At 42.1% G+C, this 243,793-nt stretch overlaps 1 protein-coding gene across 2 annotated transcripts; it reads right to left on the minus strand.

Annotated features, from left to right (window-relative positions):
• Positions 1-65,885: 65,885 nt before the first annotated feature.
• LOC309602039 (protein mono-ADP-ribosyltransferase PARP8-like) lies at positions 65,886-234,595 on the minus strand (the record flags this gene model as incomplete). 2 transcript variants are annotated; one of them, XM_082335325.1, is made up of 26 exons in its annotated part: positions 65,886-65,988; positions 67,034-67,118; positions 68,998-69,067; positions 70,012-70,088; positions 73,585-73,654; positions 75,612-75,684; positions 77,593-77,705; positions 78,517-78,565; positions 78,926-78,993; positions 80,895-80,960; positions 82,480-82,605; positions 86,581-86,673; positions 117,675-117,770; positions 117,874-117,927; positions 120,233-120,797; positions 122,914-123,039; positions 124,720-124,786; positions 127,748-127,838; positions 128,910-128,970; positions 135,718-135,812; positions 140,326-140,403; positions 142,792-142,862; positions 144,760-144,849; positions 149,630-149,667; positions 233,625-233,679; positions 234,505-234,595. In XM_082335325.1, the coding sequence occupies 26 exons, from the start codon at positions 234,593-234,595 to the stop codon at positions 65,886-65,888; spliced, it is 2,571 nt and encodes an 856-aa protein (XP_082191451.1). The 2 variants fall into 2 exon arrangements, with proteins under 2 accessions (XP_082191451.1, XP_082191452.1); XM_082335326.1 differs by lacking the exon at positions 82,480-82,605.
• Between the last annotated feature and the right edge of the window lie 9,198 nt (positions 234,596-243,793).

Consider the following 243,793-nt stretch of genomic DNA (forward strand, 5'->3'; position numbering starts at 1 on the left):
CTACCCAAGGATGTTCAAGATACTGAAAAGTTGTTGCAATGAAGGAGGAAACATCATAGAAGAAAGCAACAAAGGTGCCATTCTGTATTTCCTCCATAGAAAAACTCTCAGAGGAAGAGGTATAATTGCTAATTGTCTCCATGAGGTGGTACCCGAAGTACAGCGATGGCTTCACTACAGAACCCAAATACCAGATAGCGCTCAAGGTCAGTGTTTTAATAACCAGTCTTCCAGGCAAAACATCACTAATCATGGCAAAGCTCAGCAAACTGAAAAAACCCACACCAGTCTTCAACATGCACAGCAAAAACAAGAGCATGGTGCAGATCAGGTAGACTAGTACCGAGAACGGACGAATCAATATTACGACTGGCAACTGTTAACAGATACAAATTCCTTAATACACTCTGGTTAATCATCTGTTATTATCTCAAACCCTTTGTGCCCCACGTTGGGCGCCAAAAAGGACTGTCGTGGTTTAACCCCAGCCGGCAACTAAGCACCACGCAGCCGCTCGCTCACTCAAATCGGAAGGGTGAAAGGGGAAAACTCATGGGTTGAGATAAGAACAGTTTAATAACTAAAGTAAAATAAAAATAGAACAGTAGTAATAGTAATAATAACAACAATAATAAAAACAAGTAATAATAGTACAATAGTAATACAAAGCAAGCGACACACTGTGCAATTGCTCACCATCCGCCGACCAATGCCCAGCACATCCCCGAAGCAGTGATCATTGCCCCTCCCCCGGCCAACTCCCCCCGCTCATATACTGAGCATGACGTCATGTGGTATGGAATAGCCCTTTGGCCAGTCTGGGTCAGCTGTCCTGGCTGTGCCCCCTCAGAACCAAAACATCAGTGTATCATCGACATTGTTCTCATCCTAAACCCAAAACACAGCCCCATAGCGGCTACCAAGAAGAAAATTAACCCCATCCCAGATGAAACCAGGACACAAGGATTGTAAGGCATATGGTGCATGTGGGCAGGATATATCTGCTTAGGTGCAAGGAGCTCATAAATGTGTGTTTCTGTGTGCATAATTTGCCTGCCATTAATCAAGGAAAACTTTTAAATGAATCGACCCGGTAAGCAAACTGGAGGGAAAATATCTGCTAAGCGATCCAAAACCAGAGGGCAACCCGGCATGGTGGCCCCGGCATCTGCCCGCCCGGCCGGCGAGGAGGAGCTCGGTGCTGTACGAGCCCTGCCCAGAGCAGTGCAGCCAGCCGCCTCCCCTCCGGCGGGAGTTACAACCCTTTGATGCATTTTGTTCCACGTTCAGAGGCGTGGGTGTGTTGTCTAAAATTATGCAGACTCTGATTTTTTTTTTTTTTTTTTAATACTAGTTTAAATGACTGGTACAATGGGGAGGAGGAACAATAGGACTTTGCCGTGCAGGGTGATATGTGGTGGAATAGGATTAAGGAGGCCAATAATTATATGGCAGAATCATGTTTCCTAACCTCCTACGTGGTGAAGTGTAAAGTGTAATTGTAAATTACAATTAGCTGGAGAATAAAGGTTTCCCCAGGAGCGGGGTGGAATTTCATCGCGGTGTATCGATGAATATTAAACCCGAGCGGCTTGGTCGGCACCACTGGGCTGGGGCTCTGACTCTCCGGAGGCGTTTTGCGGAGGGGTTGAGGCGCGGCTGCCGAGGGCTCGCGGGGAGAGGGAAAGCAGGTCCAGAAGGTCGGGGTCTCCTGGCCGCGCTTCGGAGCTGCTCTCCGGCAGCGCCGGCCGCGCAGCAGTACGGAGCGGGGCGCGGGGCGGAGCGGGGAGCGGGGCGGAGCGGGGCGGGGCCGCCCCCGGCACGGCGGCGGTGGCGTCCGGGCGACCGGGGCTTCGGCTCCGCCGCTGGCAGGAGAGGGGCAGCGGTTAATCGGATTGGGAAAGATCCCGTAATACCAGCCCAATCGGCGGCTGTGTCTCCCTCTCTCCAGTATCACTAATGTCACTTCTATTGGCTGCATTAGACAGATGTTCAAAAGCTCCCTTTCGCTCGCTCACTAAATCTGATCCCCCCGTAATATTTTCACTGCTATTAAATCCACATGCACCCACTCTTCTTTCTCCCCCCCACCCGCCCCATCCTTTTTACTTTCCTGAGTGGATCCTGGCTGCTTTTGATTGCCTTTTCCAGGGCAAAACGAGATCTTCTGGCGAACAGACAATAGGATGGCCCTCCCTCCCCATCTGTTTGTCTCCCACTGAACCCTGTCTCCTCCAAGACCCCCCAAAAAAAGTAACAAAACCAACCAAACACACACACACAAAGTACAGCCAAACTAATACTGCCTGGGATGTGACGGTTGCTGGCTATTCAAGGGATTTGGTTCTCTGTTCAGAAAAGAGAGAATTATGAGACTTAAGTCTTCAACGCATGATTGCAATTAGAGTGTTGGGATGCTCTAGATCCCCCCCATATAAATGTATAGATGGATAAACATACACACATATGTGTAGACAGATCAGACACACATTTTCGGCAGGTGCATCTTCCCAGTTTGTTTATCTGGACCGAGCTGTCTTTTCCCTAACTCTCCTTTTAAAGAAGGTTAGGAAATATCCAGCCGGATTGACTTTTAACTTCTTATTTTTGTTCTTGATCAGTTTTCCCTGACACTCTTTCCTGCTTCGCTGCTACTGTTCTCCCTTACTTTTTGCAATCTTTTTCATTATATTCGCCTTTCCCTCTTACAAGGTCACAATCCCCTTTGTAAGTGTGTGTTTTATTCCCCCCCTAGCAGCTGTCCTTTTGTTGTTTTCTCTGACTAACCCGCAGAAATGAAATACATATGCAACTCTGTCTCCTTGCATTTTCAGATATTTCTCTCACTATTGTCTGCTACAGTTCATTGAAAGTGCAAAGTGAAAAAGATAAAAAATATACATATACACGCACCAACTCCATGGCATGGAGAATAAATCTGGTAAATCCCATCAGAGAGAAAGAGAGAGAGAAAGGGGGGGGAGAAAGGGGGGAAGAGAAAGAGGAAGGGAGGAGAGAGAGAGAGAAAGAGAAAGAAAGAAAGAAAGAAAGAAAGAAAGAAAGAAAGAAAGAAAGAAAGAAAGAAAGAAAGAAAGAAAGAAAGAAAGAAAGAAAGAAAGAAAGAAAGAAAGAAAGAAAGAAAGAAAGAAAGAAAGAAAGAAAGAAAGAAAGAAAGAAAGAAAGAAAGAAAGAAAGAAAGAAAGAGAAAGAAAGAAAGAAAAAGAAAGAAAGAAAGAAAGAAAGAAAGAAAGAAAGAAAGAAAGAAAGAAAGAAAGAAAGAAAGAAAGAAAGAAAATATTAATATATAATCTGCATCTCGGATTCCTAATTAGCACAAAAGGGCATTTTCATGAGATTTGATAATTTCCCTCTGCCTGGACAAGAAGAAATCAATGGGGGTAGGAATCTATAAATCAGCCATCATGTCAGGACAAATCAAAATAGTGCTTCTATTATTTCAATCAATAAACCATTTTTATACCTAACATCTGATTGACACAATGTGCTTGTGTTGGAAATTTGCAGAGCCACTTTGCACAAAACCAAACCATTAACATTTGTGTCAATCACATTTGAAACTGTTTGAAATGGCTGGAGATTTCAGCACGGGGCTGACTTGAAAAATGCCAGAAGAAACAGAAATGCACGGGGGACGGATTCGGCTGAAAACACTTCCGAAAGTCTGTCACTTCTTTCCACCCCCCTAAGTCCTAAACTTTGCAAGCGGTTGAGTCGAGTGGGCGAGGTGGGGAGGAGGGGAGCTGAGTGGGGTGCCAGAGGGGGCAGACAGGACCCCGTCAGGTCCGTGCGATGTGAGACGTGTCCCTCAGAGCCTACAGAGGTCGCCTGAAGAGCGCGGAGCGCGTCTGTGCAGAGGTCGGTGGCCCAGGCACCCCCCGGCACGGCCCGCAGGTGTAGTCCCCAGCCCAGCCCCAAACCCCGCCGGGGCTGTGCCCGGGAGGCTGCGGCCGCAGAGCAGTGCATCTTGGGCAGGCTGGAGTCTCTGGAAAGAGCAACCTGATGCTCGCGGGTCCTCTCCCTTTGGCCCAGGTCTGCTCAGTGCCTCTGCCGCTACCTGTCTGGAAACTCCTCCAGACCCAGACAGGGATAGGGAAGGTGCCAGACGGATTTCCCCTTGATCTTGCTACTGTACAGTGCTTCACCTTGCTTGTTTGCAAATCCACCAAATAATTCATGCCAAACAACCATTTAGAAAACATTTTCTTTGTTTCTTTGAAACCCTAATGTACAGCTCCATCTGCCTGATATAAATGAATAATCCTTGATACCATTCCTAAACCATTTTTTTACAGTCGAATTGGAAAGGAAGGTGGAGGTGGGATTAATCCTCTTCAAAAATGGAAACCCCCAAACAGCCACGGATTCGACGTATTTATTACTTCAAATTAATCAAATGTTCCCCCACCCAACCCCTCCCTCGTGGTTGGATTTAGGACAAACGAGAAATTCTCAGAACCAAAATCCCATGCAAAATTCTTTGGAGTTTAGAGCCTAGATTCTTTTTTTCAAGGGCTAAGTAGCATCAGGCATAACTCGTATGTCTCAATCAATCCTTCATTAGACGAGGAGGAAGAAGAAAAGCAAGGAGGAGATTTTAGTCCTCGCGGAGGGAGGCCAGTCCCATGCTGCCCTGGATATCCCTGCAACGTTTCACTTCCCTCCCGTGCCCGGTCGCCGCGTTACAGAGGGCACGGGGCAATCATCGGTAATTCATTGTTTGGGAGGGAGAGAGGGAGGGAGGAGGGGAAGAGCAACTGAAAAGGATGCAGATTCCCGCCCCCCCCCCCCCCCCCGGAATGATAAACAGGGTGGAGAGGCTGTTTAGCTTGTAATATACATCCCCCAAGGTTTCTGCTTTGCTAGCTTTTTCTTTTTTTTTTTTTCTTTCCTGTAAGTGCTAATATTTTTTGACGATAATGATGATTTTCGTGCGCCTCTGGCAAGGCGCCTTGGGAACAAAGAACATTTGTACCTCTTCTCTTGGACAATCAGCGCCTGTCCACATCAGGCACCTTTGCTCTGCCCCTCTCCCAGCGCCCCTCGGGTTTTTTCTTCTCTTTTTTTTTTTTTTTTTAATTTAAATTTCCTAATGGAATTGCTTCTTTCCCTCCCTGCTATTTTCATAGATGTTTTATTTCCCGCCTCCCCTCCCATTTCCAGATCAAACGAAAGCTTCCCTATCATCCTGGGGTGGTGGTGGTGGGAGATTAGGTTATTATTGGAAAGCCAGATTCCCACAGTCAAAAAGGGAGAGAAAGGGGAAAATCTCAGGATTTAACGGAGCCAGGATTCTTCCGCAAAATGTTGACGAAGGCGGCGGACACCCGCGGGCAGCCTAGGGCGGCGCCGGGAAGGACACCACAGCCTCAGCCCCGCACGGGCTGTCCCGGAGTGCTGCGCGCCCCGCAGGCGTCCGCGGATCTGGGGCGCCCTGCCACCCCCCCAGCCTTTCTTCACCGCCCACCAGCCCCGTCCCACTCGGGGTGGTCACCCGGCGCCCGGGTCGGCGCACACCGCCGCGCCGGCCCGCGGGTGCGGGCAGGGCTGGGGGCAGAAGGAGCGGCGAACGCGTCGCGCAGCCCCCCGCGGGCACGCGTGGATTGCGCCCCACCACGCGTGGAGCCACGGGCTTCCTCCTCCGCGCCCGTCTCCACCGCCCGCGTATTTGGGCAGCACACATTTAGTTCCTTTCCTTAACACAGCAACAAAGGGGGAGAGAGAGAAGATTCCCAGCAGATGCTTACTTTTTTTTTAACTCAGAGATGATGTGAGTACATTTTCGGCCGAAAAAATATCAGCGATAATTAATGGATTAACGAAAACATTGATATTTTTAATTATTATTACTACTACTACGAAAACCCTGGGGCTGTGCTGTCCGGTTCCGAGCCGAGACCTAAACATTTCTTTCCATTTCATAATTTCAAACCGACTTAAGTGCTGGATCATCAGTTTTTCCCTTTGTCTGCCCCAGTTGTAAACAATGACTTTGAGATTAGCTAATTACGGCGCATTAATCACTGATAGAAAGGAAATAAATCAAAGCTGGGTTCGAATTTTCAAACTCACTAGTAGAGACGTGCATAGCAACTCTATCTGCAGCAGATAGGTGCTGTTTAAATTACTGAGGCTACAGAGTAAAACACATCCACGTCACTTTAAAAAAAATGAAGATTTTATTTATACATACCAGTTGTGCCGTTAAGTGGAGGTTTGGGAGAATTTTTTTCAGTCTAATTTTGTAAAAAAAGAGTTCCTATAGTAGTGCAGTCTGAAGCCAGGAACGTTGAAATGTGAAATTAACAAACTTCTTGTAATAAAAGCAGAACATAGAGGAGACAAACAGAAAGATATAAAAGAGAGAGAGATATGCAGATAAAAATCTTGTCAAAAAGACTCATTATATTATTTTTCCTGTGACTAGATTATACAGAAGTCTGTATAACAACATTCATATTAGACGCTGTTTTTTTCAGAATTTCGCTAGCCCTCACATCCTTCCTGCTGTCCTCCCTACAGCACAGTGCGTTTTGTAGTCATGTCCTCTCAGTATTTTGAAGCATTTATCTTCGGGGGTGGGGGTTAGATAAGTATATGCCAGAAAGCAACAAGCCAGCTTCTAGGGGAAGAAATCATGTAGGTCTTCAAAAAAATAGAGTCTGCAGACGAAAATTCAGAGCCCCAGCGAGGAGACCTATAAATCCCCCACGGACACACACAGACACACACTCTCTCTCTTTCTCTACCCCAAAAAGCACTCCTCCATCTGGAAGGAGACAGCGCCCACTCCCGCCCGGGTGCTCCCCAGCCCGCAGCCAGCCTTGCCCTCCATCCCCCTCACCCTCACTCTCGCCTCACCTCATCTCGCCTCGCTCCGCTCGGAGACCGTACCTTCCCCGGGCTTCGCAGCCGCTGCCCGCTACAGCCGGGCTCTCCAACCCACACAGCTGCCCCAAAAGTGGAGCTGAAGAAGCCTCCATAGTCCGGCCACTACCGCTAGCACCCTCCACGCTATCCTTAGCTGGGCATCGCTGCGAAGTGCAGGTGGCCGAGGCTCTGAATACTAAACTCGCCTAATGACACCACCTCCCCCCTTCCTTTTAGTCAAGAACCTTATAATTAATTTTAAGTTACTCCGCGTACCGTATTATTAAAAACAGGCTGCGAAACAGCGTCAGATCCCGGGAGCGGGGAAGGGGAGGGCGATTTGCATAAAGCTTTATCTTTAGTGCGGGTTGAGCTGGCACGGGTTATAACGCTAATTGCACCAGATTAATGCGCAGATTGGTCTCCACCGCGCTCCTGCGCCTGGTTTAAACCCGGAGCTGCACTCGTTCCCCCATTCGCGGGCCGGCGGCCCCCGCCACTGAGCCCCCCGGGATCAGACCCTGCCGCAGCGGCCGCGCTGCCTTTGCGGGGGGGAGCGCTCTGCCCCGACCCCCCGCCCCCGCCGTCGGTGCGGAGCAGTGGCCCCTTACCCCGCTGCGCGGGCGGCGGTGCAGCAGCGCGGCCCTGGCAGGCAGAGCTGTCCCGCGGCCTCCCGCGGTGCCGTGCTGCCACCTGGCGGGCCGCGCCGGAGCTGCCGCCCCCCCGCGCAGCCTGCGCGCCCTCCGCCCGCTCCCCACCGCGTCCCCGGGGCGGGGGGGTAGGAGAAGCGCTGTCGTTCCCCCCCCAGCCCGGGCCTCGATCGGCACCAGCCCCTTCTGCAGGTGCTGTTCCCCCGCGCAAGCGTCCGCGGCAGCCGGGGGATCCCCGGTGTGGCGGCTCCAAACTGCCCTTCCACGCCGCGGGTGCCCTCCCGCGGCCGCGGCTGGAAACGGGCCCCGACGTCAACGGCGTAAGGGAGAGCGCGGTGTAAGCGTCACCTTGTGCACACCCAGTGCGCAGATGGGTGACAGGGTGCTTCCACCATCGCCCCCAGTGTGACACTAAACCGGGGGCATGATTTTACCAGGCTGTTGTACAATTCATGAAGTCCGCTTGGCTTACAGAGACAGACCTTTTAGACTGTCTTAAGCAGTAGTATGAGTAAAAGGCTGGCAAAAGAGGAGAACTGAGGGCCCAGGTTAATACATCCATGTTGCTTTCTACCTCAGGTAGTATAGTGTATGCTATTTTCTTCTGCCTAGTTTTTGGTGACCAGATTTGCCACATCATGCCTACTACTAAGTGGTGCCTTGATCCAAGACTGCATTTTCCCCTTCACAGTACTGTGGGAGCATACAGCATCTCATTATGAAGTACAAATGTGATGATAGTCAGGGATGGGGAGAGGGACAAGGGCAGGGAAAGCAGCACTCTTGCTTCCTCAGCGCCCCATATAGTTCTCTCTTGCAGAATCTGACGTATGACACTTGCAGGATAAGAGGACTAAAAAAACCTGAAGTTTCAGTAGAATAGTCCTTCCTTAAGAAATTCTGCTTAAGTCTTGTGCTGAATGAGTTGAGATGACCTTCATTGTTGCTAATATCTAGAATGAACAAAATACTATTTTACTTTTAAATTAATGAGGTTCTTCATACCTTCAGTATTTGGATTAGTCTGAGAGTAGTTAATTTTGCTTCTTATGTCTCTCCCTGAGCTGGCTGTCTTGGTAGAGCCAGTTGTAGGCTGGCAGGGCAGGGATCTAGCTGTGCATAAACTCATCTCACTCTGTCCTGCCAAAGGAGTGCCAGAATAGGATGCAGCAATTAACAATCCAGCATCTGAACGTAAGCTTATTTTACCATCCATTTAAGCTAATAAGGAGGTGTCGTGGTTTAACCCCAGCCAGCAACTAAGCACCACACAGCCGCTCGCTCACTCCCCCACGGTGGGATGGGGGAGAGAATCGGAAGAGTAAAAGTGAGAAAACTCATGGGTTGAGATGAAGACAGTTTAAGAGGTAAAGCAAAAGCCGCACGCACAAGCAAAGCAAAGCAAGGAATTCATTCACTACTTCCCATCGGCAGGCAGGTGTTCAGCCATCCCCAGGAAAGCAGGGCTCCATCACGCGTAACGGTTACTTGGGAAGACAAACGCCATCACTCCGAACGTCCCCCCCTTCCTTCTTCTTCCCCCAGCTTATATACTGAGCATGATGTCATATGGTATGGAATAGCCCTTTGGCCAGTCTGGGTCAGCTGTCCTGGCTGTGCCCCCTCCCAGCTTCTTATGCACCTGGCAGAGCACAAGAAGCTAAAAAGTCCTTGACTAGTGTAAACTCTACTCAGCAAGAACCAAAACATCAGTGTCTTATCAACATTATTCGCATCCTAAATCCAAAACACAGCACTCTACCAGCTACTAAGAAGAAAATTAACTCTATCCCAGCTGAAACCAGGACAGTATCCACCCCTTATTCCATACCATTTACACCATGCTCAGGTCCCACATTATCCAATACATCCTCATTAACCACCACCCCACTTATTCTATGGACCACTCCTGTAAAATGTCTGTAAAATGTCCATAAACATCCACAAATGTCCACATAATGTCCATTGAGTTCATTTAGTCCGTGACTTTGGGCTCCATCAGTGATGGTGATCACTCAGGACAGGAGAGGTGGTGTGTTGCTTGGAGTTATTGGGCACCAAAGCCAGCTCAGGTCGGGTCACTGCTGCACTTGCACTGCTTCTTGTAAGGCTTCTCCTCCGTTTGTTCAGGTGGTTCCTGCTATGGTAATTCCTATAACATGCAACTCAGATCATGGGTTACAACAATTTAAAGGTATTTCCATTACAATCTCCACCCCTGGCCCCTTTGGACCAGACCATTGGGTTTAACACTGCAATGGACTCCTCCCCTTGCCCCTGCTTCAGCTTGGACTTATCCACAGACTGTAGTCCCTTAGGGGTTTACCTGCTCCAAGCGGAGCCTTGTCTATGAGCCACAGTCTCTCCAGGGGTATACCTGCTGTGGCATGGATTTATCCACAGCCACAGTCACTTAGAGGTGCACCTGTTCCCACATGACCTTCTCCATGGGCCACAATGCTTTCAGAGATATACCTGCTCCAGCGTGGCCTTGCCCGCAGCCACAGTCTCTTCAGAAGTAAACTTGCTCCACCATGGCCTTACCCGCAGCCACAGTCTCTTCAGAAGTAAACTTGCTCCACCATGGCCTTACCCATGGCCACACGCTTTGAGGTGCTCCAGCATGACCTCATGCACAGCCACTGATGCTTCAAGGTGTACCTGCTGCAGCACGGACTTATCCACAGCCACAGATGCTTCGAGGTGTACCCTCTCCAGCATGGACTTATCCTTGGGCCACAATCCCTTCAAGAAGTATACCTGCTGCGGCACAGACATAACCATGGCCACAGACTCTTCGAGACATACCTGCTCTGGCATGGGCTTATCCACGTCCACAGGCGCTTCGGGGTGTCCTGCTCCCACATGGACTCATCCACAGGTCACAGTCCCTTTGACTCGAGTTCACACTGGAGTTCCAGCCTGTCCAGTACAGCAGCGCAGAAACAGCAGCGATGCCCTGGCCATCTGCCAGCCCAGGGCATGGCCGTTGTTGTTATCAAAATGTTCCCAGGCACAGCACAGTAAGATGATAAGCAGTTCAGCAAGTAGCAAAAGCAAAAAGCAGCCACTAACGAGCACTATACTCTAATATAGAGTAAGGCAAGCAAGCCACATGGCAAGTACAGAAGCCTGCTGATTAATACCTAAACAGCACTAACAGCTATAAATTCAATCTACCACATTCCAATTAAATCTGTCATTATCTCGAACCCTTCGAGCCCCACGTTGGGCGCCAAAAAGGACTGTCGTGGTTTAACCCCAGCCAGCAACTAAGCACCACACAGCCGCTCGCTCACTCCCCCCCGGTGGGATGGGGGAGAGAATCGGAAGAGTAAAAGTGAGAAAACTCATGGGTTGAGATGAAGACAGTTTAAGAGGTAAAGCAAAAGCCGCACGCACAAGCAAAGCAAAGCAAAGCAAGGAATTCATTCACTACTTCCCATCCGCAGGCAGGTGTTCAGCCATCCCCAGGAAAGCAGGGCTCCATCACGCGTAACGGTTACTTGGGAAGACAAACGCCATCACTCCGAACGTCCCCCCCTTCCTTCTTCTTCCCCCAGCTTATATACTGAGCATGATGTCATATGGTATGGAATAGCCCTTTGGCCAGTCTGGGTCAGCTGTCCTAGCTATGCTCCCTCCCAGCTTCTTATGCACCTGGCAGAGCACAAGAAGCTAAAAAGTCCTTGACTAGTGTAAACTCTACTCAGCAAGAACCAAAACATCACTGTGTTATCAACATTATTCTCATCCTAAATCCAAAACACGGCACTCTACCAGCTACTAAGAAGAAAATTAACTCTATCCCAACTGAAACCAGGACAGGAGGCAATGGTCATTTCTAGCAGGGGCTGAGGTGGGTAACTGGTTAATCACTGCAGTTAAACCAGGGCTCACCTGTCAGAAACACTGCTGAGCAGATCCTGATGGCAACCAGATCTCAGTGGGTCCCAGAACACAACAGATTTTCTAAGTCCACTTGCAGCACAAGTTAATGATCATTTTGCCTAATTATTAGTTTAGTATAGTTATTTATCATTAGCTTGGCATAATCAGTTATGATTAGCCATACTTCTGCTTCCATTACTGTGCAAGCAAATGGTACATTACACACTTTGAAGTACTCATTAGCCACAAATCCCATTACAAGTATCCAGTGGACTTTACGTTTAGCCTGTGCCTTCCTCTTCTATCTGCACATATTTGTGTCCTTTCATTAACTCTTTCCTAAAATCTTAGGAGTTGAATTCATACATAAGTAGGGATAGAGCATGCTCAGAATTTTTACATTTATTTCCAGATACTATTAGAAATCCACAGGTTACTTGTGGATCAAATATTCTCACATTAAAGTACTTCAAAATTCGTGGCTGACACAGAGCCATGCTGCCTGTCAATATGTTATCAAGCTGAGTGCAAACAACATTCTGTGCTTTGAAGACTGATAGCTCTTGTATCCCTTCTGTTACATCCCCCATCATGCCATTTAAATTAAGAACTTTATTGACCCCTAGGAACTCCACAACAGATTCTTTCCCCAGGCAAGACAAGGGATTCCAGCTGACCAAACAATGAGGTGAATGGTTTCTTCATTATTATTGTAGAAGTCTAAAGAATCCTGAGTGTTTTCCTTGATTCTTAGAATGTATCACTGCAGGAATCGCTCCTAATTACGTTTAACTAGGAATCATTTATTAGAGTCATCAAGGACTAACAACCTGAAAGTCTATGTCAATTGCCTCAGCTTAGGATGTGGCCATACCAACTAGAAACATCTGTAACAAAATAAATTAGCTACAGAAATTTCACTTGTTGTTTTCCAGCAATCAAATAAAATAGCAAATAGACACAATTTTTTTTCTGCCATCACTACTTCTCTATTTCCTTTTATTGAAGCTGCTGGAAATAAAATTAAACTATGAAACTAGTCGTATGATTGTTTCATCACCTGCTTAGGAGAAAAACTATATATATGCCTATACACATATGCATGCACATATATATATATTTATATATAAAAATTCTTTTTCTTGCCGCGACAAAAGACCTTCTCCTCTAGTCTTGTGTGTAACTGTATAAAAGCTATATAGTGTATTTGTCGTGGTTTAACCCCAGCCAGCAACTAAGCACCACGCAGCCGCTCGCTCACTCCCCACCAGTGGGATGGGGAGAGAATCGGAAGGGTAAAAGGGAGGAAACTCGTGGGTTGAGATAAGAACAGTTTAATAATTGAAGTAAAATAAATTAGAACAGTTAAATAGGCAAAGCAAAAACCGTGCACGCAAACAAAACAAAACAAGGAATTCATTCACTACTTCCCATCGTCAGGCGGGTGTTCAGCCATCTCCAGGAAAGCAGGGCTCCATCACGCGTAACGGTTACTTGGGAAGACAAACGCCATCACGCCCAATGTCCCCCCTTCCTTCTTCTTCCCCCAGCTTATATACTGAGCATGATGTCATATGGTATGGAATAGCCCTTGGGCCAGTCTGGGTCAGCCCTCCCCCCGGCTGTGCCCCCTCCCAGCTTCTTGTGCACCCGGCAGAGCATGGGCAGTTGAAAAGTCCTTTACCACTGTGAGCGCCACTTAGCAACTACTTAGCAAGAACAAAACGTCAGTGTATCCTCGACATTGTTCTCATCCTAAACCCAAAACACAGCCCCATACCGGCTACCAAGACGAAAATTAACTCTATCCCAGCTGAAACCAGGACAGTATTATAATCCATTTAGGCTATGGGTAAGATGTTTATTACAGGTGAGCAGTTTATTAACTATTAGTAATGATAATAGATACACGAGTGATAATATCAACAGTAAAGGCTATTGCTACCACATCTACCACAATTACAATAGACATAACAACCACTTTCTCCTACGCTTTACATTATATACCTTTGTTTTCTTCATTAATTCACAAATTAAATATTAATAAGAATCTCTCAAAAGTATCTCTCAAATGTATGCTGACATATCATTAATAACCATTAATGTCTTTCTTTGCTTTTTGTATCTGTTGCAATCTGAAATACCAGACAAATTCAGTAGCTGGTGGGCTGGTATTCTTTATATGACTACACCAGAAATTAATTTGGCCCACACGCCAGCTTAATTCAAGAAGTCCAAGCTAGGGCCTCACCTGCTCTCTTTACACTTCGATTGCCCCATATCACTGACATTTCCACTCTGTAACATGTGTCTTTCAGCCACTAATTTTTATTGAGATGTATTAAAGATCTACTCAAGGTGTTTGCCTTTTCAATATTACATCTATGTCCCCCAGGGTTTAGTTACATCTTCCACTCTGTGACAGAAAAGGCTATTACATCATTTACTTTTATCCATGCTCTTTTTCCTGTGAGAGAGGGTTGTGGGAGGATCCTCATAGGGGTTCATACCCTCCTTCCATTGCTGCCTCATCAGTTCTGCTCCTGAGACAATTCCCTGGGAAAAACTCAGAGAGAGCAGCTCATGAAGAGACAGCCTTTCCACAGGTGAGGGCACAACCTAAGTGCAGCAGGCTAACCAGTGCTGAACAGGGAAGAAGTGACAAGAGCACTCTCATGATGGAGAGACTGAGAAGGATGTGGTTTCATAAAAATCAAGAGTGCTTGAGATCAGGCCAGTTAGAAAGAAGCAGTGTGTGCTAAAGCCCAGAGCATCTGCTCTCTGTGAAAAGTGCAAAGATGAGAAAAAAGAAAAAGATTCCCTTTAACAAGAAGCAAACTTATTCGGGATAATACATCAAATCTAAGCTTGATACATGGCCATGTCTACATTTGTATCTATGCACAGTACTATGAACATATGTTTTGCTACATTATAAATTTTCTGGGACAAGTACCATCTGTATTTGCACAGGCTTGGAGTCTGATCGGGGACTGCAGGAGTTAGCACAACAGGCAAGCTAGGCAACTGTCTTAGTGTGATTCAGGACACAAGAAATTACTTCCAACAAATCTGTGGAAATCTGAGGCCTTATGCATAGCATCACGACTACATGAATAATAGCTCCAATGAGAACCACTGTCATTAATTCTCATAATTGAAATATGAAGTCTCTTGTATCTTATGGGAAATTCTGCTCTTTGAGTTTTTTTGTGCTTTCTCTTTCTGACAGAGTTGAGGTAGATATGGACATTTCTTGCAATTCTAAATCCAAAGCCAATAGCTGAGGAGGGCTGTGAAGTGGGGAGATCCAGAAGATAATAGGGCTCCCTGTCATTTGGCATTTGCTCAGGAAGAGTATTCCTACACAGTGATTACATCAGAAAAACTCTACTTTTAGCTTCCTTATGGAATTTAAGCCTAAACAAAATCAATACATTGTCCATATGAACCAATAAAAAACCAAAACCCAACACATCAAAAGATTACAATCTTCTAGAAAAGTCTAAATATTCCTGCTCTGTTATGTGCCCAGTGACATACTTCTCAACCAGCAGGACAAGTGAGACACGGGTAGAATAAAATGAGAAAAAATACTTGAAAGTTTAACAGTTTGTAGACAGTCTAGATGTTTCCACACAAAAGAGACTCATCTATGTGCCTCTAAAATTGCATATAACTTAAACACCAAATAGCCACAAATAAATGTGATGAAGATTACTGCTGTATAAAAACAGTAGCTGTGCAAAGAAGGTAGCCCATGGTACCTGCAGAGATTGTAGCTAATTCACAGACAGTTTTAACACTGGAGACCTGTGAGGTAAGGCTTTCTCCTGGGCATATGTGAGCAAGAGCTTGTGAAACCCAAGCGAAAATTCAGTGAAGCTCCCACAATGTGTAATAAACTAGTGATAAGTATGATGCTGTATTCAGCAGCCTTAAATGTGGGGTAATCATTAAGCATGCCTGTTAAAACTGTTTAGTACAGAGTGGTCGTGGTGTAAAAAAAAAAAAAAACCACCTCTCAGTTTCTTCTTAGTAGCTATGTCAACTAGTACAAATTAATTCTGTATGTTGTATATGAAAGCAATCATTTTCATGGAAGCAGGGAAAATAGCTGTTCCTTAGGGTCAAGCCACTAAAGATGTATTACAACATAGATGAATATTGAATCATTGAAGAAGATAACTAAAAGAGCTGGAATATGGTGCATCTGAGTGTAAAACTTTCGAGTAAGCATCTTTGTATAGTGCCACTTCAAGTCAAAGTCTATATAGGAAATAAAAAAGCACCAAAGCAAGAAGACAGTGCTCTGAAACAGTGGTCTCCAAACTTTTTTGAGCACACCCCCCCCAATATATGTATATGTATATTTATTTATTTATAAGTTATGTACATGTACTACTGAAGTTCTACTATTTTCTTCCTGCACCCCAATGGATGATCTTGTGCACCCCTTGGAGTGCATGCACCCCACTTCGGAGACCACTACTCTAAAAGAACTTCTAATGTTATACACTATCCTAAGAAATATTTTGCAATATCTTATACAAGAAAGACCCAAGAGAAAAACAACACAGTACAGGCTAAGGGGAACACTGATACTAAGAAACATCTTTAACATCAGCACATTAAAATATTCAGAGACTGTGTAGTATCATATATATCCCAGATAAGAGCTTTTCATGGACACAAACAAAAGATTGTTGCTAAAATTTGACCACAGGATTAAAACAAGTGTAGCTGTGAATGGTAGGCAGCTGATCAGGGTGTTTGGAAGTGGTGTACCCTGGACAACCTCCAGAGTATCTAGAAGAACAGAGCTCCCCATCATCATTTCTACCATTAATAGAAATATAAACAGTTATAGTGCTTTATTTCTGCTTTTCTAGAAATCCCCATTCTGCTAGCTAACTCAGTGTCCCTTGCACCTTGAGACTTGATATAGATAGCATCAACATTATCTTCTCCATACGAACAGCCACCATTGAAATGTAATCAAATTCTAGTTATTCTGCTTTAAGAATTTGTGTCACTGCTAAGAATCCTAAGGACATCTTTAATGACAACTATGTTTCTTTTGTCCCTTTTGAAGTACAAAAGTGATGTTCTTGCACAAAGTGATGTTCTGAGAAACTGCAGAATGAATAATGTGTGGGTTAATGTTTTAGCTTGTGACCATCCCAGAGTTGAGTGTTGAAGCCTTTGAGTTAGACATAGAACACCCCTGACATCAGCATTTTACATTGATCCCCCACCCATCCCTTTGGCATGTGTGAGGCTCATTACAAGGCACCTAGTGTTCCTGGGTTTGGCATGAGACCAAGCTGGTCTGTACTGACAAGGCTGACAGACTTTGGGGCATGCAAAGAAACAGTGAGAATTAGCCTCCTAAATCTGAGGATCAGGATCACTTTCTTTTGTGGATCCAATTCTGTAAGACTTTCCCAAGGTTACAAAGGAGGCAGGTGAGGAAACAGGGAACTGAGCCCTGGCAGCACAGCCCTTGTGAGCTGAGGGGTAAGTCCAGAAACAAGCAGCCTGTAGGGATCATGGGGAGATGTTTAAACCTGTGTCTCTGCTGAAGGTGGAGTACATGAGGACGTGGATGTGAGTCACTAACAGGCAGGAGCAGTGCCAGGGTTTGGCTGGAAGTGGAACTGTGTTTCTCTTTCCCTTGCTGCTTGGCTCCAGTCTGGAAGTCCCCATCCTGTATATCCAATCTCTGATTGCTCTGTCCCATCCTTCCACCTCTGATCCACCCACCCTCCTTGTCTGGGCACTGGGACCAGCTGAAATTCCTTTTCCTGCCTGCCCTTGAGCAGAATCTTAATTCTGAGTGACATGCAACTGCCTGCATGCAGGCTTGGCAGACCCAATCCAGCTAGTGGATTCCTGTCCCAATTTCTGCTCCATCTTTTTGTCAAAAGAGAAAAAAAAAATAAGCACAGTGACACTAATAGAATAGCACTTATATTAGTCTAAAATCCTAGAGTTTGCTAAAGAGTATCGTCCTCAGAATGGTTTGTAAACACTAGACTATAATTAATAGAAATCACGTATAACATACATTCGTCAGAATAAAACATCTATAGAAAAGTTATTCTCTGTTAAAAGCTGCAGGCTTTTTCATGAGGAACTGACACTTTATATGCTTCTCATAAAAACTCCAGCATCTCCCACCTTTTTGACAGTAGTTTCTCTCTTTCATAATATTCTGGTGTGCTACAGATGATAAAAGACATGGCTGAATTTCAGATGGATGCTTTTGAAACACCAGTGGGTGATCAGCAATGAGATGATTACCTGTCAAACAGTTGATCCAATTTGTCATGCTCTGTTGGGATTTTAATAATTGTGAAGAGGCAAAAAAGTGATTTGTGTAGAGTCAGAAATTGATCCAAACCTTCCCCCAATACGTTGCAGAGAAATCAGAACACTTCAGCTATTTTTTTTTTTTTTATAATGAGAGAAGAACAAGCTATAAATCTCAAAACAAGATTCTTACTCAGATTTGAACCATGATGAAGCTCAGTCAGGATGTTTGGCTCTAGGTTTTGGGTCATCCGATTACAGGAGTAAGCAGCTCACCATAACATTTAAGATTCAGATAATTTTAATGTTTTCTAACATGGAAAGATGTTTTGATTTGGGGTTTTGGCTACAGAGCAGGTTGAGTTTACTTTTATCATGGTTTTATAAGTGCATTTTCTTCCAAAAGTAGTTTGAACTCAAAGTTCTGTCTGGGGAGAAGAGCCTTGCTCCTGCAAGATTTCAAGGAGAAAGAAGGAATGGAGTATCTCTCTAACTAATCTAGCAGGGCAAGAGGGAAAGGGTTGGTAAAATTTCACATACATTTGGACCAGCATATGTACTTTGTGATGATTATATGAAATACTGTTCCAAACTTTTGGAAAGATGCCTGGTACTTATCAACATCCATGAACTACTGTTCCCTATGATGTGTGAATCTGATTAAAATATTGCAAAAATCCAATGGTATCATGATACAGTTGTTAGATTTTTTTGTAAGAATTGGAAAAAAATCCTCATACCCTAATATTGCTCTAAAGCAAAGTCTTCCTGTTTATTTAACTCTCTTTCCTATTGTCAGTTACTTTCTGAGAATTACTCTTTGAAAGTCAACCTGAACCTGGCTGCACAAAATGTGAGTACTTGGCATGATCACCTTGTTTAGACTTTCCCTGCGTGAGAGCTGTGAACAATGTTATAGTCAATCTGCTCCACCAAACCAAGCATTTCTCAAACATCTGGAATCCTTTAATTTCTTCTTGCTCAATCTAACAGCCTTCTGCAGGGCAGCTTTCTAAAGGCCATCAAAACCAGCAGCATCTCCTAAACTCCTGGTGAGAGTAATTTCCACAAATGGGACAGGTACCTGCATTCAGAAACTACCTGCTTTAGGAGATGTTGGTTACGTCCACTGTGTCCAAAATTTTCCATGGCTAACAATTTTTTATTATCTGCTAAGGAGTGGTGTTGGCAGCACTTTCTTGTGATGTCACTAGAAAAGCAGTAGGAATGACTTAAAAGCCAGGAGCTTTGTGTTATTGTGTAAGGTACTTGATTAGCTAGGTACTGTATTCTCCTCACATTTGTCTACAAGACAAGATGCATTTATGGGAAGTTTTCCAGATCTCTCTTCATTAAAATGAAGAGGTCACATTTTATTTGCTGCTAAATAAAATAGTATATTACATTGCAGATTATACCTAAGTGTGTGTGCTTGGATGGTACTTCACAGAAAGCAACTCAAGTGCAGAGCTATAATTTGTTTCTTCTTGAGAGCCATCTTGGCTCAGAAAAGACCTTTTCTCTCCAAATGTTAAAGGTTTTGTGGAACACTTCTAATCTTACATTCTCTATATCATAATTTCAAATGCTTTCTGTTGACTGTTTAAACATAAATCAAAGTATAGCAGGGCAAATTTTGCCTAGCAAAGGCCTGGAAACCAAGTCCTCCTGGATTAGAGTTTTAAAGGTGATATATCTGGTTTTGTAATGTTCGACTTTCATGTGCACTTCTGCCTCTTGAGTTTAACAGCTTCAGCTGTGTGTCCAGAGTGCAATTAGACAATCTAAAAGGGGTTGTGACTTAAGCATCGATCTCACACTTTAGGAGTTAAAAAAATGAGCTCTGTCCTTTGACACAAAGAAGTCATAAGTGAAACACCTCCATCCCATCTTCTAGGAATATTAGATGGCATAGCTTCACTTTGTATAAATAATTAAAGATTACAGGATAGGTAGCAATCAGACAAACAGGAGCAATCAGGGGTATTTTCCTCCCTAGTGGATTGCCGTCAGTAAATCAGTTCTTCCTCACTGGCCTCTATGTCCCAGCCACAGTTGTTAGGAAATAAAGTTGACCAGATTCTAAAGAATTTGCTCAGTTCTGAGAAAAATCCTTGCCATATTATGCAGGTCCTTCTCTGGGATCTTTGGCAATAGCACAAGTATATCCCAGTCCTGGGTGAGCTGTCTTATCAGTCTGTGGGTGAGTCTGTCCAAGCCAAAGCTAGCATCTGTAAAGTCAAGGCTACTGTCCCACAGGACAATGTCTGTTTGGGTAAGGAAAATTCTACATTTTAAAGGAATAAGGGCAAATTCACAAATGAAAGTACATCCTTTGTGAAGGGGGTTGAATTTATGTCCAAGATTTAACTGAAAAATATGGGAAAGCAACAAAGACAGACAATGCCCTTAGTGAAGAAAAATATCAGAGCTTGACCTAGTTAGGTCTAGCTCTATTATGAAACATAAAATGTCATGCCCCATTCACAAAATCATAATAAAAGTCTAGCTTGAAAGGGATGTCTGGAGGTGATAGTCCAAGTCCTGCCTGAGGCCGGGATAACTTCAAAGTGAGATGAGATTGCTCAGGGCTTTGTCCAGCCAAGTACTGAAACTCTTCACGGATGGAGATTCCTATGAGGGACTCACCTTTCTACTTCACTTTTTCTTTTACCTAGTTTTAAAAGATCATTTATCAAAATATTTTGGCATTGAGCTTCTCCTAAATATTTTTTTCAAAAGACTCTAATTTGAGATTTGCTTCAGAAGCCTCATGAATGTAAGCTGTTCATTTTATGTTTATGAAACCTGGTGGCAGAGAGATCTGTGGACTGCCTGCACGTTCTACTTCAGCAGCAGGAAGCTGAGTGTGTAAGCCCTGGTCTTGGCTTGGTAGCTCATCCCAGCTCTTAAAAAGTTCTTTTTCCCAAAGGACAGGTGTCAACAAGAAAAAAATTTAATGTCAAGGAAAAGTATTTCAGATAATTATATTCCTCCTTGAGGAAGAAAAAAAATATGATAGCTGTCCTCATCCTGCAAACATTCCTGTGCTTAAATCTCAACATAAGGACTTCCACTACCTTTTGTAACCAATTGATTGTGATGGGATTTCACATCTGTCTAAATCTAAGTGTGCTAGTAAGTGTTTGCAAAACCCAGGTATTAGTACTGAAGATTGTTGAACCCCCTTGTGCCTAGGTGCCTGGAGCTAGGGGAGACAGGTAGGAAGAGGCACACAGAGGGTCTGTGCCCAAAAGAAGCATCACAATTCTAAGCCTAAAGGGAGCCCAGTCCAAAAGCAGTGTTGTATGTCATAGTCAGAGGAACCTGGATGTTCATCCAGGATTTCTGGACACATTGCAGAGGTACTGCTAATGCTCTGGGGTTGTAGAAACCTAAAAATGTTGTAGGGCCCTCAATGACATTTAAAAACAAGGAAGGGATAAAGAGTATAACAGCTTTAGCCTGTTGTTGTAGAACTGTTGTTCTCCAATGGCACAAACTCTCCTAGTGTTCTCTGCAAACCGTGACAGCTGCGCTGCTTCCCAGGATGCAAAGGAGCTGTAATGGAGGATACAGCATGATGCTGCTCTGTGTCTCTGATTTATATTCTAGAATGAAATATTTTAATTAAAGTACTGTGGAATGACAATATAATTTTCAGTAGACAACGGAGTAATTGGATGTTAGACAAGGAAAATGAACTGTCACTGGGGCAGCAGTTCAGTACTGCAGGAAAATTGCAGTAATCCTAATGAGGTGCTAAAAAGCAAAATGAAAGCAGTCCCAGTCAGATAGTTGATTTAAAAAACCCAGTTGGTTTAGGGCTTTCATGTAAAATGCATCATCAACCTCATTCTTATCTACAACACTTTATCTATTATTGTCAAACACTGTCTTGACAGTGTGAGCTTCACCAAATGACCACAAAAATAAGGGGAAGTTGAAGTTAACTAAAAATGCAGTATTTTTTTAAAAAATTAAATCTTATTTAAACCCTGGTCAAGTATAGACTCTGTTTTACTGTATTAGTTCTGAAAGTAACATGATGTCCTGGTTTCGGCTGGGACAGAGTTAATTTTCTTCCTACTAGCTGGTATAGGGCTGTGCTTTGGATTTAGGATGAGAATAATGTTGATAACACACTGATGTTTTAGTTGTTGCTAAGTAGGGCTTACACCAGTCAAGGACTTTTCAGCTTCCCATGCTCTGCCAGGGGCACAAGAAGCTGGGAGGGGGCACAGCCAGGACAGCTGACCCAGACTGGCCAAAGGGCTATTCCATACCGTATGACATCATGCTCAGTATATAAACTGGGGGAGTTGTCTGGGGGGCAGCGATCGCTGCTCAGGGACTGGCCAGGCATCGGTCGGCGGGTGGTGAGCAATTGCACAATGTATCACTTGCTTTGTATATTATTATTATTATTATTATTACTACTACTACTAGTATTACTACTACTACTACAACTGCTACTACTATTTTACTTTATTTTATTGCAATTATCAAACTGTTCTTATCTCAACCCAGGGGGTGGGGGGGTGAGCGAGCAGCTGCGTGTTGCTTGGTTGCTGGCTGGGGTTAAACCACGACAGTCCTTTTTGGCACCCAATGTGGGACACGAAGAGTTTGAGATAATAACAGATTAACCAGAGTGTATTAAGGAATTTGTAACTATTAACAGTTGACGATCACAGTATTAATTCCTCTGTTCTTGATATTAGTTTATCTGATCTGCACCATGCTCTTGTTTTTGCCGTACGTTTTAAAAAGATTGGTGTTGGGTTTTGCAGTTTGCTGTGCTCTGCAGTGATTAGTGATGTTTTGCCTGGGAGATTTGTTATTAAAACACTGGCCTTGAATGTTATCTGGTATTTGGGTTTTGTACTGAAGCCATTACTGTGCTTCAGGTACCACCTCATGGAGACAATTAGCAATTGTACCTCTTCCTCTGAGAGGTTTTCTATGGAGGAAATACAGAATGGCACCTTCGTTACTTTCTTCTATGATGTTTACTCTTTCATTACAATAACTTTTCAGTATCTTGAACATCTTTGGGTAGTTAAGATATATCTATTGGTAGTTCTTGGGAATATTGTTTTGTTTTTGTCTAAGGTTAATAAGCAGTTTAAGAATATCATCCAGAGATCTCCTCCAAGGCTGGATAGTTATGAGTGGCAGGGTGTGTGGGAGAGTATGGGCAAGTACCTAGGACGGTGGGCCCCTCCAATGTTTTGGAACTTCACCCCTGAACAAGTGCAGAATCCTGAAAAACTAGTAAAGTATTTGGAAAAAGTATGTTGTCACCCTGGCAACTTCAGAGAGATGCAAATCACTGCAACGTGCTGGGGCCTGGCTCTACCGAGCCCTATGCAACACTATTCAGAACCCTCAAGGGGAAGAGAAGGTCTCCGGATCTGATGACAAAACAAAAGGCGCTGTGGCTGCGCCAGCCCCCACAACAGGTGCTGTGGCTACTCCAACCCCCGCGACAGGAACTGCGGCTACTCCAACCCCCGCAACAGGTACAGCAGCTGAACCAGAGAACCAGCCTGTACCTGTATCAGTTGCCCCTATACAGAAGAAGAAATACACGAGAAAATCAGCTCATTTTGTAAGGAATGAATATGAACCGAGGCCATCACGAGAACAGGAGAAGGAAGAGACAGAACCCATAAACAAGATGGTAACCACCCGATCCCTATCCCTGAGCGAGCTGCGAGATATGCGAAAAGATTTCAGTCATCGTCCAGGCGAGCACATCATCACTTGGCTGCTCCGATGCTGGGATAACAAGGCCAGTAGCCTGGAATTAGAGGGTAGGGAAGCCAAGCAGCTGGGATCCCTTTCTAGGGAAGGGGGCATTGAAAAAGCAATTGGAAAAGGGGAACAAGCCCTCAGCCTCTGGAGGTGACTCCTGTCAGGTGTGAAGGAAAGGTATCCGTTCAAGGAAGATGTTATATGTCACCCAGGCAAGTGGACCACCATGGAGAGAGGTACAGAGTACCTGAGGGAATTAGCTGTGCTGGAGGTGATTTATGGTGACCTGAAAAACAAGCAGTTACCCAAAGATCCAGATGAAGTCAGGTGCACACGACCCATGTGGTGGAAGTTTTTACAGAGCGCACGAGCATTGTTTGCAAACTCATTGGCAGTAATGACATGGAAAGATGGAAAGGAACAACTGTCTCGGGAGTTCCAGCAACTCAGAGGATGTGTCCTACTCCCCACCTGTTTGGACCAGTATCTCAGCCATTAGGAGTAAGCATCCCTCTGTTCAAGAGAGAGGATATAGTGGATACACACCACGAGGCACCCTGTGGTTTTATATGCGTGACCATGGAGAGGACATGAGGAAGTGGGATGGAAAATCTACCTCAACCCTAGAGGCATGGGTACGTGAGTTGCAAGGGAAAACAACTACAAAAGGGGGTTCTTCCAGGAAAACTGCTGCTCCAGTTTCCAGTGAGCAGTTCCCCAGACAGAGTAGAAGGGCTGATTTTGTTTCCGATCCTAATAAAGGGACTTTTGATTCGCCTTTACAAGAAGGGAGTAACAAATGCTATGACCAGGACTAGAGGGGCCCTGCCTCCAGCCAGGTGGAGGAAAGGGACAACCGGGTGTACTGGACTGTGTGGATTCGATGGCCTGGCACATCAGACCCACAGGAGTATAAGGCTCTAGTGGACACTGGGGCACAGTGTACCCTAATGCCATCAACCTATACAGCGGCAGAACCCATCTGTATTTCTGGAGTGACAGGGGGATCCCAACAGCTGACTGTACTGAAGGCCGAAGTGAGCTTAACTGGGAATGAGTGGCAGAAGCACCTCATTGTGACTGGCCCAGAGGCCCCGTGCATCCTTGGCATAGACTGCCTCAGGAGAGGGTATTTCAAGGACCCAAAAGGGTACCGGTGGGCTTTTGGTGTAGCTGCCTTGGAGAGGGAGGAAATTCAACAGCTGTCTCTCAAACAGCGGTCTCTCAAAGGACCCTTCTATTGTGGGGTTGCTGAGGGTCAAAGAACAACAGGTGCTGATCGCTACCACAGCAGTGCACTGGCGGCAATATTGCACCAACAGACACCCCCTGATTCCCATCCATAAGCTGATTCGTCGACTGGAGAGCCAAGGAGTGATCAGCAAGACTCGCTCACCCTTTAACAGTCCTATATGGCCCATATGCAAAAGTCTAATGGAGAGTGGAGACTAACAGTAGGCTATCACAGCCTGAACGAAGTCACACCACTGCTGAGTGCTGCCGTGCCAGACATGCTAGAACTTCAATACGAACTGTAGTCAAAGGCAGCCAAGTGGTATGCCACAATTGATATCGCTAATGCGTTTTTCTCAATCCCTTTGGCAGCAGAGTGCAGGCCACAGTTTGCTTTCACTTGGAGGGGTGTCCAGTACACCTGGAATCGACTGCCCCAGGGGTGGAAACACAGCCCCACCATTTGCCATGGACTGATCCAGACTGCACTGGAACAGGGTGGGGCTCCGGAACACTTGCAGTACATTGATGATGTCATCGTGTGGGGCAACACAGCAGCAGAAGTTTTTGAGAAAGGGAAGCAAATAGTCCAAATCCTTCTGGAGGCCGGCTTTGCCATAAAACAAAGGAAGGTCAAGGGACCTGCACAGGAGATCCAGTTTTTAGGAATAAAATGGCAAGATGGACGTCATCAGATCCCAATGGATATAATCAACAAAATAACAGCCATGTCTCCACCAACCAGCAAAAAGGAAGCACAAGCTTTCTTGGGTGTTGTGGGTTTTTGGAGAATGCGTATTCCAAATTACAGTCTCATCGTAAGACCTCTCTATCAAGTGACCCGGAAGAAGAACAATTTGAAATGGGGCCCTGAGCAACGACAAGCCTTTGAACAAATTAAACAGGAGATAGTCCATGCAGTAGCCCTTGGGCAAGTCCGGGCGGGACAAGATGTAAAATATGTGCTCTACACCTGGGTGCACTTGGTGGATGTGGTGGTGCATTCCCCCCCCCGCCCTATTCTTCTTGTGCATCTGGCAGAGCATGGGAAGTGAAGCTGCTTCACAGTCTCAGTAACTCCTGTCAAAACTTGGCCTTTGTGTAATGAGTTTGGCAGTTAAGCGTCCCTTGACTGTATCAGGAACTCTTACATGGCTGAGGTGGGAGCAGCCCTGTCTGTCCCAGGGAGTCAGCCCTGACAACCTTGGAACTATATTTTTCATCTGTCGCCACCTGGCAGCCTTGGGGTCTATCTTATCTAGGCTGTAACTCAGGAGGGTCTGTACCAGCATCACTGGAATTTTTGAGAACTTTAGTAATCTTCAACACGGGCTGTGAAAGTAGAATGGAAATTTACTGATGCCTAAAGTCAATCATCTTGTGACTCTATAAACAGTGGTACCAAGTGAGACCCTTTGAGCTCTCCTGGACCGCAGCGGGCTGCACCAGAATCTCCCTCTGAGTGGGACGCCTCTTGGAGCTGTGAGCTCTTAAGTTTGCATGAGCTGATCTCCAGCACTCCTTGCTCCTTGAGGTTCAACTTTTGCCCATTGAGACAGTCATTTACAGTATTTCACTGACCCTGGCAGGGAATTTTTATTGGCGCCTTTAACTGCGCATATTTCAATAGGTACCTTTAACTGCACATATAATAATGAGTATTTAGGCCTATTGTGTGCGTGTGTGTGTGTGACTTGATTCAAATATTGTACTAAACCTCATTTAATCATAGAATCATAGAATCATAGAATCATAGAATCGTCAAGGTTGGAAAAGACCCTTAAGATCATTGAGTCCAACCTTTAACCTAACACTGCCAAGTCCACCACTGAACCATGTCCCTAAGCACCACATCTACCCGTCTTTTAAATACCTCCAGGGATGGGGACTCAACCACTTCCCTGGGCAGCCTGTTCCAGCACCTGACTACCCTTTCAGTGAAGAAGTTTTTCCTAATATCCAACCTTAAACTTCCCCTGGCGCAGCTTGAGGCCATTTCCTCTCATCCTATCGCTTGTTACATGGGAGAAGAGACTGACCCCCACCTCACTACAACCTCCTTCCAGGTAGTTGTAGAGAGCAATAAGGTCTCCCCTGAGCCTCCTCTTCTCCAGGCTAAACAGCCCCAGTTCCCTCAGGCACTCCTCATAAGACTTGTTGTCTAGACCCTTCACCAGCTGCGTTGCATTTCTTTGGATGTGCTCCAGCACCTCAATGTCCTTCTTGTAGTGAGGGGCCCAAAACTGAACACAGTATTCGAGGTGCGGCCAATGAACTGAATTGTATGATGTTAATTGCTATATAATCCTGTATATCATCACTTCTATGGTGGTTATATACCATATTAACAGTATTACATTAAGAATCATGCAGATTAATGAAGAATGAGGAAACCGAGCAAAGTGCAGCAGTGATGGAACCAGAACTGGCTTCAGCATGCAACAATCCAACACCACACACCATCTCTCCTGCCCTGAAAGACTGTTATGACAGATGAAGCCCAAAGTCATGGACTAAATGAACTCAATGAACCTTTTAGAGTGATAGCTTATAGACTAAGGAAATGATATCTGTGTGTATATATCAAAAGACTGGAAAAGTGGTGGTGATTAATTGGAATGTATTGGAAAGTGTAAGACCTGGGCATGACGTAGATGGTATAGAATAAGGGGTGGATACTGTCCTGGATTCAGCTGGGATAGAGTTAATTTTCTTCCTAGTAGGTGGTATAGTGCTGTGCTTTGGATTTAGGATGAGAATAATGTTGATAACACACTGATGTTTTAGTTGTTGCTAAGTAGTGCTTACACCAGTCAAGGACTGTGTAAATGTATTACCATGAAATTGAGCCTGAGTTCATACACCCTGCTTCTCAGAAGCACCACTTAGCCTCCAGTTGCAAAATACTACTAGGGAAGAGTTGTTTGAGTCCCCACACTTCTTAATACAGTGACCCAAAGTTGTCTTGCTTTATGATTTGCAAGATGGGACTTTGTCTTAAAATTGGCACAGTTCTTCTTAGAACACCATCCCAAAGCCGTCCTTTAAAACAACTGTTGACTCCTATATTGTTTCTTACCATGATACCAGCATATTGTTCTGACATGGGGGAAAACATGCATAGATCAGGCTTAATTAAACCCCTGATTTCCCCTGAGATCATTGTTTTGAGCTGATGGAATGCAGAGCAACTTAAACTGGGAGGTAAGTCTAATACAAATTTGCGTATGCGTTCCTTGGTAATAGGAAGTGCTGTGGATCTAGTAAATGTCCTTATAGCTGGGCCCAAACTTCTCCTTAACAGTAGATACTGAAGTACATAAGTTAGGATTTAAATATTTTCAAGGAGGACAAGATGACACTTGCTGATGACAATTCTTTTATGACATCAGTCTCTCAGACAGTGCCTCTCTCTCTCCAGACACTCTCTACAGGGAGTCTGAACTATTGTCACGTCCCACCTGGGGAGGAGGGGGGAGGAGTGACAAAGATTCGCAAATCCTCTCGGTGTGGATTAAGGTGGGCCAACACTCAAGGTCCGTACACAAACACCAGCTTTAATAGAAAGCTTCTATAGAGACAAATATTGAGTACAAATATTCGATACCCACCAACCCTCACAGTTATATTCACCCCAGCTATGCGGTTTTACAGAAAATCAAGGTAGGCTATGCAGTACTTGACTTCAATTTAACAACTTTAACAACTTAATTGCCTTAGGAAAAGTGAAAAAGAGAGAGAGAGAGAGAGAGAGAGAAAGAGAATCACCAGTCCTGGATCCAGCGTTGGTCCTGCCAACAAGGGTATTCGGTGAGGGAAGGAAAAGAGTGAGGAGAAGTGAAGGTTCTTATAGAGATGTTGATTCTGCGCAGGATGCTCGGTGATAATAATTCCACAAATCGCGCACGCACGAGCATGAGCACGAACGTAAACACGAGTACCGGTACACACACGAGCACACACACACACACAAACTGTAGCACATTTATCGGGCTACGTTATTAGTATAAACCCGCCTAAATTTACACTTATTGGTTAGTGATTAACATTCCGTATACTATTGGTTTACTGTATTTAAATTAGCCTCGCTTGCTATGTAAATTAGCACGCATGCTCCTTTCAGGTGTGGGGGGGCAAGTCTTTTCGGTCCTGAATTGAGTCGGTGGTCGTGATCTCCCCTCGCCACATTTACCTTTCACCTACTTTCTGCAGTTTTATCTTCTTTGGCCACTGTCCAGTCTTTGGTGCCAAGATGCTCACTTTTGTCGGCTTGTTAGCTCTTCTTCAAGGTTAGAGCTGTTAGTTTTCCACAGTTTGTTATCTTTTAGCTCCCTCCCAAATTCCTTTCCCAAGGCACAAGTGGTTAGTAGTTTTGCTAATTGGAAGATTACATCAGCGACCAGTCAAACCAAGAGGAGCGATACCAGGGCTGTCCCCCAGGCAGTAGGTGGGGGGGGGGGGATAAGACGCTTCACAGACCATGGGGAATGGGGCCGAGGCAAGGCCGCCCTGTCTCCACAGGACTCCCTCCTTCACCCTCACTCCAGGGTACTGTCCGGTCCTGGGTCCTAGCGACCGTCGCTCTGCAGTGTGGTTTTAGCACCAGGCTGTTTGAGACATCTTGTTCTTTTACATTAGCAGTTCTCTACACCACCCCGTGGCTCAAACAGTGGTGCAATTCGAGTTCCGTATTTTACATCTTCATCTTCGGTGGTGATTTGAATATAGCGGACAGAAGGAGAAAGAGAGGACAGGAGTTTAGAAATCATACACCTAACTACTGCAAGGCCTATTACCACTGACAGAAATATCGTTAAAATCATAATACCAATATCTACAAGCCATTTTCCCCACCCCGTGAGTCCAAGAGACTTCAGGAGAGAGTTGAACCAGGGTCCAGGGCTCCAGCCGTTAAACCGGTCCTTTGGTTGCATTGCTCGGAAAAGTTCTCCAGTCTGCTCAGATACCTCTCTCATCTTCTTTCGTGCTTCTTCTATGGTGGTAGTTGCGTTGTGAATGGTGAGACAGCATTCTCCATCGGTGAGATTCAACATTCCACATACTCCCTGCTCTTTTAACAATAGCATATCTAAAGCTAATCTGTTTTGTAAAGTCATTTTAGACACCTGTTGGACTTGCAAATTTAGTTCCCCAAAAGCATGTCTGGTCCAATTACTCAAAACGTGTGCTTGCCAGGTTAGGTTTTCTAAGACAAACTGGTGTCTTTTAAGGGTTACGTATGGAGTAAATATATTTTCTAACATCAAAGATGATGTCATGCCCCAGGTATAATAATCAGGTATTCGGACTCCCTGCACTGCCCATTCTGGTGCAGTCTGAGGTGCCTGAACGTCCCGTTTCCTCCGGTTATATTCGGGGTTGTTAAAGCCAAATGTTTTGGAGGGGCACATTGATGGAACACCGATGGTGCAGCGTAAACCTGCCATTTCATATACATGCAGGTGTGAGTACATTTTCCCATCTGAACATGCCCAGAGGGTACCCTGAGGGGCTGGATACTTAGCAGTGGAGCATGTTGATGGGTCATGGGGTTCGGTTATTGCAACTCCTTCTTCCCACGCAAAATTCCGCTTTGCCTCGTGGGTAAGCGTGACTCCACATTTAATCGCAATTTCTGGATTAGTAATGGTTCCATTACACATGGGATCTCCACGTTTAAACCCTGTTACCGGAAAACCCCAACAAATGCACATATCCCGAATAAAGACTCGCAGTTCGGGGATATACCATGTTTCTATGGGGTCCCACGTTAGCAATCCACAACTAACTGTTCGTGAACACGTCATTAGAGGGGTATCCTCATAGGGTAGGGGATTTATTTCTTGTGCATCAATTGTACTATCTGGGTTGGACAAAAAATGCTTAAGGGACCAAGCATATTCATAACGAGAGCGGCTATGGTGAGCATAGCCACCCCGTTTGTTAGGAATCTGAATACACCAACCCGGGGAAAACGGGACATTATATTCATGTTGCAAGGGTTCACCGTGAGAGGGAGGGTCCCACCAACGTACAAGATTGCAAGGGATCTCCACCTCCCGGGGACACCATGTCCAATTCAGTACAAGATTACAAGGGATCTCCACCTCCCGGGGACACAATGTCCAATTTTTTCGGGCTGCAAGGGTGGCACTCATAGTTCCCCTGCAGAGCTGTTGCTTCCAACAGGTGGCATTCCACATATCTCTCCAGGGTATATTAACCGGAAATCGATAGGCCACTGGAGAGGGTTGGTACCAAGTTGTCCCGCTATACTCTTGGAATGGGAGTGAGTCAGTTCCCCACAAACATTTTCCTTTCCAGTGTGTATTTTGAATACATTTTTGGTTTAATGTTTCTAGCTTTGAATTTAGAATTCGTGAGAAATTTAACCAAATGATGGCGAATTTAAAGCCCTCCGACGCGGATGTGGGGAGGTCTACACAAAGACCTTGGTCTGTTCGATTCCAGATCCGGATGAAACCTGTAATTAGTTCCCATGCCAAATTGGGTTGGTTATTCAAATTCCCAGTTGACTGAGACAAGACTATACATGCACAAAGTAAGAATATAAACTTCTCCCACACCATTTATCCCTAGTAAAGAAGAAAAATATGCTTAATAAAATCAGACCAACAACACAAAAAAATGACCCATCCAACAACAGAAAACATAAGTCCCACGGTGAGCTTCTGACAACCTGTAAAACATATACATAAAGATGAACAATGATTAATAGGATGGGACAATCCATCGGGTATGAATTCGGTGATTCTTCCCGCGGGCGTCAGTAGCTTCCCAGGTATACATTCCAAGAAGTTTCGTTAAAACCAGTGGAACTGTACCCACAGTGGGAAGCTCCACCAGCACGGGTTGTCCTGGGTAATGACGTGTGTGAATGGGGTCCTTGGTTCCTCTTCTTCCTGGAAGTATGGTGGGAGGTTGGGGACAGAAAGCGGTGAGTCGTGGACATCCATTTATCCCCCAGCGACTGTTCACTTTATAAACTGCATCCGGCAGTCTCTCTGCCCACCTAGGATCGTGAGGCCTCAGGGCACGTTTCAAAAGCCCATTTGTGCGTTCAACAATTCCATTCGCTTGAGGGTGATAAGGGGTGTGGAAGATCCACTGAATCCCTTCTCTCTGCGCCCACTCCTTAACTATTCCTGCAGTAAAATGACTTCCGTTATCTGATTGGATCGATTGGGGCTTGGGTAGGTAACTGAACCAGAGTTTTAAACCTTTTACTGTGCTTTCCCCAGTAGCTCGCTGCACCGCTTCTGCTTGTGTCAGTCCTGATACCACTTCTACCCCTACTAATACATACCTTTTCCCATTTGAAAGTCGAAAGGGACCGATATAATCTACTTGCCATGTCTCCCACAGCCACTTCTTATCTCGTAAGTGTAAGGGTGGGTCTTTCAAAGGGTCATGTTCTAATCCTATACGGCATTGACTACAAGCAGAAATGATCCTGTTACACAGTTCTCGGGTTACCGGCCAGCCCCTGCCGCCGGCTTCTTTGAAGAGGTCTTTAACCCCTGAATGGCCGCGTTTCACATGTAACCACTCTAACAGATGTTCCCATTTCTCCGCTTCACTTTCTACAGCTATATTTGCTAGGCGGGTCAGCGAGTCTACTTGGTTGTTCAGAAGGTGAGCTGGATTGTCTCCTGCTTGATGTGCAGCAACCCATCCTACCAGAAAGGATTTTTGTTTGGAAATATTCAGAATTTCTTCCCACTTTTCCCGCTGCCATACTGGTATTCGGTTTACCTCCCATCCATTTTGTTCCCAAAAAGGGAGCCACTCTGTACAGCCCTTGAACACAGCATATGAGTCTGTATAAATATATACTGGTTCTCTGGTCTCAGCTTCCCTGATGACCACACTCCACACAGCAACTAATTCACCCACTTGGGCGCTTCCCTCACCCTCCGTTATGATTTGGTCCCCAGAGTCAACATGTAATGCTACTGCTCGGTACTTCCACACCTTTCCCTCCCTCCTAGAGGATGCGTCAGTGAACCATACATTTTTCAGATGGGGCTCAAATGGAGGAGCAAGTTTTATGCATGAGGGAGGGGGTTCTGTGTCTGGGTGATCGGTGGGTGGATCTTGTATTTGGAGTATTTTGGGGGTTCCTTCCTCTATTTTCCGTGTGTGGTAATAGTGATCCAACTGCGCATACCACTTCCTTACTGTTTCTCGCTGTGCCACCCCAATGGGAGGTGGGGTTCCAGACAACACTGGCTTCAAAACCTTAAAGGGCCCTCGTAAGATGATTGGTTGCTGCCGTATGATTCTTTCGGCTTCCTGCAATGCTAGACTAACCACAAAAAGGCCCTTCTCCCAAACTGAGTAACGTTTTTCTGCATCTTTAAAACTACGTGAGTAGAATCCTATGGGACGAGTTGGACCTTCAGGCCCACGTTGCCACATATGTATGGATAGCCCGTGAATTGCAAAACCCCATTCAATGTGGAGTGGATCTGTTGGGTGTATTGGCCCTAAAGCCTGATACATGCCTGCTTCAAAAATCAACAACTTTAAGGCTTCTTCATGGATAGGGGTCCAATCCCAGGTGACTCTTTTGCGTGTTAGATCATATAAGGGACGGGCTATGATGGAAAAATCTGGAATGTGTTTTCTCCAAAATACCAGCAGTCCTAGGGCATGTTCTTTTTTATTACCAGGCATTTTTACTTGTTCAAGAGCAGTTAGAGTTTCAGGGGGAATGCACGCCATTCCTCCCCTCCACCAAATGCCTAGGAATTTTACCTCGGAAGAGGGAAGCTGTACCTTTTCTGCTGGGATTTGGAGTCCTAAATTCTCTAGGTGATTGATTATCTCCGTCTGGGTCTGTCCTACTGCAGCAGCATCAGGGCCGCCTATCAACACATCATCGATGTATTGATATACCTTGACGCCCTCTCCAGGAGTGACTTGAGCAAGCTCTTGTGCTAGAGCGTAGTGCGCAATGGTCGGTGAATGACGGTATCCCTGGGGAAGACGTGTGAAAGTGAATTGCACACCCTCCCACGTGAAGGCAAAGCGGTCTCTGTCAGCTTCCTGTAAGGGAACCATAAAAAACATATCCTTCACGTCAATGGTTGCTAAAATCTGATGTGCTTGCTCCTGTATGGTCGCGAGCAATTCGGCTATGTTAGGCACCGCAGCCGTCAAGGGGCCTGTGTTGGCATTTAGGCGCCGATAGTCAATTGTTAGTCGCCATTTTCCATTTGGTTTGCGGACTGGCCATACTGGGGAGTTGTAAGGTGAGTGAGTTGGGATAATTATCCCTTGCTCTCGCAACTCCATTATCACAGGGGTTATACCCTCCCGAGCCCCTAAGGGAAGAGGGTACGGTTTGACATTAACAGTTTTGGAAGGAGGGAGCATGGGTGCCAATTGTAGAAGTCTTATAGAAACCACGGGGAGTCCGAATTTCCACTCCCTTCCTTTTGAGTCTGTCCATGCTCTCCCCTTCAATAAATCAAGTCCTAAAATGTTCATAGGCAAAGTACCCAATATCATCGTGGTCTCAACAGGAGATGTGTCTCCCGGTAACCAGCATCTGACTCGAGCCGTTGGCTGTGGCTTAGAGTTTCCAAAAGCATCTGTGACCCAAATTTGTTTTTTATCAGCAACTATGCCATTGCGATTAGCAACATCCGCCTGAAGTGCTGATATCTGAGCACCCGTGTCAACTAAGAAAGTAACTGGGGTTTTAAAGGGACCAAGGGGAAAAGTAATTAACAGGTCCCCTTTATTATTTTCTGTGAGCCTTCTCAAATGGACCCACTGACCGTCCCCCGGCTCACTTACTGGGGACGGCGTGTCCAGTTTTCCGTCCCAAGATCAATCAAATCCTTTTCAGGGGCGTTAGGTACCTTAGAGGTAACTCCCGCAATGTCATTAGATCGGGGCTCCGCCCTCATACTCTCTCGAGCGTGCTGGTCAATTTGGAGGGGTACTTTCTGTTTGTTTTTCCATGCTCGAATGAGCTTCTCTAAGGTTATGGTAGGCATACCATCCATTAACTCCCGGGGAATCCCCTTCTCGATTCCCTCCGCCCACAATAGGTTTCTCCTCACCCCTGAGGCCTGAGGAGGGGGCCGATTTTCTCGCTGTTCCATTCTCCTTACAGCAGTTCTTGATTTTATAGCCCCCCTAGTGAGACCTATTCTCCTACCATAATTTATCAGTTCCTGGGCTACCTCCCCCCAAGTCACGGCCCCTCTCTCTCGTTGGTCTCGTCTCCCTCCTCCCCTCGGAGCCAGGATATCCCTTAGACGGTCCTGCAGCTGTACTGCGTACAGCTTCAGTGAGTCCGGAAGACCCCGGATCAGGGGAGTCATTCTATCAGGGTGTGCATTTAACAACATCGGGGAAGGCTGTTGAGGGACTAAACGCCTGTCATGCATCAACTGGAGGCAAGCAGCCTTTTGTAAGTTTTCGGTTAAGTGATTTATATCAGGGGTCTCAATATATGCCGGGTCTCCTCGTTCCAGGGGGTCTAAACCTCCTGCCCAATATGCGGCTCGTTGAGTTAACGACCATGGCTCTCTTTGATCATCAGTGGTTAAAAATACACCGGGCCCCCAGTATCCCTGTGCCTCATCTTCTGACAATAAAATTCGGTCTCCGCCAGACAATGACACCCTCCATACATACTCAGTCTCAGATTCTTGAGCCCGTCTAGTATATTTTTCCTGGATTTTTGTTAGTTCGGTTGCCGAATACGGCACCATCCGGGTGGTGACTTGCAGAGCTCCTCCACCTTGGCCTTCGGTGGTCTCCGTTTTGATTAATGGTCTCAGAATTGCCTGCTCTTTTTCGGCTTCAGGGTAAAAAATTTCTTGACTAATTTCCAATTCCTTGAGCGGGTATAGAGGTTTTGAATTGGATGCCGACTTTTCGTCTAACTTTGCCGAACTTGAAAATCCCGGCTCACTATCCGGAATTGAGTCACAATCTGTTTGATTGTAAACCCCCCGCTCATTCTCTACTAATTCAGACCGTAAGATTTTTTCTCGGTCCAATGCATCCGCTAGAGCCGCGCAAGCCCTCTGAGTGGCATTACGCTCCACAGTTAGCTGTTTCTGTAAGCTCTCCAGCTGTTTTTGTAAACTCTCGTTTTTCTCACGTTCTGCTGTTAATTGGCCCTGTAAAGACCTAATTGTATCTCCTTCCGCCTGCCTCGCCAAATGCCTTTCCTTTTGTGCCGCCGTCAGCGCAGCTCCTAATACAGCACACACCAGAGCCTTTCCTTTACCCGCTCGCCACTTCTGCTCCTTCGCAAGGGTAACTATACGATTTACTACTGTCTCAGGGTCGTGCCAATTATCATGAGCCCAAGCTATTCCAGGTGGCGTAGGGCACGCTTTGTACTCCTTCAAGTTCTCAAAGATTGGGGAGCAGTCAAGCATCGACATTTCCCGGGCAGTCATGACTTGCCACTGCTCGAACCTCTCCCGGCCTATGGCTGAGAGGTCACTTCCCGATTCTCCCTGTCCGTGTTCACCGGATGGAGAATCGGTATCCCCTTAGGACCTTCCAACACCGAGGGGATCCTGTCCGTGACGCCAATTTAAAAAATGTCACGTCCCACCTGGGGAGGAGGGGGGAGGAGTGACAAAGATTCGCAAATCCTCTCGGTGTGGATTAAGGTGGGCCAACACTCAAGGTCCGTACACAAACACCAGCTTTAATAGAAAGCTTCTATAGAGACAAATATTGAGTACAAATATTCGATACCCACCAACCCTCACAGTTATATTCACCCCAGCTATGCGGTTTTACAGAAAATCAAGGTAGGCTATGCAGTACTTGACTTCAATTTAACAACTTTAACAACTTAATTGCCTTAGGAAAAGTGAAAAAGAGAGAGAGAGAGAGAGAGAGAGAGAAAGAGAATCACCAGTCCTGGATCCAGCGTTGGTCCTGCCAACAAGGGTATTCGGTGAGGGAAGGAAAAGAGTGAGGAGAAGTGAAGGTTCTTATAGAGATGTTGATTCTGCGCAGGATGCTCGGTGATAATAATTCCACAAATCGCGCACGCACGAGCATGAGCACGAACGTAAACACGAGTACCGGTACACACACGAGCACACACACACACACAAACTGTAGCACATTTATCGGGCTACGTTATTAGTATAAACCCGCCTAAATTTACACTTATTGGTTAGTGATTAACATTCCGTATACTATTGGTTTACTGTATTTAAATTAGCCTCGCTTGCTATGTAAATTAGCACGCATGCTCCTTTCAGGTGTGGGGGGGCAAGTCTTTTCGGTCCTGAATTGAGTCGGTGGTCGTGATCTCCCCTCGCCACATTTACCTTTCACCTACTTTCTGCAGTTTTATCTTCTTTGGCCACTGTCCAGTCTTTGGTGCCAAGATGCTCACTTTTGTCGGCTTGTTAGCTCTTCTTCAAGGTTAGAGCTGTTAGTTTTCCACAGTTTGTTATCTTTTAGCTCCCTCCCAAATTCCTTTCCCAAGGCACAAGTGGTTAGTAGTTTTGCTAATTGGAAGATTACATCAGCGACCAGTCAAACCAAGAGGAGCGATACCAGGGCTGTCCCCCAGGCAGTAGGTGGGGGGGGGGGGATAAGACGCTTCACAGACCATGGGGAATGGGGCCGAGGCAAGGCCGCCCTGTCTCCACAGGACTCCCTCCTTCACCCTCACTCCAGGGTACTGTCCGGTCCTGGGTCCTAGCGACCGTCGCTCTGCAGTGTGGTTTTAGCACCAGGCTGTTTGAGACATCTTGTTCTTTTACATTAGCAGTTCTCTACAACTATCAACAAATCCGACATTTAATTTTCAGGCATTTTGACTACGTGACTAAAATAAGGCAAGGTGAGTTCAGCCTTGAAAGTTTTAGAAAGTACAATCTCTTATTATTAAGAAGGAGCCATCAGAATACTGGGAGTGACAAAGTAGGGGTGTATACCTTAGGAAACTAGCTGAAAGCACAACAGAAAGAACAAGATGTGATTTCTAATAATGGGAACCTATACTTAGGCTCTTTCACTACACAAAATGATTTGGAGGAAGATTCATCTGATGAAATGTAGAGATTCACAATGCGAACACCTAACTCCTACTAGTCAGCCTAGGCTCTCTTTATAATTGATGGAGAAAATAACCACTGTGCTGATGATAGTCTATGCTGTGATTCACACCATCCTAAACTAATGTCAAAAATAGCTCAGATGAATCAAACCCTAAAAGTGTTAAATTCTTTCTGCAAATGGGAACGGGAGCTCAACCAGATCAGATGTAGTGAGCTGGGTGCAATGCTATCACTAGAGTGAGACTTTTAGCAAAATTTAGTCATCTAGGTCCAATGGGACAATCAGCAAAATCTCTTATGGTACTCTTTTAAGTACCATTAAGGTTGTAATCCCTTCAGTACTCTTTAGCAAAGCTCTGTAGATGTACTCAAGATCTAGAGCAAGCTCTGCATATGCCTGCAACAGTGATACCTACATAAAACACAGACTGAGTGCTAATCAGGACCACCTCTCCTGTCAGATGTATTTAAAAAGAGAAGTGAGAGCTACTTGTTTGTACCTAAATACCATGTAAGTGCCTACATTCAAAAAATAAAACTCTAGCTCCACAGAAACACATAGCTGAGGTCTTCAGAGGACTTCAGGCTGGGGAAGAGGTGGGGCTTCATCAGCATACCTCTCTACGTTTCTTACAAGCTTGCACAGGTATCCCAATGTTTGGCATGCTAGATGTTGCAAATATAGCCATCTAACTGTCTTCAGACATCAGATGAGCTGATGTTCAGATCCCACAGTTATATACTCAAGTGAAGAAGCTGGTGTACACTGCTGCAAGTTTCTTCCTTTGAGGATATGCCCATAGGTGGCATTCAGGCACTTAGCCGAATAGTTTATTCCAGTGGCTAGACTCACTAGTACTATTTAAAGTTAACTGAACTGAACATTTGCTCTTCCAAAAACCGTGTTGCTTACTATGTAAGTGCACAGTGAATGACATATGTTTAGGAAATCAGAGAGGAATGCACTTTTCCATAGATGTGTAAATTTTTAACTTAAGATTTTAAAAAGATCTTAAACATAAGATCTTTTAATTTTTTAATTTACTGAAGTCCTGTAACTATTGTAATATAAGGTTAAATGGTGATTTGGAAACATAGTTTAAAATACTTTAAGGCACATACAAAATTATGAAAGAAAACAATTATATGGTTATAACTACATTAATAACTGAACTTAGAGTCAAGAATCAAGCTTACATTAAATTCCTGATCCTCGAGAAAAGAGAAAAAAACCCTATATAGCAACATCAGTAAGGACTTTCCCACTGTTATTTAATGATCAAAACAACAGATGCTCAGTGGATAGCTGCATCCCAACACCATGAACAGGAAGTAGCTTATTAATTGCATGAGAGTAGTAATGGCTCATTAGGTGAAAATAAATGGGAATTATCTCCAAATGACAATGGCTGTCTTTATTAACAACCCAGGTGACCTAACTGAATACAACAGAACAAGAAAACAGGGTTACTCTAATTACATGGAAGCAAAACAATGGAAGCACCTAATCAGTACTGTTTGAAAATGCCATGCATAAACCAATGTATTTACAGCTATAAGAGTGGACAAATAAATAATACTTACCAAAGAGTACTCATATGGGGAATACAAGTCAAAATAAATACTAGAAGAGATTGAGAAGACTGAGTATACTATAGAAAATCAGATATGTAATAAGCATTAGATAATTCTACCTGAGCCCCAGTTGCAATTTCATCAGCAGCTTCATTCATCACTCCTAATGTTTGGAAAGCAAATACACAGAGCTCCCGTTCACAAACAGTGGGCTACACAGAGAAAGTAAGTTAATTATATTTTTGTTCTAGTTTTGGGTTATTGGTTTTATCATGCAATACCTACAACAAAAATCAAACACATTTAATCTTAATTTTTTTCTTCAGATATTAACTGCAACATTAATTTCAAATTATGAATACATGTCAATTATTGAGGAAGATACATTAGAGAAGCATTTTAATAATCTGAAGAACAAGTGTTAAGGACTCTAAAACTTATAAGTATTCACAGAGGCTAAACTTAAAAGAAATCCAAACAGATTACAAAATCAAAATTACAGTCATAGTACCCAAATGTCCTTAACACTGTCCTATCAGATGCTGAAAACTTCCTACATAAGTAAAATTCATGGAGAACAAATCCAGAAACTAATGGGGGCACACCCCCTTCATAAATGCAGGCTTATTCTTCACAGAAAATGCAGGTTTATTCTTCACAGATTGTTATTCGGCTGTTGAGAACACACATAAAAATATGATCCATATGACAAATTTCTTTAAGAAGCTACTTTTAATTTATTTTTTAACTAATTGTATTGGGTTTGTGTGGCAAGGTTTTGGTAGCGGGGGGGCTACAGGGGTGGCTTCTGTGAGAAGATGCCAGAAGTTTCCCCCATGTCCAATAGAGCCAGTGCCAGCCGGCTCCAAGATGGACCCGCTGTTAGCCAAAGCTGAGCCAATCAGCGATGGTGGTAGCGCCTCTGTGATAACATATATTTCAGAAGGGGAAAAAAATTCTGCGCAATGGCAGGTGTTCCAGGCGCCAGAGCAGAGATTCCCCTGCAGCCCCTGGTGAAGACCATGGTGAGGCAGGATGTCCCCCTGCATCCCATGGAGGTTAATGGTGGAGCAGATATCCACCTGCAGCCCATGGAGGACCCCACACCAAAGCAGGTGGATGTGCTCGAAGGAGGCCGTGACCTCGTGGAGAGCCTGTGCTGGAGCAGACTCCTGGCAGGACCTGTAGACCTGTGGAGACAGAGGAGCCCACACTGGAGCAGGTTTTCTGGCAGGACCTGTGACCCCACGGGGGACCCACGCTGGAGCAGTCTGATCCTGAAGGACTGCACCCCGTAGACAGGACTCATGCTGGAGCAGTTCACGAAGAACTGCAGCCCGTGGGAAGGAATGATGGAGAAGTTCGTGGAGGACTGTCTCCTGTGGGTGGGACCCCACGCTGCAGCAGGGGAAGAGGGAGGAAGGAGCGACAGAGACAATGTGATGAACTGACCGCAACCCCATTCTCCATCTCCCTGTGCCACTCAGGGGGAGGAGGTAGAGAAAATTGGAAGCTGAGCCTGGGAAGAAGGGAGAGGTGTGGGGGAAGGTGTTTTAAGATTTAGTTTTTTATTTCTCATTACCCTACTCTGATTTGATTGGTAATAAATTAAACTAATTTCCCCAAGTCGAGTCTGTTTTGCCCGTGATGGTAATTGGTGAGTGATCTCCCTGTCCTTATCTTGACCCATGAGCCTTTTGTTATATTTTTCTCTCCCCTGTCCAGTTGAGGAGGGGGAGTAATAGAGCAGCTTAGTGAGCACCTGGTGTCCAGCCAAGTCAACCCACCACACTAATTTTACAATTTATTTGTAAACTTTAAAAAATGCATTATATTTTTGTAGAATAAACACTGTATTTGGGAAGGCCACATGTTATTTTATAAATAAAGGTGTTTGCACCCTTTTTTCAGATGTCAAAAAATAATCAAAAAAACTTGCTGTTGAACCATTTTTTGCCTATCTTTTTGAAAAATTGCATTCACAATTGCCATCACAATGATCAAATAGAATAATGTAATTAAACTTCTGTATATTGAGTGATAATTGAGTGTTCTGCCTTCATAAAGCAAACAAAGCAGAAACAAAAAAACCCACAGCGTTAAGTAAAGAGAATAGGCATGTCTTCATAAGCTTCCTAATTGGTTACATCCCTTACAGCAACTCCATGCTTATTTACTGAAAGATAATCAGTAGATCAACTTTTTAAAGGGTCAAGTAATGAATCACACGAAGTGAACTGTTATAAGCATTCAAAATGAACAAATAGTTGAAAGAAATACAAGAAAGAAACATAAATTAAAACCTTCCTTAAAATTGACCCCAATAAACATAACTTTTTATTAAAATGCTGAAAACAATCAAAAATATTTTTTGGATATTATTTGTTTGAATCCATATTATTAAATCCTAACTCACTGAAACTTAAAACTATCTTTGGTAGGCACTACTGAACTTTTATAGCTCAAAATTCTGAGTCTAGCTACAACGATAATCACTAAAGCATTCATAGTGGTACGCTTTGAAGTTCAAGCCAATGTCTCTAGGAAGCACTTGCAGAAATGAAAAAATTTATTGAGCACACGAAGAAAACATAAAATTTAGTTGAATTCTGTTTCAGGTAACAGCTTTGTCAGTAATAAGCATACTGCTGTATTTGTAGTTATTTGTTTCATATGCATTTGTTGGGTTTCAAATATTCTAGACTTCAATAAACATCTGAAATCTACTGCACTGACATATTCTCACATCAGTTGCTTTACAAGAGCTGTCATCTTTCAAGTCTAATAGAGTGATTTGATTTATTTTATCTGCTATGTTACATTGTATTAGGCAGCATACAAAGCCTAACATAATCCAATTCACTGTGCCATGGCACACTAGACAAAAAGTATTTATTATTGTCATTATTCTTAGGTTTTCCACATTCAGAAGGTCGTTAAATCACTTGCTTAGTTGGGGAAGTATGATGGCACTACCACCTCGACTATCATAATCAACAGTATACACAGACTCCCTTTTATTCCAGAGCAAGGGATTGCTCTGGAATAGCAGAGCAATCTAAGTTTAGCCATGCTTGCCATGAAGAAAAGCGTTAAGATACTTATTGTTGTCATTTTGTTTATAACCTCAACAAAAAGTAAGCTACCCTGAGACTTAAAGATGTCAAATGGAACACAGGATTTGTCATCTTTGCTCTTTTTTTTTTCCTTCCTGTGTTATTGTCCTGGTTTCAGCTGGGATAGAGTTGATTTTCTTCCTAGTAGCTGCTACAGTGCTGTGTTTTGGATTTAGGATGAGAATAATGTTGATAACACACTGATGTTTTGGTTGTTGCTAAGTAGTGCTTACACTAGACAAGGACTTTTCAGCTTCCCATGCTCTGCCAGGTGCACAAGAAGCTGGGAGGGAGCACAGCCAGGACAGCTGACCCAGACTGGCCAAAGGGCTATTCCATACCACATGACATCATGCTCAGTATATAAACTGGGAGGAGTTGGCTGGGGGTGGGGGCTGCTGCTTGGGGACTGGCTGGGCATCTGTTGGTGGGTGGTGAGCAATTGCATCATGCATCACTTGCTTTGTACATTATTATTATTATTATTATTATTATTATAATATTACTACTACTATTACTACTACTACTACTACTATTCTATTTTATTTTATTTCAATTATTAAACTGTTCTTATCTCAACCCATGAGTTTTCTCCCTTTTACCCTTCTGATTCTCTCCCCCATCCCAACTGGGGGTGGGGTAGTGAGCGAGCGGCTGTGTGGTGCTTAGTTGCTGGCTGGGGTTAAACGACGACACATGTAAAATTGAAATAAACTCTGAAAGGCCTTACTATTTCATAAACAAAATATGTATACACAGGATATCTTCCAGCATAGTTGCCTAACTCACAGAGAAATATTATACTAAATATTCACCAAAATAAATTCACTTGTACATCAAAATACATTTGCCTGGCCTAATATATAGGGCATTCATACAGAGCTCTTGTTTAAATGCATTAAGGCATCCTAATTTTCAACGTTTAGCTTCACTCCATATATCATTTCTTTCTTTATATCTGCAGTGCTATCTGTTGGCTGATTTTAAAAAATTTTTTCTCATGCAATGATATTCCTAGCTCCAGTCTGATCACTGAATTCACGCTGGAGTCATGAACTAGCAAAGCACATAGGTATATGTTTAATTTTTCCTATGCAAATAGACTCATTGAGGTCTTGTGTGGTTACAGCTGGACACAGTCAGGAGTGTTCTACAGGATCTTCCTGAACCTCTGCTATTTCTGGTTGAGAAGGTGTAGGAAGGTCGAGAGAATAGGGACGTTGATGGTGTAGGACTCAGAAAGAGGAGTTTCAAGGAAGGGGCTTTGTTGCATTATATTAATGACTCTGCAAATAGAAAGTGAGATGAAAGGTGTGTTCTACTAATTTACTATGTTTGGAAGAAAATTAAAATCAGGGCATGAGTCTGCACATTTTCCACACACTCTCTCTTTGTGTATAGAACATCCCCTGCAAATATGATTTTTTAATTAAAAAGAAGTGCCAGTGAACTGTTGATATATTGTGAAGCTAAAGAAAGTCTGACAGCATAATATGTGGACCAATCAAGTGAGAAAGTGGCTGAACTTGGAAAGAAGATTATATAGTAAACAGCAAATCATCTCAACTGTCTCTCCCACCCAAAGAGTACCTTACCTTCAGGAAGACAAAGACAAGACCTGCCATAATGCTGAGTACAAACCTGTTGTAAAGAATCACAGGCAAGCTGGCGTTTGGGAATTTTTATGGTATCCCTCGAGGCAAATTAAACACATGTTTGTGCTTAAATATAAAAGAAAAATTTAATGAACAATGCGTTGGGCAGACTCCTACTGCCATAAGTGGTTCTACATGGAGTCTGCAAAGATGCGTCACAAGGAGATTCCTTATATACTCTTGCATCAGCAGCAATCCTGTGAGCGGTTGCATGGGGCACCTCAGCCCAGCCCTGGGTCCATCCCCCAGCCCAGCTCTGCTGCCCAAAGGTGGCCCCTGAGCTTGGGCCCCTGAGCTCTCTAACTCCAGGATGGCTACAAGACAATGCTGAGGCTGTTTCTTAACTTATTACCAAGGGAAACTTCACTCCCTTGCAAGGAGTCTTCTGTCTCTGGCATTCCTGCTTCCAGCCAGTTTAACCCCTTCTGCAGTTGGGCCTTCTTGCCCTCTGTGCCAGATCATTCCTCAGTCACAAATTACCTCTGCTGAGCAGTTACAATTAGAATTTCCCCTTCACCAGCATTATGACTCAGCAGAGCATTTTATACAGTCTGCAGTTTCCACGGTGGTGCGAGCCTGACATCTACTGTATGTTGCATCTCAGGAAGCAGCTGGTTATGAAGCAGAGAGTGCTTTCAAAAAGATGCTCTTGAAGAAGCTATTGGTTTCAAACTCCAAAAAACAAATTATGATGTAACTATTTCCCTTCTCTCTTTTTTTTTTTTCCTCTGTCCCTTCTGAGCCAGTAATTATTTCTCAGGTAAACTATACATCAGTACTGAAGGGTTTATAATAATTTCTAACAATGTTATTATTACTCAGTAGCAATTTCATAGATATGAAGTATCCAAGGCAAAGGAACTTCCAAGCAAAGCCAAACATCATAACTTCAAATCTGCAATTGCAAAAAAAAAAAAAAAAGTTATTTCAGTCTGCATAAAAGCTATTAACATCTATGACTCAGTGAGCCAGAGGATACAGTGACCCAAAAGAGCTGGCCCTGAACGCTGCCTGACCCTCGTGCTCTCCACTGGCTGAGGACCTAGAGCCAGCTAACAAGAAATACTAGACACTGGATTTTAGATGGAAGTGAAGCTGCCTGAACCTAGCTGGAGGTTTTGAAAATGCTGCTAATTCTTAGCCACATCTTCAGTAGAAAGATATTGAAATGCTTTTAAAAATTTAGGGCAATGTCCAGCTCAGTTCAAAAAATAAACTGTAAGATAAAATTTGCAAAATCAAAGGCAGAGTTTAAAAAGCATTTAGGCACACAGAGGTAAATGTTGGGTTTAAGAGAGGTAAATCACACGGATCCTAGCTCCTTTTGAAGCCTTTAAATTGTTTTAATTTATGTGATTAAGATGCCTAGATACAGTTGAAAACTTTACCTTCTTGATTAGTTAGCTAGGCATTCAACTCCCACCTGGAATTCAGTTGGATTCCCACCTGGAAACATTTCTTAATCAGGGAAAAGAAATAGGCACCTCCAGAGGCTGACTCTTCCCCTTTATATGTACATAGCTTAGGATGTCCCATAACAAGCTTTATAGATGTCTTTTAGAAAAACTTATATTCTTTGGATGAAATCTACAGGTAACTTCATCCCATTCCCAATGGCTACACAATGTTTATCTACTAGGGGCAAAATAATTTTCATCTTTCTCTGCCAGAATCATGAGTTGCCTTTTAGCAGATCTACTTCTCTCTCTTAGTATCTCAAACGGTGCACAGAATGGGAAATAAGTGCTGTTCAGACTACTACAACCAGATATGATTTGTTTTCCCCTGGAAGGATTACTTGTCCAATTACTACTTTCAAACATGTTGCAGTTGATGTTATGGGACCATGTGGAGTTAGCAACTATATATTACAAAAGCCTTTAGAAATCAGTGCAGATTTCAAAATGGAGCCATACAGGAAATGGTGGTAAGCATGTCTAGAGAAAGAAAAGGGATCAGGCTTTAAAAGTTATTACAAAAGTAGCTAGTTTTGTTCCTAGCAGAATTTACAAAAGCAGCTTTATCTCACTGCAATGCTCCTAACTCATTTAGACAATTCTGTAAATATCACTAGGCCTCTCTCTGCATTACACCTGCACAAATTTTGTCCAACACCAGTGACTCTGAAATGAAGTTTTTTAAAAAGTTCTCACCAATACCATTTATTTTTGATGCTCTCACAAACAGATCAGGTACAGGACAGGAAGTGGAATACAAAACAAAATGTGAATGGCTAAGTGAGAGGAGGTAACAGAGACTAATATCCCAAGACACTCTGCTCAGAGACATTTGTCTTTTAACATGTGTTGAAATAACCTGGAGTGAAAACACAGCTGTAAACTCGAAGTTCTTTTTTTCAGGAAAACGAAATATCTATAAAATAAACAAAGATAGTAGGAAAGGAAATGTATTCTGTGCAGGCTGGAAAACTGCCTACAAACTGAATGCAACACAAACTGGAATTATGATCCTCTTCAGGGTTTGGGGGTGGTATTACATTATATCAACTTACACTCCTGTTTGGGGCAGAAAATGTGAAGAAAATGTGACTTCTTGGGGCATGAAAAGAAGGGATGTGAACTGTTTTATGAAGACTGTGGTATAGCTGATCTTCTGATGACCTGACTAGTGTAGGGAAGGAAAATAAAACAAACACTTTGAGTGCGATATCCATAAGGTACTAATTACCAGAGGCACAAGTTTACATTATGTAAGTACTGGCTATATGAGAGGAAGTAACAGAGCTGTCACAGCATTTGAATGTCCTTTTCCCAAAGCTTCAAGCTGCATTGTAGATGGCCCAAATTTGCAACATTTTTATGGAGACCTACCAAATTCAAAAAGAGTTTCTGGTTGAAAGCCAGAATTTTCACTCAGCACTAAGCTCTGTGAGGAAAAATTTTCTGTCCTAGAGTAAAATATAAGCATTACAAAATTGCTACCAGACTGGAAAATCTGACACAAATAATTCTGAAATAAAGCATTAAATGTGGGTATGTTTCAATGACTCTTAATGAAGAGCTCAACATGCTGTAGCAGGGCTGGGGGCTGGGGCTCTGGGGCATATGGTTCTGGGGCACTGAGCCTCCACGCCCTGAGATCCTTTTGAGTTTCCATTTTCCTAATGCCCTGGCAGAGTCCCAGGGTTTCCTGGGGATCCTTGGGGCTTCTTTGCTACAGAGCAGCACTCCAGAAGCAGAGATCCCTAATGCTGCCAGGGGCTGGCTGGCTGCCCAGGAGACACACATTTGGAAATACAGGCTCCTCAGCAGTGCATTGGCAGTGCATCGGCAGTTTACCTGTTTGTCTCTATTTAATATTAATTCACAGAAGACAATACATTACCACAAAACATCCTTAAGCTTTATTGAATTGCCACTTTCCAATAAAATTGCTTTTTCTACCAAACATTCCTGTGCAGTCTTATTTCTGGGGCAATAAGAAATCAGGTATTGTAATGCACCTAACTGGCTGCAGCTGCCCATGCTTGTGCCTAGAAGTGATAAACATGTAGAAATCCAGTCCTGCTGAAACCCAACAAGCTGAAGAAATGGTTTTTAAAATGGAATTTAAGGTTCTTAGACATCAAGCGCTTTTGAACATTTCACTCTTGACCTTTGGCCAGACAGAATTTTTCTTGCTGAAGAAGTAGTTGGAGGCAGTCTAACCCTGAGCATGATGCTCAGGTACTCCATGGAGCTTGCTGTGCAGGTGACAGGAGGAGACCCTTTTGATTTATAAGCTAAGCTGAAAAACAAGAAGTCTAAGAAATGGCCTCTTACTGCATTTGCAGGGCTTCCATTAAGATGCCCGGCTGCTTCTTAGCATATTGTTTCAAGATAAAATTTTGTCACCTCCTTTTCCCTCTATCTGCATAACCAGAAAAGGTGTTTTGCAATGACTTCTAAGTAATGCGATATGCTGCCACTAAAACCTCCTCACAAAAAGAAAATTGCTAGGCACCTAAGCTAGCTCCCAGGGTGGCAGGGTCTATCTGCTGTAAATGGCAGAGCCTGCCATTTTGACTCTGTTTTTCTGAAGAAATGATTAGTTTCAGTCATTATCAGAAAGAAAGGAGGGAGGGAGAAAACCACAACTTTCTTGCTTTTTCTATTATTATTTCCCCTATTTTTCTTTAAATTCAATATCTCAAATATTTAGGCTCAAAGTGAGAACAAATTAGAACTGATGACCTTACTGTCATTTTGAAGATTATTTAAGTACATGATTTAGTGAAGGGCATTCTTTTCTGTGATGTGACAGAAAGGTCTGTTCTGCTGCATGACACTGGCTGGTACCTTTTCTTCGTAAAGGGTATGGTGGTGGATAGAACTCTGGCCCAAATGCCCATGTTCCGATAGAGATCCCTAAAGTTCCCTTGCTGCTCAGTCCAGAGGTAGGAGAACACACTGGAGTTTTTGTTAGACTACCTAATTATGTTGTTTAATTGCACAGTGCCAGCATCCAGGAATCTCAGCCACAAATCAAACTTCATTGTGTCAGACATTCAGATGCTCAGAATCAAGAGCTTACCACCTCATGCTCCTTCTGCATCCCTTCTTCCAGCCTAGTGCTGCCTCCACCTTTGCCTTAATAATCACATTTGTTGCCTGGATGTACTATCTTTCTGTGGAACAGCATGTAGCACTCTATGCCAGAGGAAATTTCATTGCTTAGTGCCTCAGTTTCCCTTTCTCTAAAATGAAAGGCAACAATAATATTTCCCTTAGAAGTACTGTAAGTAAATCTTAATGTAGTCAACACATTCATAGCTGTGAGGTGGCTAACGATGATGAAGATGTAAGTGAAAGAAATATCTATTAATGACTAAGACCTTACAATCAATCAAAGCATTGCCACAATGAAGACATCTTAGAGGGCAGCAAGCATTTCTAATTAAGAAAGACGAGAGACAAATAGGATATGTTGGGGATTTTTTCTCACCTATTTATACAGTTACGAAGTATTTAAAATACCTCAGTCATTGTGTTTGGGAATAATATATTAATTGTATTGCCTCCAAGCCATCCAAAGCACCTAGCTAAATCGGTGTCCTCAGAAATATGCTGAAGTATGTATGTGGTCTCTGCAATAGCTCCAGACAAGCATATGTTTAAAATGAACAGGCATATCTACTCTTATGTCTTGTATAACAGCTCCAAGCAGTTAAAGATTATTTTTAGTTTTAGCCACTTTTGCTAGCAGTCTAGCTTTCCTCCCGTTTTGGATATTTATCATTTAATCTGTGTACCTGTAAAGAGAGAAACAAGGATAAATCAGGGGAAACATAGGGACAAAGACCATCCAGAGAGTGCTTGGGAGTGGCTGTCTTGTACATCACTATTTTTTAGTTACCTAGTGAGATGGTAGCACATTTTGGCAAGTTAGATTTGCTAAATGCATCTCATGCACTTCTCATGCTGACCTCAGGGCCAGTCTTTCCATGGGGAAAACCTTTTTCTTCTTTGCCAGTGTTTAATATATACAAATGTGTAGTCATTTAACAGTTACTGGCATGCCAATATACATCTAGTTTATTTTCTTTATTTTTTAAAGACCATTGCTAGTGTTCTTTCCAAGTAAAATAAAAAAAATAATAATAAAAAAAAATAAAAATCTTGTGAAATAAGCATTCTCTTAAAGTATAAACTATATAAAATACAAATGTCTGGGTTATAAGCCATGTCATGCATGAATCTTGACTGGTATCCTCTTGCAGCCCTATTCTAGATGACATTTCAGTGAAAAGACAACCCTTATTCTCATACTGAAAGAACCATGGAAAAAGTATCATATCATATTCCAAGATAATCAAATCTTCCTAGACTAATGCTGAAGGAAGATGAAGTAACATTACAGGTTTTTTAACTATCCATTTCATAGACATAAAAAGTAAATATTCAGTTATTCATACAGATAATTTATTTTATCCTTCTCCAGCCAAGAAGGCGTATTAATCATTTGTGCTTGATGAGCACTATCAAAGATTTATAAAGTCAAAATATAAACCTCAGGGCTTATAGATCCTTAAAACCCTCTGTACTTAAGTGCTTACACATTAAATGTATTTTGGCCATGCAGCTTGTGGCCAAATGCCATATCTGATAATGCTTTTCAATGCCTCAACACAGCTGATAATGATAATTATCAGTTTACATAATTCATTGCAGTAATAAAAATGGAGGTAAATGACCTAAATCTACACTAGTAGGAAGAGGAAATAGTATAAAATCTAATCCTGCAGCTCAGCAAATTCGGAAGAGAACTACTACTGTTGCATATCTCATCATTTCCCCTTAGATAAAAATATCTAATAAAACCTAGGAATGCTCATTTTGCTGCCTTTTTTTTTTTTATTTTTGCCATTACCTGTGGGGTTAACAAATATTACAACCATGCAAGAGATCAAAGGTAAAAATAAGTTTTAAATACATCATTCCTTAAGGAAGCAAGCAAAACACAATACTTTACTCAGGTGATAGGAATAAATACTTTGCTGAGTTGCTTTTAGAGGCATGAATGAGTCCATTCTGAGAGAAGGAAATAAATTACTTCAAAATTGGAGCTTCAACTTTATAGACCATCATTATTCCCCTCCCTGCTGGCTAGCACTCAGGTCCTAGAAAAATTCCAGAAGTCTAACAAGGTCTGGCTGGAAAAGCTGGGATTACAAGCCAGAAAGCATAAAGATGACTATGATAGCAGATCTTAATAGTCAAACCAGAGTGACTATGCTCCAGTACAATGTGTGGAGGCAGTTGCACCCTGTAAAAAGGCATCATAAATCTATATACAAACCAATATTCACTTAAAATTCAGAAAACATGAAATAGACAGTACTTTTTCAGAGGTTAGATACCTGCTGGGCAGCTGCAGGCAAATACTTCTATAATACAGAGCACTGAAGGTAGGTGTGTTATATCTATTCTTTTAAAAAATTGAGCACAGTACATTTTCTTTTTTAAAGATTGCCAAAGATGGCACTGGCTTTTATGAAAGAGCACTATAGTTTATCACTAGTACGAGACTTGGATCTACACGGCTTCACAAAAGGCAGATCATGCCTGACAAATCTGGTGGCCTTCTATGATAAAAAGTGACCTGCTCGGTTGACATGGGACAAGCGGTCAATGTTGTCTACCTGGACTTCTCCAAGGCTTTCGATATGGTTCCCCACAGCCTCCTCCTGGAGAAACTGAGGCATTATGGCCTAGACAAGGGGTCTGTGCAGTGGGTGAGGAATTGGCTGACAGGCCACACCCAAAGGGTGATGGTAAATAGCTCTTTTTCAAACTGGCAACCCATCACAAGTGGGGTCCCCCAGGGATCGATATCGGGCCCAACGCTATTCAATATGTTCATAAGTGATCTGGATAACGGGATCAAGTGTAGCCTGATGAAGTTCGCAGATGACACCAAACTGAGTGGGGAAGTAGACACTCTGGAAGGCAGAGCCACCTTGCAGGAAGACCTGGATAGGCTGGAAGAGTGGGCTAACAAGAACCTTATGAAGTTTAACAAGGACAAGTGTAAGGTCTTGCACCTGGGAAAACATAATCCAGGAGTGCAGCACAGACTGGGATCCACCTGGCTGGAGAGCAGCTCCGTGGAAAGGGACCTGGGGGTCCTGGTGGACAGGAAGCTCAACATGAGTGAACAGTGTGCTGCTGTGGCCAAGAAGGCCAATAGGATGCTGGGTTGCATCAACAAGGGCATCACCAGCATAGATAAAGAAGTCATTATCCCTCTCTACTCAGTGCTTGTCAGGCCACACCTGGAATACTGTGTACAGTTCTGGTCCCCGCTATACAAAAAAGATGTGGACAGGCTGGAGGGGGTCCAGAGAAGGGCCACCAAGATGATCAAGGGTCTGGGAAGCCTGCCGTATGAGGGTAGGCTGAAAGAGGAAAGAGCTGGGTTTGTTCAGCCTTAAGAAAAGGAGGCTTAGAGGTGTTCTCATCACCATGTACCAGTACTTAAAGGGGAGCTACAAAGAAGATGGAGACTCCCTTTTTACAAGGAGTCACATGGTGAGGACAAGGGGTAACGGGTACAAGTTACTCCCAGGGAGATTCCAATTGGACACGAGAGATAAATTTTTCACAATGAGAACAGTCAATCATTGGAATAATCTCCCCAGGGAAGTGGTTGACTCTGCTACACTGGACACGTTTAAGACTCAGCTGGACATGGTGCTGGGCCATCTCGTCTAGATTGTGCTAGAAAGGTTGGACCAGATGATCCTTGAGGTCCCTTCCAACCTGGTATTCTATTCTGTTCTTTTCTGTTCTGTTCTTGGATCTATTGTTTTCTTCCTTTGACTGAGATAAATTTCATATCTGCTCCACTGGGAAGAACAGACCAAGTTGTGGGGGCCATCCATCACCCTTTCTTTGGCATGACTTGTCTCTTATTCTGGCTTTAGGAAATGCCCTAATAGCCCAGTCTCCTATGGGAATTCCAGTAGCCAGGTTTATTGTCAATTTGGGATATTTACAAAGTTCAGAAGCAGGGCTAAAGAAAGTCCTATGAGACTAATTAATTGGAGTTAGTTTTATGAGAAAAGGACAACTATAAAGATGGAAAACGACTGGGCACATAATGTTGCACATACACACTTCTCCATCACCCAAACACTATCCAGAACCCATTTGTTCACTGGTACTGCTAGTAGAAAACATTGCTCACATACTCATTTTTCTGCAGCTCTCATTCTATAAAATCATAGAATCATAGAATATCTTGAGTTGGAAGGGACCCATAAAGATCATTGAGTTCAACTCCCTGCTCCTTGCTACCTAAAACTAAACCATATGACTAAGAGCGTCGTCCAGAAGCTCCTTGAACTCTGACAGGCTTGGTGCCATGATCACTTCCCTGGGGAGCCTGTTCCAGTGACCAACCACCCTCTCAGTGAAGAACCTTTTCCTAATGTCCAATGTGAACTTCCTCTGATGCAGCTTCATTCCATTTCCTCATGTCCTATCACCGGTCGTCATGGTTTTATCTTTCACAGATTAGCTTCCCTCGCTCCTGGACATTTCTATTGACAACTGATATCAGCTGGGACTCTCAGGCCTGAGTCCCCAGCGAGGAGCTGAAGCATTGTGCTCGAGCCTGCTTTCCTTGGGGACCATTTTGCACTGTTGGTATTATTGAGGAAGAGCTCGCTACTCTCTGCCCACACAACCAATGACAAACCCCAGAAAATACTTGCTTTCACTGTGCTAGTTACTTTTACAAGCTAAAGGCGGCTTTGGGCATTGTAAAATATGCATTCTCTGTGCTTTCAGTTCTTTTTGGTGTATATTACATGTATGGATGTATGTCTGTGTCCTCATCTTCTTTCGGAGTCGTGTGTTGGTGTACCGTGGTTTTGCATGAGTTATGAGTTGAGAACTGCTGCCCTGCGGCATGTGAAGGGTAATGGAAAAGGGATTCTTGGAACAGAGGGAAGAACCCAAATCCCAGCTCCTGGTTTTCAGCACCAGATAAATCACTACTGTCAGTTCCTGCATCTTTGACACAGGGCTGCATCGTGTTCAGAAAGAGTTTTCTACTGTTGTGCGATTTGGTATACTACTTATATAGAACTTGTTTAGCATAACTTGCTTAGCATTAGTAGCTAAATTTGCTGAAGCCTTAGGCCACAAGCTGTGAACTTTCACCTAGATATTTTGAACTTTTACCTAGTTAAGTAAAAGAAGGCCCCAGAGCAGGTTCAAGCTGGAAGATAAGGAAGCTACAATCGTCAGCAGAAGCTGCAACCTTATAGATAAGAAAAGAAACGGCCCACCTAGAGACAATGAAAGGACCCAATGAAGAACAGGAAGACCCCAGACCCTAATATTACTATTGGTCTGAACTGTCTCGTGAGGGGTGGGGAACTTAGATTGTAAGGGTATAATTGCCCAGGGATTTCTCTGTTCAGGGTCCCTCTTCGGAGGCACCCAGCTCGAGCTGTAGCGCTATTAATAAAAAGTATTTTTATAGAGGAATCGATCTTTCGGCTTATTGATTCAGCGGAAACCTAGAGTCGAACCCTGTTATGGTGTCTGGCATGCGTAATTTCCATAACACTACTCTCTCACAGGTACAGCTTCTTAGTGATATTCCCCCCTACGTATGACATTCTGTATGTATGGCTGTAGGAAAAGACTGAGTTTTTGAGGCTGATCTCTTTTAGGACTGCCATATGCACATGCAGAAGGCAGTCTCTGACTTGAGTTTGGTATGTGCAGCATGTATTTCAGGGGACTATGGAGGAAATGGTGTAGTGCATTCATCTTACACAGCACTGATGAGAATCCAAATCTGATTATGCTGAGGTCAGCGGAGAGTTTGACAAGAAGTGTTTGAAAGCTCAGGCTGTTCTACTTTTGTTACTGCAACGCTAGTGTTAGATTTCAAAAATATCACATATTACTGTGCTAAGTCCAGCAGGGAGTTTACACATTCTGCTTTTCTATCAGCTTACATCTTTTACACAGAAGAAGGTGAATAATTTGAACAAAAATGTGTGATTGGTGACTTCTCTGGTAACACAGCAAACCCAGCTGGTAGAAAGGCTGACGCTGGGCCAGGGCCTGTGCCCCAGTGGCATGGCCACTTTGCATGTGAAACTCATATGAGTGTAAGTAAGAAGAGCCAAAGGCAATACTGTCTAGGGTGAACACAGGGAAAGGTGAGGAGATGGGCTTTCAACCCACAGAGATTGCCCAGGAAAGGTAATATGGACATAGCAAGGTGATCTTTCCTGTTAGGTGCTCTCCATGATGGGGTATACTTCCAAGACAGCATTGAAAAAAATGACTTTTATGCAAATGTTTAAAATGTGAGCACAGAACTGTTTTCTTGAGCAAGAATGCATGCTTTGCCCTAAGAGAGTCTTTGGAGCTGCTGGAGATGAATTAAAAAATAGTTCAGCTTTAACCTCCAGGAGGCAAGGGCAAAAACAGCAGGGCAAATAAGAGAAGGTGAAAGACCCTGCGGCTCAGGTGTGACTGCAGATAGCCCTCAGTTCAGAGGGAATATGCAGCAATGGCCAAATTTCCAGGCACTCTCTCTGGTGCACCCTGCAGGAAGCAAACTCTGCTCACCAAAAAAACAGCCTGAAAAAGCAGTTCTCATGGAGACTTTCTCATACCAGCAGTCTGGTCCAGTATGGCCACCGTAGGAACAATCCTATAAGTAAAATTGCTTCCTCAGTTAAGTAGCCCTTAGGTGGTTGGCCCAACATCATGACCTAAAGAAATTAAATCAAAAGTAAAGATACAGAGATGAGCTCAAACCAGCAGAAAAAGGAAAGAATAAATTTCACTTATTGCTGAAAGGGCTCAGTGAAACTGAGTGTCCCTCTTCAAAATATCTAACTACTATAGCATGACTTTCATCAAGTGATCACATTATGTTGGTTGATTAATCACTGCAGGAAATGAGTACCTCAATTCAGGTTTTATGCAGACCAGCAAGAGGGTGCAAGGAAGTCTGTGTTGCATATTGCTACTATAACTTTCAAGTTTTTTCTCAAGACAAATGAGGCATTCATAATGTGGGGAAAAATAAAAATCATAGAGAGCACCGTAAATCTAAAGGACTAAGTTGTGGAAATCACATCTTTAAACTGACACAGCTGTGATTAACTGGCAATGGCTTTTACAGTTAGAAAAGTTTTTGGTTATAGTGATTTGCCCAGAGAAAGCTTCTCGTGGAAAAAAAAAAGAAAAAAAAAAAAGAGAAAGTACAAGTATTTAATCAAATGTTTGTTTTGGGTCTGGTAGGATGGAATCTGTTAAATCACGAGCCTTGCACCTCAAGAAGCTTGGTTTTGAATCTGTTCTGATCACACAGACTTAACTTTCCAATAGTCATTGGCTCACATTTTTTTATAAAACCACCCACAGGATTCAGTAGTCCCTGTTCAGCAGAGCACTGGAATAAATTGTTGTTCATGACTGAGCTCTACTCGCTCAGCCGTCTTTGCAAGTTTAGACAATCTCTGCATGTATAAACGAATGGTCCCCACTTTCCTGTATTCAAACACCAACTTGCCAATCAAAATTAAAAAGGATATATGCATGTGTATGTATGTATGTATAGTTAAAGAAAACAAAGGTAATTATTTTTGATATTGAAGTCTTTATAGAGGCCTGAATCATAATTGACTTAAATGCTGTGGAATCACTTGTACTTACTCAAGATGTAGGAATAATGCTACAAATAAAAAGAATAGCATCCTTCATCCATTTTGCATTTGCATTTGCATTTGCATTTCACAGGAGACTGTACAAAGTGAAAAGCAAGCACAGCAGTGTCTTAGAAATGTAATCTTCCACCAAGGAATAGCTTCACTGCTACAGAGCAGGCAAAGATCTAGGTCTAGACAAACAAACCTCCTGAGTTTGACCAGTATGGCTGTGCCTATACAAACAAATTGAACAGGCTTGAGAACATTGCTGGGCATGGAACGTGATTGTATGGCTCATAAAACTGCTAGAGCGATCCCTTGCACAATTTTATCCTACATAAACTCCCACACGATTTCCAGGCACAGTTCAGGAGTCAGCATGGACCATGAACCACATCTTTACTGTAGCTTTGTTTCTTTCTTTGCATTTATGCATGCTAGAGTTGTCAAGAATATATGTGAATAAAGATCCACAGAGCAGTCAATGTAAAGGAACAGTTTGCACAAAGGGACATCATTTACAGATAATAGAATTATATCAGAACAGACAGAATTTTTAGCTCTATCCAATGGGCCAATGATACACTAAAAGAAAAAAACCAAAAGCAGTCCTCATTTGTACCAATTCATAAATTGTAGCACTACACTAAAGCATCTGCTGCCCAGGCCACGGAAACTCTACTTACAAAGAAACAAGTAAAAATTTTTCATAATAAATCTCATACACACATGCCATCAAATCTTTCAATCCTCTAAGGAAAAATTTGATTCAGGTAAATGGACTTGGGCTTTACAAATGTAAAAAATCTCTGTGGAAAGCAAGCAAATGCATGTGGTAGCTTATTGATGAAAAAGCCCATTTCAAACCAATTTATGGAAATTGTTCAAGCAGATTAATCTAGGAGATCAATAACATTCCTTAAATTAACTAAGACCCCAGTAAACTTTCCTAATAATGACACAGGAAAAGAAGAATCTAGGAAGGAAAGACCAGCAATCCAACCTGAACCCTATTTAAAGACATAGCCAGAACTACAGGTAGGGAGTATTTTAAACTTACACTGCCAATTTTGCTTAGATGAAAGGAAATTATGAGAGGAAATTGTGTATATAAAACCCCTTAGCTTTTAACAGCATCCTTCTTGGCTTACTCTTTCAGCCACACATTCTTGTTCTCATGTATAAGTTAATGGTTTGTACACATGCTTTTCATATTGCAGGACTGTAATTTCAATACTTTTTTATTATTCGTGGCCACGCATTTTTACATTTTAACTGAAATATCCTCAGTATTGTATTTTAATGCTAATATTTGATGCTCTTCTAAAGGCTAGTAGTGTGAGCAAAAGAGGGAAGAGAACTGCAACGGATTAGAAATTCAGGTCACGTTAGCATAGCTACACAGAATATGAAGTCCTTGAACAACATAACAAACAGCAAAATGGTCATCCCCCCAACAAGTCCTCTCTTCTTTATATAACTTAAATTTATATAATACATATTTACATTTAAATATATATTTAAATTAGCTTGGGCTCTGACTCCTCTTATCTTCAAAATTATTCATGCTGAATTAACCTTGGTAGATGACTGTGAGCTGAAATCTTCCTAAACCCCAAGCTATTTGTCTAGGAGAGAAGGAGGGAACAAGAGTTTTTTCTTAAACAGTCAGAAAAATTGTTTGTTCAACAGCTCACATGGGAAGAATAATCTGATCAGAGTTGAAAATCAGCAAGGAAAATATCAGCCACCTATTCCCTTTCTGGACTGTTTTACCTGTACAGACTCCATCAGAATATGTAAATAAAATATGAGACAGGCTCCAAGGAGATGTCAGCTGAGCCATTCTTCATTCTGCCCAAGAGCTATAAGAAAGTCGCTACTGCTGTAAGCAAGCCTGCTACATGCAAGTACAGTGGGATATTTCCCCAAGCATGCTATTAGACTGAGCTATACAGCTACAGGGCAGCAGGTTGAAGAAAACTAACTTTTTTTTCCCTCATTTCTCCCAAACAATGGAAAGCTTTCTCTTTAAAAGTTATAAATTAGAATTGCTTTGCTGATGATAAACTCTGGCTTTTGTTGAGCAAACCTTAAGCCAGGAGTTCCTGTATTTTTTTCCAGACAAGATCTCTTGAGACTTGTGCTGCTCTTGCTTCTGCAGCAGTCTCTGTTCCTGCTGTTAGTGTTATTCCCACTGCTTCAGCATTTTGCAAAATGCCAGTTTTCTGGCTGAAATCCAATAGCTGACAGGGGCTCACTACATTCAGTGCTGCTACTAAGAGTCTTATGCCCTGTTCAGAGGCTTCAATTTCCTTGTGTTGAATTACACTTCTCTCCCTCAAATGTGAAAGGAAAATGTTTGCCACATTTAAGAAAATCATCCTGAGGGAGCTATTATGTGGGCTAATAAAAAATGCCAATTTAAAATCTACTGGTTTTTTTTTCACATGCTGTTCCACTTTTTCACCTGTTTTGACACTAAGCTTTTGCAAGGCACTGAGTCCTAAAGTAAGCCTTTGTTATATTCCTTAAGATTTCTTCTTTCTAGTAACTAAAGAGCTTGCACTGTGTTGAGAGCTGGGGCATAGCAAAGTTGTGGCCCTCAGCTACTATTGGCTTCATTCATTTACTGCAGCTCTATTTAAGCAGCCTCCCTATATTTCAGGTGGACAAATCTCTCTTGGAGGGGGTCCAGGCTGTGTGAACTGTGCAAAATTATTTGCTGCAATCTTCATTGCACAGTAATTCACAAAAAAGAAGTTGGCCAAGTGTGCAAACACAGTTTAATGAATACAACACGTACTCTTTCCAATGGCCATAAGATCTTTTCTTAGCAAATTTTCTGCTCTTCCTCCTGTCAAAAAGGCAATGTGTGCATTTGAAAGCAGCTCTGTTCCATTGCAACAATTTTGTATTGCTGTCAATCAACATTTGGATTATTAATCTCTTGGGTCCCACATTGAACTGTTCAACAGGTGAATACAAAACTTTCTCAATGAAAAATTGACTACTGATGCATATTCAGAGAGCTTGCAATGCAGTGACTTGGAAATGGAGTAGCAGTTAAGCCAAAGCTGGTATGAATCTTGTCCCTCCTGCTACCTGTGAGTACTGATTTTAGTGGAGTCTGAGATTTCACTACTGATTCAACTCTTGGCTTGCAAGCTTGGAAGTCACTGTTTCTTCCAACCTTAAGGTCCCCAAAATATGGAATATCTCTTCCATTATAGAATTCAAGCTCCAGCCTGTAGACTCCAAAGGCAAATTATCAGTCATTGAGGGTAGCAATGATGTGTTTTTTCCTCTCTCCCATAGTTATATTTGTGTAAAATACTTATCAGCATTCAAAATAATAGTATCACTTTAACTTTTCCAATCCAAAATCTGCAATAAACAATATAATAAATTTAGCAAAGCAAAAGCTAAAAATTTCAAAAGATACAAGTTAATATCCACCCATATAATTAAAATGAGCTCATAGGCAGTGAAAAAAATAGTACACTCACTGAATTAATAACCAGTCCCACAAATGTCTGCATATTTTATGAGCTGCAGATGTGCATACCCATTTTAAAGTATGACATGGTTCTTCATATGTTTGCTATGTTTTCATGACAAAACCAGTTCTACAGAAAAAGAAAGAGAGAGGACTTCTTTAAAAGCAATTATAAAATGCATCTTGAAACATTCTTATGCATTTTATATGATACTGTACATGCAAAATACTGCTTTAATTCCAGTATCTCTATTTTGAACCAGTCGTGTAACCCATTCAGATAAAAAAGAGCATGGAAAGCTGGTTTTACAGTTCATCTAAGTGTTTTTAAAAAGATCAGTGCAGAAAAAATTTACTCCAATAATATGTGTAAAAGCATGGCATAACCTTTAGATGTTGTTGAGATTAGCAAAAGTCAAGAAACTGCTTCAGACTCAATTTAATTCTTAGATGACTGTTTTAACTTCGAACAGAGTTCTCAAAATACTGCCCAAATGCACAGGATTTGTTGAACAAATTCTGATTTATTGAAAGTAAACATTTACATTGGCTACAATGTTATAACTTACAAAGCTGGATAAAAGAGGCTTAAAGAGCAATAGAAAGCAAGTGCAGTAAAAAGTGATTAGAGAAAATATTTGGCCTTAGTGATCTTCTGGCAGTATTTACATTATGTATATTTTGTTAAATATTTGTAGTAACTCTAAGGCACCATAGGCTAAATAGCAGGCTGCAGTACTGTCTTGTGCACAAAAATTTAATAAATTTATTTGGAGAAAAAAAGGCTGTAGAGTTAAAAGAAACATATATTTTATGTTTACATAAAGGAATGGCTGCTTCTTAAAATTCAAAGATACAATACATACTGGCTAAATTTAAAAACTATTTTTAGAACATTAAATTATATTGAATGTCTGTGTATAAGGACTATTTTTACTGACTTGCTGGTAAATGTTTAATGTAATCTATTCTTCAACAGGGTTTTCACATGCTAGATATGTTCATCTAAAAACTACTTGAATTCTTTTTTTTTCCTTACAAGAGTCTTATACCTAGTATGTCATACTGTATATAAAATCCCAATGCAAAGTGTAATGGGTAGTAATTTACATCATAGCCATTCCACAGCAGACAAAAACTTAACAGGAACACACAATCAAATATTATGTTTGTCACACGAAACAGCAGCTCAACGTATTTTATTCCATTTGCTCTTGTCCATGGCTGTTGCTTCAGCCCGTGAGCAGAGTAAGAAACTGCCATCCAAGGAAAGACAAAGGAGCTCAGCACTTTCAGACCTAAAGTTTCCAAAACCAAATCTGGAAATTCAAAGTACTGGTGACATTCTTGTGCATTTTATATGACACTGTGCTTGCAGAACACTGCTTTGTTTCAAGTAAATCTTCCCATTTTTATTTATCCCATTCTGAAGCACAACTTTCCCTCCACTCCTGAGCACCTTAAGGAATAAATTTGATTATTATTACAGCCCTATATGACTCGACTCAAGATACTTTTTGAACAACTTTCAGCCCTACACATATTTTAACCACTCTGCAAACAAAAAACCTTGCTTAGTTTAGTCAACAGGCTCATCTTTCACCTTGAGGTAGTGTTTGTAATGAAGAAATTGTGCAATACACCAAATTAACACCTTGGGTTTGAAAAGAAAGCGTCGCAGAACCCTAAGTACCCCAAGACACAAGTGGAAATGCAGCCAGTGCCAGCCAGGTTGCTGCAGTGCTCCTGGCACACTGCCCACAGTGGCGGCAGCCAGCGGAGGGGCCTCGTGGTGCCTGCAGGAGCGTGGCAAGGCTCGGCCCCGTCTGCCAGGACCCTCCCAGCCCCGGGGCCCTCCCAGCCCCTTCTCCCCCCTCACATTCACCACCACAGCTGCCGTCCCACCCTCACGCAGCCAAGAAGCTCAGTCCTGCTAGATCCCACCCAGGCATACAGGCCAGGCAATGCACAGGCATCTGCACGCTAATCCCATCTGCAATGGGCCTTTGCCTCAGAGGCTTTTAAAAAACTTACCATGAGAGTGAGGAATGACTAATACAAAAAACACTTTGTTCAAGGGCCTAACCCTCAGCACCTTCGATAGGTGTTCAGCACAATGCAGGTTCAGACCCCAAACCTATATGTTGTGAAAATGCTAAGATTACAGAGTGCTTTTGCTCCTGTAGAGTTACTTCCCTGCCAGTCATGACAAGTATTCTTTGTATTTGACTTACATTTTCTAGACCCAAGAAGAAATCCATCTAAATTAATATAATGCTTAAGTAACTAGATACTGTTTTTATATTTGTTTAGGGTTTTGTTTAGTGTTTCTTTTTTAATCATGAATCTCTTCATTCAGTTGTCCCTTTTTTTTTGCACTTTGTACTCATCCATGTTGGAAGTATGCTAATTATTTCCACAGTAGGAAGTGGTTTGTAAGCAAAGTATAATTGATCTAAGCACAAAGTCTTCATTTGGAGTGATCTTATATTTGAATTAACAAAAGAAGCATAATCTTAGCATTATTCATCAGATGCATTTTCAGTACCAACAGTTATAATATTAAAATTATACAGCATCAATAACAGTTTTTCAAGGGCTTTAGAGAAAAATACAAGCATAAACAATTCCGGTGTCATTGAATAGTTCCTGTAAAATATTAAGCAGAATATTACACAAACTGGCCATTTTATGGTAAGTAATATGGAGCCAAAACCTCAGGCGATCAAAGCAGTGTAGCACTGCTGAAGAAAATAGAGCTATGCTGATTCATAACATAGAAGAAGATAACTCAAATTGCTTAATCCCTTGAATGCTAAATATCTGCCTGAATTTCAAGAAAGGTTTAAAAGCATATTTTTGATTCCTTTCTCAATGTTTAAAATATTCATAGAAATATAACTATGGTAATTTGTAATTAGGGTACAATATTAATGTATTAACATAATTTTTCCATCAAACCTTCCCCATTTGAGGGCTTGTAATTTGTTGTGGGATGTAGGAAGAAGTTAGAAAGTTCTTTCCCAAGAATTCTCTTGGTTGCTGTGCTGGACGTGGTCACAGCTAACTCTTCATGGAGATTTCTACCAAGAAAGGTAGTAGAACCTAGGGCTCTATTTTCTCTCTGTGATTAAAAGCTGTTTGTGAAAAGCCAACATCTTTATTGTAGGAGTTATAAAGATTGCTCTATCACCGATATATGTGCATGATAACAGATGAAGGGAAATGCAAGGGCTTTACGGATAACACAGGGCCTTTGCTTAGATGAGCCTGGCTTTTTATTTTTCATCCCCTGGAATTCATGCAAATATAAGTATTTGGAAGAATTTGGCAATATGCAACTTCCACCCTTGGATAAAACCACTAGGGAAAAATCCTTCAAAGAAAATCTCCTCCTCGGGCTTTTTCATTCCAGTTCTTGGTGATAAAGTCTTTGCTTCAGTTTTGAAGTTTGCTATAGAAGGGCTATTTATTTTTGAGTAACAGACCCCCAAAGAACCTCCCTCTTTCCCTTCACCTTTTAAAAATGATGAGAACTAATACTTTGTTAAAGGAACGATCTGAAGACTCATGTTTACCTGCAGGTAATATAACACCTTAGAAGAAGTTTCCCATTAATATTTTGGCTAAAGAAAAAAAGTGACTGAGTTACTGTGTAGCAAGTGAATTTTGGTTTAATTCCATTGCTGTTTGTTTGTAACACTGGGCTTGCATCCTTGCACTGTCCCCTACACTATAACACCTCCTCAGATGGCCCAGCTGCCCCAGGCATGGTGCTGCCTGTGTGCTGTGCTCTCCCCATGCTGCAGCTTTGATCTTCCAGTCCCTTTTCCTGCCATGCACCGGGTGGGACCTGAAGTGAGCATCTTACAACAGCAAGGCCTCCCTGTATACCTCAGAGCCCTGCTTTCCTCCATGCTGTCCCTTCCTTCTGGTCATCCATTTAAATCAATCCTTGGAGCAGTCTTAAAATTTGGCAGAGATGTATTTTCCCTCCTCCTTCCAGTGGTTGTACTTATGATGGCACCATGCATGGCCAGTATCATGACACCACTGTGCAAACCAAGGCTGACTCGCTGCCATAGCTACATTCCAGGTTTCTTCCTTCAAGGTGCTCACTTGTGACCCTGCTGCAGCTTGAGGGGACAGGAAAGGTGACTGCTTACTTGGCTTCTCCAGTTCACTCATGGTCATCTTTTCTCCTAGTTTTTTGAGGAGGCGTCCCAGAGTGGTGGACTATCAGCCCAGCAAGTTAATGTAGGATATCTTTGTGGACTTGCTTCCTAGTTTCTTTCTGTTCTGCAAAACAGTGATTCAGACACATATGGCAGGACAAATTATGGAGAGATGGTCATTCCAGGGTTTCAGCTCCACTTCTGAATTATGCTGATTTTGTGCAGTTACACAACCTAAGACAGTCCTTATGTAGATAGATAGATAAATTTCAGGAATCCTCTTTGTTTCAAGAAGTTAACCTGTGTCCCAACACAAAAGATAACAATTAGAGTAGTGGTACTCAAGTTAGGGGTCCACCAAATGGGGGTGAAAGTCAACACAAATTCAATAGCAAAATGGAGATTTGCAAACAGGATTGGGTTTACAAGTCTGGATGTGAACCCAAAAAAACTGAGGTCCCCAACAAATAAGTCTGGAATGCTAAAATACATCTCCAAGTATGTGCTCCTAGGCCCAATAACACTATTTTACTTGCAGGGCACTTCAATTACAGCAAGGAATAAGGGAGTGCAGAAAGAAGGAATCACCCATTACTGCATATCTAATGCAGTTCTGTTTAAAAGAAACAAACACTGGCCTGTGCTCTGTTGTGCTGTTATTTGGCTCTTCGGTATCCTTATTAAGAAAATAACATAATAGATGATTCAGTCTATTTTTGCTTTCTGAGGTGGCCTGTAATAATTGCACAGATGCGTAAGTTGAACTGGTCTCCATATTTAAGGGTGTGATTTTATGCCTTGGAGACTTGGTGTTGCCATCATGCTCACTCGGAAAAAACAGTTGTTAGTTTAAAGGACAGAAAGATTTGATTTGATTTGTTTTCCCTTAGGAATAAATTAATAAAAATATTTCACCAAGAGAAAATCAGTAAAATTTTGCATTTGTTTGTATTTTCTGATGTACGAACAATCAACTCAGTCATGTAAAAGCCCTAATTCAGCAGGTACTTTTAAATATGTGGCTAAATTTAACCACAGAGCAGTCTCACTGAAGTTAAGATGAAAACATTAAAGAACCTTGTTGATCTAAAGAAACTGTAAAATCTAGTATATAAAAAACAAATTTGTAAAAAGGAAGTTAACAGCTTCAGGATTTCCAGGTGTTTGCTAGGCTCGTATAATTAAAAAATGCAACTGAGCTACTTAATGGATAAGACAGTGTTTCCAGAGAAGAAAACTAAACATACACCATCAAAGTCATTACTTTTTGCTTTGTTTCAATCATTAAATCAAAAATGTATTGTCGTTTTAACCTTTGACTCTAAATCCGAGCTGCATCTGTGCAAAATAATCAAAGATAGCGGCAGGTAACCAATCTCTTTAATTTGACATGTTCCAGACAACCTTTTATTGTGTTTAAATAAGGAATATTTTACTTATTGTAAAGTATCCTGCATAATACAGATGCAATCTTCTCTCTTGCTTATAATTAAGTCATTCTAAATTTAAAATACTAGTATACAGTACTAAAACCTCCAACTGAAGTTTAATATAAAAATATCAGCACAAAATTCCTTTTTAAAGTCTGTTTATTGTGAACAACCCAAATGCCTGTTTAATTATTATTAGTTGTAGTATATTAATAGACTTTGCACCCCTACAGTTGCTAATTCATACCATCTCAGGTATTTTGATGAGATAAGAAATATTAAGTAAGAAAACAGTAAGTATTCAAAGGGTTAATTTGATTAGAATAATAATAATAAATTAGTTTTTTGCATCTTCTTCAGTTCAAAATCCAGCTTTGAGACCGAGGAAGGCTTCCAAATCACATCAATTAAATAAGAGTGGTCCTTTTAACCAGTAGCAGTTTGATTGCCAATGACTCGAAGAATCTCTTTATGAATGCTTGTTTCCTGTGTATTTATACTTGTATCACCCACTTGACCATCTTCATAACTAAAAAAAGAGTACAGAAAATTAAAATCAAATTAGTTTTTTATTAATCTACCTAAAAACATCCAAAACTGTTTCATTCAATAATCAAGTGTTTTTATTCCATATGTTAACGTTTCCTATTAAAATGCTCTGCTGCACTTCACTGTTATATGCAGATCCTAAACTTTATAGAGAGTGAAGGGTGGTAGGGCTGCCACTGTCATCGAAACCCTGTGGTTGAATAACCCACTAGGACCCAAAGGGGACTTCTGCCGGCACCTGGCCCACCAAGGCATGTCAGCAGCTTCCCTCTTGCTGGAGGTATAAAGGAAAGGGCTGTTTCTGTTTCTGCAGCTGAAAGGGCTGTTTCTGTTTCTGCAGCTGCTCCCAGACCACCCTACGCAAAGCTGGTGCCAAAGCATGCACAATGTACTGCAATGCCTGCGGTACCCAAACTCCTGTCACAAGTGGGCCTCCACTTAGTGGTGACACCACGACAACCTCCAGGGTTTTTCTCCTTATGAGAACTCGCCTGCATTAAGGATTTGCACGGATAAAGCAATCCTGATCACTGAAACCCCCAGTGCTGGTCAATCTGAAGTCAGCGTGCTCCTCCACTGGTCTGCATGACTCTTTGCAGGGCTGAAATCTATGCCGATATATAATTACAAGTCATAGGTGAGAGGGGAAATGCTCACATCATAGACAGGAAGCCTTTAATGAATTCCTCAGCTTTAAAACATGCACCCAAATACAAGAGATATTTTATGATACATGGATAGACTTACTGTAACATGAGATAATGCTATAGAGTGGGAAAAATCAGTAACTCTCCATTCATTTATTCTATAACTAAACATCTACTAAACCTTTGTCACTAACTTATACATACATTTCCTAACGAAAGTAAGTACAGAGATAAATAAAAAATGAAGTGATACTTTAAAGAATTAGGAAGAAACATCTTTTATCTATCATCTACTTCGTTTACAACTATTGGAGGGAACATGGGGAAAAAGGCCTAGAATGGACAGATGTTGAATGTTAACAGAAGCTTTGTACTCACACAAAGAAAAATCTTGTACACACATGATCCGTATTGGGAACTACCCATATCTCTCCATGTTTGTGCAGATCAGATGAAGTTATCACTATCAGGGAAAGCATAAATTTCATAGTGATGAAAACATGCATGGAAAATATTGCTTTAAAGGATTTGCTTTTTTAAACACTTTAAATAGCCTTCTGGGAATGTGTAGCTTTCCAGTCCATGTCTGTGGCATGGTGTAGACTCTGAGTTGGCTGCTAGTACAAACAGGGAGATGAACTTGATTCTTGTTTCCAAAATATGTTATATTTTCCAGAAAACACAGATATATGGGAGCCAGTTCTTAATTGGAATAAAAAATGAAAAAGTATATTTATTAAAAACTGATTTTAAATGGCCATAGGGCTGTTAAGGAGCATCTGAGTCAACTAATCAGCCTTTGGAACAGAGATATTTGTGTTTGATGATGGCTGAGCCAAAAATAAGATGTGAAAGATAAAGCCTGAAACTGAGATACTACAAATTTGGGATTTGCAATACTACCAAATATTTTAAAAAAATTAGCATAGCAATTATGACTCAAGGGGATTACAAAGCTTGCCAAAACTTGTTCAACGTTTAGAAAAGAGCAATGTATTTGATGATAGGTTATTTACCAGCAGAATTAGGACAACACAGGAAAGAAACCTTTTTATTGCTGGGTAGAATCTTTACTATCAATCTGTATTTGAAAAGATTTCTATAAATGCATTTAAACACTACCATGAATAAATGCATATTCAATTTTTATACGATTTCTTCCATGAATTGTAATTTTTAACAAACATTTTTCTCTTGTAATTAATTTTATTTAAAAACTATATTAACCACCTCCTCTAAACACTTCTTTTCACAGAAAAATGAAGTGAATATGAATGATGTAAAATATATTTTACCAAATATTTAAAATTCTCCCTTATAAGATCCATAATCCATTAATAAATGTGAGGAAAGAATGACATAGATGAAAAAGTCCTTGGGAAAGATGTAAGTTATATTTAGAAACTTCAGGCATTAAAGGCCAAGTAAATTCTAGTAAACTCTAGATTCATATCTTCTGAAAGTTTTAGAACTAAAATTATGTATTTTTCTGACCAGATCAAATTGCATTTTCATGTTGACTGACATCTCCTTAATCATATTAAATATTTCACTTGAACATTCTCAAAAATATATATATTAAAAAGTAGCATATATAGCTTAAAGCTTCCATTTTGAAATAACATCTTTTCCACCATGTCTGAATTTTTACTTTTAAAAATAAACAAATGCTCAAAATGGAGGGCAAACTGAGTTTACTATAATTTCTTTTTGTTTGGCCAATGAGACTAATTACCAATTACTGGTACAATTCTTATTCAAATTTCATAATTCGTTGTTCTCAAAACCTGCTGAGGTTTCATTAGTTATTAAAAGAATAGCCAAGTCTTTCAAGAATGACCATACTCATGTGCACTGGATTTTAACTTCACAAAATTTCTGCAGCCATCAGAGAGAGCAGACTGGTTACCAGATGAACAGTATATTTGTCTGAGAAGTGAAAAATTATTTGGAAATTCAATAGGAAAGCTGTTTTTTCTGACTTGTAGGTGTTTAATGCATTTGTCAAGAGCTTGCAAGAAGTCACTGTTTGAAATAAAGACCATGACTTGGGTTATATGGATGGATTAGGAATATGATCACATTTGAAAGACAGACCAGATGATCAGTTGCTATGTGCATATGATTATTTAATGAAAATTCAGCATGTGTTACAGGTTTTGTTTGAAAAGGGAAACATTCTGAACTGAAATATAAAGGTCAGCTATTAAGTAAGTACTCGTATGCCTACCAGTAATCTCTTACCTAAAAACAACCAATACTGGAACTAAAGGTCTCATTGATTTGCATCCAGTAACACTGTGTCCATGACTAAAACAGTTTTTCAAGGGCTTTCAGCTTACCTTCACATAAGGCTATGCATTTTAAGTTACGGCTTTGCAAAAATTGTGACTGTTGTCCTTTCTTCTGTGACTGTGATGTAAAAACATGAGAAAACTTAATTAGTGCAGTAAGACAAACTGAGTGAAAAAGTAACAAAGGAGAGGGCTGCTATTTTCAGTGGTTTATTAATGAACAAAGATAGAGGCAGTCTTTCTAAAACATTTCTATTGTATTTCTAACTGTAATAGAATTTCTAAAAACATTTTTTTTTTTATTATCGTAGGAGGGATTTGAACTCCTTTATCCAGAAAGAAAAGTTCCTAATTATTACAGAATGAATAATATTATTAGAAATATCAGAGTGTTACTGACAAACAAATTGATAGTAGAAAAAAATAATTACAAGGTGAATTTGATCATCAATTCTTTGGCCACTACCCTGATATTTTACTGGCCTTCTCATTTCTGAGGGCTTCTGCTGTTACATACCAATCTCTCTCCAAAGCCAGATTATTCTGTAGTTTTTACATGTTAACTATAGAGACAGATGTAAGATTTCTTTCTCAAAATTTAGCCCTACACATAAATGCTATGAGTTTGCTTTAGATAAAGCAGAATTCTAATGGTTTAATAAATAAAAACTATGAAAAAGAAAAACTGACTTGCTATCAATGAAATGCTACTCATTTTTCAGCAATAACCACTCTCAATTCCTTTTGCATCGTTCTTCTGCAAGTCTAGAACTCAGAAAGCCAGGGCTTGCTAAGGGTCATAATGCAATCTGTATTTCATTTTCTTTCTCTTCCCAAATACTACTACTTGGAAAAGAAGGGCACAGGGACCTGCAGTATATTCTGTAAATTGTTACTAAAAGCAGTTGGGCTGTATTTGATGGTTGCAGTCTCTGAAGTTGTTGATTTCTTTCAATAAAATAAAACTGTTAGCTTTCACAAAGGGAATATTGCCTCCTTTTCAGCTATCAAGTTCCCAAATATAAACCCATAAATCTTCCAGAGATGGTTGATGTACTGTACCTGTGATGTATTACTGCCCTTACTGCCTGAAGCTGGTTCATCTTTAGCTGACACCTTCTGCTGCTTCTTGTTCATCCCTAAGAATATTAAAATCATGTAAGATACCCTGGCATATAAATACCTTCATAAGCAAAGTTAAAGTATGGAGAAAGAAACAGGTAGCATAGTGGGAATCACAGTCCTTTGCATGGCAGTCAAAAAGCTAGTTAACTTTGTCATAGAATATTTCAATTTAATCCTGCAAATTGCCAACACATCTGCATGTGTTGCAAAGACCTTAGGAAAGTCAAATTAGCATTAAGCAGGTGCAAAAGCAGATAAACATGAGCTTAAATGCCACTAAATTCAGCTCAGGAATGCTCTTAGGTGGTTGCTTAGCAGAGTAGCATGTCAGGATGTCTTAACTGACCCTATTCAGGTTGAAGTAACACAGTCTGATTTACGGTGAGTGAGACAGTAAAATCATGAGAGAAAGAACTTTAGATATTAATCTTTAACACTTTAGTTAGACTTATTAAAAGTCTAAAAATTTTTTAGGAGTAGTTAATTTATTTAAAGGTAGTTTTAAAGTCTACCTTGGTTTAATTAATTTATCTATAGGTAAAAGTACTAAATTATTTGTCAGCCACCTTTGATCCAATTTGCATCTCAGAAATCTAAACACCTACATTTGTGCCTTACATCTCTCTCATATTCCTCATGCTGGTTTATATAAAATTCCTGTATTGTATGCTACTACAGGCTTCCTTGCTTTTCCAGTATCCCATATTTCTTGGCAGTTTGCAAACACAGACTGAATTATGGGGAAGTTTAAGTCTTTGAAGTAACAGGGAGTGTAGGACTTCTCCATGGTTTTTATTGGCATCAAGTATTATATACTTCATGGGAATACAGGCCTCCTTTCTGGAGGAGATTGGATGGAAGAGATCAAAAAAGGCAGAGATGAGAAAAAACACACTGAAGCTGACAAAGCAATGTTGTCCAAAAAGAAGGGCATTTTGTTAGATAATGATACTGCAACCTGCACTTTTAGTGAGTCCTAAAGAGCTTCCATACTTGTGTAATCTCTTAAAAGCTAATAGTGCATTTAGAGATTACTGATATTGAAATTCAATAAATACTGGTAAAAAATGTTGAGCTCTCAAAATGAATCGTGACATTACCTAAAAATACTGAAAATCAGAAAGCATAACTAAAACTCTCAGAATTAAATTTATCTACATGCACACAAACACATATTCAACTATACCAACAGTTTCATATGTGAGGAAATGGAGAGACATGCATTTGGTGGATAAGGAATTGGATGGATGGTCGCACTCAAAGAGTTGTGGTCAACTGCTCAATGTCCGGGTGGAGACCAGTGATGAGTGGTGTCCCTCAGGGGTCTGTATTGGGACCAGTATTATTTAACATCTTTGTCGGGGACATGGACAGTGGGATTGAGTGCACCCTCAGCAAGTTTGCAGATGACACCAAGCTGAGTGGTGTGGTTGATACTCTAGAGGGAATGGATGCTATCCAGAGGGACCTTGACAGGCTAGAGAGGTGGGCCCGTGCGAACCTCATGAAGTTCAACAAGGCCAAGTGCAAGGTCCTGCACCTGGGTTGGGGCAATCACAAACATGGATACAGGCTGGGCGATGAGTGAATTGAGAGCAGCCCTGCAGAGAAGGACTCGGGGGTCTTGGTGGATGAAAAACTGGATGTGAGCCGGCAATGTGCGCTCACAGCCCAGAAAGCCAACCGTATCCTGGGCTGCATCAAAAGAAGTGTGGCCAGCAGGTTGAGGGAGGTGATTCTGCCCCTCTACTCCGCTCTGGTGAGACCCCACCTGGAGTACTGCGTCCAGCTCTGGGGCCCCCAGCATAAGAAAGACATGGACTTGCTTGAGCGGGTCCAGAAGAGGGCCACAAAGATGATCAGGGGGCTGGAGCACCTCCACTATGAGGAGAGGCTGAGAGAGTTGGGGTTGTTTAGCCTGGAGAAGAGAAGGCTCCGGGGAGACCTTAAAGCAGCCTTCCAGTACCTGAAGGGGGCCTACAAGAAAGCTGGAGATGGACTTTTTACAAGGGAGCATAGTGATGGGACAAGGGGTAATGGTTTTAAACTGAAAGAGGGTAGATTTAGCTTAGATATTAGGAAGAAATTCTTTACTGTAAGGGTGGTAAGCCACTGGAACAGGTTGCCCAGAGAAGTTGTGGATGCCCCCTCCCTGGAAGTGTTCAAGGCCAGGTTGGATGGGGCTTTGAGCAACCTGATCTAGTGGAAGGTGTCCCTGCCCATGGCAGGGGAGTTGGAACTAGATGATCTTTAAGGTCCCCTCCAACCCAAACCATTCTATGAAATGGTAAATACAACATAACTAAAGAAAAAAGTCACTGTAATTTAAAATCTCTATGAAAGTTTCTTAATATACACATTAGTGTGTCATGTTTCTATTGTGCTTCTATTTATGATTTTATTCTTACATGGAAAACTCTGCATCACTCATTTCTGGATTTATTAGTGGGACAAATTATGTTCCCTCCCCTTCTCATGCTAAAATAAACACAGTGTCCTGTACTTTTGTCGTGATTTAACCCCAGTCAGCAACTAAGCACCACACAGCCACTCGCTCACCCTCCCCCCGCTCACTGGGATGGGGGAGAGAATCAGAAAAATAAAAGTAAAACCCGCAGGTTGAGATAAAGACAGTTTAATAGGACAGCAGAGGAAGAAAAAAAATAATAGCAATGATAAAAGAATATACAAAACAAGTGATGCACAATGCAATTGCTCACCACACGCTGACCGATGCCCATCCCATCCCCGAGCAGGGATCACTGCCCCCTGGCCAACTCCCCCCAGTTTATATACTGAGCATGACATCTTATGGTATGGAATAGCCCTTTGGCCAGTCTGGGTCAGCTGTCCTGGCTGTGCCCCCTCCCAGCTTCTTGTGCACCTGGCAGAGCATGGGAAGCTGAAAAGTCCTTGACTGGTGTAAGCCCTACTTAGCAACAACTAAAACATCAGTGTGTTATCAACATTATTCTCATCCTAAATCCAAAACACAGCACTATACCAGCTATTAAGAAGAAAATTAACTCTATCCCAGCTGAAACCAGGACAACTTTCTATGTAACCCTGACATGGCGGTACTTGAGAATATTCTTAAACATAGACAGTTGAACATGTCTGTTAATGAATATTTGTTTTGTCATATCAGGTCCTAAAAGCCCATGAATCCTTAGATAATGTTAGATGGACTTAGGCAGATACTGAGGAAAAAATCACAAACACAAAGTTGGATTTCCACTGCATAATCAAGACCTGCTCCATTACACACAACATCCAGTATTAGCTACTATTTACTTCAAGCACAATGTCAAGATACTTAGTACCTTGGAAAACAAAAAGACAGGTATTTAATAAGGGAACTTAGATTTTCTCTTTTTTAAATAAATTAAATCTTGGCCTACAAAGATAAAATTTACTACAGTGTTGTAAACAGTGAAACTGGTAAGAAAAGCAGTAGACTAAGATACCCCCCCATATTTCTCCAACTTCAGAGTGATTTATAAATATCACCTGAGTAACCAAATGATATGCTTGACAATGGACTAAGGTAGATTCCACTTCCAAACATTGCACCATGGAGCTGAAAAAGAGCGGAGTGATTGTTTAACATTAATTTGGTTATCTGGACAAAATAATAATGATAGGTCCTAATGTAGATAAGCATCTGCCCCACTGCACTTATTTATTGTCTGGTAATAAAGGGTGTTCAAAGAAGTCTTTAAAAAAATCATGCTGTGAATATACAGCTAAGATACTGTATATTCTGGAAACCATATCCAAATGCCCAAAGATAATTTTACATCATTTTTATATATAATACTGCATTTTCTGTTTTTAAATCTAACACCCTGAAGGATGCCTACAGAGGATGCTTCTGTAGATAGCCAAATACACCTTAGCCTTAAGAAGGCTGAGCAAGCTCAGCATGTGTCTCACATCAAAACCTTGGCAGGAACCACAGCCTAAGCCAGCCTTTGTGAATTATCATCAGCAACAGCTGCTTTTCTTTTCTTTAAGGTAAGAAATGAAGAGATGGTGATAACTGCTCATATGCTATAGAAAAGTTCAGTCGCTAATTCAGCCTGAGTACTGGAGGAATGGGTTCAATCAAGCTTTTGCCTGAGCCAATTCAGACATGCATATCCCATCACTGCAGGACTGTGCTTTAGCCACAAAGCTACCAGCTGTCTGAAAAGAAGAGAGGAAAGGGAAGACTCCACCAACATCACTGCTCCATGTCATGGAGCTTGGGCTAAGCAACAAAACTGAGCACTTTTTATTAGCGCTGTGGTCATTTTCTTGTCTGGAAAGGGGGAAGTATGGGTTTCGCTTCTCCTCCAGGGACTGACTGCTTTATGTGGAAAAGTCTTTAAAGAAAACACACAAAGTAGTTGTTGGAGCACAAACGAGAACCCAGAGTATCTCCTACCCAGGTAGATATTATGACCACTGTGCTTCAGAGTCATACTCATCTTTATTTCTTTCCTCTGACCCAATGACATTTACATCATCTCTGCAATGTGCCAGAGCTCCCATAGGAATGTGCAATCATGCTCTCACTCCTCCAGATCCTACAATGTTGTATAGGATCCTTGGTGAGTAGATGTTTTTTCCTGACTGGTTGGTACTGGAGTAAGCAGAATGAACTGGGCTCAGGATATGCCCTAGTTGTGTGAGAGATTTTAAAATGATGACTTGTATAAAACAGGGCTTTACTGCTTCCTCCTCTTCCCAGTATCTCAAACCTGAACAAAAAAATAAGCATGAACAAAGGGTTTTACTTTGGTGAATTTTGTTATGTAAATCCTGCTTTCTTGGGAAAGTATCTTACAAAGATGCTAATAAAAACACCCAAACCACTAAGAGGAACAGTAGAGAATTCCATTCCCTTTTTTCAGTGTTTCCTGTTCCCTGATCCTTAGTCAGCACCCAGGGATCCTCCTCCAAGGTATCATGGACTCAGTTCCGGGGAAAGAGCTGTCAAAATCCTGATGCTAAAATACTCCGAATTACAGCTCCTCAGTCCCTCTGATACTGCCTACTTTGCTCTGCAATAGTGGTCTCCTGATGATTCAGTCTGAGAAACTAAACTGAAGTTTGCAATAGCTCCCTCCTGGCCAGTACACTCATATTCCCTTCCGAAGGAAACCAGAGAAGAGAAGATGCTGTAAAGCCAGGTTCTCTATAGTATGCTCTTGGATCCTATAACATAGACATAGTTTATGTAGCTCTAAATTTTAATCCCTGAGACTGCTTTTAAGCAGTACCGACCTAAGACTCTTGGAGGTGCTGCTGTGCAATGTAAAATTGAAACACTGATTCCACCAACAGGATTTTTTAGCCATTTTAGCAGACACGTTATTTCATTTTAATTGCTTCAGAAAAGTACCTTTTCCAGGAAACATGAGGGTGTTTGAAATCACCCCTTTTTGCCACCTATATGACTACCAGAACCACATCCCTTGAAAACTCACCTAAGCTTAATATGTAATCAAACATGCACAGGATAGCTAAAGTCTATTTAGTCTGCTATTTACCTGCAGCCTCGTATTGGAAGCAACAACTAAACCATTCCTCAGGATGGAATGCCAGTTTTCAATGTGTGAACCACTGAAAAAATGAAAGAGAATGCATTAAAATCCACAGTGTTGTGGTGGGTTGACCTTGGTTGGACGCCAGGTGCTCACCAAGCTGCTCTATCACTCCCCTTCTCAGCAGGACGGGGGGGGAGAAAATGAGATGGAAAAAAAACCTCGTGAGTCAAGATAAAGGCAGTTTAATAAAAGCAAAAGCAAAGGCCATGCACAGAAGCAAAAGGAAAACAAAGATTTTATTCTCTACTTCCCATCAGCAGGCAACGTCCAGCCACTTCCCAGGAAGCAGGGCTTCAGTATGCGTAGCGGTTGCTCTGGAAAACAAACGTCGTAAATAACTAATGCCCCCCTTTCCTTCTCCTTTCTCTTAGCTTTTATTGCTGAGTGAATGTCATATGGTATGGAATATCCCTTTGGTCAGTTTGGGTCAGCTGTCCTGGCTATGTCCCCTCCCAAGATGTTGCAAACCCCCAGACTACTTGTGAGGGGAGAGAGAGTCTTGATGCTGTGCTAGCACTGCTCAGCAGTAGCCAAAACACTGGTGTATTATCAACACCTTTCTAGCTACCAATACAAAGCACAGCACTATGAGGGCTGCTATGGTGTCTTAGGTTTGTGCGGCAAGGTTTTGGTAGCGGGGGGGCTACAGGGGTGACTTCTGTGAGAAGATGCCAGAAGCTTCCCCCATGTCCAATAGAGCCAATGGCAGCCGGCTCCAAGACGGACCCACTGCTGGCCAAGGCTGAGCCAATCAGCGATGGTGGTAGCACCTCTGTGATAACATATTTAAGAAGGGGAAAAAAATTCTGCGCAATGGCAATTGCAGCGGGAGAGAGGAGTGAGAATATATGAGAGGAACAACTCTGCAGACACCAAGGTCAGTGAAGAAGGAGGGGGAGGAGGTGCTCCAGGCGCCAGAGCAGAGCTTCCCTGGCAGCCCGTTGTGAAGACCACGGTGAAGCAGGTTGTCCCCCTGCAGCCCATGGAGGTCCACAGTGGAGCAGATATCCACCTGCAGCCCATGGAGGACCCCACACCAGAGCAGGTAGATGCCCAAAGGAGGCTGTGACCCCATGGGAAGCCTGTGCTGGAGCAGGCTCCTGGCAGGACCTGTGGACCCGTGGAGAGAGAGGAGCCCACGCTGGAGCAGGTTTGCTGGCAGGACTTGTGACCCCACGGGGGACCCACACTGGAACAGTCTGTTCCTGAAGGACTGCACCCCATGGAAGGGGCCCACGCTGGACCAGTTCATGAAGAACTGCAGCCTGTGGGAAGGACTCATGATGGAGAAGTTCATGGAGGACTGTCTCCCGTGGGAGGGACCCCACACTGGAGCAGGGGAAGAGTGTGAGGAGTCCTCCCCCTGAGGAGGAAGGAGCAGCAGAGACAATGTGTGATGAACTGACCGCAACCCCCATTCCCCATCCCCCTGCGCTGCTTGGGGGAAAGAGGTAGAGAACTCGGGAGTAAAGTTGAGCCCGGGAAGAAGGGAGGGGTGGGGGGAAGGTGTTTTAAAGATTTAGTTTTTATTTCTCATTATGCTACTCCGAGTTGATCAGTAATAAATTAAACTAATGTCCCCAAGTCGAGTTTGTTTTGCCCATGACGGTAATTGGTGAATGATCTCTCCCTGTCCTTATCTCGACCCACGAGCTTTTTGTTATATTTTTCTCTCCCCTGTCCAGTTGAGGAGGGGGAGTGATAGAGCGGCTTTAGTGGGCACCTGGCATCCAGCCAGGGCCAACCCACCACATATGGGGAAAATTAACTCCATCTCAGCCAGACCCAATACAAGCGTAAAATGCAAAATGAAATCAGTTATCCTTTAAAACAATAAATTCCCAGCTGTAAACCTCAAATAGCAAGAACATAAAATAGCATGGCATTTTGGTAACCTTTGATTAATATGAATATATGTACTCACTGAAATGCAAAGGTACTTCCGTAGAGATTTTTAGCAGCTCGGAAATTGGATTCTTTGGCTGGTGGACTGCTGAGAAGTAGGAACTGGTGGGGAGTGTGCATAAACTTCAGTTGCTGTGAAATATAACAGTGTACAAGTGAAAAGAAGTTGATTAACACAAAAGCATTGTATTTCCATAGTGGTAGTTCTTAAGATACCATGCTGTTTCACGCAATATATGACTGCATCTAAATAACTACATGAACTAAGATGAAAATGGTCTCATTACCATAGTTTTTACCTGAAATCAAAAACGTCCTTCAGTTTATGAAACATATGGAAGTTTCTGAAACATATTTCAGCCTAATATGGCTCTAGTAAAGTAATTAAATTGAACAATTTCATCATGGTATACTGATCAGAGCTGGCTTTGAATTAAGGTTCAGAATTGAAAGGCTGCAGATTACTACGCCCTTAATCAGAGGATCAGAGGCACGCATACTCAGAAATGAATCTCAGCACCATTCTTCTAAAATTCTAGGGCTATATTCTTTTTACAGTGTACTCATATGTGGACCTCCTGGTACATCATGTTTGTGTGCACTGCTTTTTGTACAATTCTGTATCTAATATTCTATATGGTAACAAAACAAATAGTGACGTTCTTCTCACCCAGTCTCAGATGACTACAAGGTAGACACTTACATTTGATCTACTCACCTCAAATAGGCTTTTTCTGAGAATTATTCCTTTGACCTATTTTAGATATTCACAACGTGATTCTATGAGTCATGACCTGAAATTGCCTATCTCTCTCCCCTATTAATGGAGCCCATGTGATTAATTTGAATGTAGACACCTACATTTGGACAGGAGACTACCACCTGAAACGTTAATACGAGCCATGAGAAATGAGAAAATAATAAAGAACCCACAGACACTTACCCTATTCACCGGCAGCTTCACAATATGTGATCTATTACTAGAAATAACCCTAAAATAAGAAACAGATGTATTAGACATGATAACCAAACAGAACTTTTCTTCTTAAGCATGTGTTATGAATGGCCACCACAAAGCACCCAGCTGCAGGCCTTTGAACCTATCAGATGGAAGTAGACCAAATCTTGACTAGAAAATCAGATCCGAGGCCATACAAATAAGCTGGAGTCTTTCCAGTGTTTTCAGAGGGCCCAGATGAGGTCCAGAAACAGTCCAGAAACAAATGCAGTTGCAAATGTTAACCCTGATGTTAATTCTTATGGTGAGTTTATACCAAATTAAATTGGTGAAGTGATTATTCATTCAACTATGTACTTTAATAATTATCATCTCATGTGAGTCAATTTTATACCACTGTAGGAGAGGATGTGCAAGCGGGTCTTGTTTATCCATCTGCTTCTTTATTTCCAAGTAAGGTGCCTAGAAAAGAGTAATTACATTCTTTATTTCTAGTTGAAATCATAAGGTTAAATTTTATATGTTAAATTGCCCATGATTTCATCTATTAAAACAAATACATGGGACTCATTATTAGGCTTAAATCACAGTTTTACTGACATTTAGCATTGTACAGTTATAAATGTGTTTTGACAACAACAAGAATTAATATAGCAATTATTTTCCCTGGAGTAAAATAATAAGCATATAATTAGCATCAAAATGAGTGTATTATAGCAAACATTGGTGATCTCAGGGAGAACAACAGAAGATGTCTATTTATGTTAGGCTCTTGGAATAAGAAATTGGACTGGAACTTCACAAAATTAAGTCTCTCAAAATACCCCAAGATAATCCACTCCAATTTGTTAACTGTTTTATGGTATAAACTGGTAAAGTAAAATACTGTATCAGCTTATAATCCCTTTAAAAACCTTTCTTGATTTCAATCACAGTGCAAAGCATACCTTTAAAACTCTTCAGTTCTAGAATTATTTTAACATTAAAAAAATAATTCAGAAATTTTTATCAGAAATAGTGTGGCCAGCAGGACTAGGGAAGTGATTGTCCCCCTGTACTCGGCATTGGTGAGGCCGCACCTTGAGTACTGTGTTCAGTTTTGGGCCCCTCACTACAAGAAGGACATTGAGGTGCTGGAGCACATCCAAAGAAATGCAACGCAGCTGGTGAAGGGTCTAGACAACAAGTCTTATGAGGAGTGCCTGAGGGAACTGGGGTTGTCTAGCCTGGAGAAGAGGAGGCTGAGGGGAGACCTTATTGCTCTCTACAACTACCTGAAAGGAGGGGGTCGGTCTCTTCTCCCAAGTAACAAGGGATAGGACTGGAGTAAATGGCCTCAAGTTGTGCCAGGGGAGGTTTAGGTTGGATATTAGGGAAAACTTCTTCACCGAAAGGGTAGTCAGGCACTGGAACAGGCTGCCCAGGGAAGTGGTTGAGTCCCCATCCCTGGAGGTATTTAAAAGACAGGTAGACATGGTGCTTAGGGACATGGTTTAGTGGTGGACTTGGCAGTGCTAGGCTAACGGTTGGACTTGATGATCTTAAGGGTCTTTTCCAACCTAAACTTTTCTATGATTCTATGATATTAGGTAACAGAAATAGCTGATTTTTAAAATTTTTACAAGATGTTACATTAAGTAACAAAAATATCTGGATTTTAATTTTCATTGTATTTTACTGCTCTCTGTACACCTCATTCTTCATTCCAGAATCCCAAAGTACTTTACGAATACATATAGAATAAGATTTATAAACTCTTGTGAGGTTACATTTATATAACAGTTGGAAAAGCAAGGTACATGAGAGAGGTTTCAATAATCACTTATAATCAGCTGGGCTGTTTGGGAAAGGAAGTGTAACAATAAACATAAGTACGGCTATCAGATTCTGTCCCACTGTGAATATTGAGAAATTGTATGGTAGTAATCCGAAGAGACCCAGCCTTCCAAGTCCCCAACCATACTTAGCTGATCAAGTGTTTTGTTATACTAGAAATAAAGCTATCATTCAGAACACTGTCACAAAATCAATTTCTTTTGCTTTGGAAATAAAAGACCCAGTTTGACTTTGTTGACATCCAGAAATGCAGCAGTTGGTGATCATCTTGTTACAACGTCCCATTTTGCTGTTGTTATCTCTTATTTAAACTTCAAAAGATCTGAGATCTACTTCATCACTTTTATTTGACTGCTATTATGGATACTCTAGGGTTTTTTTATTTTTAACACACATTTTAATATTATTACAGCTCTATCGGAAAGAGATGATACTATTGACTTCCCTACTCATCATAGGCAATCAATAAAAACATTTTCCTATTTCTAGAAATGGTGATTAAGTTATGTAAAGATTTTTAAACTCACCTGCGTCATCTCTCTAATAGAAGTGATACTATCCAATGCTTTCATGACTCGGTCGTAATTCTTCTTCTGATGTAGCATAAAATAATCAAATAAATGAAAAGAATATTGGTCTTTGGCTCTACAAAAACCTGAATTCTTTGAGTGTGTATAAAACCAAAGTTAGGATGAATGTTCAGCAAACCGATCCTTTCAAACATTTCTAACCAATAGCTTCCTTACACACAGACTCTCTCATTCATAGTCCAGGAAAATTCCCTGAAAAAATGTTATCATGATGGTTTTTCTTTGAATTTCACTGGAATCCCCAACATACAACAATGAGACTCACTTAAAATATTAGGTCACTTTTTAAACAAATATTCGTAACTAAACACAGGCTCTGACAGTTATTTGGACAATATGCTATTAAGTTAAATAATGCAGTGAACAAATAGATTTTAAATAAAATGCTAAATAAGCAGATGTGTTTACTAACAGCTCTGTAAAACTTCAGAGGTCCTTCAGTTGATCCTCTGCCTCACCCTGACCCTTGTCTACCTTCTGACTGGGAACCACTACCAGAGGGCTCCACCTTTTCTGAGCATATGAGCTTAACAGTCCATGCTTCACCAGCTCCACATGCCACGTTGCCTTCAGGAGCCTCATTGTTCCCCATCTTTGGGTCTTGTCAACTTCTGCCCATGGGCTTTCACCTTGCCCATGCTGGCAAGAAGCTGAGAGGAGGTGGTGTGGGCCCTGCCAGCCCAGGGGCTCTCTCCACTCCTCTTCTGGTGTGACCCCTTTTCACATTCCCTCATCTGCTTCAAACCCCTGCCCTGCCTAGCTGCCAGACTAGCTGTCTCCTCATCAGCCCCTTTCTAAGCACCTTCTGGCAAGTCTTCCTTCCCGCACGCTACAGAACGCACTCGCCCCTTCCTCTGAGAAAGACCACCACTAACTGGCCTTTGTTCAGAAAAAGTGAAATGCATCACAATGCAGGACGTCCAAAGTTCTCGTTTATGCCCTTGAGGATGGCTCAAGTGAGCTGTAATAGTTCACAGCTTCCCTAGGGCTTCCCTGAGAGGCAGCATTTGCAGCCTGAGGAGCAATTCTTTATTTCAAAATTTGATGCTTTTACAAAACTCGACTGTTATGTTCAACATTTGATAAAATTAAGTTTAAGGACATAATTGTTTGCAAAGAGAAAATGAGATGACAGCAATAACCACTTTAAGAACAAAAAGATGGACTGGAAATCCCCCAGTCTACATGGTCTACACCTCCCAAAGGCCATCTTTCTCTTTGTATCCAATGTGTACACTGAGAGAAAGACACTAAGAATATACAATTTTGCACCTAGAATTTGTACCCTAAAAGAAGTTCTTGGCTTCAACATAACTTTGAATGCAACTTACAGTTTATTCACAAATACCTTCACAGAGACAATTAAAAAAACTACAAAGTTCTGAAAATAGTCACACGCTTATGCTATATTCTGGAGCTGTATCTTTTACAGTAAAGGAGACTCCTCCAGAAGAAGGCTTTGCCTTGAAATCTAATGCATGACTGAAACCAAGCTATGACATAATGAAAGATAACTACTTACCCTGGGGTTAAAGGCCAGCATCTGAGGATCATTAGGATCAACTACAGAAGGATATGGCTCAAAAATGACAACTTTCCTAGGTGACTCTAATGCAGACCGACACATGGATACTAGCAGATCAACCACCTAAAGACAAATATTTATTTAATATATGTATTTTCATATTGTATCATCCAGTCTGCTTTTTTTACTCATTACAGTAATACCATATTTCATTGTTATCTATATTACCCAAACCATGTTATCCACAGGACATAGTTTAGGACTGAAATTTTTCCATTGACCTCAACAGGCTTTGGGTCCAGCCCTGGTACATTATTCCAGGTGCATAAGTAGGACCAGTATCTGGTCCTAAATGTATTATCACATCAAATACATTGCTTGCAGTCCTGCTTTCTCTTGTGTACATGTGCTAATTCCTGAATTAAATTAATTATCTAGGGAAATGAAGTTGTGCTGGACCTGTGTATCTTTGTGCAGTAGATGCCAGTGAAAAATGTTGCTCAAGAAAGAGGAAGGGATTGTGAATCTGTACCATTGCCTGCTGTTCTCCTGAAGATTGTAATCATGGAAACACTAGTAAACATTGCTTCTGCTAAAGCCAGAACAGTGCAGTGATTTAACAGTCATTTGCATGGCTCACACTGGGAGATCCTCTTCCTTCTTTCCTGTTGTACAAAATTATGACATGGCTTCGAATATCTATGATTTCCAAGATTTCACTGTAAGATCATGCATGTAATGTGTACACAGGTATGTATTCACATATGTGCACATAGGCACATATACAACTTAGCAACAGATTTCTGTACAATTGTTTCAAAAGCAATCACAAAACAGAGAGAATGCAGCTTTCTGACAACTGTGAAACCTAAATCCAGCTCATAATGAAATCCAAAGTTGCTACATAAAAACGTAGCTGCAAATTAGCTCATTTCCCCCTGGCTCCTCTGTGCCTTCTGAAAACATTCCTGTGTGAAAACAGACTTTTCCATGAAAGAAAGGAAAAGTGGAGATGAGCTGTACTTAGTAGGCATCCCTGGTTCCTCCCACAGTTCCACATGGATCAGAGCCCATCTCACAGCTCAAGCTGTTCTAGAAGTTATTATATATCTGCCACTGTATCTGGTGATTTGGAGTAAAACAAATTGATGGTCCTTTAGAGAAGCAGAATGAAAATAAGAATCATGATGAAAGGGAAAAGGAACTGCCCTGCAGTGAATCATACTGTTGCCATTCTCCTCCTCTGCTCCTCTAGCATGAATGGACAATTTTCTCCATCAGTTTAAAAATATTCTGTTAGCTCCAGTTACTAAATATTTCACATATATTGAAAAATGAAGTTATTTAAATAATGATTCCTTCCTCCATGGTGCTCTGATTTCTTTCCAGTTTAAAATACCTACAAGTGTGATGAATGTTTCAAAACAGAGCATCCGCATTAGCATGTGCAAAGGAGACTAGGAGCCTGCATACACAGCCAGGTCAGGCAACAGGCCTGCAACTGTGTAAATGTATTACCATGAAATTGAGCCTGAGTTCATACACCCTGCTTCTCAGAAGCACCACTTAGCCTCCAGTTGCAAAATACTACTAGGGAAGAGTTGTTTGAGTCCCCACACTTCTTAATACAGTGACCCAAAGTTGTCTTGCTTTATGATTTGCAAGATGGGACTTTGTCTTAAAATTGGCACAGTTCTTCTTAGAACACCATCCCAAAGCCGTCCTTTAAAACAACTGTTGACTCCTATATTGTTTCTTATCATGATACCAGCATATTGTTCTGACATGGGGGAAAACATGCATAGATCAGGCTTAATTAAACCCCTGATTTCCCCTGAGATCATTGTTTTGAGCTGATGGAATGCAGAGCAACTTAAACTGGGAGGTAAGTCTAATACAAATTTGCGTATGCGTTCCTTGGTAATAGGAAGTGCTGTGGATCTAGTAAATGTCCTTATAGCTGGGCCCAAACTTCTCCTTAACAGTAGATACTGAAGTACATAAGTTAGGATTTAAATATTTTCAAGGAGGACAAGATGACACTTGCTGATGACAATTCTTTTATGACATCAGTCTCTCAGACAGTGCCTCTCTCTCTCCAGACACTCTCTACAGGGAGTCTGAACTATCAACAAATCCGACATTTAATTTTCAGGCATTTTGACTACGTGACTAAAATAAGGCAAGGTGAGTTCAGCCTTGAAAGTTTTAGAAAGTACAATCTCTTATTATTAAGAAGGAGCCATCAGAATACTGGGAGTGACAAAGTAGGGGTGTATACCTTAGGAAACTAGCTGAAAGCACAACAGAAAGAACAAGATGTGATTTCTAATAATGGGAACCTATACTTAGGCTCTTTCACTACACAAAATGATTTGGAGGAAGATTCATCTGATGAAATGTAGAGATTCACAATGCGAACACCTAACTCCTACTAGTCAGCCTAGGCTCTCTTTATAATTGATGGAGAAAATAACCACTGTGCTGATGATAGTCTATGCTGTGATTCACACCATCCTAAACTAATGTCAAAAATAGCTCAGATGAATCAAACCCTAAAAGTGTTAAATTCTTTCTGCAAATGGGAACGGGAGCTCAACCAGATCAGATGTAGTGAGCTGGGTGCAATGCTATCACTAGAGTGAGACTTTTAGCAAAATTTAGTCATCTAGGTCCAATGGGACAATCAGCAAAATCTCTTATGGTACTCTTTTAAGTACCATTAAGGTTGTAATCCCTTCAGTACTCTTTAGCAAAGCTCTGTAGATGTACTCAAGATCTAGAGCAAGCTCTGCATATGCCTGCAACAGTGATACCTACATAAAACACAGACTGAGTGCTAATCAGGACCACCTCTCCTGTCAGATGTATTTAAAAAGAGAAGTGAGAGCTACTTGTTTGTACCTAAATACCATGTAAGTGCCTACATTCAAAAAATAAAACTCTAGCTCCACAGAAACACATAGCTGAGGTCTTCAGAGGACTTCATGCTGGGGAAGAGGTGGGGCTTCATCAGCATACCTCTCTACGTTTCTTACAAGCTTGCACAGGTATCCCAATGTTTGGCATGCTAGATGTTGCAAATATAGCCATCTAACTGTCTTCAGACATCAGATGAGCTGATGTTCAGATCCCACAGTTATATACTCAAGTGAAGAAGCTGGTGTACACTGCTGCAAGTTTCTTCCTTTGAGGATATGCCCATAGGTGGCATTCAGGCACTTAGCCGAATAGTTTATTCCAGTGGCTAGACTCACTAGTACTATTTAAAGTTAACTGAACTGAACATTTGCTCTTCCAAAAACCGTGTTGCTTACTATGTAAGTGCACAGTGAATGACATATGTTTAGGAAATCAGAGAGGAATGCACTTTTCCATAGATGTGTAAATTTTTAACTTAAGATTTTAAAAAGATCTTAAACATAAGATCTTTTAATTTTTTAATTTACTGAAGTCCTGTAACTATTGTAATATAAGGTTAAATGGTGATTTGGAAACATAGTTTAAAATACTTTAAGGCACATACAAAATTATGAAAGAAAACAATTATATGGTTATAACTACATTAATAACTGAACTTAGAGTCAAGAATCAAGCTTACATTAAATTCCTGATCCTCGAGAAAAGAGAAAAAAACCCTATATAGCAACATCAGTAAGGACTTTCCCACTGTTATTTAATGATCAAAACAACAGATGCTCAGTGGATAGCTGCATCCCAACACCATGAACAGGAAGTAGCTTATTAATTGCATGAGAGTAGTAATGGCTCATTAGGTGAAAATAAATGGGAATTATCTCCAAATGACAATGGCTGTCTTTATTAACAACCCAGGTGACCTAACTGAATACAACAGAACAAGAAAACAGGGTTACTCTAATTACATGGAAGCAAAACAATGGAAGCACCTAATCAGTACTGTTTGAAAATGCCATGCATAAACCAATGTATTTACAGCTATAAGAGTGGACAAATAAATAATACTTACCAAAGAGTACTCATATGGGGAATACAAGTCAAAATAAATACTAGAAGAGATTGAGAAGACTGAGTATACTATAGAAAATCAGATATGTAATAAGCATTAGATAATTCTACCTGAGCCCCAGTTGCAATTTCATCAGCAGCTTCATTCATCACTCCTAATGTTTGGAAAGCAAATACACAGAGCTCCCGTTCACAAACAGTGGGCTACACAGAGAAAGTAAGTTAATTATATTTTTGTTCTAGTTTTGGGTTATTGGTTTTATCATGCAATACCTACAACAAAAATCAAACACATTTAATCTTAATTTTTTTCTTCAGATATTAACTGCAACATTAATTTCAAATTATGAATACATGTCAATTATTGAGGAAGATACATTAGAGAAGCATTTTAATAATCTGAAGAACAAGTGTTAAGGACTCTAAAACTTATAAGTATTCACAGAGGCTAAACTTAAAAGAAATCCAAACAGATTACAAAATCAAAATTACAGTCATAGTACCCAAATGTCCTTAACACTGTCCTATCAGATGCTGAAAACTTCCTACATAAGTAAAATTCATGGAGAACAAATCCAGAAACTAATGGGGGCACACCCCCTTCATAAATGCAGGCTTATTCTTCACAGAAAATGCAGGTTTATTCTTCACAGATTGTTATTCGGCTGTTGAGAACACACATAAAAATATGATCCATATGACAAATTTCTTTAAGAAGCTACTTTTAATTTATTTTTTAACTAATTGTATTGGGTTTGTGTGGCAAGGTTTTGGTAGCGGGGGGGCTACAGGGGTGGCTTCTGTGAGAAGATGCCAGAAGTTTCCCCCATGTCCAATAGAGCCAGTGCCAGCCGGCTCCAAGATGGACCCGCTGTTAGCCAAAGCTGAGCCAATCAGCGATGGTGGTAGCGCCTCTGTGATAACATATATTTCAGAAGGGGAAAAAAATTCTGCGCAATGGCAGGTGTTCCAGGCGCCAGAGCAGAGATTCCCCTGCAGCCCCTGGTGAAGACCATGGTGAGGCAGGATGTCCCCCTGCATCCCATGGAGGTTAATGGTGGAGCAGATATCCACCTGCAGCCCATGGAGGACCCCACACCAAAGCAGGTGGATGTGCTCGAAGGAGGCCGTGACCTCGTGGAGAGCCTGTGCTGGAGCAGACTCCTGGCAGGACCTGTAGACCTGTGGAGACAGAGGAGCCCACACTGGAGCAGGTTTTCTGGCAGGACCTGTGACCCCACGGGGGACCCACGCTGGAGCAGTCTGATCCTGAAGGACTGCACCCCGTAGACAGGACTCATGCTGGAGCAGTTCACGAAGAACTGCAGCCCGTGGGAAGGAATGATGGAGAAGTTCGTGGAGGACTGTCTCCTGTGGGTGGGACCCCACGCTGCAGCAGGGGAAGAGGGAGGAAGGAGCGACAGAGACAATGTGATGAACTGACCGCAACCCCATTCTCCATCTCCCTGTGCCACTCAGGGGGAGGAGGTAGAGAAAATTGGAAGCTGAGCCTGGGAAGAAGGGAGAGGTGTGGGGGAAGGTGTTTTAAGATTTAGTTTTTTATTTCTCATTACCCTACTCTGATTTGATTGGTAATAAATTAAACTAATTTCCCCAAGTCGAGTCTGTTTTGCCCGTGATGGTAATTGGTGAGTGATCTCCCTGTCCTTATCTTGACCCATGAGCCTTTTGTTATATTTTTCTCTCCCCTGTCCAGTTGAGGAGGGGGAGTAATAGAGCAGCTTAGTGAGCACCTGGTGTCCAGCCAAGTCAACCCACCACACTAATTTTACAATTTATTTGTAAACTTTAAAAAATGCATTATATTTTTGTAGAATAAACACTGTATTTGGGAAGGCCACATGTTATTTTATAAATAAAGGTGTTTGCACCCTTTTTTCAGATGTCAAAAAATAATCAAAAAAACTTGCTGTTGAACCATTTTTTGCCTATCTTTTTGAAAAATTGCATTCACAGTTGCCATCACAATGATCAAATAGAATAATGTAATTAAACTTCTGTATATTGAGTGATAATTGAGTGTTCTGCCTTCATAAAGCAAACAAAGCAGAAACAAAAAAACCCACAGCGTTAAGTAAAGAGAATAGGCATGTCTTCATAAGCTTCCTAATTGGTTACATCCCTTACAGCAACTCCATGCTTATTTACTGAAAGATAATCAGTAGATCAACTTTTTAAAGGGTCAAGTAATGAATCACACGAAGTGAACTGTTATAAGCATTCAAAATGAACAAATAGTTGAAAGAAATACAAGAAAGAAACATAAATTAAAACCTTCCTTAAAATTGACCCCAATAAACATAACTTTTTATTAAAATGCTGAAAACAATCAAAAATATTTTTTGGATATTATTTGTTTGAATCCATATTATTAAATCCTAACTCACTGAAACTTAAAACTATCTTTGGTAGGCACTACTGAACTTTTATAGCTCAAAATTCTGAGTCTAGCTACAACGATAATCACTAAAGCATTCATAGTGGTACGCTTTGAAGTTCAAGCCAATGTCTCTAGGAAGCACTTGCAGAAATGAAAAAATTTATTGAGCACACGAAGAAAACATAAAATTTAGTTGAATTCTGTTTCAGGTAACAGCTTTGTCAGTAATAAGCATACTGCTGTATTTGTAGTTATTTGTTTCATATGCATTTGTTGGGTTTCAAATATTCTAGACTTCAATAAACATCTGAAATCTACTGCACTGACATATTCTCACATCAGTTGCTTTACAAGAGCTGTCATCTTTCAAGTCTAATAGAGTGATTTGATTTATTTTATCTGCTATGTTACATTGTATTAGGCAGCATACAAAGCCTAACATAATCCAATTCACTGTGCCATGGCACACTAGACAAAAAGTATTTATTATTGTCATTATTCTTAGGTTTTCCACATTCAGAAGGTCGTTAAATCACTTGCTTAGTTGGGGAAGTATGATGGCACTACCACCTCGACTATCATAATCAACAGTATACACAGACTCCCTTTTATTCCAGAGCAAGGGATTGCTCTGGAATAGCAGAGCAATCTAAGTTTAGCCATGCTTGCCATGAAGAAAAGCGTTAAGATACTTATTGTTGTCATTTTGTTTATAACCTCAACAAAAAGTAAGCTACCCTGAGACTTAAAGATGTCAAATGGAACACAGGATTTGTCATCTTTGCTCTTTTTTTTTTCCTTCCTGTGTTATTGTCCTGGTTTCAGCTGGGATAGAGTTGATTTTCTTCCTAGTAGCTGCTACAGTGCTGTGTTTTGGATTTAGGATGAGAATAATGTTGATAACACACTGATGTTTTGGTTGTTGCTAAGTAGTGCTTACACTAGACAAGGACTTTTCAGCTTCCCATGCTCTGCCAGGTGCACAAGAAGCTGGGAGGGAGCACAGCCAGGACAGCTGACCCAGACTGGCCAAAGGGCTATTCCATACCATATGATGTCATGCTCAGTATATAAACTGGGGGAGTTGGCCAGGGGGCAGCAATCACTGCTTGGGGACTGGCTGGGCATCTGTTGGTGGGTGGTGAGCAATTGCATTGTGCATCACTTGTTTTGTATATTCTATTATTATTATTATTATTATTATTATTTTCTTCCTCTGTTGTCCGATTAAACTGGTTTTATCTCACCCTGCAGGTTTTAATTTTTTTTTTCTGATGCTCTCCCCCATCACACCAGGGGAGGGGCAGTGAGCGAGCGGCTGTGTGGTGCTTAGCTGTCGACTGGGGTTAAAACATGACAGTCCTTTTTGGCACCCAACGTGGGGCTCAGAGGGTTGAGATAATGACAGATCTGACCAGAGTGTGTTAAAAGAAATTTGTTATAAGCATTCGTTATATTAGTTTAGTAATCACTGGTCACACTGTTGATTTACTTGCTCTCAGAGTTGTGGTATTTGCTTTCAGAGTTCTGTTATGTAACACCTTACTTGCCATATATACTGTTTGTCAGTATTTGTGTGCTGTTTATCACCTCTGGGAGATGGATTAAGGTTATCGCTTTGCTGTACTGTATAACACTGGCTTATAGTGTGATAAAGTTATTGGGCATGAGATCAGTCTTGCATTTCTGTTCAGCATTGCCATCACCTCTGTACTTCAGGAGCCATATCATAAATTATTAGTAATTACACTTTTTACTATTTCTCCTCGCAGAGCCAGCCTACAGGGGAGACACCTTCCTCCATCTTCTCCTTCTTCTCCCCTTCTTATTTAAGAATACTGCGCTACTCCAACCCCCGCCACAAGCATTATGGCTACTCAAACCCCAGCGACAGGCACTGCGGTTACTCAAACCCTGGCGACAGGCACTGTGGCTACTCAAACCCAGTGACAGGCACTGCAGCTGAACCAAACAACCAACCTGTGCTGGTATCAGTCGCCCCTATACACAAGAAGAAATCTTGGAAGCGAAAGTCAGCTCGTTTAGAAAGGGATGATGAAAAAACAGGGCCATCACAAGGAGAGGAGAAGGAAGAGGAAGAACTTGTAAACGAGATGGAAACCACCCGATCCCTATCCCTGAGTGAGCTGCGAGATATGCGAAAAGATTTCATCTGTCGTCCAGGCAAGCACATTATCACCTGACTGCTCCGATGCTGGGATAATGGGGCCGGTAGCCTGGAATTAGAGGGTAGGGAAGCCAAGCAGCTGGGATCCCTTTCTAGGGAAGGGGGCATTGACAAAGCGATTGGAAAAGGGGCAAAAGCCCTCAGCCTCTGGAGGTGATTACTGTCAGGCGTGAAGGAAAGGTGTCCCTTCAAGGAAGATGTTATATGTCACCCAGGCAAGTGGACCACCATGGAGAGAGGTATCCAGTCCTTGAGGGAAGTAGCCGTGCTGGAGGTGATTTATGGTGACCTGGACAACAAGCGGTTATCCAAAGAACCAGATGAAGTCAGGTGCACATGACCCATGTGGCAGAAGTTGGTACGGAGCGCACCAGTGTTGCATGCAAACTCATTGTCAGTAATGACCTGGAAAGATGGAGAGGAAGCAACGGTGGATGAATTGGCTGGCCAACTCCAGCAATACAAAGAAAGTCTCTCTTCCTCCCTTGTCTCGGCTGTGGAAAAACTGTCCCGGGAGTTCCAGCAACTCAAAGAGGATAGGTCCTACTCTCCATCTGTACGGACCAGTATATCAGTTATTAGGAGTTAGCGTTTTGCTCAAGAGAGAGGATATATTGGATACACACCATGGGGCACCCTATGGTTTTATCTGCGTGACCACGGAGAGGACATGAGGAAGTCGGATGGAAAATCTACCTCAACCCTAGTACAGAACAGGTACATGAGTTGCAAGGAAAAACAATCACACGAGAGGGTTCTTCCAGGAAAATTGCTGCTCCAGTCTCCAGCAAGCAGTTCCCCAGACAGAGTAGAAGGGCTGATCTTATTCCTGATTGTAATGAAGGAACTCCTGACCTGTATTTACAAGAAGTGAGTAACGAATACTATGACCAGGACTAGAGGGGCCCTGCCTCCAGCCAGGTAGAGGAAAGGGACAACCGGGTGTACTGGACTGTGTGGATTCGATGCCCTGGCACATCAGACCCACAGGACTACAAGGCTCTAGTGGACACTGGTGCATGGTATACCCTAATGCTATCAAGCTATAAAGGGGCAGAACCCATCTGTATTTCTGGAGTGACAGGGGGATCTCAACAGCTAGCCGCAGTAAACAAACAAGAACAACAACATTAACACATTTATAAATGTAATATATGTATATATATGGAAAAGCATCGGAGGTGGAAGGCTGCTGTATGGAGTCCTGTACGACAAGTGGCAGAAACTGCTGAAGGAGAAGGTGAATCGAGTCAGTTTGCAGAGGTGAAAGCCATCCACCTGGCTTTAGATATTGCTGAATGAGAAAAGTGGCCAATGCTCTATCTCTGTACTGACTCACGGAGGGTGGCAAATGCCCTGTGGGGGTGGTTACGGCAATGGAAGCAGAGCAACTGGCAGCTCAGAGGCAAACCCATCTGGGCTGCCGCATTGTGGCAAGATATTGCTGCCCGGGTAGAGAACCTGGCTGTAAAAGTACGTCACGTAGATGCTCACGTACCCAAGAGTCAGGCCACTGAAGAACATCAAAACAATCAGCAGGTGCATCAGGCTGCTAAGATTGAAGTGGCTCAGGTGGGTCTGGACTGGCAACAGAAGGGTGAATTATTCCTAGCTTGGTGGGCCCATGACACCTCAGGCCATCAAGGAAGAGATGCAACCTACAGATGGGCTCGTGATCGAGGGGTGGACTTGACCATGGACACCATTGCACAGATTATCCATGAATGCGAAACATGCGCTGCAATCAAGCAAGCCAAGCGGTTCAAGCCTCTCTGGTATGGAGGACGATGGCTGAAATATCAATATGGGGAGTCCTGGCAGATTGATTAGATCACACTCCCACAAACCCGCCAAGGCAAGCGCCATGTGCTTACAATGGTGGAAGCAACCACCGGATGGATGGAAACGTATCCCTTGCCCCATGCCACCACCCGGAACGCTATCCTGGGCCTTGAAAAGCAAGTCCTATGGCGACATGGCACCCCAGAAAGAACTGAGTCAGATAACAGGACTCATTTCCGAAACAGCCTCATAGACACCTGGGCCAAAGAGCATGGCATTGAGTGGGTATATCACATCCCCTATCATGCACCAGCCTCCGGGAAAATCGAACGATACAATGGACTGTTAAAGGCTACACTGAGAGCAATGGGAGGTGGGACATTCAAACACTGGGATAAACATTTAGCAAAGGCCACCTGGTTAGTCAACACTAGGGGATCTGCCAATCGAGCTGGCCCTGCCCAGTCAAGACTTTTACGTACTGTAGAGGGGGATAAAGTCGCTGTTGTGCACATAAAAAATATGCTGGGGAAGACATTCTGGGTTACTCCTGCCTCGGGCAAAGGTGAACCCATTCGTGGGATTGCTTTTGCTCAAGGACCTGGGTGCACTTGATGGGTGATGCGGAAGGATGGGGAAGTCTGATGTGTACCTGAAGGGGATTTGATTTTGAGTGAGAATAGCCAGTGATTTGAATTGTATGATGTTAATTGCTATATAATACTTTATGTCATGCGTTTTGGATTAAGGATGAGCATAATGTTGATAACACACTGATGTTTTAGTTGCTGCTAAGTAGTGCTTACACTAGTCAAGGACTTTTCAGCTTCCCATGCTCTGCCAGGTGCACAAGAAGCTGGGAGGGAGCACAGCCAGGACAGCTGACCCAGACTGGCCAAAGGGCTATTCCATACCATATGACGTCATGCTCAGTATATAAACTGGGGGGAGTTGGTCTGGGGGCAGTGATCCTTTCTTCAGGATGGGATGGGCATCGGTCAGCGGGTGGTGAGCAATTGCATTGTGCATCACTTCTTTTTTATATTATTTTATCATTATTGTTATTATTTTCTTCCTCTGCTGTCCTATTAAACTGTCTTTATCTCAACCTGCGGGTTTTACTTTTTTTTTCTGATTCTGTTCCGCATCCCACCGGGGGCGGGGGGAGGGTGAGCGAGCGGCTGTGTGGTGCTTAGTTGCCAACTGGGGTTAAACCACGACACTTATGATCCCAGAAATGTCTGAGTATCTGGAAGAGGGAAGTTAGTGAAGTGATCATTGTACTCATGTTTGACATTTGAAAGGCCTTTTTACTCTCAGGTGGACACTGGGGCTAAGATCTTAAGGCTGGAGAACTGTAGGTATGAGGAGAAGCAAGACAGCAAAATTTGAGCTCTGAAGAGGAACAGACATTACTGTTAGGGTCTATAAAATTCTCTTGATTTTATGCGTTCAATGAACCTTTATGCCCACTGAATATTTTTTAGAATAAAGACTTCAGAAGGCAATGCTGATAAAATAACATTTTAAGCAATGGAAAGAGTGACGGATCTCTACATTTCCAAATTACTCACAACCTAGTATCTATTTCAATATTCAGACAATACATGTACAGAAAATACCTTGAAATTGAACCCAAAATCATTCAAGAGCTCCCAAAACATTCATTAGAACTTCACATTCTAGTAAGCATGATATAATATACAATAAATGATGTGATAATAAAACCAGAGGAACTGCTTTGCTATCTTTGTCTACCTCCTTCAAAACACAAGAAAACCCAACTTTTCCCAGTAATGGGAATGGGTTTCACCAAACCCATTTCTATTTGAGAAACAACATATACTTCAGGAGGCTACATAGTTTTGCTGCACAAAATTCTAGTAAATAATAAACACCATTTCCAGATTATTTTCTCCAAGTTTTAAACTTGCTATTAAAATTTAAGGTATCTCTAGTCTGAATTTGTCTCCCTTGATTCACTACATCTTTAAAGCATTTCTGTGGTAGATTCTGTCAAATTTCAGAAATCATTAAAACCCTGTTTGAAGTGGCATTGGTTAAAGAAAAAACACAAAAAAGAACTACACAAAAAATTGAGCTCTATACAGTGCCTGCATTCTACATACTCTCTTCAACTAAAAGCTGGAGCAAATACATAGTTTTGCATTAGATGAAAACATCTGGGCTCTGCCAGTCTAATGGGGAAAATAACCCAAACCCAGACACTTCAATAGCCTGCCTTCATATATCCACCCTGGGTGCCTTCTTGCTCGAACTCCAGCCATTTTAATAGCACTTTTGGATCTTATTTCTGAAATTTGTCCCAATTTAACCAAATCAGAAGCTTTTAACTTAAATTTCCCACAGGTGTTGGTAGAGTGTTCCGAGACATGTTGGTATGGCCATTTCACTGTCCTCTACTCCAGTCATTAGTTAGGTTCAAGCATTTAAACTCATCTCTTTCTTTCCCTTCAAAATGGAAAGATTGGCTTACAATTAAGAAGCAAACATTTGGAGGGCTTTTGTTTGTCACATGATGGTGACTTATCTATTCAGTGTCACATTTCCGTATTTTGGGTTTGTCCACAACTGTGCGTGCTAGAACCAATGAAAACATATGAAAACTAAGTTAATAAATCAATTCTAGAAGACAGAGCTTAAAGAAAATTACAAGCTTTATGGTAAAACTGAGATTCGAGGCCACTCTTACACTGCTGCTAGTGTTTTGCATACTGCCAGTGTGTTTCCCTTTATGGCATCCACTTGTCTCTTCTCTTATAATAGGATGTGAGCCCTTGGGACAGGAACAGTCTTGTTCTGACTTCGTACCATAAATATGAGAAATGCCCCTAGCCACAGTAAACAAACAAGAACAACAACAGTAACACATTTATAAATGCTGAGTTGTTCCAATGTCATTTCTGGATACTCTTATTTTGGTTCAAGTCCACATACTGTTCAGCAAGCTGAACTATCTAAGAACTTTCATGTATGTACATGAAAGTATAGACATGTTCTTACCGATGTGGATCAATATCCACAAAGGTATACAATTGCCAGCTTCTATTAGATTACTAGTTTCCATTGTTTTCAAAGGGAAAATACATGACTAAATAGGATTTATACACTTAAGTATATGTTTCCGAACGTGAACCTCATCTTAGGTGCACGCAGAATTTTACAGATTACAGCCATCACCTTGAAGGCACGCAGAGCTGACTAGCTGGGCAACTTTGTTCCCCACTACCTGAAGAGGGCAGCTGTAACTCCCCTTCAACAACAGCAGCCAGTGGTCTCACATATACTTTATTTTTAACTTGAAAGGAGAAAATTAACGTAAGGCCATTGGCTTCCACAAAACTATTAGCTAAGTGAAGATCATTGGTGCTGAAAGACTATTTAGAAGGATAATTATTCCGGTGGGGAAAAGCCAGAAGAAAATAAGAGATGGACAGTTAACCTGAGACCGCAAATGCTTGGAAGCAGAAGGCACTGACAGAAGCAGAAAGCATTTTTTGAGCAGAGTAAGGTTTTTGGAGTTTTCCTTCAGCCACCCCCATTCTGTGCATGCTCAGTAGTACCCACCCAACTGCTGCTGTGACAAAAAAAGCGCTCAATCAGAATTTCCGCATGCGACAATGCAAGCGCCACTTCTTACAGCAGTGACTGTGAATGGCAGACAGGCAAACCACGTAGCTACTATGACATATTCTGGATCCTGGACTCATGCATTACTTAAAATATTTTTCAGACATTCTTTCAATTCGAAAAAGTTTAAACTTTCATAGCCGATATTGATCTATCTTGCTATTTCTAATGTGTGCTGCAACCGTGCTCAGAAGAGCAATGTGACACCCTCTCCCGTATCCTGAGGGATGTCACGCAGACACTAATGAGGCTGCAACATGACTGACTCACCTAAAAATTCTTGATCTAAAAGGAGAAGCTCAGGGAAGGCTCATAGCCTGACTTACAGAAAATGTACAACAAATGGTAAAGGTGAAACCATTAGCAACCATCTCACTTCTCCTAATGAAAGCAACAGGCAGTGGAGATTAAACGTATCTTCAAATCCCTGTTGTTTCCTACTTTCAACCATGGTAACTGTCAGTTTTTCCATAGGAGAAACTTCTTTCTTTCTGTTCGTTACACTCACCGGAAGGATGAGGATATAACACAGCAGCAATAGTATTGAAAATGTGGATAGACAGATACAGATACAGAAAAAGAAAGAAGGAAAGAAAGAAAGAGAGAGAAAGAGAGTGGGAAAGTAAGTGAGAGAGAGAGGAAAGGAGTCTGGTTTCTTTTGCAAGGGAGCTTTCAAGTTTTTGAAGTTTATTTCATAGTTTGTGTCAGTTATGGATTTTTTTATATAAATATCTGTCTGAGCTATATTTGTAAGAAAAGGCAAAATAAGATTGGTTGCCAATTCTCTACCACCTGAGTCCGTATTACCTAAAGGATCAATTCTATTTGGACCAATAAGGATAACATTACCACATCTGAAACAGAATCCAGAGCTGTAGGAAAGGCTCTCTTCTGGCTGTCTCATAGCTTACATCTGTTAGTCACGCTATTAGATGAATTAACAAATGCTACAGAAACCTCAGTTGTATCTACAGATCTGACATACGAGGTAAAAATGGTACCTGGAAGACAGGCACTAATGAGGCGCTTGTATACTTTCTACCAGTGCTACTTAAACGCTGTATGTAAAATTCTCATTCTCTGTAAGAGGACTAGAGCAAAGCACGTTTATGAGTTTGAGACTTTTACATTTCCTATAGTATAACACAAGGGTCAATTCAATTCAAAATTGATAAAATAAAAAGTTTTAGGTAATGTGTATCTTAGAACACACTCCCACAGAATTACAAGGTAAAGATTTAAGAGTCGAAAGTGTATGATTTGTGTACTTAAATCACTACTGAAACCATCCAGAATTACCATTTACTGTAACATAAGGTTCATCAAGCTTCAGAGTTTAAGCAATTTTTAATTATTAATGACCAAGATTATTTTGAAAGGCAAGTTAAATGCACATCTGCCTGCTCTGCCATGGTTTATACTTCTGAGTATAGCATCTGGCACTAGCTCATAGTGGATTTAAAAACCTCTGATTTATTAAAATTAAAATTCAGCTTTGTATTTTAATAACTTTTATTGACAAGTTTTTGCTTTATACTATAATACATATATTAAAATAAACTTATTCAAAATTAAATATTTTATGATAGCATTGTATACTATGGCCTAAACTTACACAGATTTAGGAATTGCTTTAAAACTAGATAGTTACCAAGAAGTACACCTGTGTCCTGAATTTTCAGATGAAGTCAAACTACTGACTCAAGTTCTATACGGGTATACACACTGCCAGAGAACAGGAATAATTTATTTACTAACCTGTCTCACTATAAATCTGTAAGGTAAGCTCTCTGAACAATCTCACAATGTTCATGTGATATGTGGAACACACTGCTGAAAGATGTGGGAGATACCACTTGTTCTGTTTGGTTTTATTTTGGCTGATCCAGATTTTATTTTCTGCTTTTCATTTTTTCTGCATTCTTGGACAGCTTAGACACTCTTTAAAAATTATTTTTACTTGCCAGATACATAAATAGATGGCAAATAAGCATTATGGAGTGCTAGCTGGGCAAGGCAAGCTTTGGTAAATTCTTGGCAACAGGACAAGCTATACTGCAGCCATTTCACTCTCTCAGTAAACAATAAAGCAATTGAAGTCCATTCTGCTAAAGTACTGATTGCACCTGGAGAGGCTTTTTTTCATAAAAAGAGATAAAACCAGGTTATATTGTGGACTAAGGATAAGAAGGATCATGGCGTTATTCCACAAGCATCTTGGCATTCCACAAGCATCTTGGCTAAACTCCAGTCTGGCTAAATGTATTTGTATACCTACACTTTTCTCCATAGTTCAATGATGTTTATTCTACTCCAGAAACCTCCCACCCCTAAGTGGTGTACTGTTTCTGGAACATCATTGCTACTGTGTTTTGGTTGTGGCTAAGAAACTTATATTCAAAGGACAGAGAAATCCAGGACCTATTCAAGTCAACAGGAACTCACTGAGGCCAAGATTTCACCCATAATGAATAAATCGTAACTGAATACTTTGGGATGAAAAACATTCTAAAAATGTAAGGTTATTAATATAAGTACACATATACCAGAATTACCAGATTGTACTTATTTTTACAGCTAAATACAAACAACAGGTATTTCAAATATTGTTTTACAGTATCTTACCATTCATATTTTATGAGAAAAACTTTAAACAGCAGAGATGTCTGTACCAGAGTACAAATTTCAAAGAAACTAGCTCCAATATTTAGTTTTGCTGAGTTTTTTTTTACTATTTCCTGCTTTGTTCGAAAGAGGCCTCAGTCTGAGGCCACAAGATGGCACTCTGGAGAGACTTCTTGACTGCAAGAAAAATTATTGATACCCAGAGGGTTTTTTTATCATCTTATTGAATACATTTTGAGAAATTTTTGTCCTGTATAATTGTCTCACAGGTCTTTAAAATCCATTCAATGATGCTTTTTTACCAATGGCTTTAGTATTTGTAAATGAGGAATTCGGGAAGGCATACAGACAGTAAGATAGTCATTAGCTACACAAATTATACTATGTAAAAGCTGAATAAGATCACAGAACTACAGAATGATTGAGGTTGGAAGGGAGCTCCGGAGGTCATCTGGTCCAACACCCCTGCTCAAGCAGGCTCACCTGGAGCCAGTTGCTCAGGACCATGTCCAAATGGCTTCTGAATATCTCCAAGGGTGGAGATCTCCACAACCTCCCTGGGCAACCTGTCCCCATGCTCAGTCACCCTCAAAAAAGGTGGAAAAGTGTTTCCTGATGTTCAGATGGAACCTCCTGTGTTTCAGTTTGTGCCCATTGCCTTTGGTCCTGTCACTGGGCATCACTGTAAAGAGCCTGGCTCCATCCTCTTTGCACCCTCCCTTCAGGTATTTATATACATTGATGAGATCCTGCCTGAGCCTTCTCTTCTCCAGGCTACACAGTCCCAGCTCTCTCAGCTTTTCCTCCTATGTGAGATGCTCCAGTCCCTTAATCATCTTAGTGGCCCTTTGCTGGACTCTATCCAGCATGTCCATGTCTCTCTTGTACTGGGGAGCCCAGAACTGGACACAGGACTTCAGGTGTGGCCTCACCAGTGCTGGGTAGAGGGGAAGGATCACCTCCCTCCACCTGCTGGCAATTTTATTGTCTAATGCAGCCCAGGATACCATTAACCTTCCTTGCCACAAGGGCACATTGCTGGCTCATGTTCAACTTACTGTCCACCAGGACCCCCCAAGGCCTTTTCTGCAAAGCTGCTTTCCAGCTGGGTGGCCCCCAGCATATATTGGTGCCTGGGGTTGTTCCTCCCTAGGTGCAGGACTTTGCACTTCTCCTTGTTGAACTGCATGAGACTCCTATCAGCCCATTTCTCCAGCCTGTCGAGATCCCTATGAATGGCAGCACAACCCTCTGGAGTATCACCCCCTTCTCCCAGTTTTGCGTCATCTGCAAACTTGCTAAGGGTACACTCTGCTCCATCATCCAGATCATTAATGAAGATATTAAACAGGACTGGACCCAGTATTGACCCCTGGGGTACACCACTAGTTACTAGCCTCCAACTAGACTTTGTGCTGCTGATCACCACCCTCTGAGGCTAGCCATCCAGTCAGTTTTCAATCAATCAGCCTCACTGTTTGCTCATCCAGTCCATGCATCAACAGCTTGTCTATGAGGATCTTATGAAAGACAGTGTCGAAGGCCTTACTGAAGTCCAGGTAGACAATATCCACTGCTCTCCCCTTGTCTACTAGGCCAGTCATTTCATCATAGAAGTTTATCAAGTTGGTCAAGGATGACTTCCCCTTGGTGAAGCCATGCTGACTACTCCTGATGATTTTCTTGTCCTTAATGTGCCTGGAAACGGTTTCCAGACTTAGTTGTTCCATCACCTTCCCAGGGATCAAGGTGAGGATAGTTCCCTGGGTCCTCCTTCTTGCCCTTCTTGAAGATAGGAGTGACATTTGCTTTCCTCCAGTCTTTGTATATGATAATATATGATAATATATTTTTATCATACTTATCTTAATCAGATCCTTAAATATAATAACCACTTTTATTAATGACTCATGATTTCATTATATTTAAATGTTTGTAATAAAAGTACTGTTATCACATGCTGAATTCCTAAAACAAGATATCTCTCTATTAATATAGCAGCAAAACTGTTGCATTAAAATGCAACGTAGTCCTTCCCTAGAATATTATTACCAGCTCTAGAGTAACAGGAAGAATTTCATATGGCATTAAAAAAATGTTAATAGCCTTTTAATATAGAACCAAATAATGTTGAAGTTTCTTGAGTACATTATTATATCTGCTTTGCAAAATACATTTTTTAGCTAGATGAACCAAATTATATGGTTGAGAAGGACCTTTGGAGGTCAGTTAGTCCTTTTACTCTCTCATACAGAACTAGCTTTCTCTAAACTTTATCTAAAGTTTTAGATAAAGCTAAAATTAGCTTTCGCTAATGCTTTATCAAGCACTGGAACAGGTTGCCCAGAGAGGCTGTGGAGTCTCCACCCTTGGAGATATTCAAAAGCCAGTGAAAGGCAGTGGATGAAACAAGCTCCAGTTTCAGGGGCTTTTCACTAGAGACACCTGCCCCATGGGAGAATATCTCAGTACTTCAGAATGGGCTTTGTGGAGGTCGTTAAAATTTCCTAAGTTTACTTCTAATATTTAGTCTAATATGTTAGTTTGACAGAAATCATGATAATCTATTTAACTATTTTAACAACACATATGTGAATGAGATACCAACTGTTTGAAAATGTCAGAAAAAGAAACATTTCAAAATATGTTTTTGAAACAACTCAAATCTAGCCATTAATTACAAACAAATAATAGTCCATGTCTCACTCATCTAAACAACTTCTCTGTTGAGAACAAATTCAAAGACAGTAACACAAGGCGCTGTCTAACAATTCAAATGAGCAGACTCTTACCGTTTTCAGTAGGTTTACCAGGTCTGTCTTCTCCGTCTCTCCTCAGCACAAAACCTATGTCTGACCTCGTACTTCCCACTGTTTTTCAAAGCTGAGCAAAGAGCTACTTCAGAAGAGACTCATGACAGAGCTCCTGAGAACTGTGCAGCACAGGTCACCTTGCAGGAGGATGCAGCCTCTTTCTCTGTGATTCTTTACATGAGAAAAAGGAGCGGTTTGGATAAAAAGGCTGCAATCCCAACACTTGCTAGTGATTTCAAAGCTGTTTCTTAATCCTTTTATGAAAAGTGAAATATATAGGATTCTGATCGCTGTTAGGAATAACTGCATGCAATAGTATGGTCTATGCTATTCAAGAGGTTAAATAATACTTTTTCTTCTTAGGATCCATGTATTCATTGAATTTTCCCTGTGCTTTGCAGAAAGACTGCAAAGCATGCTATGCAGTGATTTCAGGGAATTTGCAGTTTTCGGTGGCATTCTATATAAATGTGTATCTCTAAACATCCAATTTAGCTTTTATAACTTTGGGTGCACTGTAAATAATCATTAGATCTCACTGTGCTCTTGAAATAAATACTAAAGAAACATGCTATGATGAGAAATTACATTCATCCTCATCTCATATGGGAAAGGTGTGAATACCTACAGGAAAGCATCACCTACTTTGTGGGAATAAATGATGCTGTGTTTGACTTTGACGAGATGCAGCTGTGCCCTTGAGGCTTGTTACAAACAGGTTTGAAGGGATGCAGCTGTGCCCTTGAGGCTTGTTACAAACAAGTTTGCGAAAACTTAGAGGCAGCAAAATAAGGATGTGATTAGATACGTTTCTGAAAGAGAAAAGTCGCGTGCACCAACTTGAAGAACCAATAAGCAGCGCGGAAGAGACGCGTGAACGTAAGGCAGTAACCAATGAAATAAGTTTTGCTTGCTCGTGAACACTAGATCATATTATAAAAGGGATAGATTGTAAAAATAAAAGGTCTTCGCTTGTCTTCGCCTGAACTCATATGCGGAGTCCGTGTCTCATTCCCTTCAAATGGTGACCCCAACGTGATCCGGAGGAGGCAGCGCTGCAAGTAGCGTCTGGAGGGAACCCAGCTGAACGACTCAAGCTGATGGCAGGACCGCGGCTTTAATCCCGGGACATCACCTTAAGAAACAGGTGAGCAGCTGGGCAGTAATCATGGGAGCTAACATATCAGCTGAAGAAGAAGCTATAGTTAAACTTTTAATGCAGCTATTAGCGAAACGAGGAGTGAAGTATGACGCATATAAAATAAAATTATTACTGAAGTTCTTGCAAAAGCAAGGGGCTCCCTCTACAGTCTCTGCAGTATTTGATGTGAAAACTTGGGAACAGGCAGGGGAGACGATTTGGGAGGTGGCGTCCAGAGGGGACACCACCGCCACCGAAGTCATGACCACTTGGCGATTAGTGACTGAGACCTTGCGCTCATGGCAAGCTGAAAAAAAGGTACAAAACACAGTCACTCAAGCAGCGCAGATAGGGAATGATGAACTGAGTGAAAGCAAGCCCCAAGACAAGGAAGCTCTTATAGACTTGGGGGAAAATGAAAAGAATGAGAACTTGGGTGAAACAAACAAGGGAACAGGACTCAGACCGCCTCCCCCAAGTTCCATTCCAATGAAATCCACTCCGTCCTGTCCCCCGTGTCCGATGCAGCCGCCCGCGCCGCAGGCTGTACCACAGCCTGAGCGAGCCTTCGACCCCCGGGATCGGTGGGAGCAGCTCTGTAGGGAAGCGCTGAAAGATGGAGAAACTGCGGGGTTCGCGTTTCCGGTGCGGGTACAAGATGATAGACCAAACGAATGGATCCCCTTTCAATGGGATCTGATTAAGGAATTAAGGAAAACCGTCACTGTGTACGGTTTAAACACGCAGTTTTCTCAGTCACTGTTGGAAAATGTTATGACGGGACAGTTATTAACCCCATTTGACTCACGACAAGTGGCTGCAATGATCTTAACACCGACCCAGCGATTACTCTGGGAGCAAAAATGGAGGGAACACTGTGAGGTAGCCGCCCTGAACAATCTAGCACGACAGGATGGAGATCCCCTTGCTGGAGCAGGGATACCCCAGCTGATGGGTACTGACCCTTTGCTGGATCCCTGGTTGCAGGCTAGATTAGACCCAAATATCCTTCGACAATCCGCGGCGTTAGCTCTTCAGGCGATGTTGCGGCTGCCCGAAGTGGGAAAGCCAGAGCAATCGTTTACTAGTATTCGGCAGGGGACCCAAGAACCATATATGCAATTCATTGATAGGTTAAGAGATGCATTGGATAAACAAATCGAAAATCGTGAGGCAAAAGAAGCCCTAATACTAAAGCTAGCAGTGGAAAATGCAAATACAGATTGTAAAAAAATTACTGCAGGCGCTACCTGTAAACGCCACGCTGGTGCAGATGATAGAGGCTTGTAATCGAGTCGGATCTATTGAACATCATACTGCCGCGTTGGCAGGAGCGTTTGCTGCAGCCCTCAACATTGGGAAGGGTGCTGACAGGGAACGGCGATGCTATCGGTATCATGCCACCGGACACCTAGCTGCTGATTGCCCACAGCGGTGCCGCTCCCAATCCTCCTACCCTATGTCCACGATGTGGAAAAGGGTGGCACTGGGCTAACCAGTGCCGCTCGAAATATAATGCGGAAGGACAACCCCTGCCAGCACGGCAGGGAAACGGGAGGCGGAGCGCGGGGCGGAGCCGCGCGATGACACAAGCTCCACCGCCTCCCGGACCGAAAGGACGGCCAACGCCAGGTTTCCAGCCAAGGGCAATGCTGGCCGAGAGGCCAGTTTCTGCAACAGTGACGGCAACTTCACAGACATCGTCCCCGTGGGCACCCTCGCCGCCCAGACCAGAGGGAGTGCCGGACTGGATGTCGCCACAATAGCAGATCTTACCCTTTGGGGATCCCATGTGCAAAAAAACCCGCTAAACGTGAAAGGACCCATTGGACAAGGATATAGTGCACTATTATTAGGTAGATCAAGCACCACCTTAACAGGCTGTTTTGTTTTGCCTGGAGTAATTGATGCCGACTATGAGGGGCAAATTCAAGCAATGGTTTGGACTCCTTCTCCCCCAGTATTTATACCTAAGGGAACCAGAATCGCTCAACTAATCCTGTTTAAAGCTACAGTTCCGCGAGCTGAAAATCGCACGCGGCACAACGCGGGATTCGGATCAACAGGGCCTCCTGCGATTTTTTTGGGCCACAGACATCGCCACTACAAGACCGACACTTACAGTTACATTACACAACCCACGCGCAACTCCTTCTTGTACCCAGCTATCAGTATTAATGGATACTGGAGCCGATGTTACTGTCTTAGCTCTTAAGGACTGGCCACGTAGTTGGCCGTTAGCCACCCCCACAGAGGGCTTGATTGGAGTCGGTGGCCTTTCTCGAACCTTTCAAAGCACCCACCTGCTCAATATCAATACCCAAGAAGGGTCTACATTTACTGTACGGCCATATGTGACAAATTTGCCCATGAGCCTGTTGGAGCGAGACGTAATGTCCCACTGCGGCTTCACCTTAAATTGCCCTGAAAATTTTCAGTAGCGGCCATTGATGAGCGACCGACAATGAAACTTATTTGGAAAAAAGAAACACCCATTTGGATAGATCAATGGCCGCTCCCCAAAGAAAAGGTCGCTGCCCTTCAAGAACTGGTCAAAGAACAACTTCAACGAGAACATATCACTCCTACAACCAGCCCCTGGAATTCTCCTGTATTTGTTATAAAAAAGAAGAGTGGAAAATGGCGACTGCTACATGACTTGAGACAAATAAACGAAGCTATGGAAGAAATGGGAGCGCTCCAACCCGGCTTGCCCTCGCCAACAATGATACCCCGAAATTGGGACATAATCATAGTAGACTTAAAAGACTGCTTCTTTACTATCCCACTACATCCTACGGATGCACCACGTTTTGCATTTTCAGTACCAAAAATTAACCGAGGCGAGCCAATGGATAGATACCCCTGGACTGTCCTGCCTCAAGGAATGAAGAATTCTCCAACGATCTGTCAAACATATGTGGCTAAAGCCATACGTCCTGTACGACTAAAATTCCCGGAAATGTATATCTATCACTATATGGACGACATTTTACTAGCAGGCCCCACGAACACCATGGTGCGTGAAGCACTACCTGTTTTAAAATATGCATTGCAAAGCAAAGGACTGCAAATCGCACCAGAAAAAATTCAAATGGAAGCACCATGGAAATATCTTGGGTGGAAAATCTTACAACAAAGTATCCAACCTCAAAATGTGTCCGTGTCTCATTCCCTTCACTACTTCACTGGCTTTTTTAAAAAGGGAATGGAATGAAGTAATGGACCATGGACCTTTATAAAAAGAAGAGTATTACAGCTTCATGATGCATTATAGTACTTTTCTAAGACTCCTTCTTCCATCCTCTGTCCAGGAAGGCTGGATATTCGTCAAGAAGGAAATCTTAAAGGCACAGGAGCAGGCCGTCCCCATGTGCCAAAAGACAAGACGGCAGGGGAGAAGAGCGGCCTGGCTGAACAGAGAGCTTTGGCTGGAACGCAGGAAAAAAAGGAGCGTTTATGACCTTTAGAAGAAGGGGCAGGCAACTCAGGAGGACTACAAGGATGTCGTGAGGTTATGCAGGGAGAAGATTAGAAGGGCCAAGGCCCAACTAGAACTTAATCTGGCTACTGCCGTAAGAGACAACAAAAAATGTTTCTACAAATACATTAGCAACAAAAGGAGGGCTAAGGAGAATCTCCATCCTTTATTGGATGCGGGGGGGAAACATAGTGACAAAGGATGAGGAAAAGGCTGAGGTACTTAATGCCTTCTTTGCCTCAGTCTTCAATAGTCAGACCAGTTGTTCTCAGGGTACCCATCGCCCGAGCTGGAAGACAGGGACGGGGAGCAGAATGAAGCCCCCATAATCCAAGGGGAAATGGTTAGTGACCTGTGACACCACATAGACACGCACACAAGTCTATGGGGCCGGATGGGATCCACCCAAGGCTACTGAGGGAGCTGGTGGAAGTGCTCACCAAGCCACTTTCCATCATCTCTCAGCAGTCCTGGCTAACCGGGGAGGTCCCAGTTGACTAGAGGTTAGCAAATGTGACGCCCATCTACAAGAAGGGCCAGAAGGAGGATCCGGGGAACTACAGGCCTGTCAGCCTGACCTCGGTGCCAGGGAAGGTTATGGAGCAGATCATCCTGAGTGCCATCACACGGCACGTACGGGACAACCAGGGGATCGGGCCCAGCCAGCATGGGTTTATGAAAGGCAGGTTCTGCTTGACTAACCTGATCTCCTTCTATGACAAGGTGACCCGCTTAGTGGATGAGGGAAAGGCTGTGGATGTTGTCTACCTGGACTTTAGTAAGGCCTTTGACACTGTCTCCCACAGCATTCTCCTGGAGAAGCTGGCTGCTCATGGCTTGGACGAGTGTGCTCTTCACTGGGTAAAAAACTGGCTGGATGGCCGGGCCCAGAGAGTGGCGGTGAATGGAGTCAAATCCAGTTGGTGGCCAGTCACAAATGGTGTTCCCCAGGGCTCAGCATTGGGGCCAGTTCTGTTTAATATCTTTATCAATGATCTGGATGAGGGGATCGAGTGCACCCTCAGGAAGTTTGCAGATGACACCAAGTTGGCTGGGAGTGTTGATCTGCTGGAGGGTAGGAAGGCCCTACAGAGGGACCTGGACAGGCTGGATCCTTGGGCCGGGGCCAACTGCATGAGATTCAACAAGGCTAAGTGCCGGGTCCTGCACTTGGGTCACAACAACCCCATGCAACGCTACAGGCTTGGGGAGGAGTGGCTGGAGAGCTGCCTGGCGGAAAAGGACCTGGGGGTGTTGGTCGACAGCCACCTGAACATGAGCCAGCAATGTGGCCAAGAGGGCCAATGGCATCCTGGCTTGTATCAGGAATAGTGTGGCCAGCAGGACTAGGGAAGTGATTGTCCCCCTGTACTCGGCATTGGTGAGGCCGCACCTTGAGTACTGTGTTCAGTTTTGGGCCCCTCACTCCAAGAAGGACATTGAGGTGCTGGAGCGTGTCCAAAGAAGGGCAACGAAGCTGGTGAAGGGTCTAGAGACCAAGTCTTACGAGGAGTGCCTGAGGGAACTGGGGCTGTTTAGCCTGGAGAAGAGGAGGCTGAGGGGAGACCTTATTGCTCTCTACAACTACCTGGAAGGAGGTTGTAGTGAGGTGGGGGTCGGTCTCTTCTCCCATGTAACAAGCGATAGGATGAGAGGAAATGGCCTCAAGTAGCGGCAGGGGAGGTTTAGATTGGATATTAGGAAAAACTTCTTCACTGAAAGGGTAGTCAGGTGCTGGAACAGGCTGCCCAGGGAAGTGGTTGAGTCCCCATCCCTGGAGGTATTTAAAAGACGGGTAGACGTGGTGCTTAGGGACATGGTTCAGTGGTGGACTTGGCAGGGCTAGGTGAACGGTTGGACTCGATGATCTTAAAGGTCTTTTCCAACCTAAACAATTCTATGATTCTATGATACCTTTACAATACAGTCCCAGTAATGTGACAAAATATAAATGGAACTGAAAAAAGTTCCAATTGCGCAAACACTAACCACAAAGTGATGTGCATCTCCAAACAGATAGACAGACAAACAGTACTTAGAATCACGTGAGTTAGAAATACGGAAGATAGCACATGACATGACATGGTTCTGAAAATAAAAGTTTGCATAAGTCAAATACAAATAAATATACAGGCTTTTTTCTCTTTCACACAGTGAAATAACTATTGAAGCAGAGGACATGTGCTTTTTTTAAACAGTGAAATAAAAACTGATGTAATGAAATAAAATATCAGTTACTGAAAAACAACCTTATTATCTTCTGGAAATGAGAATTAGAAGTCTCCACAAATAAGACAAAAATTAAAAGGAGGTGGACCTAAGTTTTCATGCACATATTAGCACAGCTATGGAAAAAGTGACTGTTAATCAAGGGCAGCAAGAATATTCTCACTATATTAAAATTTATTTTCTTTTCTGTTACAGAACTTAGAACTTGAATTAAATCCCACTGAAGTCCAAGGGAGTCTTTAGTACTTGACAAAGAAGATTACTGTCCTGGTTTCGGCTGGGATAGAGTTAATTTTCTTCCTAGTAGCTGGTATAGTACTGTGTTTTGGATTTAGTATGAGAATAATGTTGATAACACACTGATGTTTTAGTTATTGCTAAGTAGGGCTTACACCAGGCAAGGACTTTTCAGCTTCCCATGCTCTGCCAGGTGCACAAGAAGCTGGGAGGGGGCACAGCCAGGACAGCTGACCCAGACTGGCCAAAGGGCTATTCCATACCGTATGACGTCAGTATATAAACCCGGGGGAGTTGGCTGGGGGGCAGTGATCGCTGCTTGGGGACGGGCTGGGCATCGGTCAGCGTGTGGTGAGCAATTGCATTGTACATCACTTGCTTTGTATATTATTATTATTACTACTACTATTTTACATTACTTCAATTATTAAACTGGTCTTATCTCAACCCATGAGTTTTCTCACTTTCACCCTTCCAATTCTCTCCCCCATCCCACTGGGGGCGGGGGAGTGAGCGAGCGGTTGTGTGGTGCTTAGTTGCTGGCTGGGGTTAAACCACGACAATTACAGACAAGTTGCACAGAAAATACAAGACTTCTGGCCCCTGCCATGCTCCTGGTATTTCTAAAAACAAGTACTTAATCACTTTTCTAAAAATTTCAAGATGTATTCCAAAAGGTGCAAATTTTAGTCAGCACTTTTTTCTTTTTTTTTTTTTTTTTTTTTTTTTATATTTGCAGCTTGCTATACAGCTGGCCTGTGAACCATTTCACATCTATGCTATTTTCTGGATTCCTGATTAAAACAAGGTTAATGGATTTCTAAACAGCTTTTTAAGTACCCTTTAAAATGTTTTGAATGTGCATGTCTGCATCTCAGCAATTTGTTTTCAGATATATAGGCCACCTTAAATCTCTTTCTGAAACACATTAGTTCAACGAGTTTCCGTATCCCCTGTCATCCAATAACTGATGACCCAGCATCAGTCACAGCTATTTTTTGCTGCTAGATAGAGCCAGGTGCCTGCAAAGAACTGAAATTTGTCCACACACTCTTTCTTCCTTTCACTATACGTCAAAACTCCCCATGGTGCACCTGCAGTTATACAGAAAATAACAAGTGACTCTTTTGTCACAAAAGAGTAATCTTTTTCCTCTGGATGTTGGAGAATGTGTGTGTGATGACATATGAAAAGTCCCAGGCAAATCTATTGATGACAAATGGGAACTATTCCAAAGAGAGATGAGCAGCGTCAATACGTCAAAAATGGCACTGCTTTTATTTCTTGACATAACTCGGAGGAACAGAGGTGCTGAGTCAAAGTTATTATGTGTTTGCATTTGTCACTAAGAATAATTGCGCTACTGGTCCTTTCACACAAAGTGCATCTGAATCAAATGGTGAACATCATTATTCATAAAGCCCCGCTTGATTTAGCATGTTATTCAAATAAAGGGGATACAGAAGACTGCAACTCAACCATTTCCCTTTTGCAAAGCTTCCAATGAAAAAAGCATGACAACTTCTAGTAAATGCACAGAAGTCTACAGGATTAATCATCACTCCAACAAACACGAGGGCACTCCTAAAAATAAAAATAGCACTTATCAAATAAGCAAATCAAAGACACTTGGGGGGAAAAAAGTGTGTGCTGTGTCACTCATTTTATGCATAGAAAGAGTTACGCTAAAATATGGCTACGTGTGCAAAGCCAGGTTGTCCACAATCAGACTATACTAGAATCAGACCATTTCATCCAGAACTACAAAAGCAGCCTCTTCTTGCAGTCACCCTGTCTGACCAGGTCCAGCTCCCTCCTGTTGACAGATTCTCTTTAAACCTCTCTTCTGTGTTCTTCCTTCTCTCCACTGATCCCACTGGTTTGAATTCTCCCTCCATCCTCCCCATTAGCTCTTCATTCAATTTCAGTCTTCTCCAGGATACAGAGTGCAAAACAAACTCAGGACAGTAACCTCTTAACCCAGCTCAGCTGCAGCCAGAGCAGCATATATGATCACAGCCGTTAGGCACCTTATTTCCAGGGTTAGGCCCATCTTCTTCCACTATGTGTTTTCTACAGTTTTGGTTTGGTTTTTTTTTTTTTTTCTGGTTTGGTTTGGTTTGGTTTGGTTTTTTTAAGGAAAAAGTTTTTCCTCTCTTCAGTTTCTTTCTTTTCCTTTTGGAGCACTGTTGTCAGAAGCAACCACGATATGCTCTTTTTGGAGCCAGTTAAGAGTTATCTTAAAGCCATGAAGTTTTGGTCCATATTGTTCCTATTGGAAGGCTGTTCTGAGGCTCTTGTGACTGTAATTCTAGTAACTCAGTTTTCAGTTCAGATCTTCAGACTTTATGATCTTAAAGGTCTTTTCCAACCTAAACAATTCTATGATTCTATGATTCCAGAGAACCTTTGTCCTTCTCCTTCACAGTAATACAGCTGCAGTTCCTTGTGAAAGCATTAGGTTTGAGTGTTTTGAAGTTACCCCATCTACATAATGTGTTTTTATCTACACATGCACTTGTAGAGTACACACAGGGACTGTATCTGTAATTCTGGTCTTCTGTATTTCAGGGAACTTCTGGAGCTCAAAAGAAAAGTGGTTGTCCTGAAAGATCCATACTTTGTTCTGTAAAGAAATTCCCAAGAGAAATCTAAGAATTTTGTCTTTATTCATCTTCAGTAAGTCATTAAGAGAGCCTCTTTATTTACCCTCAGTAAGTGACTAAGATAGCCCAACAACATCCAAAGATTCCTGTATACAACAGGATGCCTGAACCAGCAGGGAACATTTTATTGCAGGGGGGTTGGACTAGATGACCTTTAAAAGTCCCTTCCAACTCAAACTATTCTATGATTCTATGATTTGCATGATTAGATTAGTACCGTGGGCTCTGGAGAAAGACAGACATCCAAGAGCATAAAGCCGAACATATGCAATTGTTGTTATGCAGCTGTTCTGCAACAGACATATTCCATACACTGGTATGTCTGACATGTGGACAAAAAGACACATCTTGTTGTCATCAAGTTGCTCTTATCTTATGGGAAAGAAGATGTCAAGATTTTAAGAAAGCAAAGTAAATTGAAATAGATATTAAAAACAGACCACACAATACTGAGAAGAAAGTTTGTGCTGAGAGAGACTGATTTAAAGATACTGTATAACTAAGATAAAAACATAGCCTGTAAAGCAAATCTGCAGAAAGGAAAAACTTTATCTCACAGTTTCACTTGCTATCTTCAGCTGTCCTGAGAATGAGACATCAGAATTATGCAAGTCATTAATAACCAGCACAAAAAATTACACCCAGGTATGGGAGTTTACAGTATTAAAAGAATGTAATTATTGTGTGATGGCAATTGCTGAATTTTTTAAACTGCATTTCAAGACAATTAATTAAACTTACACTATAGTTCAGGAAAGGTGTAAGGCTGACATACTGGAGGATTACAGAATCAGATTCCTTACTGGCATCAATGAGTATGGATTCTTTGCAATTGCATAAAACTCCATTAAATACCAGAAAAGCAAGCCTAAATACATTTAAAAATAACTTCTCAAGAAATAACTTTTCTATGCTTTCATAAATTCCTATGCTTTCTTCGTTGTTGAAAAAAAAGGTCCAGAAGGTAGAAGGGAAACTCATCATTAAGGATACACACACCCAGACATGACCCTATGTGCATCCGTGTGGAGGAGCTATTCTTTAAAGGAAGAAACTGTTGAACCATCCAGAACTATTTAGTCTGTGGCATCTCTTGTGATACAACCAACTACTGACAGAGCCTAAGTAATACCTTTGAGGTATGGATATCTGTAGAAAATCTGATTAAGTTACTGTGGTATCAAAACCATGAACACTCTAAAGCTCTTCATGAAGGCTAGGGATATTACATATGGGATCCATTAAGCAACACAAGGCTAGATTGCATGTAGCCTTACCTTAAATGAAAGCCCCCTGCAATCTGTTTAATAAAGTACTGTATTTCTGAGACTGCTGTTGCAGCAGTATTAAACATAAAGTGCTCTTTCAGTTGGGTCATTCTTTATTCCCTTTACATACATTATATGTATGTATGTGTGTGTGCAGCTCAAGCACGTAAATAAATCCTAAAATTGACTACTTTAGGCTGCCTCTGCCAGAGCTCTCAGTAGTATGAAGCATAAATTTCCTTGAGACCCTTTGGCAAACTCAAGCTCTATTCAAACTGAGATCCTTTCTCATCTTCTACAGAACTGCAAACTCATTAATGGCTCTATCTATCTATTGGCTGGAACTCAGGAAAAAAAGGAGAGCCTACCGCCTTTGGAAGAAGGGGCAGGTGACTCAGGGGGACTACAAGGATGTCATGAGGTTATGCAGGGAGAAAATTAGAAAGGCGAAGGCCCGGCTAGAACGTAAACTGGCCACCGCAGCTAAAGAAAACAAAAAATGTTTCTACAAATATATCAGCGACAAAAGGAGGGCCAGGGAGAATCACCATCCTTTGTTGGATGCGGGGGGAAACATTGTCATGAAGGATGAGGAGAAGGCTGAGGTACTTAATGCTTTCTTATCTCAGTCTTTAATAGTCAGACTGGTCATCCTCAGGGTATTCAGGCCCCTGAGCTGGGAGATGGAGAAAGGATGCAGAATGAAGCCCCAGTTGTCGAAGAGGTGGCAGTCACCAACCTGCTCCTCCACCTGGATGCCCACAAGTCCATGGGGCCAGATGGGATCCACCCAAGGGTACTGAGGGAGCTGGTGGAAGTGCTCACCAAGCCACTCTCCATTTATCAGCAGTCCTGGTCAACCGGGGGGGTCCCAGATGACTGGAAGTTAGCAAATGTGACGCCCCTCTACAAGAAGGGTCGGAAGGAGGATCCAGGGAACTACAGGCCTGTCAGCCTGACCTCGGTGCCGGGGAAGGTCATGGAGCAGATCATCTTGAGTGCCATTACGCAGCAAGTGTGGGACAATCGGGGGATCAGGCTCAGCCAGCATGGGTTTATGAAAGGCAGGTCCTACTTGACTAACCTGATCTCCTTCTATGACAAGGTGACCCGCTTAGTGGATGAGGGAAAGGCTGTGGATGTTGTCTACCTGGACTTTAGTAAGGCCTTTGACACTGTCTCCCACAGCATTCTCCTGGAGAAGCTGGCTGCTCACAGCTTGGATAAGTGCACTCTGCAATGGGTTAAAAACTGGCTGGACGGCGGAGCCCAGAGAGTGGTGGTGAATGGAGTCAAATCCAGTTGGCGGCCGGTCACAAGTGGTGTTCCCCAGGGCTAAGTATTGGGGCCGGTCCTGTTCAATATCTTCATTGATGATCTGGATGAGGGGATTGAGTGCACCCTCAGGAAGTTTGCAGATGACACCAAGTTGGGTGGGAGTGTCGATCTGCTGGAGGGTAGGAAGGCCCTACAGAGGGACCTGGACAGGCTGGATCGTTGGGCCAGGGCCAATTGTATGAGATTCAACAAGGCTAAGTGCCGGGTCCTGCACTTGGGTCACAACAACCCCATGCAACGCTACAGGCTTGGGGAGGAGTGGCTGGAGAGCTGCCTGGCAGAAAAGGACCTGGGGGTGTTGGTTGACAGCCGCCTGAACATGAGCCAGCAGTGTGCTCAGGTGGCCAAGAGGGCCAATGGCATCCTGGCCTGTATCAGGAATAGTGTGGCCAGCAGGACCAGGGAGGTGATAGTGCCCCCGTACTCGGCACTGGTGAGGCCGCACCTCGAGTACTGTGTTCAGTTTTGGGCCCCTCACTACAAGAAGGACATCGAGGTACTAGAGCATGTCCAAAGAAGGGCAACGAAGCTGGTGAAGGGTCTAGAGCACAAGTCTTATGAGGAGCGGCTGAGGGAGCTGGGGTTGTCTAGCCTGGAGAAGAGGAGGCTGAGGGGACACCTTATTGCTCTCTACAGCTACCTGAAAGGAGGTTGTAGTGAGGTGGGGGTCGGTCTCTTCTCCCATGTAACAAGAGATAGGACGAGAGGAAACGGCCTCAAGCTGCGCCAGGGGAAGTTTAGGTTGGATATTAGGAAAAACTTCTTCACCGAAAGGGTAGTCAGGCACTGGAACAGGCTGCCCAGGGAAGTGGTTGAGTCCCCATCCCTGGAGGTATTTAAAAGACGAGTAGACGTGGTGCTTGAGGACATGGTATAGTGATGGACTTGGCAGTGCTAGGTTAACGGTTGGACTCGATGATCTTAAGGGTCTTTTCCAACCTTAACGATTCTATGATTCTATGATTCTATATTGCTTATTGAGTCATTGAAGCATACACAGAGCATGCTAGATTTCTTCCTGCTATCTCCTTCTCCTTGAGTTATATAAGGACACCCTTTCATTTTTGCAAAGCTTGCTAGGTTATGCTGCTTGCAAAGGCACTGATGAATATGTGTTTAGTGGCTGTCCTGGTTTTGGCTGGGATAGAGTTAATTTTCTTCCTAGTAGCTGGTATAGGGCTGTGTTTTAGATTTAGGATGAGAATAATGTTGATGATACACTGATGGTTTAGTTGTTTCTGAGCAGTGCTTATACTAAGTCAAGGACTTTTCAGCTTCTCATACTGCCCTGCCAGTGAGGAGGCTGGAGGTGCACAAGAAGCTGGGAGGGGACACAATCAGGACAGCTGACCTAAACTGGCTAAAGGGCTATTCCATACCACATGACATCATACTGAACAAAAAAAATGGAGGGAGTTGGCCAGGGGGGCACGGCTGCTGCTTAGGAACTGGCTGGGCATTGGTCAGTGGGTGGTGAGCAATTGCATTGTGCATCACTTGTTTTGTATATTCTATTATTATTATTATTATTATTATTATTATTATTATTATTATCCCTTCCTTTTCTGTCCTATTAAATTGTCTTTATCTCAACTCACGAGTTTCACCTTCTTTCTGATTCTCTCCCCATCCCACTGCAAGGGAGTGAGCGAATGGTTGTGTGGTGTTTAGGTGCCTGCCAGGTTAAACCACAACAGTGGCAAACGTTTGCACTTTCCTCTGTTCTGAAGCACTGACAAACTCTCAAACAGATGGCTAAAATGACCCCTCTTTAAGCTGAAGACAGAGAAAAGTCATTCTGAGTGATTTCGATCTCTAAGGTGGGAAAGCAAGAAGAATTGCAATTTTTTAATTTAGAGCAGATGACTTTCCATTCTGTTTTCTTTTCATCATGTTATCCTGTTCATCATGTGAACAGGAATAAATCCTACTGTTTGCTTTGTCCTATGGACAACAGATAAAACCCAATAATTTAAATAATTATATTATCCAAACTTCACATATTATTCAATTTGTCTTATCTCATCCTGTCACAGGTAATATGCATAGCAGTGCATTCAAAGACTAATGACAAGGAACTGGTGCCTTTTCTATAGGCTTCTGATCAGGGTTTGGTTGCTGATAAATCTGGCAGAAAAACATGTTTTTAACACGTAGATATGACCTTGAAGAGGCAAATAAACACCTGATAGGATTTTCAAAAGTACAGAGGTTTAACCATGACTTAAAACGGTGTTAACTGAATATGTAGATGCTTTTGCAAATCCTATTAGCAGCCTATTTACATAACCCGCCTGCAGTCAGAATGCCTGACTATGGTGCCACTGAGTGTCACGGGGGATGATGCTGAGGTGACTTCTGCTACCATGTAAGCAATAACCTTCCTGAATTTAGTTCCATGGAACTATCATAGATGATGTCTGCTTCATCTTATGTGTAGTTGCTCACCACACTGTGGAGAAATTGGCAGATGAGGTGTCAGACCATTCACACACTGATATTAAACAGTTTTCCATGGCTTTAATCTTTTAAGATTACTCAGGTTTCCATAGGATTCAGGACAGGTGAAACAAGAAGGATTCTAAACTGCAAGGTCAGTCCTAAAGGTAAGAATTTTATTCTCCTATATACTCTTTTACAAAGCTGCACTGATCCAGAAGCTCCAGGCAGGGTGTGTCTTTCATGACCAAGCTTATTCTTTTTTACTATGCATTCACCAGCAGCACAAGAGGGTACAATGTTCAGCATGCAAAATTCCTGGTTCCCAGTTATACAGAAATGAAAGGAAGGAAGAGCTGTGTAACTGGCCAGTCCTTGGGCACACCAAACCACAATTCCCCTGGACTAGGTCACTGCTAGATCAGACACTTCACAGAGCATCTCCTTCTACTGCCCTTTTTATCACATTATGGAGGATGGTTCATTCCAGTGGCCCATGAGCAAGAGTGTCAGAAGAACTTCATGACCTTGTAGCATTAACACCCGCGTATCTGAATATCCTGGTCATGGCTTGATAGGAGCTAAAGGACTAAGGTGACCCTAAGCTTTTAAGAGAGTGCCAGAGGACTGGGAAAGCACTCTAATGCACTTCCTCTAGCTTATCCAGTTATGATTACTCTAGCACAATAGTGTTCAGTGAAATACAACCCTCCTTTATGTTTCTATTATTATTATACAAGCCTGCTTTCCATCTCCCTTGCTTGCAATACATTTTTGCAAATTTACAGTAAAATCTAGCTAATATGCATTACATTTTTGCATCTTAAAAGGATATTAGGATGAAACACGCCTGAAATAATTCAATAGTTTTATAACAGGTTTGTATTGTTTATTGCTATTTAAGGCATTAGAAAATGCAATTTATCCCAGCAAGCACACTACTTACCCTCAGCATAGGGCCATTCTGGAACACATGGGGTTCATCACAAACTACACAGTATTCATTCAATACTGGTATCCGCTGCTCAGCAAATTCAATAGTCTGAGAACAATGAAAATGAGAAAAACAACATCTGCTTAAAAATAATTAACAGTCAGCTCATGCTCCACAGTATTTCATAAATGGGTAAGATATGACATCCTACCTGCACAAGAAAGCCACGATCTCGTGCTAGAATGCATTTTGCACCATAATTTTGCTGCAAGGAAAAAGTTCAGGCAACTTCAGTGTTGGTAGACTAATTATAAGGAAATGGTAAAACATTTGCATTTTTTGCATGCAAATATGTTAAACAATATTTGCATCTAAAAAATATCTCTCATTTGTATAAACCAACCATTACAAATAATCAATCCTTTTACTGTTTGCTGAATGTGGGGTAGATTTTTAGCATTTCTTTTTAGTTCTTAAATCTGATGAGGTTTTGTATCTCAGCATCCCAAAACCTTTAATCTCAAATGGCAACACCAGTGCCTTCACTTCATTCTAATAAACTATCATTTGGTAACTTCCTTTAAATTTTAACTGCTTATTGTCTGTCCAAATATAGGCTATATGCTTTGGCTTGAATGACTAATATAACTCTCAGAACAGCTGAAAATCTTTTTCTTTTATATATTTACTAAGATCTAACTTCTGTGAGCACCACACTGACAGATCTCTGTGCTCAGATCCCACTCAGATTCTTTCTGCCTTTTTATTTCAATGTACAACAAATAAATTAGAAGGAACTTTTGTTATAGGAGTCAGTAAGGTACAAAATTCTCTCTGGGCTGATCTCAATCAACCCTTGTTTTGAATAAGAGTCAGATCAGCTCCATTTACAGCTTTTTTTTTTTTTTTTTTTTTTTTTTTTGTTTATAGTCTTATTTCCTTTCATTTTCTACCTGCTTATTTGGGAAACTTTTCCCTTTTTTCTCCTGGGAAATAATCCTCCTAATTGTATTCATATATGAGATTCAAATATTTAAGCTGAGAACTGAAGAGAAGTTAGGGTCCTGATTCATCGCTTCCACATTCCACTGACTTGAAATCGCAGTTAGGCACCCAGATTACCCATATATCTGGTGCCTGCATATAAAATGTGAAATAGACTCTTGATGCTCTTCTGCTAACATCAGTCAAACTGCACCTGACCATGTATGTGATGATTTCCCCTCAAAGTAAATGCATTATAGCAATAAATTACTGGTAGATTTTATAGACTGTCAAGCAGGGCTTGCATTTTTTCCATATCAGCTGATAACATCAGCAATGAAACCACTTAGTCAACTCTTCATTATCTTATCAAAACCAATGAGACATTTTATATTAACTTCAGGAGAGAAAAGTCTGCTAAGTTAAGACATCTTTTGCTGATTCAGAAAAAAATGAATCTCTAAACTGTGACAAGTAAAAAGTCTATTGGCTCACCTTAAATTAATTTTGCTGTGCACATTACAGGAACCAACCACACAGCATGTATATAAATGTTTTTATGATAGTATATCACTGCTTTTAGATTTGATGAGTATAGCTCACAGCTTATTAAACTAATTTACCATGAGACATAACACACTCAATGTAACTTCATTATTCTGAATACACTATTTTGAAAATATGTATGGTATTTCAAGCAAGAATCAGCTTTTGTACGCTGAGAACATCAAGGTACCGCCAGGCTAAGGGAGCAGAGAGGACTGTCTTCTAAGTGTCTCTCCCCAGGTCTAACACAGAAAACAGACCGGTGCCTTGAAAGAGCACAGACAGACCTGCTCTTTCCTCTGAAGTATAAAAGCCATCTTTTAAGAGGCAGAAGAATTAATTTTGAGAGCTCTTTCTTAAATTTAAGAATATGTGCTACCCTTTGTTTTCCCAATTGATCATGTCTCTGGGGAAAGAAAGGGGGCCAGTGTGGGCCTAATTCCTTCCCCGACCTCCAGCTGCCACTATCACATTTGAAGGTTCAACCTTTCACAAAGCACAAATGTGCAAGAGGTGAGCTGAATCATGACTGCATTCCTTCCAGTATGATGATGATCACAGCTGAAAAGACCAGAAGGAGAGGTGACTTGGCACCCGAACGAGCCAATGGATGGTTGCTTCCCCCACGAAGCAAACAGGGAAATGAGAGAAGACCTGTGTGACCAAGCCAATTTTGCAGCATGGAAGCTCACACTCTCCCTTCTTCCTGCAGCAAGAAAGAAGGCAGGGAAGGAAGTGGATGATTGAACTTTTCCCATGGCCAGCAGCTGTACATTGAGCTGTATTCAACATGAGATGTAAAATTTCTGTCTCGACCTAAGCAAATTCTGGTTTTATAACTTAAATATATGTGCATGCACAGTTGTTTAAATCCTCCTTAAAAAGCTGACTCCATTGCTCTTGTCTTCCAATACATTCAATATATCCAATATATTCACTAACATATGTCCTAAGTATTAGTGCCTTTGCATAATAAGCATAATAGTACATTTGGAAAATAATAGGAGGAAAATGAGCAGAATAAAAAAATTATTACGCACAGCAGCTTGTGAAGGTGATGATGAAGATGGTGTTAAGATACCAATAAGCCCTGAGGTAAGAGAGAGACACCTGCTCTCTGCTATGGTGGACTCCTTGAAAGGCTCCATTTTGGATGATTTAGGGGCATCGGAGTAAGTTTTGCTGAGTAACTTGTGATTCTTCAACCCATCCAATTCTTCCATTCTAAGATTACTGGAGTAGGACCTGCTTAAAAGTTTGTGGGGCTTCAAGGTGCTGTTGTGCTCACATCGAGGGTCCCCAGAACACGACCTACTTAATAGCTTACGGGGCTTTGAAGTGATGCACTCCTCCTGCTTGACGGCTGCAGAGCAAGAATGGTTCAACAGTTTGTGTGATTTAATAGCTATTGTCTGTTCAGCCCTAGGGCCACTCGATAACGAGCGGCCAAAGGTTCTGTGAGATTTTGTGGCACACACATCCTCTGCCTTAACTGTGTTAGAGTAAGTCCTTCTCAGTAGCTTGTGAGTTTTGGAGATCCCATCCTGTTCTGACTTCAGTTTTGATTTATTTTTACCACAGCCAGGTGGAGGATAACTTGGTGACCTTAAAAATAAAGAAGGCGAAGACGTAGTTGGAGAATAATTAGTCTTGTGCAAATCAAACAAGTCCAGACATATGTACAAATTTTTAATTGCCACCTGTCTTTATGTATTTGACTAGTGATAAACACAGCCCAACATTAAAAAAATGAGCAGCTGTATGTAGGACTAATTTCCCAATACCAAATAGACATCTTACTCCTATTTATACACAAACCCATCCACTGAAAAGATGACTAACTACTTTTAAGACAAGTTAGAGCTATATCCTTACAGCTCTTTGTAAAGGTCCCTATGTCTCTAAACAAACCATTTATTCAGGAGATTATCTTTGAAATGAAGCCCGCATATTTCACACAAGATTATATCACATTTTTCTTATCAAAATCTATCTTTCCTATGTAATCATCATGGCATGATCCCATTAAAGTTATTTTCTTCTGGACATGGCATAACAAATTCTATGTCCAGATCCAATGGAAGATATAATGAGCAGTGAAACTTGCAGGCAGTAAATCAAATTTAATTCAGCTGAAATGAACATTTTTTTAAAAAAACATCACAATAATCTGGGTGCTTTGTGGAAGACAATTTGATGCCCTTCTTTCCTGTTTTATACAAATTCTAGCTCTGTAACACTAGAAATGAGAATGTGAGGGATCTAAATTATGAATGCAGAAAGTAAAGAACAAAAAGGTTTTTATGTAACAACATTCACATGAACTGTCACATTTCTATAAGGTTCATGTTCACCTGTCCTTGCAAAACAAGAACCAGTATCAGGTATGCTGAATCATTTTTCTATACTTTACAAGCAACCCTAATCTTTGGAGTATTTTTTGGGCTTTGATCAAATAGAAAAGAAGTGAAACCACAAGGGGAGAGTCTGACAGGTTTCACCACCCTGTTAGCAAGTGGTGACAGTGGAAAATGCACATGGAGGTTGCTGACTCACTGTTGCAGTTGGCTCATTACCACCCTTGGGCAGACAGGAGGTAGGAATGGTGCTCTAGGGAGAGAGAGAGGGTTCTTGTGTTTGGGCTGAGTGGTCTTTGGACAGGCACCACAGCAGCAGTCAAATCAAGAGGAGAAAGATCGAGCTGGCTTTTGTATGCCCTTTCTGAATAAAACCAAACCCCAAGTTACAGCCTGCACGAGGCAATGGTGCGTGGCATGGTAGGGAATGGGTAAGCTTTCTACTTAAAACACCATCTTCCTCTTCTACCTTCGAAAAGACAAATAATCTTTTGTTATCTTTGACATTCCTCCCTTCTTCAATGTGAATGATCACTGTACTCCCTCTCTTTTTTATACATGGAATTTAGAATGGAAAAATTCATTAAAAAGAAGGAATGTTCAAAGAAGCATTCAATTCAAATGTACAGAAGGGGTGATCTGTCAACCCTTCATAAGCAGGAAAACATGCTAAATAATCACATTCTTGAAAGAGGTAAAATCAGAGTCTGATTTTACAGACACTTTTTAAAGAGTATGAGTAACTGGCAGAAGTCATAATGAGTTCAAATTCAAAAAATTTACAAACTACTACTTATGTTTTTAATGCCTTTGTTCTTTGAAATTCTGTGCCTGCATTTCAGAAGTGGTGAACATTCATGTACTCAAACAGTGGAGAGGGGTGGGTGCTCAGCAGCTCTAAAGACAAGTCTTTCATTAATGCCCAATCTAGTTTTAAAAAATTAAAAATATACACAGCTGTGGAAAGAACAGCTAGATAACCACAAAATTTTATATATATATATTTTTTATCTATATTCTTGCTATTCAAGTAACAGTCAAATGCTACCAAGCTAGTAAAGATACAAATACAAACAATTTAAATAATATAAAATGAATTATTTCCAGTTCTAGATGAATCATGGCTGTTTCAGAGAGCAGGGCTCTTCCTTTCAGAGAGCAGGGCTCTTCCTTCAAATATTCTTAGAAGTTGCAATAGTACCCAGTTCGCTTTTGATGTCATGCAAGATAAGGACTGGAAACCCATGAGGTAAGATAAAAATAGAGCACTTCTCCGTGGAGAAAAGTCAACATTTCACCTTGTGAAGTCCGCTGTGGATTTTTAACAGGATATGGTGGTAACAGCTCATTTTCCTTGCTATTACCTGCGCAGTGTAGAAAAGATGTGCAGAGGGGATTTCACCTTTTTGTCAGACACCTTCTTGTTGTGTGTACAATTAGATTTCTCTTTGCTGTTTTTCCACTGTTGTGTAACAAATGTCTGCATGATTCTGCAAATTAAGAAAGAAAAAAGGATTTTCTTATCCTAGCCAAGACATACTCACTTCAATACTAGGGTCTATCAGTTCACCACATAGGCAACATGATGTAGAGTTTCTCTGTCACATATGTGGACTGACAATTGGCTGCTTCAGCTCCGCGAAAATGCTTTTTTTTTTCCACATAAAACTAATTCACATGGAACTCTTATTGAGAATACAGTCTGTGTAAATAACCACTGCAAGACATATAATTATGCCTCTCTAGAGACAAACTGATTCAAAGGCATTCTATCCAACTATAGGCATCTGTCTGTCCAGTGACTACAGAGGTAGGCTACAGCATCCACACTGCTCAAGTAGGAGCATATTCTCCTAAAGCACAAACATGAAGGTAAGGATGTCGAATATTACACTACCCAAAGGGATTTACAAAGAAGACAGAGCCAGACACTTCCCAGAGATGCACAGCAAAAGGCAGTGGTCACAAGTTGTAGCAAGTGAAGCTAAAAAACATAAAGGCTATAAAGGAAAGACATTCACAGAAGAGTGGTTAAATACAACAGGTTGCCCACAAAGCCTGGAGATTTTCACAGCTCAGCTGCCTGAGGTCCTGAAGTGAACTAATCTAACTTTGATGTCAGTGATACTTGGAGCAGGAGGTTGCACTAGGTGACCTACAGCAGTCCCTTCTAAGCCAAATTACTCTGTGACTCTAATCTAGAAGTGGGGGCCTATGCAGTGATAAAGTCAAAATGGAAGTTGGTATGGACTGTATAAAAATTTTACCGACTCTTCAAAGATGAACATCCTGTTGCTCACAGCCATGAGGGGCCACAGAGTTCATAGGTATTCTGACTTCCGCTCAACTGTGAATTATACAGATATGTACCTGAAAAATGTCTTATGGGAACCTTTGGTAATTACCCAGTGCACAAATCAGAGACAGTGTAAGTACTGAAATGTTTTAAGAGACTTTTCATGCCGGGGGAGCTTTTTTTTACTTCAAAGTCATGTACCATAGAGATTTTAATAACATTGCTTCATTTGTATGATTACGAAAACGCTGCACTGAATGTCTTTAAACACCAAACAGCAAAAGATTTTTTTCTTAAGGGATTCTTACTGTTGTAAGGGTCAGATATTAAAGCCTGTATTCTTGTCACTTTATTACACATACACGAGCATATGTGAAAAGATGACTCAGCAAAATGTTATTAAATTGAATTGTACCATGAACACATGAAACTGCTAATTTTTTTAACTATTCTTCCCTCTTGTCCTCAAAACATGGATGGCCTAATTACTGTGGTACATCCTACATAGCCCCCTTAGGGTATGCATGATGCTAAAAAAGATTCCTGCTCCAGAGGCTTCACAATCTAAGCAAAAGCATGAAATTGAACACTCCTAGCTACAGTCTTTTTGAACTTTTGTAGCTTACTTCCTAAATGGCAGTAAAGTGACAGAAAACCCTGGCAGGCAGCACAAATCAAGTTCTCTCCAACAACTGTCAAAACTGAACTTAAAAAGGCAAAACCTGTTATTTTTTATTTAAAGAAAAACAAGTTCAGAATACTTTGATCCAACTAATCTGACAACCTGTGAATTTTATCCTACTTGACATGGTCTGGAAACTAAAAGAGTGTAATATTTACTTAAAAACAGGGGTTTACACTTTTCCAGACTTACTTTTTCAGCTGATGTCCCAACCCAAATCTTTCCTTAGTAGAGATCTGAAATACATCCACAGTTGGCACTACGGAAAAAGGAGATATTGCTGATATATGAACTTAAAGCAATAATCAAGAACTCATGACCATACAAGTCATATTTAAGGACCCTGTTCTATCTGGACCTTTACTATAGGCAATGCCATTGAAGCAATGGTGAAAGCAGACATGTCATCTAAGTCTATGAAGAAATGAATGTTCCTTTTTGGAATATTAGCCAATATAATTTGTAATTTTACAAATGAGTATTTTATAAATTGGCAAAATGTATCTCTTCCCACTAACTTTAATTACATAGATGTATCTTTTTTTTTTATATTATGGAAGTACTAGAGAGCAGCATCAGATTAAATGTATCTGGACTGGTAATTCATCTCATCTAATACCTTAAACTTTCTTCCAAGTAAGTAGTCTTTACACACTACAGTTCCTGTGACTATGAAGAAAACCCAGAGTGGAATAAACTGAATTAACTAATATCTGTGTTTTCTTTCTGAGGGTGTTTTAATACAAGATTCATAATCATCATCTAAGTGCCTGATGTATGAATTCCAGTGGCCAAGGATTACACTGAATTTTCCTCAAGACTCGTCCTAACATTGGTATATCCATATTCATCTGTCAGAAAACTGAAAGTGTAAGGGGTGAAGGCTGGAAATTAGCTCCTGGTATTACTAAAATCCTTTAACAACATTTACTAGATAGAAGTGGCAGATGGAATCCAGCACTTGTTGAGAGAGTCTCAGGTCCTCAAGGCAGAACAACAGCCAACACCTATTACAAGCACGAATAGACTTTATATTTTGTATTACATAAGGAAGTAATGACAATAGTAAAATAAAAAGGAATGAAAACAAAAAATCTGGGTTCGATTTAAATTTCATTAGAAAAAGAAAATCAGTATTTTAAAATCTATATAATTCTGATCAATCAGAAAGCCAAATTTTATTCAGAATGTCAAAGTTTATCCTTTAATTTCACTTTAATAAATTAATTTTAAAAATAAAATACAATTTATATAACCTGGCCATCCAATTTCACTTAGTTCAAAGCACTGTAGATACCCTTTCTCTAATGTTATTCAAATATAATCTCATCTTTTAAAGACAAATTGATGAATTTTTCAAAAGGGATAAATGATTTGATTAGGGGTAGCAATGTCTTTAGACTGCCAAATTTAGGACACACGGTAGGGGAAGAATATTTTCAATGAGAATCATCATGCCTAGATCAGCAATCTTAAAATCTGACATCTAGACTACAATTGTTGTCTAAACTCTATAGCCAGAGGAGACAGCCCGGTACCTCCAAAGGCTGATTCATCCTAATGTAAGACAGGTTTCTAAGGCACGTGGGAGAAACTGCCCACAGGTACAATAATGAGACAAGGTATTAACTAGAAGAATGACTATCTAAAATCAGGATATTAAACAGCTACAATGTGGTATGTATACCTCCCATTGTGCTTTGGAGTATACTGCATTTCTGTTTCTTTTATCAATAAACAGAAAGTACTATAGGAGAAAAATATGTAGCATAAAGTTATGGCCCAGTAGTCTCAAAACAACATAATTAAGGGGGAAGAGGAATACACAGATAAAGGGTTTTGTTAACACAAAAGATGGTGGATCTCATTGTCCTTTTCTGGTAAATAAAGAAACATGGCTGCAACAGCAGCTGAGCTCATAAAACCAGTAGCAGCGAAGCACTTGCCTCTAGCCCTGATCTTGCCTTTCTTGGTACTCAGGCACTTCCACAATCAGTCAGCTGCAGGACTGGGAACTAAGCTTCCCGGTTTAACCTTGTCAGCGGTGCAGAAGATATCTTATTACTTCTCATTTCACTAGATCATTTCTTACTGCACGCTGCTCTTCATGCTTCACCCTCTCTTATTTGCTGCACTTTTTTCTTTTTTAAATTACATTTTGATAGACATATTCTGAATACTAACACTGCTACCTGCTATCGCAAATACATATTTTAAGATCTGCATATTTACAAAAAAGATTGAAGCAATAGGAAGACCAAAGTCAAGTACTGACAAAAAGACCAAAGTCAAGCAAAAAAAATAATGACTGATGTAATGAAATGCTTATTTGAATGAACAGAATATAGCTTATAGTTAGAATCGGCAGACAACATATCCTATAAAAATAGCTTATTGGGACAGATTTAGCTAAACATATTATGACTGGAAATATCTATTCATTTTCCAGAGGCAGAATTCTCCCACAGATACAAGCCTGAACTGACAGCTTGCACTGGAAGCCTCCAAAGCTGGGCAAGTTATGATCCAAATTACACACTTAATTGTAATTGACTTCCCATTGTAAAAATATATCTGAAGTATATGAATGTTTCCAAATCTTCAGTCTCAGTTGATTCTTCATGAGTTTGACCATTTTTACTCTCATGAGGAAGCTTTATTCACATAATGACCAGAGAGTAGGATGTCAACATAACATTTAAAATTCTCATTCAAATTTAAAGATCCCCAGAGTTCACACAGTCATACAGAAATCAGAAGCTGGCAGGATAATTATCATGGCCTGATTCTTCGAAGGTGCATGAAAAAGGGCATATTAATGTGCTGCACAGATCTGTGTATGTATACCTTATCAGTGATATTTGCATCTGTGAAGATGATCTCTGATTTCCAAAATCAGGAAATCACATATTAGAAACTGTTGATCTTTATTCCTTAATCCCTGGTTCCTAGGGGAAGCAGCTGCATTTCAAAGGATATCAAGAAAACAAGTTCCAAAACTCAACCTATGAAAGTTTAAACTAGATGCCCACGTCATTTTTGAGGGCCTAGCCATGCAAATATATGTAAGCATAGTTTCAAACCAGGACTGCTCTTAGCAGTAGATTTAAGCACGTGCAGGGTCAAAGATTTGGCAGTGAATATGTATCATCTATCACCTAGTACATGGCTCAGACCGAGATACCATACAAGGCACATGAAGAATACACAGGTGACTAACCTGGACCATTTAAGTACTGTGTAAGTGAACAGTGCAATCGCACTATTATAGGCTCTGTGCGAATTACATCCCAAGCCACAGCAATCTCTTCCTAGTTCAAGATAAAAAGAAAACAACAGACACCATTAGCCATCATGAGGAGCTGTTGCATTTTGTCAGTCTACCTTAGGGTTGTTATAAACACCATCCATCCATTTACCCAGTCATGGAATATCTACTCCAACTTTACACTTGAGACTTAGGACAAACTATTGCCTGCTGATGCCCCTAATAGCAGTGTTAGACTGCTTCCAGTTCTTGAGCATGCTCATTTAAACTGGGCACAGGTTTCTACACAAAACTACATCTGCAGTGCAGGCAGACATGTTTCCATCTATCAAGAGATACTGCTTCAAAGCTGAGAAGCAAAGGAGCAAATAAAAATGGAAAGGAAACTCATCCCATAACATAGGGCAAAAGAAATGTTTGCTCCTTCTTAAGACTGATTAAAATAATTCAAGGTATGACCAAATTTTCTTAAATTTTAGAAGAGCCTGAGAACTTATGTGCTGTGCTGACCTGAGAATATGACATATCTGTGCAAAAGCTAATGATGCCCCTAAAAGCACTAATTTTCATTCTGCATCTAGAGGACAGGAAGTTACTGCACAGATGAGGTGAGGAAGTATGGAGTTAATGACAGCATAACTGTTTGTTACAGAAGCCATGCTGCCAGTTGACAGCACCACTGTCCTGTCTCTTTTGCCACTCAAACCTCTCCCTAATCAGCTGCAGATGTTGAGAAGCACACAGGAAAGCTCCAGCCAAGGTCGTCTTCCCCCCAGGACTCTATTAAGTGCTTTCACCTAACTAGTGTCTAGGATAGCAAAAAAAAAAAAAAAAAAGTCTTTCATTTATATCAGTTAAAACATTTACCATTCACAAAGCATGTTTGAAAGGACATACATATGCAGTAAATAAGAGCCTACAAAGCATTTTAACAATGCGATCATAAAAGGAAAAGGAAACCTTTCCACTGAGTAGCGATCAATAATGTGACAGCCACTTATGAAGATCAAGCCTCTGAAAAAGGAACATCTCAGTGGTTGTCTAGAGTCTGATGTGTATCAGAATTAAATGGGTATTAATGTTCATTATGTAATCCTGTGATTAGATTACTTACATCAAGAAAGCTAACATCAATATGCAGATCAATATCTACATCATCAATGGCTCCATATTCCCTGAAAGGAAAGAATTACATTACATTAAAGCTCTTTCAGATACTCCTCAGCCCAGAAGTACTTATAACAGAGATTTTATAAAGGATAATCTTGTCTGTAAAATCAGAATGGTGATAAAGTACACATCTACATAGATTGGATCAATATTCCCAGTGGGTGACTGTCTGCTGCACTGAAACCTTCTTTCAGTAGATCTTGCTTAAATAGGCTAAATCTTATTTCTACTAATTCCCCCAAATTCTCTCTCTATGTATTTTTGTCTCACGTATTTGCACAAATAAATCAAGCAAACAATAATGGTCACATGCTGCTCCTATTTATGACAAAAGAAAATCCTAGTTAATTTTCAAAAGTATTTTAGGTTAACAGCCAGCAACCTAAGGAGAGGCTTGAGAAAAATCATTGAAGACAAATACAACATAGCCTAGAGGGTGGCATATTATACCTGTGGTATTGCTTCATACATTCAAGAATTTGTTTTTCAAAACATAAAGATTGCCCTGCACTGCGCTCAAGGCAATAGTTACCTTATTTTATCTGCTACGTGTAGTATTGCTGGAATCCCCAAGGTGCAGATTTAACTTATGCTCATAGGTGTTTCATTGCTGTCTGAAATCTTACATTTAAAGTGTGACTTTTCTGCCTCTTATTTTCTGACTCATTCTGATTGCCCTCCCCCAAGGTACTTGAAGACTTATGAAAAATAGGGTTAGAAAATACTCATTCATTTACCTAAATAAAAAATTACTTTCCTTTTCATTTAAATTACTTAAGTGGATAATTCTGTAAAAGTGCAATCACTCAATTTTTCACAAATTAGCTTCTAGTCACTAGGTTTTTGCTTTACACTGCATTTATATGCTTGTTCTCACAATGATTTCCACGTTTTTCTATTAAACTAGACTAAGACAGTGCACAGTAGAAGCAGTGCATAAATAAATTGATAAGGTAATTTTGAAATACAAAAATATTTTTGTGAATGTAACTATCTCCTAACAGAGTGGCCTCTCAGTCCATGGTAGGACTTAGCTCGCACTGGAAATGCCTTGACCTCTTGTGAAATTTTGTGGAGGGAACCCCTTCCACCAAACCTCGGCATCCCAGTGGTTGTCTCTGGTAAGGTCAAACCCAAAGTCTCTCTCTAGATCAGACGCATCCACACATGGCACACACGGGGCAGGTGAACAGCTGACCAGGGCTGCATTACCTGGAGGCTTCCCAGCTACCCTTACAGCTGCTCCAGAGTCCACTCACCCAGAGCCATACAGGTGCTTGCTGACCTCCTACAGCTCACTGAAGACCTGACTTTGAAACAGTGAAATTCTCCATTTGCTGAATGGCTTAGCCACTATGCTACACAACAGTAGCCTCAGATTTTTTTGTAAATTTTCCAGAAGATCCAAAGAACAGATTGCTATGAACTCCTAAGTAATATTTATGAATGCAGGCTGGTGTTACTCACATGGCTGAGATTCAAAAGGCTGTGAACAGGCATAATTTTATAAATTAAACAAAAACATAGTTGAACTAACTAAACAAAGAAATATCAGTGGAAGAAAGGATAAGATAAAAATAAGTTACAGCTGTGCAATTTCCATAATCACTGAAATCCCTTTGACCCCACTCCATTACCATCATAGAAAATGGATTTTAGACACATGATGCTGACTCTAGTTTTACTTTTCCAAGCTGAAAGGGAGGAAGAAATCATGTTTTCTTCCAGTGCCTGAAGCTTATGACCTGCTGCCTACAATGGCTCCACGAACACATCTTGATTTTGAAGCTCCCAGAGGTCCTCTGTCCATCAATGCATAAGCAATGTAAATAAATACTGAAGAGTTTGGATCAGTCAGTCCAGAGGGCTTTCTCACAGCTTTGGTGGCCAGATTTCAAAGGGCAGTGGTGAAAAGCATGCACGTATAGGAATTTCCCTTTTATATGTACAGTTGACTCTCTCACAGCAGGAGACTACTAAAAGAGGGTCAACTGTCTAGGAAATATGCATCTTAGTGGGTGTCACTGTCAGACAGACTTGTTGCAGTCACAGAAGTGGAGCTGCAGGAGAGGGATGAAACCGAAGACTTAATGCTGTGTTTGTCGTTTCCAAGAATTTATGAATATTTTCAATTGCAACAGAGTGGAAGAAGTATGAAAGTTTTCCACATGCCAAAAGCAGCCACATATGCCAATTTCTACTACAGTGAGCCCAAGATCACAATCATAGAATCATAGAATCGTCAAGGTTGGAAAAGACCCTTAAGATCATCGAGTCCAACCGTTAACCTATCACTGCCAAGTCCATCACTATACCATGTCCTCGAGCACCACGTCTACAAGTCCTTTAAATACCTCCAGGGATGGAGACTCAATCACTTCCCTGGGCAGCCTGTTCCAATGCCTGACTACCCTTTTGGTGAAGAAGTTTTTCCTAATATCTAACCTAAACCTCCCCTGGCGTAGCTTGAGGCCATTTCCTCTCGTCCTATCACTCGTTACTAGGGAGAAGAGACCGACCCCTACCTCCCTACAATCTCCTTCCAGGTAGTTGTAGAGAGCAATAAGATCACCCCTGAGCCTCTTCTTCTCCAGACTAAACAACCCCAGTTCCCTCAGCCGCTCCTCATAAGACATGTGCTCCAGACCCTTCACCAGCTTCGTTGCCAATGTTTCCAATAAAACAGCTGATTCAATAAATTAGATGCATTAAAGTTTTTGAAAGGTTACATATAATGTTTCAATTTTAGGAGCCTGAGAGAGCCTATTATCAAGGTATTCTCAATTTCATAATTATCAGTTTGGCAACTAAACATTTATCTCATTCATTTGCTTGAATATCTCATTCTTTGCTCACAAGCTAGCAGGGCTCGTTGACAGAGCTTTAAACTAGACTTGAAGGGGGAGGGGGATAATATCAGGCTCACCCGTGACAAGCCAAGGGACAACACGCCAAGGTTAGAGGGACAGGGTGCTAGCAAGGGCCCTCAGCCTGTTGCTCTGAGACTTGCTGGGTACACTGGAGCACACTTGAAGTCTTACAGAGATGAGCCAGGGGCTCCTGAGGTAATAGGAGCCAACAGGGAAACACCGGTGAAATACCTCAGAGGAATTAAGGGGTGTTCCTCTAAGAAGGTGATACTTCCGACAACCCAGATGAAGTGCCTCTACACCAATGCACGCAGCATGGGCAACAAACAGGAGGAGTTGGAAGCCACCGTGCTGCTAGAAAGCTACCACCTAGTTGCCATTACTGAAACTTGGTGGGACGAATCCCATGACTGGAGTGCGGCTATTGATGGCTACAGGCTGTTCAGAAGGGACAGGCGAGGAAGGAGGGGCGGAGGGGTTGCCCTCTATGTCAAGAAATGGATAGACTGTGAAGAGCTGTCTCTGAAGAATAGCCACAAGCAGGTTGAAAGCTTATGGGTAAGAATTAGAGACCGAGGCAACAAAGGGAACCTTGTGGTTGGTGTTTACTACAGGCTGACCGATCAAGGGGAGCCTATTGATGAAGCCTTCTTACTCCAGCTACAGGAGGCATCGCACTCACAGGCTCTCATCCTGCTGGGGGACTTCAACCACCCCGACATCTGCTGGAAAAGTATCATGGTGAGCTGTAGGCAATCCAGGAGACTCCTGGAGTGCATGGAGGATAACTTCTTAAGCCACGTAATAGACAGACCTACCAGAGGGGATGCGATACTGGACCTGATGGTCACCAACGCAAGTGAGCTAATCGGTGACGTCAAGACTGGAGGCAGCCTGGGCTGCAGTGATCATGCACTGGTGGAGTTTGCAGTCCTAAGGGATATGGGACAGGCAAAGAGTAAAGTCAGGGCCCTGAATTTTGGGAAAGCAAACTTCCAGCTCTTCAAGGAGTTAGTCAATAGGACCCCCTGGGAAACTGCCCTCAGGGACAAGGGAGCAGAACAGAGCTGGCAGGTCTTTAAGGATGCTTTCCATAGAGTGCAACAGCTCTCGATCCCCAGGTGTAAGAAATCAGGAAAGGAAGTCAAGAGACTGGCATGGATGAATCAAGACCTGCTGGTCAAACTAAAGGGCAAGAAGTAAATACACAGGCAGAGGAAGCAGGGACAGGTATCCTGGGAAGAGTATAGGGATGCTGCCTGGTTGTGTAGGGATGGGGTCAGGAAGGCCAAGGCTCGGCTGGAGCTGAACTTGGCAAGGGATGCAAAGAATAATATGGGATGGAGCTGATGAACACAACTGGCAAACTGGTAACAACAGATGAGGAGAAGGCTGAGGTACTCAACAACTTTTTTGCCTCACTCTTCACTGGCAACCTCTTTTCCCACACCTCTCGAGTGGATGGACCACAAGACAGGGACTGGGGGAGGAAAGTCCCTCCCGCTGTAAAAGATGATCAGGTTTGTGACTACCTGAGGAACCTGAACGTACATAAGTCTATGGGACCTGACGAGATGTATCCCAGAGTCCTGAAGGAATTGGCTGATGTAGTTGCCAAGCCACTCGCCATGATATTTGAAAAGTCATGGCAGTCAGGCGAAGTCCCCGGGGACTGCAAAAAGGGAAACATTGCACCCATTTTTAAAAAGGGTAGAAAGGAGGACCCTGGGAACTACCGACCTGTCAGCCTCACCTCTGTGCCTGGGAAGATCATGGAACAGATCCTCCTAGAAGCTATGCTAAGGCACATGGAGGACAGGGAGGTGATTCGAGACAGCCAGCACGGCTTCACCAAGGGCAAGTCTTGCCTGACCAACCTAGTGGCCTTCTATGATGGACTGACTACATCAGTGGACAAGAGAAGCGCTACGGATGTCATCTATCTGGACTTCTGTAAGGCCTTTGACATGGTCCCCCACAATATCCTTCTCTCTAAATTGGAAGGATATGGATTTGATGGATGGACTGTTTGGTGGATGAGGAATTGGTTGGATGGTCACATCCAGAGGGTAGTGGTCAACGGCTCAATGTCTGGATGGAGATCGGTGATGAGTGGTGTCCCTCAGGGGTCCGTTCTGGGGCCAGTGCTGTTCAATATCTTCATCAATGACATAGACAGTGGGATTGAGTGCACCCTCAGCAAGTTTGCAGATGACACCAAGCTGAGTGGTGCAGTTGACATGCCTGAGGGATGGGATGCCATCTAGAGGGTCCTGTACAAGCTTGAGAAGTGGGCCCATGTGAATCTCATGAGGTTCAACAAGGCCAAGTGCAAGGTCCTGCACCTGGGTTGGGGAATACCCCTGGCATCAATACAGGCTGGGGGATGAAGGCATTGAGAGCAGCCCTAAGGAGAAGGACTTGGGGGTACTGGTGGATGAAAAACTGGACATGAGCCGGCAATGTGCACTCACAGCCCAGAAAGCTAACCGTATCCTGGGCTGCATCAAAAGAAGCATGGCCAGCAGGTCAAGGGAGGTGATTCTGCCCCTCTACTCTGCTTTGATGAGACCCCACCTGGAGTACTGCATCCAGCTCTGGGATCCTCAGTACAAGAAGGACATAGACCTGTTGGAGAGGGTCCAGAGGAGGGCCACAAAAATGATCAGATGGATGGAACACCTCTGCTATGAGGAAAGGCTGAAAGAGCTGGGGTTGTTCAGCCTGGAGAAGAGAAGGCTGCGGGGAGACCTTATTGCAGCCTTTCAATACTTAAAGGGGGCTTACAAGAAAGATGGGGACAAACTTTTTAGTATGGCCTGTAGCGATAGGACAAGGGGTAATGGTTTTAAACTAAAAGAGGGTAGATTCAGACTAGATATAAGGAAGAAATTTTTTGCAATGAGGGTAGTGAAACACTGGAACGGGTTGCCCAGAGAGGTGGTAGATGCCCCATCTGTCACAGGAGAGTGGTTAAGCTGCTTAAAGAGGGGGGGAATGCACCACCACACCATCCCTGGAAACACTCAAGGTCAGGTTGGACGGGGCTCTAAGTAACCTGATCTAGTTGAAGATGTCCCTGCTCGTTGCAGGGGGGATGGACTAGATGACCTTTAAAGGTCTTTTCCAACCCAAACTATTCTATGATTCTATGCTTCTATGATTTCCCAAACCCATATACAACTATTTGGATTTTAATTCCCCAGGTCCTCGATATGTAATGAATTTCCACTTAATTTAAAATGGTATAGTACACCATAGTTGTAGACGTACTCTCTCCTTAGACTAAAATAACAGAGCTTATTGTTTAGAGGTTAATGGGAATTGTTACTTGCAATATATGTATGCCTAAGGTTATTATCTTCTCTGTATCTTCTCTGTACAAATGGCTTTATTTTTTGAATAACTGTTATTATGTCCTCTCCTTCTGTCTTTTTTTCCAGACTAGACAAATCGAATTCCTTCAATCTTTCCCTAGGGAAAACATTTACTAAATCTCTTATCATTCCTCTTGTTCACCTCCAGGGTAGAAGACAGGATATGACAGAAAAGAAGTTTAACAAGGGTTTAGAGTAATGCTGAATAGTAATTTTCAACAAAATACAACAGCCTGATCAAATACCAACTGAACTGCAAAAGACAATGATGTTTTAGAAGAGGCTTCCAGGGCTTGTTCTCAGCATAGCCAGTTGTATCAGTACTCAACCACAAAAAGAAAAAACAAAACCAGCATTATTGCTAGCCAGCAGTGTTCCTTCCTTTTGCCACAATATACAGAAATCATCAGAAGAGACTTGTGTTTTGGCAGTGAGGGAAGGTCCACATGGAAGTCAATCTCCAAAACATTAAAGGTTCCACAGTACAGAAGGGACAGTGACATACCTGAGAGATACTGCATTAGGTCCATAGATCTCTCTTACTGCTGTCAAATCAGCTTCCAGCTGTGGGTGCTTGTGAAGTTCTCCATCATAGCTAACCTACCGGAAAAAGAAATATTCTAGGAGTTCTTATTTATTTCATTACTGGCACCTAATCTAGGCTCTTGAAGGTTCCCCCTGCAAAATATGCTGCATAAAGATTCCTTAATGCCATGCTCAGAAAGGGCACTGTGTTGATAAGCTGAAGCACTGAGGTGGTCTAGTTCTCCTAAGCAATGCGATTTGCAAAGCAGGCACTTCTGCATCGAAATTCCAGAGGGTCCTGCTCCTGTTTGTGGGAAGAGAAGCTGCAAAGGACTCATCTCTCTGTCCTGTCTTGTCTTGGGGTCTGTTCTGGGCCACTTGTGCATTTTAAAACTGGTAAGTAGGAGAAGAACCAGATCTCCCCAGTCATAGCATCCCAGTCCAACCACTACAGGACAAAGGTTTGCTCCCTCTTGCTTGTTATCACACTCTCATATATTTTAGACACAGAATGGCTTGGGCTCAACAAGAGAAGCACGAGACTATACTGTATACCAAGTGTCTCAGTGTCCAAGTTACATTTTCAATCTACTCATTGGCTGTATTTGACTATTCTATCTACCAATGCAATTATATCAGATCAAAAAGAAAAATAATTAAAGAACACTTTCCCATTTTAAGTATTTTACCAGAGAAGGTGTAAAGAAACATGTGTTTAGACATCATCCCCATTTTTTAAAACTCTGCATGGAAAGTGGAAACAGTTATGTTAGTGCTTACACTATAAAGAAAAAATGTGAGCTGGTTTGGTTGGGCTGTATGAAGTCAAAATAATTAATATCCTCCTATCTTCTGAAGGACCAAAATATCTTTTTAGGCTAGTAACAATCTATTAAAAGTCTATTACTACTTTCTCTTTAAGCAATATGCTCCTGATTGTGTGAGCCTAATTCTACTTCTTTACATCAATTAAAATGACAATAATTCCACAAAAGTCGATGAACTCTCTAGATTTGGACAGTTTCAGAAATGAGAGTAGGATTTGGCTTGTACCTTTGACAAATTCAGAGAGCAAAGCACAAGAGTGCAATTTATCCCTTTAGACATATATACATCCTTATACAGGAATTCCTGCTGAGAATTCTTGCTATTGCAGAATCGTATCTAACTGCAGTACTGTTTCTTCCATTTGTACATCCAAATCTGTAGGAGACCAGTGCTGTGACACTTTCAGCTCTGATACCTAGAGATGTACTTTTCAATCTAATTAAATAATTTTCAATAGAATTAAAATAATAATCAGCTGATCACTTTTTGCATGTGAAAATTAGCAAAGAATAATTTGATTAGACTTAGAATTCTTCAAATATAAGGCACAGAATTCATCAGCATAGCATGGGCATGTATTTATCAGAGATATCAACGATATTCATGACCAGAAGGGTATAAGCCAAGTATTCCTGCCTTGTTTGGGCAGGCATGTCAGAATAATTTCCCAAGTAGAAGAGCACAGGAAGAAAACTTTTGTTATAATTTTTTTTCCACTTAAAGTAGGAGCAAACCAATCCTTTTTACATGCTCATTACTCAAAGATGAATTCTTTAAAGATGCATCAATAATTGCTGTCCTGCTTCCAAAGAGATCACAGCAATCATTTCACAAATCATAGCTGTGGCTCACCTGTCACCTTTGTTGGTCCTAAACCACATTTTTTAAGCAGTCTTCTGTATCAATAATAGTAAAATCCAAAAGGAACACTATGCAGAACATGGAACTGCTCAACATAATGCTTTCTCCAATCTATTTTCTGATGGTAAGAGGTTATGAACTCAAAAAGGAAACAAAGCAGTGTTCTGGCAAATTGTGAGATCACAGCATGGTATTTTCCATCCCTGAATTAGTGCCACAGACATGCTGATGTACGCAGAGGAGACTGCCAGAGTTTTGTATATCTGCATTTGCAAGTATGTCCTGTAACTGAAGCACAAGAGAGAGGGAGAGTGCCAAAGGAAGTAGTATTACTGTTTCAATCTCCTGTTCTCTTTTGCAAATGTAGAAGATGATAGAGATTCAAAGTAAGAATTAACAAAGAGTCTCAGAGAAAGTGAATATAAAAGCTAAAAAATCTGATAACTTTGCTATGTCTGAAGGGTCTGTGTTTAGAAAGTCTCAGTTTTTAATCCGAGACCTGATTCAGATTATTTTGTCCCACATAATGACCCATTGAAAATCAGTAGGACTTAGGCTATTGAATCACTTAGCTACTTTAAAGTATTTATCTGTTAAATCCTTAGGGAGGATTACAAGCAGGTGCCTAGGAAGCAGATACAAACATTTAATTTATGACCAAAAGGTCGTATCTTGTTTTCACTGCCCATCAAATGCCGTTTCCCATTTTCCATGGTCCTTGTTTCATCATCAGTTGCTCTCTTGTCTTTCCAGCTGCAACCACTTAGAAATGTTAGAATTATCCCTGACCTCCACCTTTTCCAAGTGTATTGCACACAGTTACACTAGCGTCTATTCCCTCTAGTTACTAAAGTTAACATTTCTGTCCCCTTGTACACACTTGTCTCAAATGAAGCAGCTTACCTTACTGGTTCCCTACATATACTTTGTTTTTCCAATATACCTGGTGCTCACTTAGTAACTCTTACAATCAATTTCTTTGAAAAAGGACTGTTCTTTTTATCTCTCAAGGGACTTCTCTCATTATCTGATTTCCTATTTATTTATTTCATTCTAATCTTTTTTTTTAAATTCTTCTTTAGAATTTTGTCTTTTTGACCATGAAAATTTAAATTTAAAATTTCCTTTTTTCTCTCGTTAAATATACTTTCTGTAATGTCTGGGGTTTTCTTTGTTTGTTTGTTCTCCTTATTTTGCTTTTTGAGTATTCTATACTCAAGACATACGCAGTCATCTGATATTTTATTTTTATTGCTGATTTAATTGTAATTTTACTGCTTTTTTTTGCCAGTTATCATTCCTTCAATTAAACGTACTACCTTAAAAAAATGACAATGCAATATAATGTAGTTTCCACTTCAAATATAAGGCAACTAAATTCTAACCAGTATTTCCTATTACACAGGTCTTTTACACCTTGCAAAATGATTTACTGCTCTCTGTGTTCATATCACATAGGCAGCATTAATATTTATTCATTCGTTTGGGCACTGGCAGGCATCCTTTACTAAATGTATTTGCGCTGGTTCAAGAAGTAAACACTCCCAGTCGTTTGCTGCCTTTTCCTTCACCTTAAGGTTACTGCCCTTTCTGCAGAGCTGAAAAATGAAGCCAGTACACACAATTCATCACTACAGGGCAAAATCAGAAGATTTTTTCCTTTCAGGCAGATTAAAATAAGATACTGGTCTTTGCACTGAAGCATGTGTACACGGTCCTTCCCAGCTCTCTGCGGGGCTGTAGGAGTCAGCAGCTGAAGGGAGGCATTTCCTGCAGTTATTTCTAAAGTGAACATGAGCCAATACCTCATGTCAGTTATTTTCTGACACTGAAAAAACATGCTTTCAGTTCCAGTTTCAATATCACTTTTAATAGCTTTTTAGGGACATGCTTTTTTTTAAGAATAAAGCACCTCAACATGTATTTTGTGTTCAAACCCCACCACGCTGTTGGCTCTGCAAGAGAAGAGTCTCGGCGATGTCCTGCTCTTCAGCATCCCACGCTCTCTGCACTGACCCAAACCGGTTGGCACTGCTGGCACACTCTTGCAGCCTCGGCTCTGCACACCCAGGGCACGGATGGCTTCAGCCTCAAGGCTGAGGCAGTGACAACTTTCATAAACAGCGACTGCAATTCGTTAAAATGTTCATCAAAATAAACAGTTCTAATAACATAAGTGAGGAATGATTCCTTTGGGGCAATAGACTAAAAAGATAAGAAAAATCTGAATGAAGAGATAAAGCAGCGTGAAGCGCTCTATTGATATTGCAAAAGGAAAAGATATGAAGAGATTTTATTTCCCAATACATAAAAGAATGTAATAATAACTAATTCTGCTGAGGGAACAAGCAGTAAAGACACAGAGCAGTACATTCATCTAAAAATCTGCAGCATTTTTCAAGGTGAATTTAACTGTAGAGCTCAGAAAAAGAATGCACTATTGCCTAGATCAAAATTGTTTTGTAATAACCTTTTTACCATTAAATTCCAGTGCTCCTGACTTTACAAAATGGCAGTCCTCCAGAAGGAAACAGATTTGGATCCAGCCTGACTTCCCATTTGTATCAATAATGGGATATGCTTTAAAGAGTGAATACCTATTTCCTGGAAGTAATCAACTGGCTTCTATTTTCAAATGTCCTGAAGAGCACTTGTTTTTTCTATTCTTACAGCTTTACAAATGTAAACAAACTCATCTTATTTTAAATTTTATATAATTATACAGTATAACATATTCAATACTTCTACTATAAAAACCTACATATATATACACATGGCATTCTATTCTATGTTGAATAAACATAAGAAATAATTATTATCATAAATTTATAATAGAATGAACCACAGAAGCTTTCAAATATTAATTTCTTGAAACTTGTGCAAAAATATCCTCCATTACCTGTCCTCCATAATAAAATTCCTCAGAATCATTATCTCCTTCAGAGTCTTCTTCAACTGTGCTGTTGTGCTGTGACTCCTTAATGGAAAAGGAAAGTTAACAATGATACAAGCGATATGTTTATCTTGCATTTATAGTTCTAATTATAACTACAGTAATTATATTTTTACAAATAAGCTCTAAGCACCCTTTATTAAGAGATCTCAGACAAAACAATCACCCACTAACTAGGTACATAAAAATACGCTGAATATATGTTGGAGAAATAATACTTTGTCTGGGTACAGACACAGTGTGGTATTTTATGGAACTGGAGAATTCAGTAGACCATGAAGGGATACTTCACACTGTGCTTCTGCTAAACAAAGCATAATTTACCTACCAAGAGAGGTTCTGGACTTAATTCATTTGATGTTTAATTGACCTAAAAAAAATTGACTTTACTTTATTCTGGTAAATCAATTCTAATAGTTTAAGGAAATAATTCAAGCCTGAGCATGGGATCTCTTAACTTCCTTTCTGTAAAAAACTCTCTGACACGCTGCTGCTTAATAATTATTTTTCACAGAAGTACCAACTGTTGCCAGAAAAGTTCAAACAATTTTCTGACTAGCTCTGTTCTAAGACTTTGAAAATTAAGGATTAAAAAGCAATATGCTTACCCAAGTAAAACCTGCTCTAAATAGGCTGCTCTGTGAATAATTGCACTCAAGTAAATAGAACTGATCACGGTACAGAGTGCAACTCAGCATGAGCTGCTTCCTACCAATGGAACCTTTACTTATAATTATGTAATTTCTTGAAGATATTAATTCTTGTTTCCCACAATCCATTTATTATTTCTAGGCCCTATGCTGACAAGGATCCCATAAAGAATACCTGATAAAATCATAATTCTTCACTTCAACCTGAACATGATGTATTTATTGCATATTTTTTATTTATGATGTCCTTCACAGAACTGCCATAATGGAATAGAAATCATATGTATGAATCAAAGATTAGAAGTTACCCCTGAATCCCATATATTCATAAATGTCAACTATACTCTTATCACCAATTTCTATGGTCAGACATTCTAATCCTGTTTCCTTACCTTTGTCTCTAAATTCCTGCTCTATTCACTGTATGTATACATAGAACAAAAATTGTATTTCAGCCAATTTATGGCAATTTTTTAAGACAAGGCATAAAAATAATTTCTGCTTCTACTTTACTGAAAAGAAACAAAGTGACTTCAGTCATCTTTGTTTTATAATAACCTTAGCTCAAGGGGAAGTCTGTGTTAAAAGAGAACTCAACTGAACAAAAATTCAACGCAAACCAAAGAGAAATGAAACTCTCACACTACAGTAGTGACAAACCCATCCTATCCTAACCAAAACCTCTAACTGTCTAGACAACAGAAATGGTCAGTCTTTTATTTAATGGCTTTTTTCAGTACTTGCATACTTATGTACCTCGTTCAACTGGAAAAATAAATAAATAAAAGCTCAAACTCTGTCCCATAGAAGCTCACTGTATCTCAGGCTTTTAATCAAAAGAGTAAATTCTTACTGCACTTGAATTTCTAATGTTTACAGAGCACTGAGTACAATTATGAGGCAGCAGAAGCAAAACATTTCCAGTGCAGCTTTTTACATCAAATCAGGTTTCATCTACAAAAAAAACCAACCATACCCATTATCGTATCTGAACATGCTTATCTGCCTTTTCCAGGATCAAATACAGATCGGAGTCTAAAAAGCAATAGTCAAGAAATAAGTATTCCAAACAAAGCAACCACCCTTACCAAAGGAAGTCTTTAAGAAGTCAAGCACTTGAATTCTTGATACAGTGCTTGATTTCTTGCTTGGGGTGGGAGCCTATGTGGTACTTTCTTTGAGCCCATAACACTGTCAACCCCTGTATACCTTATGTAAGTGCCGCTTCTTTCTTGAGTTAATGTCTCAGTGAGACTGGTCAGGGACCCATGCTAGAGGTACAGCACAAATACAACTGTGACTGGAAGGCCTTAATACTCCAGACACTACTTATGGTGAATAGTGTCGTGCAGAGGTCCAGAAACTCCAGCGGGACTGCTGTAGGCCACATGAAGAAGCAATGAGCTAATAAATGGGATGTGGTCCTACGTGCAAGACTAGGTTAAAAGGTAATGGCATCACGATCTACTTCTCCAGGAAAGCTGTATTTTTAGGGCAGATAGGGTCTATGCCACCGCTGAACAAAAAATAAAATAAATGTCAAAACCATATCTCCTAGGATGGGAGCATCCCTGTCCCAAGTGATTCACTGGTTAATCCAGATATGAAACCCAGAGAACTACACTCACCTTATGAAATGTATAAACCTACAGTTTGGGTAAGCATAGATTTGACAGGAAATCTATAGTAAATATTAATATTTTATTATTTTCTGTTGTTTCTTAAAATAACTTGTTAAAATATACATACAAGAAATACATACCTCTCCATTCTCCCTCTGTAATTTTGATTTTATGGATAAGCAATAGTTGACATCACTTGTTTTTCTTAATTCTTAAAAGAAATGGGAAAATAGTGAACATATGTGAAATAATTTTGCATATGCAGACTTGAAATACTTGGAGTAGTAGAGCAAATAAGGAACAAAAAGTTACAGATATGAAAAGCACCAGAGTTTACAGTGCAACAGTCTAAAATTAAAAAGCCCCACCATCTCAGAAGACTCATATTTTTAACTGTGAAATGAAACTCAGCTGGTCCATCAAAGAGATTTGTTTCTCCCAATCTGTAATTTATTCAGTGTCATTCATTAATTTTGTATACTTTATAAAAGAACAAAAAATCAAAATCCCTCAGCAAAATTAAATCAGTTCATCTTCTATACAAAATATAGGGTTTTATTGTATTTTAAATGACAGGCTTTATTTCTTTTTAAATTACAGAAATATTTGCAAGTAAAATTTATCTTAAACTTCTGAGTATAATGGCCAGTTTTTGTTTTGGTGCCACTCCACTGACTTCAATAAAATTATTTTTTATTTACATCAATATAAATGAGATCAGAAACTGAAGATCATATTGGTTTCCCAGTGGAATTCAAAGTAATTCTGTGTTACGCAAAAAAGCCATAAAGTATTGTAATAATAATAAAAAGTCTGCCAAGTTAAGTGTTCCTATCTGAAAAATTGCCAGAATTAAAACTGCTCTATGCAGTTTCTCCTGTAGCCTGAAATCATCAGGGAATTTGGCTGCTAAAATCTAAAAAATCTCTATGGAGTACGCACAAATATTGATTATTGTCCTGGTTTCGGCTGGGATAGAGTTAATTTTCTTCTTAGTAGCTGGTATAGGGCTGTGCTTTGGATTTAGGATGAGAATAATGTTGATAACACACTGATGTTTTAGTGGTTGCTAAGTAGGGCTTGCACTAGTCAAGGACTTTTTAGCTTCCCATGCTCTGCCAGGTGCACAAGAAGCTGGGAGGGAGCACAGCCAGGACAGCTGACCCAGACTGGCCAAAGGGATATTCCATTCCATATGACGTCATGCTCAGTATATAAACTAAGGGGAGTTGGCCGGGGGATGGCAATTGCTGCTTGGGGACGGGCTGGGCGTCGGTTGGTGGGTGGTGAGCAGTTGCATCACTTGTTTTTCCTGGGTTTTGTTCCTCTCTCTCTTTTTTGTTGTTTTCCTTTTCATTACAATTTTTATTAATATTATTATTGTTATTATTATTATATTTCAATTATTAAATTGTTCTTATCTCAACCCACGAGTTTTTTTACTTTTGCCCTTCTGATTCTCTCCCCCATCCCACGGGGGGAGGGGGAGGGGGAGCGAGCAGCTGTGTGGTGCCTGGTTGCCGACCGGGGTTAAACCATGACAATTATATATTGTATAAATGAGCCTAGATTTCTGAAAAGCATGCCCTTTCATGTATCAAATACTTTTTGAAAGTATGGAAATAATTTCAAATGAAGAGGTTCCCAAAATCACTGGGAAAAAAAAAATAAAATTCTATAGTCTCATTTAGTGAAACAGCTGAACCATTTTGTTTTAAATTTCCCGAAATAATTCACCAGAGGCAACGGTAGTTGTAGACTGTTTCATCCCCAATGGTGAAGATTTAGTGAAGTTTTAAGCAAGTGAGCATGAAAACTTATAATTGGGAAGTATTAAGCACCTCTAACTGTATTCAAGGAGAATTGCTTTAGCACAGACTGCAAGACATTAAAATAATAAAATACATTCGGCCTACACAATCATGTTGATCCCCAAAATAAATATTTTAATTTCTTCTTTTCTGAAATGTAGGACAACTTACTACAGCAAGACCGTGAGAAAATAGCAAACTGTACACACATTAACATATCTCCCTTTAAGTACAGGCAATGTCTTGTCTTTCCTCACAAAATATGACCTTGATAAAACACTCGGGACATAAGATTACCTGTAGCGATTTGGTGGAAAATTACTGGAATTGGCTCTGTTGTAACTAACACATCTTCATCGTTATCAGAACTGGAAACATAAGTGTTATCTACAAAAGAAAAACACCTTGCATGGTGAAGTCCAATTGTGCTCTGCCAGTCCCTTCTGACGTTGCCCATCCCACCCTTGTACCATAAGGAACCACTTCCCATGTGGTTAGGGAAGCCCAGCACTATCATATTCCTGGTGTGTTTTTTTCTGCTGAGATTGCTAATGAAAAGAAAAATACCAAAAGGATGGAAGATTTGGGCCCAAATTTTATAAAAGCAAATCCCCGGAGTCTGATGTCATGGCTTTCAGGAATCACATCAAGCGCTGCTCTGAACTGTCCCACAAGGCTTATGGGGGTTTGAGCTAACCTTTTCCAAAATAAAGACTTGTTCTATGCTTTTTGTCATGCCTGACACTGAAACTCAAGCTAGGTCTGGTGTGCAGAGTGAAGGCTGCATTCAGACCTGGGTGTTAACAGTCCATTATGCAAAATACCTGTTCCTCATTTTGCCTAGTCACATAAAGGATGTTTGAAGAACTTCTAATCAGTGGATAACCTTTCTTGTGCCTAATTCAGGAAAAAAATAATCTTTCCTCCCACTTAACAAAAACGTTAGGTATTGATATGAATATGGAAAGTCTATTCCAAACTTTCTTACAAAATGTGGAGATTAGGCTGTGATTTTTTTTTCTTTTTTTTTTAATTTCCAGCCAAATGTTTAGTAACAACAAACAAGGAGCAGCAAGTTTTTATGTAGTATCTGCAGAAGCTTATTTTGCATTAATTGCTGAACTGCCTATGAAAGTAATAAGATTTTGTTTTCTACTGATCTGGGCTGAATTGAAATGTATGCTCTAGAGCAGAAAGGCTGACAATTAAGATAATCGCATATAAAGAGACAAATAAGAGAACTGAAACAAGGACTTGATCTATCATAATTTCGAACGCTCCAGTCCCACATCAGCAAAGTGCGTGAACTTACACATAATTTTTTTTTGCATACTGCTGCAATCTCAAAGCCTTTGACCACAGTGCTTCCAGTAAAATGTTACAAATGTTAATATTAATTGATCAGTAAATTCAGCAATATTATTATTTGTATTACGGTGATTCTTAGAAGCCTGTATCAAGACAAAGCCCTGGCACTGCCGCCCCTTTCTCACACAGGTGTGCTATGCTGCCTTTGCAGACTAGCAGCTGTGCTGCCACACACAGACAGGTGCATGGGGCTTTCCCAGCCTGCCACCTGTGAAACAGCCTTTCTGCCACATTCACACAGATCTACCGAGTCTGACACTATCCCACACCTTCGCCTACTTCCACTCCTGCGCTGTCCCATAAAGTAATCTGAGTAATCTGTGCTCAGCTCAACAAACATATATTGCAAGCAGGCAATCTCTGCAGGAGGCTGACACCACTTTTCCCTGAGCACTGCACTCCAGTGGGCACAGCAACCTGCTCCATCTGCTCAGTTTGTGTCTGCTCGGCTACATGCTTGGCACAAGGATGTATTTTAGAGCCACAGCATTGTGCGAATAAAACGGGGTCCCTCCAGCCATCTGCCAGCATTCACTCCTTCTCCCACTTTTGTCTGTCAGCAGGACAGGCTGTAAACTATTCCTCCAGCTGCATCTCACCCTCTCCATGAACTCCTGCCTTGCCTCTATTTGCATGTTCCACCTTGCTGCCATCATTTCAGTGTCAGCCTCACCATGCTGGATGGCTCTGGGTATACAACACATGCCCATTCCTTTCCCAGGTTTGGGAGTGTAACTTACTGGTATAGAGTCTAATGAGCTGAAATAACCGAGGTCAGCATTTCACTCTAAATATACCATATATATGTATGGGAGAAAGGAAATCCATGTGCTAGAACTTATTGCTGTATGAAAAGTAGGAAAAACAACAATATGTGCTGTACAGAATATACAATTATCAAGATATACATATATGAATTTTAATTATATTTTTATTTCCATTGTTTGTCATTCTTTCTTGGCAAATAGATAATATACTTCTCACTGCCAAGTTTTTGTTTTCCTTTTCTATTTGACAACCATTGTTTTTTTTTTTTCTTTCCTTCCATCAGTCTAATGAAACTGGAAATTAAGATACTGGGTTTGGTTTGCTTTCTTCAGCATCCAGTTTCTAACACGCTCCACCCAGGAACACCTCTCCTCTTAAGTGGAGTCTGCCTGGACCTAGTGGAGGGATGCAACAAACCACTCGATGCCAAACCAGTTTTCTCTGTCTCTGCTCCAATCTAACAAGGTCTAAGAAAAGGATGTTTCTGTTAACACGTGTGTAACCCACAAATCACTGGGATAAAAGACTACAGTGGTTCTACAAGTTTATGGCAGCCAACACGTATCACTCAGAACATATATTCATTAGCAAAATGCTTGCTGCTGTAATGGTTCTCACAGGAGTCATGATCCACTCATATTAATGGAACTTTAGTCTACTCACTGATATTATATTCTATAACTGCTCCTTAGGAGCATTATTTTCCCCCAGTTGTGTCAATGTTATGAGAAAATGGTTACAAAGATATTTTGCTGGAACTGATATTACCTGCCTCTAAAATTTTCAGTGATATTTTCACAATTTCAGCAATGTAGATATAACTTTGAGACATTACTGTCTCAACACTATTCCTATTAAGTACTTCAATGTGCCTTTGTGAGCATATTTTTAGCTTTCACTCATAATTATGAAACATTCAAACACCTTCCATTATTGAAAGTTGTCACATCATATTACAGTTCCCATAGGTATGATTTAATGCTCAGCTATTTGTAATCTTTTGATGCTTTATGAAGCAATTCAGCAATAGCTACACACTGTTATCAGTGACAAAGTGGTGACACTGCATACATAACAGCAATGCATGGAGCTAGAGTATATGCAGTACCCAAAGCTCTTCTTATAATATCTAAAATTTACTTGTGGTGATATCACTTTCGGCTGAATGAACATCATTTGTATGGTAACTTAATCTTTTCTATTTTCATATATTTATTGCATACATCATTAGCAATTTATCTGATGATCAACTCTGACAGCCTTCTCACAAATTTCCAAATTTGATCCAATGTGTATTACACACTCTTAATCTCCAAAGGATACAACTTTGATATAGCTACACACTAATGGACTTAAACCTTGATCTGTAAAGACTTATCCCGTGAGAAATTTAATTTGATGAGCATATGCTGCTCTGAACTCTAGCAACTAGCAGCAATACTTGAAGATCATCTTCCAGTTGAGGAGCATACCAGCACAGAGCTTCCCAGGCTTGACACCATCACACCCTGACATGTCCCTGAAACATCCCTTAAAATACATGCCAGAGAAGAAATAGCCACAGTCAGCAGTAATGTTAAGCTGGAGATTTAGCACAAAGAGAGGAGACAAAGAATCTGGCTCACCAAGTCAAAGCGAGTATTTTTAGGATCAAAGCTGTAAAATGGCAGTCATTATCCTTCCTAACACACTAAACACCTCTTCATCACAAAGCAAACATACATACTGCAAAAGCTTGAGATATGAATGAAATCAGCTCTTCCAAAGACTTGAATGGTTAGATTTTTAATCAGTAAACATGCACAGCTGGTTTACCCCCCCACACCAAGTTAGCTACAGTGTAAAATGTTCAAATTCTATCTGGCTTTAAAATATAGGGGATGATGGCAGAGAATATTCATTAGGTTTTAGAACCACCAAAGTCACTCAGGCTTGTAAGCCATCAGGGCATGCTGCAAACAGCATCCGTAAGGGAAGTTTGAGGTCTGTCAGACAGAAGAGATTGCCAGGAGATGAGATCTTATGTGCTGTGGGAGTAACTGGTGGTTCAGTGCTCCAGCTTGCCATTTAGTTTAGGGGTTCATAGAGATCAAGTTCAGTGCCTTCATACTAGCTTAATCCCTGAAATGAATAAATCCATTACTGACGTTTAGTAAAACAAACCATTAATAAAATATGATGCAGATTTTTTTCAACTATTTGTCCCTCCTTTCATTGTCAGGTCAATGGAGTAATCAGTGAATCAATTTATCACTAGTATGACTGTGTGTTTTATGAATCTCAGTTTCTCTGCTTACTACATGTTGAATAGATTATTATTAGTAGCAGTTTTTCCTCCAGTTTTTACTGGTGAAAAAAAAATATCTCTCACAAAGGTTGTGAGCATTCTTTCACATGATCTATTATATTTAGCATCACTGCTGACGCTGATTTCTCTCTGCATCTGCTTCAAACACTCTGGTGTTTTGAACAGACATAGTCTACTCCTGCTTATCAGTGAAGAAGATCAAAGCCTCACTTCTTAAGAGATTCTAAAAGAAACAAGAAATATTTCTTTTAGAAATATTACAGAGATGTTACGGATAATGATCAAAAAAGGCCAGAGGGTTTCATATCATTCACGGTACTTACACTATTAAATATTCCCAGGTGCAAAATACACAATGTGGTGCAAACCAACAGTACTACCATGTACCTTTACTTGCACAGTGCCTGTCTGCCCTCACCCTTCCCTCTCCTGCTTCTGCTAACCTCTGTGCCACCTGAAGTATCTGTGCATCTCCTATCACTGTTGGCTCCAGACACGGAAAGTATCACAAGCTCCTTGTGAACCAGGTTTTCTCACCCTGACCCAGCAATAAATAATGCCTGAAAAGGAGAAATGACTGTGAAAATAATCTAACTAATGGAAAATGATTAGCACAAGGATGCACCTGGAAGACATTAACACCCTTTCAAATATTCTCATCTGAATATTGCAAATTGCAGTAACATGCATACAAGTGTCATGGACAAGAATGTTGCACTGTACCTGGGTAATCCTCAGAGACATGCACTGAATAGGATACACTGTAAAAAGAAAAAAAAAGAAACAACAGAATTAATAACAACAACATTAACTGCTGGCATAAGATTCTTTTCTTGCTCCTGTATTATTTTATGTTTATTTATAGGTTCCTGACAGTTTCCAGGACAGAAAGTAACAGCTATTTTGATGGCTTTTGAAGTGTGCAGCTAAAAAAAAAGGGTCATGCCCATTTTGAAAGCTTACTTTGCTAAATTGGCACATCCATATTTCAAACTTCATAAAAAGAATATCAAGACTGCATTATATTCACTTTAGAGTAATATTTCACAATGTCTGTACTTATGCTTAAAAAAAAAAAAAAGTTGCTCTTTGAACACCAGAACTAGAAAAGCCCAGTTTTCTCTGCATCTGTTTCTGGGGTTTACTCAAGGCTCAGTAGTACTTCCGTATGTTCCTGTTAGTTTCAGCAAAGGCTCTGTATGGTTTGGACTCCTTCCTCTCATCAACCCCCCATATTTATAACAGTTGTGGCAATCTTATTTGACACCTCTATCTCTCTGCCAAGCTGAGTTCAAATCAAATTTGAAAGAGCCACGGTCACCCTAAAGGGTAGCTTCACTACATGGATTACCTGAATCTGCTTCATCAGAAAATGGACATACAAACATACTGTCCTAGTCCTCCAGCTCAGCCCACATGTGCTTTCCCTACCACCCAGTGAGATGTTCACTAAACTCACTGTTGAGAGCAGGACAAATGGGCATGATGGTCTGCTCAGTTATCTAAAAGTACCCACCAAGTCCCTTTGATTTTTTTAAGGTTATCGTGTGTGTCTTCATTTTGCATTAAAAACATTTAACTCTGCAGCACGCTGAAAGCTTTCTGTTGTATAATTCATGTTCTTTCTACTTCTAAATCCTATAAATTGTATGTGTCAACCTACACATTTAAATAACACATGTTGTGTGTTCATGTCTGTAGTGAGTTAAGCAGACAAAGGCAGGATGGCACAGTCCTCTTAATAAATTTTGGTATGTATTGTACATTGCTGAAAACTGATTCAGTGGATCTTTCTAAATTACATGAATACAACTTCCATGTAGATTATAAAATAAAACCACAAATGTTTTTTTTCTTTTTCTCTCTCAAGGACTTCTGTTATGTATTTTTTGACTAAGAAGCAAAGATGCCTGTTTCTTCAACAGCTGCAAATGTTCACATAAATTGAAGCAGAAAGAGTGTTTATTACAGCTGACAACAGATTTAGCCACACAACTCTTGATAGCCTCAGTCAAGCCAGAATTAAATCCCATCACTGTGTAAATTCAACATTTTTTGATTTTTCTCTTTTAGTTACTTTTTCATACATTTGGAATAGGCAGCATCTGTATCACCTCATCTTGGAGTATTTTCCCTAAAGACTGGGGTATTTAAATCTAATTAATCTGTAATGGCATAAAATATCACTATTTTAAATAGGGAAATATTCCAAAATAAGGAAATGTTTTATCTCAGTGCAGTCATGTGTGGAGAATTTTGTCCTGTGGTGCAAAAAAAACCCACCAAAAAAGCCCCCAAGAAGTTAACTAAGGGCCTGTTCTTACCAAAAACTATCATCTTCTAGACATTGTGTTTGTAACCATGACTTCTTCCTTCTACTACCAAAAGAAGTACTTCAGTCTTATTCTTTTAGATTGACTGCTTGCCACACCTCTGCTGCCTCCAGAATTTCTGTGTATAGGTTTGACTATTGTTATATAGGATTATCTTCAAGTGTGGACTTTTATTCTAAGAGAAGAAAAATCTTTCTATAATTCAGGAATTACTCCATGTTCAAATTTAAAAACTATCTCAATCCAATTTAAAAGCTGCAGCAAAGCAGGGAAATTCCACGTACATATTAAAAAAAAAAGTTCTTCATATTGAGGACAGGAACAGGGGCTAGAGACGTTACAGAATTTCTATCAGTGAAGATATTAAAAACTCAACTGGATAAGGTCCTCAGCAACATAATCTAACTTTGAAGCTGGACTTAACTTGAAAGTTGGTTCTGCTTTGAGTGGGGGGTGGACCAGGTAGTCTGCACAGGTCATCCCCCCACATAATTACTCTATGCTCCTATGTGCAGAAACCCTATGAAAGTGTGTTTCTCTTCCTTCTTCTTCATTATGTGGTATCTGTGGCAGCAGCTGTGGTGACATTAAATGGAAATTAATGAGAAAAAAATATACTGTAGGTCTTGTGAGATGGAACTAAAATGAAAAGGTTCATGAAGATGCAGGTTAGAAATAGTCTCAAACCAGATCCTGTAATGACTGCAAGCAAATTCAGGGTCTGATCCAGAGCCCACTGAATCCAGTAGTGGTCTCACTACTAAGATGAATATTATCAGAGAGGGGAAAGCAAAGATAAAAATCATATAAAGTAAAATTATTCTGTGATCCCAGTAATAAAAAGTCCCCTTACAGAAAAAAATTTGCCACCAAAATCTGATGCCACCTCCATTTGAAAAGCATTAATATAAAATCTATCTGCCAAACCAAAATCAAATGGTAATATGTTGGAAATAATAATGGAATCTGATAAGCCTGTGCTGCCACTTCAGAGGAAAGCATTTAAAAGAGATGTGAACCAAAGATTAAAAAACAAAATGCCTGAAAATGGAATATTTACTTCCAATTAAAATAAACCAGTAGTTTTTATTAGAAACACTACTCACTCGGTTTAGGAACTGAACAAACTTATTTTAGTCCTCCACTCAGCAGAACTATTTGTTTATTATGCTGGGTCTGTTTAACCCTTTACACTATTCCACCCCCCCCCCCCAAAAAAAAAAAAAAGGGAATGTCTAATTGTCTTCTTTCTATCTAAATTCACATCTTCAGCACATGTTGGGATCTCTGTGCCGCCCTCTCTTCAGTGTCCCCAGATCAGTATACTCTGAGAAGTATTAGTGAAGCTCTCGTGGGAACAGCCTTTTAGACAGGCCATTCCTCTCACATGTATTTAAACTCATATTCGGGGAGAATAAACAGATTGTTTGAGCCCCCAGAGACAGGTGGTGGTGCTTTGCTTGGGCTTGTAATCATATGTTAGTTATGTGCAGGCTATGGAAGCAAAAAGCCAAAATAAAACTACTGAACAGAACAAAACTTGGTTTTGTGTCCCAGCTCACAACTGTGATTGTCACATAAGATCACACTTTGGCACATTTTTCTGCACTCAGGATAAACTGCTTCCTAACGATTGTGTATCTGATTTGTCAGAAAACAAGATATACCAGGCTAACAAAGGTCTCAAGAGGTTCCAGTCCTGCAGCCACCCAAGCATTTTCCCACTGACTTCAATGAGATTTAGAGCCAAGAAAAACACAGGACTGTGATGGCTTACAGCACCTTCAAAAAGCACAGACTTCAGCGAAGATGCAGATGTTCAACACCTCTAGGTGTTAAATTGTCTCAGAGCCAAAGCAAGCCTTTACTGAAGCAGCTTTCTCGTTTAAGTACTCAGAAATTCAACTGGAATTAATTTAGGCCTGGCCTCCACATAGAAGTACAAAATTATTATTCCACTGAGGGATGTGATTTTTTTTCTGGCAATGCAGTTCCTCTGTACAACCCTATTGCAGTTACATTGCTATAAATACAGCTTATAGTACTATAATTTATTTCCATTCCCATAAACACATTCTAACCAGCCAACCATCATCCTTGCTCGTTCAGTTATATTACTTTAGCTACATGAACATAGTTAAACTCTCGGGTGTAAAAAAAGCCTCAATGATAGTGTTATTTGTTTTATTCAGCTTAGACCCTCTGCAGAAGGCATCCTACAGTACATATAGTTCTCAATCCTTAAGCTCAGAACAAGCTTCATACTAGAAATGGCCTTGTAAAATTTTTGTTATTTAACAAACAGTAAAGCATCATATGAGAAACTAGTGAGAGATGTCATCTTTCACTGCTTATGAGTTTTTAATGTAAACTTCATATTGCTTGAACTAATATTAATGTGTAGAGGCCCAGCCTTAGCTTAGAGTGGTGGGTTGACCTTAGCTGGATGCCAGGAGCCCACCAAGCCACTCTATCACTCCCCCTCCTCAACTGGACAGGAGAAGAGAAAATATGACAAAAGGCTCGTGGGTCAAGATAAGGACAGGGAGAGATCACTCACCAATTACCATCACAGGCAAAAGAGACTAGACTTGGGGAAATTAGTTTAATTTATTACCAGTCAAATCAGAGTAGGATAATGAGAAATAAAACCAAATCTTAAAACACCTTTCCCCCACACCTCTCCCTTCTTCCCAGGCTCAACTTCACTCCCAATTTTCTCTACCTCCTCCCCCCGAGCGGTGCAGGGGGATGGGGAATGGGGGTTGCGGTCAGTTCATCACATGTTGTCTCTGCCGCTCCTTCCTCCTCACACTCTTCCCCTGCTCCAGTGTGGGGTCCCACCCACAGGAGACAGTCCTCCACAAACTTCTCCAACGTGGGTCCTTCCCACAGGCTGCAGTTCTTAACAAACTGCTCCAACGTGGGTCCTTTCCATGGGATGCAGTCCTTCAGGAACAGACTGTTCCAGTGTGGGTCCCCCATGGGGTCACAAGTCCTGCCAGCAAACCTGCCCCAGTGTGGGCTCCTCTCCACGGGGTTACAGGTCCTGCCAGGAGCCTGCTCCAGCACAGGCTCTCCACAGGGTCACAGCCTCCTTTGGGTGCACCCACCTGCTCTGGTGTGGGGTCCTCCATGGGCTGCAGGTGGATATCTGCTCCACCATGGACCTCCATGGGCTGCAGAGGGACAACCTGCTTCAGCATGGTCTTTACCACGGGCTGCAGGGGAATCTCTGCTCTGACACCTGGAGCACCTCCTCCCCCTCCTTCTTCACTGACCTTGGTGTCTGCAGAGTTGTTCCTCTCACATATTCTCACTCCTCTCTTCTGGCTGCTGTTGCACAGCAGGTTTTTCTCCCCTTCTTAAACATGTTATCACAGAGGTGCTGCCACCATCGCTGATTGGCTCAGCCTTGGCCAGCAGCGGGTCTGTCTTGGAGCTGGCTGGCACTGGCTCTACTGGACATGGGGGAAGCTTCTAGCAGCTTCTCACAGAAGCCACCCCTGTAGCCCCCCCTGCTACCAAAACCTTGCTGTGCAAACCCAATACACTTAGAAACAATTATATTCACAGGGCATTTATTGCAAGCTTTTTCTAATGTGTTTTAACCATATCTGTTCCTTCTTCAGAGAGATTATCCTGCAAAGGTCTATCTGCATATGAGAACTAATTCATAAACTAGATGGGGATCCACAACATAATTGCTATTTTTCAAATGAATCTGTCCCATTTTGATACAGAACAAGCAGATTCACCTGCATTTAACATTGCTATAATTTCTCAAAGCTAGTTAAAAAGGAGTCCAGAGCCAAACTGATTATAGTACCAGGCAAAATACTACCCCAAAATGTAAGCTCTTGGGCAAAGAAAAAAATCCATGAAAACTGAAAAAGGCAGCAAAGCAAAAGTTACTGTGACAAAGCATGTTCATAAAAAGGAAAAGTACCAGCTTCATCTCTTTACATCAGTTTGTAAGATTGTTTCCTGTGCCTTGAACTGCAGTTTTTACCCACCACAATATAAACCCCAGAATCAGACATGCATCCTGAAGCCACAACAGTGATGCTGGAGCTGGAGTGTATGACGTATCTTCCCATCAAATTCACGTTATCTCAATTCTGTGCTACCTGTAGTTTCTCTCTAGAAAATAAACCCTTTAAGCTGAATATCCAGCTGTTTTGCACAGCAGGAACAGCATGAAGCATCTGGTGGAAGTCTAAGATTTATGCCTATAAAATGGTTATGACAATTCAACCTGCAATATGCCCTGTTCACTGATAGGTTCTGTCATCTTGTGCCTGCTCCAATGCTGGGATAAGGGGACCAGTAGCCTGGAATTAGAGGGTAGGGAAGCCAAGCAGCTTGGATCCCTTTCTAGGGAAGAGGGCATTGAAAAAGCAATTGGAAAAGGGGCACAAGCCCTCAGCCTCTGGAGGCGATTACTGTCAGGCGTGAAGGAAAGGTGTCCATTCAAGGAAAATGTTATATGTCACCCAGGCAAGTGGAAGTATGATGGCACTACCACCTTGACTATCATAATCAACAGTATACACAGACTCCCTTTTATTCCAGAGCAAGGGATTGCTCTGGAATAGCAGAGCAATCTAAGTTTAGCCATGCTTGCCATGAAGAAAAGCGTTAAGATACTTATTGTTGTCATTTTGTTTATAACCTCAACAAAAAGTAAGCTACCCTGAGACTTAAAGATGTCAAATGGAACACAGGATTTGTCATCTTTGCTCTTTTTTTTTTCCTTCCTGTGTTATTGTCCTGGTTTCAGCTGGGATAGAGTTGATTTTCTTCCTAGTAGCTGCTACAGTGCTGTGTTTTGGATTTAGGATGAGAATAATGTTGATAACACACTGATGTTTTGGTTGTTGCTAAGTAGTGCTTACACTAGACAAGGACTTTTCAGCTTCCCATGCTCTGCCAGGTGCACAAGAAGCTGGGAGGGAGCACAGCCAGGACAGCTGACCCAGACTGGCCAAAGGGCTATTCCATACCATATGATGTCATGCTCAGTATATAAACTGGGGGAGTTGGCCAGGGGGCAGCAATCACTGCTTGGGGACTGGCTGGGCATCTGTTGGTGGGTGGTGAGCAATTGCATTGTGCATCACTTGTTTTGTATATTCTATTATTATTATTATTATTATTATTATTATTATTATTATTATTTTCTTCCTCTGTTGTCCGATTAAACTGGTTTTATCTCACCCTGCAGGTTTTAATTTTTTTTTTCTGATGCTCTCCCCCATCACACCAGGGGAGGGGCAGTGAGCGAGCGGCTGTGTGGTGCTTAGCTGTCGACTGGGGTTAAAACATGACAGTCCTTTTTGGCACCCAACGTGGGGCTCAGAGGGTTGAGATAATGACAGATCTGACCAGAGTGTGTTAAAAGAAATTTGTTATAAGCATTCATTATATTAGTTTAGTAATCACTGGTCACACTGTTGATTTACTTGCTCTCAGAGTTGTGGTATTTGCTTTCAGAGTTCTGTTATGTAACACCTTACTTGCCATATATACTGTTTGTCAGTATTTGTGTGCTGTTTATCACCTCTGGGAGATGGATTAAGGTTATCGCTTTGCTGTACTGTATAACACTGGCTTATAGTGTGATAAAGTTATTGGGCATGAGATCAGTCTTGCATTTCTGTTCAGCATTGCCATCACCTCTGTACTTCAGGAGCCATATCATAAATTATTAGTAATTACACTTTTTACTATTTCTCCTCGCAGAGCCAGCCTACAGGGGAGACACCTTCCTCCATCTTCTCCTTCTTCTCCCCTTCTTATTTAAGAATACTGCGCTACTCCAACCCCCGCCACAAGCATTATGGCTACTCAAACCCCAGCGACAGGCACTGCGGTTACTCAAACCCTGGCGACAGGCACTGTGGCTACTCAAACCCAGTGACAGGCACTGCAGCTGAACCAAACAACCAACCTGTGCTGGTATCAGTCGCCCCTATACACAAGAAGAAATCTTGGAAGCGAAAGTCAGCTCGTTTAGAAAGGGATGATGAAAAAACAGGGCCATCACAAGGAGAGGAGAAGGAAGAGGAAGAACTTGTAAACGAGATGGAAACCACCCGATCCCTATCCCTGAGTGAGCTGCGAGATATGCGAAAAGATTTCATCTGTCGTCCAGGCAAGCACATTATCACCTGACTGCTCCGATGCTGGGATAATGGGGCCGGTAGCCTGGAATTAGAGGGTAGGGAAGCCAAGCAGCTGGGATCCCTTTCTAGGGAAGGGGGCATTGACAAAGCGATTGGAAAAGGGGCAAAAGCCCTCAGCCTCTGGAGGTGATTACTGTCAGGCGTGAAGGAAAGGTGTCCCTTCAAGGAAGATGTTATATGTCACCCAGGCAAGTGGACCACCATGGAGAGAGGTATCCAGTCCTTGAGGGAAGTAGCCGTGCTGGAGGTGATTTATGGTGACCTGGACAACAAGCGGTTATCCAAAGAACCAGATGAAGTCAGGTGCACATGACCCATGTGGCAGAAGTTGGTACGGAGCGCACCAGTGTTGCATGCAAACTCATTGTCAGTAATGACCTGGAAAGATGGAGAGGAAGCAACGGTGGATGAATTGGCTGGCCAACTCCAGCAATACAAAGAAAGTCTCTCTTCCTCCCTTGTCTCGGCTGTGGAAAAACTGTCCCGGGAGTTCCAGCAACTCAAAGAGGATAGGTCCTACTCTCCATCTGTACGGACCAGTATATCAGTTATTAGGAGTTAGCGTTTTGCTCAAGAGAGAGGATATATTGGATACACACCATGGGGCACCCTATGGTTTTATCTGCGTGACCACGGAGAGGACATGAGGAAGTCGGATGGAAAATCTACCTCAACCCTAGTACAGAACAGGTACATGAGTTGCAAGGAAAAACAATCACACGAGAGGGTTCTTCCAGGAAAATTGCTGCTCCAGTCTCCAGCAAGCAGTTCCCCAGACAGAGTAGAAGGGCTGATCTTATTCCTGATTGTAATGAAGGAACTCCTGACCTGTATTTACAAGAAGTGAGTAACGAATACTATGACCAGGACTAGAGGGGCCCTGCCTCCAGCCAGGTAGAGGAAAGGGACAACCGGGTGTACTGGACTGTGTGGATTCGATGCCCTGGCACATCAGACCCACAGGACTACAAGGCTCTAGTGGACACTGGTGCATGGTATACCCTAATGCTATCAAGCTATAAAGGGGCAGAACCCATCTGTATTTCTGGAGTGACAGGGGGATCTCAACAGCTAGCCGCAGTAAACAAACAAGAACAACAACATTAACACATTTATAAATGTAATATATGTATATATATGGAAAAGCATCGGAGGTGGAAGGCTGCTGTATGGAGTCCTGTACGACAAGTGGCAGAAACTGCTGAAGGAGAAGGTGAATCGAGTCAGTTTGCAGAGGTGAAAGCCATCCACCTGGCTTTAGATATTGCTGAATGAGAAAAGTGGCCAATGCTCTATCTCTGTACTGACTCACGGAGGGTGGCAAATGCCCTGTGGGGGTGGTTACGGCAATGGAAGCAGAGCAACTGGCAGCTCAGAGGCAAACCCATCTGGGCTGCCGCATTGTGGCAAGATATTGCTGCCCGGGTAGAGAACCTGGCTGTAAAAGTACGTCACGTAGATGCTCACGTACCCAAGAGTCAGGCCACTGAAGAACATCAAAACAATCAGCAGGTGCATCAGGCTGCTAAGATTGAAGTGGCTCAGGTGGGTCTGGACTGGCAACAGAAGGGTGAATTATTCCTAGCTTGGTGGGCCCATGACACCTCAGGCCATCAAGGAAGAGATGCAACCTACAGATGGGCTCGTGATCGAGGGGTGGACTTGACCATGGACACCATTGCACAGATTATCCATGAATGCGAAACATGCGCTGCAATCAAGCAAGCCAAGCGGTTCAAGCCTCTCTGGTATGGAGGACGATGGCTGAAATATCAATATGGGGAGGCCTGGCAGATTGATTAGATCACACTCCCACAAACCCGCCAAGGCAAGCGCCATGTGCTTACAATGGTGGAAGCAACCACCGGATGGATGGAAACGTATCCCTTGCCCCATGCCACCACCCGGAACGCTATCCTGGGCCTTGAAAAGCAAGTCCTATGGCGACATGGCACCCCAGAAAGAACTGAGTCAGATAACAGGACTCATTTCCGAAACAGCCTCATAGACACCTGGGCCAAAGAGCATGGCATTGAGTGGGTATATCACATCCCCTATCATGCACCAGCCTCCGGGAAAATCGAACGATACAATGGACTGTTAAAGGCTACACTGAGAGCAATGGGAGGTGGGACATTCAAACACTGGGATAAACATTTAGCAAAGGCCACCTGGTTAGTCAACACTAGGGGATCTGCCAATCGAGCTGGCCCTGCCCAGTCAAGACTTTTACGTACTGTAGAGGGGGATAAAGTCGCTGTTGTGCACATAAAAAATATGCTGGGGAAGACATTCTGGGTTACTCCTGCCTCGGGCAAAGGTGAACCCATTCGTGGGATTGCTTTTGCTCAAGGACCTGGGTGCACTTGATGGGTGATGCGGAAGGATGGGGAAGTCTGATGTGTACCTGAAGGGGATTTGATTTTGGGTGAGAATAGCCAGTGATTTGAATTGTATGATGTTAATTGCTATATAATACTTTATGTCATGCGTTTTGGATTAAGGATGAGCATAATGTTGATAACACACTGATGTTTTAGTTGCTGCTAAGTAGTGCTTACACTAGTCAAGGACTTTTCAGCTTCCCATGCTCTGCCAGGTGCACAAGAAGCTGGGAGGGAGCACAGCCAGGACAGCTGACCCAGACTGGCCAAAGGGCTATTCCATACCATATGACGTCATGCTCAGTATATAAACTGGGGGGAGTTGGTCTGGGGGCAGTGATCCTTTCTTCAGGATGGGATGGGCATCGGTCAGCGGGTGGTGAGCAATTGCATTGTGCATCACTTCTTTTTTATATTATTTTATCATTATTGTTATTATTTTCTTCCTCTGCTGTCCTATTAAACTGTCTTTATCTCAACCTGCGGGTTTTACTTTTTTTTTCTGATTCTGTTCCGCATCCCACCGGGGGCGGGGGGAGGGTGAGCGAGCGGCTGTGTGGTGCTTAGTTGCCAACTGGGGTTAAACCACGACACTTATGATCCCAGAAATGTCTGAGTATCTGGAAGAGGGAAGTTAGTGAAGTGATCATTGTACTCATGTTTGACATTTGAAAGGCCTTTTTACTCTCAGGTGGACACTGGGGCTAAGATCTTAAGGCTGGAGAACTGTAGGTATGAGGAGAAGCAAGACAGCAAAATTTGAGCTCTGAAGAGGAACAGACATTACTGTTAGGGTCTATAAAATTCTCTTGATTTTATGCGTTCAATGAACCTTTATGCCCACTGAATATTTTTTAGAATAAAGACTTCAGAAGGCAATGCTGATAAAATAACATTTTAAGCAATGGAAAGAGTGACGGATCTCTACATTTCCAAATTACTCACAACCTAGTATCTATTTCAATATTCAGACAATACATGTACAGAAAATACCTTGAAATTGAACCCAAAATCATTCAAGAGCTCCCAAAACATTCATTAGAACTTCACATTCTAGTAAGCATGATATAATATACAATAAATGATGTGATAATAAAACCAGAGGAACTGCTTTGCTATCTTTGTCTACCTCCTTCAAAACACAAGAAAACCCAACTTTTCCCAGTAATGGGAATGGGTTTCACCAAACCCATTTCTATTTGAGAAACAACATATACTTCAGGAGGCTACATAGTTTTGCTGCACAAAATTCTAGTAAATAATAAACACCATTTCCAGATTATTTTCTCCAAGTTTTAAACTTGCTATTAAAATTTAAGGTATCTCTAGTCTGAATTTGTCTCCCTTGATTCACTACATCTTTAAAGCATTTCTGTGGTAGATTCTGTCAAATTTCAGAAATCATTAAAACCCTGTTTGAAGTGGCATTGGTTAAAGAAAAAACACAAAAAAGAACTACACAAAAAATTGAGCTTTATACAGTGCCTGCATTCTACATACTCTCTTCAACTAAAAGCTGGAGCAAATACATAGTTTTGCATTAGATGAAAACATCTGGGCTCTGCCAGTCTAATGGGGAAAATAACCCAAACCCAGACACTTCAATAGCCTGCCTTCATATATCCACCCTGGGTGCCTTCTTGCTCGAACTCCAGCCATTTTAATAGCACTTTTGGATCTTATTTCTGAAATTTGTCCCAATTTAACCAAATCAGAAGCTTTTAACTTAAATTTCCCACAGGTGTTGGTAGAGTGTTCCGAGACATGTTGGTATGGCCATTTCACTGTCCTCTACTCCAGTCATTAGTTAGGTTCAAGCATTTAAACTCATCTCTTTCTTTCCCTTCAAAATGGAAAGATTGGCTTACAATTAAGAAGCAAACATTTGGAGGGCTTTTGTTTGTCACATGATGGTGACTTATCTATTCAGTGTCACATTTCCGTATTTTGGGTTTGTCCACAACTGTGCGTGCTAGAACCAATGAAAACATATGAAAACTAAGTTAATAAATCAATTCTAGAAGACAGAGCTTAAAGAAAATTACAAGCTTTATGGTAAAACTGAGATTCGAGGCCACTCTTACACTGCTGCTAGTGTTTTGCATACTGCCAGTGTGTTTCCCTTTATGGCATCCACTTGTCTCTTCTCTTATAATAGGATGTGAGCCCTTGGGACAGGAACAGTCTTGTTCTGACTTCGTACCATAAATATGAGAAATGCCCCTAGCCACAGTAAACAAACAAGAACAACAACAGTAACACATTTATAAATGCTGAGTTGTTCCAATGTCATTTCTGGATACTCTTATTTTGGTTCAAGTCCACATACTGTTCAGCAAGCTGAACTATCTAAGAACTTTCATGTATGTACATGAAAGTATAGACATGTTCTTACCGATGTGGATCAATATCCACAAAGGTATACAATTGCCAGCTTCTATTAGATTACTAGTTTCCATTGTTTTCAAAGGGAAAATACATGACTAAATAGGATTTATACACTTAAGTATATGTTTCCGAACGTGAACCTCATCTTAGGTGCACGCAGAATTTTACAGATTACAGCCATCACCTTGAAGGCACGCAGAGCTGACTAGCTGGGCAACTTTGTTCCCCACTACCTGAAGAGGGCAGCTGTAACTCCCCTTCAACAACAGCAGCCAGTGGTCTCACATATACTTTATTTTTAACTTGAAAGGAGAAAATTAACGTAAGGCCATTGGCTTCCACAAAACTATTAGCTAAGTGAAGATCATTGGTGCTGAAAGACTATTTAGAAGGATAATTATTCCGGTGGGGAAAAGCCAGAAGAAAATAAGAGATGGACAGTTAACCTGAGACCGCAAATGCTTGGAAGCAGAAGGCACTGACAGAAGCAGAAAGCATTTTTTGAGCAGAGTAAGGTTTTTGGAGTTTTCCTTCAGCCACCCCCATTCTGTGCATGCTCAGTAGTACCCACCCAACTGCTGCTGTGACAAAAAAAGCGCTCAATCAGAATTTCCGCATGCGACAATGCAAGCGCCACTTCTTACAGCAGTGACTGTGAATGGCAGACAGGCAAACCACGTAGCTACTATGACATATTCTGGATCCTGGACTCATGCATTACTTAAAATATTTTTCAGACATTCTTTCAATTCGAAAAAGTTTAAACTTTCATAGCCGATATTGATCTATCTTGCTATTTCTAATGTGTGCTGCAACCGTGCTCAGAAGAGCAATGTGACACCCTCTCCCGTATCCTGAGGGATGTCACGCAGACACTAATGAGGCTGCAACATGACTGACTCACCTAAAAATTCTTGATCTAAAAGGAGAAGCTCAGGGAAGGCTCATAGCCTGACTTACAGAAAATGTACAACAAATGGTAAAGGTGAAACCATTAGCAACCATCTCACTTCTCCTAATGAAAGCAACAGGCAGTGGAGATTAAACGTATCTTCAAATCCCTGTTGTTTCCTACTTTCAACCATGGTAACTGTCAGTTTTTCCATAGGAGAAACTTCTTTCTTTCTGTTCGTTACACTCACCGGAAGGATGAGGATATAACACAGCAGCAATAGTATTGAAAATGTGGATAGACAGATACAGATACAGAAAAAGAAAGAAGGAAAGAAAGAAAGAGAGAGAAAGAGAGTGGGAAAGTAAGTGAGAGAGAGAGGAAAGGAGTCTGGTTTCTTTTGCAAGGGAGCTTTCAAGTTTTTGAAGTTTATTTCATAGTTTGTGTCAGTTATGGATTTTTTTATATAAATATCTGTCTGAGCTATATTTGTAAGAAAAGGCAAAATAAGATTGGTTGCCAATTCTCTACCACCTGAGTCCGTATTACCTAAAGGATCAATTCTATTTGGACCAATAAGGATAACATTACCACATCTGAAACAGAATCCAGAGCTGTAGGAAAGGCTCTCTTCTGGCTGTCTCATAGCTTACATCTGTTAGTCACGCTATTAGATGAATTAACAAATGCTACAGAAACCTCAGTTGTATCTACAGATCTGACATACGAGGTAAAAATGGTACCTGGAAGACAGGCACTAATGAGGCGCTTGTATACTTTCTACCAGTGCTACTTAAACGCTGTATGTAAAATTCTCATTCTCTGTAAGAGGACTAGAGCAAAGCACGTTTATGAGTTTGAGACTTTTACATTTCCTATAGTATAACACAAGGGTCAATTCAATTCAAAATTGATAAAATAAAAAGTTTTAGGTAATGTGTATCTTAGAACACACTCCCACAGAATTACAAGGTAAAGATTTAAGAGTCGAAAGTGTATGATTTGTGTACTTAAATCACTACTGAAACCATCCAGAATTACCATTTACTGTAACATAAGGTTCATCAAGCTTCAGAGTTTAAGCAATTTTTAATTATTAATGACCAAGATTATTTTGAAAGGCAAGTTAAATGCACATCTGCCTGCTCTGCCATGGTTTATACTTCTGAGTATAGCATCTGGCACTAGCTCATAGTGGATTTAAAAACCTCTGATTTATTAAAATTAAAATTCAGCTTTGTATTTTAATAACTTTTATTGACAAGTTTTTGCTTTATACTATAATACATATATTAAAATAAACTTATTCAAAATTAAATATTTTATGATAGCATTGTATACTATGGCCTAAACTTACACAGATTTAGGAATTGCTTTAAAACTAGATAGTTACCAAGAAGTACACCTGTGTCCTGAATTTTCAGATGAAGTCAAACTACTGACTCAAGTTCTATACGGGTATACACACTGCCAGAGAACAGGAATAATTTATTTACTAACCTGTCTCACTATAAATCTGTAAGGTAAGCTCTCTGAACAATCTCACAATGTTCATGTGATATGTGGAACACACTGCTGAAAGATGTGGGAGATACCACTTGTTCTGTTTGGTTTTATTTTGGCTGATCCAGATTTTATTTTCTGCTTTTCATTTTTTCTGCATTCTTGGACAGCTTAGACACTCTTTAAAAATTATTTTTACTTGCCAGATACATAAATAGATGGCAAATAAGCATTATGGAGTGCTAGCTGGGCAAGGCAAGCTTTGGTAAATTCTTGGCAACAGGACAAGCTATACTGCAGCCATTTCACTCTCTCAGTAAACAATAAAGCAATTGAAGTCCATTCTGCTAAAGTACTGATTGCACCTGGAGAGGCTTTTTTTCATAAAAAGAGATAAAACCAGGTTATATTGTGGACTAAGGATAAGAAGGATCATGGCGTTATTCCACAAGCATCTTGGCATTCCACAAGCATCTTGGCTAAACTCCAGTCTGGCTAAATGTATTTGTATACCTACACTTTTCTCCATAGTTCAATGATGTTTATTCTACTCCAGAAACCTCCCACCCCTAAGTGGTGTACTGTTTCTGGAACATCATTGCTACTGTGTTTTGGTTGTGGCTAAGAAACTTATATTCAAAGGACAGAGAAATCCAGGACCTATTCAAGTCAACAGGAACTCACTGAGGCCAAGATTTCACCCATAATGAATAAATCGTAACTGAATACTTTGGGATGAAAAACATTCTAAAAATGTAAGGTTATTAATATAAGTACACATATACCAGAATTACCAGATTGTACTTATTTTTACAGCTAAATACAAACAACAGGTATTTCAAATATTGTTTTACAGTATCTTACCATTCATATTTTATGAGAAAAACTTTAAACAGCAGAGATGTCTGTACCAGAGTACAAATTTCAAAGAAACTAGCTCCAATATTTAGTTTTGCTGAGTTTTTTTTTACTATTTCCTGCTTTGTTCGAAAGAGGCCTCAGTCTGAGGCCACAAGATGGCACTCTGGAGAGACTTCTTGACTGCAAGAAAAATTATTGATACCCAGAGGGTTTTTTTATCATCTTATTGAATACATTTTGAGAAATTTTTGTCCTGTATAATTGTCTCACAGGTCTTTAAAATCCATTCAATGATGCTTTTTTACCAATGGCTTTAGTATTTGTAAATGAGGAATTCGGGAAGGCATACAGACAGTAAGATAGTCATTAGCTACACAAATTATACTATGTAAAAGCTGAATAAGATCACAGAACTACAGAATGATTGAGGTTGGAAGGGAGCTCCGGAGGTCATCTGGTCCAACACCCCTGCTCAAGCAGGCTCACCTGGAGCCAGTTGCTCAGGACCATGTCCAAATGGCTTCTGAATATCTCCAAGGGTGGAGATCTCCACAACCTCCCTGGGCAACCTGTCCCCATGCTCAGTCACCCTCAAAAAAGGTGGAAAAGTGTTTCCTGATGTTCAGATGGAACCTCCTGTGTTTCAGTTTGTGCCCATTGCCTTTGGTCCTGTCACTGGGCATCACTGTAAAGAGCCTGGCTCCATCCTCTTTGCACCCTCCCTTCAGGTATTTATATACATTGATGAGATCCTGCCTGAGCCTTCTCTTCTCCAGGCTACACAGTCCCAGCTCTCTCAGCTTTTCCTCCTATGTGAGATGCTCCAGTCCCTTAATCATCTTAGTGGCCCTTTGCTGGACTCTATCCAGCATGTCCATGTCTCTCTTGTACTGGGGAGCCCAGAACTGGACACAGGACTTCAGGTGTGGCCTCACCAGTGCTGGGTAGAGGGGAAGGATCACCTCCCTCCACCTGCTGGCAATTTTATTGTCTAATGCAGCCCAGGATACCATTAACCTTCCTTGCCACAAGGGCACATTGCTGGCTCATGTTCAACTTACTGTCCACCAGGACCCCCCAAGGCCTTTTCTGCAAAGCTGCTTTCCAGCTGGGTGGCCCCCAGCATATATTGGTGCCTGGGGTTGTTCCTCCCTAGGTGCAGGACTTTGCACTTCTCCTTGTTGAACTGCATGAGACTCCTATCAGCCCATTTCTCCAGCCTGTCGAGATCCCTATGAATGGCAGCACAACCCTCTGGAGTATCACCCCCTTCTCCCAGTTTTGCGTCATCTGCAAACTTGCTAAGGGTACACTCTGCTCCATCATCCAGATCATTAATGAAGATATTAAACAGGACTGGACCCAGTATTGACCCCTGGGGTACACCACTAGTTACTAGCCTCCAACTAGACTTTGTGCTGCTGATCACCACCCTCTGAGGCTAGCCATCCAGTCAGTTTTCAATCAATCAGCCTCACTGTTTGCTCATCCAGTCCATGCATCAACAGCTTGTCTATGAGGATCTTATGAAAGACAGTGTCGAAGGCCTTACTGAAGTCCAGGTAGACAATATCCACTGCTCTCCCCTTGTCTACTAGGCCAGTCATTTCATCATAGAAGTTTATCAAGTTGGTCAAGGATGACTTCCCCTTGGTGAAGCCATGCTGACTACTCCTGATGATTTTCTTGTCCTTAATGTGCCTGGAAACGGTTTCCAGACTTAGTTGTTCCATCACCTTCCCAGGGATCAAGGTGAGGATAGTTCCCTGGGTCCTCCTTCTTGCCCTTCTTGAAGATAGGAGTGACATTTGCTTTCCTCCAGTCTTTGTATATGATAATATATGATAATATATTTTTATCATACTTATCTTAATCAGATCCTTAAATATAATAACCACTTTTATTAATGACTCATGATTTCATTATATTTAAATGTTTGTAATAAAAGTACTGTTATCACATGCTGAATTCCTAAAACAAGATATCTCTCTATTAATATAGCAGCAAAACTGTTGCATTAAAATGCAACGTAGTCCTTCCCTAGAATATTATTACCAGCTCTAGAGTAACAGGAAGAATTTCATATGGCATTAAAAAAATGTTAATAGCCTTTTAATATAGAACCAAATAATGTTGAAGTTTCTTGAGTACATTATTATATCTGCTTTGCAAAATACATTTTTTAGCTAGATGAACCAAATTATATGGTTGAGAAGGACCTTTGGAGGTCAGTTAGTCCTTTTACTCTCTCATACAGAACTAGCTTTCTCTAAACTTTATCTAAAGTTTTAGATAAAGCTAAAATTAGCTTTCGCTAATGCTTTATCAAGCACTGGAACAGGTTGCCCAGAGAGGCTGTGGAGTCTCCACCCTTGGAGATATTCAAAAGCCAGTGAAAGGCAGTGGATGAAACAAGCTCCAGTTTCAGGGGCTTTTCACTAGAGACACCTGCCCCATGGGAGAATATCTCAGTACTTCAGAATGGGCTTTGTGGAGGTCGTTAAAATTTCCTAAGTTTACTTCTAATATTTAGTCTAATATGTTAGTTTGACAGAAATCATGATAATCTATTTAACTATTTTAACAACACATATGTGAATGAGATACCAACTGTTTGAAAATGTCAGAAAAAGAAACATTTCAAAATATGTTTTTGAAACAACTCAAATCTAGCCATTAATTACAAACAAATAATAGTCCATGTCTCACTCATCTAAACAACTTCTCTGTTGAGAACAAATTCAAAGACAGTAACACAAGGCGCTGTCTAACAATTCAAATGAGCAGACTCTTACCGTTTTCAGTAGGTTTACCAGGTCTGTCTTCTCCGTCTCTCCTCAGCACAAAACCTATGTCTGACCTCGTACTTCCCACTGTTTTTCAAAGCTGAGCAAAGAGCTACTTCAGAAGAGACTCATGACAGAGCTCCTGAGAACTGTGCAGCACAGGTCACCTTGCAGGAGGATGCAGCCTCTTTCTCTGTGATTCTTTACATGAGAAAAAGGAGCGGTTTGGATAAAAAGGCTGCAATCCCAACACTTGCTAGTGATTTCAAAGCTGTTTCTTAATCCTTTTATGAAAAGTGAAATATATAGGATTCTGATCGCTGTTAGGAATAACTGCATGCAATAGTATGGTCTATGCTATTCAAGAGGTTAAATAATACTTTTTCTTCTTAGGATCCATGTATTCATTGAATTTTCCCTGTGCTTTGCAGAAAGACTGCAAAGCATGCTATGCAGTGATTTCAGGGAATTTGCAGTTTTCGGTGGCATTCTATATAAATGTGTATCTCTAAACATCCAATTTAGCTTTTATAACTTTGGGTGCACTGTAAATAATCATTAGATCTCACTGTGCTCTTGAAATAAATACTAAAGAAACATGCTATGATGAGAAATTACATTCATCCTCATCTCATATGGGAAAGGTGTGAATACCTACAGGAAAGCATCACCTACTTTGTGGGAATAAATGATGCTGTGTTTGACTTTGACGAGATGCAGCTGTGCCCTTGAGGCTTGTTACAAACAGGTTTGAAGGGATGCAGCTGTGCCCTTGAGGCTTGTTACAAACAAGTTTGCGAAAACTTAGAGGCAGCAAAATAAGGATGTGATTAGATACGTTTCTGAAAGAGAAAAGTCGCGTGCACCAACTTGAAGAACCAATAAGCAGCGCGGAAGAGACGCGTGAACGTAAGGCAGTAACCAATGAAATAAGTTTTGCTTGCTCGTGAACACTAGATCATATTATAAAAGGGATAGATTGTAAAAATAAAAGGTCTTCGCTTGTCTTCGCCTGAACTCATATGCGGAGTCCGTGTCTCATTCCCTTCAAATGGTGACCCCAACGTGATCCGGAGGAGGCAGCGCTGCAAGTAGCATCTGGAGGGAACCCAGCTGAACGACTCAAGCTGATGGCAGGACCGCGGCTTTAATCCCGGGACATCACCTTAAGAAACAGGTGAGCAGCTGGGCAGTAATCATGGGAGCTAACATATCAGCTGAAGAAGAAGCTATAGTTAAACTTTTAATGCAGCTATTAGCGAAACGAGGAGTGAAGTATGACGCATATAAAATAAAATTATTACTGAAGTTCTTGCAAAAGCAAGGGGCTCCCTCTACAGTCTCTGCAGTATTTGATGTGAAAACTTGGGAACAGGCAGGGGAGACGATTTGGGAGGTGGCGTCCAGAGGGGACACCACCGCCACCGAAGTCATGACCACTTGGCGATTAGTGACTGAGACCTTGCGCTCATGGCAAGCTGAAAAAAAGGTACAAAACACAGTCACTCAAGCAGCGCAGATAGGGAATGATGAACTGAGTGAAAGCAAGCCCCAAGACAAGGAAGCTCTTATAGACTTGGGGGAAAATGAAAAGAATGAGAACTTGGGTGAAACAAACAAGGGAACAGGACTCAGACCGCCTCCCCCAAGTTCCATTCCAATGAAATCCACTCCGTCCTGTCCCCCGTGTCCGATGCAGCCGCCCGCGCCGCAGGCTGTACCACAGCCTGAGCGAGCCTTCGACCCCCGGGATCGGTGGGAGCAGCTCTGTAGGGAAGCGCTGAAAGATGGAGAAACTGCGGGGTTCGCGTTTCCGGTGCGGGTACAAGATGATAGACCAAACGAATGGATCCCCTTTCAATGGGATCTGATTAAGGAATTAAGGAAAACCGTCACTGTGTACGGTTTAAACACGCAGTTTTCTCAGTCACTGTTGGAAAATGTTATGACGGGACAGTTATTAACCCCATTTGACTCACGACAAGTGGCTGCAATGATCTTAACACCGACCCAGCGATTACTCTGGGAGCAAAAATGGAGGGAACACTGTGAGGTAGCCGCCCTGAACAATCTAGCACGACAGGATGGAGATCCCCTTGCTGGAGCAGGGATACCCCAGCTGATGGGTACTGACCCTTTGCTGGATCCCTGGTTGCAGGCTAGATTAGACCCAAATATCCTTCGACAATCCGCGGCGTTAGCTCTTCAGGCGATGTTGCGGCTGCCCGAAGTGGGAAAGCCAGAGCAATCGTTTACTAGTATTCGGCAGGGGACCCAAGAACCATATATGCAATTCATTGATAGGTTAAGAGATGCATTGGATAAACAAATCGAAAATCGTGAGGCAAAAGAAGCCCTAATACTAAAGCTAGCAGTGGAAAATGCAAATACAGATTGTAAAAAAATTACTGCAGGCGCTACCTGTAAACGCCACGCTGGTGCAGATGATAGAGGCTTGTAATCGAGTCGGATCTATTGAACATCATACTGCCGCGTTGGCAGGAGCGTTTGCTGCAGCCCTCAACATTGGGAAGGGTGCTGACAGGGAACGGCGATGCTATCGGTATCATGCCACCGGACACCTAGCTGCTGATTGCCCACAGCGGTGCCGCTCCCAATCCTCCTACCCTATGTCCACGATGTGGAAAAGGGTGGCACTGGGCTAACCAGTGCCGCTCGAAATATAATGCGGAAGGACAACCCCTGCCAGCACGGCAGGGAAACGGGAGGCGGAGCGCGGGGCGGAGCCGCGCGATGACACAAGCTCCACCGCCTCCCGGACCGAAAGGACGGCCAACGCCAGGTTTCCAGCCAAGGGCAATGCTGGCCGAGAGGCCAGTTTCTGCAACAGTGACGGCAACTTCACAGACATCGTCCCCGTGGGCACCCTCGCCGCCCAGACCAGAGGGAGTGCCGGACTGGATGTCGCCACAATAGCAGATCTTACCCTTTGGGGATCCCATGTGCAAAAAAACCCGCTAAACGTGAAAGGACCCATTGGACAAGGATATAGTGCACTATTATTAGGTAGATCAAGCACCACCTTAACAGGCTGTTTTGTTTTGCCTGGAGTAATTGATGCCGACTATGAGGGGCAAATTCAAGCAATGGTTTGGACTCCTTCTCCCCCAGTATTTATACCTAAGGGAACCAGAATCGCTCAACTAATCCTGTTTAAAGCTACAGTTCCGCGAGCTGAAAATCGCACGCGGCACAACGCGGGATTCGGATCAACAGGGCCTCCTGCGATTTTTTTGGGCCACAGACATCGCCACTACAAGACCGACACTTACAGTTACATTACACAACCCACGCGCAACTCCTTCTTGTACCCAGCTATCAGTATTAATGGATACTGGAGCCGATGTTACTGTCTTAGCTCTTAAGGACTGGCCACGTAGTTGGCCGTTAGCCACCCCCACAGAGGGCTTGATTGGAGTCGGTGGCCTTTCTCGAACCTTTCAAAGCACCCACCTGCTCAATATCAATACCCAAGAAGGGTCTACATTTACTGTACGGCCATATGTGACAAATTTGCCCATGAGCCTGTTGGAGCGAGACGTAATGTCCCACTGCGGCTTCACCTTAAATTGCCCTGAAAATTTTCAGTAGCGGCCATTGATGAGCGACCGACAATGAAACTTATTTGGAAAAAAGAAACACCCATTTGGATAGATCAATGGCCGCTCCCCAAAGAAAAGGTCGCTGCCCTTCAAGAACTGGTCAAAGAACAACTTCAACGAGAACATATCACTCCTACAACCAGCCCCTGGAATTCTCCTGTATTTGTTATAAAAAAGAAGAGTGGAAAATGGCGACTGCTACATGACTTGAGACAAATAAACGAAGCTATGGAAGAAATGGGAGCGCTCCAACCCGGCTTGCCCTCGCCAACAATGATACCCCGAAATTGGGACATAATCATAGTAGACTTAAAAGACTGCTTCTTTACTATCCCACTACATCCTACGGATGCACCACGTTTTGCATTTTCAGTACCAAAAATTAACCGAGGCGAGCCAATGGATAGATACCCCTGGACTGTCCTGCCTCAAGGAATGAAGAATTCTCCAACGATCTGTCAAACATATGTGGCTAAAGCCATACGTCCTGTACGACTAAAATTCCCGGAAATGTATATCTATCACTATATGGACGACATTTTACTAGCAGGCCCCACGAACACCATGGTGCGTGAAGCACTACCTGTTTTAAAATATGCATTGCAAAGCAAAGGACTGCAAATCGCACCAGAAAAAATTCAAATGGAAGCACCATGGAAATATCTTGGGTGGAAAATCTTACAACAAAGTATCCAACCTCAAAATGTGTCCGTGTCTCATTCCCTTCACTACTTCACTGGCTTTTTTAAAAAGGGAATGGAATGAAGTAATGGACCATGGACCTTTATAAAAAGAAGAGTATTACAGCTTCATGATGCATTATAGTACTTTTCTAAGACTCCTTCTTCCATCCTCTGTCCAGGAAGGCTGGATATTCGTCAAGAAGGAAATCTTAAAGGCACAGGAGCAGGCCGTCCCCATGTGCCAAAAGACAAGACGGCAGGGGAGAAGAGCGGCCTGGCTGAACAGAGAGCTTTGGCTGGAACGCAGGAAAAAAAGGAGCGTTTATGACCTTTAGAAGAAGGGGCAGGCAACTCAGGAGGACTACAAGGATGTCGTGAGGTTATGCAGGGAGAAGATTAGAAGGGCCAAAGCCCAACTAGAACTTAATCTGGCTACTGCCGTAAGAGACAACAAAAAATGTTTCTACAAATACATTAGCAACAAAAGGAGGGCTAAGGAGAATCTCCATCCTTTATTGGATGCGGGGGGGAAACATAGTGACAAAGGATGAGGAAAAGGCTGAGGTACTTAATGCCTTCTTTGCCTCAGTCTTCAATAGTCAGACCAGTTGTTCTCAGGGTACCCATCGCCCGAGCTGGAAGACAGGGACAGGGAGCAGAATGAAGCCCCCATAATCCAAGGGGAAATGGTTAGTGACCTGTGACACCACATAGACACGCACACAAGTCTATGGGGCCGGATGGGATCCACCCAAGGCTACTGAGGGAGCTGGTGGAAGTGCTCACCAAGCCACTTTCCATCATCTCTCAGCAGTCCTGGCTAACCGGGGAGGTCCCAGTTGACTAGAGGTTAGCAAATGTGACGCCCATCTACAAGAAGGGCCAGAAGGAGGATCCGGGGAACTACAGGCCTGTCAGCCTGACCTCGGTGCCAGGGAAGGTTATGGAGCAGATCATCCTGAGTGCCATCACACGGCACGTACGGGACAACCAGGGGATCAGGCCCAGCCAGCATGGGTTTATGAAAGGCAGGTTCTGCTTGACTAACCTGATCTCCTTCTATGACAAGGTGACCCGCTTAGTGGATGAGGGAAAGGCTGTGGATGTTGTCTACCTGGACTTTAGTAAGGCCTTTGACACTGTCTCCCACAGCATTCTCCTGGAGAAGCTGGCTGCTCATGGCTTGGACGAGTGTGCTCTTCACTGGGTAAAAAACTGGCTGGATGGCCGGGCCCAGAGAGTGGTGGTGAATGGAGTCAAATCCAGTTGGTGGCCAGTCACAAATGGTGTTCCCCAGGGCTCAGCATTGGGGCCAGTTCTGTTTAATATCTTTATCAATGATCTGGATGAGGGGATCGAGTGCACCCTCAGGAAGTTTGCAGATGACACCAAGTTGGCTGGGAGTGTTGATCTGCTGGAGGGTAGGAAGGCCCTACAGAGGGACCTGGACAGGCTGGATCCTTGGGCCGGGGCCAACTGCATGAGATTCAACAAGGCTAAGTGCCGGGTCCTGCACTTGGGTCACAACAACCCCATGCAACGCTACAGGCTTGGGGAGGAGTGGCTGGAGAGCTGCCTGGCGGAAAAGGACCTGGGGGTGTTGGTCGACAGCCACCTGAACATGAGCCAGCAATGTGGCCAAGAGGGCCAATGGCATCCTGGCTTGTATCAGGAATAGTGTGGCCAGCAGGACTAGGGAAGTGATTGTCCCCCTGTACTCGGCATTGGTGAGGCCGCACCTTGAGTACTGTGTTCAGTTTTGGGCCCCTCACTCCAAGAAGGACATTGAGGTGCTGGAGCGTGTCCAAAGAAGGGCAACGAAGCTGGTGAAGGGTCTAGAGACCAAGTCTTACGAGGAGTGCCTGAGGGAACTGGGGCTGTTTAGCCTGGAGAAGAGGAGGCTGAGGGGAGACCTTATTGCTCTCTACAACTACCTGGAAGGAGGTTGTAGTGAGGTGGGGGTCGGTCTCTTCTCCCATGTAACAAGCGATAGGATGAGAGGAAATGGCCTCAAGTAGCGGCAGGGGAGGTTTAGATTGGATATTAGGAAAAACTTCTTCACTGAAAGGGTAGTCAGGTGCTGGAACAGGCTGCCCAGGGAAGTGGTTGAGTCCCCATCCCTGGAGGTATTTAAAAGACGGGTAGACGTGGTGCTTAGGGACATGGTTCAGTGGTGGACTTGGCAGGGCTAGGTGAACGGTTGGACTCGATGATCTTAAAGGTCTTTTCCAACCTAAACAATTCTATGATTCTATGATACCTTTACAATACAGTCCCAGTAATGTGACAAAATATAAATGGAACTGAAAAAAGTTCCAATTGCGCAAACACTAACCACAAAGTGATGTGCATCTCCAAACAGATAGACAGACAAACAGTACTTAGAATCACGTGAGTTAGAAATACGGAAGATAGCACATGACATGACATGGTTCTGAAAATAAAAGTTTGCATAAGTCAAATACAAATAAATATACAGGCTTTTTTCTCTTTCACACAGTGAAATAACTATTGAAGCAGAGGACATGTGCTTTTTTTAAACAGTGAAATAAAAACTGATGTAATGAAATAAAATATCAGTTACTGAAAAACAACCTTATTATCTTCTGGAAATGAGAATTAGAAGTCTCCACAAATAAGACAAAAATTAAAAGGAGGTGGACCTAAGTTTTCATGCACATATTAGCACAGCTATGGAAAAAGTGACTGTTAATCAAGGGCAGCAAGAATATTCTCACTATATTAAAATTTATTTTCTTTTCTGTTACAGAACTTAGAACTTGAATTAAATCCCACTGAAGTCCAAGGGAGTCTTTAGTACTTGACAAAGAAGATTACTGTCCTGGTTTCGGCTGGGATAGAGTTAATTTTCTTCCTAGTAGCTGGTATAGTACTGTGTTTTGGATTTAGTATGAGAATAATGTTGATAACACACTGATGTTTTAGTTATTGCTAAGTAGGGCTTACACCAGGCAAGGACTTTTCAGCTTCCCATGCTCTGCCAGGTGCACAAGAAGCTGGGAGGGGGCACAGCCAGGACAGCTGACCCAGACTGGCCAAAGGGCTGTTCCATACCGTATGACGTCAGTATATAAACCCGGGGGAGTTGGCTGGGGGGCAGTGATCGCTGCTTGGGGACGGGCTGGGCATCGGTCAGCGTGTGGTGAGCAATTGCATTGTACATCACTTGCTTTGTATATTATTATTATTACTACTACTATTTTACATTACTTCAATTATTAAACTGGTCTTATCTCAACCCATGAGTTTTCTCACTTTCACCCTTCCAATTCTCTCCCCCATCCCACTGGGGGCGGGGGAGTGAGCGAGCGGTTGTGTGGTGCTTAGTTGCTGGCTGGGGTTAAACCACGACAATTACAGACAAGTTGCACAGAAAATACAAGACTTCTGGCCCCTGCCATGCTCCTGGTATTTCTAAAAACAAGTACTTAATCACTTTTCTAAAAATTTCAAGATGTATTCCAAAAGGTGCAAATTTTAGTCAGCACTTTTTTCTTTTTTTTTTTTTTTTTTTTTTTTTATATTTGCAGCTTGCTATACAGCTGGCCTGTGAACCATTTCACATCTATGCTATTTTCTGGATTCCTGATTAAAACAAGGTTAATGGATTTCTAAACAGCTTTTTAAGTACCCTTTAAAATGTTTTGAATGTGCATGTCTGCATCTCAGCAATTTGTTTTCAGATATATAGGCCACCTTAAATCTCTTTCTGAAACACATTAGTTCAACGAGTTTCCGTATCCCCTGTCATCCAATAACTGATGACCCAGCATCAGTCACAGCTATTTTTTGCTGCTAGATAGAGCCAGGTGCCTGCAAAGAACTGAAATTTGTCCACACACTCTTTCTTCCTTTCACTATACGTCAAAACTCCCCATGGTGCACCTGCAGTTATACAGAAAATAACAAGTGACTCTTTTGTCACAAAAGAGTAATCTTTTTCCTCTGGATGTTGGAGAATGTGTGTGTGATGACATATGAAAAGTCCCAGGCAAATCTATTGATGACAAATGGGAACTATTCCAAAGAGAGATGAGCAGCGTCAATACGTCAAAAATGGCACTGCTTTTATTTCTTGACATAACTCGGAGGAACAGAGGTGCTGAGTCAAAGTTATTATGTGTTTGCATTTGTCACTAAGAATAATTGCGCTACTGGTCCTTTCACACAAAGTGCATCTGAATCAAATGGTGAACATCATTATTCATAAAGCCCCGCTTGATTTAGCATGTTATTCAAATAAAGGGGATACAGAAGACTGCAACTCAACCATTTCCCTTTTGCAAAGCTTCCAATGAAAAAAGCATGACAACTTCTAGTAAATGCACAGAAGTCTACAGGATTAATCATCACTCCAACAAACACGAGGGCACTCCTAAAAATAAAAATAGCACTTATCAAATAAGCAAATCAAAGACACTTGGGGGGAAAAAAGTGTGTGCTGTGTCACTCATTTTATGCATAGAAAGAGTTACGCTAAAATATGGCTACGTGTGCAAAGCCAGGTTGTCCACAATCAGACTATACTAGAATCAGACCATTTCATCCAGAACTACAAAAGCAGCCTCTTCTTGCAGTCACCCTGTCTGACCAGGTCCAGCTCCCTCCTGTTGACAGATTCTCTTTAAACCTCTCTTCTGTGTTCTTCCTTCTCTCCACTGATCCCACTGGTTTGAATTCTCCCTCCATCCTCCCCATTAGCTCTTCATTCAATTTCAGTCTTCTCCAGGATACAGAGTGCAAAACAAACTCAGGACAGTAACCTCTTAACCCAGCTCAGCTGCAGCCAGAGCAGCATATATGATCACAGCCGTTAGGCACCTTATTTCCAGGGTTAGGCCCATCTTCTTCCACTATGTGTTTTCTACAGTTTTGGTTTGGTTTTTTTTTTTTTTCTGGTTTGGTTTGGTTTGGTTTGGTTTGGTTTGGTTTTTTTAAGGAAAAAGTTTTTCCTCTCTTCAGTTTCTTTCTTTTCCTTTTGGAGCACTGTTGTCAGAAGCAACCACGATATGCTCTTTTTGGAGCCAGTTAAGAGTTATCTTAAAGCCATGAAGTTTTGGTCCATATTGTTCCTATTGGAAGGCTGTTCTGAGGCTCTTGTGACTGTAATTCTAGTAACTCAGTTTTCAATTCAGATCAGTTGAAAAGAAACCCCTTGTCCAGTCCCTGTACGAAGCCTCTGTGTTGAGATCTTTCAAAATAAAAATAAAAGGACACAAAAAGAAACAACCATGATCCCAAGGCAGAGACAAAAGGCAAATTGCAAACTGAACAGTTATAGTTTAACAATGATCCAAGCAACAGAAGAGAGTGTCATCATAGGAAGTTTTACCTGATCATTTTAGCAGATAATTCCAGCATCTTACCAATCATTAAAAACATAAATAAAGCTCATATAAATCCCTGGAGAGATTCACTGTTTAATTTCATTGTGTCCCTATGTCATGGTCAGACCCTCTACCGCTATCTACCCCTTGAAGGAATAAGGTTCCAAGTCCAAGGTACAAAGTGAGGTTTATTGGGATAAGGCACTTATTAAGTGGATAACAATTACACCACCCTGCTAGTGGGGACTATTCTGCTTCTATTCCAAATTCCTTATAATCTACCTAATAGGTATCACTCATTTCCCAGGAAAATGTCCTTACCTGGCATCCCAAGTAAGGGGAGATCACCAAGGTTTGGGCCGGTCGTTCCTCAGGAGCGCTTGAATCGGGCTCTCAGGGAGCAGTTTAATTACGCTTCCTTGGTGGTTTCTGTGGTCACCACCTAGCGGTATCATTCCGCTGTTACCGGGGAAGCTCGGGCCCAGCACAACGAAAGGTCAGACCCCGGACCACTCGGTCTGGATCGTCTCCTCACACCCTAACAAGTGGAATGGTTCCTTTCCTTTACATGCAGTGTTCGGCAAAGGAGAAAAGTGCTGGGCATCCTTCTTAGACCATTCAACACATTCATTAATTAGTTGGCATTTTGCTTGTTTATCATCTAATGAGGTATGCGACAGCCACTGCTGTGCAGGGAAAAAGTAACAAACTGAAATACTCTTGCTCTTCAGTTCTTTGAGATATCTGACAGAATCCAAATTTTTCCTTTTTATTTTTATAAATAAAGTCCCCAATACTTCTTAGTATAGCTGAAATATTGTATTTATGGACTAAAACTATTTTTTTCTTTAAGTTCCATACATACAGCTTCCATTATCATCAGTACAAACTGAATATATAACTTCCAAATATAGAATTTGGACGTCAAATTATAGTTTTTTTGAATACTCTAAACTAAAAAAATGTATATTCTTGTACACATTCAACATAAGAAAATCACATAGTGCAAGATTTTCAATAGATGTTACATATAAAATTGTCCAGCCCAGTTTATTCATGCCAATATAATGCATTCACATAATTCAGGATCACTGGCATACCTACAGCCAGCTATTTATCTGTTGCTTACAGGTACACACAGTCTCCTGGTCAAGTCAATAAGGCAGCACCCAGTACCTCTGAAAACTGTTAGATTATGATACACCATGGACCCATATCCTGCACAAATTTTAATCCAAGGCAACAATTGCTGTTCCTGACTACTATGCTACACAGCTGCAAGGATTGCTTGCAAAACTGAGGGGTTGGCTCATCCTGCTGTCCCATTAAACTAACATGGTTAAAATCACACCATTTTCTGTGGTTAGAGACACAAAAGGAGGAACTACAGCTCTCTGCAATTCCAGCAGTCTTTGCCTCCTCAGCCCAATAGACCCAAGAACTACAGCGGTGCAAGGGACAATGTGAAGCATGAGAGCAGGTCAAACTCTCATACCTGGAGCCACACTGGGATACCTGTAACATCTCTGCCACTATACTACAGTCATGAACAGCATCGACTCATGAACAGCAAATAAAATGTAAAATTCAGTATGAGATGACAAGAAAAGACAATCTTCTTTTTTCTTTTCAGCTTTGACAGTTTCAGTTTGAGGGCACAGGTGAAGTAACACTTCAAATACAACATTCAATCCTGGGTGTCCTTAGCATTAGAAAGATGTCAGTAAACTGTGGGGAGTTCAGGAATCATCAAGAAACAACTGCCAATCTGGCAGAACAGGCTGGCGAGGAAAAAAATTTAAATGGGTTCAGACAGCTAGGTATACAGAGTGTGGCAAATCAATGAGCAAGTGTGGTAGGAAATGCGATGACTGCTAAGACATGTTTCCCAGAGTGCAAACATGAAGATGGATGTCATATTTACACAATGACCCAAGGGAAAATGGCAAGCCATATTCAGGTGAAATTAGAGGACAAAGTAACTTGGCCAAAAATCAGAAATGGAGAACCCCATTAAACAGTGAATTAGTCTCCCAGGGAAGGAGTAGAGGGCTAATCACATAGCCATTTAAAGTCAGGTTGGAAAAGGAGCTTAAATAAAATTTATGGAAAAATTTTGCATTGGCAAGGTTGCTAACTAATATGTTTCCCATTGATAGTTTCAATGAGTTATGAATGAGTAAAATGTTACTTGCCTTTTTCACTAGTAGCTTGGAGAACAAAGTTGTAGGTTGAATATGACATTGATGACTCTCAATATGTTACTCATGGAAAAAAATTCAAAGCATACCCCTGTACTACTTCAGTAGTGTGCAAAATAATAGCAGCAGGGAATTTCAGTTCAAGAGCTGTTTATGCATTTGAAGTGGCAGCATTGGCTAAGCTCTGAAACAGTTCTTCCACTAACTTCTCATTAATTTTAGCTGGTTTTGAATATCACACTCTCTGATTTCTTCTTCATGACAGAATGCAACAGAAAGCATACTGCACTAATTTTTTTTGCATTTAGGCATATTTAGTAACAGTTCCATAAGGAACAATTCTTAAATATATGGGCTGTTCTTGGGCCAAAGAATGCTTCTAGATGCATCACTGCTCACAGAATATTAATTTCATACTATACTCAGACAACCATACCTGAATATAGTCTGGCAGACATTCTTACAGAAAATGCTAAGCAAACTATAGAACAAATAACAAAAGATAATTTTAGTACCCTACCCCAACATGTAGTTAAATTTTGAATATCATTTTAATCTGTAAAAATACAATTAAAAAAATCCCTCCACTAGTTTTAATTAGATCCCTGTCTTCCCATAAAACTAATTACATATCAGATGAAACACTGGCTTAGGAAGCCCCCATATTCTTGCAAAGGCAGAGGCAGTTCTATTCCCAGTTCTGTTACAGTGATTTGCTATATACCTCCCAGCAATAAAAAATGCACACATTTTCAAAAGGCAATCAGTAACTACAAAGTGTTCTAGACACTGATTTACCTTTCATGTATGCTGAATCTCTACATCTCCAACGGAAATCAGTGGGAATCATCAGCAGTTTTGAAAAATAAGGCTTTATAGTCCAGATTTAAAAAATAATTAAGCAACAAAATTTGTGCAGAAATGGCAGTTAGACAAACTGTTTATATTCCCTTGAAAATCCCATCAGTACATATTCACCATTTTAGATAATTCAGCATACTTACAAAGGTATAAAAATGTCCATTTTATCATGGATTTCTATAGAAATTTAGTTATCTTAAAAGGGATTTGGCTACCTAAGCACCTTTTATGAGGCCAGCATGTAAATACCTTTGAGAAACTGGTAAAATAAGATTAATGCTAAGGCACTCAGAATTGGTACATACTTTTCAAAACACACAATGAAATCCTGGCCCCATGAAATTCAATTGGCAAAACTCTCACTGACTTCAAAAAAGTGAAGGTTTAGCCTTATCTCAGCTTCTTCACCAGCAAATCTGCAATAAAAAAATTTCAGAGATTATGTACTCCCTTCATCCCTTCCTTACTCCTTGCTCTGTCTGTACAGTTAAGCACACTCAGCCACCAAAATGATCACCAAAATGCGGAAAGCATACTGAAGATGGGAAATGACCTCTAAGTGATAAGTTTTGTAATCAGACATTCTATTCTGAAGTATTTCCATTAAATCTAGAGAATGAGAGTAAACATGAACAGAAAACTTCAGTCTTCTGCTAATGAGAGATTAAAACCAGTAAGTTTCACTAATACAGAGCTCTCAATCTGAATATCTCCTCAGTCTTTAATAGAGATATGAAGACTAATGTAAAAAATGAGATAGTATAAAGAGAACAAAAACAATTAACCTATAGAATGAAATAAAAAAGAAAAAGGATCAAACACCAAAGAATAACTCCTCCTTTCTTGATGCTTCACTGACACCACATGCACTTGCAATGACTTGAAGAACTGTTCAGCCAGCAGTGCCCCAGACTGCAGAGAAAGCATCAACGGAAGCAGTAATGCAGATGCAAGTGCTTGTCACCCTGTTTACTGAGGCCATTGTACTGAGAAACCTAAACACAGAGATTAAAAAATATGATTCAGACATCTACATCTTAAAATCTGGGCCAGTTTTACCAAGATCCAAACTGTCTTCTCAGGCATGTCAGGATACATAAAAAATACACAGCACAGTAAGCGAACTGCAAATAGTTCAAAGTAGGCAGAGTCAAAATAATGTAAACATGAACGCTTGGGAAGATTTTTCTTTTTTTAGTTTCATGGTTGGGGTCTCAGGTTTTTCTTGAGGAAGGAGAGTTCACAAAGAAAAAAATTCAGGTAATATTGCCCTAAGTGAATGGGTACATTGCATTTTAACATCCTCAAAAAATTCCCCTGAAAAACTTACCAGCTCTTACCAGACTTACTCTTACTCTTACTGCTCACCTGCTCACACAATTGTTTATCATCAGATGCATTAGTGATATGACTCATGTGAGCACCTAGATCAAGAAACATCCCGATTTCTTTCACAGCCCTGTCAGGTGCTATGGGGCTACTGCAGAGGCTGCTCCTCCAGAACAGAAAATCAGGAGTCTGGTGGCAAAGTGATTATAGCTCACTCCATTTTGAAAGGTTACTCACTTTCCATCATCTCATAGCACCATTAAGCCCAAGAGAAGTGGGATAACTGTTCAAAATTACTGCCTGGGGTGAAATGGAACAGTAAAGCCATATCACTTATTTGCACCAGAGAAATTAAAAGGAAAAATAGCAGTCTCCTTTCACACCAGGGCACGTATAGCAGAGGGCCTGAAAAATATAGCAAGATTTTACTGCTTAACAAAATACTTACAGTGATATATTAAGGCACAAAAATTATTACCATGGGAGAGTTCATGATGTATCAATCAAAACACATTTGAAAAGCTTCATCGTATTTTTAAATTACGCTAGACTGTGTGTGATCCAGCCTCGTGAGGACACAGCCACCTCCTGGGATGTGCTGTGTTCTCACCTCCTACTGAGAAGTCTGTGGGAACAGAGGATGCTTAGCACTTTGCAAGATAGGGCCCTCGATGCTCAAAGGAAAATCTAACCTAAACGTAACCTAAATGACTCAATCAGATCAAGCAGCATTAATTAACAACATCTAACAAGAACATGGTTAGCAACATAAGCAAACAAATTTCAAGCTTTTTTTTAAAAAAAAAAACAAAACTTAGTACTGACTAATTCCCCTCCCATATTACTCAGCAGCAAAACTCTGGTTGAGTTGAAGGAGATAGAAATCATAGAATCATAGAATCACAGAATACCAGGTTGGAAGGGACCTCAAGGATCATCTGGTCCAACCTTTCTAGGCAAGAGCACAATCTAGACGAGATGGCCCAGCATCCTGTCCACCTGAGTCTTAAACGTGTCCAGTGTAGCAGAGTCAACCACTTCCCTGGGGAGATTATTCCAATGATTGACTGTTCTCATTGTGAAAAATTTACCTCTCGTGTCCAATCGGAATCTCCCTGGGAGTAACTTGTACTCATTACCCCTTGTCCTCACCATGTGACTCCTTGTAAAAAGGGAGTCTCCATCTTCTTTGTAGCTGCCCTTTAAGTACTGGTACATGGTGATGAGATCACCTCTAAGCCTCCTTTTCTTAAGGCTGAACAAACCCAGCTCTTTCCTCTTTCAGCCTACCCTCATACGGCAGGCTTCCCAGACCCTTGATCATCTTGGTGGCCCTTCTCTGGACCCCCTCCAGCCTGTCCACATCTTTTTTGTATAACGGGGACCAGAACTGTACACAGTATTCCAGGTGTGGCCTGACAAGCGCTGAGTAGAGAGGGATAATGACTTCTTTATCTCTGCTGGTGATGCCCTTGTTGATGCAACCCAGCATCCTATTGGCCTTCTTGGCCGCAGCAGCACACTATTCACTCATATTGAGCTTCCTGTCCACCAGGACCTCCAGGTCCCTTTCCACAGAGCTGCTCTCCAGCCAGGTGGATCCCAGTCTGAGCTGCACTCCTGGATTATGTTTTCCCAGGTGCAAGACCTTACACTTGTCCTTGTTTAACTTCATAAGGTTCCTGTTAGCCCACTCTTCCAGCCTATCCAGATCTTCCTGCAGGGTGGCTCTGCCTTCCAGAGTGTCTACTTCCCCACTCAATTTGGTGTCATCTGCAAACTTCATCAGGCTACACTTGATCCCGTTATCCAGATCACTTATGAAGATATTGAATAGCGTTGGGCCCAATATCGATCCCTGGGGGACCCCACTTGTGACGGGTTGCCAGTTTGAAAAGAGCTATTTACCACCACCCTTTGGGTGCGGCCTGTCAGCCAATTCCTCACCCACTGCACAGACCACTTGTCTAGGCCATAACGCATCAGTTTCTCCAGGAGGAGACTGTGGGGAACCGTATCAAAAGCCTTGGAGAAATAAGCCTCTCTCCCCCCCCCAGTTCCTCTAGTTTCTTGACCACCAGAAGACATACCTATTTCTCTCTTTCTCAGCTGCATTCTCTCTGGGCCTCAGCACTTGTGGAAACACCATCAAAAGTGCTGGGACAATGCTTTGGTGGTAAAGCCATTGATATCCCTCCTGTTTTATAGGTGGGAAACAAATACCCAGGGATGACACTGAACTGTTTCAGCTCACGCAGATAGTCAGTGGTAGATAACAAGAGATCACAAGCACCAGCTGGAAGACCATCCTTTCTCATATAAAAGTCTTCAATGCTGGCAAAACTATTGTTATCCACAGGATATGAGTCTTTCACATTGACTCCTGCCAAATACAGGTATTTTCTATCTCAATAGAAGGTTTAGAGTTGACTGAGTTTTCACTACATTTTTCAAGTCATCAGCTATATAAGCAAAATGTTACATCTACTATCTGCCTAATTTAACTAGGTATATCCAACCATGAATATGTTGTGCAATGAAATTCCAATACAGACAACACTGCTTTGTTCCTCTGCAAACTGCAAAACCCTGCCACTTCCCTTTTTGAAATAACAAAGAAGAAAGGCTTACATGAAGGCAACTGCTATGTATTTTCAATAAAATAAAGATTTTGAGTTTTACTTTTGGAACACTCACTATACATTTTTTACCAAACTTGCACCAAACATAGTGACAGCAGTTGACCATTCAATTGCCACTGCTTCCCAGAGCAAGGGGAATTTACTAAACTCACATTTGCTAAACTGTCTACAAATAGAATTAGATGAGTGGTAATCAGTCTGATTTTTTAAAAGCTTGAAAATTTTACAAACATGTGCTGTAAGTAGTATAAGAGGCAATGGGAACAAGAGGTATTTCCACTGGGAAGTGGCAAAGCTAATACAGAGCTTGCAGATATAACAATGCTATAGAAAACTGGTAAGCAAAACTGGAAGAAAAATCATACAGAGCCAGTTAAGTGACTTTAGAGACAAACAAAACCTCTGTTATAGATTTTCTTCTTTTTTTTTTTAAACATTCTTTGCAATATGGATCACATTGAAATATGAGAATATGAATACTGCTCTTGTACAATATACTTCACATCATTAATGAATCCTAGCTTTAATGAGAAATTACTATAATTCAAATTCAATCTCTTTTAAAAAAATTTGTTGTTCCTCACCTTTTGTGAATTCACTATGTCATTTTAACCTAATGAACATCAGTGTAATGTATACTACATCTTTCTAACATCAAAACCACTTGCCTCCCAAAATAATAATTAGAAAGAAATGAAATTATAGATAAATAACTACATTTTGTTTGATTTGTTTTAAAATTAAAAAGCAGATCCTGCAGGACACTGGATCCACTACTGAGTAAGTATGAAATGAAGCTAATTTCATTTGATGTACTATATTTACTTTATTAGATCAGGAGAGAAGTGGAAATGCAGTAGCATATTGTAAATGTGCCTAATAAAGTAGGTAAACATAGGCATCAACAACTTAGACAATATATTTCCAGTGAGCTATATTTGGTTTTATCAAACTATTTGTGTAAGCAGAAACTACAGTCTAAATCTAAAGCTAAAAAGAAAAAAAAAAAAGGGCACACCTCGTTCAGGCAACTAGAGGTCTAGGCATGTAAACTATTTAATTTAGGAGTCTATTCTTCTTTTCAGGGTCATACAATCCCCCCACTGACCTCAGTGGATCTTACACTGTCAGAAAAACAGAATTCTAAGTCAAAGGTCGTTTGCCTCCCCTTTTACAGCCTCTTCTTTCAAATCCACAGGCGTAAATGAACCTCCTCCTTTCCTTAAGAAAGAACTGAAAACAACATACCATAGGAGAGGACATGGGAAGAGAGGGGCAAGGAGAGGGTATGCTTTAACCTAAAGAATGTGTGGGGCTGAAAAGATGTGGAGAGCGACATGAACTGGGAACGCTTAGCAATTACATAGAATCATAGAATCGTCTAGGTTGGAAAAGACCCTTAAGATCATCGAGTCCAACCATTAACCTAGCACTGCCAAATCCACCACTAAACCATGTCCCTAAGCACCACATCTACCCGTCTTTTAAATACCTCCAGGGATGGGGACTCAACCACTTCCCTGGGCAGCCTGTTCCAATGCCTGACTACCCTTTCAGTGAAGAAGTTTTCCCTAATATCCAACCTAAACCTCCCCTGCTGCTACTTGAGGCCATTTCCTCTCATCCTATTGCTTGTTACATGGGAGAAGAGACCGACCCCCACCTCGCTACAACCTCCTTCCAGGTAGTTGTAGAGAGCAATAAGGTCTCCCCTCAGCCTCCTCTTCTCCAGACTAAACAACCCCAGCTCCCTCAGCCACTCCTCATAAGACTTGATCTCTAGACCCTTCACCAGCTTCGTTGCCCTTCTCTGGACACCCTCCAGCACCTCAATGTCCTTCTTGTAGTGAGGGGCCCAAAACTGAACACGGTACTTGAGGTGCGGCCTCACCAGTGCCGAGTACAGGAGCACTATCACTTCCCTAGTCCTGCTGGCCACACTATTCCTGATACAAGCCAGGATGCTATCGGCCTTCTTGGCCACCTGGGCACACTGCCTGCTCATATTCAGCTGGCTGTCAACCAACACCCCCAGGTCCTTTTCTGCCAGGCAGCTCTCCAGCCACTCCTCCCCAAGCCTGTAGCGTTGCATGGGGTTGTTGTGACCAAAGTGCAGGTCCCGGCACGTAGCCTTGTTGAATCTCATCATACAGTTGGCCTCAGCCCATTGATCCAGCCTGTCTAGATGCCTCTGTAGGGCCTTCCTACCCTCCAGCAGATCAACACTCCTGCTCAACTTGGTTTTGTCTGCAAATTTCCTGAGGGTGCACTCAATCCCCTCATCCAGATCATCAATAAAGATATTGAACAGGACCGGCCCCAACACTGAGCCCTGGGGAACACCACTTGTGACCGGTCGCCAACTGGATTTGACTCCATTCACCACCACTCTCTGGGCCCGGCCATCCAGCCAGTTTTTTACCCAGTGAAGAGCACACTCATCCAAGCCATGAGCAGCCAGCTTCTCCAGGAGAATGCTGTGGGAGACAGTGTCAAAGGCTTTACTAAAGTCCAGGTAGACAACATCCACAGCCTTTCCCTCATCCACTAAATGGTTCACCTTGTCATAGAAGGAGATCAAGTTAGTCAAGCAGGATCTGCCTTTCAGAAACCCATGCTGACTGGGCCTGATCCCCTGGTTGTCCCATATGTGCCATGTGATGGCACTCAGGATGATCTGAACTGCCCCTAAAACAAGTGGGAGCCCCAACATCCATTTCCATAGGGAAAGAACTGCTTTCGTTCAGTTAAAAAGCTTCATACAGAATCAGGCAAGTAGAGGTTTCAGTAAGTGAGCATCCAGTATGAGAGATGAAAGTGAACTTGCTCTTTGGTTTATGATCCATTAAGGGATCTAGCCACATAGAAAAAAAAGGAGGAAAAAAGATAATTTGCCCCAATCAGTATGCCCTCAAATCATATTTACTTTAAATAAACAGACAAAAGGGTTCAAGGAGTTCAGCTCTGCCTAGGCACAAGTGAAAGTAATGCAAGCTGGTCTATTAATAGACAGATAAAACCATCCAGAAACTGCCTGATGAGTCAGTACAACTCAGCAGCTGAGGGAGATCTCTACAGCTTTCACACATGATGAGTGCCTGGTCTACAGCTGAAGCCACTGGCAGCAGCACACAGCTCTCTGGAGCTGGTTGTGGGAAGCGTTAAACAGCTGTAATGGAAACGGGGGCACTCCGCGCTTCACTCGGGTTACTGGCAGGTTAGGTGATCATCTCCACACACACACCCAGGAGAACGCAGGCATGACGGCCAGCGGAGGAACCCCGATAGCCCGGTCCGAGCAAGGGAGTCCTAGGTGAGCTGGGGTTGCTCCAGGAAGCCATCAGCCCCATGGGCTGGAGCTGACACCCAACACAGGAGGGTCAGTGGGAGAGGCTCCCCACAGCACCCTACAGACTGAGGGGTTACTGCCAGGGTGCATGGGACACATTATGGGATGCTGGGGAAGAGCGCTTCGGAACTGCCCAGGACTTATGATGGGTTGCTTAAGGGAAGGACCAAAGGTTGGGAAAGGTGGTTTGGGGGGAACAAACAAGGAAAAACAGAGGGACGGGGGATAAAAGAGGCTGGTCCTGTGTCAACAGGTCAGTATGCTTGTCTGGCCATGCCCTGTGCCAGCTTAGCACAGGCTGGCCTGTCGTGCGCAACAAGCTGGACTACCTGGTGAGCAGGATAGGAGGCTGGGGGGCCTATAAATAGATAGATATAAAAAGATAGATAGATACATGCGCATATTGTGCCTACTGGGAATACATGCTCAGCCTTGCTACCAGGTGGACTTGGGAACATGGAGCTGTGGCAGCCTCACCTCTGGCAGGCTACCAGGGTCGGCAACTCCTAGCAGATACCATCTTTGCACAGGATTTACATAAATAATTGTGAACTCCTCATTTGATATCCAAATAGGAAGAACCGATATACCAACCAAAGTATGTTTAAGGATATCCTAACTATAATCATCACAGCTCACAAACTTCCAAAGATCAGTTATCATGGAACAATATAGAAAGCTTTCCAGATGTTCTACCTATGCAAACTTGAAATCTGAGAGTAAATACTAACAAATCTAATAAAAGGTGTAATAATGATGTAGAAACTGTAATAAAAGATCTACACTTCTATTGGGGAAAAATATTAACTCAGAAGTCACATTAGCTTGCCAGAAAACAAGTTTGGGGTGATAAATACTGGTTTGTGGCTGTAGGTTTGTAGCTTTACATTCAGCTGAGCCATCAGCATCTTTGAACAGCTGAGACTGATAAAAGCATGGCCCAGTGAAAACAAATGAGGATGAGTTCTGAGCTTTGCACCTGGCAACTAATAAACTCCTTTACATGGCTTTGAGCCTCATGCTTCCTGTTCCCTTTCTGCAAAATGCTTTGAAAACTACAGATGAAAAGCCTATGTTTATTACACATTATATTGAAGCCTTATACTCCAAAATAAAATACAAAGTAAAAGTAAATTAGCAGCCAATTTCTTAGATGGTAAACAGCAGCCTCCCCCCAATCCCAGCTGATAATTTTCTCAAACCTGTGACAGAAGACTTCTCAAAAACTGCTTGCAAAGCTGTGATATGTCAAAGCCTCTACCTTCAAAAGCAACTAACGTCCCTGGCCGCATCCGACAGAGCTAAGGCAGAGCTGGCGAGCAAGCCCTGTCCTAGCAGCCCCATCGTGCCACCGCGGGGTGGGCTGGAGCAGCACTTGCAAAAGGGCTTGGGACAATCAATCTCTGCCAAGGTTCTGCCCCAGTCTCTTCCAAACACAGAGACTCAGATAGCCCAGCAGCTTGGCACAGCCCTCACATCAGCCATGTCATACAACTGCCAAAGTGGGAGCCACGTCTGAGCTGTTTGTGAATTCTAGGCAGATCAAGTTGGTCACTTCTTGCTGTGACTTCCCAGCGGTTTCAAAGAAAAGAAGATCTGTGTAAGGGAATGCAAGCAGGATCAGACCTTTTGACTGGTAAATCAATTGACACACAGTTTGTTTGAAGATCAACATTTCTCTAATGACTGTTGCAAAGTAACAATATCTTTTCTTGATGACTCATTTTCCACACTAAAGAACGTCTGTGGGTGGAAGAACAGAGCTGAAGTAATTCTATTTTTTTTCCTCCTGTCACTATTGTAGCAGTTCTAAATTCCAGCATGAAATAGAAATGAAGCACTTGCAAGATGTTTCCAGCAAGTAAACTGAACAACAGTATTTTGTTACCTCTTTTGTCACCATTTTTATCTAGACGCGTATTATATTCAAATCATTTCAGCACTGTTATGCTCACCTTCAGAATCTGACCTTCCAAACACAGAGGCAAAAGTGGGGGTTTTATTGCATGCATCAAATGGATGGTGCGTTATTTGCAAAAACTTCTTTGCTATTAGTGTTGTGAGTCCAGTCATGCTTTAGTTAAGTAAGTTAGGAATGAATGAATTTAATATTTATCCCACAGGATTAGACTCTAAACAATAACCTCTCGGAATAAGGAGTACCTCAGAAAACCTCTGCAACATCGCTGGACTCTGAAACACTACAGAGCTCAGCAAGGGCTTTCCACCTCTTGCCCCAGTGCCCCCTACTACGCTACACCTCAAGTGGAGATGATAACATAATCCCTTTTGTTCTAGATGACAAAAGGTGTGGCATATTAACACCTAGAATCAGGAGAAGTAGGTGATCCCAGCATCCTCATAGGGAAGGAACAATTTTCATACACTCAGAAGCTGGGCAGAAAACAGCCCACAGCTTCTGGAACCAGTGTGCCCAAAACAGAAACAGCGGGAAGTGTGGGAAGACTTATCATAAAAGGAGATTTCCTCACCTCCTCCTCCTTCCCTTGAGCAAGCTGACTCACGGTTTCTCAGCAGCACAGGCACAGAGTCTTTCCCAGCAATGGCAAAGCACACATCCTGGAGCAGCAGTAATGAAACTCCAGTGGGTTGAAAGGGGATGACAGAAAAAGTGGGTTTTTTTGGAAAGATAGGGGGATAGGAGGAGCTAGTTTCAAGGGGGATCAGAAAGCTCTCATCAGGTGGTAAGCAGCAGTGGGCACCTCTTGCCCTCCAGTATCATACACTGTCCCCATACACCTCCAGCAGAGAGATTGGGACCCCAGCCCACACCTCTTCTGCAACCGGAAGAGCCACTCTGCTTCCCACGCACTGAGCATCCATTCTGTCCTTACCCACATGTGCCTCCCTGCCTGCTGCAGAGGGGAGAGGCTGAGGCCAGCCAAGGGGGAGGCCAGTACACTTTTTGTTCCTTGCCACCACGGAAGGAGCAAGCATTAAAAAGAACAAACTTTTCTGCATGGAGAAGGAGGCAGAGGAACTCTCTCTGTAGAGGAGGCGATCAAAACGCAGATTGCCCCAAGTCCTATGCTTTGTACATAAACATAAATCAAGAGTTGCCTTGTTCTTAGCTTAAGAGGGAAGGCATTTATGCTCATTTTCAGTAAAATATGAATATATATTCATTTAAATTCAAGTGTCTCTTGTTATTTTGAGACCATTTTCTCTAATGCTTTGCTGTGTTGCAAAAGTCATTACATTGTAGGGTTGCCTGTGATGACTCAGGAATTCCTTCCCATGCTCTTTTCTTATTTGCTAGATAAACTTATTTATTCATTCAGGTTTAAACATTACACAGCACCAGGTACACGCTCTGTTACAATCATTAAAACCACAGGTGTCCAGTTAAACCTGTCCAATAACAAATATTTGACATGGTTCATAGATCTCTATCTGAGATAGTACAGTCTTGCAGACTGACTTTGATTTTACATTTATAAGGGGAAAGGATCAAGATTTGCTCATACAAAGAGAGAGGATAGGTGCTTTCAGGCAGAGACAAAAATTTTCACAAGCAACCACAGGTATACCCAAAAGAGTAGTGCTTTCAGAGAGCATTAGTGCGAGCAGCCCTAAAGATATATACAGAATAATCAGTTGCCTGTGTGTATAAACTCCTTAACCCAGCAGCTGCTGATCTGAGAGCAGATCTGAAGATGCCTTTCCACACTCTTCATCTCTCAAGTCAATACCAAATACACATCTACAGATTTATTTCCCAACATGAGAATAACTCGGGCACTTTTTACTGACCGCAGACCCAAAGGTGGGTAATACCAAATGGATTCACTAATGTTTGTACGATGTGATGAAGAAACAAGAGAGACACAAGCACTACCAAACTGCAAAACAGTGCATCAGGAGAGGCACTAAGGTTTTCTGTTCACTGCATTTAGGATTCAAGTATGATTTTCTTGAAACCTGCAGACACAGTCAAAGAGCTGATAGCTCTTTGAAGAGAAACAAAAAGGAAACAAAAGGCACTGGAATAAAAATAGAAAGCCAATGGCAAACATGACACACAATCCTATAGGGGCCTCGGAGATTATTTTTAATATTAAAAGAAAAAAAAACACTTTTCCCTCTCCCCTATTATAAAGCATTTTGTTTAGATGAAGTGCAACACTTGGCTTTCTGTAAAGAATGCCAACTGAGCTCTCCCAGGTGACCCAGGGGGCTCTGCCACCCTCAGCCAGGGGATAGAAGAACACTTGTTTTCCACATTCCCACCTAATCTAATTCTCAGGACTGAGCAGCCTGAAAAAATACTATTCATATTCCATGCCAACTTGCTTCTCTATCCTGTAGAAAAACCTAAGCAACAATAAATTCAGGACTATTTTTAACTTAAAAATGTGTATGTTACTATATTTTCAGCATAAAAATAAAATCTGGTTGCATTAATTTGACAGTTTCTAAAATCTAAATTTCAAATACAAAATAACACTAGGAAAGCATTGTTGCCCATGAAAATAGAAGCCTGCAGATTTCGTGGAAAGCTAAGATTTCCAAAGCATGTTTCTTACAGTTTATGTTTACAATTTTAAAGTGCACATTTGTTTATGAAAGAAATTATTTAAAAGACTTTTGGTAAGGATTCCTGCACTTCAAATTACATTGCTTTAAAATTACTGAAGGGATAATTTTTGTTTCTCTTTGTTCTGTTCTTTTAATCACTTACTGATATACAGACAAACTTCAATTCATTCTAATATGGCAAGACAGTCAAATCCTCCATTCCCTCTCTTCCCCGAGATGTCTTTCTTCCTGATTTGCCTATCAGATTCTCATCCTCCTTCCCAATTTTATTCTGGATTTTATTTTCTCACCTTCTCTTCACATCCATTTCTCCTCTCTTGGTCTGCATAGAGCTCTAAAAGGGCTATAGTTCATTATGCTAAATGGAAAGGGTTTAAAAATTCCTCATTATTTATTTAAACATTGAAAATCATGTCTCCACTAAACCAAAAAAATTCCATGAGAAGCATATGCTTCCTACAGATGAGTTTTCAATCAAAATGGTAAATATCTTCCAACCGAAATATTTTTATATGGCCTCAGTGCATCCTGGAAATTGTAGTTGAGGAACCTCGTGTCCTCTGGCCTGAACGGGTTAAGTATCTCATATTTAACACAGTGGCAGACCCTCTTACACATGATATATCACCCAAGGCAAATAACCAACCAACCAAACACACATTTCATTGCAAAGAGATAATAAAAGGAACTCTAGAGGGAAAACAGGAGCAGAAGCTCCATGGGAGCCAATGTGCAAAATGTCTTGGGCTGAAATAAGAAGTTTACACTTGGGCAACTTTGCTGCATTGAGCTGCCAGGTAAGGCAAGCACAAAGAACACAGGAACAGCCCAGGGGTCACCAGGAACAGTAACGTTTGTTTGTTTTGCAGTTTCCTTGCCTGTAACACAATAAGGAAGGCAAGAAATAATATTAGGCCAGTATCTAAGCTGAGATGTTTACAAACTTATACAATTAGACAATTTATTATGAAAAATCACTTTAATTGAATTTAATTATGAACAGCTTAAATTAATTACTTGTACAACATTAACTTAGTCAAAAGTAGGGCTCTCTGTGCTTTGCACAGTTTATTCAGTCCTTCTAAAACTTATCTCAGCACCACTTCCACCAGGGATTTTTTTGCCTCTTGGTGGGAGAGAAAAACAAACTTCAGCTGAAAATTGCACTTCACAATTAAAATCCTCCCTGGGCTATACTTCCAAGTATTATTGAGTATTTACTCAAAAACACTAAAGGGGATGAGATGCATAAGCCTCATTAGAGGATACACAGACTTCTGTATTAATAATAATCTCCCTCTTTTCTCCATTCATATTAGGACACAGAATTAACATTTACCATCTAAGTGTCAGTGGTAATAAATAATAAAAAATAATAATAACAATGCTGGTGTGAGCATAGGAAACTCTCCACAACCTGAGGGTATAGAAGGTATATTTATTATTCCCTTGAGACTTGCCACATAGGCTATATTGGTCAAGTAAGGAAATAAAGCACAAAACCTAAATCCCACTGTCCCCATAATGACTAAATTATAATATTAGTGCAAAGCTATTAAGGCCATTTAATATGATCCTCCTAGAATTCCAAACAAGTTTCACATTTTTGCCTACTTACAAATACACTAAAATGGATCCTAGCTAAATTATTGGTTTTTTTACTTTGGAGTCTGTTCATTAGCAGAACCCCTACCTTCTCCATGCATTATTAAAATTCCTTTCTTAATTAATCTTTCTACAAAATATATTAGAAATATATTATTGACACAACTCAAACACAAGCATATACTGTGTCAACAGTGCTAAATTATCTTCATTACACAGCGATGCAGAACTGAAACAAAAGCTACAGCACTGCATCATTTAATATGGCATGCCAGGCTAAATGGTCCCACTTCAGCAAACAGTCTAGAAATCATGGATTTCAAAGAGGAGAGCGTCTATTAATATAATATAGGAATCTGAAAGGCTTACACAAAAAGAGAGATTTGTAACAACTCCTTGCTTTCTCTAAAATGCAGAGAGGGGAAAATAGATTTTTTCCCTGAGGAAAACAGAACAGCTGAAGAGAGAATGCACAAAGAAAAACAGCTTATTTTGATCATTCACCCTTCACATAAGTCAAATATCACAGAATCAAATAACCAAAACCAGAAGGCAAAAATATGAGAGAGTAAATGTAAGAAACAATAAAATGCTATATTAATGCAAGAAAGTTAGAGAGTTATATTAAATAAAATAGTCTTCACATCAATTCCACCTATTGGAGCAGAAGCATCAGTTCCAGGTAAGTACCTAAAGCTAGGTGGAATACATCTGTGTCCATGTCAAGAAACCCTACAAACTTTGAAGACATGATGAAGGCATGCCCTTGCACAAAGAAGTACACATATGAAATGAATCTTGGCTGAGGGCCCAGTCTGCAGCTCATACATCACTGTGGCTCTAGTGAAGAATGCAAGAACTAGCTTACGCCATTCCTCAATATGCAAAGTAGAAGTAAATATAAATCCAAGTATAGTTTTATTATATATAGCATATCATGTGCAAGTACAAAATACACACCAATGAAAAAAAATGGTGCTGGAGCTTTTACTTTTTTAGCCTCAGGGGAAAACAAAGTACTTCTACAGCCATTTTTGAGCTATGTCTACATGCCATGTATTGAGACTCTCCACCAAGGTCAGAAAACCCACTATATGAAATATAAAGTATTCATATATATTTGCACTTGCTTTAATTTTATCCTAAAACATTTCCATTTTTTATATAAAAGAAAAAGAACGTGACAGCCATCCCATTAATCATTAGGATAGATTTTCTAGGTACAATTTTTATTAGCAGAACCCAGTGCAACATATGTTTGCATTGAAGTACTTCACAGACTCTTCCTTCCACCTCTAGTATATGTGAATCTACAACTTATCAAACTGTATTTTAAGTAAGTTATTACAATGGAACAGCCAAGTCCAATAAATGAGACTGTTGTTAGACAATAATGGGGAACACCAAGTTCCTTAATTTACACTACTGTCTGATACCAAGAACAGATGGTTCAAAAGAAAATGCAAACATTCCCTTATGAGATGCCAGGTTAACAGCTGCTGCTTTTTAAATGGCTGAAATCTTTTCCAGCTGAGCAGAATAAATGAAATGCAGCCATGAACAAGAAGCTATGGCCTTCAGTTACAAACCTCTAATTTAGAAGTGTGTTTCTTTTAATCATATATATTTGTCAAAGGTGCAGTTAATAAACATTTACTACTGATTTAATAGGCCCTACCTAATATAATAAGCCAAAGTGCAAAGATGAAGATCGGAGTTTATTTTGCAGTCTGAAATCAGATCTCATGTCCCAGGTTCTTCACAGCCATTCCCAAACTGAATGATTGGGCAGAGGGAGAATCATCCTTACAAGAGGGATCCAACCAGGGAGGCCAAGAAAAAAAAAAAAAAAAACTTGAGATGAGTGTGGCTTGTCTCTGACAACATTCTAAAAGAAAGAGCATCTATTTAATGTAAAGGAAAATGTTTGTGCAAGAACAAGTGGGTGGGTGCTGCTTCACTACCTACAGTTAGGTTGGAAATGGGAAGAATTTCTAATAATCAAGAGAAAGGTGGCTGAAACTGTCTTTCAATGTAATTAATTTACCTTATATGGAGCTTTATACATCTACCAAGCGGGTTCCACAACAGGGTTACCCAGAAATACCTTGGATTCAATGCTACAGAATCTATTCAATTTTATATTCAAAGCTTCAGCCAGGTCTCTCACCAGAATATATAATCTTCAGTAAGTCCATATCATTCTCAGCAGTATTATTAGGTAGGCAAACCCCAAAGCATGTCTAACACATGCCCGCTCCTTTCCCAGTTCTTATCTTCAAGTGTGAGGAAGTGGCTGCCTAGTTATCACAATTACCTGCTTTAGCAGATACAGATAGTTGGAAGTCATAATACCATCATTGCTGCTCTACAGTGATTAATATTAAGGCTAAGGAAATTTTCTGATAGCTAATTCTCAACCTGACAGTTATAACCAGAGCCTAGCAGGAGCACAACTGCTCCTGAATCCTTTACTGGTCTGCATGCAGTAAGGATGTGCCTGCTCCTGCTGCTGCAGCAAGACAGTGAGAGATTGTCTTAACATGCTCTCTGCATAAAAACATGAGTCTGAAGGAGCAAATGTTACAGTGTGTATCACACCTCAGGCATCAGAGGAACTAAACACCAGGTGTATGCCTAATGAAATCCAAACCAGACCACAGAGGAACAAGGCAAGATGCTTATGGCTTTCTCTATCAGAATGTGTATGGCATACAGCTATGCCTGGGATGACAAATGTATAAATACAAGGGATGAAGCAAAACAAGCTTAAACCAAGGGGAAGTGAAACGTTCTGACTGATGGGGGAGATATGTGGAAACAAGGACAGTGAATTACAGTGGTACTGAAAGATCACACAGTTAAATAAATATTACATCCCTGAGAGAGCAGCTTCATATTGTGGTTAATTCGACTTAAACAGTGGGCTGCCACCAAGACGACATCCCTTTCTCTCCCCTTCTCTCACCATTTTCACTGCTCTCAAGACCCAGCAACCCATTTCATCTCTCCCTTGTGCTGCCTCTAATGATTGTGCAGCCATAATCATCAGTTTCTAACAAATCAACTCACTGGTAGAAGGGAGGGGATATTAATATAGCCACATATCCCTCTTTACTAGGGGGCAATGAAAAAGTTGCCTTTGGGCAGCAGTCTGCAGCTAGGTTGGATACGTACAACAAGGAATGAACTCTGGAACTGCACAGCCTCTGCACCTGCACTTTCCCAAATGTTTCACCCATTTCCATCTTGAATTTGCATCTTCTGACTTAAATTTTCAGATCTGGATAGCTGTACACGAGACATCATCTTGGTTATGAAAACATTTTCCCCATTTAGTCCCAAAACTATAATGAAAACCTTTCAGATATATCAAGGGATGTCAAAGCCCCCGAGGAAATAACTAGCATGGCCACAAGCATGAACTGTGAAATTCTCTTCTTGCAAATCATGGAAAAGATAAGCACTGAAATGTCAAGTCCTAAGGTATATATCCACAAAGACTTAAAGTACCAACTGCATATATAGTTCAAAGAAAAAAGAAATGTAAATGTTGAACAAGTAAAGGCAAAAAAAAGAAAAAAGAAAACAGAATGAAGTTTGCTAGGCAGATAAATGGACTACCTTATAATTTTCACACTAGTCACGGCAGGCAAATATAGAGTTCAGCTGTGGGAGCAGAGATCATCCAGTGCTGAAACTGCAACTATTCTTGCTGGCTGAACTTCAGATATCATAATGATGGCAAGCTTTGACAGTTCTGATTTAATATCAATAAAGCACCATGAACTAATTAACCTCAAAATACTACTATGAAGTAAAGTAACATTATTCCCATGCAATACTGGTGAAATTGAGGTACTAAACGAGTTGATAGTTAAAACACTGCTTTCTGGCTTTCAGGCATGTACTATAGCCTTGCTTTTGTAGGCACAAAATAATACTTTCTGCAACAAACTGAACTCACCACACTGATCATTTCTTCTGTGACGATACAAAGATTAAGGATGTGACAGCTGAGAGGCACAAAATATGAAAAATAATATTTTCAATTCACAGTTGAATACTATATACTACAAAACAGGAACTCTTTGGTGCTTAAAACATACTAACCTTTCTGCCAAATCTCTATTGCAAAGTCACTGTGTAAACAGCTACGCAAACAGAAAAAGTAGCCTTTCAAAAAATCTTCTGTGCTCATGAGATTAATTTTGGCAACATACTATGAGGTCCTACCCATACAGTAATCCCTCTGAAACTGATAGTTTCCTTCTCCAAAACTATGTTCAGCACACAGAGGTAGCATCTTCCCTGACAAGTATGTCAGCCTTTCTTTCTGCCCTCACATACATAAGACCTGTTTGATTCTGGGCAGGGTTTGCTGTGCGGGATGGCAGCAACTGAAGCTAGAGGAGAGGAATGTTGCATAATGCTAGGTGCATTTGTCCCCCCTCAAGTTTCAAGTCTCCACCGAGGCACAAAAAACCCAAATAAAGCCAAGACAGCAGAAAGCAACATGTAAGAGAGAAGGACTTAGAAAAAAAGAGTATCTGCATTGGGCATCTGAAGCCTGTATTTTTGCAGATTAAAAAATGCATGTGCAACTGAAAGCATGACAAAAATTTTACAGCAGTGTTCAAATGCCTTAGTTAAAAACGATCAATACAGAGAAAAGGAGATAGCACAAGCAAACCTTGAAAATGCTGTCTGTAGTGCTGTGGGTGAATCTGTATATATAAAACACACAAATTCTGTTTTGCCTTTATGAACTGCCTCTATTTTTATGTCTAACAGCTGCTTTTCACTCTCACAACATATTGAATCATGTTCCTTCTGCTAAAAAATAGAGCAATAACAACGACCAATTCGTCAGGGAAAAAACCCACCAAAGTAATTAAGAGCTAGTAAGTAGTGAGTAAGGTTACTTCAATACAAAATGGCTTTTCTGTTTTCTATGAAAAAGGAGAACTACAGGCCTGTCAGCCTGACCTCGGTGCCGGGGAAGGTCATGGAGCAGACCATCTTGTGTGCCATTACGTGGCATGTATGGGACAATCAGGGGATCAGGCCCAGCCAGCATGGGTTTATGAAAGGGAGATCCTGTTTCACTAACCTGATCTCCTTCTATGACAAGGTGACCCGCTTAGTGGATGAGGGAAAGGCTGTGGATGTTGTCTACCTGGACTTTAGTAAGGCCTTTGACACTGTCTCCCACAGCATTCTCCTGGAGAAGCTGGCTGCTCATGGCTTGGACGAGTGTGCTCTTCACTGGGTAAAAAACTGGCTGGATGGCCGGGCCCAGAGAGTGGTGGTGAATGGAGTCAAATCCAGTTGGCGGCCGGTCACAAGTGGTGTTCCCCAGGACTCAGTATTGGGGCCGGTCCTGTTCAATATCAATATATGTCCAAAGAAGGGCAATGAAGCCATTGAAGGGTCTAGAGCACAAGTCTTATGAGGAGCGGCTGAGGGAACTGGGGTTGTTTAGCCTGGTGAAGAGGAGGCTGAGGGGAGACCTTATTGCTCTCTACAACTACCTGAAAGGAGGTTGTAGTGAGGTGGGGGTCGGTCTCTTCTCCCATGTAACAAGCAATAGGATGAGAGGAAATGGCCTCAAGCTGCACCAGGGGAAGTTTAGGTTGGATATTAGGAAAAACTTCTTCACCAAAAGGGTAGTCAGGCACTGGAACAGGCTGCCCAGGGAAGTGGTTGAGTCCCCATCCCTGGAGGTATTTAAAAGACGGGTAGACGTGGTGCTTGAGGACATGGTTTAGTGGTGACTTGGCAGTGCTAGGTTAATAGTTGGACTCGATGATCTTAAGGGTCTTTTCCAACCTTAACGATTCTATGATTCTATGATTTTAGGTGTTACGTTCCAGAACAACAAAAAAAGAGTCCAGGCTCCTGTCGAGGACTGTTATGGACCAGAATTGTCTCGACATTGCCGTTCTACCGCCATCTTCTGGGTTCGACATCCAGCCCCCGACGAAACCACCACAGGATGCCCATGCAGAGACCAGGACACAAAAGGCCGGGACCATGAACTGCACGCACGCCTGCGCAGAGACCAGGGCGCGAAAGGCAGAGGCCGGGACGCGAAAGGCGGGGCCATGAACTGCACGCACGCCTGCGCAGACACCAGGGCGCGAAAAGCAGAAGCGCAAACTGCATGTACGCAGACCCGTTCTGCGCATGTGCATGGCCCTATAAAAGGACCGCGTGTGCCTTTTGAGGCTCTCTTTCTCTTCTCGTTCTTCCCCGCGCACCTCCTTGGAAGCTGCTCCTGCAGACACAGAGACTGGACCGACTGGACCTTTGATCGACGGGACAACGCCGGACTCGGAGTGGCAGTAGCTAGTTTCCCTACGTGGCTCTTTTCTCACCTGCCTGAGCACGCTCTTTCTCTTTTTATCTCTCTCTTTTTTTCCTTTTCCCCCCCCATCTCCCTACCCGGTCCTCACCCCTTCGTTCGCCAAAATAAAGTCAAAAGGTTGTACGGCATTTGACCTCGTTTGCGTCTTAATCTCGTCCTTGGGATCGTATCGAAACCTCTCCCGACATTGGATCGGGATTTCCGAGGCACTGAGGGGAAGGACGTACAGACAGAATTGCCAAGCCGAACACAGGCTAAGAGGTAGGGCTTTCCCAGCAGGCAGGCAAGCCTCAAATTTGGGGGTCAGCCTGGGCTCTGGGAAGGTGGTTTACACAGACAAGAGCCAGCACAGAAGACCCTGATCCAGGGCCACAGGATTTTTCATAGCAGCAAAGAAATAAGCCAGTCAACCTCTGTTTATAATACAGGCTAAATTAAGCAAAACTTAGACAAGAAACCCATGTTGAACCTACCCTTCTACTTGTTTCCTTTACCTCTCACTTGACAGCTATTTGTTAAAGCGTAAATCCACCCTGGAGGTGAAGCTCTGGAAACAAATGTTAATAAGCAGTGCAGAGCCTGAGGCATCAGTAGTAGCATTGGGACCTGTAGGCTACATGGTCCCAAGCCTGGAAGGGTAACAACAGAGTGCCCATGGTCAGGGAACATGTGGAGAAAAAAAAAAGAGTGGTAGCATCTACAAAACCCAAAGAAACATGGAAGCTGTAATTTACATGACCCAAACTCCATCTCCCACTGACCGTACAGGAGGAGGATGTGGTAACAGCAGCCCTGAAGCTTTGCTTGTTGTGTCCTTGCATCCCACTCACTGTCCTGGTTTACCCTTTTCTCACTTCCATCACTTCACTTTTGGAGGAGGACCCACACCAGTGAAGAGATGAAGCTAGTAAGTCTGACCTGTTTCTAAAAAGCTTCTACTGATATAAAGTCTGTCCCCTGAAAAACTGCTTTGGTTCTCTGAAAGATCAGGATCTAGCTAGGGAGACCTATTAGATGCTGCTCAGACAATGGTGCTTTTTCAAAAACACAATGGATGACCAGGTAGACCTGTATATGACAGCCAAGGACAAAACACTCACCTGGGAAAATCTGACTTCCCTATGGGAGGTCAGCTGAATTCACACTCTGAGCATCTTTAGGATACATGATAACCCTTTCCTGTCAGACAAAGCATTTCTAACACACCTAAAACAACATTCACAATGCAAAATGCTTCCTGTGCAGAAGGCACAGCAGTAGAAAAACTCACAAAGGGTGGAGTATTCAATAACAAGAGCTACTTTGTACAGAAGAGCCTCATGTTCCTTAGACAAAAAAGCAAAATATCTACAGATATTATATTATATATCTACAGGTATTGTAATATATATATCTACAAGTAGACAGAGGCCACTTTCACAGCAGAATCGGAGCACTTATGCTTAAATGGGAGCAAGGTTAGGAGAGTCTAAGCTTTGGTACAGAGAATATTTGGTTATACGTATGGGCTTCCTATGCAAGACAGCAAAGAGTAGACTAGGAGTGTGACTAGTACATCCCACCATTCAGATACAGCAGTTCCGCACGGCAGAAACACAGAGCTGCTGCTCTGCCTGCAAATGTGACTACCTACAGACCTCAGCAGTTGTGCAGTTTCAGCAGCAGATCTTAATGAAATGCTTTGGAAGGGAGGCTGTTAAGAAACAGCATTGGCAGCATCCATTTACATAAATCTTATTCCTCTTTCAGAAAAGAGGAAACTCTTCAAGGAATGGGAGCCAGGGGGCTGACGTTCCCACCATTGCCTCCAGAGAGTACACAGATGACTGGCTCTAACCCACAGCCCTGCGCTGCTCTAAGGCTGCGCATAAGACACTCTTCTTTAAGAAACATATACAGTAAGAAACAGTTAATGGGACCATATATTTTAATTTTAAAGTGTCTCAGCACTGATGGATTAAATACATGACAGCATAAAAATGTAATTTTCAAACCTTTTCCAAGGTTTTTACTTTTGGAATACCATGAGCTGCTTTTAAAATATGCATAATAGTACCAGCAACAGACCCATACCTCACTGCAGCTCCTGTCAGTAACTCTACCTACCACAGTCCCCACATACTTTTGCAGACTTCATTCTGAATCCTTAACTGAGCATCCCCTGCTGTAGCCTCTTTATACGAGTAAATTTATGTGAATCAGGATTGCAATCCGTATTTAAAATCCCACTGACAATTAGACAGATGCTACAAACTTCTCCTTCATCTTTATGCATACAAGTATGCAAGTATTTAGTTTTCAGACTGCAGAAAAAAAGTAAAGAATAAGAAAAATAGGCCATATACATCCAAAAGCTATTCTGTAATTACACAGATTTAATTTGTTTGCCTGAAACTAAAATGCTAGCTCTGAGGATTTTTGCTCTATTTTATTTTTCTGTAGCCTGTTTTGTCCCTGTAAATATAGCAACAAAATGTATTTTTCCCTTTACTTCTATGCCTAGCCTCTTTTAATCATTTTGATGTGGAATGGCACATTTCTTCAGAAAATAACACATTTTAAAATCCTCTCCTTTTTTATCAAGAGGGTTTCTTTTTTTTCCAGATACGATCTTTCCTCACATGCTCTTATTAGCAGCGTTTTCTCTCCGACTCAAGCTCTTACACGTCTTTCCATTTCCCCTTCCAATGTAGGTGTGCATCTACTTGTCATTCCCTCTATCCTTTCTATTGGTATCCAGCCATCTTCTGCTCCCCATTCTCCCCCACTTTCTACGCCACTGTCTCCTCATCACACCCTTCTCTATTGTCCTGGTTTCAGCTGGGACAGAGTTAATTTTCTTCCTACTAGCTGGTATAGGGCTGTGTTTTGGGTTTAGGATGAGAATAATGTTGATAACACACTGATGTTTTAGTTGTTGCTAAGTAGGGCTTACACCAGTCAAGGACTTTTCAGCTTCCCATGCTCTGCCGGGTGCACAAGAAGCTGGGAGGGGGCACAGCCAGGACAGCTGACCCAGACTGGCCAAAGGGCTATTCCATACCGTATGACGTCATGCTCAGTATATAAACCGGAGGGAGTTGGCCGGGGGGGCAGCAATCGCTGCTCGGGGACGGGCTGGGCATCACTTGGCACATGGTGAGCAATTGTATCCTGCATCACTTGCCTTGTATATTATTACTATATTTTATTATTATTATTATTATTATTATTATTATTATTATTACTGCTACTACTACTGCTACTATTACTACTATTTTACTTTATTTTACTTCAATTATTAAACTGTTCTTATCTCAATCCATGAGTTTTCTCACTTTTACCCTTCCGATTCTCTCCCCCATCCAACCAGGGGGTGGGGGGAGTGAGCGAGCAGCTGTGTGGTGCTTGCTTGCTGGCTGGGGTTAAACCACGACAGTCCTTTTTGGCGCCCAACGTGGGGCACGAAGGGTTTGAGATAATAACAGATTAACCAGAGTGTATTAAGGAATTTGTATCTGTTAACAGTTGCCAGCCTGATTCATCTGTTCTTGGTATTGGTCTACCTGATCTGCACCATGCTCTTGTTTTTGCAGTATGTGTTAAAAAGATTGGTGTTGGGTGTTGCAGTTTGCTGTGCTCTGCAGTGATTAGTGATGTTTTGCCTGGGAGATTTGTTATTAAAACACTGACCTTGAGCCTTATCTGGTATTTGGGTTCTGTAGTGAAGCCATTACTGTACTTCGGGTACCACCTCATGGAGACAATTAGCAATTATACCTCTTCCTCTGAGAGGTTTTCTATGGAGGAAATACAGAATGGCACCTTCGTTACTTTCTTCTATGATGTTTCCTCCTTCATTGCAACAACTTTTCAGTATCTTGAACATCCTTGGGTAGTTAAGATATAGCTATTGGAATTTCTTGGGAATATTGTTTTGGTTTTGTCTAAGGTTAATAAGCAGTTTAAGAATATCATCCAGAGATCTGCCCCAAGGCTGGATAGTTATGAGTGGCAGGGTATGTGGGATAGTATGGGCAAATGCCTAGGACAGTGGGCCCCTCCAGTGTTTTGGAACTTCACCCCTGAACAAGTGCAGAATCCTGAAAAACTAGTAAAGTATTTGGAAAAAGTATGCTGTCACCCTGGCAACTCCAGAGAGACACAGATCACCGCAACGTGCTGGGGCCTGGCCCATGCCTACTGAGCCCTGTTCAACACTATTCAGAATCCTCAAGGGGAAGAGAAGGTCTCTGGATCTGACGACAAAATGACAGGCGCTGCAGCTACGCCAGGCCCAGCGACAGGCACTGCAGCTACGCCAGCCCCCATGACAGGCACTGCAGCTACTCCAACCCCCATGACAGGTGCTGCGGCTAAACCAGAGAACCAACCTGTGCCGGTATCAGTCACCCCTATACACAAGAAAAAAATACATGAGAAAATCAGCTCGTTTAGAAAGGGATGAAGATGAACCAGGGCCATCACGAGAACAGGAGAAGGAAAAGGCAGAACCCACAAATGAGATGATAACCACCCGATCTCTGTCCCTGAGAGAGCTGAGAGATATGTGAAAAGATTTCATAGTCCAGGCAAGCACATCGTCACCTGGCTGCTCCCATGCTGGGATAAGGGGGCCAGTAGCCTGGAATTAGAGGGTAGGGAAGCCAAGCAGCTGGGCATTGACAAAGCAATTGGAAAAGGGGCAAAAGCCCTCAGTCTCTAGAGGTGATTGCTGTCAGGTATGAAGGAAAGGTATCCCTTCAAGGAAGATGTGATATGTCACCCAGGCAAGTGGACCACCATGGAGAGAGGTATCCAGTACCTGAGGGAACTGGCCCTGCTGGAGGTGATTTATGATGACCCGAACAACGAGCAGTTACCCAAAGAACCAGATGAAGTCCAGTGCACACGATCCATATGGCAGAAGATGGTACAGAGCGCACCAGCGTTGTATGCAAACTCATTGGCAGTAATGACCCGGAAAGATGGAGAGGAACAGACGGTGGATGAATTGGCTGGCCAACTCCGGCAATACGAAGACAGTCTCTCTTCCTCCTACGGGCCTGTGTCTCAGCTGTGAAAAAACTTGTCCCGGGAGTTCCAGCAACTCAAAGAGGATATGTCCTACTCCCCACCTGTTTGGACCAGTATCTCAGCCATTAGGAGTAAGCGTCCCTCTGTTCAAGAGAGAGGATATAGTAGATACACAGCATGGGCCACCCTGTGGTTTTACCTGCGTGACCACGGAGAGGACATGAGGAAGTGGGATGGAGAATCTACCTCGACCCTAGAGGCACGGGTACGTGAGTTGCAAGGAAAAACAACTACAAAAGGGGGTTCTCCCAGGAAAATTGCTGCTCCAGTTTCCAGTGAGCAGTTCCCCAGACAGAGTAGAAGGGCTGATTTTGTTTCCGATCCTAATAAAGGGACTTTTGATTCGCATTTACAAGAAGGGAGTAACAAATGCTATGACCAGGACTAGAGGGGCCCTGCCTCCAGCCAGGTGGAGGAAAGGGACAACCGGGTGTACTGGACTGTGTGGATTCAATGGCCTGGCACATCAGACCCACAGGAGTATAAGGCTTTAGTAGACACCGGTGCACAGGGTACCCTAATGCCATCAAGCTATAAAGGGGCAGAACCCATCTGTATCTCTGGAGTGACAGGGGGATCCCAACAGCTGACTGTATTGGAGGCTGAAGTGAGCCTAACTGGGACTGACTTCCAGAAGCATCCCATTGTGACTGGCCCAGAGGCCCCTTGCATCCTTGGCATAGACTACCTCAGGAGAGGGTATTTCAAGGACCCAAAAGGGTACTGGTGGGCTTTTGGTATAGCTGCCTTGGAGACGGAGGAAATTAAACAGCTGTCCACCTTGCCTGGACTCTCAAAGGACCCTTCTATGGTGGGGTTGCTGAGGGTCAAAGAACAACAGGTGCTGATCGCTACCACAACGGTGCATCAGCAGCAATATCGCACCAATAGAGACTCCCTGATTCCCATCCATAAGTTGATTCATCTACTGGAGAGCCAAGGAGTGATCAGCAAGACTCGCTCACCCTTTAACAGTCCCATATGGCCAGTGCAAAAGTCTAATGGAGAGTGGAGACTAGCAGTAGATTATCAAGGCCTGAACGAAGTCACGCCACCACTGAGTGCTGCCGTGCCAGACATGCTAGAACTTCAATACGAACTGTAGTCAAAGGCAGCCAAGTGGTATGCCACCATTGACATCGCTAATGCGTTTTTCTCTATCCCTTTGGCGGCAGAGTGCCGGACACAGTTTGCTTTCACTTGGAGGGGCATCCAGTACACCCGGAATTGACTGCCCCAGGGGTGGAAACACAGCCCCACCATTTGCCATGGACTGATCCAGACTGCACTGGAACAGGGAGGGGCTCCGGAACACCTGCAAGACATTGATGACATCATAGTATGGGGCAACACAGCAGAGGAAGTTTTTGAGAAAGGGAAGCAAATAGTCCAAATCCTTCTGGAGGCCGGCTTTGCCATAAAACAAAGGAAGGTCAAGGGACCTGCACAGGAGATCCAGTTTTTAGGAATAAAATGGCAAGATGGACGTCGTCAGATCCCAATGGATGTAATCAACAAAATAACAGCCATGTCTCCACCAACCAGCAAAAAGGAAACATAAGCTTTCTTGGGCGTTGTGGGTTTTTGGAGAATGCATATTCCAAATTACAGTCTCATCGTAAGCCCTCTCTGTCAAGTGACCCGGAAGAAGAACGATTTCAAATGGGGCCCTGAGCAACAAAAAGCCTTTGAACCAATTAAACAGGAGATAGTCCATGCAGTAGCCCTTGGGCCAGTCCGGGCAGGACAAGATGTAAAAAATGTGCTCTACACCTCAGCCGGGGAGAATGGCCCCACCTGGAGCCTCTGGCAGAAAGCACCAGGGGAGACTCGAGGTTGACCCCTGGGGTTCTGGAGTCGGTGATACAGAGGATCTGAGGCCTGCTATACTCCAACTGAAAAAGAGATATTGGCAGCATATGAAGGGGTTCGAGCTGCTTCGGAAGTGGTTGGTACTGAAGCACAGCTCCTCCTGGCACCCCGACTGCCCGTGCTGGGCTGGATATTCAAAGGGAGGATCCCCTGTACACATCATGCAACTGATGCTACATGGAGTAAGTGGGTAGCACTGATCACACAATGGGCTTGAATGGGAAACCCCAGTCGCCCAGGAATCTTGGAAGTGATCATGGACTGGCCAGAAGGCAAAGATTTCAGAATATCACCAGAGGAGGAGGTGATGCCTCCTGAGGAGGCCCCACTGTATAATAAACTACCAGAAAATGAGAAGCAATATGCCCTGTTCACTGATGGGTCCTGTCTTCTTGTGGGGAAGCATTGGAGGTGGAAAGCTCCTGTATGGAATCCTGTACGACAAGTTGCAGAAACTGCTGAAGGAGAAGGTGAATCGAGTCAGTTTGCAGAGGTGAAAGCCATCCAGCTGGCTTTGGATATTGCTGAATGAGAAAAGTGGCCAGTGCTCTCTCTCTATACTGACTCATGGAGGGTGGCAAATGCCCTGTGGGGGTGGTTACGGCAATGGAAGCAGAGGAACTGGCAGCTCAGAGGCAAACCCATCTGGGCTGCCGCATTGTGGCAAGATATTGCTGCCCAGGTAGAGAACCTGGCTGTAAAAGTACGTCACGTAGATGCTCACGTACCCAAGAGTCAGGCCACTGAAGAACATCAAAACAACCAGCAGGTGGATCAGGCTGCTAAGATTGAAGTGGCTCAGGTGGGTCTGGACTGGCAACAGAAGGGTGAATTGTTTCTAGCTTGGTGGGCCCATGGCACCTCAGGCCATCAAGGAAGAGATGCAACCTACAGATGGGCTCGTGATCGAGGGGTGCACTTGACCATGGCCACTATTGCACAGGTTGTCCATGAATGCGAAACATGCGCTGCAATCAAGCAAGCCAAGCGGTTCAAGCCTCTCTGGTATGGAGGACGATGGCTGAAATATCAATATGGGGAGGCCTGGCAGATTGATTAGATCACACTCCCACAAACCCGCCAAGGCAAGCGCCATGTGCTTACAATGGTGGAAGCAACCACCGGATGGCTGGAAACATATCCTGTGCCCCATGCCACCGCCCAGAACGCTATCCTGGGCCTTGAAAAGCAAGTCCTGTGGTGACATGGCACCCCAGAAAGAATCAGGTCAGACAACGGGACTCATTTCCGAAACAACCTCATAGACACCTGGGCCAAAGAGCATGGCATTGAGTGGGTATATCACATCCCCTATCATGCACCAGCCTCCGGGAAAATCGAACAATACAATGGACTGTTAAAGGCTACACTGAGAGCAATGGGTGGTGGGACATTCAAACATTGGGATACACATTTAGCAAAGGCCACCTGGTTAGTCAACACTAGGGGATCTGCCAATCGAGCTGGCCCTGCCCAATCAAGATTTTTACGTACTGTAGAGGGGGATAAAGTCCCTGTAGTGCACCTAAAAAATATGACGGGGAAGACAGTCTGGGTTACTCCTGCCTCGGGCAAAGGGAAACCCATTCGTGGGATTGCTTTTGCTCAAGGACCTGGGTGCACTTGGTGGGTGATGCGGGAGGATGGGGAAGTCCGATGTGTACCTCAAGGGGATTTGATTTTGGGTGAAAATAGTCAATGAACTGAACTGTATCATGCTAATTGCTATATAATTCTGTATGCCATCACTTCTATGATTACTATGTGCCATATCAACAGTATACAGTAAGAATCACCCAAATTAATGAAGAATGAACTCTGAGGAAACTGAGCAAAGTGCAGAGGTGATGGAACCAGAACTGGCTTCAGCATGCAACAATCCAACACCACACACCATCTCTCCTGCCCTGAAAGACTGTGGTGATGGATGAAGCTCAAAGTCATGGACTGAATGAATTCAGCGGACATGTTAGAGGGATGGCCCATAGAGTAAAGGAATTATATCTGTGTGTATATATCAAAAGACAGGAGAAGTGGTGGTGATTAACTGGAATGTGTTGGAAAGTGTAAGACCTGGGCATGACGTAGATGGTATAGAATAAGGGGTGGATACTGTCCTGGTTTCAGCTGGGATAGAGTTAATTTTCTTCCTAGTAGCGGGTATAGGGATGTGTTTTGGATTTAGGATGAGAATAATGTTGATAACACACTGATGTTTTAGTTATTGCTAAGTAGGGCTTACACTAGTCAAGGACTTTTCAGCTTCCCATGCTCTGCCAGGTGCACAAGAAGCTGGGAGGGGGCACAGCCAGGACGGCTGACCCAGACTGGCCAAAGGGCTATTCCATACCATATGATGTCTTGCTCAGTATATAAACTGGGGTGAGTTGGTCTGGGGGCAGTGATCCTTTCTTCGGGATGGGATGGGCATCGGTCAGTGGGTGGTGAAAAATTGCATTGTGCATCACTTGTTTTTTATATTATTTTATCATTATTGTTATTATTATTTTCTTCCTCTGTTTTCTTATTAAACTGTCTTTATCTCAACATGCGGGTTTTACTTTTTTTTTCTGATTCTGTTCAAAAACAGTTGCTTTGTTAGCATTTTCTCTGGCAATATCGCAGATTTTTAGGATCCTGTCCTGATTTCAGGTGGGGTAGAGTTAATTTCCTTCCTAGTAGCTGATATATGGCTGTGTTTTGGATTTAGGATGAGAATAATGTTGATATAACACACTGATGTTTTAGTTGTTGCTAAGTAGTGCTTACACTAGTCAAGGACTTTTCAGCTTGTCTTGGGCTCAGTGACCATGAAATGATAGAGTTTTCAATTCTTGGAGAAGTAAGGAAGGGGTCAGCAAAACTGCTACCCTGAACTTTAGAAGGGCAGACTTTGGCTTGTTTAGGAGTCTGGTTAACAGAGTCCCTTGGGAGGCAGTCCTGAAGGGCAAAGGAGTCCAGGAAGGCTGGATGTTATTCAAGGAGGAAGTCTTAAAGGCGCAGGAGCAGGCCGTCCCCATGTGCCGCAAGTCTAGCAGGTGGGGAAGAAGACCGGCCTGGCTGAACAGAGAGCTTTGGCTGGAACTCAGAAAAAAAAGGAGAGCCTACCACCTTTGGAAGAAGGGGCAGGTGACTCAGGAGGACTACAAGGATGTCATGAGGTTATGCAGGGAGAGGATTAGAAAGGCGAAGGCCCGGCTAGAACTTAAACTGGCCACCGCAGCTAAAGAAAACAAAAAATGTTTTTACAAATATATCAGCAACAAAAGGAGGGCCAGGGAGAATCTCCATCCTTTGTTGGATGCGGGGGGAAACATTGCCACGAAGGATGAGGAGAAGGCTGAGGTACTTAATGCCTTCTTATCTGTCTTTAATAGTCAGACTGGTCATCCTCAGGGTATTCAGAACCTTGAGCTGGGAGATGGAGAAAGGAAGCAGAATGAAGCCCCAGTTGTCGAAGAGGTGGCAGTCACCAACCTGCTCCTCCACCTGAATGCCCACAAGTCCATGGGGACATATGGGAACCACCCGAGGATACTGAGGGAGGTGGCAGAGGAGCTTGCCAAGCCACTCTCCATCATCTCTCAGCAGTCCTGGTCAACCGGGGGGGTCCCAGATGACTGGAAGTTAGCAAATATGACGCCCCTCTACAAGAAGGGTCGGAAGGAGGATCTGGGGAACTACAGGCCTGTCAGCCTGACCTCGGTGCCGGGGAAGGTCATGGAGCAGATCATCTTGAGTGCCATCACACGGCACATGCGAGATAACCATGGGATCAGGCTCAGCCAGCATGGGTTTATGAAAGGGAGGTCCTGCTTCACTAACCTGGTCTCCTTCTATGACAATGATTGATGTGACCTGCTTAGTGGATGAGGGGAAGGCTGTGGATGTTGTCTACCTGGACTTTAGTAAGGCCTTTGACACTGTCTCCCACAGCATTCTCCTGGAGAAATTGGCTGCTCATGGCTTGGATAAGGGCACTCTGCGCTGGATTAAAAACTGGCTGGATGGCCGAGCCCAGAGAGTGGTGGTGAATGGAGTCAAATCCAGTTGGCGGCCGGTCACGAGTGGTGTTCCCCAGGGCTCAGTGTGGGGGCCTGTTCAATATCTTCATTGATGATCTGGATGAGGGGATCGAGTGCACCCTCAGGAAGTTTGCAGATGACACCAAGTTGGGCAGGAGTGTTGATCTGCTGGAGGGTAGGAAGGCCCTACAGAGGGACCTGGACAGGCTGGACTGTTGGGCCGGGGCCAACTGTATGAGGTTCAACAAGGCTAAGTGCCGGGTCCTGCACTTGGGTCACAACAACCCCATGCAACGCTGCAGGATTGGGGAGGAGTGGCTGGAGAGCTGCCTGGCAGAAAAGGACCTGGGGGTGCTGGTCGACAGCCAGCTGAATATGAGCCAGCAATGTGGCCAAGAGGGCCAATGGCATCCTGGCTTGTATCAGGAATAGTGTGGCCAGCAGGACCAGGGAAGTGATAGTGCTCCTGTACTCAGCACTGGTGAGGCCGCACCTTGAATACTGTGTTTAGTTTTGGGCCCCTCGCTACAAGAAGGACATCGAGGTGCTGGAGTGTGTCCAAAGAAGGGCAATGAAGCCATTGAAGGGTCTAGACACCAAGTCTTATGAGGAACGGCTGAGGGAACTGGGGCTGTTTAGCCTGGAGAAGAGGAGGCTGAGGGGAGACCTTACTGCTCTCTACAACTACCTGGAAGGAGGTTGTAGCGAGGTTGGGGTCGGTCTCTTCTCCCATGTAACAAGCGATAGGATGAGAGGAAATGGCTTCAAGTAGCGGCAGGGGAGGTTTAGATTGGATATTAGGAAAAACTTCTTCACTGAAAGGGTAGTCAGGTGCTGGAACAGGCTGCCCAGGGAAGTGGTTGAGTCTCCATCCCTGGAGGTATTTAAAAGACAGGTAGATGTGATGCTTAGGGACATGGTTTAGTGGTGGACTTGGCAGTGATAGGTTAATGGTTGGACTCAATGATCTTAAGGGTCTTTTCCAACCTTAACGATTCTATGATTCTATTATATGATTCTATGAAAAAGCTTCCCATGCTCTGCCAGGTGCACAAGAAGCTGGGAGGGAGCATAGCCAGGACAGCTGACCTAGACTGGCCAAAGGGCTATTCCATACCATATGACGTCATGCTCAGTATATAAACTGGGGGGAGTTGTCCGGGGGGCAGCGATCGCTGCTCAGGGATGGGATGGGCATTGGTCAGCAGGTAGTGAGCAATTGTATCGTGCATCACTTGCTTTGTATATTATTATTATTATTATTATTATTATTATTATTATTATTATTACTACTACTACTACTACTACTACTACTATTTTACTTTATTTTACTTCAGTTATTAAACTCTTCTTATCTCAGCCCACGAGTTTTCTCCCTTTTACCCTTCCGATTCTCTCCGCCATCCCACCAGGGTGGGGGGGAGTGAGCGAGCGTCTGTGTGGTGCTTAGTTTCTCGCTCGGTTTAAACCACGACATCTACATGCTTTCTGACTCTGACTGGAGTAAGGCAGCTCCAGCACACCCAGCTGAGGATTTTTTATGTGTATCTAGGCTGAGCTATGGCCCGAGTTGGATTTTCCGTCCCTGTAGCTACTGGAAAGCATGAAGCTGGACATGGGACAGTGAGAAAGCATTATTCCTGCAATGTCGCAAAGCATTCCAATGAAGCTGGTGACATCCTCTGATGTCACTAAACCTTTGCATTTGTAGACTTCATAATGAAATGTGACAACAGCATCCATTTAGTTGCAAGACATACGCCAAAGCTACATTAGGGCAAGATTTGCATAATCATATTGCTTTAAAATTGACCTTACAGCATTCCTAATCGTTGAAATCCACAGATGTCCATGCTGCTGCAACTATATGTCACCTTCCCCTATGCCATTAAATAACACCTTAAACATGATTTCAAATATCTGAATGCAAGTATACGCCTTCATACAGTACAGATCCTCGAGTTCATAAGCTCATGATTGGATTACATTGTTTCATCAATGCAATACCCATCTGTGAAAGATAATCTAATCTAGACCTTCTCTTCCATTATCTCTAACCTTTTTAAAAAATACAGTCTGAGAAGGAGAACACATGAAAGCAGAAACTGGTTATAAACCATGTTGCACCAAGGCAGATTGAGGTTAAGTTGTAAGAATGAGATAGATATATTTATTTGGGGATCAGAATACACAGAGTTTACCAGTGAAAAAAAAGTTATTTTTCTTTACTGATGAAATATGTCCTAGATGTCAAGGGCTTGATGTATCCTTCACAATTCAGTGGCTCCTGAATCTCACACAGACGGTACGCTGGAGCTGCAACTGCCATTTCACTCGAAACACCACAGTGAGGCAAGAATCTCACAACTGCTTTGTATTAAAAGATGGATTTAGAGCAAAATTCCATTGAAAAATACATGAAACTATGTCAACTGACATCAGATGAGTTTCACTTCACAAAAGGAACTCATTGGCTGACCCAGGAGACAGATTGAATGCTCATTAAAGTCTTTTGACATCTCCATTCCTAACCAGCTGTGCCCCCTAAGCACCTACATTTCTGCTCCAGATCCTGCATCCAAGCAGTCTTACACAATTAGTCACAGGCATATAAAAAGATTTAGGGATTGTGAGACCAAATTTTAGAAACCTCCACAGCTAAATGACAAACAAGAAGGGGCCTGGACAATGCAGAGGTTTTAAGAAACTTTTAGGCACTGGGTTTCTCCAGTGGCTCCAGATCTGTTTTCAGGCCGGAGCAGCCTAATTGTGGGGCTGGAAGTACTGTGGAGTCTCACAGTTGAACATCCTGATATCTTTACCCTGTGGACTAGAGCAGGAATGCACCCTCAAAGTGGATCATACGCTACCAAAGGAAAGGGAACCACTGCCACGAAATAGCTGTATTTTGGAATAAAAGGGCTAGCGTTGATACTTAATGCTTCAAGACTCTGGACAGGAGGCAAGTACCTAAATTCCCTGAGAGTGCATGTCCCAACACAAGCCTGGCAACTTTTCCTACCAGGCACCTCAGGACATTCCCTCTTCATTTGCTGAGGCTTTGCAAAGCCTCTTCTTGGCAGCCTGCCAGTCCTCCCAGGAGCTGGGTCCCCACACTGGCAGCTCCAATGCACAGGAAACCAGACACAGGGCCAGTTTGTGTTGTCAGACAGGTGCTATAAGAAATTAATAAATTTCATTTCACAGATACTTTGATAATGGTTCAAAAGGCCAACAAGTATAAGTTTCTCTGATGCAAATGCCTCACTGCATTCTTACTAGCACACTGGCACTTGCTTGGTATGTTCATTCATCTTTACTTTCAACGGAAAAATAAGTTCTTTTAGATTTTATTCTTAAAGGTGAAGGTTTTTACCATGCTGTTTCTCAAGACACCTCTGCAGGATCATTTGCCATTTTACTAGTGTAACTGTGAAGTAGCTGGTTATGAAATAATGAAAGCTGAAAGTTCACTGACCCAACTTCCCATCATCAACATGAACATATGCTTGTATCAGGAATATAAACATGGCATGTTACATGTTGGAGAATCCTGATGGAAATCTCAGATAAAGTAAAATCCCTCACAAGTTTAATTAATGGATAGTCCCCTGACCATTTATTCTTCTCTCAAAACGCTATTGACCATAACATTGACCATGTGAGATGGTCAATGTTAATGAAAATAATACTAACAAAGGAATTACTGAGTATCTGAAACCTCTGCAAATAAATATATATTACATATCTAGCTAGATGGCCAAGCGGATACATAGGGTTAAGTTCTTCAAGTGTAAATAAAATCAGTATCATAGCTTCAGCTTTATGCAGATGACTCAAGGCTTCAGGCTGCGCCAGGGGAAGTTTAGGTTGGATATTAGGAAAAACTTCTTCACCGAAAGGGTAGTCAAGTATTGGAACAGGCTGCCCAGGGAAGTGGTTGAGTCTCCATCCCTGGAGGTATTTAAAAGACGGGTAGACGTGGTGCTCGAGGACATGGTTTAGTGGTGGACTTGGTAGTGCTAGGTTAATGGTTGGATGTGATGATCTTAAGGGTCTTTTCCAACCTTAATGATTCTATGATTCTATGACTGCAGCTACAGGTATTAAGACAGCAAAATACATCAAAGCAATTTAAATTATAAATAGAATTATTTCAAAATGAAATTTGGCCAAACATTAAATGTTTGCCTCAGTTACTCCAATAATATCTAACTGAAATCAGTGGAATATAAAGGCAAAATATGACCATATAAAGGAAATTATACTGCACTTTCTCTTTAGTTAGGCTTATGTCATCTCATCAGTTTACATAGTCTTGAGGTGGAGAGGAACAGGCTAAATGTAGAAACCTTTTATGTATTTAATTTCAGTCAAAATACCAATCAGCAGCAAAAGAAAATCTTTATGTAATAATCTCCTGAAACTCTATCAAGTACAACAATAAAAACCTCAGCAGTTCTGACCGATTGACTTCAAAATAGAAATAATCTACGCAGGAAAGTCCCAACATCACCCCAGCCCACTCAGCCTTCACCTCACAATTCAAGAATTTTTCACTAGAGTATATTATCTAGTTAATTATGAGCATATTGCAATCATTACACATTGAAATCACTGGAGTTTGAGAGGTGAAAAGGATTCTCACTCAGTAGCAGCTAATGTCCCAATCAATGTACTGTTCCAACAAGGAACTTCAAAATACTAGGGGCAGAACAGTTCAACTGTTTTACCTACCTGAACCTTGAATGCATGTCAGTCAGATGCATAAATTATTATTTTTTTAATTTTATTTAGAAATATTAGAATAAGATGTGGTATTGGTCATCCTCAGCCCTTCAAAATAAAATGAAACAAAACCTGGCAATGTATCTCTGAAGAAAATAACACTACCATAATATGTAACATGCCCAGTTTCAACCTCCTGCCAGAATTATTCATTACCATTAAAAATAAATGATAAACAGCTCTTGGAGAAAATATGGAGGTAAACAGATAATGAGAAAACAGATATTTACATTGTGGTTATTGTCTTTTAAAGTATTTTAATTGTAGATGAAAGTAGATGGCAACAAATAACATCTTGTCTTCAGTATTTAACACACAATCTCTTTAGTAAAGATGCCGTTCCACACACAGCCAGACTGAAGTGAATGCCATTACTTCCATTTTGCAGTGATGTAACTCAGAGCGGAATGCCGACCCATGCTTTTTCTTTTCACCACGCCCTCCAGATTTCTCTTCTATAGTCCTTCATGCAACAGCAGCAACAACAAAAAGGAAACAGCGACCCTCTTCCTGTTGCAAGGCTCTGCCGCATTCCGTCACACATTAGCACTCCCCCGAGCAATGGTGCAGAGCCTCTGCCACCCTCCTGGCCATTGTGGCAACTTACCAGGAAATCGAGGAGCAAAACTCATTTGCATGCACATTTAAAAAACGCACACAGATTTGAATCAGAGAAAAAAAAAAGAAAAAAGGGAGTTCTCAATATGGAGCACTACAGATGTATTCAGAGCTATAAAACCTCTGAGAAAGAAGAAAGGACAGAATGCTAAAAAGAAAGCTGACAGCACTTGTCTAAAATCAACATGCATGCACGCACTGGATATGGTCTGAAGCAGCTGCATATGCTGCAGGTTTGTGCACGCTAGATTACTATATAAAATTAGCAATGGAAAAGAAATACTCTCTGCTTAGCTCCTCTCCAGGAGAAAATATTTTATGCTTACCCTGAAGAACTCTGTGAAGCAGAGGCAATGAGAAAAGTCTGTGATCCATCTTCAACTCTTTTTTTTCCAAATTTCACAGATACTGAACTCACAGAATTCCTTCCATTTTCCTGATGATATTTTTACTGGCAACAAAAGGTTTCCCCCTCATATTATTTCATTAAAGTAGTTATTTATTTTACCTGACCAACTCCCACCAAACACTCCTGTGGAGCTATGCTATCTTTCAGCCTGCCACGAGTCACACTTTTCCTGACATAGGAGGACAGCAGTCATTCGGACACACATGCTCCGACGGCAGGCTTCCAGGCTCTGCCCTGCAGCCTGCAGTGGGCAGCTGGCGGAGAGCACCAGGGTACCATGCCACTCCACCTGGAGCAGCTTTCTGTCCTGCTCTGAAACCTCTCTGATCAAAGACGGTCACTTCAGGTAGATCCCACATGTGCACATAGGTCTGCTAAAGGCAAGAGAGCTTGCATCTTTGGTAGGCTGATTACTGTGACTCTTTACTTCGTACTCTAGAGACCAATACTAAACTAATTTAAAACTTGTGTTGGCCTGAGTTAACAAAACTAGTGTATGCCCAAGAAGATTCTTGCAGAGGTTATGTTCCTCCTGTTGCCACCTAAACATATCCAGTTTCACTCTTCTTGTCATCCACTGATAAAATATGAGTCCTTTTTCAACATATAAGCCTACAAAATCCTACTACTGAAATTTTATGCCAAGCCTAACAAGCCTTGTTCTATAGGATGGTTAAAAATCTTTACAGCAAAATGATTCTCTAACATTATACATTCTTAAAAAAAAAGAATTAATAAGCTCAGTTTTCAGCTGTAACTCCATTAGAGCTACAACCATGTATGAAAGATTTCATGTAATATTCATAGAACCAAATTAAGCCAGTAGACAACCTTAATTTATATAATTCCCTATCTATAAGGAAAGGCTGTTGATAGTGTCCATAACTGCTGTACTAAGGCATTAACCAAATATATGTTTTCCAGAAGTTTTTAATACTTGAAGGTTATATTTTTTGGTCTGAAGTACTGTAAAACTTTTGTTTTTTATGTTCCCACTGTTTTGTACAAATATATATTGAAATGACCAGATTTCACAATTGTAATCTGGACAAAGTTAATTTAATCCTTTTAGGTGTTTTCACAGAATAGTACCCTTGAAGAAATCACCATTTCTATTTCAACTAATGGTTATATCTACAAAAAGCTCTGAAACCATTCTGGGACTCAGCTTAATACTGATTCTGAGTGAGTGACAGGTAAAGAGGTTTTCATGTGGCCTAGCAAATTACATTCTTAAAAGAGGAGTCTGTGACAACCAGGTTTTCAGATGCTAAGGCTAAAAAGACACAGGAAGAAAAGAATGCTTTTGACAAGTGGCCTTCTATCTGTGCCCTCTGCAACACTAGTGACTTCATAAGAATGCATGAAAGCAAGCTTTTTTCCTTGGATAAACTGCAGCTCTCCCACCATCCAGGAAAGTACTCAAAATGAGAATACATATGCAAAGATGGCAGAAAACAGAACTCTGGTCTTCGTAACTCCCCCCAGGTGAAAAAAATCACCTGGATTGCTGTTCACTAGGAGTAGTCAGGGCCAAATAAAAAATTCATCAGTATTGCTAAGGACCCAAGTGAGCCCCATCACATCAGTGGAATTACTCCAGATTTATACAGCTGTAGTTGAGATCAAGCAGTTGACTATCAGCAAGTACTTTTAGGACAATGAAGTGCTTCCTGGTTTTGACACCTTTATCAACCCCAGGTCCTAATCTGACAGAAGAGCATCCTAATTATTTTCATATCTTGCTGTATGTATGATCATTATGGGGTGAGAACTCCCCATCAAAGATGGATTTTTCAACATTAAGGAAAAAGAATGAGCAAAGCCACAAAAAAACCTAAAATTAAATATTCTATCATTTGCAGAAAAGCTAATGACCTGGAATACCATCTTTAATCCATAGGCTATTTTTTTACTTGAGAGCAAATGCTGTCTGTCACAAATACCTTATTGGGTAGAAACAAGACAGTTGAATGGTGCAAAGTTATCCTGCCTTCTAGCTTTGCTCTTAAAAAATGAAAAAATCTTATCTATAAACATAAAATGGAACATTCATTTAAAGCAAAAGATTTCAAGATGGCAACCTGTAATATATGAGATAAAATGCAGAATGCTACACAGTTTGAAAGGAACTTATTCTTTAATTATATACTTCTTTTTACAAATGGCATATCACCATTTTTTAAACTCTCTTTTGGCAAACAGTACATTTCATTATACAGGAGACATGCTGTTGTTCCTTTTATTTCTGATCAATGCCTCGAGGCTGGAAGGAGATGTCTGGAGGGCTTGCTAGTTTCTTTGAGCTTCCTGTTTGCCCTCAGTTCTTTGCTCCAGACAGGCTCCCACTGAGCACCACAGAAGTCTCCCTCAGAAGAACTTCATCGAAGGGGTTCAGAACAATCCTGATTGATTGCCAGGACACGCCACAGTCTTCTACAACAGCCAGGAGAAGCCAAAGCCTTCTACAGGGCTCACGCAGGTATTCTGCCTTGAAGTAAGATACAGAAAGATGCTCACCCTCCAACCTTTACCCAAGACTGGTTTCTCCCTGTTACCTTATGTGAGCATGTGGAAAACCATGACTTAATCCCATGGGATTACATAATGCCAAAAGCATGTATGATGCTGTTAAGCCCTTGCAGTAGGGGAACACAATGTCTGACATAAAGCTCCCTGGAGATAACAGGTCCTCCCAGGAGAAGTCTGACTCATAAAAGCTACAATTGTTCCCAGTCCTTAGGCAAGGCTCTTTCCTGCTCTTCCTCCCATATAAATAGGCTGGATGCAATCTTGTGTGACCATGCAGAAGGCTATATCAGGGGAAGGAGATGTATTTCTGTACCTTGTTTAGTCCCTCGTCTTTCAGTGAGATTTTCTAGCTACTGCTGTACAGGATAGTAGGTTTATCTTTATGAGTCAATTTTACCTTGTTAAAAGGAGTTACTTTTCCTCAGATGAGGCCAGTTCAATGAAACATCTGTAAAAATCTTCACCCTCCTGTAGCAAGGAGGACATTAATTCTTAAGAGCTGTCCTCTTAAGTGGGATTTATTTAATGCCAAGGCAGAATTATAAATTGGACTTTTTTTTTAGATTTACTCACATTTCATCCCTTTCTTAGTTTTAATTGTAACTAAACTGAACTCTCCCAGCAGTTTAAAATTTACTTTCCCTCTAGGTGCTGAAGCTTATTAAAGTAGATATTTTGACTATGAGTGATTACACTCTGACTCAAATGAGAATTCATATTCTGCACAGTAAGTAATCCATGGAAAAAATATGCCAACAGGTATCTTCAGCTCTTTATTTATGAGTGATGAAAAATATGGGAAATTATTAGAGACTAACAGGAAAAAAACAAAAATGTCATTAGTCCCAATACAGAGAACAGTGATCTAAATTAATTTTGTCAGAGTGAACTCCGCTTTCAAATGTATTTGTCCTATCACATTAACACTTTAACAATGACAGCCTACAGTTCTATTTTTAGGTACTTAATATGTTAAAATATGTGATGAAAGCAGAGAAAGAAGAAGATACTAAAAACATTTTCTGTAAAGACATTCAGGCACTCTTCCTAGTGGAGTTCCGCAGGGATCCATCTTGGGGCCAGTGCTCTTCAATATCTTCATAAATGACTTGGATTCAGGACTTGAAGGTTTGCTATCAAAGTTTGCCAGTGACACAAAATTGGGAGGAGCCGTTGACACTCTCAAGGGCAGAGAGATCTGGACAAATTAGAGAGCTGGGCAATCACCAACCGTATGAAGTTTAACAAGGGCAAGTGCCAGATTTTGCACCTGGGACATGGCAACCCTGGATGTACATACAGACTGGGGAACGAGAGGCTGGAGAGCAGCCCCGCGGAGAGGGATCTGGGGGTTCTGGTTGACGGCAAGTTGAACATGAGCCAACAGTGTGCCCTGGCAGCCAGGAGGACCAACCGTGTCCTGGGGTGCATCAAGCACTGTATTGCTAGCCGGTCGAGGGAGGTGATTGTCCCACTCTACTCTGCGCTGGTGCGGCCTCCTCTTGAGTACTGTGTGCAGTTTTGAGCGTCACAGTACAAAAAGGATACGAAGCTACTAGAGAGTGTCCAGAGGAGAGCCACAAAGATGGTGAAGGGTTTAGAGGGGAAGCCGTATGAGGAGCGGCTGAAGTCACTTGGTCTGTTCAGCCTGGAGAAGAGGAGACTGAGGGGAGACCTCATAGCAGTCTCTACAGCTTCCTCACAAGGGGAAGAGGAGGGGCAGGCGCTGATCTCTTCTCCCTGACGACCAATGATAGGACCCGAGGGAATGGCAGGAAGATATGCCAGGGGAGGTTTAGGTTGGACATTAGGAAAAGGTTCTTCACCCAGAGGGTAGTGGAGCATTGGAACAAGCTCCCCTGGGAGGTAGTCACGGCACCGAGCCTGACAGCATTTGGACAACACCTTCAGACATATGGTGTGAATTTTGGGGTTGTCCTATGCAGGGACAGGAGTTGGACTCGATGATCCTTGTGGGTCCCTTCCAGCTCGGGACATTCTATGATTCTATGATTCTATGATTCCCAGCTCTGTGCTGGTGAATCATTCAAACAACAGTGCATACATTTGTATGACAAAAACACCTGCATAAAGAATCTGTTGCTTTTTAAAAGTGCTAAGCAATGCACAGTAATACTGAGACCACTATGTGGTGTGGCAGTTCAGCACTTCTGAAAACTAGGCCATTCATTTAAGTGCCTAAAACCACATTTTTCTCACAGAAAGGCAGACATTCACAATTTGAAGGTATTGTTCTTAGTATCAGTACAGTATGCAGCAGAAAGAGGATAGCCACTCACTTCACCAGACTAGAAAGAGATTTCCACAAGTCCATAATATCCCTGAAGTACGTAATTTTTACAAGATGCACTGATGGTGATTGGGTTAATTTCAGACACTGCTGATTTTCTAACAGCAAGGCAAGAAAGCTCTATCAAAAATAAGATCATCAAAAAAAGGCGAGCTCAATGAGACTGTGAGTAGAATGGCGTTGATTTTGCTTTTCACAAACCCTCAACATTGCCTATTTTTTAAAAGTACCCAAGGCTGTATTCAACATTACTTCATCTGCAGAATCTTTAATGAAGAAATTAAAACCACAATGCTCTCCATGTTATATCTAAACTAGATTCCTGTCTCATATCACAGATTTCTCTTCCAGAAAATGGTGCTGTCATGGCAAAAATGTTAAGCCCTATTTGATAGGAAAGTTAAAATTGAAAGACGATGTACAACCTTCCAGGTATTCTGAAATAGCAATAAACAGAGGACTAAGTACAAGCTGTGTATCTAGTTTTCATCCCTATCTTACTGTAGTAGAGGTAGATTTTAGGAATGTAATTACATATTTAATAACCTGAACACAAAGTTAAGCGCAGCCATCAGCAACAGAAGATGACCTGTACTCGCACCAGCCCTTTCTAAGCTCTGAATAAAAACGATTCCAGCTAAACTAAAACCATTCAGAGCAATGGATTCCATAAAAATTGTTTTCTCCTCTTTTTAAGTCATACTTTCATGGACACTTTCATCTTATGTTATTATCACTGTCCCTCACTGCCAATGAGAGTTAAGTACATATTTGAATAAAGAGGTATTTCAGAACTGATATGATGTCCTTGTCCTAGAAAAAAAAAAAGGTTGAGAAAAACACTAAAAAAAAGGAAACTTTTTTCAGGACAACCAAGCACTGCTTTTATGTAAACCATGTCAGATGACATATAAAGTGAAAACAACTTCAGGGTATCACGCATATCTATTTGAAAGATGACAAATAAGCAGTTCTGTTCAGTCTACGGGGTTTCTGGAGGAGCAATGTTTCATACAGGGGCAGATAATAGGAAAAAATGAAATGAGATTCTTTTAAAAAAAAACTCAACATGTTCACACTGTAATATTCTTTTTAGATCCTACAGTAAAAAGCATAATGAATCCAGCCATTTCTGATATCCTGCCAGATGTAAAGAACTGTAAATCTTGCACAGTCACAGTACCCAAATGAACACCTCACTTTATAAGAAATCTGTCACCCTACTTATCACTTTCTGACAATGAAATTAAAAATTATTAAATTGATGATAAACAATCTGCCCCATATTTAGTGCCCACATTATGCACAAAGATGTGCTTCACTAATAAATTTCTAATTAGAACCTTCCCAAAACCAGTAAGCATCTCTGCAGTGTCAAACAACTTGAATAATTTAGAAGTAAGAACACAGTGCATTTTAAAAAAAAAAAAAAGTACAGTCAGAGCATGAAATACAGTCCAAAAGGATTAACTGAACTAAATAGGTAAAGGATTATTTATGATAATTAGCACAATACAAAAAAAATGCTGTGCTTTGTATTGGTAGCTAGAAAGGTGTGATAACACACCAGTGTTTTGGCTACTGCTGAGCAGTGCTGGCACAGCATCAAGTCTGTCTCTCCAGTTTTCCCCCCCCTCACCAGTAGTCTGGGGGTGGGCAAGATCTTGGGAGGAGACATAGCCAGGACAGCTGACCCAAACTGACCAAAGGGATATTCCATACCATATGACATCTGCTTAGCAATAAAAGCTAGGAGAAAGGAGGACGGGGGGGGGGCATTTGTTATTACAACGTTTGTCTTCCGGAGCAACTGCTATGCATATTGAAGCCCTACTTCCCGGGAAGTGGCTGGACATCGCCTGCTGATGGGAAGTAGAGAATAAATCTTTTGTTTTCCTTTGCTTCCACATGCGGCCTTTGCTTTTGCTTTATTAAACTGCCTTTATCTTGACCCATTAGTTTTTTTCCATCTTATTTTCTCCCCCACTGTCCTGCTGAGGAGGGGGAGTGACAGAGCGCCTTGGTGGGCACCTGGTGTCCAGCCACGGTCAACCCACCACAGTCCTTTTTGACGCCTAACATGGGGCATGAGACAACAGCAGTTTTGTATTAAGCGTGCTATAGCTATAGTAGTTATTAAGTGGCAAGCTCCTGTGCAGGTCACGGAGTTTGTTGGCTGCACTGCTTATCTCTTTATTTTGCTGAGCTTGGGAACATGTTAATACAAACAATGGCTATGTGCTTTGCCCTGGCGTTAATGGCCTTGCTGTGCTCAGGGAGCTATCTTGTGGAGAGGATGAGGGAATACACCTCCCTCTTCCTACCCGGGATTGATGTGGGTGGTTTTATTATGCAGGCTCCCGAGGTACTTGTTCACCCTTATGTGAGCTGTTTAATACTACTAATTAATACTGTTGGCATATTATGGGGTTTGTGGAATCTGGTCTCATCCTGGTGTAAGAGAAGACAACTTTTGGGTGAGGCGATACTGAAATGTGCCCTGAGGAGGTCGGTCCCTGGGTGGCAGGGTGTGCGGAAGGATTGGGGCAGGTTCCTAGAGTGGTTATCACCTCCCATAACCTGGGACTTTACACCTGAACAGGTGAGCAACCCTGGCAAACTGACACTCCACCTGACAGAAGGGTGCCTTGCCTACCCCAATGAAAACCAGCAGCTTCTAGCACTGTACTGGGGCTTGGCCTGTGCCTATCGAGCCACAGTTCAGTACTCTCAGAGGACTGTGGTTGAGGCAGGGACCCAAACTGCATCTGAGGACACCATGGTTGAGATAGGGACCCAAACAACAACAACTACAGTAATTGCCCCAGTAGTGAAAAAGAAACAGTGGACAAGGAGGTCAATGGGTCCATATCATCAATTAGTAAGGGAGAAGGAAGAAGAGGAAAGGTTTGATCAAGAAGCCGGTCCTTCGACAAAGAAATTGGAGGAAAGAGTGAGAGAATTCAGGCAGGAAGTGGAAACTACCCGGTCCCTGTCCTCATCAGAACTTCGAGACATGCAGAAAGATTACAGCCTCCAGCCAGGTGAGTGGATTGCTGCCTGGCTGCTCCGATGCTGGGATAATGGGGCCGACAGTCAGCAACTGGAAGGTAGGGAAGCCGAACAGCTGGGAGCCCTTGCTAAAAACCGGGGAACTGAGAGAGGAATTGGAAAAGAGGCAGCAATCCGCAGCCTCTGGAGACGGCTCCTCTCAAGTGTGAGGGCAAGATATCCATTCAAGGAAGATCTTGTGAACTCCCTGGGAAAGTGGACTACCGCAGACGAAGGCATCCAGTACCTGAGAGAATTAGCGGTGCTGGAAGTCATCTACAGTGATCTAGACGATGACAAGGTCTCCAAAGATCCAGAAGATGTCCTATGCTCATGGGCCGTGTGGAGGAAGGTGATTCAAAGTGCCCCAGCGTCATATTCTAACAGCTTGGCAGTGATGTATTGCCCGGATATGGACACACCAACTGTGGAGAGAGTGTCTTCTTGGCTCCAAAACTTTGAAGAAAATCTCTGTCCCTCCTCATCCCTACAGGCCAGCGCCTTGGCTGTCAGTGGCACCCTAGGAAGTCAGTCCCCTCCTGCCCCGGTCAGAGGGAAAGGGAGCCCCGGGCGCATGCCGCGTGGCGCACTCTGGTTCTTCCTGCGTGACCAGGGGGAGGACATGAGGAAGTGGGATGGTGAACCCACCTTTAAGCTGGAAGCCTGGGTACGCAAACTGAGAGGGAAGACAGCTGTTAAGAAGGGGCCACACAAGAAGGTTGTCAGCTTAGTTGCTGTAGAGACACAAGAAGGCAATCAGCGATCTTCCAGACAGAGAAGAAGGACTGAGATCACCTCCCCTGATCCTGGTGAGGGGACTTCTGGTCTGGCACTGAAAGGGTCAGACAGCGAATACTCTGACCAGCAACAGGAATAGAGGGTCCCTGCCTTCAGCCAGGAGGAGGAAAGGGATGACTAGGTATACTGGACTGTGTGGACTTGATGGCCTGGCACATCAGACCCACGGGAGTATAAGGCTTTGGTAGACACTGGTGCACAGTGTACACTGGTGCCATCAGGGCACGGAACCCATCTGGATGTCTGGAGTGACAGGGGGATCCCAACAATTGTCTGTATTGGAGGCTGAGGTGAGCTTAACAGGGGACAGGTGGCAAAAGCACCCACCCCATTGTGACTGGCCCAGAGGCCCCTTGTATCCCTGGCATAGACTACCTCAGGAGAGGGTACTTCAAGGACCCAAAGGGGTACCGACGGGCTTTTGGTGTAGCTACTGTGAACACAGAGAAGATCAAAGTTATCTACCCTGCCTGGCCTCTCGGAAGATCCCTTCATTGTGGGATTGCTGCGCACTGAAGAACGGCAGGTGCCAATTGCTACCAAGACGGTGCACCGGAGGCAATATCGTTCGAACTGAGACTCCTTGGCTCCCATTCGCGAGCTGATTCATGAATTGGAGAGCCAAGGAGTGATCAGCAAGACTCACTCACCTTTTAATAATCCCATACAGCCAGTGCAAAAGTCTAACGGAGAGTGGAGGTTAACAATAGACTATTGGGGCCTGAACAAAGTCACGCCACTGCTGAGTGCTGCTGTACCGGACATGCTAGAGCTCCAATATGAATTGGCGTCAAAGGCAGACAAGTGTTTGTCACGGGAGAGTGGTTAGGCCGCTTAATGCTACAATTGACATTGCCAATGTGTTTTTTTCAATTCCTTTGGCAGCAGAATGCAGGCCACAGTTTGCTTTTACATGGAGGGGTGTACAATACACCTGGAATCAACTGCCCCAGGGGTGGAAGCACAGCCCTACCATTTGTCATGGAGTAATCCAGACTGCACTGGAAAAGGGTGATGCCCCTGAACATCTACAGTACATCAATGACATCATCATGTGGGGCAACAAGGCAGAAAGAGTGTTTGAGAAGGGAAAAAGAATGATTCAGATTCTTCTGAAAGATGGTTTCACCATAAAAAGAAGCAAGGTTAAGGGACCTGCACAGGATATTCAGCTCTTGGGAATAAAATGGCAGGATAGTTGTCGTCACGTCCCTATGGATGTGATCAACAAGATAGCAACTATGTCTCCACTAGCTAACAAGAAAGAAACACAACCTTTCCTAGGCCTTGTGGGATTCTGGAGAATGCATATTCCAGGTTATAGCCAGCTTGTGAGCCCTCTTTTTCGAGTAACCCGAAAGAAGAACTATTTTGAGTGGGACCCTGAGCAACAACAAGCCTTTGAGCATATCAAACAGGAGACAGCTCGTGTGGTAACTCTTGGGCCTGTCTGGACAGGACCAGCTGTGCAAAATGTACTCTGTACTGCTGCCAGGGAGCATGGTCTCACCTAGAGCCTCTAGCAGAAAACATCATGAGAAACTCGAGGTTGGCCATTAGGGTTTTGGAGCCGGGGGTATCGAGGATCAGAAGCCCACTATACCCTGACTGAAAAAAGAGATACTAGCAGCATACGAGGGGGTTCGAGCTGCTTCAGAAGTTGTTGGTACAGAAGCATATCTCCTCTTGGCACCGCGATTGCCCGTGCTACACTGGATGTTCAAAGGAAACATTCCCTCTACACATCACGCAACCAGCGCTACATGGAGTAAGCGGGTAGCGTTGATCATGCAACGAGCTCAACTGGGGAAACCCAACCGCCCAGGAATCCTGGAATCACAGAATCATGGAATCATTTAGGTTGGAAAAGACCTTTAAGATCATCAAGTCCAACCATTAACCTATCACTACCAAGTCCACCACTAAACCATGTCCTCGAGCACCACGTCTACCCGTCTTTTAAATACCTCCAGGGATGGGGACTCAACCACTTCCCTGGGCAGCCTGTTCCAGTGCCTGACTACCCTTTCAGTGAAGAAGTTTTCCCTAATATCCCCTGGCGCAACTTGAGGCCATTTCCTCTTGTCCTATCACTTGTTACTTGGGAGAAGAGACTGACTCTCACTTCCCTACAACCTCCTTTCAGGTAGTTGTAGAGAGCAATAAGGTCTCCCCTCAGCCTCCTCTTCTCCAGACTAAACAACCCCAGCTCCCTCAGCCGCTCCTCATAAGACTTGTGCTCTAGACCCTTCACCAACTTCGTTGCCCTTCTTTGGACACACACCAGCACCTCAATGTCCTTCTTGTAGTGAGGGGCCCAAAACTGAACACACTATTCAAGATGCGGCCTCACCAGTGCCAAGTACAGGGGCACTATCACCTCCCTGGTCCTGCTGGCCACACTATTCCTGATACAAGCCAGGATGCCATTGGCCTTCTTGGCCACCTGGGCACACTGCCTGCTCATATTCAGCTGGCTGTCGACCAGCACCCCCAGGTCCTTCTCTTCCAGGCAGCTTTCCAGCCACTCTTCCCCAAGCCTGTAGCGTTGCATGGGATTGTTGTGACCAAAGCGCAGGACCCGGCACTTAGCCTTGTTGAATCTCATCATACAGTTGGCCTCAGCCCATTGATCCAGCCTGTCTAGATGCCTCTGTAGGGCCTTCCTACCCTCCAGCAGATCAACACTCCTGCTCAACTTGGTTTTGTCTGCAAATTTCCTGAGGGTGCACTCAATCCCCTCATCCAGATCATCAATAAAGATATTGAACAGAACCAGCCCCAACACTGAGCCCTGGGGAACACCACTTGTGACCGGTCGCCAACTGGATTTGACTCCATTCACCACCACTCTCTGGGCTCGGCCATCCAGCCAGTTTTTAACCCAGCGCAGAATGCACTTATCCAAGCTGTGAGCAGCCAGCTTCTCCAGGAGAATGCTGTGGGAAACAGTATCAAAGGCCTTACTAAAGTCCAGGTAGACAACATCCACAGCCTTTCCCTCATCCACTAAATGGTTCACCTTGTCATAGAAGGAGATCAGGTTAGTCAAGCAGAACCTGCCTTTCATAAACCCATGCTGGCTGGGCCCGATCTCCTGGTTGTCCTGTACGTGCCACGGAAGAATACATGGCCTGGCCAGAAGGCAGAGATCTTGGAGCATTGTCTGAGGAGGTGGCTCATGCCCAAGAGGCACCACCATATAATGAGTTATCAGAAGATGAAAGGCATTATGCTCTGTTTACCAAGGAATCCTGTCATTTGGTAGGAAACCATTGAAAGTGGAGAGCTGCTGTGTGGAGTCCCACACAAGTCGTTGAAGCCACTGAAGGAGAAGGTGAGTCAAGTCAGTTTGCAGAAGTGAAAGCCATCCAACTAGCCCTAGAGATTGCTGAATGAGAAAAGTGGCTGGTACTCTGTCTCTGTACTGACTCCTGGATGGTTGCTAATGCCCTATGGGGTTGGCTACAGCAGTGGAAGAAGACCAATTGGCAGTGCAGGGGTAAACCCATCTGGGCTGCTGCATTGTGGCAGGACATCACTGCCCAGGTAGGGAACATCACTCTAAAGATACGTCATGTAGATGCTCACATGCCCAAAAGCTGTGCCACTGAAGAACATTGAAACAATGAACAGGTAGACAAGGCTGCCAAAATTGAAGTAGCTCAGGTGGACCTGGACTAGGAGTGTAAGGGTGAGCTACTTGTAGCTCAATGGGCCCATGAAACATCAGGACATTTAGGGAGAGATGCAACATACAGATGGGCTCGTGATTGAGGGGTGGCCCTGACCATGGAGGCCATTACGCAGGTCACCCATTCATGATGTGAAACATGTGCTGCAGTCAAGCGAGACACACGAGTAAAGTCTCCCTGGAACAGAGGGCAGTGGCTGGGCTTTCGATATGGCGAGGCCTGGCAAATTGACTATATTGGACCACTGCCACAAACATGCCAAGGCAAGTGCTACGTAATCACCATAGTGGTAGCGACTACTGGTTGGCTAGAAACATACCCTGTAAACCATGCCACTGCCTGAAACACCAGGCCTTGAAAGGCAAATTTTGTGGTGACATAGTACCCCAGAAAGAATTGAGTCAGACAATGGGACTCATTTCTGAAATAACCTCATAAACTCCTGGGCAAAGAAATATGGCATTGAGTGGGTGTATCACATCCCCTATCACCCACAAGCCTCTGGAACAATTGAGAGATATAATGGACTGTTAAAGACTATGTTGAGAGCATTGGGCACTGGGGCATGGAAGCACTGGGATATAAATTTAGCAGAAGCCACTTGGCTGGTTAACACCAGAGGATCTGCTAACTGTCCTGGTCCTGCCCAAACAAAACCCCTACATACTGTGGGAGGAGATAAGGTCCCCATAGTGCACATAGGGAAATGGCTGGGGAAGGCCATGTGGATTGCTCCTCCCTTGGGAAAAGGCAAACCCATTTATGGGATTGTCTTTGCTCAAGGACCTGGGTGTACTTGGTGGGTAATGTGGAAGGATGGGGTGACCTAGTGTGTGCCTCAAGGAGATTTAACTTTGGGGGAAAAATAATCTGTGATGTGAGCTGTATGTTGTAGGAAGTAATGTAGCAGGAATGACCTGAACTGATGAAGAGTGAGCTTTGCAAGGAACCAGGCGAGTGCAATGATGACCCAAACCAAGCTGGTGTTGGTGCCCAACAATCAAACATGCTGCTTCTCCTGTCCTGATCACCCATCTTGACAGATGGGGCCCAAGTCATAGCCCGTTCTTATGAACATCTGGAGGAGTGGAGGAAGCCCATGGAACGGGAGAGTAATATCTATCTGTTAAAGGACAGGGGATAGTACTTAATGAGAATGTACAAATCAGTACGTTGGGTAGAAAGATGGTTTAAGTATGTAGTTTAAGTTGTAAGTGTTGATAAGAAGGGATTTCAGTAATGAGAATTAAATACAATGGGATGGTTAGAAGATATATATATATGTATTAAATTATGTGGGACCTGAGCATGACACAAATGGTGTGAAATAAGAGATGGAGGTTGTATTGGGTCTGTCTGAGATGGAGTTAATTTTCCCCATAGCAGCCCTCATAGTGCTGTGCTTTGTATTAGTAGCTAGAAAGGTGTGATAACACACCAGTGTTTTGGCTACTGCTGAGCAGTGCTCCCACAGCATCAAGTCTGTCTCTCCAGTTTTCCCCCCCCTCACCAGTAGTCTGGGGGTGGGCAAGATCTTGGGAGGGGACATAGCCAGGACAGCTGACCCAAACTGACCAAAGGGATATTCCATACCATATGACATCTGCTTAGCAATAAAAGCTAGGAGAAAGGAGGACGGGGGGGGGGGCATTTGTTATTACAACGTTTGTCTTCCGGAGCAACCGCTATGCATATTGAAGCCCTACTTCCCGGGAAGTGGCTGGACATCACCTGCTGATGGGAAGTAGAGAATAAATCTCGTTTTCCTTTGCTTCCACATGCGGCCTTTGCTTTTGCTTTATTAAACTGCCTTTATCTTGACCCATTAGTTTTTTTCCATCTTATTTTCTCCCCCACTGTTCTGCTGAGGAGAGGGAGTGATAAAGCTGCTTGGTGGGCACCTGGTGTCCAGCCAGCCAAGGTCAACCCACCACAACTGGAAACCTGACCGAATGCTACGGTACACGGTACAGCGTAGCCACTGCTCAGCAAGCACCTTCTCTAAGAAGAAACCACTAACTCTTCTTCGATGTGAGAAAGAAAAGTTTGGCCCTTAATGGTCAAGGTTTAGGGTTTTCGTTTTATGTACTTCACAAGAGAGCTTGCTACTATAAACTTGCCACTCAGTACACCACTGTGTACTAAGAATATTGTAAAACATCTTTCAAAAGCAAAATACAAACAAGCAGAGAACGTGAAACCCTTCTCTCAAAGGATGCCTTTTAAATGTCCTTAAAATGTCAAAAGGAAAGTGAAATTTGAGTATGCTCTAAGTAACAACCCACTTTTGCCAATTTCTCTAAGCATAACTTTTATTTCTCAGTGCAGTTTGAATTTTAAAGATCCTGAGACTAGTTTCTAGTCAACAGTTTCCTTAAGCAAATGCTGACCCCAGTTAAAATTCAAGGCTGCAGGATGTAAGGCCATCTTCCGTCTCTCGTTGTAGAAGTGACAACGTTTTGTTTCAACATTTATAAACCAGTTTGTTTTACATCAGTTATGCCCTTAGGCTTTTCACTTTATTCAGCTTGGAAAATGGAAACAATAGACAGGTTTTACTTCCTGATTTCTTGCTGCAATATTTGGTTTAGAAAACAGTGCAAAGTAACTTTCAAATTTGATTGTTTTAATTACATGATAAATAATATTTCTATTAGATAATTATTTTTACTGTATCAAGCCTTTCAAAATTGTCTTTTAAAACAAAGCCAAAACAAAACATATACTAAAACCCTAAATTAAAGAGTATACTAGAAGCAACCTGAAAATACATCTGATTCTCAGCTACTGGGTGAACTGAACTATTCTACTCCACTGAAAATGATAGTAGTTGTCTTTTCCTTTAGTAGGAAGAGGCAGGGTAGTGAGGTGGGAAAGCATTTTTCTGAGCAGTCTCGAAGCCTGGTGACCATCTGGGAGCCTGGTCCTGCAGCCAGGCCCTGAAGCATGCACAGGGGAGAACCGATGGCTGTAGGAGCATTGACTGCACTGAAAGGTTCACTTGCGAAGAATACAACACTTTAACCTGACGTATCCTGGTAAAGAAAAGCAATCACCAAAGATATCAGATGAACTGTCTGAGGAAAAAAAATTAAAACAAAAAAAAACCCAAGACATCTTGCCAAGTCTAATAAAATTCAGCTAAAAAATAAGAGGGTGACCTAGCACATATTGTAAATACCATGTTAAGTAAAAGGTAACTAAGAGCCAGGGAAACAAAAAGGATGTGTGTTCAAGCTTTTACATATATTTCCTTTTGAAAACAGACAAACACAACAAATGGTGAAATAAAAAAATGTCTACATGCACAATCCAGTTTATAACCAAAAGCTCGTAACCATTTAGAAATAATATTTAAGCTACCATTCAATAAAACATTTTTTAGCCTTAGAAGCTATACAGACATTTCACTTAATGTCTCAGTAGTTTAATTTGGTCAAGCCTCCAACAACTAGGATCACCTTTCTGATCACCTCCCTCGACACTTCCTCCTCAATTTACATTTGCGTGAAGGCAGATGATTTATTGATCCTTCTTGCAAAAGGAAAGGAAACAAAAAAGCCTGCCACGGTATTGAAACACTGCACCTCACTGCCAGCAGGAAATGGAGGGAGTCATTGCTGTAAAAAAAAAGTACCTTTTGGAGCCTCCAACATAGGTGAAGGTAAAGGTGGAGTCTGAGTACCTGAAATCTGAAATACAAAGAGCTGCGTTATTACAACTTGTCTTTATTTTGGCTGAAATATCTGAGGTCTTGCAGACCAGCATTCTGCTACCGACACGGGGGGGGAGGGGGGGGATCGGCATAGAATCAGAGGAAATGAAGCAACTCCCCCCCAGCCCCTCGCAACAAGCGCCCGGTGCTATGGCAACGGCAGGGATTTCCATTGTCAGAAACGGCAACAGGCAGCCACAAACAGGGCTCCTGCGACCGCAAATCACTGCCGGCACCTCCATGTCCCCGCCAAGAAAGCGGCGAAACCCCGGGGTTTTTTTACACGGAAGGGGGGACGTTTATCGCTTGCCATTTCTCCAGCCCTGAAGCCAGGCGGGCGTGCGGGGATAAAGGCATGCACCGAGGATGACAGGAGCCCGGCCGCCCGGAAAACAGCTGTGTAGCGCCCGCCGAAGCAAAAAGCACCAGGGCTGCGCTCGGCTGGGCTCTCGCCCCAGCAGCTGCGGGCTGCGCCAGGCAGCGGGGGGCACGCACACTCGCACACACCCGCCCAGTTTTGCGTGTGGCCACTGCCACGCTCCCTGACTCGGGATGCCCCCCCCCCCGCATTCCCAGCCGGCGCCTGGTCTCATCTGCCCTCAAATGCCCTCGGAAGGAGAGGAGGAAGAGGAAGAAGAGGGCTGAGGGCAGGCACAAGCCGGCTCGGCGGCGGCCCCCGCTCCCGGGAACGGCGGCGAAGGGCACGGGCACAGCCCGGGCAGCCGCGCCGCGGCGGGGTCTGGGACGGGCGGGCGGCAGCAGCCTCCGCGCCGCCAACCTGGCGCCTTGGAGAGAAACTCACCTGCGAACAGGCAGTCCTTCTCCGCCTTGCACTTTTGGATCACAACGTCAATATCCTTCTGAATCCTCTCTTGTCTTGAACACATCCCCATGAAATAAATCCCAGGGGAAAAAAAAAAGCAGCCTTTATTTCCACCCCACCCCCCGCTCTGCCAGTTTTAATATTCAGTCCGAAAGACGGACCCTGGGGCTGGCGAGCAGGAGTCTCCCCGCGCCCCGGAGGGATCCGCTCGGCCGGCTGGAGGACGGAGGAGGAAGGCGGCGGGAGCCGATGTTGCATGCCCAGATGTGCCCGCCCAGACGTGCCGCCGCTGCCGGCGAATGGCAATTTCCTCACAATAGATCCAGCGGAGGGTGGCGGCGGCGACACAGGATCCCCACACCCCCTCCACCCTCTAGGCTTTTGGGGGTTGGTTGGCTGGTTTGGTCTTTTTTTGGAAGGAAAAAAAAATAAAGGGGGGGGGAGGCAAGCCGACCCGACCGCTCACATCCCTGCCCCTCCCGCCAGCAGCGGCGATCGCCGCGCAGCAACAGCGCGGAGAGCCGGCGGCGCCCGCACCCGGTCCCTGGCGGCGCGGCGGGGCCGGCGCTGCTGCAGCGACGCCGAACCGCAGACCCTCCCCTCGCTCCCGGCCCCGGGAGGAGGCAGCGCGGGGGAAGGAAGAGGCGGATGCACAGAGCCGTGCGGGCAGCCTGTGAGGCGGCGGCTCAATGGCCCCAGCCCCGCTGCCGGCCCTCGCCTCCTCCCCCCGCCCCGGACCCGGGCATAGGCTTCCGCCTCCTCCCGAGCAGCGGAGAAATGCAAATGGCAAGTGATCTAGGCGGCGGGGCGGCTCCCAGGCCGGCACCGGGGAGGAAGCGGGCAGCGCCGTGCTGCGCAAGGCCGGCGGCGGCGGGGCACGGGGGAGGGGGGCACTTCCCAGACGGGCAGGGCCACACGGGACCCGGCAGCAGAGGCAGCTCGCCCTTTGTCCCGGGGGGGACGCCGTCTGGCTCCCAGCGGGGCGGGCGCTGCGGGCGGCCCCCTGCGGCTCTCCCCCTCCGCAGCTCCCCTTCCGCCTGCGTCCGCGCCCTTCCACCCCCACAGTGGGTGCGCTTCTACCCGCCACTGAGGGCGGGCGTCGGCAAGCGGCACCCCGGCCCCACCGCGGGCAGAGCTCCTCTGCCTGGCCCTTCCCCGGGCAGGAAAATCGGGCAGCCCACCCTTATCAGAGTGCCATCCCCTGCCTGCCTCCGCGTGCGTCCTATCGACAGGGACGCATGCCCATTGAAACAATAAACAGAGAATTAACGTGTTTATAATCCGTCTCTAACCACCGGGATTTTTAATCGCGCACCTCTCCCGTCAGTCTTCAGCAAACCTGTCTCTCAAACCTAAGGGCTTCGGGAGAGGACTCGGGCTGTCTGTACAGTGCCTAGCAGTCAGCACTAATCCAGCTAGAGGCTTTGGGCGCTAATGGAATACAAATAATGACCGTAAAACGGGTGTGAACACAGTGGAAACATTTGATTAAAAATTCAAAAGAATATTCATAAAATTCATTTTTTATGTATTCACCCAAATCTAAACAGCTCCCATGGATTATTCATTATTGACCCCAATAGTGTTTTTTCATTAAGCAAGTCTGTATTAATCATGTATTGTTGATTTCAAACACAGGGAAGAAACACAATCGTTATTTTGTTATTTGTTCTTAAGTGGAAATAGCTAAAAAAGTGAGGTTAAACAGATTCCATATTTATTCCTATCTTGAAAAGATTTTGTGTCTGAAGGAGGGAACAGAAGGAAAATTATAAGAAAAAGCAGGTAGTGTTTAAAGAGAACAAAAATCCATCATGTGATATAACTCTGCCTCTAAGAAAATAATTTATCTTTGAAGGGAGACTTCCAGACTACTTTTCAGTGCTGTTCACTAAATTCTTTTCTACTGCAGTAAGACTTTTCCAAGGTAGGATACAGAACTTGTCACTGTAGTCAGAAATACCGTGTAATACAGTAAAACTGTCATTCTGTCAAGTTATGCCAGCTTGGTCAACGAGTGATGCTTTTCTAGAGTTTTTTCTAGCTATTCAAGCTAGGACATCAGCAGCCATGCTTGCTGCCTTCCCCTTAATCATAGTTAGAAGATGTAACAGAACTTGATGTATTCTGGTGGGGTTTGGTCCTGAACCTTGTAGAGAAAGGTCTCTGTTATCCTTCCCATGTGGATCGGGAAGGGGGGAAGGTTATTAGATAGTTACAGGATATTTATGCTGACAATTCTGCTCACAGCTTATTCTGACCACAGGGTTCTTTTCAGTGTCATGTCAGTTAACACAATTCTTGACTGCCTTTTTAAGCCTTAGACTGTTTTCATGGACTTGGTAACAGAATTAAAAAGTCATCCACAAAGAAACACTACTGTCTTCAGGAAAACTAATATGGTTGGTATCTGGTTTCACAGCATCAACTGAATAGAACAAGAAGTCTGGGAATATGGTTGGTTATTTATTCCATTTATTATTATTTATTGTAAGTGGCTCTTAAATTTCTAGATTCCAATTTGACCCTTGATTTATCTGATGACTCTAGTACTGTTATAGCAGGAATGGTTGATTTCAGTGAGAAAAAGCTAGATTATATATTGAGGTTATTCTAGTGATTAAAATACTGAAAATGGAAGTGTTAGAAAATCAAGGTGAATCTTTAGAGTTAGAGTTGATCCTTAAATTTGTACAGATTGACAAGCTGCTGACATTGCTGATATCCAAGTACCCTAAGCGTTATTGCAACAGTGTCCATATGCGTGCTGTAATCCCTATAATGATGTAAATTATACCACCCTCTTGAAGAAACTTTCTGAAGAGTTTTACAAGTAATTTCATGAACGATAGGACAGTTGGTCTTGGAAGTAATGGTCTTGGCTCAAGGGAATTCAATGTATGTCTTTCCAATTGCTTTCTCAGTCTTGAAAATCAGCTCATGTCATTTCTAGTTTTGTCTCAAGTTCAGCTCAGCTCAGTTAGATTGTACTGAACTGATTACCCCAATTAAGTAAAAAAGAAACAAAAATAACTTTTATGTTTGTATTCCTGGGAACTTGATAACATTTACAGAGGTGTAAATCAGGTAAAAAGAAATTGAAATCTGTGGAGTTACATGATTATAAAATTTATGTGAGAAGTTTGGCTCAAAATGTAATGGGCAAACTATCTAAAGAGATAGAAACAACACAGTGAATGTGTTTCAATAATGTGTGAGCAATGACTGAGAAAGTTATTGAGGAAATGCACAGATCAGCCAATTTCTGCTCATTCTGGTCAGCCGATTTCTGCCTCCTTTAGACTAAGCAGATTTTTTCATTTTATGCAGAGAAAAAAAAACTTTCCACCTATTAGTAAAGCTGTTTGTTAGAAATGTTTCAGTAAGCATCAGGGCACCCTGTTCTGTCCCAAAGTATTTTCTTTATATATTTTTCTAAACATGTTCCTCTTTGTCATGGCTTTAACCCCAGCCGGCAACTAAGCACCACACAGCCGCTCGCTCACTCCTCCCACAGTGGGATGGGGGAGAGAATCGGAAGAGTAAAAGTGAGAAAACTCGTGGGTTGAGATAAAGACAGTTCAATAGGTAAAGCAAAAGCCGCGTGCACAAGCAAAGCAAAGCAAGGAATTCATTCACTACTTCCCGTTGGCAGGCAGGTGTTCAGCCATCCCCAGGAAAGCAGGGCTCCATCATGTGTAACAGTTACTTGGGAAGACAAACGCTGTAACTCTGAACATTCCCCCCTCCTTCTTCTTCCCCCAGTTTATATACTGAGCATGATGTCATACGGTATGGAATAGCCCTTTGGCCAGTCTGGGTCAGCTGTCCTGGCTATGCCCCCTCCCAGCTTCTTGTGCACCTGGCAGAGCATGGGAAGCTGAAAAGTCCTTGACTAGTGTAAACTCTACTCAGCAAGAACCAAAACATCAGTGTCTTATCAACATTATTCTCATCCTAAATCCAAAACACAGCACTATACCAGCTACTAGGAAGAAAATTAACTCTATCCCAGCTGAAACCAGGACACTCTTACATATAAACACATATTAGAAGTCTTAAGAAAAATAAAAAATATGCAGACTTGCCATTGAAGGGAATATACAGAACTCAGGGCAATGAGATAATTTGGCAGATATCCTATATTTCTAATATGGGAGAGCGTTCAAAAGGGCAGAAAGAGGGAAAAGAATCCAAACCCCTCCAAAACACAAAACTGCCATCAACCCTTCAAAACACAAAACTGCCATCAACCCTCCAAAATAATTAAAAAACCCTGTCTCCACTTTTACATGCCCCAGACAAAACTCTAGTACAAAACAAACTAAAACTCTGCTTTTTCTCCAATTTCAAGCACTATTTGCTAGTCACCAATACAGCAAAGCTCATTGATTTCTGTAGACAGTGAGCTCTTGGAGGTGGAACATTTAAAGGATCAATACCATTCCACTCTTACAGCATAAAGTACAATGCTACCCTTCCAGTAAGCTTCTTCAAAATGACACAGTCATTTCTAAATGACACTGTGGCATTAAAGTCTGAAAACATAAGCACTAAGTTGTGAGAGATGTAGGAGCAACACTTAGTTGTTCCCACCAACAGAGAAGTGACACAAAGCATAAAAAAATACTTGGCTTTAAACTTTAGTATGATTTTCACCTGAACTCTATTGTTAGCAGCTGTAATCTAATATTCTGATGTAAGATAATATTCAAGTAAATACTCTGAGTTTATAGTTAATTTTCTTTAAGCCTGTTCCAGTTTTAGACAGATTTCAAGGCAGCTGTTTTCTACACCACTGCTCTTAGTTGTCCTTCCAAGTAGTCATTGCCACTCTATGTAGCCACAATCCTTAGCCAAAGCAGTCCATAAAAGACACTCAAATCATGGTGAAGTTATAAAATTTTTAAATGGGTATTAATAGATTGGCTTATTTGGGTCATCACTGTAAGTCTGTGATGACTTGGATTAAAAACACACTAGCATGGTGGACCTATCATGATTTAAGAGTGAATTTCACTGTGAATAAAGCATCTTAACTGATTTTTTGAGTGGGTTAGCACTGGTCCGTTGATAAAAAGCCATAGCTTTTAAAAAAAGCATGCCAGTTAAAATGGAATTAATAACATGACTTAAAATACTGCTTAATAGTTAATAAAAGCTTTAAATATTTTTGTGTGATAAAAAATGAAGTAATGACTTAGATTACAATATGAAACAACAGCTTAAACTATCATCTGTCCAATCCACCATAAGTTTTTAAAAATTATTTTAAGCCTTCTCATCTAGCCTGGAGGGGGGAACCTTCAGCTAGCATATTTTAACATTATATATTTTATTTGCTTTTTTTTGGAATAGCAGTGGAGGAAAAAAAATAAAAGCATTGAAGTGATGTACCAGAGGACCAAGGCTTTTTTTTTTTTTTCTTCAATTCAGTGTTGAAATTTCCAAAGTGATTGTTTTTTTTTTTTCTTAAAAAAAAAACCCAATAACATATTAAACAGCAGTAGTAGTCACCTCAAACAAAGCAAAAGGATGTACAGGTGCTACACACAGATGTGTGGGTTGCTATGACAGTTCTAACTTTCCATCAAAGACCAAGTACTCATCCTTCCAGATGTCACTGAAGCCCACAATAGCTAAGCCTATGGCTGCTGGCATGATAAATGCCCTCAGCAGTGTTCAATAAATAATGCAGAGTCCCAAATGACGCCACAATTTATTGTAACTCTTAGCATTACACTTTCTAATGATGGTTTTAACTTGTTCTTGTTTTTCCTCCTTCACTAATGTTATCTCATCTTTCAGTCTCTACCCGCTACCCTCATTTCTCCTATTACCTGGCAAATTTCTCAATTGCTGAGCAAATGCATGGTTAAAAATCACCCTTAAAACAAAGCTCCTCTGTTGCCTATATCCAGGCTGCAATTTCTTAATTGGAAACAGTCATGCCAGAAAGTACTCAAACTGTAAAATACTTACCTTGCTAAAAATATTCCATTTAGTCCATTTTCTGCAACAGTAAATATGATTCACCATGTCACCATCTGTTATCAGGTACTGATGCTTTCCTGCTATAACAACCTCCATTGTAGCCAGCCTGTGCATGATCTTAACTAAGAATTTGTAATCCAAAATTAAAAGGAACTGCCAAGTACTCTCAGTTTAGCTGAAATTGATAGGGTAGGAAGCACTCAGTACCTTGCAAGATTAGCCCTTAGAAACTGAGTACTAATTCCATCAGTAGACCATGTCTCATACTGCAAGCAGTCAGGTACTGTTTTGATCTCTGACCTAACTCTAAATGAGAGGCCAAGAAAGAGGGAAAATTAGCACACACAGAGTTTTATGCTGCTGCAACTACACTGTTTCCTGTACCCAAGCAAACTCATTTAGCGTTTGCTCAGCTATTGCTGCACAACCAACTGTGTTTAACCCCACAGATGTAATTAGATTTGGGTGCCTGCATTTGTTCCCTTCAGAAGATTGGGACCAGGGGTTAATGCAATGTTCAGTCAGTCTTCTTAAACCAAAGCACTCTTTAATCTTAAGGAACTAAACATAAAAGAAAGTGACATTTACAATAATTGAGTGTATGCAACTGTCTCATCTGACTCTTACCAAAAGCATCCCAAGCTTGCATACAACAGTCTAACTTTCAGACTCCATACAGATGTCTTCTTTAGTCACTTTCCCACAGTCTCCTGTCCAGTGCCCCTATGGCTAAGAAAAGGGTTTTAGCATTTTAGCTGTTTATAGGCTGTATTTTATGGCTGTTTCTCATCTGGTAAAACAGTTGTGTAACCTGGCAGGAGCCAGAGTAGGTTTTTTTCTTTATAAATAATAGCTCAGGCATTGTATTTAACATTAAACTCATACAAGGGAGTACATTGTATGTGGTTTTGCTTTTTTCTTTAGCTGCTAGGAAACCCAGCCAAATGTGTACAGTGTACAGTATTCATCCCATTGACCATATCTTTTGGTAGTTATCCAGATAATTTGTTTGCATGCCATGTTCATGATTACTACAAGTCAACCCGTTCCCTGGTTTCCCTGTTATCTTAACCCTGAGGTACAATGTGAGCCAACAGTATCCAGAATGCAGAAATCACTATTAAAAACTAAATAACACCATAACCTAAACTAGTAAAAATCTGCAGTTTTTGCTATACCCCAAACAGACTGGAACAATTAAAAAATTCTTAGGCAAAAAGGCTGTGGAGTTATAAGTCAAAACCACCAAAGTATTTGGAGAAACAAATCCACTCTCTTTTATATATTTGAGGCACTTGGTACAGTTTAAGTACAAAATCATGCTTACCATGTATAAAGTAGATGTCTTTCCTTTTAAAACCATGTGCTAACTTCAGAAGGTTTTTCAGTAGATGACCAGCCTAAGATGTCCAGTGGTGAGACTGCTGGCTGTCTACAAGATAGGAAATGGGTGAAACAGAAGAAGTGGCAATGAAACAAAACCTGACATCCCTCAAAGACATACATATCAAATGCAAAAGAAAGTGTGCAATGTTTACAAGAAAAAGATCCGTCAGAGGTAAATCTACAGTTTGGTGGGGGGAAAGGAAGGGAGAAGGGGAGAAAAAAGCTAGAGGAGTTAATAAAAAAAAATCCAGAAATAACTGGGAGAAAAGGAGTAAGATTGCTTTTACTTGGCAGAGAAGAAATATTGAAGTACTTCACTTGATTTTTTTAAAGGAGATCATGTCAGCATTCTCGCTTCTTATTAAAACATAATGTCCATGGGTATTAAAAATTAATATTGAAGACCAAGCCTTCATTGCAGAAATTCTGAATTCAGTTAGACCTTGCTTTTGCAAATCACATCTAAGCTTTCAGCATGAGTAGTCCCATTGATGTGAACAAGACAAGTTGTGAATTAAAATGAAACAATTTTAATTAGTTTTTAAACACAGGTCTTAGTTGTGCCACATCCATACTTACTCTGATTTTTAAACCCCATATATTTGTGTGCAGCATATAAAAAAGTGGCATTTTCTGTAAGCCTAGTGAAGCTCTGCCTATTCTGATAATATTATTTCTATATATTTCTAAACATATTATTTAAATGAATACTAAAAGCAAGTCTCCTTAAATACAATATATTCTTGAAAAGGATATAAAAATAATTCACTGTCACTGTTGAAAAGATTCATAAATGCCTTTTTGAGGAAGGAGGTTGGGCTATGCCCATTAATGAAGCAATGCCTATAGGGTGTAAGGGTTTGAACATTCACAATGCTATCTACCTTCTCAGTTCCTTCTCTGATATACAAAACACGCAATAAGACCAAGGTTATAACCTAAAAGTAAAGTAAAGATACCCTCTTGAAGGCAATTCCTCTACCTTAGCCCAGAGGGGTGGCATATTACTTCAAAATCACAAAATTAATGAGGAAAAAATGCAAAAAAAGTTTCTGGATTAAGTGTGTTTTTCAGATCTTCTATGTGACCTTTTTCTCTTTCCTCTTCTTCCTCAATTCTGCTTTTATTTTTCTCTGAAATGAGATCTGGGCTGCCAGCAGTGAAGTAACCCATTTTACAAATCCTGTTGGAGCCCCATCTGTTTTGGTTGAACTTTGTATTTATTTTGTCCCATCTAACACCCATAAACACTAATTCAATATATTATAAAATGTAGATGAACTGTCTTGTGACTGATAAGGTTGTTTTACAAGGCTTACAGTGTGTTTATACTAAAACTTGTGTTGTATGAGACCAATTTCTTCTAACATTCACAACATACATAAAATATATACTTGTGTAAACAGACTAACTCAATTAGTCTGTGGCAATAGTATAGAAAAACAGCCACAATTGAAACTAGATCATTATTACTGATTTCTAGATGTAAACTTTAGTTATTACATATTTTTATGTAGCATTTTACATTTGATGCTTTCCTTTTTTTCTTTCAAAATTGTGAAAACCATGAGGCTAACACATAAATCTTTAAAAAATTTTCAAGGTTGAAAAGAAATTTCCAGTAAAATAATTAGTTGATAGTGCTTCAACAAACTTTTCTTTATACATTTGCTGTTCCCCAAAATCAATTATTAATATGTCCATCATTGTCTTTAAACTATTTTTATAGATAAACAGTTTTATAGATGCTCTGTAAGGTTTTGGTGTGCAAAACAGTGATAAAATGTTACATAAGGAGATTTATCTTAGCTCTTATGTCTTGGTGGGTTTTTATGCAGCTACAGACAGTTCTATACTATAAACCCTATTTTTATTTTTTTATTAAATT

This window comes from Platalea leucorodia (genome assembly GCF_965183815.1).
Source record: "Platalea leucorodia genome assembly, chromosome: W".
In the NCBI taxonomy this organism is placed as follows: domain Eukaryota; kingdom Metazoa; phylum Chordata; class Aves; order Pelecaniformes; family Threskiornithidae; genus Platalea; species Platalea leucorodia.